Source organism: Cucurbita pepo, chromosome 17, assembly GCF_057944985.1.
Source record: "Cucurbita pepo subsp. pepo isolate OVF chromosome 17, ASM5794498v1, whole genome shotgun sequence".
Lineage (NCBI taxonomy): Eukaryota > Viridiplantae > Streptophyta > Magnoliopsida > Cucurbitales > Cucurbitaceae > Cucurbita > Cucurbita pepo.
This window is the reverse complement of record NC_141814.1, coordinates 11,672,198-11,901,843: the sequence shown is the minus strand read 5'-3', so window position 1 is coordinate 11,901,843 and position 229,646 is coordinate 11,672,198. Positions and strand designations below refer to the sequence as shown.

At 36.3% G+C, this 229,646-nt stretch overlaps 39 protein-coding genes, 14 non-coding genes and 2 pseudogenes across 86 annotated transcripts; 22 read left to right on the top strand and 33 right to left on the bottom strand.

Annotated features, from left to right (window-relative positions):
* Positions 1–1,400: 1,400 nt before the first annotated feature.
* Positions 1,401–5,773, top strand: LOC111778546 (protein TRANSPORT INHIBITOR RESPONSE 1). Of its 3 annotated transcripts, none has more exons than XR_002812566.2 (4): positions 1,401–2,147; positions 3,146–3,638; positions 3,753–4,625; positions 5,367–5,773. XR_002812566.2 is itself a non-coding variant. In XM_023658441.2 (3 exons), exons 1-3 carry the CDS (start codon positions 1,684–1,686, stop codon positions 4,548–4,550), a joined length of 1,755 nt encoding a protein of 584 aa, XP_023514209.2. In that variant the 5' UTR covers positions 1,402–1,683; the 3' UTR covers positions 4,551–5,773. The 3 variants fall into 3 exon arrangements, 1 of the variants encoding a protein (XP_023514209.2); XR_002812565.2 differs by having other exon boundaries at positions 4,731–5,773; XM_023658441.2 differs by having other exon boundaries at positions 1,402–2,147; positions 3,753–5,773.
* A 654-nt stretch (positions 5,774–6,427) lies between these two features.
* Positions 6,428–10,253, bottom strand: LOC111778133 (uncharacterized). Of its 2 annotated transcripts, XR_002812496.2 has the most exons (5): positions 9,993–10,253; positions 9,571–9,686; positions 7,637–7,962; positions 7,481–7,546; positions 6,428–6,896 (listed from the first exon to the last, which is right to left on the bottom strand). XR_002812496.2 is itself a non-coding variant. In XM_023657798.2 (4 exons), the coding sequence occupies exons 1-3, from the start codon at positions 10,156–10,158 to the stop codon at positions 7,669–7,671; spliced, it is 576 nt and encodes a 191-aa protein (XP_023513566.2). In that variant the 5' UTR covers positions 10,159–10,253; the 3' UTR covers positions 7,439–7,546; positions 7,637–7,668. The 2 variants fall into 2 exon arrangements, 1 of the variants encoding a protein (XP_023513566.2); XM_023657798.2 differs by lacking the exon at positions 6,428–6,896 and having other exon boundaries at positions 7,439–7,546.
* Positions 10,254–10,575: 322 nt separating this feature from the next.
* Positions 10,576–10,659, bottom strand: TRNAL-CAA (transfer RNA leucine (anticodon CAA)). The gene has a single exon. It is a non-coding gene; the product is annotated as a tRNA-Leu (tRNA).
* A 172-nt stretch (positions 10,660–10,831) lies between these two features.
* Positions 10,832–12,332, top strand: LOC111778962 (CASP-like protein 1E1). Its single transcript, XM_023658977.2, has 2 exons — positions 10,832–11,486; positions 11,895–12,332. Exons 1-2 carry the CDS (start codon positions 11,251–11,253, stop codon positions 12,232–12,234), a joined length of 576 nt encoding a protein of 191 aa, XP_023514745.1. The 5' UTR covers positions 10,832–11,250; the 3' UTR covers positions 12,235–12,332.
* A 546-nt stretch (positions 12,333–12,878) lies between these two features.
* Positions 12,879–16,837, bottom strand: LOC111778149 (E3 ubiquitin-protein ligase MIEL1). Its single transcript, XM_023657817.2, has 12 exons — positions 16,701–16,837; positions 16,518–16,605; positions 16,341–16,397; positions 16,190–16,222; positions 16,014–16,091; positions 15,851–15,894; positions 15,718–15,758; positions 14,650–14,732; positions 14,476–14,567; positions 14,205–14,274; positions 13,443–13,481; positions 12,879–13,362 (listed from the first exon to the last, which is right to left on the bottom strand). The coding sequence occupies exons 1-12, from the start codon at positions 16,766–16,768 to the stop codon at positions 13,240–13,242; spliced, it is 816 nt and encodes a 271-aa protein (XP_023513585.1). The 5' UTR covers positions 16,769–16,837; the 3' UTR covers positions 12,879–13,239.
* A 3,950-nt stretch (positions 16,838–20,787) lies between these two features.
* LOC111778947 (monothiol glutaredoxin-S11) lies at positions 20,788–25,686 on the bottom strand. The gene is made up of 2 exons (XM_023658959.2): positions 25,547–25,686; positions 20,788–22,059 (listed from the first exon to the last, which is right to left on the bottom strand). Exon 2 carries the CDS (start codon positions 21,281–21,283, stop codon positions 20,969–20,971), a length of 315 nt encoding a protein of 104 aa, XP_023514727.1. The 5' UTR covers positions 21,284–22,059; positions 25,547–25,686; the 3' UTR covers positions 20,788–20,968.
* Positions 24,026–25,547, bottom strand: LOC111778948 (Thioredoxin superfamily protein). Its single transcript, XM_023658962.2, has one exon. It carries the CDS (start codon positions 24,511–24,513, stop codon positions 24,205–24,207), a length of 309 nt encoding a protein of 102 aa, XP_023514730.1. The 5' UTR covers positions 24,514–25,547; the 3' UTR covers positions 24,026–24,204.
* A 1,831-nt stretch (positions 25,687–27,517) lies between the features above and the next one.
* Positions 27,518–30,879, top strand: LOC111779089 (Cysteine proteinases superfamily protein). 4 transcript variants are annotated; one of them, XM_023659150.2, is made up of 3 exons: positions 27,518–27,731; positions 29,086–29,175; positions 29,682–30,879. In XM_023659150.2, exons 2-3 carry the CDS (start codon positions 29,090–29,092, stop codon positions 30,640–30,642), a joined length of 1,047 nt encoding a protein of 348 aa, XP_023514918.2. In that variant the 5' UTR covers positions 27,518–27,731; positions 29,086–29,089; the 3' UTR covers positions 30,643–30,879. The 4 variants fall into 4 exon arrangements, with proteins under 4 accessions (XP_023514918.2, XP_023514920.1, XP_023514917.2 ...); XM_023659152.2 differs by having other exon boundaries at positions 27,520–27,731; positions 29,784–30,879; XM_023659149.2 differs by lacking the exon at positions 27,518–27,731 and adding an exon at positions 27,752–27,957.
* A 1,299-nt stretch (positions 30,880–32,178) lies between these two features.
* Positions 32,179–33,619, top strand: LOC111778269 (monothiol glutaredoxin-S1 pseudogene; annotated as a pseudogene).
* A 1,479-nt stretch (positions 33,620–35,098) lies between these two features.
* Positions 35,099–36,212, bottom strand: LOC111778268 (uncharacterized). Its single transcript, XM_023657986.2, has 2 exons — positions 36,053–36,212; positions 35,099–35,374 (listed from the first exon to the last, which is right to left on the bottom strand). Exons 1-2 carry the CDS (start codon positions 36,106–36,108, stop codon positions 35,188–35,190), a joined length of 243 nt encoding a protein of 80 aa, XP_023513754.1. The 5' UTR covers positions 36,109–36,212; the 3' UTR covers positions 35,099–35,187.
* Positions 36,213–36,217: 5 nt separating this feature from the next.
* TRNAR-ACG (transfer RNA arginine (anticodon ACG)) lies at positions 36,218–36,290 on the bottom strand. The gene has a single exon. It is a non-coding gene; the product is annotated as a tRNA-Arg (tRNA).
* Positions 36,291–36,358: 68 nt separating this feature from the next.
* On the bottom strand, positions 36,359–36,431 carry TRNAR-ACG (transfer RNA arginine (anticodon ACG)). The gene has a single exon. It is a non-coding gene; the product is annotated as a tRNA-Arg (tRNA).
* Positions 36,432–37,092: 661 nt separating this feature from the next.
* TRNAR-UCG (transfer RNA arginine (anticodon UCG)) lies at positions 37,093–37,165 on the bottom strand. The gene has a single exon. It is a non-coding gene; the product is annotated as a tRNA-Arg (tRNA).
* A 75-nt stretch (positions 37,166–37,240) lies between these two features.
* TRNAR-UCG (transfer RNA arginine (anticodon UCG)) lies at positions 37,241–37,313 on the bottom strand. The gene has a single exon. It is a non-coding gene; the product is annotated as a tRNA-Arg (tRNA).
* A 75-nt stretch (positions 37,314–37,388) lies between these two features.
* TRNAR-ACG (transfer RNA arginine (anticodon ACG)) lies at positions 37,389–37,461 on the bottom strand. The gene has a single exon. It is a non-coding gene; the product is annotated as a tRNA-Arg (tRNA).
* A 69-nt stretch (positions 37,462–37,530) lies between these two features.
* TRNAR-ACG (transfer RNA arginine (anticodon ACG)) lies at positions 37,531–37,603 on the bottom strand. Its single transcript has one exon. It is a non-coding gene; the product is annotated as a tRNA-Arg (tRNA).
* Positions 37,604–37,824: 221 nt separating this feature from the next.
* TRNAR-ACG (transfer RNA arginine (anticodon ACG)) lies at positions 37,825–37,897 on the bottom strand. The gene has a single exon. It is a non-coding gene; the product is annotated as a tRNA-Arg (tRNA).
* Positions 37,898–38,930: 1,033 nt separating this feature from the next.
* Positions 38,931–43,572, bottom strand: LOC111779262 (BTB/POZ domain-containing protein At1g03010). Of its 2 annotated transcripts, none has more exons than XM_023659378.2 (4): positions 43,117–43,572; positions 41,047–41,113; positions 39,666–40,865; positions 38,931–39,570 (listed from the first exon to the last, which is right to left on the bottom strand). In XM_023659378.2, exons 1-4 carry the CDS (start codon positions 43,206–43,208, stop codon positions 39,028–39,030), a joined length of 1,902 nt encoding a protein of 633 aa, XP_023515146.2. In that variant the 5' UTR covers positions 43,209–43,572; the 3' UTR covers positions 38,931–39,027. The 2 variants fall into 2 exon arrangements, with proteins under 2 accessions (XP_023515146.2, XP_023515147.2); XM_023659379.2 differs by lacking the exon at positions 43,117–43,572 and adding an exon at positions 41,199–42,724.
* Positions 43,573–49,421: 5,849 nt separating this feature from the next.
* On the top strand, positions 49,422–56,737 carry APG3 (Peptide chain release factor 1). Its single transcript, XM_023658293.2, has 15 exons — positions 49,422–49,632; positions 49,857–49,913; positions 50,806–50,886; positions 51,033–51,090; positions 51,186–51,289; positions 51,798–51,849; positions 52,047–52,096; positions 52,467–52,532; positions 52,618–52,782; positions 53,348–53,420; positions 53,531–53,663; positions 54,362–54,419; positions 55,299–55,346; positions 56,189–56,272; positions 56,357–56,737. Exons 1-15 carry the CDS (start codon positions 49,483–49,485, stop codon positions 56,426–56,428), a joined length of 1,251 nt encoding a protein of 416 aa, XP_023514061.1. The 5' UTR covers positions 49,422–49,482; the 3' UTR covers positions 56,429–56,737.
* Positions 56,738–58,545: 1,808 nt separating this feature from the next.
* LOC111778456 (catalytics) lies at positions 58,546–64,028 on the top strand. The gene is made up of 15 exons (XM_023658292.2): positions 58,546–58,940; positions 59,481–59,553; positions 59,639–59,660; positions 59,756–59,834; positions 59,982–60,014; positions 60,292–60,440; positions 60,656–60,812; positions 60,929–61,169; positions 61,437–61,678; positions 61,865–62,128; positions 62,234–62,344; positions 62,829–63,053; positions 63,143–63,346; positions 63,445–63,621; positions 63,694–64,028. Exons 1-15 carry the CDS (start codon positions 58,569–58,571, stop codon positions 63,886–63,888), a joined length of 2,544 nt encoding a protein of 847 aa, XP_023514060.2. The 5' UTR covers positions 58,546–58,568; the 3' UTR covers positions 63,889–64,028.
* Positions 62,570–62,662, top strand: LOC111779429 (U6atac minor spliceosomal RNA). The gene has a single exon (XR_002812695.2). It is a non-coding gene; the product is annotated as a U6atac minor spliceosomal RNA (small nuclear RNA).
* A 1,371-nt stretch (positions 64,029–65,399) lies between the features above and the next one.
* PEX6 (peroxin 6) lies at positions 65,400–73,023 on the top strand. Its single transcript, XM_023659228.2, has 16 exons — positions 65,400–65,850; positions 66,184–66,813; positions 66,904–67,147; positions 67,383–67,524; positions 68,131–68,314; positions 68,489–68,671; positions 69,553–69,834; positions 70,052–70,123; positions 70,345–70,431; positions 70,517–70,639; positions 70,763–70,873; positions 70,962–71,000; positions 71,105–71,226; positions 71,297–71,441; positions 71,698–71,775; positions 72,698–73,023. Exons 1-16 carry the CDS (start codon positions 65,569–65,571, stop codon positions 72,785–72,787), a joined length of 2,814 nt encoding a protein of 937 aa, XP_023514996.2. The 5' UTR covers positions 65,400–65,568; the 3' UTR covers positions 72,788–73,023.
* Positions 73,024–76,142: 3,119 nt separating this feature from the next.
* Positions 76,143–86,169, top strand: LOC111778057 (cysteine-tryptophan domain-containing zinc finger protein 3). Of its 3 annotated transcripts, XM_023657679.2 has the most exons (15): positions 76,143–76,586; positions 76,680–76,821; positions 77,255–77,327; positions 77,431–77,558; positions 77,635–78,036; positions 78,150–79,453; positions 79,544–79,977; positions 80,070–81,865; positions 81,940–82,085; positions 82,640–82,800; positions 83,037–83,194; positions 83,403–83,992; positions 84,077–84,221; positions 84,307–84,449; positions 85,938–86,169. In XM_023657679.2, exons 2-12 carry the CDS (start codon positions 76,723–76,725, stop codon positions 83,598–83,600), a joined length of 4,899 nt encoding a protein of 1,632 aa, XP_023513447.2. In that variant the 5' UTR covers positions 76,143–76,586; positions 76,680–76,722; the 3' UTR covers positions 83,601–83,992; positions 84,077–84,221; positions 84,307–84,449; positions 85,938–86,169. The 3 variants fall into 3 exon arrangements, with proteins under 3 accessions (XP_023513447.2, XP_086975048.1, XP_086975049.1); XM_087118922.1 differs by lacking the exon at positions 76,143–76,586 and having other exon boundaries at positions 76,593–76,821; XM_087118923.1 differs by lacking the exons at positions 76,143–76,586; positions 76,680–76,821; positions 77,255–77,327; positions 77,431–77,558 and having other exon boundaries at positions 77,896–78,036; positions 78,120–79,453.
* A 656-nt stretch (positions 86,170–86,825) lies between these two features.
* LOC111778849 (homeobox protein LUMINIDEPENDENS) lies at positions 86,826–96,379 on the top strand. Its single transcript, XM_087119106.1, has 13 exons — positions 86,826–87,146; positions 88,100–88,127; positions 88,218–88,348; positions 88,728–89,176; positions 89,300–89,393; positions 90,002–90,095; positions 90,543–90,672; positions 90,761–90,812; positions 90,896–90,936; positions 91,048–91,136; positions 92,095–92,517; positions 93,540–94,066; positions 94,464–96,379. Exons 1-13 carry the CDS (start codon positions 86,973–86,975, stop codon positions 95,334–95,336), a joined length of 3,105 nt encoding a protein of 1,034 aa, XP_086975232.1. The 5' UTR covers positions 86,826–86,972; the 3' UTR covers positions 95,337–96,379.
* Positions 96,380–97,818: 1,439 nt separating this feature from the next.
* Positions 97,819–97,896, bottom strand: LOC111779427 (small nucleolar RNA Z155). The gene has a single exon (XR_002812693.2). It is a non-coding gene; the product is annotated as a small nucleolar RNA Z155 (small nucleolar RNA).
* Positions 97,897–97,945: 49 nt separating this feature from the next.
* LOC111779424 (small nucleolar RNA R41) lies at positions 97,946–98,039 on the bottom strand. The gene has a single exon (XR_002812691.2). It is a non-coding gene; the product is annotated as a small nucleolar RNA R41 (small nucleolar RNA).
* Positions 98,040–98,654: 615 nt separating this feature from the next.
* Positions 98,655–103,456, bottom strand: LOC111779143 (potassium transporter 5-like). The gene is made up of 8 exons (XM_023659218.2): positions 103,265–103,456; positions 102,565–102,790; positions 102,174–102,422; positions 101,430–101,480; positions 100,479–100,739; positions 100,162–100,329; positions 99,834–100,088; positions 98,655–99,765 (listed from the first exon to the last, which is right to left on the bottom strand). Exons 1-8 carry the CDS (start codon positions 103,421–103,423, stop codon positions 98,882–98,884), a joined length of 2,253 nt encoding a protein of 750 aa, XP_023514986.2. The 5' UTR covers positions 103,424–103,456; the 3' UTR covers positions 98,655–98,881.
* Positions 103,457–106,534: 3,078 nt separating this feature from the next.
* Positions 106,535–110,648, bottom strand: WEE1 (WEE1-like kinase). Its single transcript, XM_023658956.2, has 10 exons — positions 110,321–110,648; positions 109,757–109,817; positions 109,559–109,625; positions 108,966–109,229; positions 108,786–108,853; positions 108,559–108,668; positions 108,435–108,475; positions 108,177–108,325; positions 107,551–107,898; positions 106,535–106,824 (listed from the first exon to the last, which is right to left on the bottom strand). The coding sequence occupies exons 1-10, from the start codon at positions 110,584–110,586 to the stop codon at positions 106,729–106,731; spliced, it is 1,470 nt and encodes a 489-aa protein (XP_023514724.2). The 5' UTR covers positions 110,587–110,648; the 3' UTR covers positions 106,535–106,728.
* Positions 110,649–111,823: 1,175 nt separating this feature from the next.
* On the top strand, positions 111,824–114,459 carry LOC111779229 (autophagy-related protein 18a). The gene is made up of 4 exons (XM_023659332.2): positions 111,824–112,720; positions 112,903–113,104; positions 113,645–113,771; positions 114,122–114,459. Exons 1-4 carry the CDS (start codon positions 111,899–111,901, stop codon positions 114,210–114,212), a joined length of 1,242 nt encoding a protein of 413 aa, XP_023515100.2. The 5' UTR covers positions 111,824–111,898; the 3' UTR covers positions 114,213–114,459.
* A 3,106-nt stretch (positions 114,460–117,565) lies between these two features.
* LOC111779332 (glutathione S-transferase PARB) lies at positions 117,566–119,494 on the top strand. Its single transcript, XM_023659470.2, has 3 exons — positions 117,566–117,947; positions 118,033–118,081; positions 118,585–119,494. The coding sequence occupies exons 1-3, from the start codon at positions 117,798–117,800 to the stop codon at positions 119,031–119,033; spliced, it is 648 nt and encodes a 215-aa protein (XP_023515238.2). The 5' UTR covers positions 117,566–117,797; the 3' UTR covers positions 119,034–119,494.
* A 253-nt stretch (positions 119,495–119,747) lies between these two features.
* On the bottom strand, positions 119,748–120,855 carry LOC111779333 (glutathione S-transferase PARB-like). Its single transcript, XM_023659471.2, has 3 exons — positions 120,486–120,855; positions 120,360–120,408; positions 119,748–120,277 (listed from the first exon to the last, which is right to left on the bottom strand). The coding sequence occupies exons 1-3, from the start codon at positions 120,636–120,638 to the stop codon at positions 119,835–119,837; spliced, it is 645 nt and encodes a 214-aa protein (XP_023515239.2). The 5' UTR covers positions 120,639–120,855; the 3' UTR covers positions 119,748–119,834.
* A 917-nt stretch (positions 120,856–121,772) lies between these two features.
* Positions 121,773–121,843, bottom strand: TRNAG-CCC (transfer RNA glycine (anticodon CCC)). The gene has a single exon. It is a non-coding gene; the product is annotated as a tRNA-Gly (tRNA).
* A 3,660-nt stretch (positions 121,844–125,503) lies between these two features.
* On the top strand, positions 125,504–126,853 carry LOC111779330 (ferritin-like catalase Nec2). Its single transcript, XM_023659469.2, has 3 exons — positions 125,504–125,790; positions 125,873–126,104; positions 126,353–126,853. The coding sequence occupies exons 1-3, from the start codon at positions 125,519–125,521 to the stop codon at positions 126,734–126,736; spliced, it is 888 nt and encodes a 295-aa protein (XP_023515237.2). The 5' UTR covers positions 125,504–125,518; the 3' UTR covers positions 126,737–126,853.
* Positions 126,854–127,572: 719 nt separating this feature from the next.
* LOC111779139 (heat shock factor-binding protein) lies at positions 127,573–131,218 on the bottom strand. Its single transcript, XM_023659215.2, has 5 exons — positions 131,074–131,218; positions 128,656–128,709; positions 128,431–128,454; positions 128,321–128,363; positions 127,573–127,889 (listed from the first exon to the last, which is right to left on the bottom strand). Exons 1-5 carry the CDS (start codon positions 131,074–131,076, stop codon positions 127,750–127,752), a joined length of 264 nt encoding a protein of 87 aa, XP_023514983.1. The 5' UTR covers positions 131,077–131,218; the 3' UTR covers positions 127,573–127,749.
* A 561-nt stretch (positions 131,219–131,779) lies between these two features.
* Positions 131,780–135,064, bottom strand: LOC111779140 (dol-P-Man:Man(5)GlcNAc(2)-PP-Dol alpha-1,3-mannosyltransferase-like). 11 transcript variants are annotated; one of them, XR_015413190.1, is made up of 6 exons: positions 134,824–135,064; positions 133,192–133,254; positions 132,985–133,063; positions 132,819–132,894; positions 132,196–132,294; positions 131,780–132,087 (listed from the first exon to the last, which is right to left on the bottom strand). XR_015413190.1 is itself a non-coding variant. In XM_087118919.1 (6 exons), exons 1-6 carry the CDS (start codon positions 133,627–133,629, stop codon positions 132,054–132,056), a joined length of 408 nt encoding a protein of 135 aa, XP_086975045.1. In that variant the 5' UTR covers positions 133,630–134,817; the 3' UTR covers positions 131,780–132,053. The 11 variants fall into 11 exon arrangements, 4 of the variants coding, with proteins under 4 accessions (XP_086975045.1, XP_086975047.1, XP_086975044.1 ...); XR_015413187.1 differs by lacking the exons at positions 132,819–132,894; positions 134,824–135,064 and adding exons at positions 132,762–132,818; positions 133,554–134,817 and having other exon boundaries at positions 132,196–132,605; XM_087118919.1 differs by lacking the exons at positions 132,819–132,894; positions 134,824–135,064 and adding exons at positions 132,762–132,818; positions 133,554–134,817.
* Positions 135,065–137,253: 2,189 nt separating this feature from the next.
* LOC111778446 (uncharacterized) lies at positions 137,254–149,717 on the top strand. The gene is made up of 27 exons (XM_023658282.2): positions 137,254–137,593; positions 137,738–137,966; positions 138,084–138,220; positions 142,770–142,886; positions 142,998–143,141; positions 143,238–143,911; positions 144,174–144,295; positions 144,387–144,478; positions 144,741–144,978; positions 145,088–145,157; positions 145,427–145,575; positions 145,686–145,759; positions 145,837–146,010; positions 146,110–146,181; positions 146,311–146,412; positions 146,496–146,585; positions 146,773–146,848; positions 146,950–147,046; positions 147,139–147,208; positions 147,317–147,496; positions 147,678–147,800; positions 147,875–147,958; positions 148,055–148,239; positions 148,323–148,461; positions 148,550–148,609; positions 148,980–149,084; positions 149,323–149,717. Exons 1-27 carry the CDS (start codon positions 137,495–137,497, stop codon positions 149,434–149,436), a joined length of 3,816 nt encoding a protein of 1,271 aa, XP_023514050.2. The 5' UTR covers positions 137,254–137,494; the 3' UTR covers positions 149,437–149,717.
* Positions 149,718–150,822: 1,105 nt separating this feature from the next.
* On the top strand, positions 150,823–154,659 carry TPK1 (thiamine pyrophosphokinase1). Of its 2 annotated transcripts, none has more exons than XM_023659498.2 (6): positions 150,823–151,189; positions 151,291–151,387; positions 152,201–152,273; positions 152,546–152,647; positions 152,789–153,038; positions 154,250–154,659. In XM_023659498.2, the coding sequence occupies exons 1-6, from the start codon at positions 151,048–151,050 to the stop codon at positions 154,423–154,425; spliced, it is 840 nt and encodes a 279-aa protein (XP_023515266.2). In that variant the 5' UTR covers positions 150,823–151,047; the 3' UTR covers positions 154,426–154,659. The 2 variants fall into 2 exon arrangements, with proteins under 2 accessions (XP_023515266.2, XP_023515267.2); XM_023659499.2 differs by having other exon boundaries at positions 151,011–151,189; positions 151,286–151,387.
* A 571-nt stretch (positions 154,660–155,230) lies between these two features.
* LOC111779022 (uncharacterized protein OsI_027940) lies at positions 155,231–157,481 on the bottom strand. The gene is made up of 6 exons (XM_023659051.2): positions 157,321–157,481; positions 156,300–156,486; positions 156,032–156,185; positions 155,880–155,929; positions 155,715–155,802; positions 155,231–155,528 (listed from the first exon to the last, which is right to left on the bottom strand). Exons 1-6 carry the CDS (start codon positions 157,323–157,325, stop codon positions 155,401–155,403), a joined length of 612 nt encoding a protein of 203 aa, XP_023514819.2. The 5' UTR covers positions 157,326–157,481; the 3' UTR covers positions 155,231–155,400.
* A 193-nt stretch (positions 157,482–157,674) lies between these two features.
* Positions 157,675–159,213, top strand: LOC111779023 (nucleolar protein 16). Its single transcript, XM_023659053.2, has 3 exons — positions 157,675–158,097; positions 158,617–158,738; positions 158,811–159,213. Exons 1-3 carry the CDS (start codon positions 157,755–157,757, stop codon positions 158,922–158,924), a joined length of 579 nt encoding a protein of 192 aa, XP_023514821.2. The 5' UTR covers positions 157,675–157,754; the 3' UTR covers positions 158,925–159,213.
* Positions 159,214–159,728: 515 nt separating this feature from the next.
* Positions 159,729–163,102, bottom strand: LOC111779293 (putative E3 ubiquitin-protein ligase BAH1-like 1). Its single transcript, XM_087119020.1, has 7 exons — positions 162,951–163,102; positions 162,458–162,699; positions 162,020–162,264; positions 161,575–161,829; positions 161,246–161,383; positions 160,535–160,593; positions 159,729–159,972 (listed from the first exon to the last, which is right to left on the bottom strand). The coding sequence occupies exons 2-7, from the start codon at positions 162,645–162,647 to the stop codon at positions 159,867–159,869; spliced, it is 993 nt and encodes a 330-aa protein (XP_086975146.1). The 5' UTR covers positions 162,648–162,699; positions 162,951–163,102; the 3' UTR covers positions 159,729–159,866.
* A 3,465-nt stretch (positions 163,103–166,567) lies between these two features.
* LOC111778143 (Adenine nucleotide alpha hydrolases-like superfamily protein) lies at positions 166,568–168,599 on the top strand. Its single transcript, XM_023657810.2, has 4 exons — positions 166,568–166,807; positions 166,913–167,007; positions 167,946–168,067; positions 168,353–168,599. Exons 1-4 carry the CDS (start codon positions 166,624–166,626, stop codon positions 168,438–168,440), a joined length of 489 nt encoding a protein of 162 aa, XP_023513578.1. The 5' UTR covers positions 166,568–166,623; the 3' UTR covers positions 168,441–168,599.
* A 989-nt stretch (positions 168,600–169,588) lies between these two features.
* Positions 169,589–172,937, top strand: LOC111778443 (APO protein 3, mitochondrial-like). The gene is made up of 4 exons (XM_023658272.2): positions 169,589–169,768; positions 170,521–170,889; positions 171,211–171,635; positions 172,462–172,937. Exons 2-4 carry the CDS (start codon positions 170,549–170,551, stop codon positions 172,869–172,871), a joined length of 1,176 nt encoding a protein of 391 aa, XP_023514040.2. The 5' UTR covers positions 169,589–169,768; positions 170,521–170,548; the 3' UTR covers positions 172,872–172,937.
* A 214-nt stretch (positions 172,938–173,151) lies between these two features.
* LOC111778444 (serine/arginine-rich splicing factor SR30) lies at positions 173,152–177,185 on the bottom strand. Of its 8 annotated transcripts, none has more exons than XM_023658274.2 (14): positions 177,028–177,185; positions 176,748–176,840; positions 176,282–176,347; positions 176,121–176,195; positions 175,904–176,012; positions 175,773–175,819; positions 175,623–175,680; positions 175,488–175,537; positions 175,287–175,343; positions 175,024–175,199; positions 174,844–174,948; positions 173,554–173,587; positions 173,337–173,431; positions 173,152–173,178 (listed from the first exon to the last, which is right to left on the bottom strand). In XM_023658274.2, the coding sequence occupies exons 2-14, from the start codon at positions 176,832–176,834 to the stop codon at positions 173,175–173,177; spliced, it is 963 nt and encodes a 320-aa protein (XP_023514042.2). In that variant the 5' UTR covers positions 176,835–176,840; positions 177,028–177,185; the 3' UTR covers positions 173,152–173,174. The 8 variants fall into 8 exon arrangements, 5 of the variants coding, with proteins under 5 accessions (XP_023514042.2, XP_023514041.2, XP_023514043.2 ...); XM_023658273.2 differs by having other exon boundaries at positions 173,325–173,431; positions 177,028–177,184; XM_023658275.2 differs by having other exon boundaries at positions 173,325–173,431; positions 174,844–174,945; positions 177,028–177,184.
* Positions 177,186–178,453: 1,268 nt separating this feature from the next.
* LOC111778968 (Plant invertase/pectin methylesterase inhibitor superfamily protein) lies at positions 178,454–179,285 on the top strand. The gene has a single exon (XM_023658983.2). The coding sequence runs from the start codon at positions 178,549–178,551 to the stop codon at positions 179,140–179,142; it is 594 nt and encodes a 197-aa protein (XP_023514751.1). The 5' UTR covers positions 178,454–178,548; the 3' UTR covers positions 179,143–179,285.
* A 1,767-nt stretch (positions 179,286–181,052) lies between these two features.
* On the bottom strand, positions 181,053–181,249 carry LOC111779418 (U2 spliceosomal RNA). Its single transcript, XR_002812687.1, has one exon. It is a non-coding gene; the product is annotated as a U2 spliceosomal RNA (small nuclear RNA).
* An 883-nt stretch (positions 181,250–182,132) lies between these two features.
* On the bottom strand, positions 182,133–185,281 carry ATOEP16-4 (Mitochondrial import inner membrane translocase subunit Tim17/Tim22/Tim23 family protein). 3 transcript variants are annotated; one of them, XM_023657979.2, is made up of 7 exons: positions 185,156–185,281; positions 185,012–185,063; positions 184,900–184,931; positions 184,767–184,800; positions 184,582–184,649; positions 183,026–183,181; positions 182,133–182,448 (listed from the first exon to the last, which is right to left on the bottom strand). In XM_023657979.2, exons 1-6 carry the CDS (start codon positions 185,225–185,227, stop codon positions 183,047–183,049), a joined length of 393 nt encoding a protein of 130 aa, XP_023513747.1. In that variant the 5' UTR covers positions 185,228–185,281; the 3' UTR covers positions 182,133–182,448; positions 183,026–183,046. The 3 variants fall into 3 exon arrangements, with proteins under 3 accessions (XP_023513747.1, XP_023513746.1, XP_086975097.1); XM_023657978.2 differs by having other exon boundaries at positions 182,133–182,414; XM_087118971.1 differs by lacking the exons at positions 182,133–182,448; positions 183,026–183,181 and adding an exon at positions 183,190–184,276.
* Positions 185,282–185,868: 587 nt separating this feature from the next.
* On the top strand, positions 185,869–187,090 carry LOC111778498 (large ribosomal subunit protein eL22z-like). Its single transcript, XM_023658371.2, has 2 exons — positions 185,869–186,186; positions 186,761–187,090. Exons 1-2 carry the CDS (start codon positions 185,951–185,953, stop codon positions 186,903–186,905), a joined length of 381 nt encoding a protein of 126 aa, XP_023514139.1. The 5' UTR covers positions 185,869–185,950; the 3' UTR covers positions 186,906–187,090.
* Positions 187,091–187,865: 775 nt separating this feature from the next.
* PHR2 (photolyase/blue-light receptor 2) lies at positions 187,866–192,111 on the bottom strand. Its single transcript, XM_023658369.2, has 4 exons — positions 191,012–192,111; positions 189,394–189,623; positions 189,198–189,269; positions 187,866–188,277 (listed from the first exon to the last, which is right to left on the bottom strand). Exons 1-4 carry the CDS (start codon positions 191,981–191,983, stop codon positions 188,196–188,198), a joined length of 1,356 nt encoding a protein of 451 aa, XP_023514137.1. The 5' UTR covers positions 191,984–192,111; the 3' UTR covers positions 187,866–188,195.
* A 1,319-nt stretch (positions 192,112–193,430) lies between these two features.
* On the bottom strand, positions 193,431–199,300 carry LOC111778659 (U3 ribonucleoprotein (Utp) family protein). Its single transcript, XM_023658610.2, has 12 exons — positions 199,125–199,300; positions 198,441–198,763; positions 197,827–197,989; positions 196,790–197,265; positions 195,955–196,176; positions 195,463–195,798; positions 195,033–195,383; positions 194,834–194,914; positions 194,653–194,733; positions 194,182–194,562; positions 193,943–194,074; positions 193,431–193,855 (listed from the first exon to the last, which is right to left on the bottom strand). Exons 2-12 carry the CDS (start codon positions 198,759–198,761, stop codon positions 193,694–193,696), a joined length of 2,706 nt encoding a protein of 901 aa, XP_023514378.1. The 5' UTR covers positions 198,762–198,763; positions 199,125–199,300; the 3' UTR covers positions 193,431–193,693.
* An 876-nt stretch (positions 199,301–200,176) lies between these two features.
* Positions 200,177–200,248, top strand: TRNAK-UUU (transfer RNA lysine (anticodon UUU)). The gene has a single exon. It is a non-coding gene; the product is annotated as a tRNA-Lys (tRNA).
* Positions 200,249–202,426: 2,178 nt separating this feature from the next.
* LOC111778172 (poly [ADP-ribose] polymerase 2-like) lies at positions 202,427–211,847 on the bottom strand. 4 transcript variants are annotated; one of them, XM_087118970.1, is made up of 21 exons: positions 211,683–211,847; positions 211,289–211,580; positions 210,796–210,917; positions 210,589–210,670; positions 209,187–209,422; positions 208,209–208,335; positions 207,949–208,004; positions 206,914–206,987; positions 206,715–206,761; positions 206,582–206,631; positions 206,340–206,402; positions 205,752–205,832; positions 205,506–205,616; positions 205,333–205,408; positions 205,068–205,210; positions 204,385–204,458; positions 203,969–204,074; positions 203,737–203,881; positions 203,599–203,660; positions 202,807–202,886; positions 202,427–202,519 (listed from the first exon to the last, which is right to left on the bottom strand). In XM_087118970.1, the coding sequence occupies exons 1-18, from the start codon at positions 211,764–211,766 to the stop codon at positions 203,789–203,791; spliced, it is 1,917 nt and encodes a 638-aa protein (XP_086975096.1). In that variant the 5' UTR covers positions 211,767–211,847; the 3' UTR covers positions 202,427–202,519; positions 202,807–202,886; positions 203,599–203,660; positions 203,737–203,788. The 4 variants fall into 4 exon arrangements, with proteins under 4 accessions (XP_086975096.1, XP_086975095.1, XP_086975094.1 ...); XM_087118969.1 differs by having other exon boundaries at positions 203,599–203,651; XM_087118968.1 differs by lacking the exon at positions 202,807–202,886.
* A 6,515-nt stretch (positions 211,848–218,362) lies between these two features.
* On the top strand, positions 218,363–219,271 carry LOC111778086 (indole-3-acetic acid-induced protein ARG2). Its single transcript, XM_023657731.2, has 2 exons — positions 218,363–218,633; positions 218,723–219,271. Exons 1-2 carry the CDS (start codon positions 218,560–218,562, stop codon positions 218,958–218,960), a joined length of 312 nt encoding a protein of 103 aa, XP_023513499.1. The 5' UTR covers positions 218,363–218,559; the 3' UTR covers positions 218,961–219,271.
* A 2,695-nt stretch (positions 219,272–221,966) lies between these two features.
* Positions 221,967–222,759, bottom strand: LOC111778935 (uncharacterized protein At5g01610-like). Its single transcript, XM_023658948.2, has one exon. The coding sequence runs from the start codon at positions 222,618–222,620 to the stop codon at positions 222,156–222,158; it is 465 nt and encodes a 154-aa protein (XP_023514716.1). The 5' UTR covers positions 222,621–222,759; the 3' UTR covers positions 221,967–222,155.
* Positions 222,760–224,072: 1,313 nt separating this feature from the next.
* Positions 224,073–225,014, bottom strand: LOC111778814 (uncharacterized). The gene has a single exon (XM_023658789.2). It carries the CDS (start codon positions 224,856–224,858, stop codon positions 224,262–224,264), a length of 597 nt encoding a protein of 198 aa, XP_023514557.2. The 5' UTR covers positions 224,859–225,014; the 3' UTR covers positions 224,073–224,261.
* Positions 225,015–226,462: 1,448 nt separating this feature from the next.
* On the bottom strand, positions 226,463–229,378 carry LOC111778930 (exocyst complex component SEC15B pseudogene; annotated as a pseudogene). The gene is made up of 2 exons (XR_015413235.1): positions 226,821–229,378; positions 226,463–226,696 (listed from the first exon to the last, which is right to left on the bottom strand). The product of XR_015413235.1 is annotated as an exocyst complex component SEC15B pseudogene (transcript).
* Positions 229,379–229,646: the final 268 nt, after the last annotated feature.

Below are 229,646 nucleotides of genomic sequence, written 5' to 3'. Positions count from 1 at the left end.
ATCCCTCGCCTGCTCGTTGCAGTAACTATGGGCGATCTTTTTTTCGCTTTATTATCTGTTAACTGTGAAAGAGAAAAAGAAAAAGAAAAAGAAAAGTAAATTTAAACCCCAAAAAAATATATATTTAATTTTATTTTGTCCATTTGTAGGCCTCGAAATCTACGAAATTACCATTATGTCCGTACTACGCGGGAAAAGAGGGTAAGTGAAAGGGGGCTTTGATTGAGATGTAACGAGTGGGCTTTTTCGTAATTAAATTAAAATCAATTCTCATGAATTATATGATAATTTGGATATTTTATTTTATTTTATTTTATTTTTAATTTGGGGTAAGAGATGACAAAATTATATAGATAGGTGGCTATTTGGGTCCCAATTTGCATTTTTTTAATTATTCAAAATTAATTTAATATTTAATTCTACATTTTTAAATAAATTTTTATACAAAAAAAAAAAAAAGAAAATACAAAAATGAGTTTTTTAAAATTGTATATAACTTTTAATTTTCAAAATTAGACATAATTTTTTAATTTTGAAAATCGTGATACCATAATAAAAGAGATATGTGAATAGCATATAAATAAGAGTAATTTTGAGAATAAAATAATTAAAAAATATTAAAAAAATTAAAAGTTACTGGTCATGTGTATTTTTATCTTCGAGTTAAATAAATTTTACTTGGGTAATTTTATTTTGGGTGAGGTTAATTTATTTAATAATAGGTAAAAAGTTTTATAAAATTATGGATTCAATTATTATTATCTCCTAAAAAAACCAATTATTATTATTATTTTTAGATATAAATATTTATTGAAGTGATGATCAATGAAACGAAACAGTCAATTGGCACATGATTGGACGGTCCTGATGTCATCATACCAGAGTTCACATAAGATCATCCCAATTAATTAATTATTAATTATCCCTAAAAAATATTATGGTAAAATAGAAGGTAGCCATTTGTTTTATTAATTTCATAAATATTTAAAATTATTAGATTATTGGGGGGTAAAAAGGGTAGAAAAGTAAAATTGTTGCCCGGTTATCGTGTGTGGAGCCCACATCTCTCAGATCCAGCCGTGCAATCGGAATCATTAGATTCCTTCCCCCCGCACACTCGACTCCTCCTTTTGGTACGTCAACGTAACACTTTATCAAAACCCATTCTTCTCCCCATCTCCCGATATATCTTCAATATATCGTATCGTTAAATTATCGTATTTTTCTGCAGCCACTCTTTTTCCGCCATAGGATAAGATTTCTGATTGATCTGACGGTTCTATTCTTCTCTTTAACACGTGGCTCTCTGTTGTTCGTCGATGAATATCTCTCCTCCTGCCCTTCTGTACTGCCCGCCACTATTTAACTGTGGTTAAACTCTTTACCTCACTAGTCCACCATTAATTTAAACCCCATGAATTTAAAAGAAAAAGAAAAGGGAAAAAAAAAAGAAAAAAAGGGAAAGACCTTATCCTCTCTCTCTCTCTCTCTCTCTCTCTGATTCTCTTTGAAGGTCCGTCAATGGCGTCTCAGATCTAAGGAACTCTGTTTTGTTGTTATATTGTTGTTGCGAATCTGTGGAGAGTTGTGAGGAGCTTTGAGCTGGTTTAAAGAGCTGCGACATTCTTCTTGGTGAGGAAGGGGAGGAGAAATTAGGGCTAATTTTTTTGTTGTGTTTTTGAGATGCTGAGAATGGCGAGTACGTTTCAGGAGGATGTGTTGGAGCATGTGTTTTCGTTTATACAGTGTCATAAGGATAGGAACTCGATCTCGATGGTGTGTAAGTCGTGGTATGAGATTGAGAGGTGGTGTAGGAAGAGGATTTTTGTTGGGAACTGTTATGCGGTGAGTCCTCAGATTGTAATCAGGAGGTTTCCGGAGGTGAGATCTGTGGAGTTGAAGGGGAAGCCGCACTTCGCGGATTTTAGTTTGGTGCCTGATGGTTGGGGTGGGTATGTTCATCCTTGGATCGTGGCTATGGCTTCTGCGTATCCTTTGCTGGAGGAGATCAAGTTGAAGCGAATGGTGGTAACGGATGAGAGCTTGGAGCTCATTTCCAAGTCTTTTAAGAATTTTAAGGTTCTTGTGTTGATGACTTGTGAAGGGTTCAGTACTGATGGGCTTGCGGCCATTGCTGCCAATTGCAGGTTTGTGGCTCTTTGGTTCTCTTGTTTTTGGCTTCCGTTGTGAGGGCTTTGCGAGTGTGGGAAATGGGGAAACAAGGTTAGAGTGAACATTGTGAATGAGAGAGTGTAACACGTCTTGTGACAGTTTAATCTTTTGTTCTTTTTCTTGGTTTGCTCTTGTTGGATTCTCTTTTCTTTTGTACAGAATTTCATATCTTGTGGAATGTTATTTTGGGTGGGATGAGCAAGCACCATTGAGCTATGGCTGAGCTCAAAGTTAGCTCACTGGGAACTTTCGAGGTCTTCTATTCGCAGTAGGCTTCAAATGTCTTTTATGAGTAGATTTAGCCATTTGTTCTTCTTGTTCTTTCCATTTTTTGGGGGACTGGCGTGGGGTTCGGAGGGATGTTGTGGAGGATAAGCTGTTACTTTCTTTCGGATATGGGATCCATCAGTCTGGTTCGCTTGCTGTCTTTTCTTACCGAACCATAACCCTGTTTTGCTTGGGTACACAGTGATTGTTGAGGATATTAGTCTGATCTAGTTTGTCTCGAGCTTCCTTGAACTTAAATTCTGCTTTGAACTTGAGTTTTGTTTTCTCTTTCTTTAAGATCTAAGGTTAATAAAAAGAATTTCTAGCTGGTGTCTTTGTGCCAAGTGTTCAATTTGGCTGCATTGTCTCGTTTTTTTCTTTGACTTGTGAATCTTCCAGCTTAAATTTATTGATTTCGAAGATCAGTATCTCATTTATCATTGTGGCTTACAAGTTGGTTGTTGGGTTGGGGACTACTATTTGTCAAGTGAATGATTTTGATAGTGCACAAGGCGACATGGTTTTCTTTTCCTGTTAAGCTTATGGGAATTGAGTGGTGGGTGACACATAGGTTAAGGGTTTTTATTTTTTCTATGGTCTCCTTATCATTGAAGGCGTGGGTTTTTCTTGTGCGTTAGTGTGTTTTCTTTCAGCTTTTGAAGTCTTTATTCCTTGTATTTATACGGATGGTTGTTGGCTGATCCAGGAATTTGAAAGTGTTGGACTTACGAGAGAGTGATGTGGAAGATCTGAGTGGACATTGGCTCAGCCATTTTCCTGATAAATATACGTCACTTGTATCCCTCAATATTGCCTGTTTGGTGTCTGAGGTGAGTATTTCTGCATTGGAGCGTCTCGTGGATAGGTGTCCAAACTTACGGACACTGTGGCTCAATCGTCCTGTTCCCCTTGATAGGCATCCCAACCTACTTCGTCGCGCACCACAGCTAGTTGAGTTTGGTGCTGGATGCTACACAGCGGACTTGAGATCTGATGTTTTTTCGAACTTAACAACAGCATTCACAAGCTGCACAGAATTGAAAAGTTTATCCGGATTTTGGGATGTGGTTCCTGCATACCTTCCTTCCGTTTATCCCACTTGCTCTAGGCTAACATCCTTGAACTTGAGCTATGCAACAATTCAAAGTGACGATCTTACCAAGCTTATCAGTCAATGCCATAATTTGCAGAAGCTTTGGGTATTTCCTTATCCTTTTTTTCTCCTTCTAATAGTGCATTTCCCTTCAACATAGTGCTATGTTTAGCTTCAATCTTTGTAAATGGTCTTAGTTCAAGATGCACTGTAACTGCAGGTGCTGGATTACATTGAAGATTCTGGCCTTGAAGCCCTTGCAGATACTTGCAAGGAGCTTCGAGAATTAAGAGTGTTTCCATCTGAACCATATGGTCCAGAACCAAATGTGTCCTTGACAGAACAGGGTCTTGTCTCTGTTTCTGAAGGTTGCCCAAAGCTCCAATCCGTTCTGTACTTCTGTCGTCAAATGACAAATGCTGCCTTAGTGACCATTGCCAGAAATCGACCAAACATGACACGATTTCGTCTCTGTATTATGGAGCCACGAACTCCTGATTACCTCACAAATCAGCCGCTTGACGTGGGCTTTGGTGCCATTGTTGAGCATTGCAAGGATCTCCAACGTTTTTCCCTCTCTGGCCTTCTTACAGATAGATGCTTTGAGTACATTGGGAATTATGGCAAGAAGCTAGAGATGCTATCTGTGGCATTTGCTGGAGATACTGATTTAGCACTTCATCATGTGTTGTCCGGATGTGATAGTCTTCGCAAGCTGGAGATTAGGGACTGTCCTTTCGGTGACAAAGCTCTTTTGGCGAATGCTGCAAAGCTCGAGACAATGCGATCCCTTTGGATGTCTTCTTGCTTGGTGAGTTTTGGAGCATGCAAATTGTTAGCTCAGAAGTTTCCCAAACTTAATGTCGAAGTTATAGACGAGAGGGGTCCCCCAAATATAAGGCCCGAAAGTTGTCCCGTGGAAAAACTTTATATATACCGGAGTGTTGCTGGGTGTCGCTTAGACATGCCCGGTTTCGTGTGGACAATGGATGGAGATGCTTCTCCAAGGCTTACTTGATGCAACAACTGTCAACAACCCAGTGTCAAAGCCTAGCAAGTGAAGCTCACATAATGGGAATGGAGATGGTAGTAGGTACATGACCTTTATATGCTCTATTCAGTACACTCCTAATGTAGTTCTCTGTGTCAATAACATAACTTGCAGCTCTAATTTAAATGGAGCGAGGTACACTTACAGAGGCAGAGGAACTCCATTGCCATTCATTTTATACTTTACCTGAGCTGTGGGGGGATGGATAGACAGACAAGCATTAAGTGATCAATAAAGATATCAAAGTTTCTTCAAAACTTCATTGTACTGTACCCGAATTCGCAGTCACCACGCATACTATGGGCAGAATCTTTTGCTTGTATGTTCATTAGACATTCATTTCAGATTTCAACTGAACTTAGTTCTTGTCCTAAATCCATTCTGGTTTCTCAATGCCTTGCTCGTTCACTATTCTGTCGACGAATGTGATACCGACTAATCCATTGATGCATCGTCCTCCGCAATCTGCTGTTAACATTAGATTACATGGAAACATAGTCTTAGAGAAACTTGAAACTCAGACTGACCCACTTGAGAATTTCAGTAAACGAGCTGATTTGTGTAGAACAGAACTGTTTTGTGTTGAGAATTAAGGATCTGTTTCAAAAGTATGAGAGGAAGAAGCAAGAGAATAGTTGGTAAGTGTAGTAGTGGGAGAGAGAAAGAAGGCTTTATCGAGTGTGGAGCCAGGCAGTAGAGAGATTGGAAGCTTTTTTTATTGTTTTCCCTGTTGGGTACTTTGTTTATTATTCTTGTTGATTGATGGGTTTCTATACTTAGCAGGGCAGAAGAAGGAAGAACACCTGAGGAGATGACCAAAAACAAAAACAAACAGAGTACTTAAAGCCTGCAACTCCATGTTTAAGTGCTTTTATTAATTGGTCTGATGAGAGCCTGCCAGAGCAGAAGAAGAGAGAGAAAAAGAGAAAGAGGAGAGAGAGAGAGAGAGAGAGGAATTGGTGTGAGTTGCTGCAGAGTGAAAGTAACTCAACAGAGACAGAGCACAGATCAGAGAAGAGCAGATCAGAGCAGATTTATGCAATGTGATGAAGAAGAAAAAGAAAAAAGGAATAGGAAAAAGGAAAAAGCAGGTCAAAGAGACGAATCTGTTTCTGTGAAAAAGTGGGTTTGTGGTTTGTCAATTTGCAGACAGATTTATTGGTTGATGATATGCCCCACACGTTGCCCTTCTTCTTCTTCTTCATTCTCCATTTTTTTTCCTTTTTCTTTTTTACTTCTTCATATATTTATATATATATATATATATTCCTCTCTAAAATGATTATATTAGTGTTATTTAAAATGTGTTTTTAATATTATTATAGCTTTTACGCTCTCGACTTTGTTTTATTTTGATCTGTACATTTGAAATTTCTATCTCGGATTGTTTATTTTTATTTTAAATTTTGTTTGTACTTTTTAAATCTCTCTTTAAATTCTCGTGCTTCTAAAGTAAGGTTATTTTGATCGATTTATTATTTGTTATTTTTCTCGTGAACTTATTATCAAACACTTTACTTATTAAAATTTTGAAATATAGCCATAAGTTTGTGTTAAAAATATCTATTGTGTATAAATTTGTGAGCGAAAAAGTACCGAAAATGAACTTGAAAATACTTAGACTATAATGTGTAAAATTAATAAATATTATTGAGAGAACCAAACAATAATTTCTCATGAAATACTAAAAAAAAACCAAATGATGGTTTAGAGGTTAAAATTATTAGAAAATATAAGATACGAAACTTCAATGATTCTTTTTCAGGTAAACTTTTGAATATTTTCATGTAAAATTAACCCGACTTCTACGCTATTAAATGTAACACGAATTGGGGTACCGACGAAAAAAATGTGACATTTTTACATTTTTGTCCTTCACTAATCTGAACAAACAAAAAACGACCCAACGGCCGCATTAAGTACAGGGAGAAGAACCAAAGAGCTTTATAAAGACTTTAACACAAAGACTTGACTTGAGACACTTTATATTGACCAGAGGAAAGGGTTCAAGAGGCTCAATTTTGAGGCTTTTATTTGGGAAGGAAACTGGTTTTTTTGCTCTGTAAATCTGATGGGGAAGCATTGTTGCTCAACTGGTGATGCCGATGGATTGAATCTTATGGGACTTCTGCTGGCTATTGTTATAGCTCTCACCCTCATGGTCATCTGCCAGCCTCAACCACGCCGAGCTTATGTACTGTGTCGTTGGCCTTGAGATTCGACTCCGATCGAATCGTCCCAAAGCTTCCAAGTTCGATTCTTGTACGGTATAAATCTTTGTTTGTAGATTCACCTTGAGAATCATCTTTAATACTGTAATTGTAATAGGTTGGATAATCTTAAGAGGATGAACTGTTTCGTTTAGAATTTTACCCATTCCTTCTCGAATAAAACCATCTTGTGATGCTGAATTGAATTCTGTGGATATTATAATGTTGGCTAGTCAATGCGATGCTGAATTTTTTCATCCCAAACATGCCATTCCAATTCTATTGGAACTTGCTCGTGATTGGTGCATCTCGAACATTCGAACAATTTGTGTTTGTGTGTATGTAGATCTATCTATGCATGATAAAGGGAGTCGATGAGATGCTGAGTTTTTTCATCCCAAACATGTCATTCCAATTCTATTGGAACTTGCTCGTGATTGGTGCATCTCAAACATTCGAACAATTTGTGTTTGTGTGTATGTAGATCTATCTATGCATGATAAAGGGAGTACTTGGTAATCAAAGTAAACCATGTCCTGTCCTATGAAACTTAGATTCTTGGTTACGAGATTGTTAAAGAATCTAACGGATAGTATTGAATGTCACCTAACTAGTTCAGATATTCGTCGAGTTTCAACACCTAACTTTAGATAAACTAAGCATAATTCAATTAGTTAAGACATATACCTTATATGAAGGGATCAAAGTTTGAGTCTCCCCTCTCTTACACGTGATGAACGCCATAAAAAACACCTACAAATCGACGGTGTATCATTTCCATGAATCCTTAGAATTTGATTATAAAATGAAGCAAACTAGAAGGTACAAGGGAAATATACATACTAAAGCGAACAAAATTTTGTTTCACAAAGTCCTCAGTGGTTCATTGAGGCGCCAATGGTCTCCAAAAGATGCTCAATTCGGTACTTCATAACTGGCTGCCCTTTTTGTGTCCTTTTGAACATTTTCTCCCTCGTGGAGTTTCTTCTAGCTTTAGCTCTTTCTCGTTCTTCCTTTTTTGCAGCAATAATGGCTTCTTTCTCCTTTCTTGCTTTCTCTTTCTCTTGATGCTTTCTCTCATACAGTCCCTGGAGACTAGGTACGCCTTTATTCCTTTCGTTCCCACGTCTTCCATTCGTCTGATTCTCGAATTTCATTTCATTTTCACCCTTTAAGAACCAGGAAGAACAGTAGTTTGAGCAAGCACGTGATGTGCTATATACAGCAGATTCTTTTCATAACAAGAATGGAATGAAAACAGATGCTCGTTGGGTTCAATGATCAACAAATAGTGATGGATGGAGGAGTTTATAAGTTGGGTTGGACTGAATTGAGATACCTTGAATATCCAATTTAATTGCTCTCATAGTAAATCCTTTCAACAAAACAATCATAACTATGGAATATTCAGGTGGGTTTAGGTTATCTAGGTTCCTTGTTCAAAACTCTCTTCAATTAAGCTCCTTCTTTTATTTCATCATACTTCACCCTCTCTCGCCCACCCATGAATTAGCTAGTAATTGGTCTTTCACAACGAGATCTACCTATACAGTAACGGTATTTAATTATGAAGATTAGTTGGGCAGCTAACCCCCTTAATCCATTCTTGGAAGAATAAGGTCATAATCCTTCTGTTAAATAGAATTTCCTCTACTTAATGGATAAACATTTGTTACCGATGGGGAATTCTTTCTCATCTAAAATTAAAAATTGAGATGATTGGATTTGCACCAATAGAAACTATAAATTTAATACACAATAAAAGGATACGACAAACTTTGAATTACTCGACTCTTAATCGCCTCAAGGCAAGAGGCAACAAAAAGGCATGACCTGAACGAGGCGTGACACCAGTTTTTCTCAATAACAAGAACAGATGCTCATCAGGTTCAATGTCTATCGGAATCACAATCAACAAATAGTGACAGAGGCACCAGAAATAACTTCAACAAACAAAAAGAAACAAAGCCTCTCTCTCTCGATAACAAGAATGGAACGGCAAAACAAGTAGTGACCTGAAATAACTTCCATAACCAAAAAGAAACAAAACTCCCATATTTCTCTATAGGACAAATTGAAACAATATGTGAGATCCACATCGGTTAGAGAAGAAAACGAAATATTCTCTATAAGGGTGTGAAAACTTTGAGGGGAAGCCCGAAAGGGAAAGCCCAAAGAAGACAATATCTGCTAACAATGGGCTTGGGCCGTTACAAATGGCATCAGAACCAGACACCAGACGGTGTGCCAACGAGGATGCTGGGTCCCAAAGAGGGTGGATTGTGAGATCTCACGTTGGTTGGAAAGGGGAATGAAACATTCTTAGACACCGGGCGGTGTGCCAGTGAGGATGCTGTGTCCCAAAGGAGGGTGGATTGTGAGATCCCACATTAGTTGGAAAGGGGAACGAAACATTCTTGCGGTGTGTCAGCAAGGATGTTGTGTCCCAGAGGAGGGTGGATTGTGAGATCCCACATTAGTTGGAAAGGGGAACGAAACATTCTTGCGGTGTGTCAGCAAGGATGTTGTGTCCCAGAGGAGGGTGGATTGTGAGATCCCACATTAGTTGGAAAGGGGAATGAAACATTCTTTATAAGGGTGTGGAAACCTCTCTCTTAAGGAGGATAATATATCTGCCAGTGGTGAGAGAGATCTTTTGAAACAGTTTTTCATTCGGATAAAAAAAAAAAAAAAAGTATCTCAAGAACACAAGACTTACCAATCAATGAAGGTTAACGAACATAATTGAAATCTTAGGATAATAGATAACAACATACCTCGACAAGTCCAAGAGTTGAGCTAGATGGCCTCTCATTCTGATTATTCTGATGCTTTACCAACTTCTTATACTTGTTGACATGTTTAGCATTCTTATAGAACTCTCTTTGCTTTTCTGAACAAAAGATACACAAACAAATACCATCAAAATTCATAACCTATTCTATCACCAAAAGAAATTCACATAGCTTCAATCTGAAATATCCAATTCCCTAAACCATGCCATTAAACACGATATTGCATTGTATTCCCCCAATTTTTGAACTCCATACAAATATTAGATTTACAACAAAACTCCAACCCCATAACAAGTAAACAAAAACTCAAAACCTAGATTTAACAGAATGATCAACGAGTGACAGTGAAAAACATTAAAAAGCCATTAAGACAGAAAGAAGTAAAAATTTTAGAAGAATCATACTTATCAAAGCTGGATTATAGTAATCAGTAGTTGATTTCGCATTCGCAAACGCCTGGGGCGAAGGGCCCTTCCCTCCCGATCGTTTCATGTTTTTGTGTTTATTAGCCTTCATGAACTTCGATTTCGAGCGAGTCTGTTCTTCGTCTTTTCCAGCACGGTTCTTCATCGTTGGAAAGAAAATTTTGCAGAGAGATTGATTGAAACTGAAAACAATTAGGGCAAAAACACAGAGAAGGAAGAGGAAACAGATGCCAAGAGACAGAGAAGGTACGGGAGATTCCCTGTGGTCAATAGTCAACTAAGTTTTCTTGAATATCCAATAACAACGCGACACGTTTCAGTTTAGTATTATTTTTAAATTGGAAAAAAAACTTATCAGAAGTGGGATTTGAACCCACGCCCTCTCTCGAACACCAGAACTTAACACGTTTCAGTTTATTATTATTTTTAAAAATGGAAAAAAATGGAAAAAAAAACTTGTCAGAAGTGGGATTTGAACCCACGCCCTCTCTCGAACACCAGAACCTAACACGTTTCAGTTTATTATTATTTTTAAAAATGAAAAAAAATGGAAAAAAAAACTTGTCAGAAGTGGGATTTGAACCCACGCCCTCTCTCGAAGACCAGAACTTGAGTCTGGCGCCTTAGACCACTCGGCCATCCTGACATTTTTGTTTGTACGCTTTTAAAATAAATAAATATAAAATATATATTAAGTCCCAAAATTCAAAACTAAATAAATATACGTTTATTGAGCTATAGGGCAAAGCTTTTAATAAATTAGACGTGCCATATCACCATCAACCCGGTACAAGGAAGTTGATCGGTGGGATCTCTTAATGGGTTGTACCACCGACCAACCTTGAGAAGGGTTTGAGTGTGAGAATGTTTGTCGGGACTCGAAAGATGGTGAAGCCAGATGGCAACGTGGACGGTCCACTGAACCTTATCATTTAGAGGAAGGAGAATTCGTAACAAGATCTACGTAAGTGAACCTGCGGAAGGATTATCGTTAGATGTCTAAACATCAAATGACCCGTGAACAAGTTTACAAACTTTTTGTGTCGGGGTGGATCGTGCCCCCTTTAATGTGTCGGAAAACTTGTAGGCTGCCCACTGCTTGGCATTTATTTCTGTCTGAGGCATTAAATGCGAGTAAATATTTTCCCCAACTTTCTGCTTTGAATTCCTGCTTTTTTTGTTCACTCCAAATGCTCCCTTCTCTGGTTGAGAAGCTCGTGCTTCTTCTTGCTGAAAGATGCAGCAGATGAATGGCGTGGGAAGCAATATTAAAGCTTTGGAGAGTGGAAGAAGGAGACTGAGATGGCCGTTTGATGCGGTTCTGAGATTTTTGGGTCTGGTTTTCACTTTGGTTGCTGCTGTTGTTGTTGGCGCTGATAATGAGTCGAAGATTATCTCTGTTACGCTTATCAAAAGCTTGCCTCCTATCCATTTTTATGCTTCTGCTAAGTGGCAATACTTGTCTGCTTTTAAGTGAGCTTTCATTTCTCTCTGTCTGTTTATGATATCTCTGGCTTTTGGAGGTGCCTTCATGGTGTTTGATAAAATGCCTGAATGAAAGTTTTCGCTATAATTCAATTGTTCTTGATCATTTTGTTTCATGGATACACTCAACAAATGCCTGAGTTCTTTTGTTATTACGTGGGTAGAAGATTTGAAGGTTCGACCTCTTGATCGAGAGCATATGTTGTATGTTTTATGTTTTTGTCGACTTATTATGATTATAGTTTAGCCTCGTAGACTTTCTATTTGGTTAAAACCCGCTGTGAGCCTTCATCATCTCCTTTTATGTGTTATTCAACCTCATTTACGTTCCAAAACTGTTTTCTCTTTGCTTTTCGATTGTTTTATGGTCACGTTTCATAATTTTCTTTCGCATAGGTACTTTGTGGTGTCGAATTGTATAGCATGTGCGTATGCAGCTGTGTCGTTGGTGTACTCGGTGGCGACCAAAGGTTACAAAGACAATCCAATGAAATGGATGTTGCTCATGACCTTTGACCTGATCATGGTAGGGCTATTGTTCTCTGCCGATGGTGCTGCTGCAGCCATTGGAGTCATCGGTCGAGCTGGGAACTCACATATGCAATGGATAAAAGTCTGTGGTTTCTTTGAAGGGTACTGTCACCACTTCACAGCTGCACTTGTTATCTCCATTGCTGGTTCTGTCATGTTTCTTTGTTTGGTTGTGCTTTCTGCTTTGAATCTTTACAAGAAATGAAATTAGGAGATTGACTATGGGCTCGTTTTTGGTGGGTTTGACTGGGTTCGTTTCAACCTAGAGTGAAATTATAAACATACCTAACATTTCTATGTTCATCGTCCGGTTGGTCTGTACTTAGCTTTCTAAACTTTTAATTTTATGTTCCTAACTCAAACACAGCACTAAGAATGTTATGCACATTCCAACAAGTTTTGTTTCAATTCTCCATTCGAACCTACTCGTGTAAATTTGTCATGTATCGAAAGTTTATTTACTTGTGAGAATATAGAATCGGGTGAAGAACACCCGTTACAAGCTAACATTCAAGAGGGCAGGCAACTCTCCCCTTCTGTAGTTACCGAACGAAAATGATATCAAACTTACCTTGTTCACGTACCCCTCATATACTAGGCACAAATGCATAACGAATCATTTAATATCAAAGTAAAACATGTATTGGTTGGTAGAGTTTAATATTGATTGCAAGACACAACCAAGGATCAGCCCAATGGTCAAGAAGAGCAATGGGAATAACAAAAGGTTCAGAGGGAACGAGTTCTTCAATCCATGGTGGCCACACTTACCTAAGATTTAATATCCTACGAGTTTACTCAGCATCCGAACGAACTATCAGTAGAGTTAAAAGCACTTTACCATCCATCTCCTTAACTATATGTTGAGATTTATGTTAAATTCACATCTGCGTAATGTATCTAATATGATGTGTATATTTTTTTGCAAGATAAATACTAAATGATACAATGAAAAGAATCTGAGATTCTTCCTATAGAAGATCCAACTATTTAACTTTATGTTGCACTATTAGACTTTCCACATGTCTGATTAAGGGTATAAACCAATCATAGCCGGCCTCTGAACAAAACAGGTTGCCTTCCTAAATGGATCAAATGACTCGAACAATCGAACTTCTAAATGGATCAAATGACTCGAACAATCGAACTTTGAACAGAACCTAATGGTTAAATCAAGAGAGCCCCCATTTTTCTTGCTTACCTTTAGTTTTCATTGACCTTCTACAGTAGAAATCCTCCTAGTATTGAATGAATTGCACTGACTGCACTTGTGTCCCAAAATGTGAAAACGAACATTGCTCGTATGGCTACAGTCGTTGCAGAGAATCGATACCTGTTTAACCCGGTAGTTGATTAAGTTAGACGATTTCTGAAATGCAGTGTGGTAACGTAAACAAGCAGATAAGCAACTACCTCATGGCTGTATTCCTCAGGCATCGGTGTGCAGTCAATCTAGAAAAAGATAGAATAGAATTTAAAATTTAAGATAATATGGAATGCCAAAGGTCTACAGTACAGTAAACACATTTAAGAAACCAAAGAAACTTCGGAATATCAACACTGAAATATGACAGAAGAAACATGTCTTTACAAATATAAAGAACCACCACTCGGTGACCCGAAAAGTTTAGTATTCAACAGGATCGATTTTACCATAAATATCAACTGGGTAACGGGTAATGGGCAAATGGAAAAGGACAAAATTTAAAGTCGTAAACAGAGCAAGTCAAACCGAAACAGAAAGTATTAAGCTCTCATGGACTGCTTCTTTCATCTTGCCTCTCAATCCCTCTCTCGCAATTCAACTGAAATGCATAACTAAAACCTTGAATCTACACTCATTTTCTTTCTAACAGACAATCACTCCAGTCAGATTTCTATTAAGATAATAAGTCTGCAACCACCAACTTTCTAACGAACAGACCAATACATGTAATCATACATCACGACAAAAAGAAAAAAAATGAAAAAAATCAGTCAGAAGGTTGAAGAGTGGGGGTACAATGTACAATGATAAGATACAGATTCTAATCTCTAAGGTTGCTAAAATTTATGTGAAGCCACCGGTTCTATCGTGTTCACTAACTGGGGAAACCTCTCTAAGAATTAAAACGACAGTTCTCTAATTTCCTTCTACATTTCATTTTTATCATGACTGAACTAAGTGTTACACACCTCCATTTTCAGCAATGCCCAGCTTGCAGACATGTCCATAACTGTCTTGGAGCAGATAGGACAACGGTATCTGAGAGGCAAATATTACTACATTAGAATAAGAGAACTGGAAATCTCAATGTAATTCAAAACAGGAAGCTTAGAACCTGTTTGGTTTGAGAATAAAGACAATGGATATAATAGAAAATAGAGTTGTATTTTGTATTTGCAAAGTTTTTAGAAATATTTTAGTATATTCAGAAACTGGATGTTGAGTTGAGAATTCAAGTACTGATTCTGTGATTCCATCTCTCTGAAGCACTCCAAATGTATTGTGTGACCACAAGGCATAACAGTTGTGTCTTTAATTGAGTCAAAAAGAAACTGCAAGCATCAATAAAGTTGTTAGAAGAGAACAGTTAAGATTGTACCTTCCTGGGAAAATACGCAATCTAAAAGCACAAACCTCATAACAGATGGGACAAAAACTTTTCATAGAGTTCTCAACACACATGTGGTTATCGCGCAGCGGGGTGGAATAGCAAGATCCTGTACTTATAACAAAATGTTAATCTCCCTATCGACCCACCTCACAAACACAAAAATAGAACAAATTATTCAATGAGGCCACCTCTTAATAACTGTAAGATGTAGATCCAAAAATAAGTTATTGGATACAAAAATGAAATACTATTATAATCTCTCTCTCGCACGTCTTTGTTCAAGCCAAAACCTTTGCAACTCCTTCACTCAAATGCTCAAATCAGATCTTGTGGCGCCGAACAAGGAGGAAGCAGCAGAAGAAGAAGAAATGGGGCAAGGGTAAGCAAAAGGAGAAGGTGAACAACATGGTTTCATTTGATAATGGAACTTATGACTAGCTTCTTTTTGAAGTTACCAAGTACAAGCTAGTTCAATCCTTTCTGATTGGTTGAGGATCAATGGCTTGCTTGCATGAGGTTCTATCAGAATGATCTCAGCTCATGTCAGTCAACAGATCTACACCAGAGCAACCGACACCTATAGCTAACTCATTTCACCTGTGCCCTAAAGGAGATAGATGTGTAGTTGTCTTTCCAATTTGCAATTCCAAAACTTGTTCAGTGGTGAGGTTAGCTTTTAGTTTGTTATAATGGTTGGATGAGCTCTAAATGTGTTATTAAATAGTCTTAAAAAAAATTCCCTCTCACACATCCAAAAGGGCTAACTGTCCACGACTAGTAAATATTATCCTTTTTGGACTTTCCTTTCCGGGCTTTCTTTCAAGGTTTTAAAATGTGTCTGTTAGGGAGAGGTTTCCATCCCCTCCAACCGATGTGGGATCTCACACAAACTTATCGGTTGCATTGTGAAAGGTCTCATCAAATAACTTCTCCAAAAACAAAGGGACAAAAAGACCTTAAGAGGCAGTGAATTAGTTGCACTAACCCTGAAGGTATCATAAGCAAATAACTTATAGTAATTGCTTGTAGTAAAAGAAGTTACAACACAAGACAAAGTTATAACGAATCATCAAGAGAGTTGAATAACATACCACACTTTTCACAGTGAAAGAAATTTTCACGACCACCAACTCTGAAAATCATATTACAAAGAATACTTATTTAGAAACTTAACACAGAAAGCTGAGTTTACATTAGAATTAGAACCGGAAAATGCACCCTTACCTACAGATACCACAAGCATCACAATGAAACTGCTTCTTCTTGGTCTACATACACAACAGAAACTATTAGCATCTAGGATAAACAGATAATTCAGTTCCACACTTCAAAATTCAAAATCAGTTCCTATTATAAAGGGAAATGGATTGATGGAAACTTTTCCTACATCATCATCGTAGAATTTGCAGATGTCGCAAAAGTATTCTCCCATATTAACATTACAGTTTCGACAAACCCTGACGGCCTAAAATGCACCAAATTCAAACGTTTAATACATAAACAAGAACATATAAACACAAAGAATGAAATTATCCAAAAAGAAAAGGAAAGAAACCCCCAAACCTCTTGCTCTGTGTTGCAAATCAAGCAAACCACCTAAAGCATCAAATCCAACAAAATCAATCAAATCATATTATGACGTCCTTTACACGATGTGTTACAATCAACAAGTTAACCGAAAAAAAAAAATCAATAGAACAGCGTACAAACAGACTTGTCTAACGTCCTGTCGAACAAGTTCGTGGCGGTCCTTCGGATTGCTCAGCGAGCTCTAAAACCAATGAAAATTTCATAAATTCAGCTGAAAGCTCCAGTTCAACAACATATACACAATTCCTTATTACACGCCTCTCTCACACGCACACACAACGCAGAAAGGAGAGAGAAATACCATGGCCTCGTTGTGGCAATGACGACAGGTAAAGATTCCGTCGCAGCACGGGGCTCGGATTCTGCATCGTCTTCTATAATGCTCGCATCTAATTCAAATCGAAAAGAAGTTACTGATGACGAAAACGAAGATGCACAAGAAGAAGAAGGCCAAGGCCGCCTCATGAAGGAAAGAAATTGGTACCCGTGCTGCAATTTCCCGAAATCTTCTCTCCCGGCAGATTGGGGCACAGGGCAGTCGTCTTGTTCCATTGGAGACCGACCCTGTTCGTTCTCTCTGGTTTGGTTCGAGAATAGTTACAGAGCTTGAAATTGTTTTATTAAGGAATTTTCCCTTCTTATTTTATTTTATAATCTCATGGAAGTAAATAAAATATTATTTTATGGAAAATAACATTAACCTCGTAGGTTAAATAGATATGTCGAAGTGCTTACCGAAGTTTTTTGTTGGACTCGACAAGCGCACGAGAACCTACCGAGAACCCGAAATCTCTTATTCATGTAAGTGATACGAAATAAGATATTTTAATCATGCTACACAGACTTCATAGTTGATGATAAAATTGTCCCGTAAATATTTAAATTTGAATTTAATTAATAAACAATTAAATAAAATTTATAATTTAAATTAATTGACCTCACAAAACACGATACAAAATCCTAAATCCATACCAATAAGTAGAACAATCGAACTATACAATGACACAACATAAACATCATCCTAAACGATGACGTTTAGCTCCGATTCGCCGTTGATGGGCTTGGAGCTTCAGCTCTCGCTACAGATAATCGAGACCATCGTGATATGATCTTTCGTTCGAAAAGGTATCGACCATTGATTTTATCAACTTGATGATGATGATCTACCGTCTGAAGAATATTCCGACCAAGAAGAATAGAGACGTCAAGAAAAGAACAAAAACTATGGTGGAAGTCATTTAGCTCGAGTTTGGGAAGAATTAGGTGCATGTGCGCGTGCACGTTAAATCGATGTGTCGGTTTTTTCCATGCGACTCTCTCGAACGGAGAGGAATTTTTATTTTTTTTTATTAAAATGTGTTTAGAATTGATATTATCAATCACTTTAAATATAAAGTAACAAATAATCTCGAGGCTTAATTACACCGAAAGTCATTGTGAACAAGAGAATAAACAAATTTAAAATAAAATAATAATTATAAAAAATAAAAAATAAAAAATAAAAACTGAATTTTTTTATCGTATAAATATAAATAAAATGAAATGAAAAAAATGAATCCAAGTTTTACAGAAACGGATGATTTACAAGAACAATCCCCAAAGAACGAAGATACACAGCATAGATCCAACGCCACAGAACGCTTCTCGGCTCCGATTCGCCGCCGATGTCTTAGGGCGGCCAATTAGCACAGGTCGCATCCGCATCCTCATCCTCCTTTTGATATGAACGTTGAACTTCTTCTCTGCAACTTGACGATGATCCGCCGTCGTCTGTACGATGTTCCGGCGAAGCATTCCGGCAAGAGAAATGGAAGCCCCGCGGTGAACGGCGGCGGAGATTGGAAGAGATTCGAAGAACAAGAGAAGAGCGATAAGAGCTATGGAAAGTAGGGCTTTAATCGCTGCCATTAATTTTCTTTGAGTATTGTTTGAGAGAGGGAAGAGAATCGAAGAAACGAGTAATTGTATGCATTTATATAGAAATGCTTGGGAAGATCAAAGACGAGTATCGAATTTCCGCCGGAATTGACCATGGATCCCGGTGGCTATAGCAGGTTTTTGAATTCTTTGTTTATTGCTTTATTTCTTTCCCTTCTAAGAAGTTTCTATATAAATGAATCGATACATCTTGCCAAATTCTCAACTTCCTGGTTAAAGGCAAGAGCCTGGTTATGTAGTGGAGGCCTAGAAACGAACGAATTAGAGTCTCAGGGCGGGACCGGGATTCGGGCGGGGACCGTGACTATAATCTTGTCCCGGGCCCCATCTATCTCACGGGTAAAAAAAATGTTCTTCACTTCTCCTTTTTCTGTCTAAATGGGAAAAACTCCTGCCAGAAAAGTGCGTTCACAATAATAAACTCAAAGGAATTGATGGGCCCGCACGAGGTGTAGAGCATGTGGATTAATTCCATGCAAAGGGAAGAACTTTATCCGGGCTTGACATGCCGCGAATCCTCTTGAAAGAGAGGAGTGCCTTCGATAACGCAGGCACAGGTGGTGCAGAGAGGAATGCCTTCAAGAACGCGAACACAGATGGTGCAGAGAGGAGTGCCTTCAAGAACGCGGATACAGGTGGTGCATGATTGTCACAAGCCCGTGCCGTAAGGTTTTGGGTTAAGTCCCGCAACGAACGCAACCCTCGTGTTTAATTGCCAACCATTGAGGTTGGAACCTTGAGTAGACTGCCGGTATCTTTACTAGTACATACCTTTTATATATTTATATATATATATATATATATATATTTATTTATTAGCATAGGTATGCATTAATATGTTTTAATTGTTCATAAAATTTGATTATGAACTTAATTATTCTGTAAGCATTTTTTTTTTTTTTTTTTGGACAAGTGGAATTTGGAGTGGCTGACAGGTTAATATTTAAGGTTCTTATGCCCATTCAAAATTCTATTTATCATGTGACTTTGAAAAAAAAGATGACTTTATATGTTGAAAGAAACTAGCCATTCATCATAGCATATTACAAAGAGTGGCTCAATTTCCCAATTATAAAAAACAACAAATAATATTAATATTATTAATAAATTACTAATTTACTCCCCTACTTTTTATTTCAATCATGAACTTTACATTAAAAAAAATAAAAATAAAAAATCGTTTCGTTTTTGGGCTATATATTGAATTTAATCAGCTAAACTCATTCCTTGTTCTATGTTGTTGATGCTTTGGTTACCATCAAGTGCTTCTAGAAGTGGCTCTCTCAAGTTCGGCCGCTTCTGTTATTAAAGTAGTCTTTCATCTATCGACTTGATATAGATAATAACTCATCCAAATACAATACTCTACATTACCTATTTGCACAAATTGCTTTGACCATCCTACAAAAGTTTATGCAAAATAGCTACGAGCTTTTCAACAACCTTTCTTCTATCGATCCGCATAGACAGTAAATAGTAAAAAGAACATGACTAAACCAGATCGTCAAGGTCACTAAACTCACATTTTACTACTAAAAAACTGGTAAAAAACTGATATGAACAATATTCTTTATAATTGAGAAAGAGAAGTACCTGTGTAAAGGCTGTGTGTCGTGGAGATGCTCACCTGATCATCACGAACTATATATGGCATTTGCATCAAAGGTTAAGCCTGCACAAAATCTATGGTAATGATACCGACTGCTGAAGGGAGGAGTATCACAGACATAAGAAGAAGGCACAAATCAAAAGAGAATAAACATTATAACGAATGGAATGTGATGCCTATAATATGAAAAAAGTTGAAGAATCCCAGCCCCACATGCCGGAAAAGTTTAGAATTTCTTCCTTCAACTTTTGCATTAACATGGGGAGGATCATTATGAAGAATTATCTGAGAACAACATTTGTTTTTTAATGTAAAAGTTGGTTTTACCGATCATTATATTTCACATTATTTTGTTCCTAAACAATATATTCTTAATAAAATACCAAGACCCAACAAGTAGTCGAACTGGTTCTTTGACTAGAATATTGTATCTGATTAATGGAGCATCCTAATTTAACGATAGCGATCAATGCTAGTAGAGCTTACAGACACTTGAATACTCGGACCGAGTCAAAATCTCTAAAGCATTGAAGGTAGTCACAAGTAGTCATACCTGGGGTCGATGCTAGTAGAGCTTATAGGCACTTGAATACTTGGACTGAGTCAAAATCTCTAAAGCATTGAAGGTATAGTCACAAGTAGTCATAATTAGGGTCAATACTAGTAGAGCTTACAGACACTTGAATACTCGGACCGAGTCAAAATCTCAAAAGCATTGAAGGTATAGTCACAAGTAGTCATACCTGGGGTCGATGCTAGTAGAGCTTATAGGCACTTGAATACTAAGATCGAGTCAAAATCTCTAAAGCATTGAAGGTATAGTCACAAGTAATCGTACCTGGGGTTGACTATGCTTTGATACTTGCAGGCAGATTTTCCAGCTACTTTAGTTCTCAGAGAGTCTGATGAGGGAAGGATTAGTCGCAAAAAGTTAGTAATATGATAAAACAAATTAGGAAAGAAGAATTCAGCTGAGTTTTGGATGCATATTAAAGAAAGCGTTCAGAGCCCAACTGGGAAAATATGAACACAAGAAAATAGGAGGCAGCTTCATTAACAATAACAAACGTATTACATACTACATCGCTAAACAATTGCTACATAATTCATGACGCATAGCATCACATAAACTATTCACTAATAGACTTGTGCCAACTTATTATCGTTTTCCTTCTCCAACAGAATAGTGAATAATTTGGTTAGATTTAGTATTTGTTGTTCAAAGCACGGCTTTGCACCAGCATTTTGGTCAGATCACCGCTAAGGTGGAGCGACATGATTTCATTCGTGGATCCGATAAGCTTTCCACCGATGAACACAGCTGGTACTGGTGCACTGCAGCCAAGCCTCATGAGAGCTTTCTCTATTTCCCTGCAATCAGGGTCTTGATCAATCTCATACACGAAAGGATTGAATCCAAGTTCCCCCAATAGAATTTTAACTGCATAGGATAGGCAGCATGAGCTCTTGCTGAATATGACCACACTCCTCTCTGCAACCAACCTCTTAACCTTATCCATGGCTTCTTAGTACGATAGAGTTTTCCTAGCAAATGAAATGAAGCCAAGAAACAAACGTACACTTGATATATCTAAGGTTTCTTTCAAGTTCGTTTAAAACCTTATAACCTTTTTGGACCAAATTTATACAAATTTGGTCTAAATATGGTTATACAGGCTTTAAATATTAAGAAGGGAAATTGTGCAAGAGGAAACTAATATCGAAGCTTCTTGTTATATGAGTTTGAGCTCTCATGCAAGACTATTTATAGGGACAACATAAGGAATGCTGCCTTTTTCTAAAAAGGAACGTTCACTTTACTTAGATGCTCAAACTAATAAAAGAAACTTTAAAAATTACCGTTTCCAACAGGCTGGACAAGTTGAAAGGTCTTTTAATTCAGTGGGCATGACTATTTTATTATGCTGAAATACGAATAATTAACCATTTGATATGTAAGATCATAATTTAATCGCACTTTATTAGTAACATAACCAAAATGTGATATTAATCCTATCAATCATTGTCTGACGTGTAAAAACAATAACCGTGTCTTCTACTTTGCAGAGTTTGTGGAAATGAGAATATAGATATCAAGAAACAATGAAAACAAAGTAACAAGTTCTGTAATGTCAGTCAATAAATACCAGATTCTTCCAATCACCTTCTTTGAATCCTTGAGCAGAAAGACTTCAATGGTTGTAGTTCTTCGTATTCTGTCCACCAACTTGTATGATTCCTTCTTGCATATAAGCTTGCCAAGCTTCATTAATCTAACAGGGCTGTGCTCCAAAGCCTGGTGAGCACACAGATATATAAATTGAAAGTTCAACTTTCCCCCTATATTCAATCGACAGAGTTCTTTGAAAAATTATAGCTTCATGAAGCCTTTGCCAATGTAATTTCTAGTATATAACTAAGCACATGACTATCAACAGAGTATATCCTGTTCTTGGGAGCGAATACTGACACCCTCTATTGATACTTTAGATAAACCTCACATGCTTGCCATTTTATGACATTGAACAATAAAGCATAACTATTTTTTTTTTTGAGTTGGACAACAAGGGTGGGGAGTTAAATCTCAACCAAAAGCCTTTTTAACTTTTTGGTCGATGATGTATGTTTTTAACCAGTTGAACGATGCTCACGTTGGCTGAACAATAAAGCATAATTCTCTACAGTAACTGAATTTGCATCTCCTGAGTTGGTTTGGGCTCAAAATGTATAAAAAGTTCATGGCAGGCATAAAGGTTACAGAATCACTAGGTTTTCCCTGCTGTAAAGAATCTAACTAGCTAAATCCAAAATGTTATGCAGTGATTGATAAAATTAACCCAACCATAGTTTATCCAACAAAAGTAATGCTCTGAGACTCAATTTGTAAAGCCAAAAATGATTTGGGTATGTATTTCATATACAATATCTGATTTTCACCTGGCAATTACATGCACGTCTTTATCAACATGCCTTCCTCATAATTAAGTAACATGATGTGTACAAGCAGCTTATCAGTCTGGCAGCAGTATGAAGATATAATGAAAAGAACAACAGTCGACAAGTTTTATATATATATATAGAAAATAACCAACTTTCATTCAGAAAAAAATGAAAGAATTCAAGGGCATAGAAAAAAATAAGTCCACAAAAGAAAATCCCATTAAAGTACGAGACTCCAATCCAGTAAAACAAGATATGAAGAGTAATTAAAAAAAATACGCGTTACTGACGCTCAAAGAGAAATATAGAACCTCAATAGGGGACAACATCTCAAAGAGTCCCTCTAAACTCCTCTAAAGGTTATACATTCCTTTCACCTCAAAGACCCCACACCAAGGCACACAGCAGCTTGACACAAAAACCTCCCCTTCTCTCGAAAAGGAAGGAGGAGGAACTGCTCGATTATCTCTCTACAACATCTCTGACACACTGAAAACCAAACACCTGAAAGAAAAAAATCATAGACAAACAATGCAAAATCACAACTCCACAAGATATGATCCAAGTATCCCTCCACCTTCGACAAAGAATGTAACAAAATGAACCAACCAATGAAAGAAACTTCCTCACAAGTCTATCAAGGGTGTTCACCTTTTCATGGATAATCTACCAAATGAAGAACTTAATTTTCTTTGGAACTTTCACTTTCGATAAAGGAGAAAATATCGCTCACTAGGAGGAGAGGAATCCAACAACCAATGGAAGAATGAACTACAAGAATAGCCCTCAGATGGACTAAGACTCCAGCAATGAAAATCCCTCTTCCCTGACTTGAACTCAAAATCTTAGGAGAGTCCGAACTTCTACCGTCTCCCTATTGGGCAACTCATGATTGAAACCGAACGAAAAAGAAAGAGAGCACCTGGACAAAGGTGGAACATCAGCCACACATGACAACTAATGATAATTCCAAACAGAAGAAAATTCAATTTGCAAGGGGAGATTTCCTTCGCAAGTACATAATTCCTCAGTGGTGCATCTTCCGACTTTTTTATCAATGGTAGACTTGAAAATAAACAAGTACCAGCTTTACACACAAAAATGTCTCATGCTGCTGTCCTAGCTTATTATTCACTTTTCAGAACAAAATCGGTCCATGTTTTTTTCTACTTCAGTCGATAAAGGCTAATCCTACATAGACAGTGTAGCGGACACACTGGAGCCAACATTTAATGTCTACTTGGTATTTGTTATTTTCTTTGTAATGCATGAAGATGAAAGAAGAATTGAATTCTAGGAAAATTTATCCACGCATTTAGATGTTGCACGGTGATTATGGCTTCATTTTATAAAGTTATCCTGGCATTCGGTAAGCAAACTGAATATCTATCAGAGCCTTCTTACAACAGTTTGTACGAGCCCTTTCACCAAAATAAAGGTAGGGAGGAAAAACTACAAAAGGAAACAAAGACAGAGCCATCAGATTTTGCTTTTTGTAGCATTACAACCAGATGGCCTTCGCATCTATCAGCATTTGTTTCAGATCCCCATTAACATGGAGAGAAATAACATCTTTTGCTGAGCCTATAAACTTTCCTCCTATGAACACAGCTGGAACAGAGGGGTTGCACCCTAGACTTTTAAGAGCCCGATCAACTTCTCGCCCATTTGCTTCATGATCAAGCTCGTGAACTGCAGGGCTCGCACCAAGCTCATAAAAAAGTGTCTGAATGCTATGGCATATGTAGCATGATCTCTTGGAAAAAATCACTACTGCTTTCTGTGATGCCAAATTTCTCAATCTATCCATTAATATTCAATCGCTCTTCTTCCTTCCAAAGACTTTTATGCCAAATATTCAAAGATAAGTAAAATGGCAGCAGTTATACTCACAAAAGGAGGAAAAGAGAAAAGCCAAAGGCTTGTAGAAGAGCAAGGAACAAGAAGCTGCGGAAGTAAGGTTGTATGTTTGCTTAGGCTTTGATATGGTGACTTTGCATAAACGAATGTATTTATAAAGGCTGGTGAACGGGTGGTGGATTTAATTATTTAATCAAAACAAATTGGAAGACACAAGTAAATGGATAGAAAAGGCAAGTTCCTTCAGATAGTTGTTTGGATAAGGAAAATGGGCCTTATCGATGATTTGCATGTGGCATCACTTAATGTGTAATGATAAATCTAAAGACGTGTCCTTCAATCTATGTAAAACCATTTTGCAGTTAGAATCAATAAGATACACCACACACAAAACATTACCAGAAAGCATTTTATTTAGCCAACTGGGGTGATAGGATCAGCCGTCAAGAATATCAAAGATTTCATAACTAGAAGTAGAGAAATCTTGAGCACAAGATATGGAAATAGAATTCCATTTATTATAAGCCAAAAAAATCCATAGAAACTTATACAGTCATCATTGATGGGAAAGTCTCAGCCCTTTAAAAGAAGGATTAGACTTTGGTCTATTAATTTCAGAACAATGACGACCCTGATTCAAATTCATACTTGAAACTAGTAGGAAAGGAACAAATCTAAGAGGAAGTAGCATAAATTCATATTGGAGAAGGCTGCAACTTGAACAATACAGTGAATTCTACATCTCAGCTGATGTGGAGATTAATAAGATTTAGCCAGTTCATTTCCATCACTGTATTTGTTTGTCCACATAAACATATGGATCAGAACACCGTAGGACACGAAAATATATAACTGAAATGAAGAAACTAGGACAGATTCTTTCATATCTCCATCAAACTAACTTTAAAGGCATCAAGATGTTTATTTCCGGTAAGATATGAAGAAACTTTCACTGGTATATTAAAAGCAAGGGTCACCATTACCATTGATTCTCCCTCATTAAGATTCTGCTGCAACTTTTTTCTTGTCATGAGTTGAGGATAAGGCCAGCATTTCAATTAACCACCACACCCACTTTTCATACCCTCTAGATTTCAACTATAGAATCTTAGCTATCAATGCATCTTCATCTTTGTTCTATATGATCTGAAAGGCATGAAAAATTCCAAGATGAGAATATTCTATTTGTTTGCTGCTATCATTTAAGATAGGGAATTCTTAAATGTCACTGTGGTCAAAGCAACCATTGGTTAAGTAAAAAACAACATGATCTCCAAATCTCTCTCTTAGAGAACTCAACTTTTACCAAAGCATCGCCACATCTAAAGCTTAAAAATTAAGCTAGGGCAAATTTAATCATCTCTCTCTCTCTCTCTCTCTCTCTCTCTCTATATATATATATATATTGTCAAACAATTCCGAGGCATATTTTATTATTCACTGCACTTTCAGCATTGCACCACTCATCAAATACGAAGCTGATATTAGATCGATTCAAGAGACTGCCAATTCAGGAGTAAATAACATCCCAGAAATTTGAGCTAAAGCTCCAAAATCTGAGTTTACATTCTATCGAAAACTTCATGATTTAATATATTCTCAACAATAGTCTTCTAAGTCAACATACATTGCTTGCAGTTCGTTGAGTTGAATCCATTCATGAAATGAAAAAGCCCCCAAACAACCTATCTCACACAATTATCTGGATGCGTCACGCATAGGATGTGCATATCCTCATCCTGATACAACGAATAACGTAAAGCTAGATAAGTCAGCTTCCAACAGTTATATATATACATGTTCGGGGAACGCGAATCTCAATCTTAAAGAACAGTGCCTAAGAAGTCGCCTTCAAAATCAACAAATTCAATAAATCACTCTCCTAATCGTTAAGTTTCTGAAATCCGTCAAAAAAACGAAGAAAATTCATCCATACAGAGCAGATGTAAGGGAAATTGCTTATTTACTCACGGATTAATATGACGCGAATCTTCTTCGCGTTGAGAGATTCCATTTAAATTATGCAGACATATAACTGAGAGATCAAAACTCGAGAGAGCTAATGAAATGAACAATCCATTAACAAAGATGCGGCGTTGTCTTGTCATGCTCCAAAAACTTCGATCTCTTTCACCGCCTTGTTCTATGTTCAAGAGAATTTGCATCTAACGATCAAAAGACGGAAGAAACTTCAGCGATTTATCCAATTATGATGCAAACCGAAAGAAAAAGAACTCCTGAAATTGATTCGATCGATCAGAAATATGTCAAATTATGATCGAAGATGCAAGCCGAAAGAAACAAAAAGTTGAGGAACTGTTGGAATTGATTTGATCGGTATGAAATATATTTGTCGATTCCGTTTCAGTTATTTGCTCTAGAACAAAGCATTATATAAATAAATCCTTTTAGAATATTGCATTAAAATTACTATAAAAGGTCAAGATTGTCAATTATTAATAAATTTTACAATTATTATAAAAATTAAAAATATTTAATATTCAAAGTTTTACTCATAAATATTTAATATTTGAATTTTATGAAAAATTAATTATTAATATATTGTAGATAAATAAAATATTTTTTAAAAAATTATCTCGGTAGTGAATTATATTATATTCGTGACTATTGGATTTATTAAAATATTTTATATTTTTAATAAACATTATTTGAAAAACGAAAATTGTTGAGTAAAAAGAATATTTTAAAAAATATATATATATAAAAAAAAATGAAAAAACTCGGTTAAACCGTAGAAAGTCATTAATTGACCCGACCCAAACCGAACCCAGAATTTTCGGGTTCCTTTCATAAAGACGGTCGGTTCCACCGAACCGATGAAATGCGGCAGGTCGGTTCCACCAAACCGAGCCTTCAATTACCAGTGGCATTTTCGTATTATTCTCGAACTCTAAGGCGAATGTTTAACAATTGTGCTCAGTCTCACTTCAAGGTGAAGAGACATTTGTCTTGGTTCGTCTCGTCCCCAATGCCCTAGGTATCTCAGTTCCGTTTCTTCTTCCTTTGTTCTTCTGTTCGGGCTTGCCCTAGCTGTTGATGCACTGCGCTTCGTATTCGATTTTGACGGGAATTTTTTGATAGCCGAAGAAGGAAGCTTCGTGTGGGTCGTTAATTCAGTTAATCTTGGAGGAGAAGATAGTTGTCGAGGTAAAGTTTGGCTTCTGAATCCATTATGTGATTTGTTTCTAATTACAGTCTCCCAATCCCTGGCGTCTCTGTCTCAAAACAGAGGGAAATTTGAATTTTTATTTTCATGTTTTGGTATTTTGGTTGGCTGTTGGCAATGTTAGTGGAAATTGACGAAATGAGTTTTGCCTCTAATATTTGGAGTCGGTTTTTGATCGTGGTTGTAGTTTTACGGCATGTTAGAAAGGTATGATGAGACATTCTTTAGATCATGATGCCGCTGGTTTGAGAAATTGATTGGTTGTTGTTTTATTTCATTAGATTGTTCATTGAAGGACATATTGTACTGTTCTTAAGCATCTGACCGACTAACTTGCCCCTATCTCGACAATCTCAAAACAACCAACTCCACTCCATTTGGTGTCAAGATCAAGAAACTCGTGGGATTTTAGCTTAATCCCATTCTCCTGAAGTCTTTTTACCTGTACTTAGATTTCATAAATCCTTATTGAAAGTCTAAAGACGTTGACGTTGGAATCCATGAATCTTTGTTCCTAGTGTCTCGTTATCTTCTGGTTCCAGAACATTTTCTTGGCTTCAATTATATTTGTTCGTATGGAAGTAATTTAAGGCTTTGCTGAAGATTTTCGCTCAAAATAATATGGGAAGGGGCGAGTGAGAGTGGTTCTTCATTTTGTGAAGTGGGTGTGAGTTTCTAGAATGTGTGAGGGGAGGGGATTTGAGATTGGCAATTAAAGTCAGCCCTTAAAGGATGTGGCTCTCATGGTGTATCGTCTTATTATTGTATTTCTGAAGAATATAACGTTTCGGTAAAATCATGTCTACGTTAGATAGACATAAAATGCCTCAAACTATACTAGAGAGAGTTGTGACTAGTTATCAATTCTTCTTACCTGGAGTTATATGCTATCTAAACCGTTGTGTAACCTATAACAGCTTCTGTAGCCTACACCTGTAGGAACTAGGGAATGGTTGTAACTTCAGCGCACGATAATTTCAATTTTAAACAGTTTCTAATTGGTACTTCTCCAATTTGCTTCGTGAGCAATGTTGAGGGAAATATTCATAACATCAAATGAGCGGTTCATCAATTGTTAATTCTTAATCGGCCCTGCTTCCCACAAGTTTTTAGTTCTTAATTACATTACGAAAAAAATCCATCAACAATTTCCCCCCATACAAGGCATCAATTTCCACATTTATGAGTACTAATAACATTAAATTCATGCTGATAAATTGTGAGGAGAATTCACTTGTTGAAGTAATATTTTTTAGACTAATCAGCTCTTTAACTACAGAAGTTGAATTGAAGCTTTTGATGAGTTACGTATTCTGTTTCTGGCTTTTATATCAGGAATATGGAGGACGCATCATCTGAAACTATCACAGATAAAGTATCTCAAGAGAATCATGAAACTCGTGATGAAATGCTTTCTAGGCACAGGTAAATAGAAATTTGACTCTTGGCTTCTTTTCTATCATTTTTTTTCCTCAGTTTCGAGTATAGCCTGTTGTTTCAATGTTTGCTGCCACTGGTGTTTAATGTAATCGAATTAGAAAAATATGTATATTTTTGTTTGTTTTCACCCCACAAAGAGTTGGTTACTTGATATATAGATTCAGCTTGATTTTCATGAAGTTTTAAAATGTTCATTAGAACTTTAAGATATTAGTTATCTAGGGGGGCAATGTATTAAAAACATTTCAAGATCCGGTTCCTCAACTTGATTCTTGTAATCTTACAAATACTAGATTTTTGTGCTCTTTAAGTCTATCAGGAGCGACAGACTCAAACCATTTCAACTTTAGATTCTTAAAATATGCATATTTTTCCATGTTCAATCACCTCCGAACGAAAGCTTTTAGTATAATCCATATAATTACTACAATATGAGCGTGTGTACTTACTGATGCCTTTGGTACAATTGGTGGTATTATTTACTTTTGCAGTTTACCACCGCGACTTCAATCGAATGGGGAGGGTATCATTAACGTTTTGTGTCTGTATTGCTTGTTGAATTTTTATTTTTCAATAACTGTATCTGCATGCAGGAAAGAGATATCACAGTTGCAGAATAAAGAAATGGAACTTAAAAAGGCTGCGGCTAGAGGTAGCAAAGCTGAACAAAAATTGAAGAAAAAACAGGTGGAGGAAGAGATATCTCAACTTTCTGCGAAGCTAAAAAAGAAACATAATGAAGAACTTGCGTTCTTAGGCTATAGTAGCAGTAATGGAAATGAACGAAGCAATCTCGACAACCTAGTGAAGGCCGTGGCTGGCGTATCGATGACAGCTCAATCCGACCATTCAAAGCCAAGCAAAAGCACAAAACGGAGGGAGAAGAGGGCTCAACAAGAAGCAGCAAGAGATAGAAGAATTGAAGAGGAGCAGAGTAACATTGTGAGTGATAGAATGATCGAGAATGAACAATTGGAAAAGAAGCTTGGACCTCTTGGTTTGACTGTTAATGAAATCAAGCCAGATGGGCATTGCCTCTACAGAGCAGTCGAAAACCAGATGGACTTCCTATCAGGAGGTTCATCTCCATACAATTACCAAGAACTTCGTCAAATGGTAGCGGCTTACATGAGAGACCATTCAACCGATTACATGCCATTTTTCCTCTCGGAAAACGTCGTCGAAGGTAATTCAAACGAATCGCTGTCCGAAAGGTTTGAAAATTACTGCAAGGAAGTTGAATCCACAGCGGCATGGGGAGGGCAGCTGGAACTTGGTGCTTTAACCCATTGCCTTAAAAAACATATCATGATATTTTCAGGATCCTTCCCTGATGTGGAAATGGGAAAGGAGTACAAATCAGACGGCGTACTAAACTCGAGTATTAGGCTGTCATACCATAAGCATGCCTTTGGACTTGGGGAGCACTACAATTCTGTGGTTCCTGTGTGACCAATGGGGCATATCATGTCGCTCATGAAGGGCCACTTTGGCATTTATTCTGCAATATCATTTGAGCCTCGAGTCTACACCTAAAGGACAAGAGGTCTGGCTAAAAATGTTCTTTTTGTTTCCTTCCATAGATATTTAGCGTTCCTCACATTTCTTCAATTAGCTGAAGCAAGTTATTTTAGTTACAACTATTCCATGTGCTATTTTGTTGTTTTCTATTGGGCCACTTTTCTCTTATTGTATGCTCTATGATATGGTATGTTTTAGCTTGTTACGTATCGTTGTCAGTTTCACGATTTTAAAACGCGTCTATTAGGGAGAAGTTTCCACACCCTTATAAGGAATGTAGGAATGTTTCGTTCCTCTCTCCAACTAATGTAGGATCTAACACTCTCCTTGATATAAAATTTTCTTATCGTTAAGTTAGGTTCATGTTAACTTACATACCTACATTGTATTAGGCTAGTTTGTAATCAAATAAATTATTGTTTCAATATCAATGTTTTTTCAATCAGATCTTGAAATGTTTATTTATGATCTACCCTCGAATTGTTTGATTTTGTAGGTGAAGATATCTAAAGTATCAGTAAAAGCACTCTTGAAGAACATTTGCTATCTTTTAATTTTAGTGCTCAAATGTTTTGAAACGAATCGATAGATTTGCAAATATGAAAGATGTGAAACAATGGAATCTCTTAATCATTCATATTATAGGTTATTGATGTTGATACTGTTGTTCATAAAAAAGCTAAAGAAAACATATCTTATCTCAAGACTTGAGGGCAAGAATATAATATAAGTTACAAATGTTCACATCAAAGTAGAGTAGCACTTGGCCAGTAGAGAGAGGCTAACCCTCGTCAAAGAAGATTCCATACCTTAATTGGAAATTTTTGTTATTCCTAATCTCATTATTATTGTTCTTTCATCATTTTTTGCTCATAGATTTGCAGACTATTTTCATTTGGCCTTTCAATGGAACAAGAGGCAATTTAAGGGCAACTAATGTCCCCTCACCTAAATATTATTTGGTAACCCCTCCCTTGCTGAGTGTTTGTTTCAATTTAAAGTCAACTAGTACACCGAGCATGATCGTCAGAACGGTAAGGTTAGAACATATTTGGGTCCCTATAAAGTAACTATTTAGTTCTTTTGTACGTATAATATAGTTCTTGTACTTCCAAATTTGTAACAAGTAAAAAAACCTATCGAAATGAAGCATCAATTTTTACTATATAATGATTTCGCCATTATGAACATATCTAATCTCAACTCAATTTATCAATCAACATAAATAAGAAATCTCATCAAATGTGAACTAAACTTTTAATATAAAGGCTAAGTTGTTATTTGCTAAAGTTTATGGACTAAATTTTTACACATTTGAAAATCCGCGCGCATTTATCTGCTTGGGAATATAATTCGAAGCACTTACAGGTAATGCAAGCAAGAAGAAGATCATTTGGTGGGACCTTTAACATGTCAACTCCTTCATGTATGACTGCTAGGATGATCTTCTTGCAGATACTGGAAGAATAACTTCATCATAGCATCTTTATTATCCGAGCACTGGCATTCCTTAGCCTTTCCCTGAATTATTTTGCTTAGAAATGGCTGCCAAATCTTGCTCAGGAAAAAAGGAAAATCAATAAGTTTTTAAAAATTGGATAAGCCTCAAGCTTTTATCTCCGGCCAAGCAAATGCTCCTAAAAGGGTTAGTCCAAGCCAAGTTCAGTACTACGAAAATGACAAGGATATGGAGAGAGAAACAGAATAGAAGTGTGAGACCACACTGATTGGAGAGAGGAATGAGTGTCAGCGAGGACGCTGGGCCCCGAAGGGGGTGGATTGTGAGATCCCACATCGGTTGGAGAGGAGAATGAAACATTCTTTACAAGGGTGTGGAAACCTCTCCCTAGTATACACGTTTTAAAAACTTCGAAGGGAAACCCGAAAGAGAAAGTCCAAAGAGGACAATATCTGATAGCAGTAGGTTTAGGTTTTGGTTGTGGTTCGAATAGTATGAAATGTGAACAATAAATGCCTAAGACTTGACACATGGTAAATTCCAATAATCTGAATGGCCAAAAGCAGAAGAAATGTCTCCATAATTTCACCAATCTCTCGTACATTCTTTCAGAATGATACCTTTAACTTTGTTTTGTGCATTAACTGTCTACATTTTCCATGAGACTGTACCTTGTCAATATCAAATATCACACAGCTTCCTGAAACTAATATTCCTTTCTGCTGTTAATCAATCTCAAAATCAAAAGGAAAACCAGGCAAAGATTCTGATATTCCAACTTGCAGAAAAATGAACAGAGAATCCCATGATATAAAATCCCACATCAGTATAAATAGACCAAAATGGAAGCGTTAAACTCATTAACAGAAGAAAAACAAAAACTTCCATCATAACAGAAAGACTTACATTTCCAAGAGCCATGGATATAAATGCAGTGAATGGGTTGGTAGCTGAGAAACCAGTAGTGATCTTCAGCAGGAGCCAATGCTCAATGAGCTATACAGTAAAGTCACTTATATCAAGCTATGGGGCAAATCCTACTGTGTATGAGCTTGACGAGATACCCAATGGGCAGCAGATTGAGGCACTGCTGGTTCAACTAGGATGCCAGCCATGTGTGCCTGCTGTGTTCATTGGGCAGAAGTTAATTGGTGGTGCCAAAGAGCTCATGAGCCTGCAGGTCAGGAATGAGCTTATGCCATTGCTCATAAGTGCCAGAGCTATATGGCTCTGAATCAAGAGCCGCAATTTCAACACAACTTTTGAGAAACTTGATGATAATACATGTCTTCTTCTACTACTTTTTCTTTTTCGTTTTTGGTCGGTTCGTTTTGGGATTCTCGACTCTATTTTGACTTTCAAAGTTAAGAACCGCAGCACTTTTTGCCCTCTTGTTCTTCATGTAACACATACGGATTGTTACAATATATATGTACATTTAAGAGCTTATTAGTCGTTTGTCCAATTGAATTCTCTCATATTTGGCCTCACAATAACACATGGTATCAAAGCCATTAGATCTTTCCTAGAACAATTAGGGCTTTGTGAGTCCTAAGATTTGTGAACCCTTAGAGTTTGAGGTTCGGAACGCATTGGAGGGTTTGATCATGTCAGGATATGGGGATCTAGAACCAAGTTATTTCCATATCCGTGTGAAGAGACTCTACAAGTTTGTTCCCTGGATAGTCTGTAATAAGCTCTAAAAGTTGATTCTAGCCATTGGCCTTGTATCCTTCAAGCAGCATACTATAACTCTTTCTACTATTGTTATCCAACAAGCTTCAGCTAACTCCTCTTGTCCAAGGTAAGACATCTAAATTCTTCAATGAAATTATTACCTCAAGGTGCGGTCATGAGGTTCTTAAATTTTTCGCTCGACCACTCAAAGGGAACAGACTGAATACAGAACGAAAAAGAGTATGATTTTCCAACTTCAGTAAGAAATTTTCTTCTTACACTAAAAGCACTACCAAATGCTAACGACAATGTTTTTCTTTCAATCACTCAAGATTACTTTGGATAACACCAATCTCCATTGGCAGACTAAAGGGTAGTATTTTCAGTAGTATTTTCATAAGAAGAAGGAGAGAAAAGAAAAGCGAAAGATGAAAGAAAGCAATGGATGAACACTTGGGAGAAAGAAAGTAGATACCGAATAATGTTCTTCATGTGCTAGCCCAATGTCCAATATAGAATTCTGATATAGTTAGAGAAGTGAATTTGATAATTGTATTGAATTTACAAAGAATAACTCCATGCATTCAAGAGGTCTGGTGCTCTCCAAAATGAAGACCGAAGTTCCTAGTTCTTACCTACTAAATGACTAATTACTTCCCTCCCTTGCATCGTTCTCTACTGACTCTCCTCCCCCATGTGTCCTTTTCTCTAGTCACTACAATCTATTACTAGACCAACTGTAGCTGCTACCTTGTAACAACCCAATGCCACCGCTAGCAAATAATGTCCTCTCGGACTTCCCCTCAAAGTTTTAAAACGCGTCTACTAGGGAGAGGTTTCCACACCCTTATAAGGGATGCTTCGTTCCCCTCTCCAACCAATGTGGGATCTTACAATCCACCCCCTTTGAGGACCCAACGTCCTCGCTGGCACACCGTTTGGTGCCTGACTCTAATACCATTTGTAATGGCCCAAGTCCACCGCTAGCAGATATTGTCCTCTTTGGGCTTTCCCTTCGGGGCTTCCCCTCAAGGTTTTAAAATGCGTCTACTAGGGAGAGGTTTCCACACCCTTTAAGGAATGTTTCGTTTCTCTCTCCAACCAATGTGGGATCTCACATACCTACTCCATTCCCGCCTTGTTTGGAAGACCCACACAAGTTTTTTCAAGTGAAAGTAAAATGCTCTGTAGGCTTACTATTTTTATCAATATCATACTTTTGAGTTCAATTTTTATTTCAAGTTTAGTAAATGTCACTATTTAATCTAATTTTTATTCAGAAACTCATAAAGCAATTACACAACATGTCATTCAAAATCTCTATGGAAACAGTATAATTCCTAAATACGATTACTTGACATACTACTTTGTTTTTCAATACTTGTATTCCTTCGCCAGTTATTTACTGCTTCGCGAACAGTGGCTTGTGCCCGGCGAATCTCCTCAGCAGAAAACTTGTGTTCAATAATCCCCAAAGGTCCAGGCTGCAAAACCCTTATGACAGTTTCCATCTCTTGCTCCAGTTGCCTATACGGGGAAAGAAAAACATTAAGAGTTGTTAGAAAAACAACTTTATGCTTCTGTTTTTTAAAACTGCGATTAGAAATAATTAGGTGGGCTTTAAAGTTAAGGTTATTGTGCACTTTTCTTCATATAAGAGTTAAAGCTGATCTAAACTTAAAATCAATATTCACAAGTATGCAAGAATTTTAGTTCACAGAAATAGACCATCCACAAAAACATCAAAGAGAATTAACTTGAAAAAAGTAGCTAACCAGACCTCGTTCAATACAAATTTTGTTCCACTAACCAAAACCTGTTTGTACAGAACACTTCTATTGCCCCTTACCATCAGATTTTGCATTAAAAATCACATTAATTCAGCATAAGCATAGTACCAACGATTTTTCGATTTAGAAATTAGCATCTCTCAAGCAAAAGAAATAACAGAGCCACCAAAATCAAATTTACAAAGACATGCACATAAAGTTGATGATAAAACTGCGATTCCGGCACTCGGCATGACATCAAATTACAAATTAACAAGAATTTGACCGACGCGATTGTATTACTAAGCAAACCAAATCATCAGTAACATTATTCATTGGAATAAACATTTCTTGGTCCAAAAGTTATAGATTACAGAAAGTTTTCAACAAACAACGCTGGTAAGAGAATCTCTAGAAACAAGTTTTGAGGAATTACCTGAAAAGGCCGGAGAAGGGGATGGAATTTCCCAGTCGAGAAAATAGAACTGGCATGTCTGAAATTTTAGTAATGTGACTAAGACGGAGAAATTTATAGCATGGAGAACGGCGTCGTTTGCTTCCCCCATTTTCAAAGAAAATTAAGCTGATAAAAAAATGAAAACGACTCCACTGGGGATCGAACCCAGAATCTCTGGTTTCGTAGACCAGCGCCTTATCCATTGGGCAATGGAGTCGTACAACAGTAATGCTTGGGCGGCAGTTTAGTGACTTTAGTTCCAAAATGAAAATTATTTGATAAAGTCGACTCCACTGGGGATCGAACCCAGAATCTCTGGTTTCGTAGACCAGCGCCTTATCCATTGGGCCATGGAGTCATACGACGGTGAGCCTCTCAGCCGGCAAATATAGTTTATTTCATTCAACCCAGAATTTCTGGTTCCGTAGATCAGCGCCTTATCTTTAGGCCATGGACCCTTATGACCGTGCGGAGTATTTATAGCATCGAGAACGACGGTCGTTTGCTTGCTTCCCCCCATTTTTAAACTGATTCCACTAGGGATTGAACCCACAATCTCTGGTTCTGCCTTGGCCGGCGCATTGACAGAATCTTTCGCGATGAGAACGACGTCCGCTAGTTTCCCCCCATTTTAAAGGAAAAATACCTGATTGAAAATGGGGATCGAACCAAGAATCTCGTGTTCTCTTTTGACCGGCGCATTGACAGAATCTTCACTGATGAGAACGACGTCGTTTCTTTCCTCCTTTTTCAAAAGAGGAATTATTTAAACGAGACCACTCCACTGAGGATCGAACCCAGAATCTCTGGTTTTGTAGACCAAGGCCGATAAGGCCATGGAGTCGTACGACCGTAAGGCTTATGCGGCCCATTCAATTCCTTTGTCCACTTTAAAAACTAAAATTTTAAAATTTATTGATATCCATTGGGCCATGGAGTTGTACCGACTGTAGGGCTTGGGCAGCTTGTCAATTTCTTATCCATTTTTCAACATGAAAATTAATTGATATTAATAAGGACGACTCCACTGTGGATCGAACCCAGAATCTCTGGTTTCGAAGACCAGCGCCTTATCCATTGGGCCATGGAGTCGTACCAGCCCTTGGGCAGCTGGTCCAATTGCTTTATCCATTTTTCAACATGAAAATTAATTGATATTAATAAGGACGACTCCACTGGGGATCGAACCCAGAGTCTCTGGTTTCGAAGACCAGCGCCTTATCCATTGGGCCATGGAGTCGTACCAACCGTAGGGCTTGGGCAGCTGGTCCAATTCCTTTATCCATTTTTCAACATGAAAATTAATTGATACGGACGACTCCACTGGGGATCGAACCCAGAATCTCTGGTTTCGTAGACCAGCGCCTTATCCATTGGGCCATGGAGTCGTACAATAGTAAATGCTTGGGCGGCAGTTTACTCACTTTGGTTCCAAAATGAAAATTATTTGATAAAGTCGACTCCACTGGGGATCGAACCCTGAATCTCTGGTTTCGTAGACCAGTGCCTTATCCATTGGGCCATGGAGTCATACAATCGGAAGGCTTGGGCGGCCGGTTCAATCCCTTTGTCCAATTTCAAAAGGAAAACAAGACAAAAACGACTCCACTAGGATCGAACCCAGAATCTCTGGTTTCATAGACCAGAGCGCCTTATCTATTATTGGGCCATGGATTCGTACCGACCGTAGGGATTGGGCAGCTTGTTCAATTCCTTATTCATTTTTCAACATGAAAATTAATTGATAAGGACGACTCCACTGGGGATCGAACCCAGAATCTCTGGTTTCGTAGACCAGCGTCTTATCCATTGGGCCATGGAGTCGTACGACCAGAAGGCTTGGGCGGCCGGTTCAATTCCTTTGTCCAGTTTCAAAAGGAAAACAAGACAAAAATGACTCCACTGGGGATTGAACTCAAAATCTCTATCTCTGGTTCTGTAGACTAGCACCTTATCCATTGGGCCATGGAGTCATAGGACCTTTAAGCTTAGGCGGCCGGCCCAATTCCTTTGTCTTTCAAAAGTAAAAGAAGACAAGAAAACGATTCCACTAGGCTTTTAGGCTTAATGAAAGCACTGGGGATCGAATCCAGAATCTCTAGTTTCGTAGACCAGTGCCTTATCCATTGGGCCATGGAGTCATACATGTATCTAATTCACAGAATTTAATTCACTTTGATAATCGGTTTATTTTCTTTTTAAAAATTATGCGTTTTTATATATTTTTTTTAAACATGAAAAAAAAAATTGAATATAATTCACCATAGCTAAATTCGTATAACAAAACGAAATTTTATAAAATGGTTTGCCAATATTCTCATTTTCAAAACCATAAAAGAAAAGAAATATATTTTTTAGTTAAAAAAAAAAAAAAAAAAAAAAAAAAAAAAAAAAAAAAAAAAAAAAAAAAAAGTAAGAATAAGCAATATGAGGAACATATATTCAAGCACAATCACTTTCAAATTCAAATGAAACACAACCATCACATGGGTTGTCAAATGTTTTGTAACTTTTGTCCTATAGAACAATTCGATTTCATCATGTTACGTTACAAGATCAATATCAGTATCACTACCATGTTATAATTATTAAAAATCACTGTTGCAAGATACATACGATCCCATTTGATCAGTACTTTGTGTTTGGTTATTTACAAATCATATCGTTATTTTGGTGTATGTATGTTGAAACGATATTCGTGTCAGAATTGTAGAGTCTAATCATAAAAAAACGTCCAATATAAGCTTAGCTCAAAGCTTGAATAGGAGCTCGAAACCGTGACACATTCAGACTTTACCTACAGAACACAAGCTTAGAATGTCTGCATTTGAGAATGAACAAAGCAACAGCCAGAATCAACACTCAATAGCTATCAACCTCATATTAGACAATATCACATTTAAGTTTACACTATACACTCTCACTTAACTCATCCAAATACAATAGATTCAGAGTCACGAAACCGAATGTCGCCTTCGTTTTTGAAACGGGAACCGGTTTTCGGAACTGTTCTTCGTCCCTATAGGTTTGATGCTGTTTAGCCTGAAAAGAACATTGAGTTTACTTAACTTCTTGGTGAATGATTTGAATAGTTTGTTTGCAGGATGCGACTTTACAAGCTCCTGCTTCATGGAAACATGATCCTTTTCCAAGTCTGTAAGCCTCATTCTCATTCGAGCGACTTCGAGTTTCAGCTCACGGTTCTCTCTTCGAACCGATGCGTAATTGTCCCGTGGAGAGATGGCTCCACTTCCTGCACCGCTGCTCGATCGTAGAGGAAATTGGCTACCATTCGTCGAACCGAAAAACAGCTGATTGTGGTTGCCATTCATTGCATTCCTTAACCTGATTTGCTCAAAATATAGCACTTGCACTGCCATCTGCACTGGTAGCCTTTCATTTTGTGCAGCATGGCTACATGCTTCTTGAGATAGCTTCTGACAGTCGATGGTTTTGCAAAGGCGGTAACGTTCCGAGTCTTTAATGTTCGGATGAACCTGTGAAGGACGATAAGATCGGGTTTGAAGATTAATTATGCTGTCACATTGCAAAAAGTTCTGCCACAGAAGAGATAAGTGAGAGAGATGCTTACTTTGAGAAAGATATCTACAGCTCGGTACAAGCCATCGCTTACGGCCCGAGCATGATCGGGAAGTAGTTCTGCTAACGCTATGAACTTCGAAGGCATCAAATTTGAGTCGAGTGCAACTTCCGCTAAATAATTATCCAATAGCTTAGAAACCTTGAGAATTGCACTTTGTTTAGGTGAACCAGGACTATCGAAATCACACATCATTTCGCTTTCATCTCTCAAGTGACTATCTTCGTCGTCGTCTTCCTCGTCCAAGTTCAAAAAGATGGAGAAGATCCTCACTACTGATTCCGAATCATACATAGTGCTATGGTTGATCCCATGAGTGATTGAAGGAACTAAAACGTCCTCGAGAATAGCTTGGTCCAATTGCAAGCCCATCCGTCTCTCCAAGTCCGATCTACAAGAAGTCGAAGCCGAAGCAGTAATGGCTGTTTTTAACAAACTTGAAAGAAATGCCATTGGAACTGGGCTCTTTCGGGACTGTGTCGGTAACAAGCTCACAATTGTCTCAACGATCACCCTCTGCTTCCTTTGCAATTCCAAATCTAAGGAACTTCCCTTCACTAAATGATGGTCTCTAACAACAAGGCCTTGAAGGGAATTATGAGCATAGTTTATCAAAATCTTGCTGATCATATCCTGTTTTAAACCCTTCGACTTCACGGCCGATAGAACCCTTTGGAAGAAGTCGAGATTCAGCACAGTTAGTGACTTCCCCCACCAATCCGATGGCGTTTCTGGCTCGATGTTATGAACAGCTTTGGACGGATAGTTATGATCTAACTTTAGTAGGCCAGAAGTCAGCTGCTCTTTGCATGCATTGCTAGCAATCGCATGAATGAGTCTGCTTACCAGATTGATCTCTTCTGAAAAAGGTAATAAACTTTCGCACCGGTGAAGAACCGATATCGAGTTCGATATATTTGGAAATACCATATCCTTTAGGTACGATTCAGTTCGGGTTTCCAAGTTTCTGTCTGCAAACTCTTCGGTCATCTCCAAGTAATGAGAAGCGCAACGCAGCATAGCAACATTTGATAATGTAATCTCAACATTAATACCATAACAGAACTTTGCAGTTAGCTCGAACGCCTCGGGTCCACCAGGAATAGTAGAGAGGTTAATCCGGGACGTTTTCGAATCTTTTGCTTCCAACAATAATTTTCGTATTTTTCCGCTACGAGAAACTAAAGGAAACTGCAAAGTATTGGCAATTGTAAGAGTGGATCTTGAAGGAAACTACTACAATATTGTTTTGGTTCTTAAAATCTCTCTTATCTAAGCAACAAACCAGGACCAGAAGCATGATCACTAAAGCTTGATGAAAATTAACAACAAAGTTCATATTTGTAAAGATTTTTAAACCGAATTCCCATACCTTGTGAAGCGCGAAGCTCGAGCCGCCTACTTCTATGGCGAGATCACTGGAGACATCAGAAATTGGCCTGTGATTTGAAAGATTAAAACGAAAACGAAACGATAAGGATAACAAGAAGACTCATCCAAATGAATAAGAAAAAATGAACATACATGCTTGTTAATTGTTAGTACTGGCAGGGTCCTTCCAAGATTATCATCAGCCAAAAAGAAAATAAAAAGAAAACTTTCCTTTTGCATGAATGAAATGACAAGGTTTTATCTGCACCTCAAAATTATGGACAAGAACACTATACTCGACACTATCAAACAAGAAGAGTGGCCCATTCTGAGCATGATGGATCTATTATTAAGAAACAAAGGAGGCTGATTGTAGCAGTCCAAGCCTACCGCTAGCAGATATTGTCCTTTTTCGGCTTTCCTTTGAAGTTTTTAAAATGCGTCTGATCGGGAGAGGTTTCCACACCCTTGTAAAGAATGTTTCGTTCTCCTCTCCAACCGATGTGGGATCTGACCCTGATACACACTAAAAAGTTAAAATCTCAAAAAGGTAGAAGGAACAGTTCAGTCCAACTTCATTAGCAGAACACATGAACAGTATCCATATGGTTGGAGATAACCATTGGCAGTAGGCTCCTTATAGTTTATGATCTCGGGTTTCCCGTTTACCCACAACGGAAGAGCCGCCCCCACCAGGTAGGCAGCCACGGGTCATAACGCACTCTTCGCACAACAAATCTACTTTGAAGTTGACTGATTCGCTCGGCCGGGGCTATGTTGTTCCTCGATCCAAGAAACTATCAATGCAAAGCATCTTATAGAATATAAAGCCATAAAATATGCATCCTCTGTCTACTGTTGTACAATTTGTCTGTCCTTACAAGAGAAACAAGAGATAGCAAAGCTAGAAAATAATTGATTAGAAAAGAACTGAATTGCAGTTCAGCAAATTGATAATAAAGCAGCAAATAAAGACAGCAATCAGCCCCAATCCTCGTGAACTTGTCCCCTGGTCTCAAAATGTTCAAGGTCAACCTCAAAGGTGCGTTATGTTCTTTTCAAACATAACTTGTTTTCTTCCACAATTTTGAAGCTCTATGAACCAGAGCTTAGCTTGATGAAAAATTGCAGTCCGGAGGGAATGAGACGTCTTACATCATCCCAAAAAATCATGATCTCCTGAGCTTCCTATCAACGTTTTTAAAACGCGTCTGTTAGAAAGAAGTTTCCACACCCTTATAAAGAATGTTTCGTTCTCCTCCCCAACCGATGTGGGATCTCACAATCCCCCTCCCTTCGGGGCCAGCGTCCACTCGTTCCCTTCTCTAATCGATGTGGGACCCACCAATCCACCCCCTACGGAGCCCAACATCCTTGTTGGCGTACCGCCTCATGTCCATTGCCTCCTCGTTGACACATTGCTTGGAGTCCGGCTCCGATATCATTTGTAACTGCCCAAACCCACCTCTAGCAAATATTGTCCTCTTTGAGTTTTCCCTTTCCAACTTCCCCTCAAAGTTTTTAAAACACCTCAACTGGAGAGAGGTTTCCACACCCTTATAGAGAACGCTTCGTTCTCCTCCCCAACCAATTTGGGATCTCACATAACTCAACAATTTTGAGCATAACTTCCAATTTTCATCAAGTTGGATCTAAACTCGAATAGAAGAACTAATACTTTGTTCAACACTACATTTGAAAAAAAAAAATCCCATGAACCATCCAATTCCAACAGCAAAAACACCAAAGCCTAGCCACAAATTCAAATAGATGTGTATGCTCAACTCGGTATCAAATGCTTCAGGAAACATATAACACAACAAACTAATACTTGAAATTAGCACAATAAGTCATAAATCTTCAACATGCCACACATATGAAGACAAGTAAGAGCTAATAATACTCAATGCTCCTAAAAGTCACCAGAATTTCAATTCCACAACAGAACACTCATGATCCAGGATCTCCAAACAGCCAAACAGTCTCTATGGCATTTTATCAAACACATACCAGACAACACACAAACCCATCATCAGAAAACTGGTAATCAAGAGTTAGAACAAGAGATTACCACTCAGTCGCATGCCTTATGCTCGAACTAGGACGAAACGATCTCTTCCCGGAAATACTCGGCTTCAACTCCGCAACAGTGACGACCCCCATTATCAGATATATATATATATATATATATATATATATATATATATATTCACCACTCCACAAAATCCAAGCGACAAACCCGTCTCAGAAATCGAAACCCATTTCAAAATACACGAAGAAAATCACAATTCAAGGCATTTTGTGAGAAGAAAGAGGGATGGAGTGAATGGAAAGCCACATGAACTCATGCAAGATTGAAAGAGGGATGTAATGGCTTTGGAACGCGTTAGCTTAATGAGTAATTATAATGAACATAATCGTAAAGTCAAGAAAGTGGAAAAGAAAAGGCAGAAACAGAGGAGTGATCGTAGAATTGAACTTTTCGGTGAATGGAAAGATGAAGAAATGAAATAACCATTGAACTTTCAATTTTTCATTTGTTTAAATGTCGGAGAAATTTCATAAATTGAAATGGGTTGCATTGCAGTGCTTTTGGGAGTGGTAATCATGGTGTTTGAAAGCCTCCTCACCTACTCAGACAATGGGATGGAATGATATTGTGCACCTTGAGTATAACAAAAAGTCTCATATCGACGTGGGCTGAGTTCTATTGGCACGATTGAGTTCATAGCTCTGATACCAGATGAACACGACTCTCCACAATGGTATGATATGGCTCTGATACTTGATGAACACGACTTTCCAGAATGATATAATATTGTCCACTTTGAGTATAAGTTCCTTGATTATAAACTCATGATCATTCACTAAATTAGCGGAAGTAGACTTTCATTGATTATAAACTCATGATCATTCACTAAATTAGCGGAAGTAGACTTTCATCGTCCAACACCACCCAGGTGAAAAAGTTATTTTTCCTAATTTTATTTTATTACTCTAAAATTTAAATTTTTTTCAATTTTTACTTTTCAGATTTACCCCGTCATTTTTTAAAGTTAATTATTTTTTAAATCTTTTCAAAAAGGCACCTTTTATATATATTTTTAATATTTAGAACTTTACCTAAAATACTTTTGATTTAACTAGAGTGGTCCCATCTTTGATTAAAAAAAATTAAACCAATAAAAAACTTAATTAAAATTACTTTTTTTTTTTACTGTAGAGTTAAAATTATAATAAATATTTTAACTACTGAGATTAAAATATTAGATGACGGTATGGTATCTATGTGGTTGAAAAGGACAATTTATTTATATTAAAAAATATTTATAAAAAAATAATAAAAATGATAAAAGTTAGGTTAGTTTAAGTGCAAATTATGTGTAAAGCTTAATTAAAGTAGGGGGAAAATTAAAATTTTATAAAAATGTTATAATGAGATGGGTGGTGGTGTGGGGGCAAACCCATATTATAATAATATTATTATTATTCTTTTAGGCTAAAAAGCCTAAAACTCGCCCTTTTAATTGATGTTTAATTAATCATAATTACTTATTTTTTATTTTTTAACTTTTTTTCTAAAGTTGGTCTTTTTTTTTTATGCCTAATTATATATATATATAGAGAGAGAGAGATAAAGGAAAAGCTTTGGTTTGGATATCATCATAATACGAAATTTTTATGTCTTTTTTTTTTCTTTTATTCTTTCTATTTCCTATTTTCAAATAAAACCTAAATATATTTTCTTGAATTAATTATTAATCGGTGGGGGGAATTTGTGAAAAATAATTGGTTGTTTAATTTATTTATTTATTTTTGGCAATAAATTTGGCTATCTAACTTTGTATTTAATATATTTTTAATTAATTTAATACTTTCTTAAATTTACGAATTTATGGGACAAAAATAATATATATATATATATATTGATTTTTAAATTATGAAGGGAGCATTTGATAAGCGAAGATTTTGTGTAATGTCCCACTCTTGGTTAGGGAGGAGAACAAACCACCATTTATAAGGGTGTGGAAACCTTCCCCTAGCAGACGCGTTTTAAAACCTTGAGGGAAAGCCCGAAAGGGAAAGTCCAAAGAGGACAATATCTGCTAGCGGTGGATCTGGGTCGGGTCGTTACAAAATGGTATCAGAGCCAGACATCGGACGATGTGTCAGCCTTCTCGCTGTTCGTCGAAGAGGGGTAGACACGAGGCGGTGTGCCAGTAAGGACGCTAGGCCCCAAAAGGAGGTGGATTTGGGGGCGGTCCCATATCGATTGGAGGAAGGAAAGAGTGCCGGTGAGGACGCTGGGCCCCGAAGGGGGGTGAATTGTGATGTCCTACATTGGTTGGGGAGGAGAACAAACCGTGTGGAAACCTTTCCCTAGCAGACGCATTTTAAAGCTTTGAGAGGAAGCCCAAAGAAAACAATATCTACTAGCGGTGGATCTAGGTCGTTACATTTTGTGTAATGCATATTAATTGGATAAGTTGTATGATTCTTATTATTTTGCTTGATAATACAGATTAAATAAATATAAAATGGTATAAATAATCGAATAATAAAAGCTATAAAATAATGCTATGTCGTCATAAAGTATGTCAAGTTAGATTTCCTCTAGTGTGATCCAATAAAACATTAATTCGAATGTTAATTTGAAATTAAATTATTTCCTTAACCTAAAGTTTTAAAATGTCCCTTTTTAAGTATTTTTGTTTTTCTAAAGAATATTTAAAGCGGTTCGAATCCAATGATTTTGTTTATAAGTTTATAACGATGAATAAAAGGTGAATTTATGAGGAAAGAGAAAAAAAATAATAATAATTACTATTTTTTTTTTCAAATTATGCATATACAACGATTGTTTTAAGAAAAAAGCTATTATCTTGTTATCGGGAATAGAAAGTAGTGGAAGCACAACCGAGTCGAAAGTTTGACTATTCCCTTGCCTAAAGGCAAGCATGCCCTAAAGTAAGGAAAGAGCTTCACCTGACTCGTTTTTCAGTCTCACTAGCAATATCAGAGCCAGTTGCGGACGTTGGGCCCTCAAGGGGGTGGATGGTGAAGCATTCCTTATAAGGGTGTGGAAACTTCTCCCTAGTAGAATACGTTTTAAAACCTTGAAGAAAAACTCGGAAGAAAAAGCTCAAAGACGACAATATGTACTACTTGTGAACTTGGACTGTTACATGTACCAATATCAATATCCATAAATACAAATATATACCCATATTTTTTTTTTTTTATAAATTATTTAGATTAGTCATAATGGCTTGTTTTTTCCTTTCCGTTCTATCGAGCTAGGCTCTCGCATGTTTAGGATTCGACTAGATCAACCAGCAACCGGTTTACCGAACAACGAGGTAAGCAAACTAAAATTAATATATAAAAAAAAAAATTATATTAGGGAATAAAATGAGATTAAAAAAATAGATAAATAGAAAAAAAAAAAAAAAAAAAGTATAAGTTAGAGTAAAATAATTTGAAGGAAAATAAAATATGAATTAGAGTTGGGAGTGACAACTGTCGGGCAATAATGACCTAAGATCGGGAAGATCAGGTGACAATGATGAAATTATTTTGAGGTTTGATCATTGCTGGCTTAAGGCTTACCCTCAACTGCATACGATCATTTCTTTCTCTTTCCTTTTTATTTATTTATTATTTTTTTACTATTAGACTCATTTAACGGTGGTCGGTGAACCAGTTTATAATATTTAATAGTCGTTCTTTAAGATAATTTGACATAATAAACCAAAAACATGAGAGTCTATGTTCAAAGTGGACAATATCACACCATTGTAGAGATCCGTGATTCCTAACAACTACTGCTAGACTTTAGTCGGTAGAAGCCGTTTATAATATTTAATAGTTGTTCTCTAGAATAATTTGACATAGTAGACCAAAGACATGAGAGCCTATGCTCAAAGCGGACAATATCACTCACACTATTATAGAGATTTGTAATTCCTAACAACCACGGCTAGACTCTAGTTGGTAGAAGCAGTTTATACTATTTAATAGTCGTTCTCTACGATAATTTGACATAGTAAATCAAAAACACGAGAGTCTATGCTCAAAGTGGAGAATATCATATCATTATGGAGATCTGTGATTCCTAACAACCACGGTTAGATTCTAGTCGGTAGAAGCAGTTTATAATATTTAATAGTCGTTCTCTACGATAATTTGACATAGTAAATAAAAAACATGAGAGTCTATGTTCAAAATGGACAATATCAGACCATTATGGAGATCTGTGATTCCTAACAACCACGGCTAGATTCTAGTCGGTAGAAGCAGTTTATAATATTTAATAGTCGTTCTCTACGATCATTTGACATAGTAAACCAAAGACATGAGAGCTTATGCTCAAAGTGGACAATATCACACCATTGTAGAGATCTGTGATTCCTAATCACTGCTAGTGGGTAGAAGCAGTTTATAATATTTAATAATAATTAATAATAATTTTTTATTATAAAACATTATTTTATAAAATAATTTTTAAAAGGAAAAGAGAAGGGGTTAGGCAGTGTTGCTGCTGGCATGTTTTGATGCAATTCTGCCACTAAAATGAGAGGATCCCAAAGCCTACTAATCACTCTATTATGTTCCTCACTAATCATTAAATATTATTCTCCAAACCCTAACTCTACTTTTTCTTTAAATATTTATTTATTTTTAATGTTTTTCATAATTTTTGAAAAATTTAAAATTATGATTGGTTTTTCCAGGCTGCGAGGGACGTTTGTGAGCATAAGATCGAGAGAGCTCTGATACGATAAGTGAATAAGGTCCAAAGCTCGATATTTTACAAATATATCCGCTAACTCCCATTCAGGTATTTCTCAAAAGATTCTTCTGGCTCGAACTGCATTGGGTAGACCCACCATAATACTTTCCAGTTTGGAGGAATTTATTCGGCTGACTTAGGTTAAGACATTTATAGACTAAGGTTGCATGGAACCGTCTTTTGACCCTTCGGTTTATGATCGACCAAAATTTTCACGTTCCAACGAACCTATTTTAAATTTAATTAATCTAAACTGTTTAACATATGTCAAGTGTAATTCAGTTAGTTAGTTGTCCACAGAAACCCAATTATTAACGTTTTAAAATTAACAAATTAATTAACTTAGTCGGGTTTTGTTTTATAAATAATTATTAAAGTCTAAATCAAAATATGTTTTTTTAATTGATTTAAAATAATATTTTCTTGATTTATTATCGGTTTGTAAATATATATTTTTTTAAATCACATCCAATTTCTAAAAAAAAAAATAATAATTTCTTTTAAAAATTTAGTATCAAAATTAAATATGTTTTTATTCAACGTGAAAAAAAACTTATTAAAAAATTCAAAGAAACAAATTTTGAAAAACATAAAACAAAATATTTATTATCACAATTTTTTATTTATTATTATCATTATTTTTTATTTTGGAGTTGGACATTGGAATTATGAAAGTAGAAGAGCCAAAGTTGGCAGGCAAAATAATAGTCTAGAAAAAAAAAATTATATTATTTTTCTTATTTTATAATTTATAATAAATAAATAAAAACATAGGAGCCCACTTTTTTATGCACACTTTCCATCATGCCCTATTTTTTTTTTTTTTTTTAATAATAATTTTTCTCTCTATTACAATTTTTTTTTTCAAATTCGGGTGGAAAACGACAAGAAAGGCGAGAAAAGGCTACACTCTCGAGTGATGCTTGCCACACCAATTCCGATGCTAAAAGAAAGAAACGTGGTAACAAACTCGAGTCTAGAGGATGAAATTTGAGTCGAACCCATTATCAACTCGGGTCTCTCGTACTCGATTTAAAGACGAGGTTTCAAAATTTAATAGTATATCGGGAAAACCAAACATTCAAATCCAGTGTGTAATCTCGATGTAGCGAAAAATAACAATCTTGAAGTTGAGAAGTGAGTTAATCGAGAATTTATTTTTAATTTCATAAAATTAAAAAAACTAAATAATATATAAAACATAATTAAAATAGAAAAACAATGTTATTGGTAATGATATTAAAATTAAGGGTTCTTAACACGTTTTAATATCGTAAAATATTTAGTTATTAATTTAAATATTCTTTACCTAATACTCGAACAAATTTTTTCTTTTTACTCTAATATAGTTTAAATTTTACATTTTTTAAAAATAAAATTGAATATTAAAAAATTATAATAAATTTATAATTTTTTAAATTATAAATTTATTATAATTTATATTAAAAATTATGATGGAAGTATTTGGAATTTAACAAATTGCTTGATAGTTTGGATACAAAAGACTCTTATCCGGACGTGGGATACGGTATCCAATGTACCAAACAGTGCTTCTAGTTCACCCTGCCAAACACCACACAACCACTTCACCACTTTATCTTTATCTTCTCGCTTCCGTTTCTGTTGAGAATCTCAGTAGCAGCGATGAATTTTTTCTCTCCGACCACCGCAACTCGGACGATTCCGGGATGTTTTCTTTTTCCGCCACGATATGGTGACTTCTCGAGAAGATGTTCCCTGGATCTTAAACGTTCTGCACCTCCGTTTAGAGCTTCAACTCTCGTTTGCATGGCGGTTCGTACATTTCCGACCGATAAATGTAGATAGATTTCCGGACGTTTTGTCTTCGAGAAGGAACATGTCGTCTTATTGTTTGGATTGGTTTTAATTGAATTTCAGTTTCTTTATGTTTCGAGTTCACTATGTTTTCTTTCGCTGAAGTTATTGGAGATGAATTCGTGGTAAAACTGGTCTGGCTGAGGTTTATGGCAAGTGATGTTTGTATTTTATTATTTCAGGAACCTTATTTGATCACGAAGCTGGAATCAGCCGAGAATACGTGGAAAGAGTTATCGGTACTCACTGATTTATGGTTCAATAGCATTTTAATTTGTTTTGTGGAGGTGCTTGTATCCATCAATTTTTTAGCGTGGTTATAATTGGAACAAAAATTTGGCATGCTTTTTAGCTTAGAAATTTATAGTTTAAAATGCCAATAAGTCTTAACTTCTGGTTCAATGTTGTTATAGTTTGACTACAACGATAATTGAACTTAGTTTTCTTCCGAGTGAAAATCCAGGGAAGGGGAAATTAGCTAAGATATGTCTTGGAAAAGTTCAGAGCTCTTAGAATTATCATGCTCCATTATATTATGAATTTTCGTTTCATGAAGATATCAGGAAACGTAATTTGCAGTTAAAATGAAACCGTGGCTACAGTGAACTCTGTATATTGTTTCTGCATGACTTTAATTCTGCTGCGAACCTTTAAATTTTAAAATAAGTACATTAAGTGCCCAACGATTCCACTTAGTTACTTACTTTTAGAGTACTAACAACAAAAGAAGAGGCGGAAGAACGTCCTCACTAGAGACCTTGTCTATGCGCCTGGTATTGTGATACTCATAAGGCAAAAAATGAAGAAATGTATTTTGGATTTGACTATAGCCTATAATGAAAAACTAATAATTCCTTGCTTTCCCACTACACTTGGGATTTGAATTGAAATTTTTTAGCTATCACAAGTATTTTTTTTAACCACCGCTTTTCTCCTGAAAAATTTGTAAAACTAGTGAAATGTTTATGAATAAAATCTAGGTGTGTTAACTGCAATCAAGTTTCTTCCCCTCATTCTGTAGTCCACGTTTGGAATTTGCATTTACATTCTGAGTGCTACAATTATGCTTTACATTTGGTTATAGTTTTATTATTATTCCCCACCAGAATCTTAGTTGGTATATTTATTTAGGTCAAGCTGGCTGATCCAGATATTGTCTCGAACCCCACAGAGTATCAAAAACTTGCCCAATCAATGTCAGAGCTCGACGAGGTATAGCACAACCATTTGCCTCTGATATTGTGATTTATAGGAACAGTTAGAAGAACCTTCCCCTTTTTTTCCCTTCAGATTGTTTCTTTTCAAAACTGACATTACACTATTCCTATTGGTTGGTTGGTGTGGGATGGCTGGGACAGGTGGTATCAACTTTCAGAAGATTCAAGGAATGTGAGAAGCAGTTGCAGGAGGCAAAAGGTTGACTGATAAGTACTTCAAAAAAAATTATGACTTAATTTTTTTTTTTTTGAATTTGTCTTATTTTCTTCTTCTTTGTCATGATTATCTGTCAGCTTTAGCAAAAGAAAGTGGGAATGACGAGGATATGGCAGAGATGATTGCTTTAGAAATCAGTTCTTTATCCAGTCAACTCAAAGACATTGAGGAGAAGCTTAAGGTGCTTTTGATTCATAAACTTGATCATTACATGTGTGTATATTTTGGATAGGAGTCAAACTTTTATTAATGTTAATGTGTGTATAAATCTCTTTATCGATGTCATTTTGTTTCCCTGTTTGGAGTGGGGTGGAGGTCCTTGATTTTCAATCCTTCACAGTTTGTGGTTCAGAATTTTCATATTCTGCTTTTTAATGAGCATCCGTTCAGACAGATGTCTAAACGCACTCTATTTTGTTTCTTTAGCAATTTTCATCAGTTTTTGTTATTTTCTCTTCTTTTGTAAGTTGGTAGAATTATTTAATTTCTGAAACAAATAGGTAGTGGCATTGTAGCTTGGTTCTTTACTAATTGTCAGATTTTTACAAGCAAATACTGTGCTTTCTTATCATTTGTGTGGTTTGATTGTTTTCTTTTTTTGGGGACTTTAGTTATTTCCTGGTATTCTACAAGTTGCATCTTATGTTTCTCTGAATCTGAAGACATTATGTCACAATTTTCTTTATCAGGTGATGTTGCTTCCATCTGATCCTCTTGATGCAAGAAATATTATGCTTGAAGGTCAGCTTCCTCAGTTTCCAATTTTATGCCATCTGAATATGACAAATTTTAAAGTCCATTTTCCGGTGGTTGCATAGATTCATTGTGCAAAAATGATGTACTTATTGGACAATTAGAATTCTGTAAAAGTAAACTGCTTACACTTGTGCGTTTTGTTTATTCTGATTAAAAATTGTAATGTTCTTCTTGCCATGCAGTCCGAGCAGGCACGGGTGGTGATGAAGCTGGAATCTGGGCTGGTGATCTTGTAGGTACATGCTTCTTTTATCCTTCAAGTACTACGGAAAATTGAGCACATATTCTTTTTTTGGTTGCCCTTACAATAGCCGAACATGAGAAATATTGGTTATAATAGAAAATCGCTTGATATCTTTGTAAGAAATGCTATGTCAAATAAACATATTATTTGAAGTGATCTATGCTTTAATATTCCCCTTTCTAACCTTTTAGGTCTTTTAAGTGTATTGAAAAAGTATAGATAGGCTTAGTGAACTTCCATGTTCTGAAGTTTCTTTCATATACATTCTTTCATTGCTTTGATTTTAGACCTCCTTTATCCTTTGTATAGATCTGTGTTACCATTTCTTCTCCTCTCATCTTTTCCATTTTTGTAACAGGTCCGTATGTATCAGAAATACAGTGAGCGGAATTCTTGGAAATTTTCCCCTATTTCAAGTTCTGAGGTATGTGTTTCTAAACCTCCCAGAAGAAGTAAACATTCTAGTGCTTTCTGTATGTCTAAAAGAACTTATACTGTTCACCTTTCAGGCTGAAAAAGGTGGATTCAAAACTTATGTGTTGGAAATCAAAGGAAATCGTGTCTACAGTAAATTAAAATATGAGTCTGGTGTTCACCGGGTTCAACGTGTTCCTCAAACAGAAACACAGGGCCGTGTGCATACTTCCACTGCTACAGTAGCCATCATGCCAGAGGTAAACAATTTCCTGAATTTTCTGTTGAATGTTGATTAATTTTGTCTGATTCTTGTAAAAAAAGTATTGCATGCCCCAATCAGACTAATGTCAAGAATAACATTACGTGAGTTTGTTAATTTCCTCTTTGACAGTTGACTGATGTTAATTCGTGTAGTTTCTTTCTTGTTCCCCTTCCCTTAATAGGTTCCTGATCTATTTCTTGTACTCCGTTATTATCTGGATAGTCTTTCAATACTTTTAGCTCTTGACAATTATAACGTGGAAAAGTTGTACCACTGCTTTAAAATCCCTAGACGGTGAATTAATGTGGGATCACTAATCATGGTTTTCTGTCATATCTCACCAGTGCCTTAACATGAAGACCTGAGCAGATAACTGTAGATTTATCCTTCATATTTATTTAGTTGATGTTGATAGTGTCCATTCTGTTTCTTTGTAGGAGTAGTTATGATTTAGATATGATAACTTCTCTAGACTTGACTATCTTGTCCTCTGCATTCACATCTTGATCAGCTATATACTTTCTCTTGATTGGTTGAGCTTGTTTCATTCTTGCAACTAGGCAGATGAAGTTGAGGTAGTGATTGATCCAAAAGACATTGAACTAACAACTACAAGATCTGGGGGTGCAGGAGGTATAAATCTACTTTATTGATTCAAATATTACTTTGGCAAGCTCTCTGTATCTGTTCTCATAAACCAAGAAATGGTGGAATAACCTTTTTTTTTTCCAATGATTATGCAGGGCAGAATGTGAACAAGGTGGAGACAGCAATTGATCTTTTTCACAAGCCAACAGGAATTCGCATTTTTTGCACTGAAGAAAGGACTCAACTTCAGAACAAGCATCGAGCTTTTCAATTGCTGCGAGCCAAACTGTGAGCATCCATTACACCATAAACGTTTGCCATTTTATCATATACTTTATGTGCACTTCATGACCATTTCTAGGTTTTTCTCAAATAATTGAAGAATCTTTATTGTCATTGCTATATTCCGAAGGAATTTGGCTGGTCATTGGTATGGGGCAATAAAAATAAAATAAAATAAAATAAAATAACCGAGATTGAACAGTTGGGAGTTTGGTTCTGCACAACCCTTATGATCAACCGAGGCATCAAAGAAATTTTAATTTTCTTTTTCTTTCTCTCACGCACAGCCTCCACCACCCATTGTTCACACCCAACCCCGGCCAGCCCCTTCCCCAACCTTTGTCCACGCTTGCCCTTGTATGTTCTGGCTTAGCCTCTCGCTTCCTATTTGCCATCCCCCTCCAATCCAATCTGGTCGTTGGTCAGTTCTTTCGTCCAAAGAAAGCAAAAAAGTTAGTTTCTTATTCCCTGCCCCAACTGACAATCAGCTCAAGGGTACCTCTACCCTGATCTACACTGACTTTGGTTTCTTAACCCTCCTATTCAATCTCTCGGCATTAATTTTTCAAAAAGAAAATGATGTTTTTCTAATATATATTGACTTGCCTTTCATAGTGGACAGGGTGATAATTTTGCTGGTTTCAACATCGTGTAAATTCATGAATTTAATACCCCTTCCCCTTCCCCCTTCTTTTCCTTTTCAGTTATGAGATCAAAGTGAGGGAACAGCAGGAGAGGATCAGGAATCAACGAAAATTACAGGTAAATATTAGTTTTCTCCTTCTTTCTATTCTCGTTATCATTTATCCATGTTTAGCAAAGAACACCTTTTTGTGCATTTGGTTTTTTGGGTGTCCATGTACTTTTTCATTTTCTCTTAATGAAGGTTTGATTCTTTATTAGAAAAAATCAGACAATAGTTTCTGAAGTTATTCCAGTCAGTTTTTCACTATATTTTATAAACTTGCCTAGGAAACGAAGAGCTGTTACCTTCCGTTTTTTTCAAGCACTTCCTAGTCTAGAGTAATTTCTAAGTGAGCATACAATTTCATTGGCTACATTATTGCAAAAGGAAATGTCCAATATGCAATAAAATTTCAATGGAATATCAAAAACTAAAAATCTTTTGGACTCCACAAACCCATACCCAGAGGTCTTAGGTGCACAAATACGACTGTTTTAGAGCACAATAATTATATTTTAGGAATCTTTTATCAATCTTTTTCTTCTTTCTGCTGTGATAAGAAACTACTTCATAATGTTGCTAAATCATTATTTTACAATATTCTACGTGTGTAAGTCTAAATCTGAAAGCAAGTAGTTGTCACATTAATGCAAGGCAATTGTACAAGCAGACGCCAGCCGAATATTCTCATAAAAGCAATCGAGTATAAGCTGTTCTTCAATTTCAGTGTTCTTATTTTCTTGTTGTCCTCTTTTCTGTCTCCTCACAGACATTTTCAAAATTGGTTGTCAATTTTTTAATGATGAAACTTCATGCAAATCACTGCTAGGGGTTGTTGCGACTTGAATTTGTTAAACAAAATTGAATACCTGATTATAACTTCTCAATGTAATTTTATTAGGCAATCAAATTGTTTTCATTGGTGTATTCCCTCGTTCTAAAAGGTTCTGTTGCAGGTTGGTACAGGTGCCCGTGCTGAGAAAATACGGACTTACAATTACAAGGTATGATATTAGTTAAATTTCTGGCTTGAAACTGATGAAAAAAGAAATACAGCTACTGTCATAAAGCAAGCTATCCATATGGTACCACAAGGTGTTGAAGACCAAGAAATGGTTCAAAAAGATAAATTAGTGCATGTAGACACAGAGAAATGACCTTGAATACCAATTTCACACTAGAACTGTAAAAAAAAAACAGTTACTTGATTACAAGTAGATTGTATTTAGAGTTCTTTATAAGTATTTTCCAGTAATTAAAATCTGGAAGCACTTTCGATCTTAGTAATTTTTCTATTCTAAAAATATTTCTTTCAAGGAAATGTAATCATTCAAAAAAAGAAAGAACACAAACAATGAAGGATTAACTTGTTATGAACATTTATAACATTTTATAAAAGGAACTATCATAAGTTGGCCTTGTGGACAAGAGAATAATGAAGGATTTATAGGGAACAAGTCCATTCCATTGTGGTTACCTAGACTTAATATCCTATATAAGTATCTTGAGAGCCAAATGTAGTAGGGTCAGATAGTTGTTCCATGAGATTAGTCAAGTAGTCGAGGTGCTAGCAAGCATGCTTGGATCATCATTGATATAATAAAGAACAATAAAATAAAATAAAAACGAAAAAAGGACCAAACCAAAGGGGTTTGAAAAACTGATCATGTCACAAACTCACAAATTGACACGATAACCATGTATACTCCCTCAGTAATGAAACTATCATTTCCAGTGTGTAGTTCAAGGTGGAAATGAAGCAACTTAGCATAATTCATAGAAATTGATCCTAATAGACTGATTTTTTCCATAGAATTCACTAACTTTTGGATTTTCCTCATATTAGGATAACAGGGTGACTGACCACAGGTTGAAAATGAACTTCGAGCTCACATCCTTTATTGATGGTGATATAGAGAACGCAGTTCAGGTAATATTCTCGCTCATCTTTTTACCTTCTGAACTCTCATTGAAAGCAAAAAATTCATATCCTCCATTTTCTTTTTCAATCAAGGCATGCGTTTCCATGGAACAAAAAGAACTCATGGAAGAATTGGTTCAATCTACCGGGGCTCCAACCACTTGAATTTCCATCATTTCCTGCCAATAGTTTGGGCCCTCATAACACGTATTTCTTTGAGAACCGTATGAACTGCTATGAGGTTAGGTAAAAATCATTCACCATTATTCATAATTTTTCTGCACTTGGGCCTGCTATATGTATGATTGATATACACATACTGAGATTATACCATTTAGAGTTGGGTTTTTGGCGTCAGTAGTCTGAAAATAGAGGGAGAAAAAGAAGAAATTAACCCATCCCATCCCCGCTTGAACTAGATTGTGATGTTGATGCGACTTTACGAAATTAATTACATATTTTTCCTTTATTGTATGGTTTACGAACTATTATTTCGATGAATTTTCCATTGTCTTGGTTGGTTTGGGGATTCTTGTAGTCTGACATGCAGTTTTGTTGATCTTTGACTGACTTGGTCCAGTTGGGTTGATCATGTTATGAAAATGGTGAAAGTTGCTTGTTGAAGTTAGAGGTGTTAGACGAACACGACTCTCTCCACAATGGTATGATATTGTCCATTTTGAGCATAAGCTCTCATGGCTTTGCTTTGAGCTTCCCCAAAAGGTCTCATGTCAATGAAGAGAGTATTTTTTATTATAAACCTATGATCATTCTCTAAATTAGCCGATGTGAGATTTTCATTATCAACGAGAAGTCAGACATGCCCTTACCACATTTGATAGCATCTTCACCACATTTGATAGCATCTTCAGATGTGGGCAATGCATCTTCAATTGTTTTATCAAAGTGGGGTTCAAATGAAATATTGGATTGGAAATTAAGATAAATTACAAATTTAGTTCTCAACATGGTGTCTTATTGGGTCTAAAAGGTCTATAAATTTGATTACCATCGTTCCCAATTGAAGCTTGAAAGATCGATTTCCCGTGTTGCTTATTTATTCGACTATGATTTAATTAGCACATTAAAATATTATTTCATTGGCTTTGCCTTGGTCGATAAATAATTTGGAGGGGTATAGTCAAAAGTATTATAATTATTACTAATATTTTGAAATTGTTCAATGTCAATTTTGATACTAAAGAAACGTGCCTGTGAACGCTATACTCGGGTAGTTTTTTTTTTCTAGAATATTACACAACAAGCACAAGTGTGAAAGAACTTATTGTTACTACGACAATGAGTCAAAGGGTAAAATATCATTTTTGTATTATTCTATTGTTACTACGACAATGAGTCAAAGGGTAAAATATCATTTTTGTATTATTCTATTTTAATCCAATCTTTTTAACTATCCAAAATTTACTGCATGTCTTTTTCATAAATTTAAAATTAACTATTAACTATATGGTTAGTTTGATGCTAAATTTATCAAATTTGATAAAATAATAATAATAATTTCAATTAAAAAAAACACTGCATATAAAAAAAAAATAATAATGGTAAAAATTAGGACGTACATAATAGTCCGATAATGGTAAGAATTAGGGGTGTACATGGTCTAGGTTGGGTAAGTTGGGAGTCCGATAATGGTAAGAATTAGGAGTGTACATGGTCTGGGTTGGGTAAGTTGGGAGTCCGATAATGGTAAGAATTAGGGGTGTACATGGTCCGGGTTGGGTAAGTTGGGGATTTTTTTTGACCCAACCCAAAAGTTGTTCGTTGGATTGGTAATCCAACCCGAACTTTTCACAACCCAACCCAACCCTCTATTTTCGGGTTGGGAATAGATAATAGTATTAATAAAAAAATAATAAAAATGAAACATGTATTTGCCTGGCATCAAACTCGGAGGTCAAACTAGTACTATCCTAGCAAACCCATTAATAAGAAAAAATTCTTAATATATTTTAGATATTTTTATTTGGCTCGAGTCAACCAGAAGGTTTTGCCCATGAACTCGAAACCGAACCAATTTAGTTTGGGTTCAGAAAAATAAACCCAACCCAACCCTTATAGTTCAGGTTGGATTGGTCCGGGTTGTGGTCGGGTTGAATGTACACCCCTAGTCAAAATTAAGAAATTAAAATAATCTTTTAATTAAAAATGATCTAATAATAATAATAATAATAATAATAAAAGGGTAGAATATATATTCTATTATTTATAAAAATTTATCTTAACGTAAAATTGGATGGAATTGAACACCCACTTCCATCTCTCAAAAACAGAATCCAACCAGCTCATGGCTTCTTTGCCTCGTCATGGCCTTCACTTCCACACACATGGCGCCCTCTCTTTAACCCACCCCTCTCCTTCCTTTCCATTTCCTCCTCCTCCTCAATTCCATTCCTCTATGCTCAGAAAACTTCCCCTCCGCCGCTTCCTCCGCCGCCGCTATCCCTCTGAATTCTCTCCAAATTCAACCCCAATTCCGTTCCCGCGCTTTCCCTTTCTTCTTTCCCATTCTCCATTCCGTTTCCGTGCACCCTTTCACGCCTGCAAGGTCCTCGCCATGGCTGCACAGTCCTCCGATGGCGGTTCTCACTCTCACAAGTACACCAATCTCCTTGCTGTTGAACACAGTCCTTATCTCTTGCAGCACGCCCATAACCCGGTAATTCCGCTTCTATGATCTCCGGTAACCCTTATTTTTACTTGTTTATGTACTCGGTGGCCTGAATTGATGATTGGTTGTGTCTTTACCGTCACGAGTACGATGGGAACGATTTGAACCTACCGCCCTTTAGGAGAGATGATGTAATAAACACTCAGCGGTGGATTTGAATGTTTGTTGCTCCCGATAATCATTCATTTTTTAAATTTAAGCTTATGAACACCTCTAGGTTTGTTATTACTGATTTCCCATGTTTTTGGAAATTTCTTAAGTGTGAAAATTCCTATGTATTTGAGTTTTATTTATATATCTTGTTTAGAATTAGATTGGAATTTTAATTTTTTTTCTTCACTTTTTGCGTTTTTACTAGCAAGATGAAACTATGGTAAAGAAACAATGAGAAAACATGGCTAATTTTCAAAATGAGTATCATACTGGGACTTGAAGTGTTGTAAACGGATGGATTGGTTTGAATTTTTGGGGGGAATTCGACGTTGGATTTGGTTAATTCGAATGACGGGTTTTGTCTTTGTTTTTCAGGTGAATTGGTATCCGTGGGGAGACGAAGCATTTGAGGAAGCCCGGAAGAGAAACGTGCCCATCTTCTTATCTAGTAAATATCAATCTCGCTTACAGATCAAAGTTGTTTTAGTTGATCCATGATGAGATTGATTCATTGTTCTTTTTTTCGTTTGAAGTTGGATACAGCACCTGCCATTGGTGAGGTCTTTTATTGATTTTGCAAGTGTTTGTATATGGTTTCTTCTACATGGTTCAACGTGTGAGTTACCGAGACTCGTGACTTATTCGATTAGGTGCCATGTCATGGAAGTTGAATCTTTTGAGAATGAAGAGGTAGCCAAACTGTTAAATGATTGGTTTATCAGTATCAAGGTCAGTTCAAATTAGTACCAGTTGGATGCTTCTTTCATAGTTTGAGTATCTGAAAAATGGGCTAATTACCTGTTTGCAAAATAGATTCAATCTTTAAAATCCCTCTCTGGTTCTGTTTTCTTATATATTGATATGTCGGTGGAGCAGGTTGATCGTGAGGAGCGGCCAGATGTTGATAAGGTATAAAGTGAGGATAAATTTAAAATGTATAGTGCAGAAGATGTATGTGCTATCTTAGAGGGTAGTTCTGTATCTCTTTGTTGGACTGTGAATGATGCTGCACTACTGAAACTTATTTTATCACTTTGTACAGCACGGCTCGGGAAAATTTACTTTTACCGGATGCATAGATCTTGTAGTTATGAACTTTATATCACGATATAATATATATTAACTTACTTTAAAGAAAATAATAGTTTTTCGATATGCTAAACTAAATAGATCTGTCCCATCTCAGGTGTATATGACATATGTTCAGGCTCTTTACAGTGGTGGGGGTTGGCCGCTCAGTGTCTTCCTTTCTCCTGATTTGAAACCTTTGATGGGTGGGACTTACTTTCCTCCCGATGATAAATACGGAAGACCTGGATTTAAGACTGTGCTTAGGTAAAGATGTCGTTAGACATGCTAAGCTCCTCTCTCCCCCCACAAACCTCCCTTCTCTCCCTGTTATGGTCTCTGGTTTCTTGATCATATTAGCTCAGAAATGTTTGGATTCTACTAAAAGGTCTGCTAGTCAGTTGCATTATAGTTTTGTATGTAAAACCTTTCGATTTTCAATTTTTTCCCCGAAGAGACCGTAGTATATTTTATGTTTTCAGGAAAGTGAAGGATGCATGGGATAATAAAAGGGATGTTCTTGTCAAGAGTGGAACTTATGCTATTGAGCAGCTTTCTGAGGCCTTGTCTGCGTCTGCAAGTTCGAATAAATTGCCAGAGGAACTTCCACAAAAGGCTCTACGATTGTGTGCCGAGCAAGTAAAGCTCTTATTGCCTTGAAATTTGGTCTTTGTTCAATTATGTCTATGAGCATTAATTTGAATATATATATATATATATATTTCGTTTCTGAACTTATTTGATGTTTATTTTAGCTTTCTCAAAGCTACGATCCAAATTTCGGTGGATTTGGTTCAGCTCCTAAATTTCCGAGACCAGTCGAGGTTCAACTTATGCTTTACTATACCAAAAAATTGGAAGAATCTGGGAAGTCGGTTGAAGCAGAAGAAAGCTTGAATATGGTCATTTTTGGTCTGCAATGTATGTCAAGAGGTGGTATTCATGACCATGTTGGAGGTGGATTTCACAGATATAGTGTCGATGAGCGCTGGCATGGTCAGTATCTGGTTCATGTGTTAATTAGCACTATGTCTTAACTTCATCATATAGGAAAATCTTGCATGTTTGTTGATTACTATACGCGAAATTTCATTTTAAATTGTTACAAAGACGGTTTTTATCATCAGAACATGAAGTGTGATTAAAGCATGCAAGGCAAATGTCGTTGCATTGTGTGGGGAAGAGGCGTAAATAAAGTTCTAATCGATCTCTATTTGTCCTACTTTGTAATGGTAAATGATAAATTCTATTTTCTCGGAACAGTTCCGCACTTTGAGAAGATGCTTTACGATCAAGGACAGATTGCAAATGTTTATCTAGATGCTTTTTCCATAACCAAGGATGTCTCTTATTCATGTGTATCTCGGGATGTTCTTGATTATCTGAGGAGAGACATGATTGGACCCGAAGGCGAAATATATTCTGCGGAGGATGCTGATAGTACTGAATCCGAAGGAGCTACAAGAAAAAAAGAAGGGGCCTTCTACGTGTGGACAAGTAAAAAGGTTTGCATCATCCTTTTTTGGGCTTTACTACACCTCATTATATTTTGTATGTTAATTGTTCGTGAAGTGGAGAACGATACCTTTCATTCAGTGTTTTATAAGGATACCGTTTTATTGTACTTTTCAATTCCCATAGGACCCGTACCACCATTATGAACCCGCTTTCTTCTAAAATTGTTCTTTTAGGTCGATGACACACTCGGTGAGCATGCCGATTTCTTCAAGGAGCACTACTACATAAAGCCTTCAGGAAATTGTGATCTTTCCAGATTGAGTGATCCTCATGGTGAGTTTAAAGGAAAGAATGTTCTTATTGAGATGAAAAGTGTATCTGAGATTGCATCAAAACATGGGCTGCCTGTTCAAAAATATCTTGAGATTTTGGGGGAATGTAGGCAAAAGCTTTTTAGAGTAAGAGAGCATCGACCAAAGCCACATCTTGATGATAAGGTATACATTAACTCGATCAACTCGATCGTAACTGCTGAACCTCTATGCGTTCTCGTATGTTGTCCTTGTCATACAAAAAAATTCTAATGCATTGGTGTTTCTTAGGTAATTGTTTCATGGAATGGGCTTACAATCTCATCATTTGCAAGAGCCTCTAAAATTCTGAGGAACGAAAAGAACAGCACAAGATTCTACTTCCCAGTTGTTGGCTCCGATGTAAGATCGCTTTTATCTTCTTGTATAACTCCTTGTGAAGTGCAAGTAACTTCTCTAGGTAATACAGTTTCTAAGATCTATTTTAACAATGGTCGAGAAATTTGTGGGTTTCTGACATCGACAAATGTATTAGCAGCGTTTTATTTATTCATTTTTCCTAAAAATGTTTAGATTGAATCATTGTTTGTATTCTATAAGTGATGATGCATATTGTGCTTTGATGGTGTGTTCGATTAAAGGAGAGATGTTGGCATTTCCCTCGACAGGACCGGGAACGGCCTTCGTGCTTGCCTATTAACACATATGTCTAATTTTTGTGTTCATGAAACTCCTTGGAGTGTCAAGGATTGGCATAGTCTTGCATTTTGGAATTTATGCCTTAAACTTTTCATTAAATCAATAAAGCCAACCCGAAAAAGAGAGACAAAAGAAAGAGTGATTGATTCATTGGAGCTCATTTATTGGTTCCTCTCATTTTCTGCAGGCCAAAGAGTACTTCAAAGTTGCAGAAAAAGCTGCTCTTTTCATCAGGACAAAGCTTTACGATGAACAAACACGTCGGTTACAGCATAGTTTCAGGAACGGGCCATCCAAAGCACCTGGATTTCTTGACGACTACGCGTTTCTAATTGGAGGCTTGCTCGATCTCTATGAATATGGCGGTGGACTGAATTGGTTAATTTGGGCAATAGAACTTCAAGCCACCCAGGCAAGAAGCACTGCGCTTATTGCTTTGCTAAGTTAATTAGCTTTAGAGTTCTAGTATTATGTTAGAATCAATTTTGGATCTTTTTGTAGGATGAGCTGTTTCTTGATAGAGAGGGGGGAGGGTATTATAACACTGCCGGCGAAGACCCATCTATTCTCCTACGGGTGAAGGAAGATCACGACGGGGCTGAGCCATCTGGGAACTCGGTTTCGGCTATCAATCTTGTCAGGTTATCCTCACTGGTTTCTGGAAGTAAGTCCGATTATTACAGACAGAACGCCGAGCATCTTCTGGTCAGTCGACTGTTTCCTACGAATATTCCTCCTATTCAACCAACCCGGTGTCTGAGGTTTTGGATACTAATTAGCCGCTTTTTTCTTCGCAAATGCAGGCTGTTTTTGAGAAGCGATTAAAGGATACAGCAGTGGCTGTACCATTGATGTGTTGTGCAGCTGACATGTTTTCAGTTCCATCCAGAAAACACGTCGTCTTGGTCGGGCATAAAAACTCAGAGCAGTTCGAAACCATGGTTGCTGCAGCCCATGCCTCGTACGATCCCAATAGAACTGTGAGTACAGAATCTGCAATCGCCTCCTAGTTTCTATCCTGTCAACAGTTTGTAATCTAGTTTTAATGGCAGGTTATTCACATCGATACGACGGACGAGATGGAAATGCAATTTTGGGAAGAGAACAACAGGAATGTTGCTGCCATGGCGACGAACAACTTCGCTGCAGATAAGGTAGTGGGTTTGGTGTGCCAAAACTTTACATGTAAGGCCCCTGTAAGTGACCCTGAATCTCTGGAAGCCATGCTTGCACAGAAGCCTTCTTGATCATGTTCCTTTATGGGAAGCTAATGAATGAATATGTTTGTAATGTATAATTAGGTTGGAGGAAATCACCATGGTGGGTTCCAAAGTTTAAATGTTGAATATTTTTTCGGAAGACTATTATTCTCGTTCTTTGTTTTGCATCGAATTAAACCAAACCATATGCTTTACTGCTTGTGTGGGCCTCTGTCAATTCCTTTGAGTTTCATTCTTGCGAACGTACTCCCTATGTGGGATACTTGACGCGTTAGCTACAGCATTGCATGGGTCGATACGTACAGTGCCTAGTAACCATCGTTTATGGCTAGGACTACTGGGGTATCTAATCTCATTCGCTCCCTTAGCTTTTGTCTCAGTGTCAGTGTTGGCCTAGCAGAGTGCTTTCGTCGTTGGTGTTCTTTCCGATCTCTACGCATTTCACCGCTTTACCGAAAATTTCCTCTCTCCCTCCCGTACTCTAACTTGGTAGTTTCTACCGCCTGTCCAGGGTTGAGCCTTGGGATTTGACCGCGGACTTAAAAAGCCACCTACTGATGCTTTACGTCCAATCATTTCGGATAACGCTTGCATTCTGTGTATTACCGCTTTTGAAAACACTAATAATATTAATAATGTGTTTAAACTTTGAAAAGCTCTCCTAAATATGTTTCATTATAATGAGTATGAATTTATTAATTTATTATTTTTAGTATGAATTTATATGAATTTTGAGTATAAGTTTCATAATTAATATGAATTTCGAGTATAAGTTTCATTAACATGAATTCCGAGTATAGAATTGGTGTATACAAAATCAATATAGAATCAAATGATCATAATAATAATAATAAAATTTTAAAAAAATTGTTTAAATTGTGTTACTTCCCTTCATGTTACGTCGGGTGTCACAATCGCGTTTAACCGGGACGATTGTAAGCGCTCTCACCATAGAGTGAGTCAGCAACTAGAATCGTAGAGCTTTCGATCATTCACCATAGAGTGAGTCAGCAACTTGAAGTCGTATAGCCTTCGATCTAATGTCGTATACTCAAGTCTTTGGCCCTGCTTTAAAAAGAAGGTTTTAGAAAACGAGATCTGTTTTCTTCCTCATTTTATTCCACAGAGAAGCGAGAATTCAAAATTCTCTCCAAAAAGTCTTGTTTGTGGCCTTCTTTCTCTTCTGGGTAATCCTGAGAGTCAGGGGTCTTTTCTTATTTGGGCAATCACAGACAATTTGAGGTCCTCCTAATGAGTCGTGGATGTAACTGTTATTTGATTCCGACGGCCAAAGATATTCTCGCCTCCCCTGTTCGGGCTGGAGTTCTGTCGCAGAAAAAGATTCTATAAAGAGAGTTTGAAAGCAAGATTGAGAGAACGGAAGAGAGCAATTTTATAGGGCTATAAACGAAAAAGGCATCACACGACTTGACGATTAGTTGCATCGGTTCCGGTACCATTTTGAAGCATTTCAGTGTTTGGAATATGCTTACGTTAGCAAATAGGTAATCCTCAAAATAAACATAAATTTGCAGTGAATTTCACGGTTGATTCCACTTTCACATTGAATTTCGCGCTCTACCTGATAGAGTTCTCGCCCACTCTGTTTCCCGCATTTCGCAGCGAAGGATAACGACTCTGCCCATCCACCGCTGAATTTGAAGCTGAGTTCGAGTTGTTGGGTGGTTTTCTTGATTACGGGAATCAATGGTGGAGAGGAGGAGACCTCTGGTTCTGAATTCAACGAAGGCCCTCGTCAGCTCCGTGCTTAACTCCTCGCTGCTCGCTGAAAAACCCCCAGTCGCCGGAAAAGACAAGCTCTCCCTCGATTCTGAGTTCCCCGAGTTACAGTTGCAAACCGGAATTCTCCGATTCGATGAGCGTGGAGATGAAAATTCAGCTCGGAAGTCTTTTTCCTTCGACGACTCTACCGTGGTTGGGGTCTCCATGTCCGTTCTGAAAAGGCTGTACATAACTTCGGGCTCTTTGGTACGTCAACTGACTTAGCTCGTAAATTGAAGTATGTTTCGATTGTTTGTGGGACTGTGTTATGGGGTTTAATCAAATGAGCATATTCTACTTTTGATGTTCATTCATTCATGGATTTCCGTTGTCTTCTGGCTAGTTATGGACTCGTGTATTGAAATTGTACTTGTTTAGACTTTCATTTATTTGCAAACTTCTGCCATCATTTTGCTGTCTCTAGGCATAAAGATTTTCAAAGGAAATTCTCTTTTGTAGATGGTGGATTTTTTGTTTTGTTTTTGTTTTTGTTTAATACTTCGGAATCCAGCAGCGTTAACTTATTTTGTTGGTTTCAAGGTTCTTGTGAAGAATCTGGACTCTAATGCGCAGAGAGTTGCTCAGGCAATTGTTCTAGATCCCCCCAGCACCAGAGAATGCGCTTCAGACGTCAAACAATGTTCTCCTCGTCATGCTATGCTTGTTTTTCCTTCTTTTAGTTTCCCTCAAAAGGATCAACAACCTGTGGATTCTGGCACTGCCTATCTATCTCCCCTTCTGGCGTTCAATCTTGACTTCCATTTATCATGCTTAGGAAGCCTAGTGAACAAAGGACAAGAAACTTTAGCATCATATCTTCAAGCTAAAGTGGACGATTCGACACCCAGAGAAGGCATTGTTGGTTCTATTATAAAAGTAGGATTGAAACCTCTGGTTAAGTTGCCTAGATATGCCTCGCACTTGAGGGTTTCTTTTGTGAAAGTGCCAACATGTGGTATCCTTGAATCTCTAAATGGGAGATCATCGGTTGAAGCTGAAATTCGTCAGGAAGTAATCGATTCTGCGCTACAAAAATACTTTGAAGTAGAAAGGTATCTAACTAGAGGTGATATTTTCAGTGTTCAAGTAAATCAAAACTGCAAATCCACATTTTGCATTTCATGCAACAAAAGCACGGGGGATAGAAGTGACATTATCATCTATTTTAAGGTGGACATCTTTATATCATCTACAAGGCTTTGATATTCAAGGAATGTTATCATATGCAACCTTCTTACCACGTGGAAGTCGTATTTTCAGGTTGTGGCAATGGAGCCATCAGAAGAACCAGTTCTTCGTATAAGTCGCACTCAAACTGCTCTTGTGCTCGGAGGCAGTGTTTGTTCTGCCCTCCCTCCTGATCTATTGGTTGGTTTACCAAGAAGGCTTGCACCTGTACAGACAAACACAGTGAAGCTTTTGGCATCCATACTTACACCACCTCTTTGTCCATCGCCTCTTTCATCAAGATACAGAATTAGTGTTCTATTAAACGGCATGGCAGGTCTATTATCGATTATTAGAATGCTCAAACCTTTCTATCACCTTTTTTTTTTTTTTTTTTTTTTTTTTTTTTTTTGTTCTTTTCAAGGGTCAAGTAAATTTAAGCACTAGTGACTTACGTGTTATGACAAATCATAATTGAGCAGATTGAACTAAATATGAAGTATAAACCTTTGGTTATTTGATTTGATGTATTTCATGTCTGCTGCTTGACTCATCTTTTTTCACTGTTTCAGGGTGTGGAAAGAGGACTGTGATTAGGTATATTGCTCAAAGATTGGGTCTTCATGTAGTAGAGTTCAGCTGCCATGATTTCATGGCTTCGAGTGAAAAAAGAGCATCTGCTGCTTTAGCCCAAGCTTTTAAGATGGCTCAAAGGTGAAGCACTGAATATGTTACTGCACTTGCATATTGAAAATTACTAGTTTAGAAGTATAATCTTAAATGTGGTGTAACGGATTGACAATCTAAGTCAGGTGATGGATATGAATATGATTTAGTTGTTGCTGTTTAATGGTTCTTTAGACAGTGTCGTAATATATTGTATTACGTTTTTTTTTTCAGTGTACAAACAATTCATTTATTTAGTATTTAGCATTTTAGATTATAATACACAACCACTCACTAATTTTTTTTTTTGAAGAAAAACAGATTTATTATTGTTATTATTATTATTTTGAATAAGAAACAATAGTTATTGGTGAGATAAAATTATGAGGGGAAATGTCCTGCAAAACCAAGGAGTCAAAAGACTTTCCAATCATAGAATTAAGGTAGAATTAGATTAGGTGATCCTAAGAGGAAGCTGCAAATCAACAATTTTCTGGTGATCTTCCCGAGCCATTTCTTCTCCTTGGAAGAATCTATGATATTCCATATTGCCAAGCTCAGTTTGCCAGCGTAGTGATTATCTGTATTTTGTACAGTTACATTCTATAAAATACCCTGCATCTTCTTATTTCTCATGTGATTATATTTTATCAGATACTCACCAACAATACTTCTTCTCCGCCACTTTGACGTTTTTCGGAATTTGGGTTCTAATGAAGGTTCACCCAATGAGCAGCTAGGCATCCCCACTGAAGTTGCTTCAGTCATTAAGGAATTCACTGAGCCAGTTTCTGACGAGGAAGATGCTCGTAATCAAGGAGAACGAAACAATGATTTTGTAAGCAACTCTTCATTTGTACTATTGTTTCAAGATCTTGTTTTAGAAACATGCCGAATTCAAAGAACTGTCTCTTTTTCATCGACATTTTAATTTGCAGAACTACATTTTTAATTTCAATTTCCCTTTCCTTTCATGGAAGCTCACTATGATGCTTAAACGATACAATTTCAGGAGAAAAGTAAGGCATTCAGGCATCCAGTACTTTTAGTTGCTGCTGCCGAGAGTTGTGAAGGCTTACCAACTCCTATTAGGCGTTGCTTCAGTCATGAATTAAAAATGGGTCCTTTGACTGAAGAGCAGAGGATTGAAATTCTATCCCAGTGCCTGCAAGGCGCTCCCGAGCTTCTTCCTAGTGTATGAAAATAACCTTTTTCCATTATTATATTAATATTTCTCGAATTAATTGTGTATTAGTGTAGAAAAATGATCAGTTTCTGCCTTCATACTTTTACAAATTGGGAAGCATTAATGTGAAGTAATTTTCGTTGTATTGGCTATCCAACTAAGAATACAGTGAAATATGTTCTCGCATAGCAAAACCTGTTAGGGGTAGAGGGTTAAAAATGAGTGTGAAATTACATGCACAAAAATCATGCAAGATTTATGGTCCTCATGGCTAGTTCTACTTGATTTTCATCCTTTCAATTAGTTTGTTTAATAGACATTATAGCAAGTACTACTGTATTAGAACATGAGACTATTATCATTGACATGGCGATTGTTTCAACTTTTACAAACCTAACTAATTATTGAGTCCTTGTCCATTAAATATTGTATAATCTTCCAATAATTACTGAACTTAGTTAATAAGATATTGAAGCTTAAATGAAATATGATACCAATTTTCTTATTTCATTAATGAAATTTGCAAATTACTTGTTGAATAAATACTTTTACATCCAGTAGTACATATATATTTAAATTCAAGCAATGTGTTGGTAACTTGGCATGGCCTGTTGTTGTTTGACATGAATGGTTGATAATGTGTTTCAATGATTACTGAACCCCATTCATTAATTAGTGAAAATACTTCATTAACTCGTTAATTTTAGAAAACAATTATCTGATATTTGATATTTTGGTAAACTATGAAATTGACTGATTCTTATAAAACCCTCTATCTTCCATTATTTTTAATCCATTTTTCAAAATTTCCCTTTCCTAACATTATATTTGATTCATGATCCTTTCATATCGACCACTTATTTTAATTTGCCAGGTAATGGTTCTTGCAGACTAACGTGGAGGATTTCATAAAGGATGTTGCTGCACAGACAGCTGGCTTTATGCCGAGGGATCTTCATGCTTTGATAGCTGATGCTGGTGCAAACTTGTTAACCAAGGTCAAATCTCAGACTAATAAAGTTGAGGACGAGACATTAGAGAGTCGACTTCAATCACAAGTATTTACTGATAAATCCGGTGAAGAAAAGCCTCTTATAATGGACAAAGAAGATTTCATTTCCTCATTGGATCGGTCAAAAAAAAGAAATGCATCAGCATTGGGTGCTCCAAAGGTAAACTAATGGAGTTTGTTGCATCACACATTGGAGTACGGCTCGTTTCCCTGCCATTGGTTCCTGAACTAATATACGACTTGTTTGCCATTGGTTCCTGAATTAATAATCAATGTTCATGCCTTTTTCCTTCTCTTACGTAATTTATCACTGAGTGCAAAAAAAAAAAAAAAAAAAAAAAAAAAAAAAAAGTTATTGAGACATCATTATTCTACAGGTTCCAAATGTGAAATGGGAAGATGTTGGGGGACTTGAAGACGTGAAGAAATCAATTATGGACACAGTTCAGGTGGGACATTTGGTTTACAACTAATGCACCCTGCTATAATATGCATGTATATAGTATGTGGAACTTACTTCAGGCCAGGATAATTAAGCGGCTGAGAACTAATAACAGGATAATAATTGTGAATGATCACATGTGGCTATTGTACTGTGGATAATCAAACTATGCAGCGTGTCACCTCTGTCGTTTACTTGTTCTGATTTTTAATGATTGTATTCCCACAGTTACCTCTGTTGCACAAGGATTTATTCTCATCAGGTTTGCGAAAACGCTCTGGTGTCCTCTTGTATGGTCCTCCTGGGACTGGAAAGGTATGCGACGGTCTGTCAGTTGTAATAGTGATTTCATTGTTTTCCTTTTATTCCTGTTAAGATAACAAGTTACATGTTTCTTTAGACTCTTTTGGCCAAAGCTGTTGCTACTGAGTGTTCGTTAAACTTTCTGAGTGTCAAAGGACCTGAACTAATCAACATGTATATTGGAGAGTCAGAAAAAAACGTTAGAGACATTTTCCAGAAGGTTAGCTATTTTTCATATTTTTAAATATTTGGGGAGAAACTGAACTCTTTTCTGTTATATTGCTATTTAACTTCAGAGCATAATATCTCACTCAATTTTGTAATTTGGGCATATACCTTGCAGGCTAGGTCTGCACGTCCGTGTGTTATCTTTTTCGATGAACTTGATTCTCTTGCTCCTGCTCGAGGGGTATCTGGAGATTCTGGGGGTGTTATGGACAGAGTAGTTTCTCAGGTGATAAACTGATTATGTATTTGGAAGACAAACCTGCCTTTGATAGTTGAGGGTCTTTTAACATGGTACCATCTTTTGTAAATTGTAGATGCTTGCAGAAATCGATGGCCTTAACGATTCTAGCCAGGTACCTTATTCTAATTGATTTGTATTTCCATAATTTTGTTCTGTTTCAGTTCTCTTAATGAAAATTGTATATGAAAAGAATCTTTACTCGGATTTGTATCGTAGGACCTCTTTATCATTGGAGCAAGTAATAGGCCAGATCTGATTGACGCTGCACTTCTGCGTCCTGGTCGATTTGATAAGTTGCTATATGTTGGAGTGAACTCCGAAGCGTCTTACAGGGAACGGTTAGTTTGCATTCATGCATACAAGTAAACCCGGTCGACGTTCAATATTTAATTTGGTTACTTTTTCCAGAGTTCTTAAAGCACTCACTCGGAAATTTAAATTGCACGAGAACATATCTCTTCTGTCTGTTGCCAAAAAATGCCCTCCAAACTTCACCGGTGCGGATATGTATGCCTTATGTGCAGATGCTTGGTTCCATGCTGCAAAGCGCAAGGTCAGTCTTGTCAGTCGTGTGCTTTGTGCACACATCTTGCTTCGTACTCGATTTTAGATTACTTTTTAAATGGGGTCATTGTAGAAAAACACAGTTATTTTTGTCTATATAGAATAAGTCTGTGGTGCTTAGAGACTTAAATTGTTGAGGCTGTAAGTTGAGAAAATAAGACTCTTTATACTTCACGCCTGGTTCGTCATTGATTTATCTTTTGGAAGTTATGCTTATTATTATACTTTTTGTTGCTTCCTTCAAGGTTATAAGTTCAGATTCAAGTTCTTCTCTGGATGACCAAGACGATGCTGTTGTAGTTGAATATGATGATTTTGTGGAGGTACTTCCTTATGTTTCTTCACTTATCTGTAGACTACTTTTGTTCATCTGATCTGCAGAAAAGAAAAAGAATTGCATAAGATCGTCCCAATGAGTTTTTATTGGGAATGGGGAAGAAAGTTAAAGACACTTTTATGCACTTGAATTCTGTTAAAAGAATAGGTTACTGAAACCCAAGTTTGGATAATCAGCATATGGTTTATAGGTTCGTGATTCGTAGGAGTTAGTCTCGATATAAAAGATAGTTCTTAATGTAATTTTGATTTTGATGGCCTAGAGGACTAACAAATTCATAACATAGATTAAGTAAATGTGAGATCCCACATCAGTTGGAGAGGGAAACGAAGCATTCTTTATAAGAGCGTGGAAACCTCTCCCTAGGAGACACGTTTTAAAGTCCTTGAGGGAAGCCCGAAAGAGAAATCTAAAGAGAACAATATCTGCTAGCGATTAGCTTAGGCTGTTACAAATGGTCTTAGAGTCAGACACCGGGCGATGTGCCCAGTATGACGCTGGGCCTAGAAGGGGGGTGGACATTGGGTGTTGTGCCAGGAAGGATGTGGGGTCTTGAAGGGAAGTGGATTGTGAGATCCCACATCGATTAGAGAAGAACAAGTGCCTGCGATGACGTTGGGCCCTGAACTAAGTATTCTGGTGGGAAATATTTCCCTAGTAGACACGTTTTAAAAACTCTGAGAGGAAGTCCAAAAAGGACTATATCTACTAGCGGTAGACTTAAGCTGTTATAGTAAAAAACCTACCTATCGAACATGTTTAACTTTCTAATCAACCAAACATCTATCTTTTTTTAATTAGTCTTCTCTGTTCGAAAGAGATTATATGATCATCAAGTACCATTTGGGTTTGTATAAAAAATTTGTATGGCTCAAAATTTGATCTTAATGCCCTTTATATACTCACAGGTCTTGAAAGAACTCTCTCCCTCACTGTCAATGGCTGAGCTCAAAAAATACGAGCAGCTGCGAGATCAATTTGAAGGAGCTTCAAAATAAGGTATGAATTTAGTTATTGCTTCAAAATAAATTCTTATCCAATCATTGAAAATGAATCTGTTTCTTGTTCGTTCAATCTCCTTTGATTGGCCAATGATGAGTTGGATTCTTGCTGTGATAGGAGTGTTGGTGGGTTTTTTTTTTTTTTTTTTTTCATAAATATTAATATTATAATTTGTAATAATTAGTTGGAAAATAAGATTATTTAAAATCATATTTAAATTTTATTATAAAGATATACATGAATTGAAATACATATAATAAATCAATTAATATAAAGTTAAGATAAATTTGGAGTATTGAAATAACTTTAATGGTGATATACATAAAATCATATCTATATGTATTATTTGCTTTTAATTGCTTATCCATACGAAATTTGACTTCTACCAACAACTTTTATAAAAAATAAAAATTAAAAATAAAAAAAAAAAAGTAAAATTCTTAAATATCAAATCAAAAGGTTTCAATATTTATCCCAATATTTAAATAATAAAATTATCGTAAAAATAACTATAATACAAATTTTATTTATATATATATATATATATATATATAAATAATATATCCTTTTATCTGTATTTGTCACATGTTAAAAAAATGTCCTCATCCACGGAATATGCTGCTGGAAAGTTCCTGGTTAGACTGACACCTGTCGTTTAGCTCTAATTTTCCAGAAAATAACAATTTTGCCATTCAATTTTTTTTTTCTCACAAAAATTTAAAATTAATTAATTTTTCAGTTTCTAAATTTTTGTCAAACTTACCAACTGTAGTCTTCAACTTGTTTTTTTTTTCACAATTTCAAATTTCCAATCAAATTATTGTCTTATTAAATAAAATATATATTTGCAAATTTCATCAATATTAGTCAATTTATTGTTTAATTAAAAGCTTTATGTTAGTATTTTTTTTTTTATTTACTTAAAAGAAATTAAGGATCTTTATTAAATTTGATTTTTTTAAAAAATATATTTAATTTCGTTGGTGTTAGAACTCGTGTTGTATTAGTTGGTGTTAGAATTGAGTTGTGTTCGTGTTGAACAATTTGTTTATTTTATGACTAAAAATATAAATATTTATACATTTGTGAACAAAACTAAAAAAACTAAAAAATAAAAAAATTGTACTCTTACATTTCTTAAAAACTCGAAACATAGAAAAATATAAATATTAAAAAGGCATCTCGAGTGGAAATGTATACACTCTTTTCGGTGACTCGATTATAAGAACTTCAAAGTTAACTATTTTTAGCTCGGACTTATGAGTTTTCATTCTTATAAATAGTTTTTGAATTTTTTGTGAACATGATTTTTACGAAAGGGCAAAATTGGAATAAAATGTTTGTGGTTTTTATATGGACACTATAGATTTATGGTTAGTTTTTATTTTATTTTTTGGGTTAACACACGTGGAAGTCGTTTGAGAACGGAAATAGTTGAAAAACAAATAGCAAAAAATAGCTTCATATGGTCGGGGGTATTTCTGACTTTTCCTAAGTCAAATATTACCAATTTTTCAGATATAAATAATTATTATCGTCCAATTGGCATGTTTGATATTTATTATTAACCATTGTAAGATCAATTAAATGTCTTGAAATTTTAATTAACGCGACTTTTATAGTCACATTTGGTTTTATTGGAAGGTATGGTTTGTTAACGGATTAAAGATAGTCATCCCCTAAAAAGTTATTTGTCGTGAGTAAAACTAGCAGAAGAGTTTGGAAAAAATAATCGGAACTTTTGAAAAAATGTACCGCTGAAGGGTATCTGAGATTGAGCAAAACGGAACTATAAGTCATTCCACCTTCGGGTATACTACTGACATGTACGTGACTATTGAGAATTCACTTAATTACCACGTGGTCGTGACAATATATGATCGTGGGTTTCTTTAATATGGTTTGTTCGACTAACAAAGTAAATGACGTGCACATAAACTAATCGAGACAATATCTGAATGAGAGTGGTTTTAAAGATACGATAACTAAGAAATACTTAAAATAATTGAAAGCCACTACCTGTACTAATAAAGTGTACCTTCATTTTCGGTAACCTAATCGTATAAACTTCTTTATTAAGTATGCTTTACTTACAACAATTCTATATTGAGCGTTTTTTCTTTTCTTTTACATGGTTTCATTCCGCCATTTTAAGGATTCAATCTATACATTTTAATAGTGTGATTTTGTGTATTTTTTTATTTATTATAAATTAATTTAAGAGTATTTTTAAATTTTATTTTAACCGAACATTAATTAATTGTTGTGAATAAAATTAAAATTTAAGGTTAAAATAATCATTATGGGTCAACCCATGGCATTAGGGCATGTGAACAAAATGTAAAGAAACTAACAAAGCAGTCAACATGGCACGACATGTTTCTTTTTATATTTACAATTTAAAATTTAGAATATTTATTATGTTATATAAAACTTTTGAATTTGTAATAAATTGGTCTATTAAATTTAAAATTTACTTTAATATTTCTAAATTAAAAAAAAAAATACCCTTTATCGTTAATTTTAGATAGAAACCATTAATTAAAAAAAATAAAATAATATATATATATATATGTATATATATATATTTATTTATATATATATTGAACTGTTAATATTACGTCTCTCAAAGTTGTTTTTAGTTTAAAATAATTTTTAAGCAAAGTATTAACCTCTCCGGTAAAATTAACAGTTTTTTTTTTAATTTAAAAAATTTAAAAATATTTTTATTATTTTATTATTTTATTATATATATATATAATACTTTTCGAATTTCATTGATAATTTAGATTCAAGCCTAAAATTTCGTATAATAAATTTAACAAATAAAATAATAGGTGCGTGAACTTTTAAACTTTATCAGGTAATTTTTGAGAAAATTTACAAATTTAGAAGGATTAAATTTGTATTTAAAACAAAAATTAATTTACTTCAAGGTTTGAATTTGAATCAACCTAAAGGATAAAAGGTGGATAATTCTATAAAACCACTCATCCTTTTAACAACTATATGGATAAAAGCATAAAAAAAAATTAAAATCAAAAGAGGAAAAAAAAAAAAAAAAACAGGTGTAGATCAAAGGATGTTCATGATTCAAACATTTAATTCCAAATGAACTCAGATGATCCATAACAAAGAAAAGAAAAATCCAACAAAAATGGTTGCTTTCTTCCTCAGATACGAGTTTAATAAAAAAAATTTACATTTTTTTTTTGACAGAGCGAGAGAAAAAAAAAATTAAAATAATAAAAAAAAGAAGAAATTTATACAAAACGCGGCTGCTGTTCACACCAAAAAACCGGGGGGGAGAGAGAGAGAGAGAGAGAGAGAGAGAGAGAGAGAGAGAGAGAGAGAGAGAGAGAGAGAGAGAGAGAGAGAGAGAGAGAGAGAGAGAGAGAGAGGGAGGGAGGGTGAGGGAGTTGTTTTTTTTGCTTGGCAATTCCAGCTATAGAATCGTAATTTACAATTTATGAATTTTGAGTTAACACAACAGAGATCGAACCCTGCTTCTGCAGGAGATCGGTGATTTTGATTTGTTTCTAAGAACAGCAGTTCCTTTTTTGTTCGTTGTTTCCTTCTATTTCTCCAGAATTTCGAGTGGGTTTCCTTCTAAATTTCGATTTGGGTGTGGGTTTTGATTCTAATCCCTTGATCGGGTGGGATTGCAAGTGTTTTAGGGAAAACCCGTTATTGGGTTTTTGTGGGTTTTTGGTTTTATGAGATGGGTTGGGTGAAGATTTGGGTTTGGATGTTGGTGAGGGCAACGGCGGCTTGGTTTTGAGGTAGCTGCGCAAGGTTGGACTTATTCTGTTCTTCGTGTTCTTCGTGTTCTTCGTGTTCTTGTTCTTGTTCTTCGAATGGGTACTCAACGATTTCTGTGGGGGGCAGGGATGCGAGGAAGGGAATAGCGGTAGGCGGTGCCAGGAGAGACATGGAAGATACTGAGCTTGAAGAGGGAGAAGCTTGTTCATATCAGAACAATGAAGATTTTGATTCAAATATGGACCCTGATGTTGCTCTCTCCTACATAGTAAGCCTTTTGTTCATCATTTTTTTCTATTATTGCAAGTTCTAGATTCTCGATTTGACCTTGTTTGCTCATTTAGATCCAGATTTTGGTGTTTTTGAATTCTTGGTTTTGTTATTGGCTCTTGTATCAGCTCTTTAAGTTCCATTTCTTTTACTTCCTTTTCAATGCTTCTGGAGTCAATGTGTTTCAGCTCATAGTTGTGTTTAAGTATGGTTTTCCTGGCTTGTTCATAGTGGTAGCTAATGATTCCATGAGTTTTCGATCTCTTGCTCGAAGTGGCCGTTAAGCGTAATAGACGAATCGAGCATGGCTAGACTATAACATTTTGTGATGTTTAACTCATCTGCTGAATGGAGTATCTGTTCATTGACTGCGACACTTCGAACCGAGGTTCTGTTATATGTGTTTGAGAGCCTTTTGACTTGTTGAACAGGATGCAAAACTTCAACATGTTTTGGGACACTTTCAGAAAGATTTTGAAGGTGGAGTCTCTGCTGAAAATTTGGGTAAGTCGAAACACGGAAGAGATGTGTTTTTTTGTTCCCGTGGTATGCTAGCTTTAGTTGTGTTCTTTGAAGTAATAATTTGACGCCGGTATGCTTACCATAGGAGCGAAATTTGGTGGATATGGTTCGTTTTTACCTTCTTATCAACGGTCTCCGGTTGTTCCTCTTTCAAGGACTCCGCCGAAAGGTCATAATTGCAGTACATCCAGATCTCCCAATAATTTTCAGGAGGTAAATTTGTTTTCTTTCTTTCGATTTTGTGATTGATGGGTGCGTTATTGAGCATCAAAGACGTGTTCCTATTCAGGTTGGCCATAATAACTCTGTGGTTTCCTCAACTACACCTCAGTCGATAAGACCTGGTCCTCCTTCTACTAGTTCTACGTCACTACCCATAATCGAAGCACCAAATCTGAATGAATCATCCAGACAAGAAGCATGCACGTCTTTCCCGTATGTTGAAGAACGTGGTTCTGGATATGGATGTGTGAACAATAAGTCCACTACTTCTTCGGATCAAAAATCACTGAAGGTGCGAATTAAAATGGGTTCTGATAACCTGTCGACAAGAAAAAACGATGCGATCTATAGTGGTCTTGGCCTAGATGTTTCACCATCTTCGTCGTTAGACGACAGCCCCTCAGAAAGTGAAGGGATCTCTCGTGAGCTTCAAGATGGCCCGTTTGAATCTCCAACGAGCATTCTTCAGGTATATCTGTGTAAAAACATGCTCGTAGTTTCTCCACCTCATTTTCCTGTATTTCTTTTCTTTACTGCTATAATGTGCCTCAGTGATCAAAATGCAATTAATTCGTGGAGCAGATGATGACATCGTTTCCAGTTCAGGGAGGTCTCTTGCTATCACCTCTTCCCGATGATCTTATTCACCTGACTCGAACGGGGAAGCCTGGAAGAGATAAAAAAACTACTCGTGTCCAACAGTACAATCAAGACCCTCCCTTAGCAGGGTTGGCTTCGTTGAAAGGTGGTCAAATGATAGTTGAGAAGAAAATGTCGAAAGATATAAATGACTTCGTGTCCGAATCAAAGAACACAAATAGGAGGGATTTTCTGAATGGCTCAATTATGTCAAAAAAGACGTCAGAAATCGATACAGTAGCTTGTGACGAGCTTGTTTCTAATGCGTTAAAGCTTCCGCTTCTAGCAAATTCATATGCCATATCAGTTGATACTACGAAAAGTACGAACAGGGCATCTGAAACGTTAATGGAGGCAGATAAAGTTGTGGCAAGGGACAGACATCTTTGTGATCAACTGGAAGAGGGTCCAGCAGTAGAGCCTCCGTTTACTACGGAGGATGAGAAGCAAACGAATGGTTCATCCGGAAAGGTTAGGGAGCCAAAAAAATCCAATAAGTTTGACGATATTTCGGTTTCTGCAAAAAAATCTGGAGAAAGCAAGAGGGAGAAAACAATTGACTCGATCGAGGCTGCCTCAAAAGGAAAGAATGCTTCGAATGGTGATCAAATTGATCCTCTCAAGCAGAATTCGAATCATAAAACTACTCCTCATGCACATAGCAACGCGAAGCATGTTTCGGGAAAGGATAATTTAATCCCCGAGGGCAAAAAGAAGTCAAAGTTTAGTCAAACGGATTGTATCCCCAATGGAGAGGTATCAAAACGTAGTGCGAAGTCTGGCTCTTCAGGTTCGAAAACAAAGAGTAATAGTAAAGATGACAACGTTTCAACCAGACTGGAAGTTGAAGATCCTAAGCTGCAAAGCTCTAGAAAAACGAAAGATAGATACCGAGATTTCTTTGGGGAACTGGAAGAAGACGATAATCTATTAGATTCATCAGAGATTCCTTTTGAGGATCAACTAAATCACTCTGATGAAAAGCCAACACATAATATTCCTGCATCGAAGGAGCGATTATTTGTTGAGAAAATTGGCAAGCCTTTGGTATCAAAAGCGTTTCCGGAAGTAGTCATGAATCATTCCAGTGGGACGATAAAGGATGCGGCTCCTGCTGCAGTGGACAATGTAGCTCCACAAGACAACTGGGTTTGTTGCGACCGGTGTCAAAAATGGCGGCTTCTTCCATTAGGTACAAATCCTTTCAGCCTACCCGAGAAGTGGATCTGCAGCATGCTCGATTGGCTGTAAGTTCGATTCTACTGCAATTTTTGTCTATCACATAGAATCTTCAAAGAATATTACTGAATGTTTTTTTTTTCTTTATGAATCTGTAGTCCTGGAATGAACCAATGTATGTTTAGTGAGGAGGAAACGACGAAAGCCCTAATAGCCAAGTTTCAAGCACCGGCTGCTCCTGAGGGTAATATTTACAGTAATCTTAGTGGCGTTATGCCGGGAGGGGTTAACGCTCGACCATCTGGGCAAAATCACCGTCATTATGATTTTAATGCTCCGACTGGCGGTGGAAAAAAGAAACACGGATCAAAAGAAAGACCATGTATAACACTTAAAGGGGATGCACCTCAGCTATCAAACTCAAAGAAGCATGAAGGAGCAATGAAAAGCAAAAGTTTAGATGATGTGAACCAGTTGCCTTTCGGAGATGAAGCTAATTTTCGTTTAAACAAGTCGGGTGATGTTCCTGTTGAGAAGCACAAGCATAAGTATAAAGAGAAGCAGGAATCTGTCGATATCTTATCCGATGAAGGCACGGTTTTCTATTTTTTAGCGCCGACTTCGTTTACTTGCTCTACTTACTTGACCTTAGGAATCTTACTTTTTGGATAATCATTTGCACAGGTGCTACCAAGATTTTAAAGACTAAAAACAGAAAAGAGAAAGAACCGGATTGTCCTAGACCTTCAAAGAAAGTTAGAACCGATGGCTTGGAACTGACCGACGAAGAACAGATATCGGGGCACAGTGGGCCTATTGTGAAAGCTGGTCCAAGCTTGAGCATTGACTTTCCTTCTGCATCAGGTGGAACTAATAAGTCTAAAAATACGGACCATTCGTCTAAGGACTGGAAATATAACACAAATGTTATCCAACGAGTACCGAACGATAAAAGAGAAAACAAACTGCTGGGAGTCGTGGATGATGATTCCCTGGGAGGAGGAAATGGAAGTACCAAAAGCAATTCAAAGAAGAGAAAAGTGAAAGCGTCCCCGGATATTCAAACTAAGACTGGGTCACTCAATGGTTCTGGCCATCTCCTGCAGAATAGAGGTCCTGTTACCGAGCTCAGTGATAACGACCGTAGGAAGGAGAAAAAAGCAAAGCTATCGAAGCCTCCAGGTAAAGAATCCAGTGGTAGAAAAGAGAAAAAAGGTTATTCTAAGAATTGGCCTCATGGACAAGATGTAGGGAGCACTCTTTCTCATCGAAGTCTGGATGGCACCGATTCTTTGAAAAGGGATTTAGGACCGATACAACCTTCTCTAGTAGCCACTTCAAGTTCTTCTAAGATATCGGGCTCACATAAAACGAAATCCAGTTTTCAGGATATCAAAGGATCGCCAGTAGAATCTGTTTCGTCATCACCTATGAGAATACCTAACCGAGATAAAATTGCACTGCCGTCAAGGGAAAGTAAGGATTTTCTGGATGGTGGTCATATGAGGTGCTCCGATGGGGAAGAAGAGGACGGTGGTAGTGATCGCTCTGGGGCTGGTAGCAAGAAAAAGTCTGTTATGGCTCATCGTAGGCCTTTAAAGTCCCCCTTGATCGATACCGTAAACAAAGATGTTAGTAATATTTCAGGGAAAAAAGCTAAAGCAAAAGGGAAGTCTTCCTCTGATGTCCCTGGCAATTCAGGAATTGATCCCCAGCATCCTTGTAAACCATGGACCGAACAAGTTCAGAATGAAGATAGACCAAATGAAACGCGATATAGGGGCAGCGAGTCATATCCAGACAAAAGCGGAAAGGATTTATCTTCACAGTTGAAGGACAAAAGTCGGAGCTATGGTTTGGACGTTGGCGTGGATAAGGACAGGGTTCCTTATTCCCATGATGATTTGAAGGTTAAGAATGGTAAGCACAAGTTACAGGACAACTCTAGGATAAAATCTGGAGATGCTAGGAAGGACGGTTCGGGTAAACTGTCTGTTGAGTTCGGTAAAAGAGAGAGTGAATTAAATTTTGTCAAGCATGAAGGTCCAGATTCTACAGTGGATAGCAATTCCAGGAAGAATCAGCAGTATGATTGCAACGGTACCGCCTCGAAGAGGTCCCTTTTTCAGAAAAACGTTCAACTTGAAAAAGTCTCCGGAAAAAGTACACCGGCACCATTACCAAACTCGGGAGAGCTTCGAAATCAGACGCTGCATTGCCCCCCTTCAGCAGGGAGTGGAAAAGGAAATGTGACCGATATTTTGCGAGTAGATGCTTCCGAAAGCAATGCTGTGTCAAACGGGAAAAAGCATGTTAAGAATCGTCAAAAGGAAGCTCAGACCAATGGTTCAAGGCATTCCACTCCCGACGAGCGGGCACCCATCGATGCACCAAGTCCAGCCAGAAGGGACTCCAACCAGGCTGCTACCAAAGCTATGAAAGAAGCTAAAGATTTAAAACATCTTGCTGATCGTTTTAAGGTCTTTAAATGCGCACATTCTCGATTTGCTCTTTCTGATCTTCATATTCTAATTCATTTGTATTTTCTCCTCAGAATTCTGGGTCCCATCTCGAATCTATCGGGCTTTATTTCCAAGCATCCCTTAAGTTTCTTTATGGAGCCTCCTTGCTCGAGTCGTCCAACAATGAGACTGCCAAACAGTCGATGCAAATATACAGTAGCACTGCAAAACTATGCGAGTAAGTCAAAATAATATCTTCTGGATTTCGTGTTGTTACTTTTAGCTTCTCTTTTGGACTTATTTACTCTTCATAAAAAATTTCGTTCGGTTTGACTTTGAATCATTAATTTCCTTGATAACACGCAACACCCGACCCGAATAAAGGACCCAATTACTACCATTGGATTGGGTTGGCTAACATTTCTTTTTATAAGACCCCCGTACTTTTGTTCGGTTTTCTTCAAAGAGCTTGCTTTTCTTGGTTGTATCGCCAAACCCGTTTAGCCAGACGAGCTTTTTTTGTCCATCAATGAGTAAAGGCCAAGGCCTCTTTGGTCTATGAGGTAGAGGATGTTACCCCATCTAACAAGATGTTTGCTGCTCGGGCTAGCCCCCGTTTGCAGCCATATTTTCTATATGATTGGAACAACGTTAAGTGGAAGCCCCAGATAAGTATTAGGCCATGAACCCACTTCAAATTTTTGTTGAAAATACAGTAGGTTTGTCGACGATGCGTTTAGTTTCGTTTGAATTTTGATGCCATTCAAAGCGTAAACTTTTCAATGACTGCAGGTTTTGTGCTCATGAATATGAGAAAATGAAGGACATGGCTGCAGCTACTTTGGCATACAAATGCGTGGAAGTCGCTTACATGAGGGTGATTTATTCTTCGCATAACAGTGCAATCCGAGACCAGCACGACTTGCAGCGAGCTCTGCAAACGGGTCCCTCTGGTAATAAGGATGCATTGAAAATGTAGATAAACTCGTCTCTTTTGTCCGAGAGTACCCTTCATTTCTTTATATACTCGCTAAAAGTATGTCGATTTGATGTTTTTCTAAGGTTCGGAACCGAAAATATACTCTAGGAGATAGTTAGTTGCACGATGTTTCCGAATTCAGACTAATGCATAGGGAGGTGCTGAAGGCTCTAATAACACTCTTGTTGCTTTGTGATGCATTGTTATCAGGGGAATCTCCATCATCTGCCTCTGATGTTGATAACTTAAATAACCCTGCTGGAGTTGACAAAGCCACTCTTTCTAAGGGCGTCAGCTCGAGCCGAGCTACTGGATCCCATGTCATTCCTGCTAAAAGCCGTCCCAATTTTGTACGGTTGCTTAATTATGTACGTATTTTCTAGACTTCATACTTGATATTTTGATTATATTAGCGAGTAATATTTTGTTCAATAAGCTGCATCGCACCCGATATACATTGTCGATATTTTGAAGGATGGTTGGTATTTAAAGTTTTCCCGTTCGGTCACCGAAAAGGAATTTCATTTCTTCAGTGAAAATATTACCTTTAAGATTTCAACAATGGCAATTTCACAGGCACAGGATGTAAATTTTGCCATGGAAGCATCAAGGAAATCACGAATTGCTTTCGCAGCTGCAAATGCGAGCTCGGGAGGGACAACAACCAATAAGGAGGGTATCTCTTGCATCAAAATGGCCCTCGATTTTAACTTTCAAGATGTCGAAAGCCTGCTGACTCTAGTACGGGTTGCGATGGAGGCAATTAACCGTTGAAAAAACCGAGTGATTATAGAAATGAATTTCGACTTCGGGACTTGTCTGGTCGGTATGTTGCTTTGAGAAGCGTTGATGAGGAAAGGAGAAGAGACCACCCTCATTACACGAAAACCCCGTCGATAGCCTTACAGCTTTTAGTCGATCTCTCTGTACATTGTCCTGGTGCTAGGTGAATATAACATTGTTGGCAGGCTAAGGTTGCTTCACCATTCATATGCTCGAGCTCGTAGGGGCTTCAATTTGTCTGCCCCATCGGTGACACCTTACCGTCGCACGTCGTTCTCGAACTTGGGTGGTGCTAATCCAAAGGACGAGACATGTAAAATTTGACGATCGTCGTAAACCTTCTACAATTTGTGTTAGAACGCCACCGAAGGGGGTGACGAAAGGTGATGTCTTTCATAATATAACACAATCTTATTTAATTTTCTCTTCACATTCAAATGCTGATTCTGCTTTCTCCTTTACTGCAGGTTTTGTTCATATTTTTTTATTTTTTTTCCTGTTATATTATGGGACGGAATAAATAAACAAATAATACGACAAATTGTAATAATAACATTCAAGTACATGCACGTAGCTCCCGGCACCGAGGTCGTTCGAGTTAATTTACTCCAGGTTTGTCGTCGAGCTGTGGACATTCTAAGTTCTTTCTTTTATGTTGGCTGCATAACTATATATCTTCCTTTTCATTTATTGGCAGTTTCTGTATATATCCTTGCACAAGTCATTGAACTCGGTGTGTATAGATTAAAGAAGGCTCGACGTTCTTAACGAACAAAACGACGGGGAAGAAGGGAGCTTATCGTCGTCCTACACGATCAGCTGGAACGTGCAATAATCATGGTAATTTCTTTCTTTCTTGTCAATTATGACGCTTCTTGCTTTATCCACACAATAGATGGTGTAACTTGTTCATACTTTTCTTGGTTTGTTGATCCATTATTTTGGCTGGAAGGCTTGTAGTTTGGTTCTGTAATAGGCTGTGTTTTGCTTGAGTTTTTGCCCAAACTTGTTCCACCTCTAGTAGAAGGGATCTCGTGGAGTCTCAGCGTCTACTAGCAGATATTGTTAGTAGATATTGTTCTCTTTGGACTTTCTCTTTCGGACTTCCCCTCAAGGTTTTTAAAACGCGTCTACTAGGGGGAGATTTCCACACCTTTATAAAGAATGCTTTGTTCTCCTCCCTAACCGATGTGGGATTTCACAATCTACTCTTTTTGGGGTCCAGGGTCCTCGCTGGCACTCGTTCCTCTTTCCATTTGATATGGGATCTCACAATCCACCCACCTTTGGACTCTAGCGTCCTCGTTGGCACTCGTTCCTCTCTCCAATCGTTATGGGATCTCACAATTCACCCATCTTCAGGGCTCAGTATCCTTGCTGGTACACTGCTCGGTGTCTGGCTTTGATATGATTCGTAACAGCCTAACCCCACCGCTAGCAGGTATTGTCCTCTTTGGACTTTCCCTTTTGGGTTTTCTCTCAAGGTTTTTGAAATACATCTGCTAGGGAGAGGTTTCCACACCCTTATAAAGAATGCTTTGTTCTCCTCCCTAACCGATGTGGGATCTCACAATCCACCCACCTTCGGAGTCTAGTGTCTCGCTGGCACTCGTTCCTCTCTTCAATTGTCGTGGGAGATCACAATTTACCCATCTTCGAAGCTCAGTATCCTTGTTGGTACACTGCCCGGTGTCTGGCTTTGATATGATTTGTAACAGTCTAACCCCACCGCTAGCAGGTATTGTCCTCTTTGGACTTTTCTTTTTGGGTTTTCTCTCAAGGTTTTTAAAATACATTTGTTAGAGAGAGGTTTCCACACCCTTATAAAGAATGCTTTGTTTCCGTAACCGATGTGATCTCACAATCCACCCTCTTTAGGTCCAGCGTCCTCATTGACATTCGTTCCCCTCTCTAATTGATATGTGATATCACAATCCACCCACCTTTGGACCCTAGCGTCTTTGTTGGCACTCGTTCCTCTCCTCAATCGTTATGAGATCTCACAATTCACCCATCTTTAGGGCTCAGTATTCTTGTTGCTACATTGCCCGGTGTCTAGCTCTGATACGATTTGTAACAGCCTAACCTCACCGTTAGTAGATATTGTCCTCTTTGTTCTTTCCCTTTCGGGCTTCTCAAGGTTTTTAAAATACATCGACTAGTGAAAGGTTTTCACACCCTTATAAAGAATACTTCGTTCTTCTCTCCAACCAATCTCACAACCCACCACCACTCATGTCTTCATGTCTACTTTGAGCACAAGCTCTTTTATTGAAGGATTTGTAAAGTGGTAATGCTATGATTAATCTCCGACACTGTGGGTTGCAGGTTGTGTGTTGGAGGAGATGAGATGGGTGTACGTACAGAGCAGCACAGAGGCTTTCACTGCCCTTTCTCTCTGATTGTGTGTGTACTTAGTTGCTCTAATGAAGACATGAGCTAAGTAAGCCATTGAGGGTTAAATGTAACACTCCCAGCCCCCCCAAGGGATTAAAAAAAATAACCCAATTTTGTTTATGTTAATTATGATCATGGTAAATAAAATTTTTATGTTTATTAATTACGTTTTTTTTTTTAATTTGGAGACTTAAAATTAAACTTGTAATTTAATTAATTCGTTTGGTAAAATTTAGAAGAATTAAATTAAATTAAATTAAATATTCTATAATATAATTTTTAAAATTAAATTTACTGTCTTTATGAAATTTTAAAAATTTAATATTGAAAGTTTAAGAATTTGTTTAGTAATTTTTTTTAATTTTTTAATTTTTTAGTTTAGAGATTTAAAATTAAATTTGTAATTTAAATAATTGGATGAGTGAAATTTTAAAAAATTTAATTAAAATTTACGTTTTATGAAATTGTAAAAATTTAATTTTATATAGTAAATTTAGGAATAATTTTGTAATATTGAAAGTTTATAAATAAATTAATAAAGATTTCATCGTTTAAAACTAAATTTATAATTTAAAAAAATGAAATTAAAAGTTTTGTAATTTTAGAAGTTAAAATTAAAGCTAAATTTTTGTTTTTATAATTTAATAAAACCTTATAAATGCGAGGTTTTTAAATTTATAATTTTAAAAAATAAATATGAAGACAAAAACGCGCGAAAATATTTACAACACGTGGGATATGTTCCCACGTGTGGGGTTTTGGGCTGTAATTTGGTGCTCCGTTTGTATCGTAATTATATAGCAATCCTCTTCCTCTCTCAGTCGTTTATTACGAACTGCTCCTTTTCACCTCGTTGTTTCAGGCCCTAATTTATTCCCTCAACTGCTTGTTTATCCTTCGCTTTGAGGTTTTAATGCTTATTTTTGTTTCTATTTCGATTCAGAAATTCGAGATTTCTGGTCGGCAATGGAGGTTGTGAAGGATGATTTCTCCAATTTGGAGATTGGGACTTCGGTCGAGTCATTTCAGAAGTTTTTGGACTCCCAAAATGATCTATTTCGCTCCCAGGTCGATCAACTCCAGAGAGTTGTTGTTACGCAGTGCAAACTCACAGGCGCCAACCCGCTCTCTCAAGAGATGGTACGTTTTTATGTATATTCAAATTTAGCTTTGAAATTGGTCACGCACTATTGTACTGTTCTATTTGTATACTAGGTGGTGGCGGGAAGAGTTTAGATTTCAAGTTCAGGTTTTGTTGATCCATTTGTTTATATTATCATTGTTCTCTTTCTTTCTGGGTTGCCTGTAATGGCGTTTATGTCTATATTTTGTATGTTATTAGCTTCTAAACTTGCTGTTATCAGATGAGGGCTCCCTTCACCACTGGCCTCTAGGTTGTTCTCTTTTATTGATTTTCTGAACATATTGAATGCACCTATGACCTACTTGGTTAAGATTACTTGAATGCACCTATGACCTATTACATAAAGTTGAATTAAAACGTGAATTTTAATTTTTGTGAAATCATGACATCCGTTACTATTTACTCTGTAATTGTAAAAACTTCAGTATTCTACTTTGTTGTTCTGTTTGCTCAACTATGTGATTAGTTTATTGCGTTCAATTTCCTATAGTTTTGAATATTAGAATCTCTCCTCATATTTTGTTGAATGATGTTCTTTTTTCAACGGGGACACATAATCTATGATACAGAGCTTTTAATTTGCACTGCCGTGTTCTTGTTGTGGCTTCCTGGTTTCGTTAATTTCCTACTTTTTTAGTTTAGGATGACATTATGAGTTTACGTACTTTTATTGGCTAATTATAATTATATTGAGGTCATTCATTGGTGCTGATGTGAGTAAGGATTCCTTTCCCCTTAGATGTTTGTCATTTATTAGCTCAAGCTATACCTTGGTCCTTGGCTAGGCTTTTCAATCTTTTAGTTTTCTGACAGTGCATTTTAACATGGTTTCGATTCTTTAGAACCTATAAGTTAGGTTTCATGGTCATTTTTAGGCGCATGATAATTATATTTGATAAATAACTGACATTCATGCTTTATTTATTATTACTTTTTTGTTGAAGCACAGGCTGCTGGTGCTTTGTCAATTACGATTGGTAACTCCTGGCTCTTTATAATTGTTCACTTTCCGAAGATTTTATCTTTATATTGTTATCATATTTAGTCTGCCCTGTTTCCAATTTCAGGAAAAAGACCCCGAGACCTTCTCAACCCCAAGGCTGTAAAGTATATGCAAACTGTTTTTTCTATTAAAGATGCACTTAGTAAGAAAGAATCACGAGAAATCAGTGCCTTATTTGGTGTCAAAGTTGCACAGGTTTGATATGCATCTTGTTTTGATTGTTCATATTTTCTTTAATCCCATCTTTTTATCAAGTTTTGACAATAAATAGCCAATACTAAAATCCCATAGTTTTGTTTTGATTGGTTTTATATGGTTTCTTTTTCAACTTTCATTAAGAAGGGGAGAGAATTATAGCTGGTGATAAGAAATCAACTCAAATGAGCCATGGAAATCCAGAAGTTCCTTCTATTGGCATTGATAAGAAAAAGCTATAGTGACAAAAATATAAGAAATTTGTGAGAGCTCCAATGGGAGACTTAAAAATGAACTACAACCATCCTTCTTTATTATATCTAAAGGTGTTTATAGAATTCTTTGTGGTTGTTTATAATCTGTGTTTTCTTGTTGTTAGGTCCGTGATTTTTTTAATAGTCAACGTTCAAGGGTGAGGAAACTAGTCCGTTTGTCACGGGAACGATCCATCCAATCTAATCCTTGCAAACAACTTGAAGTTGGAGGGATTGCAACGAACAACGATCCCAGTATGCCAATTGATGCAGTTCCTTTGAACTCTGATGCATTGGTTCCCTTGAACTCTGATGCACCAATTCCATTGAACTCTGAAGCTCCGGTTCCTTTAAATTTTGCTACACCAGTTCCCTTAAACACTATTGAACCCAGTAATGTCGATAATGGACCATCGTGTTCAACACAGGATAGTAAACTATCTGACATAGATGGTATTGATAAGCATTTTGTTCAAACTATATTCAGTATGATGCAGAAGGAAGAAACGTTTTCTGGTCAGGTGAAATTGATGGAATGGATCTTGCAGATACAAAATTCTTCAGTGCTATGTTGGTATTGTTCAAATTATTCATTTGTTTTGGGAGTCTGTTTTTTGCTTGTTTAAATTCTTTGTTTTTTTTTTTTTGGGTATCCATTTTCTTTTCTTTATCCTGCTATCCTTTTGCACCGTGTTAGGTTCTTGACTAAAGATGGTGCAATTATTTTAGCAACTTGGTTAAGCCAAGCTGCTGCTGAAGAACAAACAAGTCTCCTTCATGTAATCCTTGAGGTATATTGAACTCATCTTTAGGTCTTCTATTTCTAAGGAATTTGTCTAACATGCAGCAGCATTCTAGCCCTTTGATGCACACATGACAGTTTTTGGCACTTGTGTTGGTCATCATCATTTAACTTATTTATTATTCGTTTGTTGCATGGTGTTTGTAGAAATGACTTTGGGATTGGACATGATCTTAACATTGTACGTGTATTTCTAAGTAATCTCATTGTCCAACTCTTCAACATTTTTTATTTTCCCATTTCAAGAATTATTACTTGTAAATACTTTTGGGCGGCTCTTGATTCCCGGTGCCTCCATTTAAATTTTTGCACAACCTTTTCGTATTATATTCTTTTTGATGAATGAGGTTCTTTTAGAACCCCCTCCCCCCAACCAAACCAAAGAAAAGGTCCATGAAGTCCATATTTCTATGTTTTGATTCATTGTGGTTGGTTAATAGGTTTTCCTTCGATCATTATTTTTTATGAAGTACTAGAATTCTTAGGATTGGTAGTAGTAAGGCTTCCACCCGGTGACCATGGAGATGTTAGAGAATTTTGTATTTAAATAAAGAAACCCTGCATTGCAAAGAATTTATTTATATTATTATTTTGCAGGTTTTTTGTCATTTGCCTTTACATAAGGCTCTTCCTATGCATATTTCAGCGATACTCCAAAGTGTTAATAACTTGCGATTTTACAGAACTTCAGGTATGATTTTGTTGTGTGGTGTTCATTTGTGCTATCACCTCTTCTCTTTGTTGGGCGGTATCATTTGGTGAACTACAATTAGATACTCTTTCTGTTCCTGTTCCTATTTGGTTGAATTTGAATCCTCACCCAAATTACATGAGACACCTTTATGAAGAAGAGGAACAAATTTCATTAAAAAGAAAATGGAAGAATACGATAGGAGGATGAGTCATCCTCTTAAGAGACCAAGGATCTTATACATTAAACGCTCCAATTGGCACCTTCATGGGCCTGTCTTTGTTTTTTTTTATCATAGGAGATGGTGGAATTCCTTTAGAAATATATGGAGATTTTCGAACACCCATGAGCTTTATAATTTCTATATTTACCCCATTGAAAATCTGTTTGTATAATTCAATTCTTCACCTGTAAAATTTTAGTCGCATTTTCTGACTTGAAGATCAGATATATCAAACAGGGCAAGGTTCTTAATATCAAGATGGAGCAAATTGTTGATAAGATCTCAAGCATTAAAAAAGCCCAATGGCATGAAACTTCTGACCAATTCACAAACTGATATGATTCTGAAACAGAGGCAAGTGTTTATCTTTAACTTATCTATGTGTTCGTGGAAATCAGTAAAATTTTTCTCACTATGTAGTGTTTAATCATGGTCTTTGCAGTATTGGAGGCATTACGAGTGATGAGTCATGGAAGTCAAATATTGACATACCTGTAAGTTATTTGTGCTGTCTAGATTTAATTTGAAATGAACTTTATCATGCTTTGGAGTTTCAACTACATCTTCTGCTGTACAGGAAAATTTCGGTAATCCTAGTGTAAATGTAGATAACATGAGGTAAGAATTGATAAAACTGCCTTTATGTTTTTCAAAAGTTGTTTTTTTTCTGCTGGTTACCGATAATTTTTTTTTTTTTTTTTTTTTTTTTTTTTTTTTTTGTTCTTTTAGGAAATCGGAAAATCATCAAGCATTGAAACTTCTGCCAGCCTCTTCGGACGATTCGAATCGAAAGAATGTCCTAGGTTTATCTTCATCCAGTATCCTTGGTACAGGCAGTGGGATTTTTTTAATCTTAGTGCCTCTTTAATGATTTAAGTTGGCCAATCTGAGTATGGTTTAAGTGCAATTTTCCTTGCTAATGATCGAACCTTCGCATTAAGATTGATAACAAGTTCAAAGATTGGAGGAAAATGACACTGGGATTTGATAACATAACCCTTACACGACTGAAACTCACCAAAAAGCTCTCCCATTAGATTTGATAATAAAGGAGTATAATTAGAGGAACATTTAGAAAGAGAATAGAATGAATATTTAGCCAACTTGGAAGTCTTTTTCCCATCCCAACTCTCCAAGCACCGGGATGCGTAGTGTTGACCCACAAAATCTCTGTCTTTCCCAGAACCCTTGACCATACAATAGCTGTTAAATATTGCGTTTTAGACTCTTCATCGAGGACTAAGGATACTTGGAGTTGTAATCATAACTGAAGCCAAAAAGTTCCTCTGAAAGAACAACAGAATTAAAAGGATTGTTTGGATGCATTTTTTATAACCATTTTGTGGACTAATCTTTTAAATTATTTAATGTTGTTTTTCATTTCATTTCTTATCGTTCCCCATTAAAAAAAATTCCAATTCGAAGGCTACCTTTTCCCAATGGTAAGGATACCACTCCCCATCTCCGTAGGCTGTTATGGAAGCTCTTTTGAAGGGAATTTTTGAATGTTTGTCCTAAAAACGAAAAGAAAGATACCGCTTTATGGGTTTTATTCATTGTACTTCATTAATTCAAGAAAAAACCATGTGACCCTCATTTTATCATGTTACTTGTGCTTGAATTTTCAAGTTTATGCTGTTGCTGCTTTGATTGTTCCAAAGTAAACCTGGACATAAGGAAAGAGAAGATTTTCTTTCTTGCACTATGGACGTTGCATTGATCTGTCCATGTTAGTAAATGGAGTGTTCAAAGATAATTTCCTTAGCTGGTTAATAGGATTCAGAGAACGCAGGAAAGTTCAGATGGTAGAACAGCCGGAACAGAAAGTTGCTGGCAGAAACTTGCAGGCTCCAAGAACTCCTGCAAGTCAAGGTCGGCCGATGTCTACTGATGATATTCAGAAAGCAAAAATGCGGGCACAATTTATGCAGAGCAAGTATGGGAAGACTGGTTTATCTAATGGACGTACGCATACGAAGTCTGAGAATGTAAACAAACCATTACATTCCAGTGCATCATCTCCAGCATCCAAAATCTCCCTTCGTCCCAAATTTGAGGACCAGAAAAAAGCCGTGGTGCTGCTTCCAAAAAACAGTTATAAGGTTGAAACGCCGCTTCATTCAAAGATTGAAGTGGAGTTCAAGGATTCACTCGGGGAGAAATGCAAGAGGGTCCAGATCCAATGGCGGATGCCTCCAGGTTCATTTTCTTCAACACTCTTTGCTTCCTTTAATAGTATACATTTAATTTTAGAACGGTAGAACAGACATGGAGCATGATTGTATTGTATGGGTTAAAATACTTTAAAATGCCACTTATTTAGAAGTAATTATGTCGATCAGTATATAAACACATCATAAAACATTGTAGCGCACTGTTCTCTAGAAAACTAGACACAATACGGATGAGTTGGATCAAAAAGAAGTAAAGATCATAAAACATTTGAATTTTGTAAGATCGAAAAGACCAATGTTGACACCGTGATCTTCCTATAGATGCACAAAGTTCCTACACCAACTAATTTGTTATTATTTGTTCGTTGGTTTGCTTGTTATTAGATTTGTTTTATTTTTAATAAAATAGAAGTGAGCATAATGATCGAAAATATAAATTCCATATAGAAGTGTTGTGTAGAATGTTAAATTTTAAGTTCTATGGTAAATGGAGTATCATTGTTTCATTGAATGGGATTTTACCGAACCATAGCATGTGCTGCTGTCATTTTTGTGCCCGTTTATCGCAATATGATATCGAACATGATGACGTACCACTTTTAGATAAGGATATGGTTGGAAGAATATCATTCGATAAGTATATCCAAATAATTTTCTAGAAAATATTTATATTTGATCTTACTTGAAGAGAATAGATCTCCCCCAACACCATTTGTTTATACTACTCATACCTTCATAAAAAGGAAATAGAACCTGTATCATGTCTCGCTAGCAAGAAAGAAAACTGTACTTTTTATTTGAAGTTTTAGACCTATGTATATGTACAATGAAATGAAATGAACCACTTCTTTAAGCCGATTCATCTGTTATTCAAAGAGAGATTGCGATACACCAATTCTTTTGAGAACGCTATCAATGGTTCAATTCACCATAACGCTCATGATGGTGGTTAAAATTTTTAAGATCGTAGTTCTGTTGACAGAAGATATTCAAGTCAAGTCTCTGAATTTACTTTGGATTTGTTTTTTTGTTTTTGTCTACATGTAGAAATGAAATTCAATGATCTCTGGAGGGTAGGTGGTGGCGACAATAGTAAAGAGGCTGGATTCCAAAAAAATAGGAACTCTAGAGAGAAGGAGACTTTCTACAAGACCATCCTTGAGATACCACCAAATCCCAAGGAACCATGGGACCTCGAAATGGACTATGACGACTCCTTGACTCCTGAAATTCTGACCGAGCAATTGCCTGATAATGAAAGTTCAGAACCCGAGATTCAAAATTGTGTGGTGGATGGTGCTGTTCCATCAGTGGTGATCTCATCTCAGGATCTCAAGCCAAATGCAGCTGCTGATGAACCAGATCTTGAGTTGCTTGCTGTACTTCTGAAAAATCCAGAATTAGTTTATGCCCTCACTTCTAGCCAAGCAGGCAATTTGCCTGCCCAGGAAACTGTAAAACTGTTGGATATGATTAAAGCAGGTGTGGCTAATGGCGTAAACGGGATGGAAAAGACACTGGAGAAAGTTGAAGTCTCTCTTCCATCTCCTACTCCTTCGAGCGATGCTGGAACGGTGCGTAACTTAGTTTCTTTTTGCTTCTCTTGCGAAAGTTCATGCAAAAATGTTGCTTATATTTTGTGCTTAACCAGATTATTCTCTGTTTCGGTTGTGAGAGTCGTAATGAGGATTGTGGGTCTTCCTTCACCTCTTATCTTCATGATAAATTGGGCATCACAAGATCAAACTTATTAGAAACTTATCTCTGAGTTCCCCATTCCATAGCATCACAGCTCTTGACATGAATTCTGGTTGTTGATGAGCTCTCTCCCTCCCTCCCTACCTTCATGAACATTAGTGCAAGTATTTGGAATGAATGTTACTCAAATAAACATTGAGAATGCAAATTTACTAGAAGTTCTTTGAAATTTCTGTATTTGCTGATGATGGTTTTTTCCCTTTACAATTACAGAGTGGATGGAAGCCCGCAGTCTTCAAGAATCCTTTTTCACAGCGAGATTCCATTGCAGAAAGCAGAGTAGCACTCCCTTCCCCACCAGTTGATACTTCAAGCATTGCAGTGTCACGTATGCCACCAGTGTCCCAGCAGCTACCTGCATCAGTTTCTCAGTTTTCACTCGGGCTCCAACCGAATCACGTAGTTGACTCTCACCAACACCAACACCAACACCAACACCAACAGGGCGTTTTAAATCCGAATGTTCGGTTACCGAACTCAGAAAAAGCCTTAGCATTGAGGAGTTTTCCTATCGCCAAACTACCCGTTGTTAATCTATCAACAGCAGCTGCCTCTTCAGTGAGGATTGAAGGTGGAAATGTTGCAAAACCTGTTTCATTTGCATCAAGTACACTAGAAAGAGTACCAATCTCATTCCAATCACCACCTTCCCCAACCCCAACACGAATGCCACCAATACAGCAGCAACGACAGCAGCCACAGCTACAACCATATCGGTCAGAGCATCCGCATCAAACTCGTGTAAATATCTCATCATCATCTGCTGAGAAATCAGCCCCTGGTTTAGGTTCATGGAGACCAAGGCTGCAAGACATTGGTTCCCACTATAACAGTGGAGGTAACCAAAATAACGAAAGTAAATATGTTAGAGGTCCCATGGCGGGAAGAGGAGGGCCTTCATGGGGGAGAAATGAATTTGAATCATGGAGTCCAGAGAACAGTCCGGTAAGAACTCAAGAGTACAGCAGGGCAGACAGAAGCTATGGGGCTGCTGAGCAGCAGAGACAAAGCAGCAGTCCTTATGGATATGGAGAGCAAAACAGACATGGAAACAACAGCAGAAGGTGGCATGATCGGCAATATTGAAGCTCTCTGAATTGTTGTTTCCTCCTGAAAGAGGGAGAGGGTGGAAAATTTGGCTGCTGCTCACAAATGCTTGGTTTTGGCTGTTAAAAGGGATTGAAAAGAATTAGAGAATGAGGCTCCCTCTTAAGAGAATGGGTTGAGATTGGCGTTCCATATTTGCAAGTTGTATACTATATCTATTTAAGGGGGAAGGCCCCCATGAATGAAAATAACGCAAATTCACCACGGCTGACCTATCTTTCTGGGGGAGTTTGGCTTCTGACTGTAAATTTATAGTTTAACAACAGCTTGGGGTTTGTAGGGTTGAAGATTTCAATTTCTCTCATGTCAATCAATCATTATTAGTGTTCATCATCTTCTCACTTCAAAAATCCAACTTTATTAGACGATTTTACATTAATTGGGCCTCTTCTGAGCTATCACCTAATTCTCAGATCTTTGAATTATGAATGTAAAGTAAAAACGTAATTCTACCATGTTGAAGTTATACTTAGTTTTATTTAATTTCGTATTGAGTAGGTAATCAAGTAATCACCTAACGCAACACAACACACAGAATTAAGAACTAAAAAGTAAGCCTGCTACAAAATTTGAATCTTTAAAAGTAGTAAATAAGCACAAATTTATACCTTACGCCTTGAGGAAAGGTGTCTAAATTAATAATTAAGGGTTTAAAGAATGCATATAAAGGAGAAAAAGAAAAAGGAAAACTGCATGGTCAGGGCAGAGATGAAAAAGTAAGCAGAGGCAGAAAAAAAAATGTACAGATGGGTGCTTCCGCTCCGTTCCGCAGTCTTTGTTTTCGTTTCTTCTACTTCCACTCTCTAGATTGTGACATTCGACACCAAATATGATAATCCCAAAACTTCTGATCATCAAAATCCACCGCTTCCCCATCAAAATTCCATCAAAATTCCATGCGGATTCCACCGTTTCAGTCCCATAATCCAATCCTTCTTCACCAGGCTTTCGTCTTCGACTCTCGAAGAATTTCGTACAATTCCCTCAACCCAATCAATCTTCATCCCCCCCCCCCCCCCCCCCCCCCAAAGCAAATTCTTGGGAATCTATGATGATTCTGCAGAAGGTGGCATTACAGCCATTCACACCGCTACAACGACCATATTGATCAGGAATGGATGGAGAGAATAGATCCCACTTGGAAACTCGGCCCTGACTTTGGCTTCGCTGCTGCGAAAAGTCTGCGACGAGTCATTTATCAGGAAGCACAGTTATAAACGTTGAACCAGCTGACTCGGTTCCAAAGCGGTAATTTAGCTACTGTTCTTGGCTTTCTTGGATTGTCTTCTTGGAAGTCAAAAGTAATATACATGCTTTCTGAATCTTCAGAACCTAGCATGGTAACTTGATGATGAAATTTAGATAACATTGTAGCATTGGGATTCTAATTTCTTGGCTTCCTTAGAAACACCCATTATTTTTCCGACTTAAAAGGTGTCATCGGATCGTTTAGTGTTAGAAACTGCTGAATTGTACAAACCCGACTTAAAAGGTGTCATCGGATCACTTCGTGTTCATCATTAGCTCATTGGTCACCCAATCGTTCCATATATGTCCAACATTTTGTAGGACATAGAAAACTAGTAAAACTAAAGTGCAGACAATTCTTACTGCTCATTATATCAATCATTAACTCATCATCATCATTGTTCGTAATGATCATTGCACGTGTAAACCCAGAAATGCAAGGAAGGCAGCCAAAGAAGCAGAAATGGAGATCTTGAAGACAGCTCACGTTAGCATTCAATGTTGGATATAAAATTCCACAACCCAGCCATAGATTGACACAAGGGAAAAACAAAAGTCTTAGAGATACCTTGTTTGATAGCAAAAATCTTCATAACCAAATATTTTTTGGGTGTCATTGGCTCACCATTGGTTAAATTCAGAAAATGAATATTTTGTAAGCACATAACTAGTTGTGGCCATTATTTGGTTGAAATGAATCCTTTTGACTATGATTATATTAAAGTTCTAGTTAACTACAATAATAAATGAGAATTATGCAAACCAAAACAAAACAAAAATAAATATCATAAAATAAAAATACACAAACATTAACCATGTTTAAAATTAGTTAATACATACATGGCTAATATAAATTTCATATAACTAGTACACAAGTGCCAATAATGGAAACACATATAACTTGAATAGTTAAATAATTCAAGTTTCTAAAAAACAGATATATTATAAGATACAATTTAGATTGCAAACAATTTGTTTAATCTAAATTATTTGACAAGAATATACAAGTATACAATTGAAAATCTAGAAATTTAGTTAAGAAAAATACAAAAATATTTACAGAACTAAAAAAGTGATTAGATTCACCAGACAAACTAAAGAGTAAAATGCAGTTTGAGAAAAACGCAAAAACAAACTTGAAAAACGCAGATAGGAAGAGATCTTGAGAAGGACAAGGAAGAAAGAATTTAATAGCAATGAGGATTCATGGAGCCATTGATCAGATAATTGTAGTCTGAATTTAGAAGTCTACAAGCATAGATTCAGAAAAAATAAGATCATCACCTCAATAACTCCTTTCGAAAACCGATCGAAGAAAATGTACAATCAGAGACGAGAGTTTAGGGCTCAGAAGGATCAATTGGTGATTTTCATAATCACGCGAAGATGAACTTCCTTCATAAAATAGGTAGTTTCAAACATCATCGCCTCATAAAACTCAAAACCCTAACACCAAAAACACGTTGCAATCCAAAATTGAAAAGGAAAACAGAAGAGGAGGGAAATTCGGAGATGATGATCCAATGCCGGGGTTTAAGGTCTATATATAGTAAAGCTCTAGGGTTAGGGTTTTCGAGTATGATTCAAAACGGTGCGCTTTGGATGTTTGGGCCTGGACCTAATTTTTATCTGGGCCCAAATCCAGCTAAGATTCTTTTAATAATTTTCTTTTTTAATTTTCTTTAATTTTATCGAATATTTAAATTTTAAAAATATATATCTAGCAGATTTTTCCAACATTATAATAGGTATAAATTAATAATTTCTTTAATATATATATATATACTTAAATAAATACAATAAATAAATAAATAACATTAATCTATTTAATATTTTTTAAAATATTGGCATCGCCAACGAACAAAACATATTTAAAACAAAGAGATGAAAGTGAGGGCATAGAAAGTCAATGAAAAAAACACCCAAAATATCGTCGTTGTATTAAATTCCTCTCGAGACGTATTTGAATGCACATACAATGACAACGTTCTGATATCGCTGGACGCAACTACAAACCAAAGACTCGCTGGAATATCACATCCCACCTCGGCTCCTAGTGGCCATGGCCGCTAACACCGACGTTGGGGAGGACGGGAGACTCGAAAGGCTTAAACTGGTCTTGTCGGAGAACTCTTGGAGCTCGAACAGCTCGAAAAGCCATTTGTTTATTGCACGTGAAGATAGTTAACATGAGATAATATAAATCTCAACACACAACCCTACAATACCCTATTGTAATAAGTGAACAACATGTTTTTATCTCGTAAAGAAAAACCCTAAAGCTCGTAAGTCATTCCCACTTTGAGCATACGTTTACGAGGGATGTCAAACACCTCTTCACTTTGTCTCAAATTTCTTCTCAATGTGTTATAAGCATAATCGATCAAAACCCTTTTTGCAAACCCCGACCCTTTGCTTGCCACAACCTCGTTTTGTCCAATCAAGTGAACAATCCCGTCTCTCCAAGCTTTATCCACCACCTCTATCTCCTCTTCAACTTTCCTCCTCTTCTCCTCGACTCTACCGTCGTCATCGTTTTCCAACGTCCACAACTCCTCTTCGATAAACCCTTTCAATCTCTCCACCAGTACTCGCTCGAACGACTCTTGTTCGTGGATGATATCTCTATATCCATATCGAACCACACAACGAAACACATTGATGTCACGAGGCTCAACTCGTCGGAATAGAAATCGCTCTTCCATCGGGACTTTGCTAATTGGGAGGGACTTGAAGGACACAAAAATAAGGACCCTTTGGAGAGTCGGGATGTTGACGAGATAATGATTGAAGATCGGGGGAATGCCTTGGACGAGCTCGGAGTAGAACAGGGCGAGACCAGGGACACGATTGATGGTTGTGAGAGATGCAATGTCCTTGAGCTTTTGAGCGGAAATCTTGTGTTCGAGTTCGTAGTAGTATTTTCTTCTATGAACATCGTGCCAAATGTACATTATTGTCATCAAAACCCCAGCAAAAGCTAAAGGAAGATAGCCCCCTTGATCGAACTTGTAAAGAACTGAACTTAGGTAGAGAAATTCCAATAAGCCAATCGTTAGAACATAGGAGATTATAATAAGTACGTGCGATTTCCATATCATGATCATGATGAGCACGAGAAAACTTGAAGTGAGTGCCATCACGAACACCACAGCTATGCCTGTGTGGAAACAAAAACAATGTAAGATTCATTACGAGAACGAACCAAAAGGGTCGATGAAATATTACCATAGGCATTCCCGATTCTCGTCGTATCTTTAAACCCTAAAGTGACTCCAAGACAAGCAAACATGAGAAGATAGTTAACTTCCGGGATGTAAACTTGACCCTCGTACTTGGAAGAAGTATGAACAACTTTAACTCTAGGGAAGCAGCCATAGGAGAGTGACTGTTGGATAATGGAGAAAGTGCCCGAGATCATAGCTTGACTCGCAACGATAGAGGCAAGCACAGCCACCACGAACGTAGGCCAATAGAGAGGACCTACGACAACAAAACTACGAGTTAAATCGAGAAGAGACGGAAAGGATACATAGCATACTGTAACCTATCATACCAGGAATAGATTCGAAAAAGGTATCCGAGACAAGATCAGCATGCTTGCGGAGAAACGAGGCTTGACCAACGTAGGCAGAGACAAGAGCCGGGTAGGTCACACAACACATGCTTAGTCTTATGGACATCACTGTGAAGTGCCCCACGTCGGCAAATAGAGCTTCAGTTCCTGTATCAATTTAGCTCGTTACATATCGTCTTCAGTCTCACGGTTTTAAAACGTGTCTGTTAGGGAGAGGTTTTCACACCCTTATGAGGAATGTTTCGTTCTCCTCCCCAACCGACGTGGGATCTCACGTAGTTTACTAAAAATTGAACCTGTAATAGCAAGAACGACGCCGCCGAGAGAGATCCAAGCATCCATTTTGTTTCTTTTGAAGTAATGAAAGATGTATTTAGGGTTGACAGCTTTGATGACAGAAGGGTCAAATTTAATGAAGTTGTAGAAGCCAATGCCACCAATGAGTATAAACCAAATGCAAATAATGGGAGCAAAGGAGTATCCAACTTTATGGGTACCAAATCTTTGCACCATGAACAGCCAAACCAAGATTGCTGCTGATATCCACACTATTTTCTCTGTTAAATCAAAAAAATCAAACAAAACGAGTAAATATGTAACGGTCCCAGATCGACCGCTAGCAAATATTGTCCTTTTTGAGCTTTCCCTTTCGGGCTTCCCCTCAACGCTTTAAAACGCGTTTACTACGTAAAGGTTTTCACACCCTTATAAACAGTGGTTTGTTCTCCTCTCCACCAATGTGGTACATCACAAAATATTTATAAAAAATTTCTAATTTTTTCAATTTTTGAGTCATTTTTTACCGGAAACGAGTAAATATGTAACGGTCCCAGATCCACCGCTAGCAAATATTGTCCTTTTTGAGCTTTTCCTTTCGGGCTTCCCCTCAAGGCTTTAAAACGCGTCTACTACGGAAAGGTTTTCGCACCCTTATAAACAAACAGTGGTTTGTTCTCCTCCCGAAGAACGTGGGACATCACAAAATATTTATAAAAAATTTCTAATTTTTTCAATTTTTGAGCCATTTTTTACCGGAAAAAACATGTTTTTTTTTATAAAAAATATACTGTTTTTGTTCGCGAGGATTCAAAATGTACCAGTTTAATCCATGAGTTTCGAGAAATAGATACGAAAAATCATTCATGCTATTTTTTAAAAATTAAATTTTTTATTTTATAATTAGATTAGAAATAACGTGAATGACCCGATTCAAGTATCAAAAAAATATTTTTAAGAACCGAACATACCTTGTGTCATAGTCGAGGTAGCATTCTTGATTCCTCCGACCGCGGACAAAACTGTCATAAAAATTGGATTTTTAGTACATTTTTCTTACTTACACGTTTTCGTCCTATGAATTTTTAGGTCAAAAGTACCAAATAATAAAGTTTAAAAAAATGGGTTAGTCAACGAGCAAAAAGGAGTTTTAAAAGCTTATCTCGACTTATTGTTCGGGTTAATAACATAGTCACCAGCTATTTCCGGACACAAAATCTTAACTATTATTCTACTCTGTATCTCTAATGATTTAAAAGTTAATTAATCCTACATGATCATCGTTTAAAACTACTTGACTCGATAGATGGAGGGAGGGTCCCTAACTCAAGCATGAAATCCATGTTGAGTACATAATCATCAAGAAGGGCACCACCAAGCGAGATCGAGACAAGCCCCTTTCCCTTGGATAGGGTTTCAAACCTGCCTGCACCTTTTCAAATATCCAAAAAAGTCGGACTAACAAGAGAGAAACAGGCGACTCTTTGTATCTCAATTTTCTTTGGGTCGATAAACATGTTCTTAGCAAAAAAAAAAAAAAAAAAAAACATTATTTTCCGCTAACACGAATATAACTCAATTGACACGAGAAAGTCAAACATTCTAAACTATATATATATATATATATATGATTAAAGTGTGGGCATAACAAGGGGAACATTTGCAAATAAAGAAAGATAGGGAAGTTGATTGCAAATAGGGTAAAGTATAGGGACCTGAGATGGAAGGAGTGAGAACGCCGTCGCCGATAACCATGGAAGTGCCAAGCATGGTGGCGAAGAGCAAGAAAATCTTGGCGGCGCGGCTGTTTTCCAGCTTGGATTTGAGGCAAGACGCCATTTTCTGGCGGTTGGTCGGCGGCGCCACCTGAAAATTCGACACCTCTTGATCTTCCACTTGCTGGCTCGGTATCAGCCCGATTTTGGCGTATCGGCAGAGGAGGGAGTATAAAGCAAATGTGCCACCTTCATACAAAATAAATAATTCAAATAAAATAAAACAAAATATTTTTAAGTTTTTGTTTTAATAAATCACTTTAAAATATTGGTAATAATTAAAATTAATTTTTAAGTTTTTGTTTTAATAAATCATTTAAATTATTGGTACCTTCGCCGTTGTCGTTGGCTTGCAAGACGAAGAAGACGTACTTGAGCAACGGGATGAATGTGAGGGTGTAGAGAATCAACGACAGCACGCCCAAAACGTCGTCGTTATGCTTGATTCCCTCCGTGAACGTACTCGCATACACGTACAACGGCGACGTTCCGATATCGCCGTATACTACTCCGATGCTCTGGAACGCTAATTGCAATATCACCACCCAGCTCGCCACCTGTCCAGATGCCCGAACACAACACAAACCCTAAATCTTTAACTAAATAATAATAATAATAATAAATAAATAAATATATATATTAGGGATGACAGTTTTCTATACGATATTGTTCACTTTGAGCATAAACTAATATATATATTATTTTTATTAAAAAAAAATTGGAAAGGAGTTCAGCCTCAATTAAGAGAATGTTGTTCGAATGCTCCATAGACCTCAAGAGAGGCTTCAAGGTTGAGAGCTTACGGTTAATTAGAGACTCCTCCCCCAACAATCCTCTAACAAAGTACATCATAGAGCTTTCTCTTAGACCTGTAGAGCCATATGTATATATATATATACTTTTATATATATATATGTATATATATGTATATGTGTATGTGTATGTATATGTATATGTGTATGTGTATGTATATGTATATATATATACATATACATATATATAATATGATCGTCTAGGGAAGCGAAATGAACCTTGTGGCCATGGCTGCCGGCGCCGGCGCCGGGGATGGTGCGGGATTCGACGTCCAACGAATCATTTCGTCGGAGCTTTCTTTCGGCGAGATTAGGGGTGGAGTCGTCGGAGCTGTCTTGGAGATCGGGATAGTTATCGGCCGTCCGATCAACTTCCATCGTTTTATCGCAGACGAGGGAGAAATGGAGATTTTCGGGTTGACCCGATAAAATTTGGGGGTTGGAATTCAGTATTTATAAGAAATTATGGAGGGAGAGGGGGAAGATATTTTGGAGGAGTGGGCCCCACTCTCTACACTTTTTTCTTTTTTTCTTTCATTTTTTTAAATTATTAAATAAATTGATTTTTTTTTTTAATTTTGTCTTTTGTGGATAAGATATTTTTTTAAAAATTTATTTTAACGTTTGAATTGAATATATAATAATATGAATTTTTCCACTAATTCACTAATTTTAATAAAATCAAATTTGGCACAAAATTAACTTTAATTCGTTACCTAAATTAACTATTAAATAATATTAACAAAAATTTTAAAAAATAAAATAAAAATTAATTTTAAAATATGATTTTGTTGAAATTAAAAACTTTTGACTTTAAAATGTAAATAGCGTGTTTAGATTTCTAAATTGAACCTAAACTAGTCGGGTTGAGTACGGGTTCAAAATACAAATAATCGGGTCAACCCTACCAAATTCAATAACTTAAAAAAAAAACAGACTCAAACCCAACTCCCTTCGTCATATGCATCTGGCGACTGCAGCTGTATTGTACGTGCATTATGTCTTAATCACCGTCAGCGTTAGTGTCTCCAAACCTTGTGTCTCTCTCTCCGATCTGGAATCGTGAATCCGTGACTTTTGTCTCTCAACCTCTATTTCTCAATAAATATTTGAATAAGTTAATAATAATAATAATATTATTATTATTATTAATTAATTATGGTAGCATACTAAAAAAAACATTTTTGGTAATTATATAAGTAAACATCAATAAAAATTTGATATAATTAGAAAATAATAATTTTATTTTCATTATAATTAATAATTGAAACTCATTTTAATTACAAAAAAAGTAAAGTAATTTAAGCTACTTTTCTCATAATTTTTTAAGAAATTATTATATATTATTATTATTATTTTCTGAAAAAAAAAAAAGAAAGAATTTTATTTATTGCACGTGAGAAGAAGCCTCTATCCTTGACTCTTCCCTTGACAACGACTATAGTAGTTGAAAAGTCAAAGATCAATATCCAATGATATGCTGCCACGTCACCCTCTGAATCTAGTATTGGAGATTCCCCTCCAATAATGTTGCAAGTGGTGGAGCTACTTTCCCACCATGAATAAGATATTTTTGTTTATGATTATTTTCAAAAATTTAATTTTCTAAATATATATTAAAATTAATTTCATTTAGGAATAAATAAATATATGCTAATACATATTAAAATTATATTTTTATTAAAATAAAATTTTGAATAAATCACTCGAACAACATTCGTACTAACTCATGGTTGAGTTAGATTAGGTTCGTAACATCTCTACCTAGTCCTACTTCTAACAATTATCGGGCTCTATTTAAATTGTAATCAATGTCTGACTACAATTTTTTTTTGCTAGACTCTAGACGTGAAAGATGGTCAGACTCAATCATAACAATTTTATGTTGGGTGATCTTATAAGTGGTTTTCTAAGAAACACCGTGATAGGAACAAAACATGTTAGAAGAGTCTGTATTGGTTTGTAAAAATAATAGTCTTCACTCTTAGAAACACTCAAAACCACTAAAACAGATATTTTAAATATAAAACAAAAAAAATTATGAAAAAGAATACTAAATTTTGTAAGGGAAGTGGGTTGGTGGGTTGGTGTGTTGGCTTCAAAATTCAACTCTTCCATTTTTTTTTTATATTAAAATTTAAATGTAGCATGAGTAGTAATAAAAATATCTTATTTTTTATTTTTATTTTTTATTTTTTATTTTATAAATTAGTGTGAATGCTTTTTTAATTTGGTCTATTTTTGCAAACAAGTCCATGTTTTGATTTAAGCGCTTCCATCGTTTTCTTTAATTTGAATTTGTATAATTTCAATATGATCCAACCCCTATGTATTTTAAGATTGCATTATCATCCCTATTCCTTTTATAGATTACAAAACATCCCTACTATGGGGACTAGGTTGCAACTAGTTTTATCGTCATTTATATAAAATGTATAAGCATTTATCGGTTGCTAACTCGTACATAGCTGATTTGTGATGTCCCACGTTGGTTGGGGAGGAGAATAAACCACTATTTATTTATAAGAGTGTGGAAACCTTCCCCTAGTAGACACGTTTTAAAACCTTGAGGGGAAGCCTGGAAGGGAAAGCCCAAAGAGGATAAGGGGAAGCCTGGAAGGGAAAGCCCAAAGAGGATAATATCTGCTAGCGGTGGATCTGGGCCGTTACATATGGTATCAGAGCCAAACACCAGACGATGTGCCAACCTTCTTGCTGTTCCCCGAAGGGGGGTAGATACGAGGCGGTGTGCCAGTAAGGACACTGGCCCCAAAGGGGTGGTGGATTTGGGGGCGGTTCCACATCAATTGGAGGAAAGAAAGAGTGCCAGCGAGGACGCTGGGCCCCCGAAGGGGGGTGGATTGTGATGTCCCACATTGGTTGGGGAGTAGAACAAACCACCATTTATAAGGGTGTGGAAGCCTTCCCCTAGTAGACGCATCTTAAAGCCTTGAGAGGAAGCCTGAAAGGAAAACCCCAAAGAGAACAAGAGGTCGGAATTAGTAGCTCATATCATTTGCTTTGCCCTCTGCTCTTAAATACAAATTATACTTATTCAAGTACTCTGTATTCAAGCCTAAGGCGATAATGTCATTCTCATTTGACTTTGGATTTTGATTTTGAAAATAGTCATTTTAATTTTTTTTTTCCTCACATTTGAAAGTTATACGTCTATCTTTAGTAGACTAAAACCCTAAACCCTAAACCCTAAAATAGTGATAGATATCTAATATTGATAAAAGTCTATAAGTAAGACACAAACAAACATGTAAAAGTCTCAATAAGAGAATGATATTTATGGGTGAATATTTGGAAATATTCTAACCGTATACTCTCGACTTTCATAGCTTTCCTAGATCATTCAATAAACTTCTTGATCATCATAAAGTTCAACTTGTTGTGATCCTAATTTATAAAGGTTCATTTTGATTACACAAATGAATACGAATGGACGTTTCGTGACGTGACCTAGAGTGGAATCAGAATAAGTGTTGTATATTTGGAAATGAAAGAGCTTAACTTGCATTTACGAGTTTATGATACAATATTATCATAGGGAATTTACAAAATTTGCACCATGCTAGAGACAAAATTTGGTGCATGAACTTGGGAAAGTGGTGATTGAAATCTTACAAAAATAGCTGGCTAATGCAAGTGATTAAACACACTAATCCACAGTTGACCTATGATTTTGGATGATTTCTGACCTTATCAAATATGGGATTCTGAAGAATTTCCCTAGCTGAAGGCCGTCGTGCTGGGTCGGGATCCACCATCGCCTGTTAGAGTTGTCAATCAATCAGAAAAATTAGCTATCATATCTCTAATGAACTTCCAAGATAATGATGTAATCAGTGAACATTTACTCGTGGTCACACAAAGTCGATACGAAATCCATGTTTGTACCAAGGCTAGTTTTGACTCACTTTTTTACATTTTTTTTATGGAAAGTAAAATTTGTAGGAAAAAAATGCAAAAATAGGTAAGAATCAAATGCCCCAAAAATCTAAGAGTTCCTCCACCAGGTTTGTCCATATAGGTGAGTCAAAGACTAAGATCAAGTATAATAGCTCAAGCCCACTGCTAATAGATATTATCCTTTTTGAGCTTTCCCTCACGGTTTTAAAACACGTCTGTCAGGGAGAGGTTTCAACACCCTAATAAAGAATACTTCGTTCCCCTCTCCAATTAATGTGGGATCTCACAATCCACTCCCTTGAGGGTCAAGCGTCCCTACTGGAACACCACTTGCTCGATAATCGGCTTTAATACCATTTTTAACAGTACAAGTCCACCGCTAATAGATATTATCCTATTTGGGCTTCCCCTTCTGGGCTTCCCCTTAAGGTTTTAAAACGCGCATGTCAGGGAGAGGTTTCCACACCCTTATAAATCCTTATAAAGAATGCTTAGTTTCCCTCTCCAACCGGTGGGATCTCAGGTCAGGCCAAAAAGAATAGTTGATGAAAATGAAATGAAAAGAAAACACAATACGTATTCAGTACCTTGATTAAGTTTTGAAATTGCAATGAATGACAAGGAAAGAGTGGCAATTTTCCCTCCTTTAGATTCATGAAATGTGTTTCTGGAAATGTCGAACCTCTCACAACCTCATAAATAGCAGCTCCCAAAGAGAATATATCAACCTTGTCAAGATAATCGTATCTCTCATTCAGAATCTCTTGAGGCATATAGCGTGCATCGCCCTCCTCAATTGGTAGGCTTTTATCAAGAAGAGTAGCGCACCCAAAGTCACCAAGTTTATAAACACCATCTTTGACATAAATATTGTCAGGTTTCACGTCTAAATGAGCTACTCCTTTCTCGTGCATAAACAGCAATGCTTTTGCAATCTGTTTGTAGTTCATTGTCAGCATAGAAACCATGAAATTTAAAAAGCTCCCAGTTCTAGGACTTGAAAATTGGAATGAATAAAGCATATACTAAATATATTAAAGCTACAAGAGAATTGGAATGGATAAAGTTGAAATAACACAAAATTCTGAGATAATTATTTTTCAGAAGTGGCATTTCCTATTAAAAGCTACGTGTTGAATGAAGGGCAGAACTAACTAACTAACTCTTGAATACAACAAATCAGGGAGATGAGCGAAGCAACTCGAAATCTCACCTGATGCAAGGCTTTCAGTGCATCAGCCTCAGAGAACGGGTGAGAATACCTGCCAGTGGATAAACTACAATCACAGAGTTCCATTTGAATGTAGAGTTGCTCATTTTCAAACCACGAAGAGTAGTATCCAACGATGTTTTCATGAGATCCTACACGTTAAATAGGAAAAGAAACAAGTTGCTCAAGAGAAAAATAATAACTACAATAGAAATAGAAATATAATAAAACAGAAAATCATATCTAAATATATTTACTAACCTAAAGCTGCCAAAGCTTGAACTTCCATCAAAGCTCTCCTCCTGCAAATGGAAGGAAAAACTTCAAATACACATTTGCTAGTGTTTAGAGGTTAAACATATACGGACACACCAAAAGAAGTAACCTTTCTATGTCTTGATGCAATGGTCTTGTGCTTTGTTTAACAGCATATAAGCAACCATCAATTCTCTTCAATACCTTGAAAACACGGCTAAAATTTCCAGTTCCTATTTGCTGGAGACAGACTGAGGTTAATATAAAACTTGACAATAGTCTGAATTGAAATATGAATAAAAGAAAAAACCAATCTATTTGCAGAAGCTTGCAAACAAAGCAGATGTTTCTAGATACCTTTATCTCATGAAAATCGGTGTGATATCTTGAAAGACCATCTCCACTAAACAGTGCAGGAAAAAAATCTACACAAAATTAAAACCAAGAAACTAATTCATTAAACATAAAGTCGTCCTCATTAAAAAAGACGACTTCAAAAAATGTTTTATTAGTCTTTAAGAATTAATTGGACTGTACCTGCACATTTTGTTCGTTGATTACCAAATGGGTCTACACCTATGTCTGAAGCATCATTCACGTATGGATTCTTCATGCAAGGAGGAGGCATAACTCGACAGCGTAAAGCAACAGCAGATTGAGAAACATAATTTTGTTTCTTTGGCATTGCCATTGTCTCTTTCTCCATATCTTCATCATCTGTTCCAAAAGTGTCATTTCCTAGCTCCACAACTTGTTCACGGCCAGACAAACTTGGACTCAGAGGATGTACTAAAACACCATCTGTGACAAATGAATATTCAATGAAGAAAATGAATTATATTATATCAATCAACAATTAATGTAACTAATATTGAAAACGAACATGATGTTGTCAGATTTTGACGCCCCAAAATAATTTCAGATCCATGTCTTAAATTCCACATTGATAAATGATTCAGATACTGGTCATAGTTTCTTGCAAGCAACTAACCATACATATTATTGATTAGGAAAGTAGAGTTTCGACATGATCATAATTGAGCGTATGCCACTGAACTAATGCATGTGACTTTCTGTTCTCTTTTAACACTCCTAGATAAAAGTTCAAGATCACCACTATATAAACTTACCACGTATTTTTCTCTTAGTTTTAACAGTATTAATCTTCTCTGGAGATTTGGGGCAAGGAGTGCTTTCCTGCCAAGACAAGGACACCCAGAAAATTAGAGAATTCACATTATTTTCTTCTTCTTCTTTTTTTTTTTTTTTTTTCCCTTCTGAAAAACCCTTATTTTCGACAGGGCTATCTTTATCCATTAACTGCTCACCTTGTAGCAATCCACGCCATTCAGCAGATTTTGGTTGTCCGGAGTGATATAGTCAGGGGTGCTGCAACATACAAACAAAATCCCACGTTAAACGCCAAAAATGATCTGGCCAGTTACAATGCAGCCTTCAATCCTACTCTTTGGTATCCTTGTATACCAGTATCAATAGTAACAAGCAAAGTAATTTCTAAAAACATTCAATAATTAGTAAATCATACTCCATTTTTCTGACTATTTAAGTTACTTTCACAGGAAATGACCTCCATTTCATAACTGATAAGCAACTTAAACCATGGGATATAACAACGAATAATCAACTCCCATCAATAGACGTTCACATTACCTAACTAACTCACAATGGAAACTAGTAGAAAACTCCAAAACTCGAAGTAACTCCTAAAGAGTATTCAGTGATTCGTCAATCACTTACTACACTATCCCGTCAATCGAACTACTTCGAACAGAAAACTAATTTCCAGAACCTCGAGAAAGATAACAATCAACATCAACAGCAGCTGAAACCAACTCACAAATGAAAAACAAAAAGAACGACATAAATCTCACCAGAAGAAATCCTGGCTAAGAATGAAATCTCTGTCCTCAAAGTTAGTAGACGAGGAAGGGAGAGCGCCAGAATCGTTAACCGTCGCCATTGCTTCAGATTCAGGCAAGTCTTGGAAGCAAGCGGCGGTGGAAGAGGAAAGTTGGTGGTGGAGAGGGGCGAGAGAAACCTGCCCTAACTGGACCTGCAAGTGCCTCGTCAATGTCCCTTTCATCTTCTTCCTCGTTCTCGTCATCGTCGCTCTTAGGGTTTTGGATTTTCTCCTCATCGGAATCTGCAACGAAGCTCTCGTCAATCCCCTCTTAACACGCTCTGCTCTTCCACTCAAACTGTACTGAATATATATATATATATATATTTATTTATTTATTTATATTTATTTCAGATCAGAAAATAAAAAAATTCAATTTTGGAGGGTTTTTTTTTTTCCTGGGTAATATTTTTTGGCGTCGTTTGAGCCTCCAATTCAAATTACGCGGGGAGGGTTGTGATTGTGTGTTGCCGAGACCAGAGTGAGCTCCTTGAGTAATGCTGACGATTTTAAGATCAACGGTTTGGATTGCTTGATGATGGATGATTTTGATTTGCGTGCCTGGTAAGCTTGTGCCTTTTTCTGGCTGGTGGGCCGTAAAGTCATCTAATTTCTTTTTAGAAAAATAAATAAATAAATAAATAAATAATATATTTTATATTTTATAAATTTTTAGCCAGATTTCATTTAATATATAGATTTGTTTCTGAAAAAAATGTTCTTTAATTTTATAATCTAAAGTTATAGAATTCCCAAAATGTCATTATTTATATTGAAAATCCAATTCTTGAATTAACAATTAAAATAAATAAATAAAATTTGTAACATTAAACATAATGTCTGTGTACGAGTAAAAATCTTTGCACTAACTCGAAATTTTAGGTCAATTGGGTTAGTGACTCGAACTATCCGAATAGAGTTTACAACTCAACTCTCATGCCAGTTAGATTGAGTGGCTGAGTTATTTTTGTATTATTATTTTAAAAATTATATTTATTCTCAGTAAAATTCAAATATTCAATATTTATCCTAATGTAAAAATTAAATATTTGTAATATTTTAACTAACAGGGTTGTAATATTTTATCGGTTATATCATATATTATATTTTAAATTTTATTTATATTTTTTGAATTTTTTTTAAATTTAGGAATATTATTAAAAAAAATAATAAAAAAACGATTTCTTGAAACCACTTCTTTGAGTTGTCATACTTAAAAATGAATTTTTTATTATTGTTTTGTAAAATTACAGTTTTATTGTTGGTCCATATACCAAGCCGACAGGTCGACTTTCTAATTCCCTTCGCTTGCGCACAAAGCTAATTACGTCATTTACAGCGACATGTCGTTCGCCCGCAAAATAATGGCAGAATCATCAGACAATAGAAAATGACGAAATTACCCCCAAACACCGTCACAACCCTCCAGTCAAATCCGTAACTTCACTCAAACCCGAATCTCCCGGGGTTGGAAATTGTTCTGTTCTTTCTTATAAATCATCGCCATTATCTTCGTTTTCATCTGAATCTCAAGTTCCTCTGATTCTCCATGGAGACTCTCTCCGCCCTCCCTTCCTCTTCATGGCCGGACTCCAACTCCAATCCCAACACTCCGCCTGCTGTTGCCGACTCCGAACGTTTCGATTCCGATTCCGTTTCATCGTTGCCGCCTCAATCGCCGCAGACAGTGGAGACGGCTGGTTTGTCCACGGCGGGGGTTGATTCGCTCGCTTTGCAGCCTTCTCTTCTTCATCTCTCCTTCAATCAAGACCATGGCTGCTTTGCTGCGGGCAGTGATCGAGGGTTTCGGATCTACAATTGCGATCCGTTCCGTGAGATTTTCAGAAGAGATTTTGAGCGTGGGGGTGGTATTGGCGTTGTGGAGATGCTTTTTCGGTGTAATATTTTGGCTCTTGTTGGTGGTGGACCTGAACCTCAGTACCCGCCTAATAAGGTCATGCTTTGGGATGATCATCAGAGCCGGTGTATTGGGGAGCTGTCGTTTCGGTCTGCTGTTCGGGGGGTTCGGCTACAGAGAGACCGAATTATTGTTATTTTGGAGCAGAAGGTTTTTGTGTACAATTTTGCGGACTTGAAGCTGCTGCATCAGATCGAAACTATTGCGAATCCTAAAGGGCTTTGTGCTGTTTCTCAGCTGAGTTCTTCGCTTGTGCTTGTCTGCCCTGGATTGATTAAGGGGCAGGTTAGGGTTGAGCATTATGCCTCTCGACGGACAAAGTTTATCATGGCTCACGACTCGAGGGTTGCTTGCTTTGCGCTTACGACCAACGGGCAGTTGCTTGCTACAGCGAGCTCCAAGGGAACTTTGGTTCGGATATTCAATACAATTGATGGAAATTTGCTCCAAGAGGTGTGTTCATCTGGGTTTGTTCTGTGTTGTCGGAATCTCAGTGTAGTGTTGTTTTTCTGAACTAAGCTGCGATCTAATTCTCCCCCATTTAGTTTTGAGTTTGTAGGAATTTACATGACTTCTTTATGAAGTATCGAATTTGGCAGTGAATTTACTTTGTATTATCTTGATATGATGTATAGGTACGGAGAGGCGCAGATAGGGCGGAGATATACAGTTTGGCCTTCTCATCGACTGCTCAATGGCTGGCAGTCTCCAGTGACAAGGGGACCGTCCATGTATTCAGTCTTAAATTCAATTCTGGGTCTCTTCAGAATGATATGTATCAGAATGATTCTTCTCTTTCCGTCTCACCATCTGGCTCCTCATTTTCGTTCATCAAAGGTAATGGAACCATTTGTGTCTAACCACGGATTTCCACTGTATTTGGATATTACTATTTCATAAATTCTTTGAATTGCTTTGAAATCACTTAGTATAACAGCCAAGGAGTCCTTTGAAAATTTACTGGCATACTCCTGAAAAGAACACTTAGACTAGAATAAAAAACAAAATCTGGTGTTGGGGAGCCACTGTCTCGTTATTTTATGTGTATATTCCATTTTTCTTTCCATCTAAGAAGTTCGAATACTTTAGTTTGGCTAGCGTGTTCATCATGTTGAACACTTGGACACCTTGACACTTGTAGGACATGTATCGAACACTCTTAGCATAGCAGATTTGTTAGACACTAGTTGTACAAAGTTAATTTCGGCCCACATGTATTGAACACTTGTTAAATATTATAAACTTTGATAGAGAAACCTGCTTCTTAGCTATTATGAACAATACTACACGAAAGGAAAGAGATGGGATATTCTCATTATTTTGCAGCCGGATATCCCTTTTTGCCTTTGGATCTAATGAACAATCTTGCACCTGCAGGTGTGCTGCCAAAGTATTTCAAGTCAGAGTGGTCTGTTGCTCAGTTTCGATTGCATGAAGGGTCTCGGTATGTTGTTGCGTTTGGTCACCAGAAGAATACAGTGGTGATCCTTGGAATGGATGGAAGGTAAATAGTCTTCGTCGTTCTTCTCTTACTATTGGGATTTTTTCATTTCTCTTTCAATTAATTATAATTCTGCAGAATAAACAATTAAGATGAGGGTTGTTGGGTATCCCAACTACGATTTCGATGATATTAGATAAATATTTTTAATGTGAATGCTTTATTTTCATAGACTGAAAATAGACAATATTTTATTTCTACTTTAACTTGAACCATTTGTTATTTGCTTCATTATCTTTTCTTTAGCATTGCCTAAGTTGTGTTAGCTTCCATTAGATCTGGTATTCTGTTTGGTCGTTTAACCGCTGCGATGGAAGTTTTAGAATCTTGATGTGCCATTTTAATTATTGCAGCTTCTACCGATGCCAATTTGATGCGGTGAATGGCGGAGAGATGACACAGCTTGAATATCACAACTTTCTAATGCCAGAGGAAGCCTTCTAGCCCACTGTACTCTTTATTTCAGTTCTGTTGTATGCATATTCTCTTCCTAGATCCTCTATTGCTTGTAAATAGATCTATGCATGTACAGATTGGCCTATGTTCGTCTCAGGGGGGAAAAAAGAAAAAATGGAAGAATTCTATTATTGCCACCCATGCTCATATTTAATTTTTCTTAACTTTTTGGCCTTATGAACAATTGTATACTCCTAAAATTATTGCGAATGCAATAGACTTTGATTGACTGTAATGCTAGCCTTCTGGATTTACCTGATGAAATTGAGACCTAAAATGAAGAGCTTACCATTAATGTATACATTCTTCTAAGAAAAGCCTGCAGGTAGAAAAGTTGAACTAAATGATGGAGGACTTGTTTATAGCGGAAGTTCAAGAAGTATACATATGAAGGTAACGGTATTTCGAACTGTAGCCTGCATTCTTTAGTGTATTTGAGGTATTAAAAGTATGTCATACTACTGGTGGAGTGTTTAGAGATATGATCAGGCTTATTTAAAACGAACAGAAGGTAGTCAGTCAATCGTGTTGTATATGTTCTTATCATAGTTTTTTTTTTTTTTTTTTTGGTACAAAATATGGTGTCTTAATCATTCTACAAAGATTTTATGGTGGATGACAAGATCCATATAAGTTGTTTAGATTTAAGGAGGTTTTATTGTATTTTTTAAGTTTTAGATAATTGTCTTTAAAAGTTACAATTAGTTAGTTGTCGTCATGGAATTAATGATCATGAAAGTTACAACCATGATTAATTGAAAGGTTTGTTTTTCAAGCCTATAAATAGGCATTCATGTTATTGAGTATATGAAGATTTTGGATATCATAACGAAAGTTGCATATTATGCTCTTAAGTTGTGAGCTTGTTCAGTTGCATTTCTTGGGTTTAGATTTGCATGGAAGAGTCATTCAAGTAATCTTGATCAAACTATTTTGTGGACTAATTTGAATTTTAGAAACAGGTTCTTTTTACTTTTGATCTTGATCATCGAGGTAATTCGTTTCAAACTTTCCCTTGGATTGATTCTTATTGATTTTGGAATTCTTAGATTTAAAGGTCTTGTTTTTCAACATGATTCTTAGAATTGATCTAAGAGTTCCGTAACTTTTTTTTTTTTTTATTGCTTGAATTATCCGTTGGTTCGGTTATACTATGCTTTTAGAGATGATTAGGGACACCTAGGGTTGAGAATAAGGATAAAAGTAGATGATCTGATTACTGGACTGTAAGTTTTAGCAAAAGTTAAGTTTCCAAGTATGTTGTAGAGTGGTTTTGCCATTGTTTGCTTCTGTTCTGGAATTTTAAGAAAATGATTTTGTTGGTGTGAAGAGCATTGATCTCAGCTTCCATGTTAGAATATGGGGAGCTTTTACTGATTAAGAGGGAAAGATTATGAACTTTTGATAGTGGCATAGGCCAAAAGCTCTCAAATAAAACCTTGTTTTGATAGTGTATAGGCCAGAAGCTCTCGTCAGAGACAAGACTGGTCAAAACTTGGCTCATTGATTGTATTTGTATGGTTGGATGTTGTGGAGTAAAAACATTCTACATTTACTCATTATAAAAACTTCCCCTACCTGAATTTGAATTTTTAGAGCTCAACTCACATGTCCACCGGCCTATTTCTAAGCGATCATAAGTTTTTCACGAGACTGTTCTAAGTTGAATGTTCTTGCGATCATTAGCTCTAAGTTGAATGTTCTTGACAGGTTCATATATTTTCAATTTTGTGTCTAGTATAATCAAACTAGTGACATATTAGATCCTCTTATTAGATCTCAAAGTTCTAAAAATTTAGTGTTTCGAGGTGGATATATTAGATCCTCTCGTTAGATCTCAAGATTCTAGAAATTTAGTGGTTCGAGGGAGATATGGAATCTTGAAACTTGTGCTGTTTGAAGTTATGGCTTCTCTCTCTACTGCTTAGCATTACAACAAGGGTGTAAAGTCCAACTCTTAACCTTTGTTACTAATGTCTTGTAAACAATACTCCTTTGAACTTCGTACAAGTTTCAAAATTATGATTAAAATATAAAATATGTTTAAGAATGTTTGATGGAAATTTGAGACGGTAGAATATCATTTCTTTAGATAAAAAAACATCTTAGCACCAACCTGTCGTTTTAGGTCTTTGTCATGCCGAATTTTGTCACAATCGCACCTTTGATGACAGCGGACTTGCAATTGTGCGGCACTCACTCTCCAACGACAAGTGAGCTAAGTCAATTTGTTCTTGTATCGCCTAGCGACGTATGTTCGAGTCTCTGGCCTCGGTTTTAAGGAAAGGTTTTAGAAAGCGAGGGCAGAGAAATTTTTGAAAGAGACGTTATATAAGCAAGCAAGAGAGAAATAACAACAGGCGACGTATGTTCGAGCCTCTGGCCTCGGTTTTAAGGAAAGGTTTTAGAAAGCAAGGGCAGAGAAATTTTTGAAAGAAGCAAGCAAGAGAGAAATAACAACGGCTTACAATATATAACCTTGGGTAGGGGCCTCGGTTTTAAGGAAAGGTTTTAGAAAGCAAGGGCAGAGAAATTTTTGAAAGAAGCAAGCAAGAGAGAAATATCAACGGCTTACAATATATAACCTTGGGTAGGGAGAAGTTGATATATATATATATATATATATATATATATTTTTTTTTTTTTTTTTTTAATTTTCAAACAAATTAGTCATCTTATTTTTGGTAGGAAACAGAGGATAGTTAATCTAATTATTTATTGAAAAACTAAGCTATAAATCTTAAAATTAGTCATTTGAATTTATTCCCAATAAGACTTATTTAAATAAAAAGTCATAATATTTCCAAAATTAATGAAACTAAATATTTTTGAAATAAAAGTTTTAAGATTTATTGAAAGTGTAAAGATTAAAATTAAATATATAAAAATACAGACATTAAAATAAAATGAAATTAAAAAATATATTTAATAAAATTACATTTTAAACCAAAATTGTAAGATTCCATTTTAGATTTGACTTTGACTCCATGACGTCAGCGCATATGCAATAATTCTTCTCAACTTTATTATATAACAATTATTTAATTTAATTTTCATCGTAATAAAATATTAATAAATTTCATTGGATATTAATTTATTCCAGACTAAATATGAGAAGTTTTCATTGGATATTAATAAATTTCACTGTTGCGGTTCGACGATATAAAGAATAATTAAAATAATTAAATAATAAATTTTAAGGTATTAATGAAAATTTCAAAATATTTGGAAAATTAAGTTATTAATAATTTTTATAGACCATAAATATATTTTTGAATTTTTAAAAAAATTAATAAAATTTATAGAAAATTTAGAAATAGGAATGTGGACCATAATTTATGGGCGGGGAAAAAATCTGGAAGACCATTTCAGACATGAATGTTGCAGCTACCTCAATTATGGATCCGCATTCTGTGATTCCGTTCATTTCCCACTTCAAATCACCGAGCTTCAATCACGTTACGATTGAATCCTTTCCTTTTCTTTTCCAATTCTCTATAAGAACCTTCAACAATTCCTGTTTCCCGACACACCCATCTCAATTTCTTTGTTCCCAAATCGATTTTCTTTGAAATGGCGAGCATCAAAGTCCATGGAAGCCCCATTTCCACCGCCACAGCCAGAGTTCTCGCTTGTCTTTACGAGAAAGATCTTGAATACCAGTTTGTTCTTCTGGACATGAAGAATAATGAGCACAAGAAAGAGCCCTTCCTCTCCATCAATGTGAGTGTTCTGTAATTGTTTGTGACTCCGATTTTTATGGTGTTTGTCGATTGTTTCTTAGTGGGGTTTCGTTGAATTTCTGCAGCCGTTTGGTCAAGTTCCTGGGTTTCAAGATGGAGATCTCACGATCTTCGGTAATTACTACGTTTTCTCTTGCACTCTATCTGTTTGATGAAATGTTCACTATGAAAATGTTGTTTGCGCTCAAGGTGTTTGATGAAATGCTCCTACTCTGTTTTCATTATTTTTAAAGTCATCTTTGGTTGATTCTGGTTTTTATACTTCTCTTACATCCATTTTAGTCAATTTCTTCTGAAAAGTTGTTACTCTGTTCTCTGATTGCAAAGTTTTTGTATATGATCATGTGCTCTGTTGCAGTCTATCTGTTTGATGAAATGTTCAGTATGAAAATGTTGTTTGCGCTCAAGGTGTTTGGTGAAATGCTCCTACTCTGTTTTCATTTTTTTAAAGTAATCTTTGGTTGATTCTAGTTTATCTACTTCTCTTACATCCATTTTAGTCAATTTCTTCCGAAAAGATACTTTGATCTCTTTTTGCAAAATTTTTGCATATGTTCTTCATATCAAAAACCTTTTGTGATGAAATTGTGATTGAAAGTTGAATTTGTTAATTCAAGAATCAAGGGCCATTACCCAGTACCTGGCCTCCGCCTACGCCAGCAAGGGAAACCAATTGCTGTCCGACGACCCGAAGAAAGCAGCGATCATATCAACATGGATTGAAGTGGAAGGCCACCACTACGACCCACCGGGGGTAGCGCTGTCGTACGAGTATCTTGTCAAGCCACTATTCGGTCTGGGCGAGACAGATCCCGCCGCCGTGGCCGAGAACGAAGCTAAGTTGGGGAAAGTTCTTGACATCTACGAGAATCAGCTTAGCAAAAACAAGTTTTTGGCTGGCAGTGAGTTCAGTTTGGCAGATCTGCACCACATCCCCAATGTGCACTACTTGTTGGCGACGCCATCGAAGAAGCTGTTCGAGTCACGGCCGCGCGTTAATGCTTGGGTTGCTGAGATCACTGCAAGGCCTTCGTGGGGCAAGGTCCTTGCCTTGCGCCAATTGTAACCATCCTGAAAAATTGTAACTATATTTATATTTATGTCTTGTCTTGTTTTCATACTTTGTATCATGGTTAGGCTTGTCCAAGGCATATTGTCTATGGTCTCATATGCCTATGGTCTCATGTTGGATGCTTTGGTCATGCTTGTCCGTATGGTTGCATGTTCGTTCTAGACTCACATGCTTTCATCTTAGATATGTGTTTACTAATTCATGTTGTGTAATTCCGGAGCATATCGTTCACCAAAATAAAAAATCATGTCTACACCCGTCGGAACTAAAATTCTCTAAACACAAAATGTATTATAGCCTAAGTTGTACCCTTGTATCCTATTTAAGCTATAGGTGAGATATGATTGATTATTCCTACCTAGAGTCACATGTTATAAGCTAGGGTGTTCTTTTATTTGCTTATTATGGTTGTAAAACGTTGCTTTCTTCATTAATTTCAAATGTTTTCCAATGTACTTCCTCGCTCACGTTTTTGAAAACATTTCTTGCAAACGTGACTCAAAGCCCGAACATGTGCCGACGTTGCCTGTGATGTCCAAATTTCTCATGCCTAACTTGTTTACTGGGTTAGAACAAGTGTTGTACAATCGTTATCCCACTACCACAAAAGTACAATTGTGACACCTTGTACGTTGTGTCAAAAAGTTCATAACCATTGATACTAATATATATACGACAACAAAGCAAGTGATACAGAGAGCTCCCATGTAAAAAGGCAACCACACCATCTTTATTCAAGTTTTCAAGTCCCATCACACATCAAGTAAAGGATAGATAAGTGAAATCAACGTTTTATTAGCGCAAAGCAAGCACCTTAGCCCAAGCAGGCCTGCCCATGATATCAGCTGCCCATGCATTGACATGGGGCCGAGATTCAAACAGTTTCTTCATCTGTGTCCCAAATAAGTAGTCTATGGTTGGGAGATGGTGCAAATCAGCTAAAGTGAAGGACTCACCTCCCAAGTATTTGGACTGAGCCAGCCTATCCTCATAGATATCAAGAACTTTAGCTAGCTCAGCTTCACTTTGCTCAACTACTGCAGCATCTGTCTCACCCCACCCAAGCAAAGGCTTCAAGCAGAGCTCGAGGACCAGCTTCGAGGCTGGTGGATCATAATGGTGGCTCTCCACTTCAATCCATGTCAATACGATCGCCGCTTTCTTGGGGTCTTGGAAAATCAATTGGGTTCCATTATCAGCATAATTCCCTACGATATACTGCGTGATTGCCCTGGATTCTACACAGAGACAATTTATCAAACACCTTGTGTGCATAAAGCTATCAACCACGAATTGCTCTGTTTTCTAAATAAATTTTACCAAAAAGCGTCAAATCTCCATCTTGGAACCCAGGAACTTGACCAAACGGCTGAAATCAAATCAACCAAGCAGAATCCAATGAAAACCCCACGAAAATTAAAGCAATGGCAATAGTAGGAAACTTACATTGATGGAGAGAAATGGCTGTTTCTTGTGTTCCCCTTCGTGCATCTTGAGTTTGACGAACTCGTATTCAAGTTCTTTCTCGTAGAGACAAGCTAGAACTCTGCATGTGGGTCCGGAAAAGGGGACTCCATGGACTTTAATGGAGGTAGCCATTGATTCTTCGGCAGGGATTGAAAATGGAGGTGGGTTTGTGAAGGGAAGTACAGAATTATATAGAAAAAAAGAGATGGGAGACAATAATCGAGCAGAGACGAAGAAATCAAGGTGGAATTTGTCATGAAATTGTTTAATGGAAGCATGATTTGGTGGCGGAGCGGCATCTGTTGGGAAGAAAGCTGATGCAAATTGTCAACTACAAGCTGAGAACTGATTCTTTTCCCTAAATCTTTATGAATTCCGTTTCTATTTTATTATTTTAAATTATTCTCTGAAAATATTTAATAATCGAACCATATTTAAAAATATTTAATAAGTGGTCCCACTGCTAAGTAAAAAAAAAATGCAAACACATACAACATGTCTTTCATATTTAACCAGACATAAAACCATGTTTATAGCCTTAAGTTCAAAATTCATTCAGGGGTGGGTTTAGATATATATTATTAGACACACGTCCATCCACATGCATGTAAACCCACTAGGCGAGTATCTGTAAACCTTAAGTCTACATGTAGGCTTGCACTTATATAGCTGAGTCATAGTAAGCAATACGTCCCGAAACCATTCTTATAAAGATACTTATGTTCCAACGTTATAGGAGAAGTAATCCATGTTCAATATACATAACAAGTACGAGGTCCCATATTAATATAATGGTTTCGTACGATGATACTTACAATACTTTAATTATATCATGACATACATTATTTTCGAAGCTAGTATGTATTATCGTATCATTTTCTCATACTTATAACACATTTATAATAAACATTCACAAAGTGCTTGTTCGTAACTCACCCTAGCTCATCATTCCTAAGTTTATGGAACTACTAGAGCCGTGGGAGAGTGGCGAGCTGGGGCTAGGAACTTAGCTGTGGCTGGGAGAGTCGCGATTGACGAAGCTGCGTGCACACGCCGAGTCGAGGATGGCTTGGACCAGCGCTTGTGAGTTGGATAGCGTACATGGTGGTTGTTGTTGGAGTGCGTGTCTGAGGCTGTGTTGCGCGCTCGTGGGTGAGCCTGGTTAGCTAGAAAAACGCTTCAGCACTGGGCCACGCTTGTTGCTGAGCTCGGCTGCGCCAACGTTGGGCTAGAAATTAAAAAAAAAAAAAAAAATTAATAAAGAACTGCGCATCCGGGGAATCGAACCCCGGTCAGTACCGTGGGAGGGTACTATGATACCACTACACTAGATGCGCTGATTGATACTGTTTTTTAATTATTATTAATTTCTTTTATATTTGTTCGCAACATACCGTTAAGATGCCTTAATATTTCGTGATAAACCTTTGATTTCGAGTTCATAATATTTATTGTAAAATTATCAAAATAACTTTCTAATTTATCTAAAATAAATTCGAGTTTCGTCGATTCGACTTCAAATGTAACGGGTACCTCAACACAAATTCTAATAAAAATTATGAATTAATCTCGAGGCTCGAATCAAACCAAGGATCAGAAAACGTTTCGAACTCTTTAACCCAAAACTGACTAAATGCATTTAAACTCGAGCTTTATCGACTAATTATTTAATACATATAATTTAATGAGATTTTATAATATAATTTCTCGAGATTAATTGACATGTATCAATTTTTTCGAGGTCGAAAATTCAAATACTTATGTTAAAAAAAATTTAAAAATAATAATAAAATTTAAACTATGATTAGTTGCAAAATTAATTACCCAATTAATGTAATTAAATTATAACTATCTTATTTTAACAATTTTTTTATTTCGTACCTAATTAGTTTGGCGTGAGAGTGGTCAGAGTCTTTTTATTCAAATAATTTAAATAATTATAAGCTTTTATTGATTTAAATATTATTTTTAGAGAATGAAATTTGAGTTAGTTTTTGTAATCTATTTATATAAGAGTTACCTCGAGCCGATATGGAGAAAGTCGAGCTTCTTTAAGAATTTATTGGGTTGCAAGCGTGCAAGGTGCACGTAGGCTCGTCCAGGGCCGAAGTGGGCTTTCGAGTCTTTCGATTCAATAGCCACTTTAATGAGACCCAATTTTGTCTTAGGTTCTGAACGTTTAAAAATATTCATACAACAAACAAAAAATTTGTTTCGAGTTTGATCCGTAAGTCAAGGTCTGTCCAAGATCATCAAGCATGCAAGTTCGAACATTATACAGCATAAACAAAATGTAGCTATCGTTGGCTAACCGAGTCAGAAATGACGATCGAGTAGCACCCAAAGTGGGTACCTATCTCGAGACAAAACAATATGAATATGGGGTCGAATTCTTGTTTGCAAGTCCCTTCGCTCGACTCGTATAGACCAAGCTTGCAATATACGAGCAAAAAAACCTATAATTAATAACATGCTCTCGATTTAATACCTAATCAATTCCACTTAATGATTGTCCTTCCATTCATTTTTCATTTTATAACCTAACTAATTTGTCTTGAGAGGTTAAATCTTTCCTAAGTAAAAAAATAAATGTAATTTTTTTCTAGTTCAAACACAAGAGTGGCCATTTAATTATTAATGGGTCGATTGGTACGGGTCTTGCCACGTGAAATTGGGTGGACCCAGACCAACCCAGGTGCATAAGTATTTGCAGAATCATCCCCGAGAAAATATTGTGTTACCAGTGGACGATGACACTGGAAACCATGTAGATTTAAGAACAAGATATGTTTCGAATGTCGATATATATATGTATGACGTGTGTATATATATACAGACTAATAATTGTATCAATTTAAACTTTAACCTGTCCTAAATTAATTATTTATAAATATTTATATTTTATTTAATATTATGTTCGTTGTTTGCATTTAAATAAGTTTTGACTACAAATTGATTTTTTTTTCTAATATTTAATACTATTTAATATTATTTAATACATAGTTATAATTAGAAATAACTATTTAAACTAGATTAAAAAAATAATAAAAAGTTTATTTTTTTCAACCGTCTAATTAATATAGACCTAATATATTCGTAATACACCATATTTTCTCTTAAAAAAATATTGTCAAAATAATCATATTTATTATGATTTTTTGGAATTTTGCAATAAATTAATTAATATCAGTGTAATTTATAGGAAGCAGCATTTTATTTTTAATTTTCGAAAATAAAAAACTAAAAATAAATGGTTATAGAAAACACGGAACCTCTCTTTTAACCCTCGAAAGAGCGACGGTCAGAAATAGTTTGACAAAGAGAAACCAGCTAGAAATCAAAATAGAATTTCATAAATGAACGGTCGAGATCAATTTCGAAGTTCTTTTGCTTTGACGTCTGGCCTCTTCGATTAGAAGGTTTACTAAAGGCGAAGAGTAAGGTGTCTATGTCAGTACCCCATTCTGGGTATCTCATACTGATTGGGTTAATGAGTCAAGTTTTCGAGAATCTTTCTAGACAGATAGGACGACCCCTGTTTGTTTTTGTTGCTCGGTGTCACAATCGCACTTTTAATGGCAGCGAATTTGCGATTGTGCGGCACTCACTTTCCAACGACATGTGAGCTAAGCCAATTCGTTCTTGCGTCGCCTACGGCCAAGCGACGTATGCTCGAGCCTCTGGCCTTGTTTTTAAGAGAATTTTAGAAAGCGATGGCAGAGAGAGATTTTTGAAAGAGACGTTATATAAGCAAGCAAGAGAGAAATAACAACGGCTTACAGTATATAACCTTGGGTTGGGAGAAGTTGACAACTAGTTGTATCTCCCTATAGTACATTATGAGGCATTTCATATCTGATAGGCCTAGACATGATATTTCTGAAACGTTATACTTCCTATAAATACAAAAGTAAAACACTAGAATATGAAAAGACATAAAGGGTTGGGCTTATCATGGGCATGCGGCCATGGGCAACACGCCTTGGACGAGCATGACCGTGACACTCGGCGGCCGACGTCTAGAATTTCTCAATCTCGTCTCTTATCCAAACTGGGAACTAGTTTCCACGATCCATCTATTTTGCGATTCATTTCGTCATTTTTGGATCGACTTATCATAGACGATAAGGGATCCAATTGGGCACGAAAAACGAGAATCTAGAACAATTGAATTACGATTATTGTGACGATTAAACGACAACCTTTTTGTAGCGTAACCTAAATTCGAGGATAACGGATTTTATTGAGTATAGGTGTTGGTTTGCGTTTTACTTTAATAATTTTTGTAACCATATGCGTTTAATTTGTCCTTTTAATTATTATACAATCACATGAATATAGCCTTTTTAATAAATTTTAAAAAAAATAAAAATATCCCCTAAAATAAAGTTTAAAGTATTTATAATTATATATATATATATATATATATATATATATATATATATATATATATATATATATATAATTAAGGATAAATGGTAAATTTGGTCGAGAAGTTTAGAATTTAGTCCATATAATTTTTACGAGTAACAATTTCATTCTTATAATTCGATAAAATCTCATAAATAGTTCATATGTCATACGGTTTAATCAAACCCGAGTCTCAATAGTAGAAACTATTTAGGGGGTTTTATCAACTTATAGGCTATAGGAATTAATTCCGTCATTTAAAACGATACGGATTAAATTTGTAGTTTAATCTGTCTTTTAGAATCCAACAACCGATGTTAAGGTGAAAAAATTATTCGACGAGGTTCAACTCGTCCATAATATTACCGCCCCAGTCATTGATTCTCGGTTCTTTGGAACCAAAGGTTATTTGAACTCGGCTTGATACAAACTTTATCTTTGATTTGAAATTCTCGAGGCCTGCATATCCAACCGACCCTTTTTTTCATTTGTTTGGATGTTTTTTTTTTCTTCTGAATATGCACAGATATTCGTCGCAATGTAACTGCCTCTTAATCACAGTGGACGTGTAGATTTAAAAATCTTCACGTTCTTTAACAATTATGAGCTCGAGCCGAGTCGTAGTATGTCAAATTTTGGGTCAGTGCCGCTCGGGCTCAGCGCTCGACAGCCAAGTCGTTGTGTTCGCTACGAATTTCGAGTACCTCGAAGGTGAGATGTTCTTGTGGGGTGCCCTTGGGAGAGGGATGGACTCCATTGATCCAACTTTAGCACGTGGAGGGCCACCCCCTATTGGTGCTCAAAGGGCCAACTTAGACCCTATAGTTCGTAATATCATTGAGGAATTTGGATATGAAGAAATTGGACAATTAAAGTTGAGTTATTTTATTTTATTTTTTTTTAATATTTTTTTATCAACTTTGTTCTTATTGTTCTTCATTTTTGGATGATTTCAGAACTCTTATTCAGGTATCTGGTGGATTAGGTATTCAAAGGCCATTGTTGAATCTAAGCAAAGATGTATTTTCGGATCTATTTGACAAAGCTGCTGGTCGTCGACTCAGCCCTCCATTCGATCCTTATGTCGATACCATCCATTTTCTTCTCGCCGTTAACCTTTTCCCGTATCTCGGATACACTGGCCTTGTTGAAGCAGCCCCATTGCTCCTCTTTCTCGAATCTCGTAAGGTAGTATTTGAAAAAGTACTGTTAGTTTTAGATAGAAACCGTTAAAATTTTGTTTAAAAAATACCCTTGAATTTATAAAATTCATTTGAACTTTTTTAAAAAGTTAAAAAATTCTCTTGTTGTTAGTATATGAACGAAACCGTTAGTACTATGTTTCGAAAATAATATTAGAACTTTTAGAAAAAAGTTTAAAAGGATTTTATGGTATTATTAAAAAAATTTAAAGTTTATGAGTAATTTTGATGCAGCTAGCAGCTAAGCTGTTGAGTGCAGAATCAGGACAGAGTGCTGTTATGCGAACGCTGCTGTACGAGAGGGCAAACGAGACTGTGGAGCCATATAATATGACAGTGGCTGAATTCACCAACCTGACCTCGACGCTGGCGAACCAGCTTGGTAAATGTGGGCTCAAAGACGAAGGGGTGGTGGTGCCTCGATCGCTCGGGGCAGAGAATCGAACGGAGACCAACGTCCTCGCCACCGACGCTAAATCACTTTCGTATAACCGCACAATACAAGAGATCTTGCGGATACTATATGGAACTGGTAGCGAACGATTGCCAGGTGCTTTCTTTCCCAATGGTGCTAATGGGTCGATTGCAAGACGCTTCCTCCGTGGAGGCATCATATAAGAGTTCGTAATAGTGACGACCGAATCAATAAATCCCAACGAATAGTGGGTTTGTCTCGAATAATTATTATGTGTAATAAATTAAGTCTAAGTTTCAGATCTCTCGTAATGTATCGTTGAAGGCTTAATAATATATCATCGAGCTCTCTCAAACTCATAAACCTCCTCCTCCCCCTTTTGCCGTAATGAAAATTTAAGATGCATGCACATGTTTAAGCGTTTAAAATTTTACGCATTTTTAATTATTTTCAACGGTTCGTGGCTCAAGTCCCTCAAAAAATGGGTCGCTACAAATGGGTATCAAAGTCAGATATCGAGCAGTGTGTCAACGAGGACACTGGCCCCTAAGGGGTGGATTGTGAGATCACATTCCTAGGGTGTGGAAACCTCTCCCTAGCATACACATTTTAAAACCATGAGACTGACATTGCTACGTAATGGATCAAAGCAGACAATACCTACTAGCCGAAAAATTCCATCACCTCTACACCAGGCACCATTCTGCTTAATTGCTACAATCCTGAATGTCTTGTCCACCGCAGTACGAGCATTGAGAGCCTGAGCTGGGTCCCGGATGGAGCTCAAACTCGCTGTCGTGAAGGCTCCATGGCAAACTGCATGATGTACGACATTGAGTTCGAGATGAACTCCGAACTCAATGGACACATATTGGCAGATTTAAACTACATAACCTATGATGCACTCAAGGCCAACAAGGTGCCATGCTCGCGCCAGACGCAGGGGCAAACCCGTACGACCATGGCTGCAATGCCATCACTCGTTGCCGAAGCTAACGACCCGTGTTTACTTTAGCCAGAGATGAGCAGTAGTATGAAATAATCATAGAGTATAATCATCACTATATTGCCAATAAGAAATTATGCTGAAATAGCAGGTCCATGTCTAGAACATATTGTATTTTTCTGTCTCATCCTAAGCATTGACTTCAGTTTCACAAAGGCAATAGCGAAAAGACAACAAACTCATAAATAAAACATACACTCTCAACTATGTCTACGCAGAACCTTCGTCTTTCTTCGATTCATCGGCATTCGTCTTGGACGGAGGCAACGGCGAACCCTCCACGCCCATCTCAGCTTTTAGGTCGTTGATGCTCTGCTCCAATTCATTTATGCGGCTTCCCATCTCATCAAGTATTTTCAAGTTAAGGAAAGCATATATACTATCAATTAGAAGGAATTAAGGTTCATACAGATTCAAACAAATTCTAACCTACAATCAAGGTGGCTAATCACTTATATAAAGGTTCTTAGATTGTACTGGACTCGAACGTCTCATTAGAAGGAATTAAGGTTCATACGAACTCAATCCAGTTCGAAATCATTACCATTATCTTCCTATTAGAATGCTTTAACTATATGTAACTTTTACAAGATCATTGTTAGCTAGAATGGAAAACGTAATACTTGGGAAATTGCACCGTTTGAACTGTATGGCCTCTTTTACCAGATAAATAACTATAGAATTTATTTTGCGAAACTCGAATTGTATTCGAGCCTATCAGAAACAATTACTCGTTATAATTATAACTTAAGAAACTTCTAGCAGCATTTCAAAAGGATATTCTTTGTGATAATGGAGTCAGACATGGTTTGGAACCTTGATTGCTGCATAAATAAGATTATGTTAGATATGAATTTCTCTGCTGGAAATTTTACACGAACTGAAACTCACCATCTGTTGAAGAAGATTTTGCACCTGGAAAGAAGAAGAAGAGTTAATACCAATTTAACTATGAACTACCAAGAAACAATCAAGAGTGGCTTAGGGATTGAATGTTAAACAGAAGGAGAGTACTGATGATAAACTTTATAAAACCATTCTTACAAAAAAAGTTGGATTAGACTATGAAATGTGAAAAACACAGAGAATAAACTGAAAGAAAAGAAATGAACTCACAAAAACAGTCATATCAGCTGTGCTTTGTTTTGCATCTTCAGAGTCGTGTCCATCCTACAAGATAAAAAGAGTAAAATGTGCATTTCACACTGTCACGCAATGGTACAAACAACAACAAACCAGTCAAATAATATGAACAATATGATAGGAATACCATTAGGAATGGTAGTTAGATATTGATAATTGATTAGAGAAGTAATTGCGGTGATTTTTTAAATATTTGTGAGTTTTGGACCAACTTGTGCGCACCTTAACTAATCTCACAATCTCACAAGACTAGAGTCTTATTACATTTGATTGTCGAGGAACTCGTAGAATATTAAATCTCAAGTAGGTGACTACCATCATTTGAATCCATTTCTTCTAAACCTTTTAACATTCCATGGCCCTTACTGACCACTAGGTGCTACGAGGTTAACATTAAGGCATGTTGGGTAATTCACTAGAGAAGATGTTATAGAGAAAAAGTGCTCTAATCCCCACATTTAGGTTTCAACACATTCTTTTCACACTTAGGCATATAGCACATCATTGGTAATGAGTTCGACTACAGTATCACAAATTTGCAAACTAATCCTAAGCGGCTTGTCATAGGTTAGACGTTATTCCATCTCTCCTATGCCTCCATTGGTTTCCTTGAAGTTGCTTGGGAACAGAGAGCGTGAGAACATACAAGACTGAAATCAATTTTAAAAAAATTTCGATATAGCTCTGCTCCAAAGATGGATGCAAGGAAAATGGATAGCGATCAATGGATACAAAGGGGAAGGTAGGGTAAAGAATGAAACTAGATGGTTGCTCGCGAGAGATTCTTTTTCGTTTTATGGTATGTAGCTCCGTGAGCTAGGAGTGTTAGAAATCACAACTCTCCACAATGGTATGATATTGTCTACTTTGAGCATAAGCTCTCATGGCTTTGCTTTGGGCTTCCCAAAAGGCCTCATACCAATGGAGATAGTATTCCTCACTTATAAACCCATGATCTTCCACTAAATTAACCAATGTGGGACTCACACCCAATAATCCTCAACAAGGAGCGCATCATCGTGGCTTAGATCTGAGTGGTATCTCAAGAAAGGGGAGGTTCCAAGCACCTCAATAATTGGAGAGTTATTATGTAGTTTTGTTATCTTCCATATTTCGATATATTTAGGTTCTATCCCAATAATAACTAGAGGGTGACAATCTTGAAAATGAATTAAGATAAAGCATTCAAACATCTTCAGTTGTGACAACTATAATCAACTACAATAAGATTCGACTATCATAATATGGGAACAGAAGTCATTCGCACTCCTGAGATAACAACGAATAAACTAACTGTGAGCCAGCGTCTTAGCCACTAGAAAAAGAAGGGATTGAACTTAGCCAGGGCCCAAACTTCCTCAGAAGTGCTATTCACATCTCCAAGTGCACCTTCCATAAGATTGCAATGAAAGCAACATTCCAAAGTGCCATCTCTCTATGTTGTAAGGAAGGGTTGTATAAGACCTCCATCATAGTCATATGCGAGCTGTTGCAAAACATTAGCAAAAGACTCTTCCCTCTCGTAGTAGGAAAAGATGGTATCGTCTACGGACTAAAAGTGTATGAGCAGAACTTTATTCATTCTCACATGGAAATCTTCAACAAAGTCCCTGTCCACCCCTCTAAACACTAACTAACTAAGAAACCTCCACAAGGAAAAGGAACGATGACATTGAAACCCCTAGTGGCAAATGTTTTACTCGTTGCCTTCCCATTAAGTGCATCAACAAGAGAGAATTGACCACATCCAACATTTCAATTTAAACCCAAAAACCTCCTTTCCACAAAACTTTCCCAAAAAATATCCAATCAGCATGATCCTAAGAGTTTGCAAAACCAATCTTAAAGATAATCCCTTCCTTCATACGAAGCCGAATAATGTTCAGTCTCCTCATAAACAATATGAGCTTCATTCCAGCCCCTCAGCGAAAAAAAAAACTACACCATATCCCATGGTATCCAGAATCAACCAAATCAGCAAGCGTAGCTTTACAAAAATCCAAGAAAGATTGAATCTTCACACATTATCTCGTGACGAAGCCTTCAGTCATCGATTAAAACGATGAATCCTAGCAGAAACACGAAATCCACAAGAAATTCATCCGTAACCCAACCCCAAATCAACGTTCAATATCAACAACCTAAGGTGATCTAAATCGGCATTGTTCAAAAGTGATTAAAAAGTGAGCAAGACGATTGCGGAACTAAAGCTGAACAGAATCATTCGATTTAGAACAGATTACAAACAGAAACAAGGAAATCCTTAGAGATTTCGAATTCCTTCCAGAATTTCACATCTAACAGGGTGAAATGGATACACAACAGCAATGACATTCAACGGGGAAGAACAGTGACTGAACGGAATGAGATTTAAAAAGAAGAGAAACCAACCATTTCCGCAAGAGTGGATCTTCAAGAGACAATCGGGAGATGCTGAAACTCGCGGTGCCCAATCGTCCAGTTCGCGGGGGAAGAACGCGGGACGTAGAATATAGCGAATGGCTCCCTTTTTTTGCTCAGGTGATACCCACTTCTCCCCCCCATTTTGTACAAAATTACCATTTTGCCATTTACATTTTTTATAAAAATATATTTATTATTTTAAATTTTGTAATTTTACTCTTACCGTTAGTGGTCGAACAACGTTCTCTAGCTTAAATATAATTTTTGTAATTTCATATATTTATTTAATTAATTTATTGTCAAAAGTTCATAACTTAAATATAAATATTTTTTATTTAATTAAAAAAAATATGATCTAAATAGTAGAAATTTATAAAAAGTTTTCGAAATATTTTGATTTAAAATTTGAAGTCTAAAAATGTATAATTGTACACAATTTATAAAAGAATATATATTTTTATTAATTGATTAAATATATGAAAGTCAATTTAAGTATAACTTAAAACATCCGCTATGTTTCTTATTTTTAAATATAACTCATTAAGTAATTATTTATTAATTTTGTTATTTTTTTAATCATTATTAAAACAAAAAAAAAAAACAATAATTTTTCTTTTTTTGTGGTAAAATACTTTATTATTTGTATTTGATCGGTAAAAAATGTAACCAAGAAACTAGCTTTGTGACCGGGTAATACATCGAAGGAACTAAATTTATAATTTAACTTTATTTTTACGAAAAAAAACATAAATAATGAATATGAAAGGGGCATTTTAGACATTAAAAGATTATCCAAAGTTTTGGAGGTATGGCATTCAAAACTTAGAAACTCTTCTCGGGTTTGCTATAAAAAATCTGTCGAAGTTTGAAAATCTTCTCGAGCAATACCGTGTGGAGGTAGAAGGCTTACGGGTCGTGAACTCGCTTCTCTTCTCTTCTCTTTTGTCTTGACAATCTAAATCGTTCTTTCATTTCAACACTAGAATTGATAATTGAATGAATCTACAAAATACGAGTAAACATAGCAGTTTTCAAAGGTGAGTTTCAAGATGACAATAACAGAGGAGAACGACTCGAAATAAACGAGCCTCAAATTCGATGCTCGACAACCTGAAGTTGACCCGATCACGTTTCGATACAATACTATCTGAAACCCCTCCGTCCGCTCGAGGAAGACGGAAAAAATGAAACGTATTACAAGAAAGCCAGCTGAAAATCAAACATGGAGAATACAAACTCTATGCAATTAGATTCAAACTAATGATAGTGAGACAGACTAAGAGTTGGTGTTTTTCAGTTTTGTTTTATATCAGATACTTCACTTGAACATAAGGATACTCTGCTGCTCCAGACCACAAACCCCAAAGCAAAATTAGGTGAAGACTTAGAAAGCAACATGGAGGAGTACATATTAGAAGGATATACATTCCAACAAAACCGGATCCCCCCAAACAGATGAGATCCCACGTCGGTTGGGGAGGAGAACGAAGTATTCTTTATAAGAGTGTGGAAACCTCTCCCTAACAAACACGTTTTAAAAACCTTGAGAGGAAGCTCGAAAGGGAAAACCCAAAAGATGACAATATCTGCTAGCAGTAGGCTTAAACATCCATATCTATATATTGAATGTACACAAAATAATCCAGACAAGAAGGCGAAGATTTTCAGCGAGGTACCGTAATAAAGTAGGAAACGACGTTCTCCACAACAGATATGGAATAGAAAAGAAATACCTGCAGCGTAACGAAATACGACATTTAGAGCCCATACTTCATTGCTTTCGGATCGAATGAGTTATATGACCAGATTCTATATAAACCAAATTTCAGACACTGTTGCTTGAGGATTGAATGGTGTGTGTGTTCATAAAAATATGAAACTTGAGATAATTGAGCTTACCATGAGTAGAACTGATAATGCAATGATCGAGCACACATAACGCCGATGAAATTCCCAACGAACATTGTTGTTACAACATCTGAGCCGATGAAATAGTCGGAGAACGATCAACCAGAAAAACGAGAGAGGGGGTTAGATGACGAAGAAAATATTAAACAGATCATCATATTACAAGTTAGATCGAATGTACTTTTAGTACCGACTTACGTTCGCCCTCGAGTAACTTGACCAATGGCTTGTTATTGTTAGATATCCCATTGGGAAAGTTGCCTGCAATAATGGAAGCTTATTGAACAACATTGCCTGAATCCAAATAGCTCAAGTGTAGATACAAGAGCAAAGTGAAGCACCTAAAAATTTTATCAGATAATGTAGTTCCCCCACCCCTCAATCTCACCAGCAAAGGAAATGTGTAACAACTTGTTTAAGAAAACAACTTCAAACAGTTTTCTAATAGTTTTAGAGCTCAATGCGTGTAGAGGTGGGAACTTCTAACATTTTGATCGAAGATATATGCTTCAACGAGTTAAACTATGGTTAGGTTGGCTTAAAATATGATGAAATATTACCTGCGCTCGATAGACCTCTTCTCCAGTGAGGAATTGTATGGCAAAATAAATGTACAAAAACTGTGAGATCCCACATCAGTTCGAGGAGAAAGAAGTATTGCTTATAAAGGTGTGGAAACCTCTCCTGACCAGACACATTTTAAAAACCTTGAGGGAAAACTCAAAAGGAAAACACAAAGAGGACAATATCAGTTGGAGAGGAGAAAGAAGCATTGCTTATAAGGGTGTGGAAACCTCTCCCTACCAAACGCGTTTTAAAAACTTTGAGGGAAAACTTGAAAGGGAGAGCCCAAAGAGAACAATATTTGTTATTGGTGGGTTTGGGCCATTGTAAATGGTATCAGAGCCAGACACCGGACGGTGTGCCAGCGAGGACGTTGAGCCCCCAAGGGGTGGATTGTGAGATTCCACATTGGTTGGAGAGGAGAAAGAAGCATTGCTTATAAAGGCGTGGAAACCTCTCCCTACCAAATGCATTTTAAAAACCTTGAGAGAAAGTTCAAAAGGAAAAGCACAAAGCGGACAATATCTACTAGCAGTGGGCTTGGCAAAGAGGACAATATCGGCTAGCAATGGGCTTGTGCTATTACAAAAACCGAGCAGGATAAACTAGAGGTCCAGTGTCTCCTTGCAATTTGCTGTAATCCCTCTCCCCTCCCAAAAAATAAAACCAATAAGTAGAACCAATTAAACCCTCCTATAGAGAGAAAGAGGTATTTAATGTTATAATTCTTGAACATTGAAACCAACAGTACGAGATGAATCAAACAGCCATTGAAACCAATAGTAGAAGATCAAACAAACAACCATAGTCCAGAAAAATGCTTTACTCAAAGATCTAATTTCTAAGCAACTTATTGTTATGATTCTTGGACACTCTAGTCTTAATCGTTAATTTTATCAATTTTTTTCCAGTTTAATGTTGTAGTTCGTAGAGAGCCAAGGCCAATTTGAAACCAAGGACAAAATCAAACAAATGACCATGAGTCTCCAAAGAAATGCTTTACTTGAGATCAAAATGCTAAGCAAGTTCATGTTATAATTCGTTTAAACTCTAGTCTTAATCAGTAATTCTATCATTTTTGCATCTGAGGATTAGAGTCACGGCGGATGTATTTAGCAGCCAAAATCAAAATATCTACTACTAATGATACTTACATGTAAGCGTCCCAATCAATTTTAGTATCTGGAGGCAAACAAGCAATGGCGCCAAAAGGACATATCGATGATTCATTTTAAAGAAAAGAGACGAATAAGAATTCGATCTTACAGGGTACATATGCGATGATATTGGCGACGAGGATGCCATCAGCCAAGACCAAAAAGAAAGCAAATGCGAGTATTGGATTTCCACCATACTTGTGTCGGAAACAGCTGATCTTCTCGGAGGTTTCGCCGACTTTCCCGGCGAGCTCACCTCAGTCACCTGCGATCCCGCGATCCCGCGATCCGTTGACGTACACGGCCCTAATTCGAGAACCAGACGGCATTGGCTTTTTATCCATTATATAAAGATGATGTTTTTGTTTAATATATAAGTTTTAAAAATATATATTTAATTATATAAATTTTATAATATAGTTTTATTCCGTAGGAGATATTTGTAACCCTAATTAATAATAAAAAGATAGAGAAAGTGTCCCGATTATTTTTACATAGGTTCTTTGTTGTTGTGTAATATATTAATGAAATTTAGTTGAAATGATAGACTAGTAATAGTATTAATAAAATAAAAATATATAGTTCAAATTTGATAAAATATATATTATGAGTTCCTGGTTAGATAATACATCTAAAGACTCACAGCTCCCTCTACCGTCTCGGCCACTGACGTGTCAAAGTGGCTTGTATGGTTGAAAGCAGATTCCATGTTAGATCCTATGTTTGTGACCTAGGTTGTACTCGGTGTTGTCTGTGACCTAGGTTGTACTTGTTGTTTTGCGTGGCATTGTGTATGCTAGATGGCTTGGGCCTGGTGAAGATGGTCGTGTTGGTCAGATGTAACGAGAGTAAATCCGACAGCACCATACTTGATTAAGGAGAGTTTGGTTATGTTTTTCTCGCCTAATAATTTTTATTTGATCTCGTAAAAATAAGAGATATTGATATTTGGTTTTTTTTATTATTATTTATATTTATTATATATTTTTATTTAAATTTGTCATAAAATAATTTAGTTATTAAAATAAGGAGTGATTTGTTATCCTCCTCAACTAATGTGAGACATCACAATCCACCCCCTTTGGGGCCCAACGTCCTTCCTCCAGTCGATGTGAGACCGCCCCTACCTAAATCCACTCCCCTAGGCCTAGCGTCCTTACTGGCCCACTCCCATTTGGGGCCCAGCGTCCTTACTAGCACACCGCCTCGTGTCTACCCCCCTTCGGAGAACAGTGAGAAGGCTGACACATCGTCCGGTGTCTGGCTCTGATACCATTTGTAACGACCCAGATCCACTGCTAGCATATATTGTCCTCTTTGGGCTTTCCCTTTCGGGCTTTCCCTCAAGGTTTAAAAACGCGTCTGATAAGCGAAGGTTTCCACACCCTTATAAAATAGTGATTTGTTATCCTCCTCAACCAACGTGGACATCACAACACATTTGTAAACAAATAAAATAATAAATGACATTGTAATTGATAACTAATTTAAAAAGGAAAATTCGACAAAAATTAAGGTCGTATTATTTATAAATTCAAATTTTTTTTTAAGATTAAAAATTAAATATTTATTAAATGGACATCGACACTTGTTTTGTATCCTCAATCATCCGAACTCAAATTATACAAGATATGTAAAAAAATGCATGTTTTGAGGAACATGATTCATACGTTATTTTGACTTCGAAAAATTAGCGGAAAAAAAAGGCAATTCGTTTCGATATTAATTGGTATAAAATTAATATCGAACTCCTCTAACCAATTCTTTTAATGCACGAGCCAAATGTAAGAAGGAAGTTTATATTTATTTAATATAAAATAAAATAAACAAAATTATACTTATTTAAAAATTATAAATTAGTCACATAACTTTTTATTTATTTCCACTATAATATTAAATATTAAAAAATAAAAGATAAAAAATTAACAAGTGGATTACATGAAGAGCAATGTTATAAACTTAAAAAAAAAAAAAAAAAAAAAAAATTATTTGTATTATTATTTATTCATCTTAAACGAATACTCCAAAATATTACTTATTTTTTTCTTGAAAAAAAATTAGATATTAAAATTTGAATGTTGATTTCTTTCCGTATTATTTATCTCAATTATCTGATTTATTAATTTATTTTTTGATATCAAACTAATATGATAAGAAACTTCAACTTAAATTCAATCGACGATTATTTATTTTTTAGAGGTAAAAAAGACGTTTGTAAAATAATTAAAATAAATATTTATGTTGACTAAAATTTATAACTATTGCTTATTTGGTACGAGCGTATAAATTTAATATTTATAATTTGAACCTTACTAATTAAGACTTAATTATTTAACTAAAAACAATAAATAAAAATAAATAAAAATGATTTTATGGTAATCTTTTTCTCAATTTAAATTATATAGACCAACTAATTTGAGCCACCATTATAATTTAATTTGGAAGACAACCAAGCGATCCTCTCCACATACATTCATCCTTCCAATTCTTTGTTTAATAAATTAGAAGATAGAATTAAAAAAATTTGTAAAAATCGAGACGCTTACTTAACTGATCTCTTCGCATCAATTTCTCTTCCTCTTCCCCTCTGCCCGGTCCTCTCTATTTGGTCTTCGGGCGCCTTTTCTCTTGCAATTTTCCCTTTTTTTCCTTCTTTTCATCCATACCCAGAACTTGATTTTTCAATCCAAGAGGAAGAAAAAGGAAGGAAAGGAAGAGGGATCAATTTATAGACCCATTTAATTGTTCGTGTCTGCTCTGTGGTGTTGCGTTTTGTTACCATGGTTGAAACCAGGCGTAGTTCTTTCTCCAAACGCTCTCTTTCTTCATCTCATGGCTCGCCTCCTCCTTCCGGCGCCCCCAATTCCAAAAGATCTAAGGTACTTTCGTCTGATTTCTCGCGGTTTTTGGGTTTTGCATGTCAGTGATTCGTGGTTCTTTCTCGATTGATGGGTTTTTGGGTGGGATTTAGGTGTGGGGTTTGGTTTTTGTGGGTTTTTGATCTTTGGTTGAATTAATGATAGGTTATTGAGGCATCGTCGTCTACGGAGGACGTTCAGAGCGCGCCGCCTGTCGAGCCGTTGATCCCAGTTGGGGAATCTGGGGTTGAATCGGTTGACCCAGTTATACAACCAGCTGATCCATTCGATACTGATTCTTTGAAGGTCAACAACGCAGGCGATGAGGCTGTTCCCGAGAATTCCCATGACCTTCAGGCAGAAGGCGAGGCTATTATTGCGCCGCAACCTTTAGGTAAACCTTCGCAATTGGTGTTATATGCATGCAGTTTGATTGCTTGGACCTTGGGATTGTTGGGTTTGAATTGGGTTTTGATTAGATTCTTCGATTCGTGTGTCGTGTGGGATGTAGGTGATGTTGCAGCCGATGCGGAGAAATCGAAGGTGGTTGTGGCTACCATGCTCAATCGCTCGAAGAAGCGAACGATGAGGTTGGCGAAGTCGAATTCGAAGCCTGCGTGGGGAAAACTTCTTTCGCAGTGCTCACAGGTACAATCCTACTCAAGAATTGTTTGTTCTTAATTTATTGTCCTTTATTTTTTTGGTTTGTCGAGGTTGATCGAGATTTTCATATGAACTATTAGTTTTGGTTTGTTTAAAAGAACAGAGCAGGGATGAATTTGATTACCCATGTGATAAGAATGTGTAATACTTGTATGGAACGGAGGGCTGAATGCTCGGTCGGTATCATGTTTTTATATGCAATCGTTCTTATCTAGCATGATTTTTCATCTCTCCATAAAGCTCTAAAATCGACTTTTGTTGGAGAAAGAACAAAGGGAGATGAATTTCAGATACTCTTCTTCCGGCCGCTAAAGGAGTTGATGAAAGTTATCTTGAAAATGGGCATCGAGAAAGCCTATGAAAACATTGGTCGGGCTAATCTAGATGTGATCTTGAACTTAAAGGCTGTCGAACGATGTGGATAAAGTGGGGTTTCAAATGCCCGTCTACTTCTAATTTCTTTTGATTACTAGGAACCTCACCGTATTTTGGCTCATGAGGACTAAGGCAAGAGGCAACTAGCCGAAAAAGAATCATGTTTTCCTCACTACATTGAGTTGGTGGTTCACTTAGGAGGAAAAGGACGCTCGATACCCTCGATAGGATCGTAATTAAAAATTGAGAAGCACAAAATGCCCCATCAACATTGATTTCTTAAGTCCAACCTTTCAAAGGACACTTCAATTCATGGAAAGAAATTATGAAGACGGGAATTGAACATCTTTGTTCAATATGGGAAACTCGTTTTTGAACATATTTGTCCGTCTTTTCCACGTTACAAAGATCTTTCACCTTACACTGAGTTTACACTGAAGCAAAGTGTTATTGGAGTTAAAGGGATTGACCAAGCATAGAGTCCTCATATACTTGCTTCAAAAAAATTTTGTTAAAAGGATTTTGAACAAGCTCTACTCGAGTTTGTTTTAACTGTTACTACTGGTCTTGTTGCATTCCCGTGTAAAAAGATGAGAAGTTTCTCTTCCCTCCTACTTGAATTCTCTTTCCCTCTCTTATAGAGGTTTAGTCATCAAACGTTAATTGGAAAAAAGGCCTTTGATAAAGTCGATTGGACTTCCCTAGAAAACGTTCTTGTAGCAAAAGGCTTTGGCTCAAAATGGTGGGGTGGGTAAAATTCTGAATACCGAGAGGAAAGATTTATGCCACATGGGATCTTTGACAAGGGGATCCACTATCCCTTTTTTTCATAATGGTAAGGGATTGCCTCGGTTTCCTACTCACAAAGGCCGATTACGAAGGAAAGATAAAGGGCTTTTAGGTTGGTAAAATGGTAATGAATCAACCACCTTCAGTTTGCAGATGACATGATCCGCTTGTCTAATTTGCTAGTTGTATCTTTCATAAAAATCAGATCGAGATAGTAAAATTCTTCGAAAGATTCTCTGGACAAAATGTCAATCTCTAAACGACAGAGATTATTGGCATCAATTAGCAAAAGGATGATCGAAGACTTTGTCTATAGATACAGTTGTAAAAAGGGTGAATGGACAAATATGTACCTAGGATAACCCTTATAGGGTAACCATGAATCATTTTTCTTTTGGAAGACTATTATTGAAAAAATAGGAAGAAGGTTGTCAATATGGTCATATGTTATACTTCCAAAGGCAGAAGGCTCGCCCTAATACAATCCACATTGTTCAACCTCTCCACTTGCTACATGTTTCTATTGAAAATACCACAAAAAGTGGCTCTAGATATAGAAAAATTATTAAGAAACTATTTGTAGAAAAATGACCCACGCCTTGTTCGATGGAATGTCTTAAACCTCCCAACAGACAAGGGAGGGCTTGGCCTATTTTCGATAAACGAGAAACAAGGGAAGGCTTGGCCTATTTTCGATAAACGAGAAACAAAACTCTCCTCGCAAAATGGATATGGAGATATCATTACAAAGAAAACACCTTGTGGAGAAAACTTGTAAAGGCTAAATATACTTCTACGTCATGTACAAACCGACCCCCTCCGTCTTCTGTAAAGGTGCCATGGAAGTACATAAAAGAATTCCAAAACCTCATCACCAACCAAATTTGCCATAGGGTGGGTGATTGAGGAATCACATCATTCTGGACTGCCCCTTGGATTGGGAACACCACGCTAGCTTGTGATATCCACTTTTGTACACTCTCGTAATAAAAGAGTCGCAATCAAAGAAACATGAAATAATGTCAACAATTTCTTGGACCTGAAGCTTGTGGTAGGAACCTAAAGGATAATAAAAGCTACATAATGGGCTGAATTAAGCCTCAATCTTGCCCCAATTGTATTGTCGGTTAGCTTGCTCATTAACATGGCTTCCCAGCGTTGATGGGGCCTTCTCTACGAAGTTTTTGACGATGGACATAGGGAAAAAAGTAGAAGCAATAATCTCATGCTAGCAAAGACAATATGGAGAGGAAATCACCCTAAAGAGGTGAAGTTTTTCTTTTGGGAAATAGCGCATAAAGCTATTAGCACAAGTGAAAGTCTTCAAAGAGAATGCCTTGTGTCACGGTCTTGCTTTTTTGACCGCGTGGTGTCGATCTTGACACGCTCATGACCAACCTTAAGGGGAATTTAGCCCCATATATATTTTTTGCCTCGGCTTTGTGGCTTTGTTGGACCTTAGGCGAGGTTTGTTCTCGCCACTCGAACATCGCTTGTGTGGAATCCAAGCTTGTCCGACCACACATGCCGCCTGCGCGTACATGTTCAATCGTCTACGACACAACCAACTTGCCTCTACCCTAGGCCAAGTCATTCGACTCGACCTTGCCTCTGCTCGAGGTCAAGGTCTCTCAATGCACCATGGTGTCTCATCTTGTCATCTCGATCTCCAATGACATGCCCCATATGTCTTGACGCCATCCCGAGTCTCAGGGTGTCATCGACCATCACAACTCGCTCGGTCATGCCATCAAGAATGGGCCTGCGTGTCGCTCATCTCATCGGGACTTCCCCAACATCCATCCATCTGGGTTCTATCAAGGCATTGGCCTTCCCATGCCCGTGTCATGTCATTTATGGATGCCGGATAGCGGGTGTATGCAGCAATCTCAAACACGCGGGCTGGGGTGCAATACCGGCACACGCGTGCTGCCCGGTACTGTCCTTGAAAAAACCCATTTCAAAGGAAGTCGCCCGAGACATTCGTCTCGGCACGCTCGCTCACACTATGACACATGTATATGCCACAGGGTAGCTCGCTTAGGCCACAGGGCCCAAGGGTAGTGGAGAGCTGATACCATGGTATCCCCTATAGTACATTTTGAGCCATTTTCAATCTTTTAGGCATAGACATGATTTTTGACGAACGGTCATATGGTGTTGTATAGCGTCCGTCCGGTGTCTGATTGACTCCAAACTTGGCGAGCATTCATATTTCATATGGACGGACTTAACTCCAGAACCGCATGCTCGAATTCCTTCTGAAACCTCGACTTTTGAGGTTAAGGCTCGGGACCCTACCCGACGACCCTTCAACAAGCCTATCTTTGCCCCTCTTGTCTATTCGATGTCTCTATCTTGCTTATGTCTCAACTTGTCTTCAATGCCCACTCTGTGTGGTGTGTTAGATGATGCACCGTCCTCCTCAATCACATCATGACACTCATCTAGGCCCTCGTGTGACCGGATGGGCACCACTTGAGGGTCGCCGCTACGTGAGGGTCACAACCTACTATCTTCATAGTTAGGTTGTGACACCCTGCATGGCTCTATTTCCAAATTGGTGCCCGTTATGCAAGAAAGAGAACAAATCACAAAACCACTTATTTATGCATTGCACATACGCACAGAATTTCTAGACAAAGATTCTCAATATCTTCCGTTGGCATCTCACTTTTCCTAGGGAGAGAGGTAAAGGATTTATTGGACATGACCTTAATGTACCCACCTACAAAAACCCTACTATGGAAAAACTTCGTCGTGGCTTTCTTTTGAAATCTGTCTAATGTCTTTTCTTCCTAGAGTCATGCCCCCTCTTCGTAAATTGGGAAGGTCATCGGTGAACATCATGGATAATCCATCCCTTATTTAAAAGATTTTTTCTTTTTTAAAAAATATAACAACTCATTCCTAATGAAACGTACAATCTGAAAAACTTATTTTCAACACCTTCCACGCCAAAACTCGAACTAGTTCCTTTTTCACTAGCTTTATGGAGCTATATGACTAGCACGCCCTTGGATGGGTACGAAAGAGCTTAGACCCCTCTTGTGAATGCTTTTTTTACTAACAGAAATGGTGAGGTTTTAGATTGGTAATGATTGTACAGAGGGAGCTGATTGATGAATGAAGAATTTGTAATTTTGACCTTTTTTTTTTTTTGGTGAGGATGGTCACTAATGTAAATTATCATTTTGCTCTCAAGTCTAACCATAAAGTTGAGGCTTCTGGTTTTTAGCTTCTTTTGGCTTAGCTCTCCATCATAACCTGCATCTCCGGTCTAGTTACGTTGCGTTTTTCTGTTTAGTAACTTCAAACGTTGATATTAATTACTGTCACCTGACTTTCTGGATTTATTATGCTTCTGCAGAATCCACACTTGGTTATTTGTGGTACTCTGTTCACTGTCGGTCAAAGTCGTCAGTGTAATTTATGGCTTAAAGATCCATCTGTCAGTACAACATTGTGTAAGCTGAGGCACATCAAGGTTAGTAATTAGTTCTTTTTCCCTGGAGATATTGCTACTCAAAATCGGAGTTTATGCTTTCATTGTACGTTTTTTTTAATACTTCTCTTTCTGTCACTTGTATTATGACAGCGTGGGAACTCTTCTGCTTTGCTGGAAATCACGGGAGGCAAAGGCGCTGTCATTGTTAATGGCAAGATTTTTCAAAAAAACTCGAGTGTAATATTAAATGGAGGCGATGAGGTTGTCTTCACTTCCTCTGGAAAACACGCTTACGTATCCTTTCGGAATGTTGCAATTTAACATTGGTTTACCTTTCTTGCATGCAACAATGTGTATCTATGATGATTTACTTAATTTGTTAACCATCAGATATATCAGCAGCTCACTAGTGATGATTTTACTGTTTCTGGTCTGCCTTCTGTAAACATTTTAGAAGCTCATAGTGCTCCTGTTAAGGGGATTCATTTTGAAGGAAGGTCTGGGGACGCCTCGGCTGTAACTGGGGCATCCATATTAGCATCGTTTTCGAATATTCAGAAAGATTTGTCTCTGCTTTCCCCACCTGCTAAATCCAATGAAGATGTGGAGTTACCCACTGGTTGTGGAGTGTCAGATGATCAGAATCCAGACATTAATATGAAAGATGTCAGTACTAATAATAGTGATCTAAATGGCGATGCATCTATGGACAAAAATATCGACCCAACTCCTAATTCTGCAGCTGAAAGCCCCAGTATTGATAGGCTTGGACTCGATGCTTGTATCGATGCAGAAATGGGGGAGGTCCCTGGAGCAACTCATGAATTACGGCCACTTTTACAAATTTTAGCTAGTTCGGCATCTCCCGACTTCAATTTAAGTGGCAGCATTTCAAAGATCCTTGATGAACAAAGGGATATAGGGAGTCTTTTTAAGGATTTTAACCCCCCTCCTGCTATGCCGACGTCAACTCGACGTCAAGCATTCAAAGAAAGATTACAACAAGGCATTCTTAAACCTGACAATATTCATGTTTCTTTTGAGAATTTCCCATATTATTTAAGGTATGATTCTCATATTGTCTATGTTTATTTTGTCCATTATGCACCTAGCAATTGTTCGTGGTATATGTTGATCGTAGTTTGCTTCTCGCTATTAACATTTTGGAGTCTCTTGTAACTATTGTGATTTATGGAAATGCTTTTGAGTAAGTACATGTAGCGTATTAAAAAATTAAACGATCCAGAACTCTATTAAATTTCGTGTTGATGTATCGACTAACTGGGATGTGTTTTAAATCTTTTTTGACTCTGCCTCCTTTTTCAGTGATACTACAAAAAATGTTCTGATCGCGTCCATGTTCATTCACATGAAGTGTAATAAATTTGTGAAGCATGCGTCGGACCTTCCTATTCTGAGCCCACGTATACTGTTGTCTGGACCTGCAGGTTGGCACTGACCCCTTTTCTCCCGTTAACTACGGTTATATTTTCTTTACATCTGATTTGTTCACTTGACATGGATTGTTTATTACTACAGGTTCGGAAATATACCAGGAAACTTTGACGAAGGCACTTGCACGGCATTTCGGAGCTAGATTACTAATTGTGGATTCTCTTCTTTTGCCTGGAGTATGACGCTTTACCTTTACTATTAACTTTCTTGAAAGTTCATTCATCTGTTCTTTTATGAATTTGGTCAACTCGTAAAGTCTCTTCCGGTGTGAAAGAGGCGGGATTAAATTTTGTGTAATCTTGTGAATTAGGGAAATAATATTTTTGATTCTCAAGCTTTAAATACTTCGACATGCAAATCCCAGGCTTGCCGTTTGTTTTTGACCCTTGCGAACGTGCCTCCATAAGATCAAGTCAATAAAGGTTGTTATGTATACAGGGACAAACATCCAAGGATGCTGATATTGTAAAAGATAGCTTGAGGCCTGAAAGGGCATCTGTTTTTGCAAAAAGAGCTGTGCAGGCAGCGGCTGCCGCAGCTGCTGCTGCTTCGCAGAACAAGAAACCAACTTCCAGTGTCGAGGCTGATATTGCAGGTGGATCTACCTTAAGCTCGCAGGCTTTGCCAAAACAGGAAGCATCCACGGCTTCATCGAAGACCACCGCTTTTAAGACAGGTATCTGATTTTTAGACACTATTGAGAGTCGTGGTTGGTGTGGCAACTGGTCCATCCCCAGTCTCCCACCTGTCGTGCATAATCTTATTAACCTCTTATGAATTTGTAGGCGACAAAGTTAAATTTGTGGGTACGTTATCTTCTGCGCTTTCACCTCCTCTTCAAAGTTGTCCTCTCAGGTAATATTCCTCCGCCCGCTGGCACTGTATTTGGTGTCTGATGATCTGAAACTTCTGGATAATTGTTTTGTTGTAGCTTCGGTTTTCGGGTTCATTTTCTTGTCCACCATTATTTGTTCATACGTAGAAAATGTGCGATAAAAATCGTCTGCTCTTTGTCCATCAGTTATGCTGTTTCTTCTTATCTCTTACATGTATAATGTTTTACGTAAAGACTTTTTGCCGTTCAAAATCTATTTGTAACTATTTCTCATTTCCCTTTCGAGCAGGGGTCCGTCTTATGGTTGTCGGGGGAAAGTTGTCCTTGCTTTTGAAGAGAATGGATCCTCAAAAATAGGGGTGAGATTTGACAAATCGATTCCAGATGGTAACGATCTCGGTGGCCTTTGTGAAGAAGATCATGGCTTCTTTTGTTCTGGTTATTCTTCTCTACTTGTTTTTCCCGTTTTGGGTTCCGTTTCTAATATTTTATTTTTATTTTTCCTAGAACTCTGCTCGTGTTATAATTGTTCTAAATTGACATTACAGCTAATCATCTACTTCGCTTGGATGGTCCTGGAGGCGACGATACCGATAAGCTTGCTATTGATGAAGTTTTTGAGGTACTTCCTACCCTAAACTGCGCCATGTATCTATGTTTCCTTTTCTATTGGTACTCACTACGGTATTCGACATGCAGGTTGTCTCAAACGAGAGTAAAAACAGCCCGCTAATATTGTTCGTCAAAGACATAGAAAAGGCAATGGTGGGACACTCGGATGCTTACTCTATTCTTAAGGGCAGGCTTGAAAATTTGCTAGGAAATGTTGTTGTCATTGGCTCCCACACCCATATGGATAGTCGAAAAGAAAAGGTGAGCAGAGCCGTTTTCCTGCCCCCTCCCCCCTTTATTCTTTTAAGAGTATGTTTGGGACGTTCTAATTCCATTTTCGACTCGTCCGTACATTTTCAGTCCCATCCTGGTGGTCTGCTATTTACCAAGTTCGGAAGCAACCAAACAGCTTTGCTCGATCTTGCGTTCCCGGTATGCTAAGTCTTCTCTTCTATATGTTTGTTTAGTATTAACTTGACCGTCCTTTTTTTCGTTGAACGTCCTGTGGTATTTCTTTTCCTCCTACGAATTCAATAGTATATATCACGTTTCTGTATTCAGGATAATTTTGGCAGATTGCACGATAGGAACAAAGAAACTCCAAAAGCGACAAAGCAACTTAGTCGACTCTTCCCTAACAAAGTGACCGTATTACTTCCTCAGGTATCGAGATCTTATAGCTGATTCTGTTGTCTCACTGCTTCTGTCTATCAAACTCAGCACGACTTTTTCTTGAATGTTGTTAGGATGAGGCCTTACTTTCGGAGTGGAAGAAACAATTGGAACGTGATACCGAAACTCTGAAAACACAGGCAAATATAGTCAGCATCCGCTTGGTGAGTGCTTTTAACGTATTGTATCGCCCTTGTTTTATTATTATTATTTAAATATTCAACGAGAAACCGTGAACATTGCAAGTTAACAAATCGACATCTTAACCATGGGGACTCGAATCCGAAAGAATTAACCCAAGCGAGTAATTACAAAAATAACGTTTTCCTTTTCATTATACTGTTGTTTCAGGTTCTCAGTCGAATTGGTTTGGATTGCCCGAACCTTGACACTCTCTGCATTAAAGATCAAGCACTAACACTCGAAAGTTCGTATTCTTCGAAAATTTTTGTAATGTTTTTTTTAATGGTTACTGGGTTCTACTTAAAAGTTAAAAACTGATCTTGAATCTTGTATTTCTCTTACTAGCCGTTGAGAAAGTTGTCGGCTGGGCTTTGAGTCATCATTTCATGCATTGTTCTGAAGTGTTGGTTAAGGATGCTAGACTCATCATTTCTACAGAAAGGTTGTCTACTTTTTTCTTGGCCTCACCTACAGTAAGGAAGCTATACATCGTTTTATCGTGTTCATAGTGGTTTCGTGTGTTTAATACTGCAGCATCGAGTACGGATTGAACATTTTACATGGTCTTCAAAGTGAGAACAAGAGCTTGAAGAAATCGCTCAAGGTAATCTCGTAGAACGATGGGTCTTCTGACGAACAATAAATATCGCTTTCCTTGTCCTTCGGGTACGAGTTCTTAAATCTAAATTGGAGTGTGGTTCGACAATTTTAGGATGTGGTTACGGAGAACGAATTTGAAAAGAAACTTCTCGCGGATGTTATTCCACCTGGTGACATTGGTGTTACGTTCGAAGACATTGGTGCTTTAGAAAACGTGAAGGACACGTTGAAGGAATTGGTGATGCTCCCGCTACAGAGGCCGGAGTTGTTTTGCAAAGGGCAGTTAACGAAGGTGCACGTTTTTTCCAACCATCGAGCCAATTTATCAGTAAATCAGGGTTTATTACTAACTAGTTAGCATAGCATAGTAGTTTTGATCATCGAAGACGTTGCTCGGAATCCAGTTGAAAGATATCTTTGTTTCTTTGCTTCATTGTACTACTTGTTTACGAGCGGTTTTTACTCTTCGACAGCCGTGCAAGGGAATTTTACTTTTTGGTCCACCTGGTACTGGAAAAACAATGCTTGCTAAAGCTGTTGCAACTGAGGCTGGTGCAAACTTTATCAACATTTCCATGTCAAGCATTACTTCTAAGGTAAAAATTTGGCTTTTTTTAAAGGTAAAAGGAATAATCTCTAATATTGTGTACTATCTTTGTGTTTTTTACAGTGGTTTGGTGAGGGTGAAAAATACGTTAAGGCGGTGTTTTCTCTAGCAAGTAAAATCGCTCCGAGCGTTGTGTTTGTTGACGAGGTTGGTTACTTCATAGGAGTTTCCTTATCGCTATCGTTGTTAACATTCGGTTATAGTTACAATTCTCCTAGAACACGAATATTGCTGCTACTGCAGGTTGATAGCATGTTAGGACGACGCGAAAATCCAGGCGAACATGAGGCTATGCGCAAAATGAAAAATGAATTTATGGTTAATTGGGATGGGTTGCGAACAAAGGATAAAGAACGTGTACTCGTTCTTGCTGCAACCAATAGGCCGTTTGATCTCGATGAGGCTGTGATTAGGAGGCTTCCTCGGAGGTGGTATCGCATTTGTGTAATGCTACCTGCTATACTCGTGTCGTCGATCTTTCTGATCTTGAATATGTGATTGTTCTGTGTAGATTGATGGTTAACTTGCCGGTTGCCTCGAATAGAGAAAAGATTTTGCGAGTCATACTCGCCAAGGAAGAGTTGGCTGCTGATGTCGATTTAGAGGCCATTGCTAATATGACTGATGGATATTCTGGAAGCGATTTGAAGGTTTTCTTTTGTGTTTTATGTTTTTTTCGAGTTTCCACCGCCTCGTCGATCCTACCGTGTTTATATTTCTCTCATTATTTGGTTGCAGAATCTTTGTGTAACAGCGGCTCACTGTCCCATTAGAGAAATTTTGGACAAGGAAAAGAAGGTTAGCGATTACTCCGTTTTCCTAAAACGTGTATCTCGGTACTTTTCGCAATTGTTTCGTCGTTAACAGTTGCGTTCGAGCATCTTCTTTTAGTTTCGAGTATTTTCGTTCTAGTTTAAGAAAACCGTGTATCGCCAGTGAAGCAGGAATTTCGTAGGGTAACGACTTTGTAATGGCTCCTTATCATAGAGGGAAAAAGGGTCATTTGAAGAAGTAAATATGGAGTCGGCACCTCGTTTAAGAAACCGTGTGTTGCCTCAAATTGCTGTAGGATCTTGAGTTTTTACCGTTTTCGATGGGTTAGGCCGCTGAAACCGTAGGACATATGCTATGTTTGAGGATATTAATGGGTTGTCTTCATAAATTACAGGAGAGAATCACTGCTTTGACCGAGGACAAACCCGTACCGGCGCTATATAGCAGTACCGACGTTCGCCCTTTAAAAATGGAGGACTTCAGATTTGCACATGAGCAGGTTGGTTTGCTTTCTCCCATTATTACTGGGTGTGGTAGGCTCGCTTCAACGCCTCGTGGGTTCGAGCCGAGCCGAGCCCACCTTACATGTTTCTTATGAGGTTAGGTTAGGTTAGGTTAGGTTAGATTTGGTCCATCATCATCTAGTTAAGGTTCAACAGTTGAGACACAAGGGGGTCTTTAATGAAATATTGTAGTCTTCTTCGATGCATGACCGTAGTGACCGTGTTTATTCCCAGGTGTGTGCGAGCGTGTCGTCGGAGTCTACAAACATGAACGAGCTCCTCCAATGGAACGACCTGTATGGAGAAGGCGGGTCGAGGAAGAAGACGTCTTTGAGTTACTTCATGTAGAGGTGAGGTGAGGTGATTGTATCTTTGTTGTATAGAGTTTCCATTTCATTTCATTGATTTCCGAGTTTGTCTCCGTCTCCGTCTCCGTCTCCGTCTCCGCCCCTCGAAAAGAGTGCAAGATCGGGGATCGATCAGGCATGGAAATCCATCGCCCCCACCCTCCATTCCCCTATTGTATCATATATAGTTCTTTTTCTTACCCTTCATTTATTTATTTCTCTATGCTTTTGTAGGAATTTTACAATTTTCTTTAGCTAATTTGACCAAAAAAGCCTTTCTCCCTTTCTGCCTCAATCTTTTTCTTTGAATTATAAACCCAATTATTGGTATTTGGTATCATAATATTCTTTGTAGCGATCCAAGTTCACCGCTAGCATATATTATTTTCTCTGGGTTTTTCCTTGCGGGCTTTCTTTCAAGGCTTTAACATACGTCTGCTAGGAAAAGTTAAGTTTTCTGTATCCTTATAAAGGTGTTTCGTGCTTCTCTCCAACTAATGTGGGATATCACAATCCATCCCTTAGGGCTCAGCGTCCTCGTTGTCTCTCCAATTAACACCCCTTAGGGCCCAGCGTCCTCGTTGGCTCTCCAATTGACATGCGGCCCCTACCAAATCCACCCCCTTCGAGTAATAGCCTCATGTTGGCACATCGATCGGTGTCGGGTATAATTTAATTGTTTTTTTTTTTTTTGTAAAAAAAATATTATGAATGAGAATTAATTCCAAACTAAGAATAATTTGACCTTATTAATTTTTTTATTGCAAAAATTATGAGCCACTTTCAGATAAGAAAATTGATTAGATTAATAAATGGGAATATAAAGAATTTTAAAAGGGCATTTATTCTTATAATAAATAATGGATTACTTTATATTCTAGACAATTTTAATTCTAAACTTCCTTTTAAAAATCCACTTTTATATATATATATATATATATAATTTTGTTCGGGTTGGGGTTAAATTGACCAAAAATATTTTTAACTCTCGAGCAAAAGGAGGATTCTGTCCAAGGAGGGGCCCACGATTGATTAGGTAGTTTATGGAGACAATAGTTTATCATTGCGATGGTCAGTAGATGGTCCGAGAGGGTGATCAATTGTACTAGGATTGAGACACGACCCAGACTCCTATGAGAAGCAGTAACGAAAAATCTTTTGTAATGGGCGAAAGCTGACGGAGCAATGTCACATGGAGGAAGAAGACCTATGGGTTATCGAGCCATTTACGATTTTCCAATTGTCGGTGTTATCCAATCATTTGAATATCCTTCTCATTCATTATTAGTGGATTATTTTAGTGAATTAAATTAATAATAAATAAAGATGAGAGACAATTGGCTCATTATATGACGCATTTAGTAGTATTGACAATAGGAGGGGTATTTCCGGTAATTAGCTATGAAGTCGCACGTGCGAATTGCACGAAGCGGGAAAGAGAAAAACTGTTATATAAACCCCAGCCGTGTTTCATCGAAGCGCGATTTGCTTTGAATATTCACTCCGTTTCTGGAAATTTTTCTGCTTTGACCAACGAAATTGATTACAGTCGATTTCTCCAATTGAATCAAATCTTCGTTCGGAGAGCCTTTCAATCGCGCTCATTTTCGCCATGGGCGTCTTCTTCCACTCCTCAGATTTTCTCCTCCCTTCTTCTACTTCTTCTCCGGCCGACCACCCACCTTCTTCGACCTACGCCCTTGTTCTGCTCAACCAAAGCCTCCCCAAATTTACTCCTTTGCTCTGGAAGCACGGTTACTCTTCAAATCCCTTTTGGCTTCGTCTTTTGGTTCTAGGTTTTGATGATTTTTGCGTTTCGTGTTGATGCGTTCTTATGTGGGTTGTTGTAGAGCAGCAAAACTTCGTCTCTGTGCCGATGGAGGCGCCAATCGCGTATTTGATGAATTGCCTCTGCTGCTTCCTCATCAAGACGCTACGGATATTCGAAATAGGTTCGTTTCGTTATCATTTTCTTATTTTTCTTCTCGTTTTTAGTGTGCATTTATGCCATTATCAGTGTTTTTTTTTCTTTTCTTGTTGTGATTTAGCTTCTCTATTTAGTAATGGAGTTTCGTGCATAGGGGTTTTGTTGTTTTCTGGAAATTTAGATGGTTAATGCGTGAAAACATAAATCTTCTCCTTGGATGTTTCTTCACAGTTTTATTTACCATCGACTGTTATGACAAACTCTTAGGGTTTATTATGGCCTCTTTCGTTACCGGATTTGAATTATGTTGTATATTTTTTTGAAAACTGTTTTGGGATTCTTTGATTCAAATTGTGAATATTCTACAAACTTTTTAATGTTTTCATTGTAGAATTTGAAATCTTAAAATGAAGAATTATATATTATTTGAAAGTCGTTTTTCTTATTTCGGTTAGTGTTTTCTTTACTATTTTGGAAAATTTTCTTTCTTTAATTATCATGGACTTGTGGTTAGTGATCTTATGTGCTAAGTAATCTTAATTTTTACAAATCACTCGACAATTCTGAAGAATAATCTTCTTTTCACAAAAAAAGAAAAAGAAACTCTGACCCCAAGTTTCAAGATGTGATTGATACTAACAAAACAAATACTAGTGGCTAGCTAAAGAAGAAAATTTTGTTGCCATTGATGTCTTCATAATCATTTTCGAGCATTTATTGATAGTTTATACTATTGTTGCACAATGAATAAACTGTTATAGAATTATATATCTTATGTTTTGGTGATCTGGACTGTTCATTCATTCCTATCTATTGATTTTTTTTTTCCTATTGCCAGCTATAAGCCAGATGTTATTAGAGGAGATATGGATTCAATTCGGACAGAAGTACTAGATTTTTACGCTAAGCAAGTACGTTACTAAGCCACCCCCTCCCTTTGAAGAATGTGGGGCTTTTTTAAATGATTTTTCAAGTGTTTGATACCATGGATGGTTCCATCTTGTGCATTTGATACCATGGATGGTTCCATCTTGTGCATTTGAGACCATGGATGGTTCCATCTTGTGCGTAATTTTTCCATTCTATGTTTTGATAAAGTTCACTTGCATTACATGTTGTATTTTACTATGCTGTTATCATGTATGGATTGCGGGCTCAAGATATCCATATTCACATGGTGCAGGGAACCAAGATATTTGATGAATCTGAAGATCAGGATACCACAGACCTACATAAATGTGTTGCATATATTCTTCAATCTATGCCAAATCAGGAGGAATCTAATGTAGGTTGGATCATGATGTAAATCTTAAGTGGCTTGTTTATTAAACTAGAAGTTTTGGATGTTCACATTCAACTACTGCGTTTTGTTTTGTGCGCTGACTTTTCAGATTGGGATTATAATGTTTGAGTTGTTGATTTTCAGCTGTGCATACTTGTTGCTGGAGCTCTAGGTGGACGGTTTGATCATGAGATGGGAAACGTCAATGTTCTATGCCGTTTCTCTAGCACGCGCATAATCCTTCTGTCTGATGATTGTCTTATTCATCTTCTGCCAAGGACTCATCACCATGAAATCCATGTTCACTCATCTGTTGAGGGCCCTCATTGTGGTCTCATTCCAATTGGGATGCCCTCTGGACGCACTACGACCACTGGTCTCCAATGGGATTTGAGTAAGTACTGTCCTCATTCCTCTTTCTCGATCCAATGCTCTGTTGATTTTCAAAGAATGAACGACTGCGTTGTGTTATATGTTCTTATGTGCATCCTATCCTGTTTATACTTGGTTTTAAGCAATTTTGAGGTGCAAAATGAGCTGACAATGTGATCCATCAGTTTTATTCCTCTTGCTAACTTCATGTTTCAAAAAAAACTTCGCAAGGAATTGGTCAATGCCAGCAGCTTTATGCTCAATTTCTTAAGCTTTTTTAGGAATTCCAAAACAAACAACTTTCTATAAGGATCCAAGCCCACCACTAGCAGATATTGTCTTCTTTGGGATTTCTTTTTCGGGCTTTCCCTAAGATTTTTAAAATGACTCCGTTAGGGAGTGGTTTCCACACCTTATAAAGAATGCTTTGTTCTCCTCCCGAACCGATATGGGGTCTCACAATCCACCCTCTTTCGAGGCGCAACGTCCTCACTGACAATCGTTCCCTTCTCCAATCAATGTGAGACCCCAATCCCCACCCCCTTTGGGACCTAGCATCCTTACTGGCACACCGCCTCGTATCTACCCCTTTCGGGCTCAGCCTCTTCGCTGGCACATCGCCCGTTGTCTGGCTCTGATACCATTTGTAACGGCCTAAGTCCACCACTTCCCTTAAGGTTTTTAAAACGCATCTAGTAGGGAGAAGTCTCCAACTCTTGTAAAGAATGCTTTATTCTCCTTCCCAACCGACGTGGGATCTCACACCTTCAAACTCTTTATCTTGTGATATTTTGAGAAGGTACCGTGGAAATAATTCATGTCTAACCTCATGAAGATTTCTTTCCAGATAGTCCTTCGTTACTTCATTCTCTCCCTATGTGATTGTACTTTGGCATGATATTCCTTCAAGTTGTATGCTTACAATATTAGGGAATGTTTGGATCTAATTTTACAAAGCTCTTAAATCTGCCCCAACTAACGATCTGGCATCCTATTTTCTTTTTCGATTCATACTCTGCTCTTCGAGCTCCTATTTGCTCTTTCTCGACTGTTTTAGGGAAGTTTTTTTTTAATATACTTCGGGCACGTTTGGGAATGATATTGAAACCGCGACAAATCACTTCTGTCGTGTCTTTTTAGTTATTTTGGGCTGTCTTAAAATCACTCCGAACATATCTTTATGGAATTCTAACGGTGTGCTGTTAACCATTTTGGTATGAATGTGTATTCCAGCTGATACAGAGATGAAGTTTGGGGGTCTAGTTAGCACTTCAAATATAGTGAAAGGAGAGAAAGTAACAGTGCAATCTGACTCCGATCTTCTCTGGACTATCTCGTTAAAAGGCAAACAAGGCATTCTAGCACGTAGTGCCAAATTTAGCAATGCTTCCTTGCATTCTCAGCGTTAGGTAATGAAATCTTCTTTCTCCACCTAAAATAAGACCAACTTTGAAGATCTACCCCTTGATCTTTTGTGCTTTTCTAGAATTTGATTTTCAAGAAATTCATTTTTCATGTAATTTCATTTTTATGTTGATTAGGAAGTTGTATTTGCAATGCATAAAACAGATCAGTTCCATTATTTGTATGTTATTTGTTTTCGGTAACATTCTATACTCTAATAAATTTAGAGTTAAAACACAGCTACTCACTTTGTTGAGCGTTTAGGTATATATATTCCTTATTATGAGGTCAAAGTTTCGAATCTTTTCACGAAACCTTATTTTACAAGTAATATTTTGATTACTATGTTCTTTTTAGAAGTAAAACATTATACTTCATCTTCATCAGTCATTTATTTGGATAACTAGAGGTTTTCAAGGAGTTGAGTTGGCATATAGTAAAAATTAATTACATAGTTACGATGTTTATTGTTAAAAGTAAAAGTTATTGAGAAGAATCTTTTATTCTAATTTTAACTTCAACAATATTGCACATCTATTACCTGTGGTTAACAGAAAGCTGTCATTTTATGGTTAAACTTAATACTATACTATATACTCAATACCCATACCACATTAAAAAACAACGAGCAATTTGTTAAAAGTTGAAATAAAGAAGTTTGATTCATAAAAATCTTGGATCTATTTCCCAGCTAATTTAAACAGCCAACCCAACCATGGATTGATCTCTCCATATTACCAGATATCATAAACTGAGAGAAACAAGTCCACACATAACTCAGTTCCAACTCATCTGAATGCATCTATGAAGTAGTGAAATAATACTTTTCCTGGATTGCAAAGATTTAAGCAGTTGAAAAATAGCAGTTCCAGAGAAATACATACTGAAATTAGCCAACATCATCATAAAGCTCAAAAATTCAAGCCACAACCATGAAAACATCATCAAATGCTTCTTGGTTATTTTTGAACCCTGCAAAATCATGTGCTAGCTGCTGCTGCAGATTCCTTTTTCCCTTCTGAGGACCCAACTCCACCTTCTTTGACGACTTCTGCCTCGGGCTTGGCAGATTCACTTTTCGCTGGATTCGACACCTCCTGTTCTAGTTCTACATATATAGCAAGCAAGTCATATGGTCAATGTTGGAAGAGCGAAAATGTCGTCCCAAAACTGGACGAGAATTCATTTGCCTGTATGACCATTTCTTAACTTTACTATTAACTACTTAAGATACAATCGTCAATGACTTTACTCACAGTAAACAATTCATTGCTAAAGAAAAATGGGAGCTTACCATCATCATCACTATCGTCGGAGTCATTATCGTCGCCCATGTCACCCATGTCGCCCATACCATCCATGCCGCCCATGCCACCAAATTTCTGCAAGATAAAATAGGATTAGAACAAGATAATAGAGATACAGATCATCGAAATCACTCCAAATAGCACATCCTTACCGAAAAGTCCATGCCTCCCAAATCCAAGTCACCTAGACCAGCAGCTGTTCCTGAACAACCAAAGAGATAATCAACACATATTAGCTTCACAGACAGGATGAGAAGTTTAATACATAGTGATAACCCAAAAACATAGCACACGACTAGACTACCATCGTCTTCATCCTCATCCACCCATTTGTCCCAATCTACTTTGACATAATGGGGTGGCTTTCCATCTCCTCGCAATAGCCTTTTCCACCATCCCTTCTCTGCCTTTTCTAGGATACAGAATATGCTCCGAACCCCAATGTTAACTTTACTTTCCTGTTACAAGGAGAAACTAGTAAATAAACTACAAGGTCGGTTTATCATATGATAGCAAGCTCTAAATCGAAAAGCCATGACAGGAATCTAGCAAGAGGTAATATGTCTACGTACCTCAACATTAACTTTATCAAAAAGCTCCAACTTCAGTTCGTAATGGTGATTCTCTGAACCGGCGCTACCAGAGAAAGTGAAGACTCCATCTGGCTCAAGATTAACCTTAGAATCCTTCGAGTCTGAGAGTTGCACAGTGATAAAGACCTTGTCCAATCTCTGGGCCCATTTCACCTCAGGATGACGACTACATTGTATTAAGCAAATGTTAACAGTAACCAAAGATGTATTAAAAATATTGCATCGGTCTCCAAAGGCATATCCATAAAAGAAATCAACAAAAGAGAGAATTCAACTAAGTCAAGTTACTAAATCCATACATCATGCAATAGAACAACATTCAAAAAGTAAAGCCCCCCAAACTCAAAAAACTGAACCACCAGCCAAGTCGTTGGTTTCGAACTAAATTCAGCTGCAAAGGCAACAAGATACTGCAAGAATTTACTAAAATGACTTATTCCATACCACAACCTTAACAACAAGCCTAATTAAACCTATAAATTAAAAACAAATGTGCATCCCCACCAATTGTATAGTATATGCTAGCAATAAATAACTTGTTTTGCAACCCAAATACATGCGATTAGACAGATAATCCTAGGATCCATGGAGAAATGGCCGAACGCGAGAAGAAATAGCAAAAGCAACATAGTTAACACAAGAATCAAAACTCGCAGGAGCACTATTTAGAACCCTAATTAAACCTCCGCAATATTCCAGCCCAAAACCATCCAAGCCCGACAAGCACATCAATAACATAACAGGAACAAAAAAAAAATCACAAGATTATCATCATATCGCAAGTCATTTCAACACAACAACTTACAAGATGACTCCGATTCCCCATGACCAAAGTACAACAGATAAACTCAACAACGAAGCTAAAATGATCTCATACATTTCGAGCGATCCAGTACAGTTCGAGAAGTAAAAATGACACAAACGAAGATCACAGATAAAAAATGACATAGAACAGAGTGCAATCTAGCTTGACAGAGTGTAAAAGAGAGCAGTAATTTACCTCATTGCTTGAGATTACACGAAGATACTGAAAAAGTGAAAAACCCTAGAGAAAAATCAGGAAGAAAAGGAAGATGAAACAGAAACCCTAACTCAGAGGATAAGCCAAATGGGCGCTGTGAGTAGCCGAAATAAAAGAGAGGAACGACGCTTCTATAACTTTCTAGCTACAACCTCCCTCTCCTTCTGACGGAAAATTTTCAGTCCAATTCGGCTCCCGTTCCTCTCGTTATGGGCCGATTTTCTTATTGGGCTTTCAGCAGGCCCAAGCCCAACAAACTATCCTTAAAATTATAATTTTAAATATTTTTTATTTAAGAAATATAAAATATATAAATAAGAAAAAACAATTTATTTAAGTTAAACCCTACGAAATCCCCAATCATCTTCTACATCTAAACCCTAGCCACCGGCTTCACCGAGCAGCAGAGGGAGATGGGGAGGTCTCGAAGGAAGTACAAGAGATCTCGGCCAAAGGTCCAGGTCGGCCTGCCGAAAAGGCACCCTAGTGTTTTCAAGCCGTCGTTCTGCATGCCGCCGAAGCTCCGCTCCTTGCTCGGCGAACAATTTGAAGAAGATCCGGCATGGGATGAGAAAGCCAGTGTTATTAATAACTATAAGTCGTTTGGTGTTCTTTCTAACCCTAATTTGCTCAGCGTTCGTTCTCGAACTGATCACATTGTTGAGAGCGACTCCCTCCAGGTTCCTCCGTCTCAGTTGCCTTCCGATGATCTTGATTCTGTGCTTGATTCATCCGGTAGCGATGTGGAAGAGGACGGTGAGTTTTGAGCTTTTTGTTTTTTTTTTTTTTTTTTTCCTCTTTCGCTGTTGTTTTAAATTTCTGTTGGTGTGAGTGGATGATTCTCAGGTCAATACTGTGATATTTCCAAATTTGAAAAATATTTGTTTACATGAAATTAGTTGATTTTATGAAATATGATACCTTCCGCTCCAGGTTTAGTAAACTATCACTTGCAATAGTTTCTGCAACTTTGATAGTTTTTTGGTGTTCATGACCTGGAAATTTCGGAATAAGTAGCAGCTCTTCATTGAACCAAATTAGCCGTCCAAATTGATTGGATTTATTTGGCCATATATCATGTTTATGCATTGTTCTGCTGAATAGTTATTTATGAAATGATTAGAGAGGAACTGAAATGGAACGAAGATTGATTTTGATTGTAAAGTCTTATTATAATAAAGGATTAAAGAGGATGCCAAAACAAAATTTTGAGTTGCGTTTCTGAATCTAGTTGAGCTTGTGCTGATATTGTGATCTTTCCTTTGCGTTCTTTAGATTTGAAAACAGCACTAGGAAAGAAGCGCAGAGATGGGAAATCAGGACCTCTAAAGCCTTTGACCACAATTCAGCGTGTTCATGTCGGTAGGCTAATCGAGAAATACGGAGATGATTATGAGGTAAGCTTCAGTTTTACTTTCTCTTAAAAACTGCTTAATTTGCCTTTTGTCTCATTGAAAATTCTCATGCAGAGGATGTTCATGGATACAAAGCTGAACTCAATGCAGCACTCAGTTGGCACTCTGGAGAAACTATGCAAACGATATCACTGTTCGGGTAAGAATCCATTGATTTTGACTCGTTAAAGATATTATTGCCCATGTCTTTCAAATTGTTTTGTTACAATAGATGAATCAGATATGGTATTATGATCATGAAATCTAATTGAGCAACATTGTTCGAACACAAGTATATGAGGCTTGAAAAGATGGCTCATTCATTCTCTTGCTTGCAGCAGTTTTCTTCCTTTCTAGGAAATGCTCATAAGGACTCATGTTTAGTTTAGAGCATTTTGATTTTGGGGAAACTGACTGTTTTGCAAGAATTTTAGGTTGTATGTAATATCTTATAAAATTCCCAAATGCATTTTTGATATGTTTGAATCCATGAAATTGAAATCATAATCTATTTACACAATCGAATGACCACTTCTTAAGAATCGTGTTAGTCTTCATTTGTTTCGTTTTGAAATTTGGAATGTGATCTTATTACGCATGACTTCGACTTCAAATTTTTGGTCCGTAACAATTTAGTTCAAGAACATCGAATTGACTTCCATTGAGATTCATTGGATTCTTAGGCATACAAGGAATCGGTCTAACATCTTTTCAATTGAAATTCCAATCAAAAACTAGTTCTATCAAGGTCGGGACCTAAAGAGAAGATACTCTCTTTCGTCACTTGACCTCTTTTTGATCTCTTTTAAATGATCTAATTTTCGTCGTATGATGCCTAATTTGAAATTTTCTATCAAAATTAAGTAGCAATTTTTATTATGTAACACCTTCGCTTATAAACACATTTGCATTTGAATCGATTTACTGATTTACATGTGAGAAATTTAGTGTTTTAGTCATTAATGGTTTGTTTTTTTTTTTAAATAAAAAAAGTACTTGAAGCAAAATACATTTTTGAAGAACGGTCGATTCAAAGTACCCTTAATATCCACAAAAGGGGTCAACTTCCAGGAACCTTTTCAAGTGGCTTAAACTACTGTGAAATTCTATAAAAAGTAAAAGGGGCACTAACTAGACTCCCATGAATGCTCGAGACATGGATTCCCAATGCTCCTTTGCTTGCTGAACTCTCTCTGCTCTTTCTGTACGGAGACGTTTCCCCCAGTACTCAGGGCAGCTGTTCAATCATATAAACAATCCCAAGTTTAAAAGTTGGGATCTAACTAATCACTTTTAAAAGTAAAAGTTGGAATCTAATAATCACTTTTAAAAGTTTAGAAATTTAGAGTTCTTAAAATATAGAAGTCTTAGTTCAATCAATAACTCGATCTTCAGATTTAGTTGAACTCAAACTCGTACAGCATAGAGGAAACCTTTCGAAGAGCATATCTCTCTCGATTTTGGTTTGGAAAACCTTTCGAAGAGCACATCTCTCTCGATTCTGATTTGTTTCAGCATATCTCTCCCGATTCTGGTTTGTTTTAAACAAATAACCATTTTTTTCATACGTTTTCATGATCTATAAAACTATGGTTATAAATACTAAACTTGTAATTTAACATAAAAGTGGCACTTTACCTTTACCCGTCTCAATAAAATAATAAAAAACATTTTAAACCAAAAAAAAAAAAAAAAAAAACTCATATTTTTTAAAAGTTAGTTTCAAGCTACCTGTACTTTCCTAAACAGTTTTTACATGTATTTTACCAGGAAGCCCGAGAAACAAGATATCTACTGACCTTCGTCTTAATAGAATACTGAGCTCTTCCAAATGAACAGCACCTTCGTAAACTTTTGCCTGTGTATCAATAGAAAGAATTAGATCAGACGTCGGGTCGTTCAACAGACCGTTCATGGGTTTATTTCGAGGTTCATGGCTTAAATCATGGGAACAAAATTAGCCCTACGTATGGTAGGGCAGCGGTTGGTATTGAACTACAACAACTAAGCCCACCGCTAGTAGATATTATCTTCTTTTGGGCTTTTCTCCCGTTTTTAAAACGCGTCTGCTAGGGAGAGGTTTCCACGACCCAAGTCCACCGCTAGCAGATATTATCCTCTAAATCATGGGAACAAAATCAGCCATACGTATGGTAGGGCAGCTGTTGGTACTGAATTGCAACAACCAAGTCCACCGCTAGCAAATATTATCTTCTTTTGGGTTTTTCTCCCGTTTTTTAAACGCGTCTGCTAGGGAGAGGTTTTCACGACTCAAGTCCACCGCTAGCAGATATTGTCCTCTATGAGTTTTTCTTCCCTCATGGTTTTTAAAACACGTCTGCTGAGAAGAGAAGAGGTTTCCACACCCTTATAAAGAATGCTTCGTTTTCCTCCCCAACTAACGTGGGATCTCACAAATACCATCTTGTTTCTGTGTGTTTTTTTCCTTTTCGAGCCAAATGATAGCTGAATGAAGCTCACTGAATAATCATAGAGGCAACCTAACTAACCTGACGGCAGAGTGGGCACTTTGCTCTTGGATTTGCAGACTTTAGTCCATCAACTATGGTTACTGAAGCTGCCGAGCAAGCACACATGTAGCAAAATATATGGCCGCAAGTGAGAGAAACAGGATCAAATACTATGTCCTGCATATATAAAGAGTGAAGAACTCCGATGAGTATCCATTCAAACTACTCAAAAACTTGAGTTCATCCCTCACCAAATCCAAAATAAACTAATGATATCATAACAGTGATTCAATTTACATATATTTGTCTGCAGGAGTAGATGGGACATTTTCATAACAATGTAAAAAGTTGAAGACCTGAAAGCTTACCAAACATATGGAACACTCCAAGTCGATGTCGAGTTTGATTGAATCGAAGAGCTCACAAGTAAGTGATGGCTTTCCATCAGTAATTGCAAGGGAACATTCCTCGAATACAGAAGAAATCCTCTTAGATCTGTGTGGTGTCTCCTTCAGGTTAATGTGGAATGCTATAAGCTCTGATAGCCATGGAGATTGCAGGATCTCAATGTGCTTACTGTGAGCTTGTGACTTGAAAGTTTGCCCTTGTTTGGAGTAATGAATCTGTACTCAGCAACCCAAACAAGAACTAAGCACAAGAAAGGAAGCTAAATTACAAATTTAGTATGTAAACTTTCGTGGTTTACAAATTTGGACAAGAATTGATTCATTTGATATAGAGAAATGAAGAATTAGCTGGACAAAACATTGAAGTGAATCAAACAAGAAATGGTAAAGCATATTGGGCAAATACCTTATCGTATTTCTTCAAGATCTTCCTAACTGCAATGGCGTTCATCAATGCATAATTAACCAATTCCTTCCCTTCTTGAACTAAGAAAGTATGGTCACTGTCCCGTTTGCCTTTGAACCATAAAAGACGCTTTCTAAAGCCAGAAGCGAGGTGCAGCTGAAGCAATTTCTGTGCTCGCTGATTAAAGCAGCCAACTATTGCAGACATTTCCTTGAGAAGGAAGGGGAAGAAAGTACCGTCGCACACTACGCCCGCACAAATCGTCAAACAAAACAACGAACTAAAATCAAAATGCAATGTACAAACAATAAAGAGTTTGCCTCAACCAAGCAAAAGATCAAACGGCTAGGACTGTAACAGAAAGATCCCCAAAATTCACGAAATCCTTAAATAGGAAGAAGAAACGACAAAAATTAGCAGATAATCGAGTTTCCATACCTGAACAGTGATCTGGACACCTCTGAACGGCGATGGCGGAGCAAACGTCATCGCCATGGCGATGTCGAGACTGAAAATCTCTGCTACAATTCTTCAGAATCTTCTTGAGCCGCTTGAACTGAAATCCAGGTAGTTTCAGTTTCTTCTCCTGACCTCGCAAATACTCCTCATACTTTTTGCAGAACTTCATCTTCTTCCTCGAGAATCCACACGCGTCGTTCTAATTTCCCTCAACAAATCCACTAAAATCACCGAGAAGATAAAAAAAACAGTTAATCCTCTGATTCTATCCGAAATGGATGCAAATCGATCGGAATCCAATACACAGAAAGAACGAATCAGACACTTTCACAAGAAGGAAGTGAAAAAAAAAATATCTCAAACCGTCTGAGAGAGACGGTAACCAAACTGAAAAGGAATTTCTCCGCCGAATGAACACTGGATAACAAAATGGAAAAGGTGTTTGGAAGCTGAGAAAATTCAGATTTCTTACATGAAATAAATTTTCTCAGCAATATCTTTTTCGTTTCTGAACATCATCATTGATAAAGATTCCGTTTGTTTTCTTGAGGGTATATGAACATTGAAGGCTATTACTTTATAGTACAACATAATATGAAATTAAAATATATTTTAGAAAAAGAAAAAAAAAATCTTTTTTTATGAGATATTTTAAATTTTTTTTTGGTAATAAATTTATTGACAAATAAAAAAATCATACAAAAGGGTTTTGGAAGTATCAACTTTTTAGAATTTCGGGTTATATATATTTTTTTTTATTTTTTATTTTTTGATATAAAGCAATAATATTTATTACTATTAAAATTTTATTAGAACTTTATCAAAATAATTAGGATAACTTTTAAAATATTTTTAATAAGTTAATTAATAAAAAAATAAAAATTAGTTCAAAACATCTCTAAAAATTAATATTTTTTTAAAGAACCATCCTACAATTTGATTTTAGTAAATAAGTTTATTACTTTGTATATTCTATCTAATTATTAAAATAAATTTTATAAAATAAAAAATTGAAATAATGGAAATTAAATTCAATGATAGATTAAGAACACTTATTCGGACGTTAATATTTTAATTAAGATACTAATTAGTAAGTTACTTAATTTATTTAGATACCAAAAATATAAATTAAACATTTTATTTAGAAAAAAATTATTAATATTTTAATTGTTGAATTAAATTATTAATATTTTATTTTTATAGGTTAAATAATGTTAGAATTAGTCTCGAATTTTATATATTTAATAAAATCTTATAAATAATTTTATAAAATCTTGGAGGAATTTATTAAATTATATATGGAATTATATTATTAAATTCTGCTTCTTTTTTTATTATTATTATACTATAATAAATTTATTATTTAACTTTTATTTTTGGCAACTCTGGAGTCATGTATATATATATATACAATGGGCGCGCGCACACAGATTATATATATTATTATTTTCATTTTATTTATTTATTTATTTTCAAAAAAATATTCGTTTCCGTTTAACACGAAAAAGCATGTCTGGAAACTTCTGTAACTGGCATGAGACTTCCGTATAAGACAAGCAATACCGCCGACAAAGCGATAAACTATGGAAATTTACAAAAAAAAAAAAATAATAATAATTAATTAATTAAATTAAATTAAATTAAATTAAAAAAAATAACAAATAAATATTTTACAACATAATAGAATAATAAAAAGGGTGGTAAAAAAGTAATTTTTTTTTTTTTGTTTTTATAATTTGAGCTAATTATTCAAAATAATATTTAAATAGAATGGTCATTGGGAAGGATAAAACATTGAAATTCTAATAAAATTGTTCTTCTTATTTGCTTGTATGGAATCTTTTAATTCGTATAATTATTTAAAGTTATGAAGCTCAAATTTCTATATAATATATCATTTATTTATTGTTTATGATCACAAATTCAGCTCAATATATTTATTTTTAAAAAATATATTAATATTACTTTTAAAATTTATTGTTATTTTTGAAATATATTAATAATACTTAATTTAAAAAAATAATAAATAATTTTTTTAATACAAAGTATAAGGATAATTAAAAGTATTACATTTTTAATTTAAGATAGTAATTATTTTCATTAATTTTTGTATTTTTTTAAGTTTAATAGTATTATTTAAATTTTTGAAATTTTATGGATATTTATGATAGGGAGTAATTTTATTAACTGCTAATATCTAAACATAATTTATATAACTGAAATCCATTAATTTTATTTTATTATTGTTTATTTGTTTATTATTATTATTTTGACAATATAAAAAGAGAGTATAAATGCTATTAGTTTTTTATTAGGATCATATTTATCAAAGTGGGCCATAAGAATTTGACTATCAATTTAATCATTAAATTTATTATATCCCTTAAGATATTATAGAATTAATAAACTATAGTTATATTTAAATATGTGAAGGCTAACCTATGATTCTTGCAATAGAGATGTGACCTATGTTTGGTGTTTAATTTATCGTCCGATAAATACTTAGTCTATTCATCGTCATGTCTAACCCATTATTAAATTATTTTTATCCTATTTTTAAAAAGTCATTAATAGAGATGTGATCATGTATATAATTTTTTCAATAGTTTCACATTTTTTATTGGGTTTCGAGTTTCAAAATTGATTTTTATACCTTTAAAAAACGTTCATAAATTTTCAAAAGTATGTTTAAAAAATTTAGGAATAATCTCTGAGTTACTGGTAGACAGTTTTGATCGTATATTAGTAGTAAAATTGTAAATAGTGAGTATTTTTAAGTTTAAATGTATTTTTTTTAGATAAAATACAAAATTTAGAAATTTAGAAATATTTTTATTAAATTAACGATAGAGGAACGTACGAATAGAAAGTCTTTTAAATGCATTGTTACTCCTATCAAATATGAACCAAACTGTCTCACGTAAACTAAAGCCTGCTACGCCCAACTATTGTAGCAGGGGAAGGTCTATGCATCACCAGTTGTACCTATTTTTTCTGCCACGCAATATCTGGATTATACAATTTCTCATTAATTTGCTAAATAGATTTTATAAAAAAAAAATATAGAAAATAATACAAATAATGTAAACGACAGCAAACACAACTCGTGTTTTACACGTACGTCTATAGATGTGTATACCGTCAATCACTCGAGAATGGACCAGCGAGTGCCGCACGGATGACACGTCATTTGGATTATAATTTTTTTCACGCACTGCCCGATACTTCTACACTTTTCTAGTACGCAGTCTAACACAAGTGTTTGCTTGTCACGCTCGCTATAGTTTTCAACTAAAAATAATAATAATAATAAGAAAAAAGACCTAGCATTTCTTACGAGCTATTATATATATATATATATATATATATATATATTTATTTATATAAAACTTTTGCTATTTTTTATTAGGAATATTTTTTGAACGGAATAGTAAGAGTAAAATTACTTTTAAATACTAATCCAATTTTACTGCGAGTAAATACTGTTCACTTTAGTCGATTATATATCGCTTTCAGTTCCACGAATTTAAAACGTGAAACAATTCTAGCTCTCTAATCGATATAGAATCTCATAGTCCACCTCTTGAGGGCCAGCATTCTCGCTGGCATATCGTCCTGGCTCTGATACTATTTGTAATAGCCAAAGTCCATTGCTATAAGATATTGTTTGATTTGACATGTTACATATCGTCATCGATCTCACGAATTTAAAATGTGTATGCTAAGTTGAGGTTTCCAATTTCGTTATACTCTCCGACTAATTAATGTCCAAAATTAATGTTAATGAAACCTTTTAAAGTTAAAAGTATTTTTAAAACAAAATTCTAATAATTAATGTACAAAATTAACGGTAAAATATTTTTTAAAAGTTTAAAAGTTGTATTAAAATTTGGAAAAAAAAATTAAAAGGGTATCCTATAATAATTAGATGAAATAGTTAAAATTAGTGAATCCACGTGTCACTCTTTCTCCGACTAAATTAGCAACGTGTGGCAATCATTCCCCACTGGCAGCTTAGCTGGCAATATTTCTTGCCACGTGACGTTAAATAGTCCGGCTATAAATACGTGCCGTCCTTTACTCTTCTTTTTCATTAAAATCATCCGTCTCTAACGCGAAGTGGTGATTGCCGAAGCTTTATTCCAATGGCGACTGAAGGGATGGAAGTCATGGTGGTCGGAATCGACGACAGTGCGCACAGCCTTTACGCTCTGGAGTGGACCTTAGATCATATCATCGTTCCATTCACTAAAGCTAACTCTCCGTTCAAGCTCTTTGTTGTTCATGCCAAACCTTCCCCTGCCTCCGCCGTCAGTCTCGCCGGACCTGGTAACTGATTCACTTCTTTTCTTGCTTTCTTGTTGATGGATGATTAATCCGTTGAGGATCCGTAAATAAATAGGAGGTTTAACTTTAATCGACTGTTGATTGAAGGAGCGGCTGAGATTTTCCCTCGTGTGGATTCGGATTTGAAGAGGATTGCTTCTCGAGTTATCGAAAAGGCGAAGGAGGTTTGCGTCGCCAGATCGGTAATCCTCTTGATTCTTTCTAACTATAACCTGAATTACTTGTGGAGGATTTTCCTTAAGCGAAATGATTTAGGATCTGTTTCTTTTTCAGAAAGAAAGTGAGTAGACTGAAATGAAAATCGTTCGAAAAGAAAATTTGTGCACTGACAATAAACCTCAAAAACTTTTGTTTAAGAGAAGTGTTTTTGAATTGAAATAGGAAAGGAAGTAGCAAGATTGTCATCATATTGATTATTCATCCTGTTATTGCAGGACTACAGGAAAATGGTAGAGAGAAAAGGAACTAATAAAATAGAAGTAAAAAGTAGTAATACCTACTAAAATTGATTAAGAATGAGATTCGTTATCCATGATTAAACATGTCTTGCTCTAGAAACATCCAGGACAACTATACAACTATAATTAGTATTTCACTGTTTATATGATTCAAAAATGAGATTCGTTATCCATGATTAAACATGTCTTGCTCTAGAAACATCCAGGACAACTATCCAACTATAATTAGTATTTCATTGTTTATATGATTCAAGAATGAGATTCTTTATCCATGATTAAACATGTCTTGCTCTAGAAACATCCAGGACAACTATACAACTGTACTTAGTATTTCATTGACTATATGATTCATTTATTTTATTTCTAAGGCCCATTGTTTGTAGCTAGTTTCGCTTTTTAATTTACGTGTCCCTAGCTGACTTCCAGTTTCCAGACCTCCATGGTTTGATGGTACAGAAGAACTGAACCACACTTCTGTAGGAATACCTTTAACTAGGAAGTGGAAAATCTTTTCCATAGAATTTTGGTGTTCGATACAAAATGTTGAAGATGGATTGGATGTTTTTTCGTGTCTAAAGCAGCTTTGGTGGGAAGCATCCTTTTGAGAACTTTATGCGTTCTATTATTGATGATTATTGTTCATGTGTGATAATGATATTCAGGTGCATGATGCTGTGCTGGAGGTGATAGAAGGAGATGCCAGGAATGTTCTTTGTGAGGCTGTAGAAAGGCATCGTGCTAGCATGGTGGTCGTTGGAAGCCGTGGCTATGGAGCTATAAAGAGGTACTTCTCTTATTACCGCCAAATTTCCATCTGTTGGATCAAAAATGTGAATATAATTATCTAAGAGCTAGGAAAAGCATGGCAGAACTCGATTGATTGATGATCTAATCAAGATATTAGAAACTGGGAAGAATTCAGGTCTTCTTTGTTTTTTTTTCAAAAATTGACATAGGATTAAGAAACATTCTTACAAGGGAGTTTCCATTGATATGATCAAATGCTTGGTTGTTGTTGAGTTGAGAGCAATGAAGCCCTTTATTAAACTGGATCTGATTGCGATGGCAGGGCTTTTTTAGGCAGCGTTAGTGATTACTGTGCTCACCATGCTCACTGCACCGTGATGATTGTAAAGATGCCTAAAACCAAGCACTAAATCTCATGGCCTTTTAGTTCTTTCCCCGAGTGGTAGTGTGGAGATCCCAGATGGTGTTAGTTTGAATTCATATCATCATCGTCGAGTAAATGGTCTTGTACTGATACGAACTGTGATATTTGAAGCTCTGTAATAATAAAAGCTTCCTTATTGGTATAATTCGACTCTGTTTACACGTGTCATTACAGCTTTAAGGTGTCATCTGTTGTGTGATCAATTTCCACGTGTACTGAATTCTCTTTGTTTCTTTTTTTATTTTTGGTAGCAGAAAATATAGGGGAAAAAAAAGATTATTAGGGTTTTAATTGATAAAATGTTTAGATTATAATTTGATATTTGTTTTTATATGATTTAATTCTCAATCATTGATGAAGTGTCGTTTTAGTGTGTTTATTTTGTAGTAGTTATTATGATGATGAGATCAAAGTTTTTTAATACGTTACGTTTCAATATTATTGAAGGCAATAGTATGTAGTAACCTTTTATCAAAGGTGAAGGTTTCGATTCTATTTGCAACGTATTATAATAAATAAAATAAAAATAAAATAGGTAATTTTTTTTTCTCGACCCCAATAAATTTTATATTAAACATGCATGCAAATAATATCTTGCGTAATATTATTTATCATTTTGTACATTTACTCGGTAAATAATATATATATAATTCATATTCTTGTGTAATTTTTTTTTATTATGAAAAACTACATATTACACCATCAAAAGCCAAAATAAAATGGCAAGAAAAATGGTACGAATTTATAAAAAAGATCGAGGAAAAAAGGGAAATATTAACCGGTAGTGTTGGATGATGAAAGTCTCGTGGATATTATCATACTATTGTGGAGAGTCGTGTTCATCTAACATGGTATCAGAGTCATGTCCTAAACTAACTAACATGGTATCAGAGTCATGTCCTAAACTTAGTTGTGTCAATGGATTGGTAAATCTTCAAAATATCTAACAAATGTCTCCAAAAGAAAAGGAGTCAGAAAATATCATACCATTGTGAAAAATATATATTTAATAGTTGGAATATAGATATGTAATTAATTATTTGGTATACATTATGGATATATGGAAAATATCGTCTACAATAACATAATAAATATGCAGAAAAAAAAAAATACTTATTTATCATATTAGGCATTTCTTCCGAACCCTAAATTAAGAGAGGTAGTCCTTATTTCAGGAGCACGACCACGACCGAATTATCCAGACGACCTCCGATGAAAGCCGCCCCTCAGCCGTCTGCCGTCCTCCGCTTCCTCTCTTCGCCGTCAGATATCGGCTTCAGTTACCTCCATCTGAAGGTTTCGATCGTCGCAGGAGTAAGGCCTCTCTCTCTCTCTCTCTCTCTCTCTCTCTCTCTCTCTCTTTCTCTCTCTCTCTGCTTTCATCTTTGGTTACTGTCAAATTTACTCAACCGGATCAATGTTCTGAACAATTACTAATTTGCTATGTTTCATGCTTTATGGACAAATCAAATGCTAATTGTAATCTTGTAGTACAAACAGTAGCTGAGAACAATGCTAATTCTAATTCGCCTCGCTTTTTCCTGCTTTGGTTGGGACTAATGCTATATCACAGTTAGAAATTACAGAACATTAGCTGCGTCGTGTTAGCGTTTTTCAGTTGTTTTGAAACCTTGGAAGCTAGTTTTGAATTGTTCACACTCAGCGGTGTACACTGTTGGATGAACAAAGTCCCACATCGGCTAATTTAGAGAATGATCATAGGTTTATAATCAAAGAATACTCTCTCCATTGGTGTGAGGCCTTTTGGGGAAGCCTAAAGCAAAGCCATGAGAGCTTATGCTCAAAGTGGACAATATCATACCATTGTGGAGAGTCGTGTTGATCTAACATACACATGGTTTTGTACTTCTGTATTTGAAGAACTAGGATTTTCTTTTTATTCCTATAATCTGGTTAGATACCTCTAATGTCTTGACTTGAGTGCATTTTCTTTTCTCAACTTATGTAATTAGCACTTGTCTGAATTGTACTAGCCTGCAAGATTGATGAGCATGAAAACTTCTCTGTTTTAAATGTTTTTAATTGATCTTTGTTGGTTTGTGTAGTTCATGTAGTTCAATACGTACACTTCCAATGTTTCGTAGAAGAATACAGAAATTTGCTGCAAACTTGACGAATTCAAGCAAGCATCCATTTCTATGGTATTCAACAAGGTCTAGTTCTGCAGTGTTATTTCAGAAGCTAAAGAAGTCAGAGAGGAAGCCACTGGTAACGAGTATAAACGAGCTGAAGCGTGCAGCAAGATTGAGATTGAAAGCGAAGCAGAATGTAGAGGAAAACTCTTTGCAGCCCCCGGCCAATGGCTTGCTGGAAAAGGGCTTGGTTCCAATTGCTCATGAAGTTTATGCTGCAAGATCTGAACTATTTTCATGCATTTCCACGGTGATTAAGAGAAGCATTGTGCATTCTTGTAGGTAAGATATAAATGGTGAGATTCAGCAAACATTATAAGGGTGTAAACCTCTCCTTAGTAGACACATTTTAAAAATCTGACCTAAAGGGAAAGCCCAAGAGGACAATATCTGCTAACAGTGGGCTTGGACCATTACAAATGGTATCAGAGCCAGACATCGGGCGATGTGCCAGCGAGGAGGTTGAGCCCCGTAAGGGGTGGACACGAGGGCGTGTTCACATAAGAGTCATAAATTGATTGTTATTTATCCCCTAAAAACTATATTTCAGCTGCACGACAAGGATCTTAATTTCTTATTGATCTTGTTTTCTCATTTGTGCAGAGTCTGTGGAGAGGTTCATATTGGTGATCCGCCACATAAGATTAGAACATGTAATGTTGCTGGGAGCGCACCAAACAAAGAGCACACTTGGGAAATTGGAGGCATTCAGCATGTCTTTCCTACTGTGGAATCTTTCCATTTATATGACCGTATTGGCAGAGCTGTTTCACATAATGAGCAGCTCCAGGTGGATCGAATTCCAGCAGTAGTAGAATTGTGCATTCAAGCTGGTGTTGATATCCCCGAGTACCCTACAAGGCGAAGGACGTTTCCGATTTACAATGTTGCTGGAAGGACTGTCGACTTTGAGAAGAGGTTTCCCAAGAAATTCACCCTTGAAAAAGGCATTAATTCGTATGGATTTTGGAATGACAAGAAAAGAGTGTGTGCGGACACGTTATCGATAAATTCCGATGATTTAAAAGGTCAGTATTGTTTGCACTTCTAGTTTCCACTATTCTCTATTGAATTTTACCTGTCCATATTAACCTGTCCACCTATATGATATTATTACCTGTCCACTATTAAAAAAAAAAATTGGGATTTCATTTTGATAGGAATGCGATTAGGATAGAAGTAGGGTATTAAGTGGATATTAGTAATAAGATAGGAAAGTTGTTCAGAGGTCGAGAATTGCTTAGGAGCTTTAAGCTCGAGTGAACATACTCAAGAAGGGGAGGTTCGAATATGTAATAGCTCAAGCCCATTGCAAGCATATATTATCTTCTTTGGGCTTTCCCTCTTAGGATTCCCCTCAAGGGTTTCAAAACGTGTCTGCTAGGGATAGGTTTCCACACCCTTAAAAAGAATGTTTTGTTTCCCTCTCCAACTGATGTGACATCTCATAATCCACCTCCCTTCGGAGCCAAGCGTCCTCGTTGGCACACCGCCCAGTGTCACCCCCCTTAGGAGCTCAGCGTTCTCGTTGGCACATCACCCAGTGTCCACCTTTTGGAGCTCTGCATCCTTGTTGGCACACTATCCGATGTCCGGCTTTGATACCATTTGTATCAGCCCAAGCTCACTGCTAGCAGATATTGTCGTCTTAGGGCTTTCCCTTCAAGGTTTTTAAAACATGTTGGCTAGTGAGAGGTTACCACACTGTTTCGTTCAATTCTCCAGCCGATTTAGCATCTCACACAATATCAAACTTGTATATTTCAAAAGTCCTACTAGTTCTATTGAAGTTCTACACATCGCTGATTTTTTTCCTTTGCACTGAACTTTAATTTGGTATCCATGTCATTTCAGAGACGGCCATCAAAGGCATGGAATTATGGGATAAAATGATATCAGGAACAGAAAAGCTCATGAAAACGTATGGTGTACAAACATGCGGCTATTGTTCAGAGGTGCAAGTTGGACCCAAAGGCCACCGGGTTAGGAACTGTCAAGCTTACAAGCACCAGATGAGGGACGGGCAACATGCGTGGCAGGAAGCAACAGTAGATGATTTGATGCCTCCGGTGTACGTGTGGCATGTTCAAGATGTGCATAGCAATGAGCCTCTATTGAATAACCTGAAGAGGTACTATGGCGTGTTGCCTGCAGTGGTGGAGTTATTTGCTCAAGCCGGAGCTAATGTGGGCGAGAGATACACAAGCTTCATGAAGAAAGATGTAGTAGTGCCCGAGTTGGATGAAATCAATTTGGTTGTTTAAAGGTATTTTAACAATTTTTTTGTCAACACCGAAATTCAATTTCAATTTAAAAAGTTACCCCAATAATATCTCGACAACCAAAATACAATCCAAATAGTAACAAATTTTTAGATACTATCCTGAAACTAAGAATATAAATTTTGGGAACATTTTAATCACCAAACAAAACATAGTTACTACTACCATAAAGTCTATTCTGATAGGTTCACCGACTAATACTCGGATACGAACTCCCTCCAGCCTATCACATGAGAGTCCAAACAAGACATGGTTTCTATCACATACTGGATTTCAGCTCCATCTTCATCTGTTTCAAACAGTCAGAACAAGGATTTGAATCACAAAATGTTTCAAGGACATACAGTTATACAATATGTGTGCACAATCCATGGCGTTCGGAGTGTCACAGTAAAAGTTGTTGTTCTTGACTGCAGAAATTGAAAATAAAATTACCAAAAGCTCTACCGGGACGGGCTCTTGCTCTTGCTCTTGCTCCTGCTTCTGCTAGGGCTTTTGCTAGCATCACGCCGGTTGGGACTTTTACTAGTACGTTTCTCACGCTGCCATATAAGCCATGATCATATGCGGACACAAGTTTACCATAAACTTGTGTATGGCCAGAGCAAAAATACACAATATATAACACAATATAAAACAATAGATTGTAACAGGTATCACTTACATTGGGCAATGGAGATCTGGATCTTGATCGGGATCTGCAAAATGTCCAGAAATAACTAAAATTTAAAATCCACGCCTCGTTTACCAAATGTGATCCAAGAGCCTGACGCCTCATCCACATTATATACGTGAGATAGAAAAATAGTATTTTAGCAGTTCAACTATGAAGATTATACGCCAATTCAAAATCTTTAGACTCCAAAGTGAAGACCTAATATTAGAAAACTTTAATCTATAGGAACCTATATATTATAGACATCAGTGGACGGGAGAGGAGCATTCTTCCCTACTGTGCCACAAAAAGTCCACAATGAATCCAGATAGTGCGTCCTAGAGCTTTGCAAATCTTGCAGCAGAAAATGTAAATGAAAGTGATGATGAGTTCCAAGTCCAAATAGCACTTAGTCCAAGATATCCAGCTCTATTATTGCAATCCATGATCTCCTTTGATCCAAATCTAGCACCCATGGACATTGCATTGCTAAAAGCATTAGAACAGGGGGTACCAGATGGTTTTCAAAGCTGCCCATCTAAAAAACAGCATACCTTCTCAACCAAAAGCATTGAAGGCAAATGAATCAAATCCCATCAGGATACTAATATCCAATCCCCAGTATGCCGCATATTTCCATATCTAAAAAAACAAACAAGTAATTTTCACACACAAAAAAGGACAATGAATGAAAGAAATCTATTCATTTCTTGGCTACCCCAGTTGTTGAACAAAATAATTCCAAGTAATTAAAATGAACGCAAAATCTGATGTAAAATAGTAATAACTAAATTGAGTCAATAAGGAAAGGTTTACCCAACATTCCAATTGAGGGGGTCCCACACATTGCCCAGACTAATTTGAAGTCTGTTAAGTATTCATCTCCACCATTCTCAGAATGATCCAAGACTATGGAAGAAAGGGGTGGTTTTCTCATCCAAGCGAATTGTACAAACCACAATACCACATGCAAACACATAGCATCCGGTAAGGTAATTTCAAATCCGTTGCTAAATATTCAACCACTTGCTGACCCGTTCTTGAGCAATACAAAAGAATTAGTTCACTTCCAATACTTTTACGTTGTTTATTTCACCCAGTCTAACATTCTGCCTGAGGAAAGACAGGTGCAACAAACAGACCCCGCCCGTGTGACAACTCAAATCATATAAATATAGACAAACAATGAACAGACTGCAGTTAGATCTTATTTAAAAAGAAAATGAAATAGAATCGAATAAAATAAAATTAAGAATGACAATAATGAAAGCTAGTAGTTTACAAAATGAGAATACATACCCAGAAAGAGATGGTGACTTTGACCGAGAGCGAGCAGGGGAAACAGACCTTGATCGAGATTTAACAGGTGACCGCTGGGAAGATTTAGCTTTTGGGGACTTGCTGCTAAAAAGTTAATAAAACATTAAATAGAAGGCAGCAATGAGCTAAAACTAATTTACTGATAACAAACCAACCAACCTCCTACTGCGGCTCTTGCTCCTACTACGGCTCTTGCTCCTACTGTGGCTCTTGCTCCTACTTCGGCCTCTACTGCGACTGCGACTGCGACTGCGACTACAAGTCCTCTCTCTAGAATATGACCGCCCACGACTAGGACTCCTGGAGCGATCCTTCTTTGAATCATATTCTCTCACCTTCCAAAAAAAAAAAAATGAAAACAGGTAAGAAAGAATATGACAAATCATGAAAAATTAATTAATAGGAGAGGGTATAATTCATACACGAACATATGCCCGAGAAAATGCATTGCGAAACTCAGAGTCATCAAGTTTTTTAATCTGCAGTGACAAGGAAACAGATATTATAGCACATAACCAAACCAAAGATTGGGCCTTAAAGTCATTAGAAGCAATCCAAGATGGCAAATGAACATTAAGGTTCAATATTTCAAACATATTAGTACAAAGATAAAAACTACTTACTGCATACTTCATGTCATCAAGGTTGGTGTAATCCACAATCCCTGTGGTTCCTGCAACACATTGAAAGAAATAGTTATTTGGTTCTCAAAAACACATTATAGTGAGTTTGAAGCAACTTCATCCGAGGTATCTTACCACTACCATCACGGAACACTTGGGAGAAACAAACATCCCCAGCTCGCCGCATGTGATCCTTCAACATTAAATAATATGATATTCAGTGTCAATCAGAAAAAATAGAACGCCTAGGCAGATACACTTCATGTCAAATAGAATGATGCTTACCTTTAAGTCTTGCCATGAAGCAGAAGAGGGTAATCCTGTGACTAATACTGCATAAACAAAATATATATATTACAAGATCCAATGTTTACAATGTCAAAATATTGTATGGTGCCTAAGAAATGAGTATATACCACGATAATCAGAGCGCCGAGATACTCCACGGCCACCTCGGCTGCCTCCATAACTACTATGACGATCACTGGAAGATGAATGACCACGACCACCATGAGCAAGCTCCACCTAGAAACAGAAAGAAAGAAACAACGCATAAATTACAACTGTAAAGCAATAAAGTACAAAAATGACCAATTCTCATAACAATTGAAATAGACTTGGTTAGTGACTCACACGCAACCTATGACCATCAAAATCATAGCCATCACGACCACGAATGGCATCTTGAGCATCTTCCGCATCTTCAAACTACAACCATTAAATCCATATTGAGAACACAAGTATCAAGTATTTCATAGGAAGAGAAAATATCATATCATATGCAATAATCTCACCTCAACAAATGCATAACCTGGAGGCCTTGGTGGAACCTTGAGATCAATGTGAGCTATGCGACCATACTACCATAAAAATGTCGAATGAGAACAGATTTAGATTAAATATTTTCAACAAATAAAACTCAACGCTTTTATAACGTTCTCCCAGATCATCTTGAACCTTTCAAAAAAGAAAAGCCACAGAACATGCGTCGATAGTTCAAAAACGGGACTTTCATCTACATTTGCAAGATCCTCATACTCCTCTCCTTCTGATTATCGAAAGCAAAAGGTTTAACATTCTACGCTCGCACTCCTTGTGACTAAAGCTTTATAATATCCAGTCCATTGAAGGAAGAGAATCCAACAAACATACCATGCAGCACCAACGTGACAGATTCGTGCACGAAAAAACTGTTGGTCCCCTAAGAAACTCAACGTAGGTGCCAAATCATCATGCACATACAAAATTACGAAGAATTACCTTATAAAATAAATCTTCCACTTCCTTTTCACGAATATCACCCGGGAGATTGCCGACATACACTGTTCTGCTGGCACGGCCACTCATTTTTCCCTAAAAAGAAGAAACGATTAACCTTAACGATTATACTTCACAAAAAACGAAGAAAAATAAATCAGAAACTAAAAAGTCTAAGCCTCGAATAAGATTAAACTTGCCTTAACAAACAAATAAGATCAAATTCGAAGAGCACTCTGTATTGAAATTAAAAACGAAGATTCAGCGTTTGATTGAAGGTTACCTCGAATTCGATCTGTGGACGACGAAGCGCAGGGTCGAGAGCACTGTAAAATGTTAGGGTTTTGAAATCAAAAGATGGAGCCACGAGTAAATATATGGTACGGTTATAATAATCTGTATCGCGTTGCACAGTAATGTCCTGGATATGTTAACTACCAGCTACATAATGCGTAGCAATATTTAATTTAAAATTCATTTCCCCCCTTGAATTTTGTAATTAATTCAATTTTACACCTCTAAATTTTTTATTATTACATTTTAGTCCTTATAACTCATAAATATTATACTTTGGTCCCTTCTTAAAGAAATATTACACAATGAGACTCTTAATTTTATAATTTAACCAATTATCTCGTATTTTCATAAGTTTTGCGGTTATGCCCTTGAAATTTTAATTTAATCGATTGGTTCACATTTTTATTTAATAAATTAGTCTCGTGTTCTATATTTATCCATCGGTCTAAGTTAAAATTCAATAATATAATTGTGACACTTAACAAATTTAAAAAGCTTGATTTAATCAAATTAAAAAAAAATTTTAAGGTTGTGATTATAATAACAATTCAAGTCCATCGCTAGCAGATATGGTTTACTTTTGCCCGTTATGTATCACCGTTAACCTCACGATTTTAAAACGCATCTACTAGTGAGCGGTTTCCACACCCTTACAAGAAATGTCATATTCCCCTCTCCAACCAACGTAGAATCTCACAATCTACTCCCTTGGAGGACCATCGTTTTCGCTGACACACCGCTTGATAACCTGCCACTAATACCATTTATAAGAGCTCAAACCCACCGCTATATTGTCCATTTTAGCCCGTTACGTGTCACCGTCAACCTCACGGTTTTAAAACACGTCTTTTAAGGAGAGGTTTCCACACTAGTACAAAAAACGTTTCGTTCCCCTCTCCAACTAACATGGGACCTCACATTGGAGAGCTAGAACCAAATGTATTCCATGGTTAAGCTCTAGAGTTTCCATCAATGAGACATGTTATACTGCTACCACCTCCCTATAGCTAATGAAGGTAAGAAACATACATAATATGATGGGGATTTTTTTCTTCCATAGCCAAGTAGAAATCAATACTACTGTGTTACAGAGATCTCATGATGAACAAGTCAAAGATGGATTGTAAATTATGGCAAAAGAGATACCAAATTTTCCTAGATTTCCTTTGTTCATAAGTTCACGAGAACTCAACTACCATTCACATGTTTTTCACCTTCCTAACTTATTTCAGCTCACCACAACCTCTTCAATGCATTCACCATCCCCACGCCTAATGCATAGCAAACACCCACAAAAAGCTGTTTCAAATGAACTTTCCAAGCCACCCTCAATACCCTTTTTCTCACTATATAAACTCATTAATCTCCACATTAACTTCAATCAAATTCACAAATCAAATTCACAAATCAAAACAGTATTCTGAGTTCATATGAATTAAATCTGCCATTTCCACGTACCTTTTTTGCTCTTTCCAGCCCTCCACTTCTCTCAGACATTTCGTCGAACATGTTGCGTGCACCCACTTCAAGAACCTCAATCGTCACCCTTTTAGCCTTCATTTCAATTCTTCCATGGCTGACACACTCAGCCCAAACGAGCTACGTCCAAGAAGCGTGCAGCGTAACACTACACCCAGATCTCTGCATCCGTTCGCTGTCGCCATTTTCAAGCACCGCCAAGCGAAGCCCTACAAAGTGGGCAAGGGCGAGCGTGTCGGTGACGATAACTGAGGCCAAAGCCGTGGCGAGATTCTTGGTGAGGCTGAAGAACAACAGACGTATGAAGGGAAGAAACAGGGCTGCAGTTTCGGACTGTGTGGAGGTCTTTGAAGACGCCATTGATGAGCTTCACAGGTCACTTGGGGTTCTTAGAAGACTGAGTAGGAGCAAGTTCGACGCACAAATGGGGGATCTGACGACGTGGGTTAGCGCTGCTCTGACAGATGAAGACACTTGCGTGGATGGATTCGAAGGGGAAAGGGGAAGATTAGTGAATTTGATACGGAATCGTGTGGTGAAGGCTACTTATATTACCAGTAATGCGCTCGCTTTGGTTAACAAATTGGCTGCCTCAGGTTTTGAAACTGCCCCCAATCTATGAACAACGCCATGGAAATGGAGATCATATATAGTATATATATCTTTTGCCACTTCAGAATTTGGTATTTTTCAACTTTTAAATTGTATTCCACTTTGTGTTTTTATTTTTTAATTTTAAGCTCAAATTATAAATTTTGTCTCTAATTTTATTTGATTTACTCGATGAACTTAGATTAATAAACTTAGATTAGTGAGCTTAGATGAGTGAGCGATTAATTAATTCATACATATCTTCTATATTATATAGTAAAATTTTAATATTTTTCAATGTATTTTCTATAATTATGATACAATAGTTTTTTTAACATAAAAGAGTTAAAAATTTCAAAAATAAAATATTAAATAAACTTTTATAGTGGGAAAATGAAAAGTCAACCAATTTTTTAAGAAAATAGTTAAAATATATTTATAAAAAATTACCAAATTAATATTGAGCTGATCCAATAAGTTGCACTCCTTTTAACAATAGAATGGTTTGAGAAATTTGGTCAAATATCAATAAAAAAAAAAATTTAGTTACTCATAAATAGAAATAGCATATGAGATCTTACCACGGAAGAGGGAAATATATCATATAAAGTTTTGATTGTAGGCCGACCAGGTTTAACCTTTTCGACGTTGTTCTTTCAGGTAGGTTAAGACCTCTTCTCTTAGTATGAGATGCTGTCATGTGAAAAGTATGATTCCGCTAGAGGAAAGAGCAATTCTTTGAATACCTAGTAGTTTTTATATTCTTGTATGAATACTCTAAATTAGGCGATTAAGGTTAAAGCACATGCTTAAAGAGGGGAGCAAAAAGACGGATGTACCGAAAGAGGGGAACAAAAGACAAATGTACCAGTTAGATTTTGAACAAAAGACAAATGTACCAGTTAGTTAGATTTTGATTGATCTGGTGCAAACCTCTACTTGCTGTGCTTTAAAATTTGAGAAAATGAGAAAAAGGTCAAGAGAAGAAAGCTTGAAAAGGAAAACTAAGAGGATGAAAAAACCGGGGAACAAAAAGTCCGAAGAACCCGAAAAGGGAATTAAAATCTTGTTGAATAGCTCAAGGAGGGTGAAAAAACGAGCACGACTCTCCCCAATGATACGATATTTGTCTACTTTAAGCATAAGCTCGACTTTGCTTTAGCCTTCTAAAAAGGCCTAGGCTAACAAATGACTTTGCTTTAGACTTCCTAAAAAGGCTATCCTAAAAAGGCCTAGCCTAACAAAACCTCGGTGGAGGGTATTTCTTGATTATATCAGATGAGGGTATTACAAAACCTCGGTGGAGGGATGAGGGTATTACAAAACCTCGGTGGAGGGATGAGGGTATTACAAAATCTCGGTGGAGGGCGTATTTCTTGATTATATCAGATGAGGGTATTTCTTGATAAACTCATGATAAACCCATCTAAAACTCATGGGACGAGGGTATTTCTAGCTAATCAAACTCATGATAAACCCATCTAAAACCCATCGGATGAGGGTATTTCTAGCTATTCTAGCTCTAGCTATTCTAGCTCATGATGGTATTTCTAGCTAATCAAACTCATGATAAACCCATCTAAAACCCATCGGATGAGGGTATTTCTAGCTAATCAAACTCATGATAAACCCATAATCAAACTCATGATAAACCCATCAGATGAGGGTATTTCTAAGGGTATTTCTAGCTAATGAGGCTAATTTCTAGCTAATGAGGGTATTTTCTTGATAAACTCATGATAAACCCATCTAAAGTGGGACTTTCATCCACTTTCATCATCCAACCAGGTTTCCTGCACTCGACTTCTTCGTTAGAAAGGATACTCGGTATTTTAAATGTACTAAATAAGTGCATATAATATAAACATATTAATGAAACTCACAAAATGCAAATTAAAAGAATTAAAAATTCACAAGTGCTGAAATTTTTGACTCATAATGGAGGGTTGTGCCAGGCCCAAGCAGTAGTGCAACGCATGGGCGACACTCGAGAGCCCCAGTAGCAAGCTACTGATAATGGACCCTCACCCTAGAAAAATTAATTTAATATCATGTGGGCCGATGGCCCACGTATCAGATATTAAACTGATAAGAACAGATACTACACTTGATCTTAGCCAAAAGGCCGAGAAAGGTATGCTTAGAAACGAATTCCACCGGCCCTTTTATAGCCACCGCGTCCTTCCATATTCTGGAACTTACCGATGTGGGACAAACATAAAACCCCCTCAAACCACTGCTTTTCTTTTTTCTCCTTTCCCTCGCCAAGTATCGAACCCCTGCATTCTTCTTTTTTCTGCAGTTGATTTAAAGTAATTAATGTATATTTATATAATAATTTAAAACATATATTTTCAAATTTATTTTGTGTTTTCTAAGCCATTTGATAGTCCAAATCTTAAAAAAAAAAAAAAAGTCAGATGTTTGAATCTCTCACCTCACCGACTATTAAACTATAAAAAGAAAATAATTGAAGTGGACAAATTGGAAACATAACTATTATTTAAAAATTAAAAAAGTTGGTTAAAATAAAAAATTTAATACTCGAAATTAACTAATTTATTAAAAATAAAATTTGAACTTTGTATTTAAAAGAATACTTTAAAAGTTCTATTATATATAAGATTGAAAATTCGAAGCCTTAATGAATTCAAAATTGAAAATTTTAATAACCTATTATTGAATAATTTTTATTTAACAAAAAAAAAAAAAAAAAAAAAAAACAATTCAAATTCTTGATGCTCCAGGTAACTTTTCACGGAACCAATGAAAACTCGATCACAATCCAGAGTTAAAACTCAAAGCTTCTTGAAATTTCTAGAACTCGGACCAAACTTGTAACTTAACAAAAAAAAAAAAAAAAAAAAAAAACCATTCAGATTCTTGATGCTCCTGGTAACTTTTCACGAAATCAATAAAAACTCGATCGTAATCCAGAGCTAAAACTCAAAGCTTCTTGAAATGTCTAGAACCGATTCCCATAAATTTAAGATCCAAAGACGCGTTTCAGTAGCAACAAACTAAACAAAGAAAGCGACTATCAGCTACTTTTTATATATAATGTTCATCTTCTGATATAGTTGTCACTAAAAATGCAGGCCACGTGAAGGCTGAAACGTTTATTGTATGTATATTATACATCAGGATTTCAGGATTTCAGGAATTCAGGAACTAATATTTCATCATTTCTGGCTTATCTTACCGGAAGTTAGCCGCAATTGTCAAGATTGAATCAACATAATGAGGTTGATGTTCCTCCTCCTTCAGCAGATCAATATTTGTGGACACAGCAAACGACTTTGGCTGAAATAACGAAAGAACAGTTGCTGAATTCATCCTGGACATGGAAGATATGTACTTTTAAAAAATTTCATCATCTTTGGATGAAACGAATATTATGAGATACTGCATCGGTTGGGGAGGAGAACGAAACATTCTTTATAGGGTTGTGGAAACCTCTCCCTAGTAGACGCGTTTTAAAAACCTTGAGGGGAAGCCCGATAGGGAAAGCCCAAAGGGGACAATATCTACTAGCGGCGGCCTTGGGTTGTTACAAATGGTATCAGAGCCAGACACCGGGCGATGTGCTAGCAAGGAGGCTGAGCCCCGAAGGAGGGTGGACATGAGGCGGTGTGCCAGTAAGGACGCTGGCCCCCAAGGAAGGTGGATATTGTCCCACATTGATGAGAGAAGGGAACAAGTGTCAGTAAGGATGCTGGGCCCTGAAGGGGGTGGATTATGAGATCCCACATAGAACGAAACATTCTTTATAAGGGTGTGGAAACCTCTCCCCAGCAGACGCTTTTAAAAACCTTAAGAGGAAGCTCGAAAGGGAAAGCCCGAGCTTGGACCATTACAAATATTATATAATGCAGCACATCAGTTGTAGTGAAAATGGATTGAATGCTACATACCTCACGCCAACAAGAGGTATACTAAAGTGATCTTGAATATTCAGCTGCAGCACTGAAGGCAGAAACAAGGGCAGCCATCCCACCAACCTGTGACCAACTTCTAGTCCTTGTAGCAATTGCTGCTCCTGCAACGGCGCCCGCAATTAAACCGTTCAACTGTCACACGAAAAAAAGAGAGGTAAAGATTATTTCCTAAAGTTGCTGTAAACATAGTCCATGAATAGTTGGTATTTCTGGCTTCATGATCATTCAAGCAGAGACTACGAGGAAATATGAATGAATTCAAGATAAAAGTAAGAATTCAATACATTTCCGAGAACCATTGCATATCCCAATGGTTGTAAGCTAAGCAAGAGGCCTAGGTTATTAGATATGCAACAGCTAAGAACCATTTCCATTTTTTATCAAGAAACCAAGCTTTTGTTGAGAGGAAATGAAATATATAAGAGGGCCAAACAAAAACATCGACCAATAAAAGACGGGCCTACACGAAGGTCGACCGACCAGAAACTAACCTACGACAAAGAATTCAATCCAAAAGATTATGGCCCAACAAATAATTTCATGTCTATAGACACAAATATCCACAACAAGACATAAAATTTGGCAAGAGACAAACCCTCCCGATAGCTAAAGATATGGGAAACCTTCCAGTATGATATGGCGAGTCTCAATATATAAAGCAGCAGTTCATTCTCAAGCAACTACAAGTCTACACGTGTAACGGCCCAAGCCCACTACTAGCAAATATTGTCATATTTGAGTATTTCTTTTTGGGCTTCCCCTCAAGGCTTTTAAAACGTGTCTGCTAGGGAGAGGTTTCCACACCCTTATAAAGAATGTTTCGTTCTCCTCCCCAACCGATGTGGGATCTCATAACACAAATGGTTGTCAAACTCCAGATACAATTATGAGGTTTCATATACCAATCGATAACACTAACAATCCCAAGTAAGAAGCTCAGTTCTTTCTCCTGCCAACACTTGCAACAGAATTCTATGAACGCAGATCACACACGATTGCGGGATTTTTGCATCAACTTTCTATCCAACACGATTGTTCCTCTATGGTTCAAAAGAGTTAGTTTATATAGTTAAAAACATTTTTCAAAATGAGACCATCCATCCAAACCCTTGAAAGAATAAGTGTCATGAACACTTCTGAATGCCTTTATAATTCCACTCACCTTTTTGCCCCAACAAAAGTTCTTGAACTATCCCTGCTCAAGCCAGACAATCTCCATTCAACAATCTAGTTTAAATTGAAGGGAATATTTCAAAAGTAATTAGAAAAATGAGGCTCATACCTTAGAATATATATTAATTGGTAACATGTAAGTCCTATCCTAAGATACACGACACATACACCAGAAATCACGTATTTTCTCGAGGTAGTATTCGCTCAAAAAGAGCGGTCGGTTACTGAATTACTCATCCAATGCACAGTGAATAAAGGGAGGTCAACATGCTAGGGATTCAACTAAGCAACCTCTATAACGGATCATATTCAAACAAAGGAGAAGGGTGAAATTGAATCATTTCATGAATTTGACTAACCCAATCATTCTTCCTTCTATATCTTTGGATCCCACAGTGAGTCAGAGTAAAAACTCCAGCAACAAGTCCTAAAACCCAGAATCTTTAGCTACATTTCAGCTCAGAACAAAACTAAACAAAAAAATCAGCCACAAACACAGCTCAACAATCTATAGATGCCAGAAGGTTCAAAAATTAACCATTACCACATTGAAATCCGTATTTTCCAACAGACTTTGCCTGCAAAATAGAAAATAAACACACGATTCAGATCGGAAAAACGCCTCAATCAAAAAGAAAGAAATCAAAGCAAAATAGTAAGTATTATTCGATAGATACCACGAAAGCAGCATGGTCGACGCCACTCAGGCCTGTACGAAACGCAACGCGAATTAAACATTAAAAGAATCAAAGATAGGATAAGTTTTACGAAATTTGAGCTTAAGATTACCATTTTTACGAGAATTGTACGGTCCCATACACAAACCCCACAAAGCGCCGGCCTGAAGGATGAACAGCGAACAGGGATTCAGAATTTCAGAGGAGAAAGAATAGAAAACGAATCGTAGTTTGAGAAGTTGTTTGTAGAGTTTACCGTTCCGACGCGAATGGTGGATTCGACGGCGAGGGATGAACATGGAACGACGCCGTTCAGTTCGTCTTCCATCTTTCATTTCTCAATTTCCTTCGCGAGTTGTATGTGGAGTTTAGGTTTTTTATTTTTATTTTTTTTAATCAATTTTTTAATAATATTTTATTATTGAAACTAAAATTTAAAAATGTTATTTTTATATTTTTATTTCATAGATTATAAAAATTGATACGATATTTGTTCCGTACTATCACGTTGTTGAAGTATAGTATTAGGGCTCTGTAAAAGAGTTTTTGCAAGAACAGATAAACCCGATAAACCCTGTGGCCTATAATTCAGATACTTGTTTCATTAGCTCAGTCAACTCTGATGGAGTTATTCGATATTCATTTTTCACGAGGGGTACGACTACCGGAAGAAGCTCAATTTCATGATCGATCCTGCAAGAACGTCTTTAAGCGTGTGAATTCAATTTCTTTCATTTCTTTTTCCCACTAAATAAATTTACCACGAGATTTTTTTAAAAATAATTTTGATATTAACATATTTAAATTTATGATTATACAAAATTCATTAAATATAGGGGTAAAAATCATTAAATAAAAGAGGTTATTTTTACAATTCATAATTAATTAGGCTATTTTTGTAAATTTTGAATTAAAAGAGGTTATTTTTGTCTAAAAAAGACCTTACTCGTCCGAGCCTTAAAACAGCAACTCAAAACCCTAAAATCAGCGCCGATTGTTGTGTAACATTTTACAGGAAATTTGGGCAGCGAGTTGCAGAGAAGGAGCAGAAATGAGCCGTGGAGCAGCAGCATCCGGTGGCCCCAAGGGCAAGAAGAAGGGCTCGACCTTTGTCATCGACTGTGCGAAGCCAGTTGAGGACAAGATCATGGACATCGCCTCCTTGGAGAAGTTTCTTCTCGAGAGGATCAAGGTTGGTGGCAAAGCTGGGGCATTTGGTGACTCGGTTACCGTCACTCGCGACAAGAACAAGATCACCGTTAACTCCGATAGCAACTTCTCCAAGAGGTATTCAATGTTTTGTAGTTATTTATCATAGTTCGTTCTGGATTTGGTTCTGGATTTGTGATAATGAACACGGTTCTGGATGAGTCATGTTTATGTATTTGTCCGTTTGTTCGGGAGTAAGCGTTGCATTTATCTGCTCGCCGCCGCGGTATTACTAGGAATGGATGCGATGTGCGAGTTAATCTCTGTTTTCTGTGATATTTTGTGTTCTTGTTGCCTATTTTATTGGATTGTGGAGTTGATGAGCAATAGTGGAGTTTAGAGTGCATTTTGATTTCTAGGCCAGTTCTTAAATCTGCAGGCTTTAGGTGTAGTTCTTCCGAGTTGTTGGATGGATTAACACCAGGTCTTTTCGTTGGAATACAGCTCTAAATCTCTGATCTAGTGCCAGAAGGGGGACTCATTAAAGAGATGCTACTTCAAATATCCGTTCTCCTTTTTATGGATAACTTACTTAGAATGTACTATATATATAATCCATTATTTGCAATATGATTGTTTTTGTTGGAAACTACAAACTAGACCTTTAAACTCCCAATAAACTTTGCTAATTGTTCTCTCTTTTGAATCCCAGGTATCTTAAATACTTGACTAAGAAGTATTTGAAGAAACACAATGTTAGAGATTGGCTTCGGGTTATCGCTTCAAACAAGGACTGCAACGTCTATGAATTAAGATACTTCAACACTGCTGAGAATGAGGGCGAGGAAGAGGATTGAGGTTCAAGGCATATATTTTGGAAGCATCGTTTGTAGTAGTAGGAATTAAGCTTGTTGAAATTATATTTCCATACCTTGTCTTGAAGCTTTCCATATAGAGATCAGCAAGGATTCTTTTTAGTCATGAGATTATGCAACTCTTGTTTACTACTGCTGAAGTTTTATCTATAAATTTTGTTCACGAAGCTCACCCCCCTTATTTTGGTTGGTTGTTTTGATCATACTTAGTTTTGGGTCCAAAGGAACAATGTCTAACTTTTAACATGAGGTGTGAGTGGAAGCTAACAGGGTTTTTCGTTCGCCAAATAAGTAAATTTAGTGTGTAATTAGAGATGTCTATGGGGTTGGGTGTTCTTTATCTCCTCTCTTTTCATTTAATGGCTTTTTGAAGTATTTCATTTATTTGTGTCTGTAGCTCAGTGGATAAAGATGGGGCGCTTTTGTATGTTGGTAGCTCATGGGATGCATTTGTATGTTGGTGCATCTCCTGACCCTGACCGTTGGTGCCTGTAGCTTAGTGGATAGAGCATCTGTTTCTAAGCTCAACCCCTACCTGCACCTATGGACAGTGCCTGTGCCTTATATGTTGGTGCATCACTCTATGTAGAGCATAAGTACCCTTACCTAGCGTTTATGAACAGTAATGCTCGTGAAACGGGTACCTCAAGCACCCCTCACTTGAGACGACATTCTGACCTTCAGCACCCCTCATCCTTGGATCTATGGCCTTTATGGTTATGGGAGAAACATGACTAGAAGAAAACCGTCTTAGTCTAGGCCTTCGCTAATATAAGCCTAGAATTGTAATGTAACCTTCAAGTAAATATAAGATTACAAATCTCCACTAAGCATAGAATTTTCACATCTGTTCAGCTTTATTCCCATTCCCACTTGGTCAACATATCCATGGTGTAAATAAATTGAAATGAACACATCTCCCAACCACAGAAAGTCAATAAGTTGAATCCCACAACAGAAGTCAATCTACATTTTCATACCAAGTAACAGGCAGAACTGAAATTATGTTCATGAACAGAAAACAAAGTAGCAGGAAAATGAAGACCTCTTTTGCTCTTTCTTTTTTTCACTCTTTGAGGTAGGGGGCAAAATTTAAGACATTCCTTTTATTGGTAGAGCTAGGCGAGGTCTACTCAGCCAGACGAGATGAGATGAGGGTCGAGGTAGACGTGTAGTCGGTACCAAAAACAACGTTTACAAAGGCAACATAGGGTAGTTCAAACGATCACTAAATGACTGCAACATGAGGATATGCCTGCTTTTCGACTCTCCCTAAGCAAGGGCGCCCGTGCAAGCGGTGGCTGGAGATGGGTTGGGTTGTTTCTTTGTTGAGTTGTATTTTTTGGTAATGAATCTGCAATAGAACAAGAACTGAATGCATAAATATAATGTTCTAAAAATTAAGGATGCTTTTAGACTTTACCTATAAATAACCTACGGTGATTACTTAGTTCAGTATTATAACTGACCAGTTTTAAAATCCATGCTTTCCGTACAGAACTGTACAAAGATCAGAAAGCGACTTTAGTTAGGGTGTGAGATCCCACGTCGGTTAGGGAGGAGAACGAAACATTCTTTATAAAGGTGTGGAAACATCTCCCTAGTACACACGTTTTAAAAACCTCAAGAGGAAGTCTGAAAGGGAAAGTCCAAGAAAAACAATATCTGTTAGCGGTGGGCTTGGATGGTTATAAATGATATATTAGAGCCAGACATCGGTCGATGTGCCAGTGAGGAGGCTGAGCTCTGAAGGAGGGTGGACAAGAGGCGGTGTGCCAACAAAGACGATGGCACTGAAGAGGGTGGATTGCGAGATCCCACATCGGTTGGGAAGAAGAACAAAACAGTCTTTATAAGGGTGTGGAAACATCTCCTTAGCAGACGCATTTTACAAACATTGAAGGGAAGCACGAAAAGGAAAACCCAAAAAAGACAATATCTACTAGCGGTAGACTTGAGCTGTTACATAGTTTCCTAATTGAAACTAAGAAAACTGATAGAACGGACTAAATCGAGTCAATTCGATCGGTTTAAACTATCCTTATCAGTTGGTTTGATTTTCTTAACCATAGAAATTGTAAAGATGGTTAGTCAGTTCGATTTGGTCGGGTTTTTTCTGGTCCGTCTTTAAAAAAGCTGATTTTGACATGGATAGTTTTTCTTAAACCGACCCGAACTCTCACTTAGACTCCTAACTCGAGTTGAGAAAACAATTTCCAGTGAGTATCAGAACAAAAGGCAGAGCAAAATGAGATACATAGATCTTGGCATTACCTGAAGAAGTCCCTCCATAATAACTCAAACATCAGCCAGTTTGTTCCAGTGCCATTGCCACCATCATGCTTCCTGTTACCAGAAAAGGTTCCACACATAAGAAAATTATCTCAGTGATTAATGTTTGTTTTTGAGAACTACTTTGATTTAGCAATGTTGCCACAAAACGATGAAGGCGGTGGACGTTCATATGCACCTGGAAACGGTTTTGTTAAGTTCATCAAACACCGATCGAGGTGAAATGCAACCCATGGTTAGCCACGGAGAAATTTTGTTTGAAAAGGTAGCACCATATATGCTATTCTGAGCACCGTTGTTCGTCGCTTTCGGTGGTTGAGCTCGACATTCAGCTGCGTATTTTTGAAGCCTATGAAGCGCTTCGGTCTCCCCTCCCACTTGAGAAGTATTGGGAGCTAGCCATCCTTCCTATATGATGAAGTTAACAATGTTGATACATTTCAAGAAAAGTAGAGAATATATGAAGAGATATGTGAAGAGTGAAATGTCTAAGAGCAAGGTCTGTTGTCATCAAATGATTGATTCTCAATCATGAACTCATAATCAAGCAAATCAAGCAAAGATGTAACGATACAAACCCAGCACTAACAAATATTGTCCTCTTTAGGCTTTCCCTCAAGGTTTTTAAAACGCATACTGCTAGGGAGAGGTTTTTCTCCTCCCCAACCGATGTGAGATCTCACAATCCACCTCCTTTCGGGCCCAGTGTCCTCGTTAGCACTCATTCCCTTCTCCAATCAATGTGGGACGCCCCAATCCACCCCCTTCAGAGCCTAGCGTCCTTGTTGGCACACCGCCCCATGTCCACCTCCTTCGAGGCTTAGCCTCCTCACTGGCACATCGTCCAGTGTCTAGCTCTAATACCATTTGTAACCACCCAAGCCCACCGCTAGCAAATATTGTCCTTTTTGTGCTTTCCCTTTCGGACTTCCCCTCAAGGTTTTTAAAACGCATCTGTTAGGGAGAGGGTTTTCACGTCCTTACAAAGAATGCTTCGTTCTCCTCCCCAACCGATGTGGGATCTCACAATCCACCCCTTTCGGGCCCAGTGTCCTCGCTGGCACTCATTCCCTTCTCCAATCAATGTGGGACGCCCAATCCACCCCCTTCAGAACCCAGCGTCCTTGTTGGCACACCGCCTCATGTCCACCTCCTTCGAGGCTCAGCCTCCTCACTGGCACATTGTCCAGTGTTTAGCTCTAATACCATTTGTAACAGCCCAAGCTCACCACTAGCAAATATTGTCCTCTTTGGGCTTTCCTTTCGGGCTTCCCCTCAAAGTTTTTAAAAAGCGTCTACTAGGGAGAGGAGTTTCCAAACCCTTATAAAGAATGCTTCATTCTCTCCCCAACCGACGTGGGATCTCACAAAAGACGATGCTAAACTTCTAGAAATCAGTTCAACTCATGAAAACTTAAATGGTTTCAAGAACAACAATCTAGAACATGAATTTGCAGCACGAAAAACCCAAACAATCATAGTCCAAATCAACAAAGGGCATGCCAAAACCATTAGATTTTCAAGAGAGCTCAACTAGCAGATTTCAACTTAATCTTGCGCACATACTATCATTGTTAGTCCTCTTTGCTACTACGATAACAACAGAATGAGTATCAACGTTATATCCAAGAACTAATAGAAAGCTTAAACCATTTTATTGAAATCAACATCTCCTGCCAGTAACATGATAGCCCAATTGAACACAACAGCAGAACAACAGCAGAACAACGCTCCAATTCAGTCAAAGAAGCAAAAACAAAACGAAATTCAAGTAGAAATGAAGGATAAGAACAAACCTTAGACATAGCCACAGGTTGGTTGAGACCCAATTCAGACAAAGAAGGGATATCCCCAGGCTCTACATCACCACGAGAAGGCAAACCCTTCATCTTATCCAAAGCTTCAATCGTCTTCCTCACACTCAGCCCTTGAACTCTCTCTCTAAACGCCCCATGGCTCGACGGCATATCTTCCATTTTGAACGGCAAATCATCGATATGATACAAAGTGCTTCCCCAAAAGTACTTAACCTCAACATTCTCTTCCTTCATCGCACTCTCAATCCGCTCCTCAGTCTCCATTTCATCGTGAGAAACCTCGTAATGAGCATAAATTCCATCAGCACCAATTTCCTTAGCCAATTCAGCAAGAACAGTTTCAGGTTTTCCAATTCGAACAACGAGATTAGAACCCCTAGCTTGGAGATTCTTCCGCAAATCCGAGACGGATTCAATCACAAATGTGGCTCGGTACGGTCCAGTTTTATCGAATCCAGACGAAGACTTACCGTAATCTCTCGGATCGAAACAGTAAACAGGCAAAACGGAGATGGAATCATTATTAGCTGAATTTAGGCATTCATTATCGTGAATCCGTAGATCGTTACGGAACCAAACGATGGTAGCTCGACGCATCCCGGCGCCATTGGAGGGTTCTGAAGGACGGCGGGGGCCTAAAGAGAGAGGGATTTGAAGAGGGTTAGCAGAAACGGTGGATTTGAGGGAAATTTTAGGGGGACAGAGCGAAGAACAGGAAATGGGTAAGTGAGAAAGAGAAGCAGCTTGAGTGGGGACATTATCCTTGTTTGGCTGCCGAGAAAACAAACCAGAAAATCTGGGTTGGACAAGAAAATTTGAGGGAATGACGGTTGAGAGAGATAAAGTGAGAGAAGCGACGGCGAACGGCGGCGAGTGAACTGGAACGGGCGGAGACTGGTCCTCCGATGAGATGGGTTCAGAATTTTCGAGGATTTGGGAGTTGGGATCCATGATTGAAGCTTCAAAGATGGGGAAGAAGATAAGATTTTGAGGCGCTCTCAACAAATTTGCGCCGCGGGCTGCGTATGAGAGGATTTGGGGGGGTGGGTTGGTGGAGTCAGTGAGGATTAGAGAGCGGAAAAGTGCACATATTTTTATTTTTTTATTTTATTATCTAAATATTTGGTCTAAACTGTACGGCGGCGCCTACCGTTGGTGAAGATTGGCTGTCGCATCAATATTTAGACTATAATTTTTTATTTTTTTATAGTTTTTTTAGAATTTTAGATTATAATTTTCTTTTTGTTGTTTTTTTTATTTATTATTTATAAATTTGGGTCAATTTTCTTTTTGTATAATAGAAACAAAATTAGAGTATTTAATGATGTATTTAGTTTCGATATCTAATTTTATTTTTAAGAAACATAATATTTGGAGGCTTAAATGAATTATTATATAAAATGGACTAAAAAAATATTTAAATATCAATTAAGGTGAAATTTAGCATTATATCTAATATATTTTTAAATATGCAATTTTAAAATCTTGAATTTTTTTAATTAGTAATTAGGTCAAATTGTAATTTTACGTTTAATAAACCTTTCATTTAACATTAATAAAATGTTAAAATGTCAAAATCACGTAGTCATCGTATACAAATTTAATCATTTAAAATTCATATAGAAACAAAATTCAATATTAGGTTGAAAATTTAAATTTAATAATTTATTAAATAGAAAATTAAATGCAAATTTATTTATATCTCAAGTAAGTTTCCTACCATTTATACCCATTTATAACTCATTCTTACTCCTGTTAATAGAGATAGTATTCTTTGTTCTTAAATCTATGGTCATTTCTTAAATTAGCTGATGTGGGACTTTCATCATCCAACACCCCCGAACAAAGTACGCCTCCCCTTAATCGAGGCTAGACTGCTTTGGAGTCTTAGTCATTTTTTACTGCGCTCGAGGAGGCTCGACTCCTTTTCTTTTGAAGTCATTTGTTCCACATTTGAGGATTTACCAATCTATTGGCACGACTAAGTTTAGAGCATGACTCTGATACCATGTTAGACAAACACGACTCTCCACAATGGTATGATATTGTCCACTTTGACATTCAGAGCACTGGGCAGAAATCACATTGCATTAGTAATTTATGCCAGTTTAATGCTTAAGATAGGTACTTCAAAGTAAGCATAACTTAACATACATTGACATGTACTTTCAACCAAAAGTTTACTCGAAGGGTCCGTTTATGATGACTTTTCAAGTGCTAAAAAACCTATTCTAAAGGTCCCTATTAAGCACCGGAAAAAGGCCATTCCAAAAAGGCTCGAGTTCGATACGAAATTATAACATCAATCTCATCTCATCCAATACCCCTCCTATTTCAACATTACTAGCAATCTTTTATTCCATCTCCCAACATAACTTTTTTATTTCATATCAACAAATAATTTTCAATCTACGTTTCATATCAAAAAAGAAGATAATAATTATACAGAGCATGATTGTATTGAACAAAAAATCATACAAATAGAACATTAAATAAAAGCCTAACTATTATCAGATTGCCTCGTTTCAAAATTTATCAAAACCTTTTACAAACTAGATCTTCTTACCTTTGCCTGCAGCGAGCCTCGCCATAAGGAAAGCCATGAATGCTCTCTAAAAACCATGGCTGTCCTTCAAGGTGTAGTAGACATCAACTGTGATATTAGGCCCCAGCTTTCATCTTTTTGACTGATTTTCCGTTGTTGGTTTTACTTTTTTTTCTCTTTTGTTTCTGTCCACTCTGTTTGTGCTCCTCGACTTTTCGTTGCGTATCAACTTCCTTAAACTCGATCGGTTTTATAATGACTCCAGACTTCTTCACAACCTGTGTAAAGGAATGTCAAGGAGGAGCTCTTAATAGGAATATAAAGAAGGGTCTATCTGTAATTTTAATGCAAAATGAGTTGCTGACCTCGGGACGATTAAGAGCTCCAATTGTAGATGTCGGGTTGAAGTCGGGGCCGATAGGCATACGGATGCTCTGCTCAAATACCTCCTTCGCCGTATAAGGAAAAGGCAGTGTCTTTGTATAGAGTTTCTCAGCCTGTCAAATTGAAATGGCAAAAAGAATGATGCACAAGAACAGACAATATCAAAAGGTTCATGGGAAGTAAAGCTAGTAGAAATTATTACAAATGCGGAGCCACTGACCTTTTTATCCAATTTCTCAGAGATGATAACATGTTTGAGATTCGCATCCTTCCTGTTCTTGAGAATTTCCTGCCTCTTCTTGTTTGCACGGTCATGTTCTTCCAGCATCCAAGAAGGTAAGCCTTTTTTCTTCTGGACATTAGTCCATTGGCCCCATCCAGGTAGTAGAACAGGCTTTTCAGGTTCAGGATTTTCTTCATTAAGAATTTCCTCTTTTTGCCTCTCAAATTCTTCCTCTACGTTGTCTCCAGCAAAAGCTTGGTGAATCAACTCTGCTTGAGATGGAAGTTCATAAGCCTCATTATTAGCCGAGGACAAAACCCCTTCAACCATGAGCTCGTGGTCCGAGTCGCTTTGATCATCCACATCTTGCACGGTCTCCTGTACCAGATCAAGGAGTAACATAATGGCATCAATAAACAAAAAAACAATCATAACACCACCAAAATTGATAGATGAAAACGGTCATACCTTTGGAACTTGACCTTGTAAAGCTGGTTTAGATGCAGTGGCGGTGGATGTAGAATCCACTTTTTTTTCAAGATTTTTTGCCTGCATATATAGAACACATACTAGTTTTATAAACATTTTGCTCAAAAGAAAATGTTTCTACAAAGAGGAGATGATTAAACAAAAGAACAAAACATTCAACCTTTTTCCATGTGTCTGATGCAAAAATGGCAACTTCATACGTTGTCTTTGGACCCGGATCTCTAACAGTTTCATCAAAGCTCTGGGCAAGAAGATAGAGGGAAAAGAACGCTAATTCAGCAATAAGAAGAATTTAAATTCACCAGAGACAGACTAAAGAATTTAGAGAAACACTAAAGAATTTAGAGAAACATTCATACTTTAAAAACTGAACTATGATGCCTTTTCGAGTCTGCGCCGAGAATATCAGAACCAATATTTTCATCAACAATTAAACTGGTATTTTTATCATCCCCAGCATCCTCCACGCCTTCTCGAGTCTCAGTGTCATCTTCATCGTCTGTATCACCATAATATTCTGGCTTTGTCTTCTTCCTTGGTTCTGGAGCAGATTTTTTCATTCCACCAAAGGTTCTTCTACCACTAGTAGTTTCTGTCTTTATATTCTCCGTCTCAGAATTATTAAGCTGCTTTGAGAGCGATTCGAACTCCTGGATGGCAAGCTTTGCCTCTTCAGCAGCTGCCTCTTCCCTTTTCTTCATCCCCCGTACCTACGAGAACAAGGCAGGTCAGGAAACAGCCAAAATGTTTTACATACACAACACCACAGACTATAACGAGCATTTATACCATGAAAGGCAAAGCAAGCAATCCTGAGTTGGGAGCTTCATCCCCATCTTCTAATGCTTTTAAAGTCTTGTCTTTTGCTCTCTCCAGCAATTTTGATGCCTTGCTGTGGTTATTATCCTCGGTTTGATCATCTGAGTATTCTTCATCACTACTTTCATCACTGCTACTACCACTGCTACTATCTTTCAATGTGTTCATTTTACGAGTCAAAGTAGCATGCTGGTGGAGTTGCTCAGCTATTGCCGCTCGTGTACCTTCATCTTGAGCATCCAAACCACGACTTAAAATGCGCTTTGCCCACTGTGAGCTATTTTTATGCTTCAAAGTCATGCGCTCCTGCATGGAAACAGAGATTGAAAAGATTGAAGCTTTGGCAGATATTACTAAGGAGAGAGTTGGGGATAGAAAGATCATCATGAGGAACATAATAAAATCTCTACCCAGTTGAGATATCTATCACAAATTATAAAAAATAACTGTACAAATAATTACCTCTGCCCGTTTAAACTCTTGCTTCATCGCTAATTCTTTAGCAGCATCAGGGTCCATTTCAATATGGGCAGACGCCCCTTTCACTCTATCCTTCTTCAACAGGCGATGGTAAGTTTTCGATTTAATTTTTTTAATGTGTTTTGCTTTCGTCTCGTGACGAAAAAGAAGGCTGCGCATTTTAGCAATACGATTCTGACGATCCTTCTCATCCTCAAACGATACCTGCCAAAAATTTAACAAGAAACTATCAACAGTCAACCTAAACATGACAAGATGACCCATCCAATATTCAAAAACAATTGTGAGACTTAAATCCAAACAGGCCCACCTCATGGCAATACACAAATTTTAAGCCTCGACACTTGAGACATACAGACTCGGAAAATTAGATTAAAATCAGTACGTAATTTGTAAGTTTACTATAGGTTCAATATAAACCATGTGAAAACTATTTTAGAAGACAGAAAATATTCGTGGATGAGTATACCATAGACTATTTAGAATCTACAATCCAAAAGCATATCAATCATGCCAGTTGTACCATCAAGTTTAATGCAAAGCCCAGCCTCCATAAGGAACATACATGATTAGATCTATGGAATCTCATCTGCATTTTATCCAACACTGAGTTCAATTGACACAAGAATGGCAGGATTTTACTACCATTAAGGTTTATTAATTAACAAAATAATAAAATAAATTAAAGACAGCAAAGATCTCCAACACAATAAGGAACAGACATTTACGGAATATGAATATGAGGAACAACTAGTAAGGAACTAAACACTAGCAATACGCGGCTAACCGCTTGAGCAAGCACAATGGGTCCAAATACCTTGTTTAATTCAAGAAGCTTAGAACCATCTTTTCTGTGAGCTTCCATGATCTGCCCATCATGGACAAGTGAAGCAATTTTCTTCTCGATTTCAGTTCTAGGTTCAAATTCAGAAGCTATTGCTCCTACAGTAGAATACCCTAAATCTACTTCTTCACCTAAGTACAAGGTAGGAGCTTCCCGATTCTTCTTGACTATAGGCTCCCACTTACTGACTTCTTTCTTCGACTGTTCATAAGCCACTTTCCTCTCCACTCTTTGCAGATCGGCTTTAGGAAGTGGAGCTTGAAGTGCCATCGATTTTTTCTCTGTTTGATGTGTTCTCTTTTTAAGCATGCTATAGCCAGGTTTTCCTTGAAGAGGATCAAGGAGGTCTTCAATGCTAATGCGTCCATTACCATCCAAAACATCACGACTGGGATTATATTCTGACTCTTGATATGCCTCAGATATAACAACATTATTCTTCTTCTTTCCTGAAGATAAATCATCAACAAGTCAAATTAAGATGGGAAATTCAAACGATCCATAGAATCTTTTTTCTGCACTAGACCAAACATTTTAAGCTACTAAGTCAAAAAAATAAATAAAGATATTAAAACAGACATCTGCCTCATGCAGGAAACTTATTAATTTCTACAAAGAAGATTAAACATTTAAATTTTTAATTTTTAACTAAGGAGGAAATGAAGAAATAGAATATTTAAAATCTCTGATTATGATATCAAATAATATAACCACTAAAACAAAAAAACTTGAACTATTAGGTTAAGATAACAAAGATAAAGCTTTTAGGGATATAATACGGAGAAACAACTTTAAGTTAACTTGAAATGGCAGGGGCAAAATAAACATAGAGGAAGAGTAACAATCACAAAACTACCCTAGAGGATCAATCTCTAATAATGAGGTGTTGGGATATAGACAGATTAAGGATGATATGGTTCCGAAGTTTAAATCCCAGAGCAAACCTGCATACTCTTTCATTTTTTTTATTCAAATTGCATACATAATCCTGCATGATATAACAACATTACCTTCAAATGCTTCACGAGGCATTCCCGTAATACTTTGTAACATCCTAGCATGACTACCATCATCATCATTTTTAGGATCGGCATCATCTGAATCTTCAATCAAGTTTCTTTTACCATCCCTTTCATCAATGTTCTCTTCGTCATCGGAGAATACATCCTCATCCTATAATAAGACAAAGCATCAAGAACCAAACCAACCATGGGACACAAAATGCATGTAATGGATTCACCCACCAAAGACTGAATAGTGGAATTTGTGGCATTCAAAATTGACCCCTAGATACAATATTGAGCCACTGTTTATGGAGTGGTCCATTCATTCTAACTTACCGAGACGAAACATTCTTTCAAGATACAGATTTCTAATCTGAGAAAAGGCTCAAAGATGTAATTTTGTTAACTTCATTTTACTATACTAATCTTTTACATGTTTCTACATCTAAATTCCTCGGCATCGTTTTGATCCTTACAGTTACAGAATAAATTCTCAACTTCAGGGCAAAGAGAAAATCAAATAACATTCATTAATTCAACGTGTAACGTGAACCAAATTTCAAAGAAACGTAACAAAAGTTAAAAAAGAATAAACAGTCAACCAAAATAATGACTCTTACCTTAAAATCATCGGGCAGCTTGTAATCATAGTTATCAACTGTATCGTAACGACGGTTCTTCCTGGACTCCTCCTCAGGAACAGCCTCTTCATACTCATAAACATCCCCGGCAAAAGTATCTCCCTCATCAAAATCACTAACCTCATTATCATCGCCCTTCATTTGATTGACTTCTCTCTGCAATGAGGGTGCCAATCGAGGACCTCCTCTGTTATGTCTCCTCTTATCACTGCCCTTGTTCTTCTTCTGAAATACTGAGTCTTTTCTATTGTTGCTCCTCTTCCCCTTCTCTTGCATTTTCTTCTGCCTCACTTCCCCCATCACTGCACGAACAGAATTGAAAATTCAACTCAAGAAGTCAGAAGATGCTAAAAAAATTCACGTAAAGTGGCGCTTTGGAAGATTTGGGAGAATAGAAAAAGGAAATCTCTCCAGAGATTAAATAGATATACAGACGATATAAGCCTCAATTGACAGACATATGCCAGAAACAAAAGGCAGACGGTAGCACAAAACAATTCGAAAAGTCCCAATTCGCCGGAGGGATGTTATATATTTTTCTCGGTTGCCATTCTGCTATTGTTATCAAAATAAATAAACATTCCTCCATTCTCCCATTAGACAAGTCCTGATTTGAGTTTTTGCAAGTTATAAGAAACACAAAGATGGGGAATCGGAGAATACCGTGACAACAAGAGAGTAGAAAATCAGAGAAGCCGCTAAAGGAAGACTGCAATGGCAAGACAGAAGAACACGGCGGCGGTAGCACTGAACCAGAGAGAGGCGGCAGCGACACTGAGCGGCTGAAAGGAAGGAGGAGCCGGCGTGAAGAATAAGAAGGTATAGCCCGAAAGAGTGAAGAAGATGGAAAAGGGTTTAGGGTTTTTTTTTTTTTTTTTTTTTAATTTAAAAAATAAATAATATGTTTTAATTTAATTACCTTTAAATTTTAATTTACACTAAAATTAAATATTAAATTTCAGGATGTATCTATTCTTTACTTTTCATAACACAAATAATTTAAATAAATACTTTATTTTGATTGTAAATATTTTATGAATACTTCATTTTAATTGAATATCTTATTAAAAAAAATGGTCTAAATAAATAATTTTTAAACATCAAATTATTCATACAAATAAATTTTGATTTTATTATTGTATAAACAAATAGAGCAGAAATCCAGATCAAGTTGGGTTCAAATACTGAAATATTTATTAATGTTACTAAAATTAAAATTGTTCAAAATTTTATATCTTTACTTCAACTCAAAATATGAAACCACCCTTGATTCGAAATGAGTCCTTTAAAATAAAATTTTGACATCTTTAACGTTGTGTTCGTGGTGTAAAGTCAACGATGACTAAACAAATAAAATATTTATCCATCTTTTTTTTTTTTTGTAAAAGATTTATTCTCCGTATATGTTAAATCAAAAATATATTAAAGGTTAAAAAATAAAAATAATAACTTTATTATTGTCTCATTTCATTTTTAGAAAGTTTTTTTTATTTATTGGATAAATGAATTATTTGATATATTAAATATAAAATTGAATTTTATGTTTTATAGAGTGATATGAGTTCCAATTTTTATTGTACATTAATTTTTAAAAAATGTTTAATAGGTTAAACAAATCGTCTTCATTATTTTAAAATGTGTTATAATAATAACGAAAAAAAAAACAACGTGAAAATTATAAATAAATAAAATTGTGTAAATATGCACATCAACAAGCCGTCTTAGCTCAGTGGTAGAGCGCGTGGCTTTTAACCACGTGGTCGTGGGTTCGATCCCCACAGACGGCGTTCATAAAATTTTCTCTTTTTCCTTTTGGTTTTAAATCATTGTTTTTCTTATTATTAATTTTTTTCTTTAATTAAATTATTATTCAAACTTATGAAAGTAAAAAATATATATGTTCTCGTATTGGCATTACCCGTCATAAAAGATTAAACTATCAATCTTTAGAGTGGTAATTGAGCATATTCAAATCGACATGTAAAAAGAATCAACTACTAGAGAGAGAAAACGAGCTGAATATTGAGAGACAAATAATATGAAACATTATTATTATATCTAATAATTTACAAGTCATCTTTTTTGGTATTTAATTAAACTTAAACCCAAAATTAAAGAACTATTTTATTTTAGATTTTAATATGAGATAAGAATTTTGAAAGAAAATATAGAAAAAAAAAGGCTATGTGTGAAAGTAATGTTTATAAATTTAAAATTTTAAAAAACATAGTAATTATCAAACCGAGCATTAAATTACCTGAATGCGACAGTATAAAACCTTTCAAACAATGAACGGTTCGAGCGCGTAATAAGAAGAAGAAAAAAAGGGTGAGGAGACCATGTTGGAGAAGGGGAGCGCGTGCAAACAGTTTAGAAATGAAACAACTTGCACGTGCCCTGCTTCTCCAACGAGAACTTCCTCACCCACCATTAAACCTCGAAATCTCACCCACCATTAAACCTCGAAATCGTGTTCTCTCATCTTTCTCAAAAGGTGAAACATGGAAGATCAAGAAGAAGAAGAAATGGGTATTTATAACAACTTGAGAGAGAGAAAGAAAGGGAGAAAAAAGTGAGAAGAAAAGCAAAATATTTGGGTTTAGGGTTTATGCCATACCCTCATTCATTATGGTGTAGTGTTTGTTTGTAATGCAAGAAATTTTAAATGACACAAAACAAGCCTCTTCTTCCCTTCATAAATACTTCACCAACCCAATTTCTCCCTGTACGCACATTTTATGACGTAAAATCTCCGTAGAAATATATCATTATCAAAATAAACAATTTCAAAAGAACAATGCAAAGAGTCGAACTTCTAAACCTTCTAAAGTTCAAGAAAATACATAATATTTTACCAGTTAAACTACGTTCATAGTGACTAATTTTTCTTTTCGAATTCAACAAAAAAAAAAATAGAACTAAATAAAATAAATTCATGTTAGCTAATACGAGTATGCGATTTGAAAATGAATATGTATCAGACCTGGTTGGAATAAATAAATGGCAAACTTTGGATCCATCTCTGAATCAGCAATAGCTCACATGTCAGAGTCCCCACAACCTGTTTTTCATTTTCTCTCTCTCTAACCATGAAAATTCAAAATTAGATCAGAAAAAAAAAAAGTTGGAGAGAGGATTTGAATTGAAGAATGAGAATAATAATAATAATAATGTTGAGGAGATGAGAGATTGCGTGTTTGGTTCCATGGCTTTTGAGTATGGAGGAAGTTTTATCAATTATTATTATTACTATAGCCAGATAGCCACTTGTATCTTTTTCTCTTCTCAAATGGAACATAACTCGGTAAATAAAAATTAATCTCTACACCTTTTAAATTTTCATTATTGTCTTACTAAATGGATCTTTACCATATAACGACCGAATTTCATAAGAGGACATTTCATTACGATAAAACATGAAAAACAGGCAAGTCAAACAACTTAAAAAAAAAAACAAAACTTTAGACTAAATTCAAAACATTAAAAACTAGAAAGAAACTCATTTTAGAATATAGTACCTAGAATTAATCGAATCTTGCAATTTTTTCTTCTGTAGTACCTCGACATGACATGAGTATTAAAAGAGTTCAAGAATCAATTTTCTTTTTATAAGAGAAATAATTTATTTTGGCTTTTTGTTAGGTGGGTCTTGAAAGATTGAAATATCTCCCTTTAAGCCGTGCATACGGCTTTTTACACAACTCTATATATCAATAAGGTCAAGTATAGAATTCTATTTACTTTAAATTGAGTATCTGTTTCTTCCCTTTTCTGCTATATTTTACATATCTATTAACATTAGTGAAGCAAGATTTCAATAGGCTTAAATCAAACTAAAGGAGTAAATCAATTGGACATGTTGATGAAGGGAATTTTATTTTATTTTATTTTATTTTTTTGGTAGTGGCGAATGAGGAAGGAAGAACAGCAACAGAACAAAAAAGTAGGGGGGAAAATGGTGTACCTGTTGGGTTTGAAATCTTGGTCTCTGCAATTGATTTTGGAAGCTGACTGTAGAGATTATAGAATCTTTTTCCTCGATCTCTCCAACACCATCACTGCAACAAAAATGGGGTTAACTTGTTGCCCATTCACACATCATTTCTTTCACTGCTTTTTCGTTTGAACATGGAAAATGTAACTCAAGCAATGATGTTTTTGGCTAAATTATTATTATTTAAAAAAAAAAAAAAAAACACTTAAGATTTTTCGTCATTTCAAAACAACCGTTAGTGTAAAAAACCTTTAGAATTGAATTAACCTATGCCTAAGATTCGAATCAAGATTTGGAATTCAAATTCAACCCCTAATGGCCCAACATTCTCCTACAACATGGTTATGTTACCTGTAATAGACCAACACAAGTCATTTCAGCATGTTTTGTTCTTACTCACATGCATCTGAAGAAAATTCCTAAGAGGTCACCTAACATGAAATTGCTCAAAATAAAACACGTTTAACCATAGAGTTCTTATAATTGAGACATAAAAAAGAAAACTGCACTTTATTGGTATAAGTAGTAACTTTCACCTATAAACCTTTTTTAGACATTCTATTCACAAGATCACTCTCATTCAGATGTGATCTCAATTCATTCATATATCTCTCATTTCTTGAGTGTCACAAGAATATCGAACAAAATCAATAGTTAGACATGTCAACTTTTCGTTTAACATTCTAACAATTTTTCTTCTCGTATTTAGATAATTTTTTTAGTTTATTTAGCAATCAAGTGTAATAATTATCCTCAAATAAATAGTTTTTATAAAAGTATATAAATTTTTAATTATAAATAATTAATATAATAATCAAATTGAAAATTTAATTGTGCATATCATATTTCAAAAATAAAATATAACAGTATGATTATATTAATGAATGAGTAATTAGTTATAATCATTGAAAGTCAACTTTTTTTTATATTTTTTTTACCGAAGTTTAATTGAATTAAGATAAAATAAGTAATTCTTTTCTTTAATAAAATTTTATTTGTAAAAATGAATTAAATATATATTTGAATAAATTATTATTGATTTAACCTAATCAAATGATTAATTATATTATTCTTGGTAAACCAAGATCAATGAATGAATTAAGTATATTCAAAAGAAAATTACAAATAAAATGACATACACACCTGAACATTGCTTCTTTCTTTCGCTCTCTTTTTTTCTCCTAACATTTTGCTATCTGCAATAACTTTTTTTAAATATATATAATGAGGTAATAAACAGAATGATTCTTCCCCATATCACCATAAGATAGTAACACTGACCTAAGGGTGAGGCACTTGCAGATGGAAAAGGGCAATGCTTGTGCTGTGCCCTTCAACGTTTAAAATGGAAACTCACTTGAATAACATAGCGCATCCTAATTTGATCCACATTATACACTATATACTCATTATACAATAAGGAACCCTGAGAGGAGAATCAGAAACGATTTTTCAGACCAAAATTTTGGTGCAAAACATGGCAAACTTATCTTTAGATTAACGAAAACTGTACCTTACGACGTTGATTCTGTTTTGGTTTTCCCAAAGGGACGATGACGCCATCATCGAGTGTCAAAGATTCGGAGAGGTTTGGTTCTGTTTGTCCCACTCCTTTTGTGCTGCAATATCAGGCATTAAGTTTTGATTTGCTATGTTTAGATTAAGTAATAATGACCATGAGTTTAGTTTCTCTAAGACCTCGGTAATAACAGGTCACAAAGAGTCAAGCAAATACATGAAACTTTTATATGAGAAAATTTAAAATATATGAGCCGTGTTTACTTTTTCTAGGAGGTCGGTTTAAGGGGACGATCGTGAATAATTTTCACGAGAAGTGATTTTCATAATAGTATCATGACCTGATGATATGAAAAGCAATCTGTTATCTTATGCCATGGTCAATAAGCTTGAAAAGACAAGGGAACAAACCTCAGCTTCCCCTCGGGCAACTTGTCAGCATCGTAGTTTGCTTCAAGAAGTTCGACCATGTCACCGAGCGCAACCTAGAGGTTTCACAGCTAAATAATTTTATTACATTCAATCATAACAGTGGAAGGCTAGTGTAATCTTCACAGCAAGGATGAATGATAAATAAAATTAACACCACAACTAAACATGGGGCAGGTATAATTAGTCGTACTCAAATCAAATTTCCAAAGCCAACATTTCAAGTGGCACATGAGCTGAGCCACTTTGGAGCTGTTACCAATTTCCAAATAGCCATAAAATGAAAATATGATATCCAAAAGCCAGGAGCTGATATAGATTATTCGTACAATGCACGAACTCGACCTTCCATATTTTTCATGTATACCATATAATGTAAACGCACTAAAAGGCAAATTTGGTGAAGGAGTTTTCAGTGAGTAAATGGAAGGGACAGTTGAGAATTTGTCCCGGGAAACTCGAAGGTGTTTAGGGCAGCGGCTACTTTTCAAGTATATTATTATTAGCTGCAGTTCAATAAGGAATATAGAGAAAGTTAAGGAAGAAGTATTCTTAAGTTACTACACCATCCCACAATATTTAGTGACCTCATCCAAATTCACTCCCAGAAAATTTTAAAAATAAAAAATAAAAATTGCAGCCTTCATTGTAAGGTGAAGAACTACCTCACACAAAAGAAGAACACCAGTTGAGGCGACATTAGATGCATAACAATAGTTTGCACTTTTTGAAAACATATCAGCAAAGTAGACCCCCTTTCCAAACATATAACCTGTTACAGGTGCTTCAGGTGGAGCTATGCGTAGACCTGACAAGTTATGCAATTTTCATTGGGCATACCGTAGTTAGACTGAGCAACCACAAATCAAAGTTAAGTAATCGCATAAGATCATGCGAGGAAAAGTGAAACTAAAAAAAAAAAATGATGACCTTGGGAGAGAATGCCAGTCCAATTTGTAAGCCGAGAACCATGCCACAAGAGCTTCCTGTTCTTTGTGTTAGAAAACTATTCACAGTGTAAAAGAGAGTAATTAATAAATAGGATTAAGTCTTTAACAAATACAAGAAAGTAAATGATGATGCCACAGGTAAACGCCAAGCACCTTTTCGAAACGCTCATTTTCTCCCTTTCTTGATACCCTAAATATTTGAACAATATCAACTGTATAATTTGAATGTGTTTTCGCATGTGTATTCAGTGCATACTTTGAGACCTGAAACAAAACAAAGGAAACACAAAAACCAAAGGCTTGTTATTTCTGACCAGCGCAAGTAGAGATGAACTCAAGAGGAATGCTATTAATCCATCCAAAGAAGATAAAACTAGCAAATTGAAATACAATCATTACCATAGAGAATTCCTCGGAATCAACTTCAACTGGTGCAAGTTCACAATGAAGGCGTTGGTAATGAGAATACAAGGGGTCTTCCTGTAATAATGACGGAATCAGACCAGTAATACAGCCTAGCAATAGAATCAGCTGGCTAGCATTCCACAAATCCTAGATCTAGAGTATATCGTACGATGTTATAATTCACTGAAAACAGTATAGTCAGGACGTACATCAAATGCAGGAAGTTAGCAATTTCAAGAGGTCAAGAATACTAAATTTATAAGTTTATTTTCAAAAGAAACAAAAATTTATTAGATAAGAATATGCATCATGGAAATAGTATCATAAAAGATTTAGAATGTAAGAATTATAAACATATATAAATTCTATAATTTCAGCTAAGAAAGGCGCTTGGACATGGTAATCCTTGTAGTTCAGTTCACTTGCATACTGACTAAGGCAGTAGGAAAGGAATCGGCATATGCTTCGTTCTTAAGACAGTGACCAGAAAATTCACAAAAGTTTTAACATGCACTGCTATGTCAAAAAAAAAAAAAAAAAAAAAAAAAAAAAAAAAAAAAAACAAGTACCCAACACTAATACCTGCATACTATTAACTTCCTCCAACAATTTTGTGGCTAGCTCAATTTCACCCAACGCCTCCACCTTCAAGTCAATAAATAACAAAATCATATAGCAGCCAAATATTTAAAGGTTTCTTTCAATATAGTTTTTCATTTCCCTATTTAGTTCATATTGGGAAAATCTACATAGTGGAAAGCTTGGAGAGCTTAGAGTAACGAGTAACGATAGGTACTTCAATGGTAAAGGGAAGACAACCTTACCATTTCCAACTTGCTTTTCAATTTTTGAGGGGTGTCAATTACAAATGCTCCTGCCATCATAAATTTCGTAGTGGTTTAGTTGTTAGTTTAGATTAAGGCAATACGCAATGGTGAGAGGGAGGGGAGGACTCACGCATCTTCTTAAATCCGAAGTCATGTGGTATTACAGTGTAAAATTCCCTGCAGAAAAAAAATTGCAACACTTTTGAATGCAGAAGTCAAAACTGAATACGAAAAATCAGGGTATAGAATTAGAAGAATTATTGTACTCCTTGAGATTTCGAGAAAGTGAACATGGGCAGATGAGAAAACGTGCATCAGGTCAAACTTACCCACTTAGTTGCTCAAGTAGCCTCTTGTTTGACAGACCAATCACATCAGCAATCCTTTTCAAAACCTCATAACCCTAAATAAATAGAGACAGCATTATAAATTTAAAAACTAAAGTTCGTCTCTCTGAATAAATAAAATAAATAAAAAAGAAAAGACAGGTGACCAGTGCAGGTAAAATTGAAGGAAAACACATGATAGAAGACTTAACTAAGTTATTGAGGAAGTCAAAGACAACCATATGTGCTTTGACTTCAGAACATCTTGTTATGCCACCAAAAGTATAATCAGGAATTTGAAAACTAATGAACAGAAAACGCTATTCCACTCCTAAACCAAGAATCCATGATAAGGACGAGAAACTAAGAATCCGGCATGTAATCTCACAAAGTACTTTAATGACAAATATTTCTCGAAATTTGAAGCATCTTCCTACGTTCTAAGTGCAAGAAAGCCAATTTCTTTAAAGACCCACATAAGTGCCAGCACCTATTCAATCACATTCACGTTTTATAATTTTCATTAGACAACATTAACAGCATGATCTTGAAAGACATCTTTGTCAGATTATACCAAACACACTAGAGATATGGTGAAATTCCGATTAGTTCCATGATAATCAATCTATCAAATATAGCGATGCAACTTTGTTATAAAAATTACAAAAAAAATTTATAAAAAAAAAAAAAACAACAACAACAACAACAAGCATGCATTGTTCTAATGGATAGCTTAGAATGTTTATAAAAGAGATTCCCATCACAAAATATTACACGTGGCAATTGTATCTTAACTTTGTCCAAGAACTTAGAATGTCAACAGTTTCTTAAGCTTGTCATAATAAGTGGAAGCAAGTATTTCTTAACGTTGAAGTTGTGAGCGCATTAATATTGGTAACTTAGTACGAACAAGTCATTCATTTTGAAGCAGACTTCCAATTCCAAATGACAATACAGAAAAGTATAACATATCCGATAAACTCAAGAACCCTGTTGAAACATAAGCAAATAAGAAATTTCAACAGATCAAGTACTTGCCTTTAAAATTGTAGATTTACTCAGCTTTCCAAGTGGCAACTTTTCAGCATTGTACCCTAGGATCATTAAAACACAAGTTCCATTTAGAAATTTGAAAAGATCTCTCTTTAGGCAGTTCTACACATTAATTCATTATAAAAAATAAAAATAAAAAGAACTCTAAAATGGATGACTTAATAAAGCATAATCTTCTTCATATCTAATATAAATCTGGTACCTAGGAGGAAAAAATTTGGAAGTGTATAAAAAGGTCAACTGACCTATTTCCATCATTTGTTGCTTCATCATACTAATGTTGCAAATGAGAGAGATAAACTTTGCAATGCGTGGCTCAAGTTGTGTTTCGCGAGGTTGAATCTCTGAAGTAGATCCACATTTCTCATTGACCTGAAGTCAACAATGGAACCAGAAGAAGCACAATATTAACTTCATTTTCATTTTGGGTACAAAGGTCACTTTTTCCTATAGAAATTAACCTTAGTGGGATGTGCAATTCTCATCTCAACGTGAACAAGATGAGACAATGACAATTTTTTCTACATTTCAATTTGTGGGACAATGATGGGTTACATCAACCCTTCTCCAGTTTTCTGAAGTACAACAGATAATAATTACTATTGCATCTCTACTCAAATATCTTAATCTCTATACCAATGAATTCTGTTATTTTTTCTATATAAGTTAACAAAAAGTTGATTAATTATTTTAGACCAAAGGTTCTACGTCTTATCATTTAAGAAAATTCCTCATGGAGAATCTTTTCACAGCAAGGAATCCCCAGTCGTAGAGAATTTTAGAAGAATGGAGAACCATTGTCTCCAGCTCCTATTCTCACTCTATTTAGTTGGTACTTCCCACTTTAGCGAGAGCAGAAAGGTCTAAATGAAGAGAGTGCAAGGAAAGCAGTGTTCTTATTTATAAAGCAAGGTCATTGCCAGCGCAGGGACCCTAATTGGAAGCAAGATATAATGGCTCCATTTAATGATTAGACCCAAAGTTTTATTTTACAAGACATCCGTGAAAGAATTGAAGATGCATTTTTTACTGAAACAAGATTTTCTTTAACAATCTTTTATTCATGCATTTTAATTCCAATGTTCCTACTACATACTTGGCAAGATAGCTTCACTCCTAATGTGCTGAGTAAAGGAAGTCAATACCAAATTAAAGTACATGAACCTTGAGATTCTCAACCTTCATAAATAAAATGAAAAACATTTGGAATTGTGACCACTTACTGATAATTCTTTTTCATTTTCGCTGTAGTCCATCTCCAGCCAGGTATAACTCTTTGGGTGACAAATAAAATCTTTTCTGTCAGACCAATTATTCTTGGTTTTAGCAAAGAATTTTTGTTCAAATTCCAGTATTGCACTTTCTTGTGATGTGTAAGGACCTTGTATATTGAGTTGTCCCTTCACACCTACTCTTCCCCACCTGGTGTAAAACATGTAAGTACCGCCACCATCAGATTCTGCAAACGATGAAAGTTCCAGCACTTAATGTATCATATACAAATAGATGAAATTCCAAGACGAAAGAAAGAAAACCTTCATTGAAACTGTCATATCTTATTCAACTATAAAATCTAAAGTTCTATAATCTTTAAGAGTTGAGCTTAAAGCCTTATCTATTTTCCCTTTGGGAAAACAATGCAAGCTACAGTCTCTGTATTGGAAATTTTTTTAAAAAAAAATCTACACCAAAGCAGTAAAACTCTCCTGTGTGATCAGATGCAGGAATTTTGTTCGAACAACTCATCTACTCATAGCCCTAAATCATATCCTTTTTCTAGAAGAGAAATGAGCTCGTATTTGTGGAATGGTAAGCTGAAATAAACCAGAGAATAACATATTTTTTCATAACAAGATCCTAAAAAGCAAGGAAAGAGACACCAACAAGTCACAAGCTGAGATAACACAATTATTTACTATAAGATTAAGAAAAGAAATATAGAGTATCAAAATCTTTATACATCCAAATATTTAAAAAGTGCAGTTTAATATTTTTTTTAAATCATGTATCATACTATCATCTTAAAACAAATGATTATAAGGAAGATCCGAAACCTACTATAAGCTTCAAGAAAGGTTCCATGTTAACCTTCAATTCCCACATCCTCATCTCCTATTTTCCACAACTTACCATTGTTTTTTATGATCATATTTCAATTGAGAACTCTTATAATAATTAGCAGTTGTTCATCCACGTGGCCCAGCATTACAAATTTTAATTCTCAAATATTCTTGCTCAACCCAGGTCAAAAATATTGGGAGATTTTTGGTGTCTGATGAACCCAAACAGAACCAAAATGATATTTCAATATAAAAGGAAACAACTACAATATAAACCAAGTAATTCAAGGTACTTGAACTCTCCCTCTCTTGATTGCACTCAAGTCTAAGCTAACTAAATGAATGCCTACCCTCCTCCTTTCCTCCCCATTTCAGTTATAACAATTCACTATAACAACTTCCCTAACTAAAAACTAATATGCCCTCAGTACTCTAATAACATTCCTAATTCTATCCTAATAGCATTCCTATCAAAGACATCCCTCAGACTTCAAACACACCACATTTACTGTTAAATCAAAATTGACCCAAGTAAACTATGTTCATAGAAACGATAAAAGTTTACCAAGTGCTTGAATCACATAAAACTTGTTATTGTTGTTTCCAACGTTAGTCTGATTCAACATGGCATCGTAGATTTCATCACCCTGCAAATCAATGGTTGCCGTTCATGCTTAGAAGACAAAACAACATGTCAAAAGTTATGATTTGCATTCCGACATCAACTTTCCAGTTAGTCGGAGATATGTATTTTAAAACTATTGGGACTTACCACTTGTAAAACATGATACTGCGTCTTGATTTCATCTGGAAGCCACTGATCCAGCACCGCTGAACCCTTTTTGGTAGCTGTAACAATCTTTTCCTTGGTGCCAACATTTCCATCCTTGTTTGCTGTGAACAAAGCACGAAAAATAAATTCCCCTAATTGAATGATATAGACTGGTAATGACCGCTGTTTCTAAAATATTGTTGTATTGTGAACATTTTCCTTTTACCAACATCAAAACTCTATGTTCGACACTCCTGATACATTAAGACTCCGACTCATAATTTACAATTTCTATGTTTTGATGATTGAAATCTGTAGGTTAACTTACTAAATTAGCTTCTAACCACAGGTTTCGCAGCATTTGCTTCTAACGGAACTACATGCTTCGGTTCGCTAACTAATCTAAACACGCCAATACACAAGTAACTAGGAAACAAACGCAATTGATTTTTCTCAATATAAATCACTTCAACCAAAATAAAATTCGATATACCGTCATTTTCATCTACCGCTTCATCCTCTTTTTCCTTCTCACATTCTTCACAAAGCCTCTTCAGCAACTCCTTCTTTGAACCAGTGGAAGAAATTCCACGACGAACCGCTTCTTCTCGCAGTTGCTGTACATTCATTTCCCGTAACTTCTCAACATCACTGATTAAGTCACTTCCATTCGAATCTTCCGAGTGCCTCCCCCTTCTCTTCCTACCAACAGCAGCAGCAGCAGCAGCATCTTTATCTATCAACGAATTTTCCTCTTCACGAATGGCAGATTCCAGGCGACGAACCTTAATAACCAAAAACAAACACGAACATTACAGTCATCGGAAGCTGAAGAAGAATACGATTCAAAAAAAAAAAAAAAAAAACAAATGATTCGGATTGAAAACCAGAGCCGGCTTAGTTCCAGAGGTATCGAGTCCACGTTGAGCAAGTTGAGTTCGGAGTTCATCCACTTTAAGCCTGTTCGCCATTTTCGCTGGGACGAGCTCCGACACTCCCCTTGCAGTAACATTTACATAAAATTCATGGACACCGAGGGAAAAGCGCTTTCGCTTTGTCTTCAAATGAGAAATATAGCACTCAGACTGTAGCGAAAAGACAATTTTGCCCTAGCCTTCTTCAGCTTCCAATTTACAGTCAAATTAAGCTTATATAATAGTAAGCCTTCGATCGACTATCAACTTTATAATTTATATATCCACGTATGGAGGGATAAACACGACTCTCTACAATGGTATGCTATTGTCTACTTTGAGTGTAAGCTTTTATGGCTTTGCTTTAGACTTTCCAAAAGGTCTCATTTCAATCGAGATAGTATTCTTCACTTATAAACTCATAATCTTTCACTAAATTAACCAATGTGTGACTCACTCTCAATAATCCTCAACACATAGACCCGCTCTAAATTAGTGAAGAATTCTAATTTAAACGATGAATGAGAAACGATCGAGAAAGTGTTGAGAGATTTTTCTCCATTACCTGAACCTCCGTCCCCGACTACGTCGAATCCCTCTTCCGTCTCACTCACTTTTTATGCATAAATATACATGGAGAGAGAGAGTTTTGAGAGGGTTATTTCACTAATTTTAAGAATGGAGGCTATTTTTCCATAACCTATGAGGAGTTATTGGTGGGAAATTTAAAATGTACAGGTCAGATTAAAAATAATTTTTATTAAAATATTGTTTTCAAAAGTGGTAAAATAAAATGTAATAATAAAAGCCTCTATACTTATATTCGGAATAATAATACTTTTAATCAAAATTGTTTATTTTAAAATGTACACAAATACATTTAAAAATAAATAAAGCGAATATTTGGCATTTTTTGTCAAGCAAATAGTCGGGCGGGTCAACATTTCGAAATGGGCCTGTTTGCGGGTCAGACGAATTCTTGGCCCAATATAATAATTTGGATTGCAATTTCAAAAATAGAGAAATTGTAAATTTTCGTAAATATCATTTATTATAACTTACTTTTCAAATATATTTTGGTTTATGAATTTTTTTTAATCTTTTATTGTTCTTCCTAAAATTTCACAATATTAATTAATTAATTATTTATTTATTTATACCTCGAGTATCGATTTCCACATCTATAAAAAACTATAGCAACAATTTGTACTAGTTGAGTTTGTTCATGTCTGAAAAAAAAAAATTACTGATATTTTAACTAATTGAATTGGGTTCGTGTTAACCACACAAATTTCACTAACATAAACTTAATCTGACTCGGTGAGATCAAACATCAAATGTTTGAATATTCACTCCTTACATATTGTTGGACTTAAAGAATAAAGAATATAAATTTTAATCAATATCTTTTAACTTCTTTTTGACAAAAAAAAAAAAAAAATAATAATAATAAAATAAAATAAAAATTAAATTAAATTGAGAAATATTAGGGATAAATATGAACCATTTATTTTTATCGTCCTTAATTTAATTTAATAATTTAATACCTTAGCTTTTAAAAATATATTTCAATTTTTCTTAAATAATTTCTAAATTTTTTTGTTTGAAAATTATATATATATAAACCATTTTTTTTTTCCATAAATTAAATAGTTTATTTATTTATTTTAATTTAAACCAAATTTATTTCCATAGAATCCCCAATATGCTACTTTTATTTCTTCACGTGATCCCTGAAAGATCCATTCTCCATTGAAATTACCATTATCTCCTTTACATAGTGTTGTTAGTTAAAAGGAGATAAGAAGTAAATTAAAAATTTTAAAATATCTAATTAGTCCTTAACTTTAAAGATATTTTTAAATTATGAATTTTACGTCTAAAAATTTCAAAAAAATAATTAATTTATTACACATAAAACATATATTTTAATGACATTATAGCGTATATATATATATATATATATATATATATATATATATATATATAATTAATTAATTAATTAATGGAAGTCAACTTGTTATAAAGTCAAAACGTACAATTATTCATAAGGAGATGTATGATGACGTGGACATGACATTTAATAGATATTTCCTCTTTTCCAACTCCCACTTTCTTCCTCTCTCCCATGTTAATGATATGTAATTTATATATTAAATAAGGGCAAATTTGTAATTATCCATTTATGCGGATATTTTATCAATATTTTTTTATTTTTTGCAATAAAATAAAAACCTCAATTCTATAAACAAAATTATTTTTTTAAAAAATTACATTAAATAATTTATTTTGAAATTCTAAAAATTATATACAAATATTACTAGATTTGATAATGATAACTACGTTAATTTTTTTACTGATTCGATTTCATATGATAACGAGCAAAAAAAAAAAAAATTAAAATTTATTAAAAATTACTCAAAATCTTACCCACAATTAGATTAAACTATAAATTTAATATAAATTTCTTTTTTTTTATTGTTGTCATAATTATATTTAATATTAGATGTTATTATGTCATTAATATTTTAAATAATATTCGTAGTTTTGAATTATTTTATAAAAAAAATAACGATGTTATTATAAATTTAAAAATAAATGACAGGTATTTTTGTATCATTATACCTAAAATTTATATTATCTATCAAAATATGTGGGTGAAAATTGTTCTCTCTCCTTTATAAACTAATTATAAAATTCTCCACCACGAATTCTAGTGGCGACACCTTTGCTTGCCCATGAATTAGCATGCCTAATTTTTTGTGACGTAATTATTTTTATATTTATTTAAATTTAAATCATTTATTTTCATCTCCAAATCTTAAATATTTTGGAAAACTAAATACACGGTTTGACGGTGGTAGTACCAAATACATACTCAAACAAACTGACCCGAGCAATAACTCAATTGACATGTGATATCCAAGTAAGTGAGAGGTACATGAATAAACCGAGACTACATTCGAATAAGAGCGATCTGAGAATAGGACGATTAAAAAATACTTTAAAAATTTGACAGTTACTGTCTATACCAATAAAGTACACATTTGGATAAGCTAGGAACTCTTTGGATAAGCATAATTTTTATAAGATGCATATGAATAGAGACAAAACATGTTGGAAGGACTAGGGTTAGTCAGTGTAATTAGTTTTCCCTGTTGCAAATAATGTAGGAAAATACTAGGGCCATAAGGTGTCAAATCCGTTGTTACAGAACATATCTAAACAAATATCCATCCCTACTATAAAATCGACATACGACATCATGTGTCAAATTTTTATCAAAAAGTTAGTACGAATGAGAATTATTTAAGCCTTTATTTATTAAAAAAAAAAAATAATAATAAAATAAAAGCGTCATTTTCAAAAAAGAGTCACATTTGGCTTATGATATACGGAGTCACTTTTGTGATATATATGGATTTTCGTTGTCCTAACGGCCACATATTTATTTACATTTTTTTTTGAAGGGATAAGGTTTGGACTTTGATTAAAAAAATAAATAAGCTATATACCGCTAGGTGCCATACTAATTTATTTAATTTTTTAGGTCAACTTTTTAATTTCCTATAATTTTAATAACACTTCTCTATTTTTAAAATTAATGTAATTATTAAATTATGACAGTTGAAATTAAATATGATTGAATTTGTCCCTTGCTTTACTTTTGGGGAAGAAATAATTAATAAATAAATAAATAATAATAATAAAAGAAGCAAAAGTGATGATTAACATGCAAATAATCAGTAAATTAAACCCAATTTAGAAGGTTAATTACGGTTTTGAAAAGTCAAAACTTATTTGAATAATAATAATAATAATAGAGCCAATTGTTTTATTGTTTTTTTTTTCTAATATAAAATTAATTTAGTTAATTTTTTTTAAATTTTATTGATCTATTTAATATTTTTTTAGTTTATTTTTCTTATTAAAAATATATGTTTATAAAAAATTATTGTTATATTATTGAAAAATACATAAAAAAAATAAGAAATAATTTAGACTCTATTTGTTATGAATATAAATGATAAGCCATATTCCCTATAAAAAAATTCTACCTACAAAATATTTTTACATTGGAATAAAAAATAATAATTTTTAATTGCGAAGGAATCTAAAATGTTAAAGAAAATGTCAGATTCTTAGCCACAAAAGCATCGACAATTCCATTTTAAAATAATTTAAATAAAATGTCAGAGAAAAATAAAAAATAAAAATAAAGAAAAGAAAAAGAAACGGCGTTGAAAGAACGCCGCATCTTTGTTTGGTTTGAAACGGAGGCTCTGCTGTCCGGTTTCCGCGGCTTTATTATTATTATTTTATTTTAAAATAAAATTCCCAAATTGGCCTTTGGAAACCACCCCTGGACCGATTTCCCAAGGGTCATTTCCTTAATTTCCTTAAAATATAAATATTTTTAAATAATTGACGATTTTCAATATATATATATATATATATATATATATATATATATATATATATATATATAATAAAAATAGATTTTCTTTTTTTTTTTTTTTTTTGCTTTCTGCCTTTTTTTCGCTACCTCTAAATAAAATAGCATTTAAAATTTTGTTATTATATTACTCTATTTATTTTTATAAATTAATTAGTTATTTAAATATTTTTTAAACAAATGCTTTTACAAAAATGACATTAGAAGGAAAAGTAAATGTTTGTAATGATTTCAATAATTAAAATGTGCTAATAAAAAATGTAAGTGGAGACAAATAATAATAATTGGCCATCTTTATCCGATATTTTTAAATATTTGTATTTCTAAATAATTGAATAATTCATATATTTTTTTTTATAGAAATAGGTATTGATTTTTCGTGTGTGATTATGACTTTATATGCAACTTGGTAGACGTTTTTTCAATTATGTGTAATTTGACTTGAAAATAATAGTTCATTAATGTCGCGCAAATTTTCTAGCTTAAATCACATCACATTAAATTTCAATATCATTTATTAAAAGTAATTTCAAAAATAAAAATTAAATCTAAATTTAATATGACTTGCCAATATTAGTTTTTTTTTTTTTAACGGAAATATATACTAATTTGTTTTAATTAAATATGTTAAAGAAGGGTTTAAAATAAAAAGAAAATAATTGCGTAATTTTAAAAATAAAATATATGATTTGGACTTTTGAATGAAATAAGGAACATAAAAATTAAAAAATTCTAAAATAAAATAAAATAAAATAAAATTTAAAAAGGTGCAATGAACCTAAACCAGCAAAATGGGCTGTGCTGAACGGGCTGAGCAATTCTCGCCTCCCACCTCTCAAAATCTTTTTAAATTTTTTATTTTAATACAGTAAATTAATAAAATTATTTTTAATTTTTTTTTCAATAATATCTTTAAATTTTTAAACTTTTAATAGTGATTTAAATATATATTTAAATTTTAAAAAGTTTCACGTAATTATATTTATTATTAATATTATACTTTTAAAAAATCTTACATTAAATATATTGACGTTACCTAGATAAGGTACAGACGTTTTAAACGTTGTTTATATTAGAGACAAATAAGGAAAACTAATATACATGTGAAACATGTTTCTATCATATTTTCATTTTGGTTCCAATAGTTTCCGACCTTGTATTTAAGTATTTATAATTTTGTTTATATAATTTTTAAAATATTAAATCAGTCAGAATCTCAAGTTATTTCTATTAACACATAATTGAATTTATGACGTGTCTTTCTATTTATATGGAAAAAAACAATAAAAACATAAATAAATTTTCCAAGCCGATCAGTTTATAGATAATTGAACTATGGAAACAAAAAAATGGAATACTGTCGTATAGTTTTGTATCGGCTAAGTTCACAAGTTGGAGATTAGCAGACTCAAACCGCTGACATCCACCACAAGGTAAACCACCGTCTCTCAAGTTCCCGACTCATTCTACCATTGAGGCAAATGATGGACAATAACTTCATCATGTCGTACTATATAAAGAGCAATTACTCTCAAAATCTCAAAAGAGCAATTACTCTCAAAATCTCAAAAGGTACTGAGTTGAAATCTCATTCTAACTATGGATTTTTGCAGTCTGGCGGAATACAGCTATACGAGAACCCAAAACAGAGACCTTTCCCCCTTTTTTTGCCTATCTCTTCGATCTTAAGAATGCTAGTTTTAAAAAGGAGTGATTGTTCTTCTCCGACCCTTACTGTCCAACGACGGCTAATGAATTCCTTGGTTTGTGACCCCGGGACATCAAAGCCTCCCTGGGGCTATCTCCGCCAATTTGAGCCTAATTTGGACGTTAAAACATATATGAACAACTAAAATATTCGAATTTTTTTTTACTATTTGTTTACCTAAAAAAATAATAAAATAAAAATGACCTAATTTCTTTTAGGAAAGAAATTGATCACATAGGTTCGAATCCCGGTCGAGTCAAAAGAATAAAAAATAAATTGACCATAGTTGACCAAGCTGGCATCTCAATGGAACCTTTGTTTCTTTCACAAACAAAGAAGGTTCGCAGAAACCAAAACCCCAACCCAACTGCCGCATCTCGTACCTCCACGTGTACGGGTGTGATTAACCGCGCTTCCCGCCTACTTTGACGAGTTCCATTTCTAACCCTAACAAATTACCTCTATATAAACCCCTCACTGCCCCATCTTCCTTCATCACCTCCATTTTCGAAAGAAAAGAAAACTGCTTCATACACATAGAAAAAGCTCGATCCGGTCCTCTAAGAGATTTCTCCTCGTTGCTGTGGAAGATTTTCTCGAGAAACAATCTTGTTCCGACGAAAATCTTTCCCCACAAGCAGCAGCGTGTTCCGAGATCGATTGTTTGCTTTTTATATTCGTTTCCAATGGCTCGCTCTTTCTCCAACGTTAAGGTCCTCTCCGCTCTTGTTTCTGATGGCTTCTCTTCCGCTCTCAGCCGGTATTTCCTGTTTTTCTTGGATCTGTCTCGATTGTAGTGTTATTTTCTTTTTTGTCGATGTTTATTTTGGTTGTTGTTTGTTTGTTTAGGCGTGGTTATGCGGCGGCTTCGCAAGGAGTTGCGTCGAGTGCGGTTAAAGGAGGAAGTGTTTCTGTGGCGAGGAGTGGTAATATGTTGAAGAAATCGGGAGAGGAGAAGGTTGTTGGATCGTCTGAGAAGGTTGCTTGGGTGCCGGATCCTGCCACTGGCTATTACCGACCGGAGAATCGCGGCGATGAGATCGATGTTGCCGAACTTCGATCAATTCTTCTTAAGAACAAGAACTGAAAGGATTTTCCCGAAATGAATTGAAAAAAAATGAATAACAATAAGAAACCTTAAAGATGATCGGATTCTATTCATCGTAAAGAGACCTTCCGGCTTCGGATCGAAATTGAAAGAGGATTGGATCGGGCATGAGCGTTGAATTTGTGAAGCAGTTTGGGGATCGGATAACACACTATCGCTTCCGTTTAGACGTTAAGTTTTTCTCTACCACAACTTTTCTATTGCACTCTGTTTTTAGAATTTGAATGTTTCGTTTCCTGTGTACGGTTACGCTAAAATACTCAATGAATGAATTCTTGAATTAGACATAATTTGTGTAGCCTTTGGCTTCTGTTCTTCGTTCTTCAAATTCCTTTTCCCTTTTCCTTTTCAATTTGTTGATTACAGAACTAAATTCACGCGGAACCTCTTGAATTTCTTTTCTAGAAAAGTAGAAGCTTGCCTTCTGGTGAAAGAACAGAGTCAGTAAAGCCTGATTTGGAACGATGTTTATGATTTCATTCCTTATGAGATGACGCTTCTGCTTTCAACTGTTCATTGCTTACAACACGATTGGATGTATGAATTCAATTTTCCTTTTCTTTATGATGTGCGTATGATAATTATGATTCATAGACTGTTCTTTTACTCATTACATAAATTAAAATTTTTATTGTAAAAAGTACTCTCCCTTTTGCCCCCACCTTATGAGGTATAACTTAATGGTGTGTATACTCCTATTAAATACTACACCTTTAAGAATACCCAATAAGTCTAAACTCACCAAACACATGTATACCTACTCCTTAACCTTCTTACTCCGAGGGTTTTCGTAGTTCCAGCGGAGATAAGACCCTCCTTTACGATTAGGCACCCTCCGTTTTAATTTTTAGGTAAAAGTACCATTTTCCCCCTAAAAATATTGGACGACTGCGATTGTTAGACCTTTCAAAGTATCCTTACACGGAATAAATTTCAAAATTAAAGTGAAAAAATGGTACTTTTAATTTGTTATTGGAAGGTTCATGTGATTAAATTAATTTAGTCATTAATGTTTAGTTAAATCTCTACCGAAATGGGTGTTTTTCTATTTTAAAAAAAGCTACCAAAATGTATCCATCTTTATCTTCTGATTCAAATAAAAAAAAAAAAAAAAAAAAACAAAAAAATTGCTATAAAAAGTCTGCCATCAAAAGTAAATTCTACCTCTCAAATTATTAATATTGTTTTTTTAATTCAACAAAAAGAAAAAAAAAATCACTAACTTCGAACCAAAATGGACATGAATATATATGGAAGAGATGAAATTTGAGTAAAAAATAAATGAAATAAAATATATGGCGTAGAAAATTAATAGAGACAAATTTAATTTGTGTGAGATACTTTTAAGTTCTTGATGGTTTGGAAAAAAAATTGAATTTAAATTTTTAAGTGTTTAGAATCGTTACAAGTTTTAATATTTCAAATGATGAGGACTAATTTTTTTTTTTTTAAATTTTAATTTGTGTTATTTCCATGATGTCCTTCGCTATCGTTGTGGGCCACACGACAACGTTAACCACAATCACGTGGCAAAATCACAATGGGCAACATTCCATGAACTTAGTTCTCCTTCACGACAACCACACGGTGAGAGGATATTAAAGGGTGGGGTCTTGTTTCTAAGTTGGTATCTTCATTTTTCATTTCATAATATCCAACTTCATAATTGAAAAAAAATAATAATAATTAAAATAATTGAGCGAAAAAACTAAGATTCCACGAAAGGTAGAGATTCAAATTTCATTCATTTACGGCTGAGAATAAATGAAATAATATATGAACGACATTCCTACCTATAAAGACATTATCGATACATTTTACTAGCCAACTATTATTCTATCTATTTCATATATCATTCACATAAATTCCCAATATATTTCAATAAATTTCTAAGACCCAAATTAAATTTTAATTCCATCAATGACATTTAATTTATTTTTATTTTAAATTCTTAGAAATTAATTTCAATGTCAAACCTTCTATTTCTTTCTTATAAGAATCCTAAATTTTAATAAATAAAGGAAAAAAAATGTCATAATTTAAAATTAAAACTAACAACATAAACAATACCCTATCAATATTTAATATATTAGCAAAAATGAATACATTAATTTTGAATAAACATGTACATCACTTCCAACCATCTTCGTGTCTCTTCCCACTACTCTCACCCAATCAGTACCGAATATGCATATTGTTAATGCATCGCTCATTATAATTTTTGAGATAGTGATAGTGATGAGTGTATCATTCAACGAAACATACTCGATTTGACAACAAAAAAATCACTTAATATATTAATATATCAATATATTAAGTTGAGAATAACATAAGCATGAGTATACAATCTCCTAAATGGTATTTATTGTACTAAGAAAAAAGTTAAAAAAAAAAAAAAAACAAAAAAAAACCCTTAGATGGAGGCTATAAAGTCAAGTTTGAAATAGTAAAAAGTTTGTTTCATAATTACCTTAAAAAAAGTAGGATTGATAATGTTTGTTTTGTTATTTACTAAATTATACTATTTAGTTCTTAAATAATAATAATAATAAAAAACATTTTGTAATATTATTTTTTTACTTTCTAATTTACTCTAAAAAAAACATTAAGGAATCCAAGTGAAATTTGAAAACTATTGCGTAATTCTTTTAGGGAAAAAAACTAAAATATTTGTATTAAGATAAAATTTGAAAGCTAAAACAATAATTAAATATATAAAAAAAGATTATTATTATTATCATTATTATTTATTAAAAGCTGCACCCCATGAACAAAGAAAGCATCATAAGCTCAATGATCTAATTTCTACCATCAATCAATTTTTTTTTGATTATGTACTCAAATTCAGACTCGAGTGAGTTGGTGATGAATACCATTTAAGGGTTTTGGATTATATTTTTATTTATTAAAATTAAAATCTCGACACGATCGGATCGAGAAAGTGAAAGAAAAAAAAAAAATTACGAGGCTCTAGGACAAAAAGGATCGGAAGAAACATTAGAAATCCTACTCAATTCCAGCAGCGAATCAAACATTCACAACATAATTATGCATTTATCTTATTAACTTACCCCCCATTTCCACCAAAAAATTTCCCATCAATTTAAACCCCCAACCAATATAAAATCAAGAGATTCCTACCTGAGATTCGAACCCAACCCAACCATTTCCAGTTCAAGCTGGTGAAACAAGAGATTTGGTTTTAATTTTCCCCCCTTTTCCATTCTTGCAATCGGCTCCACACCCACCCGGCGGCAGGCACTCGGAGAAATTATCCACTGGAAACGACGCCGTGGCCACCCCCACCGAGAACAGCAGATCGTCGCCGTTTCTCACCACCTCCACAATGTTGACCCAGAAGAACATGAATTTCACAGTCACCCCTTTCAGATCCGTTAGCCTATTCTTTGAGATCTGCCCACTAATGGTGGCTTTGTATCTCAATTCATATGGATCTTCCGGCGAGAATTGGCAAGCTTCATTCAAATAAGCCTCCAATTTTCCGGTGGTTCGATCAAGACTACAACCCACAACACCTTCTGGGAGGAGGCCTATTGGGAAGTTGAATTCCCGGAGAATGTCGTACACCGACGGTGCTTCGCCGTTGTTGGTGGCAGGCGATGCAGCGGCGGTCGACATGGAGATGTGGAAGAATGTGGGCAAGGGAGGCTGAGGCTAATGCTAATGCTGTGGCAATGAGACCATTGAGGGGGGAAAAATAGTTGTTTCTTTTCCTTGGTTGTTCTAAAAATAGGATCTCCCATCTCTCCACCTTTCTCGCTGAGAAAATTTTCATCCCACCATTTTCCTGGAAAATTGATGTGGAAATGCTATGGCTGACTGGGAAGATTCTAAATTTAAGAGAACAGAAATAGGTTTACGAGAACTATGGACACATGTTAATCAAACACGTGCAACTCATAGAATGGTCATTTTCCAAGAGCAGATCATACAAACATTGAATTCCAATATTCCCCCAAGTTTCCGTTCGATGCACTTTCCAAGACACTCAAATCAAGCGATCTTGCAAAAAGAATTTGGTAGTGCAAACAAACAGTGGCTGAAGATTGAACTCCAACATGAGCTTCTCTTCTTGATGATATCTATGATTAAAAACGAAGAGTAGACTCTGATGTACAGAGATCCTATTAGGAATCACGGCTCTCCAGAATGGTATGATATTATCCACTTTGAGCATAAGCTCCCATGATTTTGCTTTTGGTTTTAACAAAAGGCATGTACCAATGAAGATATATTCTTACTTATAAATCCATGACTATTCCCTAAATTAGTCCCTCCCATCAATCCTGAACAGATACTACACTACAGGCTGATATGGTGGTCTAAGAATTTTACATCACCTAACAAGATCCCAAGAATCAGCCCCCAAGGGGTAGGGGTGGTGGGTCTCTAACAAGATCCCAAGAATCAACCTCCAATTGCTTGTTCAAATCGAAACCCCTGATGTCTCCACAATCTGGGTTGGGAGTGGGGTCAGACTTTCTTTCTAAAAAAGATAGGATCCCAAAAAGTATGTTTTCACTCTGGGAGTTCCAGATTATGTGAAAAAGGAACAAAGAACAATGGTCTAAAAGAGCCTGAAATGAACAATCCAGATGGATAAGAATTGATTCTAGAACTGTACCTACTCCCATTATGGTGGCAGTACTAAACAGTTCAAAGGCAGACTATGACCAACAACAAGGCATATTTTTCAAGATCTGGTAACTAGCTAACAGACAGGAAGCGAATGCCAATGGAAAAACAAAAGGAATATGATCTAACTGACTCATAACCGACTAATTGAACAATAGGCTTCAGTGAGAAAATGAAACCTGAGGGAGAGGCTGCCAATGAAAAAAAGGCGGAATATCATCTGATTGACGAACTGAAAAGTAGGCAGAGTAAGAAAAAGAAGCCAGTAAACCGAAGCCGACTGATGAAGATAAGAATCTAGGGTTTCAGACAAACTGATTATGCGATTGATGCCATAGATGATTAAAAATGTGGAACCATTAAACCTAATAGATTGAATTGTTCAAATCATAAATAAGCAATCGAATGCATCAAGAGAATCAGAGACAGGCAGCAGATCACAATGGCAGAATAATACAATTCTATTTTCCACCGAAGAGACGATTATTTCAACAAAAGTAGAACAGAACAATAGATAGAGCTAATCTCGATCACCTAAACTGCACTTAAATCTAAGTTCAAAGCAACAAAACATCGTCAAAACAAAACACTCCATAAATTATTAAACACATATATTACCAAATTTCAAGAAGCCGAAACCAAGCTCCCAACCTTGTCGCAGTCAAATCCACATCCACACTGCGGCGATTCATAGAAACTATTAATCGGAAAATTAGCAGAGGCAACTCCGATGGAGAATCGAAGTTCATCACTATCGCTAACGACTTCAACGATGTTGAACCAAATCAACAAGATCTTAACACTAACACCTTTCAAATTTTTGATTACGCCTTGAGAAATCACGCCCTTGACGGTAGGTTTGTACTCCAATTCGTAGGAATCGATCCAGAATCTGCACTTCCGATTCAAAAAGAGGCTGAACTCTCCGGTGGCTTTGTTGAACTCGTAGCCAGTAACACCGACGGGAAGAATGCCGACAGGGAAGCCGTACTGCTGGAGAATATCGTAGGCGGAGAGAGATTTTTGAGCACAGGCGAGAGGGATCGACGACAATGAGATGAAAGCAAGGAGAAGAAAAGGAACCAAAAGCTTAGAGAAACTCATATTTATAGATTTCGTTCTTCTGCTTCTTCTAAGGTTCTGTTTTGATTTTGGGTTGAAAATGAAGCTGCCAGATCTTAATAATACCTTTGCTAATGGGAATTTATTTAATTTATTCATTTATTTTTTGTTTTCTTAAAACACCAATAAAACTGAGATATAAGGGAGTCACGTGTTCCACGTGCTACATTTGACATTTTTATTGTTTACTTATATTATTCTTTTTTAAAATTAGTGAAACTATGAATTAAAAATTTGAGATCATGTTGTCTAAAAATAATCCTTCCAGATCTTACCTTTTAAATTTAATTTTTAAAATTATTTTGAGTTTATATCTATTTTGTCTTTAAAAAAAAAAAAATTAATAATAAGACTTTAAACTTTTAATCCGTATTTTAAAAGTATCTAATAAATTTTTAAACTTTCAATTTTTAGTTAATAACCTACCCAACATACCCAAATAATAATAAAAAAAAAAAAAAAAAAAAAATATATATATATATATATATATATAAATCTAGAATTGATTGCTGAAATTTGCAAATTTACAAATATATATATATATATATATACCTACAATAAATAAATAAATAAATAAATAAATAAATAAATAAATAAATAAATATATGTATGTATATATATATATATATATATATATATATATATATGTATTATTCAATTTTAGCCAAGGGAACAAAACTTAATAAACCCAAAGCATATTTTTTTTTGGAACCTTAAAACATCAAATACTTATGAGTGTATTTTTTTTTTCAAATCTTATAGATCAAAAGTGTATTTATGATCTTATAATACAAAAAAGTCATAACGTTACTATCCAAAAATACGACATGTAGAATGAGAAGACATTAAAAAAGAAGTGAGACTATGAAGTTTTTGATATTATGTCTAATAAATCATTGTCGTGATATTTAGGGGAAAGACTTAAAATTGCCTTAAATTAGGCTACCATATAATCTTAAAATAATACAACCACCCTGCAATGTAGATATTCAGAACTTTTTAAACAGGCAAAGTTTTTATTTTATGTTGTAGCCTTTTATGTTTGGATTCAAACGGAGGATTGTTAGGAGAGGAGTCACACGTTGACTAATTAAGAGTTTGATCATAGGTTTATAAGCAAGGAATAAACGTCCATTAGTTGAGGTCTTTTAAAGAAACCAAAAGCAAAACCACGAAAGATTATGGACGATATCATATAATTGTGGAAAGTCGTGATTTCTTAAGAGCAATACTCTTAATTTAGTCCTGTCAATAGAATTCCCAAATGTTGAACAAAGAAGTTGTAAGACTCGAAGGTGTAGACAAAAGTGACTTAAGTGTCGAATAAATGGTATATTATGTTCGAGGGCTCCAGAGAAGGAGTCGAGCCTCGATTAAGAGGAGGTTGTTTGAGAGCTCTATAGGCCTGAGGGGAGGCTCTATGGTATTCTTTGTTCGAGGAAAGGATTGTTGAGGATTGTTAGGAGAGAAGTTTATGCTTAAGGTGGACAATATCATACTATTGTGGAAAGTCGTGATTCCTAACAAAAATATCTCTAACTCCTTATCGATTCAACAACAAATCACAGAGATTTATGAACAAAGCTGATAAAACTTTGAAGCAGGCACCATCACACTTAAAACCGTTAATAAATACCCTCATAAACTACCCTATCTATCCCGCATGAATGGTCATTTAAACAGACATATCAACGTGAAAACAGTAAGAACAAACAATAAAATGGAAGATTATCATTAAAGAATGACAACACTGAAGGCAAATTACCAGTTGTAAAGGGTATTCACAGTGACCTCAATTCATGATTTTGAGAGGGAAGAGCATGTAAACCTTTTATGTGCAGGAGTAGTAATCCACAAAGCTCGGACTTGGCTCAGTTCTCACCACCAGCACCACCATACTTCCAAGACCAGATCTCCATGGATGCTTTCTGCTGACACTTTCCAAAGATAAATCAAGTATGAAACCACTACATAATCGTGATGATATACAAAAATGCAATCTCTAATCAAACAGAAGAACAACAATTTGGAGACTGAAAGGAAATAAAGTTAGGAATGAACCAATAAGAGATGAAACGCTAATCTCTACTAGCTCGCATCCCTGAGTCTTTTTATCAAGGTATCCAACGACTTCTTTTTCGGATTCTGCTTCATATTTCGACTTCCAAAGGTTCCGAATAAACGATCCGAAGAATCTTTTAGCTTCTCGGATATTGTGACGACTTTCTTGTAGTCTAGACTGTTGTAACTTCTCTCTCGAATCACTGGATTCAGGAAATTCTCTGGATGGCTGCTCAAAAGCAAGTTAATCATTTGTCTTGCTTCAGAAAGAGCTGGCTTTAACTGATTTAGATCCTCCTCCGCAAACATAGAAGCTTGATTATCGACGAAAGCTTCCAATAATTTAATATCGACGTCGAACCCCATTACAGCATTAAGATTAAACCTCTTTACCGAATCGGCTTGTAAAGCTCCAACGATCATCACCGATATGTGAGAAAGAACATCTTGTAATACTCTTTGAAGGACTTGAACAGGCAATATCTGTTGAGCTGTGGAAACCAGAGTTTCTAAATAAAAAATAACCTCATTTACATATTCGTTACCATTTTGTAGAGGTTCATCAGGTACCCAGTTAACATTCTCAATCAACAACATGAAACTATCAACCTTTCCTTTAAGCAACCCCGAAAGCGTCTCTTCCGCTGCCTCACGGGCTTTGATCAGTGGAAAGCGTCGCCTACCCCTCTCAGCCATTCTCAATGGAATGCCAGAAAGCTGAGCAGCGTGACGAAAAAAGAAATCGCAGGCTCGCTCGAAGACAGCCATATTTGCAGCCATTTGCATGGCTTGAGGAACTCCATGGACAGAAGAACTTATGAGCTTCAACAAGGCTCCATCCAGGACTTCACTTAATAGCCTATCCAAATACTTCTTAACTACATCGTAGAAATCTAGCTGCCCACCATATGACATAAAACTCACAGCATCCTCAATGAAAGACCTCACAATTCGACAGCAATCAGGCACTGTGGTGGAAAATGGTGCAATGTAGGGAAATGCAGGTACAATATCTGAATCTTGTAGCTGAAAAGATAGAACGTTCATGGAATATTCATACTCTTTCTTCATCAACATTTGTTCAAATTTGTCAGCGGACAATGCCTCAGTAATCTGTTTACGGCAATCTGATATCAATAGTTCATGATACTTATCCCGGTGCTTGCTCAAAACATCTAACAAGGGTTCAACTGGATACCAATATCTACGCAAAGTTACTCCTAGCAAGCTCACATAATCCTTGATTAACAAAAGATGATTTGCAGTTTGCATTCTAGAAAACTGATCTTCAAGAACAGAACACATTTTACTCATAGCAGTTTCCCATAGATTCTCAACCTCCATTTTCGATATCAGACCACCACTAGTTCTAAAAATCCTATCCTCCACAATGAAAAATCCAGCAATTTGAGCGAAAAACGTTTGATGCGATTCAAGGAAAGGAGTCATTGATGATACCTGAAAGTCGGATGTTAATTGAAGCTTCCGATTCTCGAAGTAATACTGTTTGAATCGATCTTCGAGTCCTAAAGTCTGGTGTATGTGATAGGCTCTATACAACGGAGTCAAATCAAACCCTAGATGTCCACCTCCGCCGTTGGAGTACAAATCCTTCGCATCATCCCCAACTGTACCAAGGCCGTCTTCATCCTCTTCCTCCAAAACGTACACACAATCTCTTAAGCTAAGTCGACTCTGTTCCTCCGCTTGGCGCTGCTTGATTCGCAGATCTTCTTCACGTTGGCGAGCTGACGACGCTTGACTGATTGCTAACTGTCCCAAAGTCCGACTGACGGCTCGAATCTCTACCAGCCAATCCCCAAACTCCTTGCTCACTTTCCTCTCTATATACGAACGAATTTCAGGAATATACTTCTCCAGCATCCTCTTCAGCGTTGACGATGGCGTTTTGTCCAAAAACTCGTTCTCAATCGAGTCCAAGCACTTCAAAGCCATATAGAAATTACCGTCCTCCAAGTGTTTGTTCGCTCTCGTACAAAGTTCTATGGTATGAACACAGGCGCGGACCGAGTCGAGCGCGAGATTGAGGTTCCGCGAAACCGTCCGCGCTTCAACGAAGGCATCTAAAGAAGAAAGCAGGGGAAGACCGACAGATTGAAGCTTAGAGTTGGATTCAGAGAGAGCAGATTTAAGAGAATCGACATCAGATAGAAGGGATCGGAGGTCGTCAACAGCAAGGATGAAATCCTGGTAATGAGCCTTGCAGACCTCTTCGATCTCCGATTCCTTGGACTTGGAGAAGGCGCGTAGGTGATGAAGCAGAGTTTCCGGCTTCCCGGAGACAAAAACCTTCCGTACAAACGGGACTAGATCCTCGCCGTTGCAGATCGCGGAGGAAAGAAGAAGCTGGTCGAGTTTATCGGCGGAGTCACCGGAATCAGCGGCAGACGGCGCCACCTTTCGGCGGTATTTGGAGGAGCTCATAGTGGGAAGGATCCCGGCGAGAGGGCGGCGGTTATGGGCGTTGTGAACGGAGGGAATTTCGGGGGTGGATTTGGTTATTCATTAGAAAATGAAAGGAAAATGGGGGAGTCGAAAGGCAATATATTTTATTGACGAAAATGACACTGCCCATGAATGCTGATCTGGCTTTGACGGATTGAAAATTTGGGGATTGACGAAGGGTATTTTGGAGATTCTGGACACTCATGTTGACCGGAGGAGGAAGAGGCGACGGGAATTTTGACGCGGGTAATTCGGCGGCGGCGGTACCGGATCGCGTCTTGAGAGTATAATTTACTGACAGTAAGAGCTCCCGGTAAGGGTAAAGATGGGTAAATATATATATATATTATAGACTAAACC

Coding starts and splice junctions, on each gene's coding strand:
- LOC111778546 (XM_023658441.2), top strand. CDS start 1,684: ATGCTGAGAATGGCGAGTACGTTTCAGGAGGATGTGTTGGAGCATGTG. Junction 2,148..3,145: donor GCCATTGCTGCCAATTGCAG/GTTTGTGGCTCT, acceptor TGGCTGATCCAG/GAATTTGAAAGTGTTGGACT. Junction 3,639..3,752: donor ATAATTTGCAGAAGCTTTGG/GTATTTCCTTAT, acceptor CTGTAACTGCAG/GTGCTGGATTACATTGAAGA.
- LOC111778133 (XM_023657798.2), bottom strand. CDS start 10,158: ATGAAGAACCGTGCTGGAAAAGACGAAGAACAGACTCGCTCGAAATCG. Junction 9,687..9,992: donor CTATAATCCAGCTTTGATAA/GTATGATTCTTC, acceptor TCTTTTGTTCAG/AAAAGCAAAGAGAGTTCTAT. Junction 7,963..9,570: donor CAACTCTTGGACTTGTCGAG/GTATGTTGTTAT, acceptor TGGTTCTTAAAG/GGTGAAAATGAAATGAAATT.
- LOC111778962 (XM_023658977.2), top strand. CDS start 11,251: ATGCAGCAGATGAATGGCGTGGGAAGCAATATTAAAGCTTTGGAGAGT. Junction 11,487..11,894: donor CAATACTTGTCTGCTTTTAA/GTGAGCTTTCAT, acceptor TCTTTCGCATAG/GTACTTTGTGGTGTCGAATT.
- LOC111778149 (XM_023657817.2), bottom strand. CDS start 16,768: ATGGAACAAGACGACTGCCCTGTGCCCCAATCTGCCGGGAGAGAAGAT. Junction 15,759..15,850: donor GATGCTTGTGGTATCTGTAG/GTAAGGGTGCAT, acceptor TATGATTTTCAG/AGTTGGTGGTCGTGAAAATT. Junction 14,568..14,649: donor TTTGTCCCATCTGTTATGAG/GTTTGTGCTTTT, acceptor TGATGCTTGCAG/TTTCTTTTTGACTCAATTAA.
- LOC111778947 (XM_023658959.2), bottom strand. CDS start 21,283: ATGGATAAGGTTAAGAGGTTGGTTGCAGAGAGGAGTGTGGTCATATTC.
- LOC111778948 (XM_023658962.2), bottom strand. CDS start 24,513: ATGGATAGATTGAGAAATTTGGCATCACAGAAAGCAGTAGTGATTTTT.
- LOC111779089 (XM_023659149.2), top strand. Junction 29,176..29,681: donor GAAATGCTTTCTAGGCACAG/GTAAATAGAAAT, acceptor TTACTTTTGCAG/TTTACCACCGCGACTTCAAT.
- LOC111778268 (XM_023657986.2), bottom strand. CDS start 36,108: ATGCCAGTTCTATTTTCTCGACTGGGAAATTCCATCCCCTTCTCCGGC. Junction 35,375..36,052: donor CCCTTCTCCGGCCTTTTCAG/GTAATTCCTCAA, acceptor TTCCCCGTATAG/GCAACTGGAGCAAGAGATGG.
- LOC111779262 (XM_023659378.2), bottom strand. CDS start 43,208: ATGGGGGTCGTCACTGTTGCGGAGTTGAAGCCGAGTATTTCCGGGAAG. Junction 41,114..43,116: donor ATAAGGCATGCGACTGAGTG/GTAATCTCTTGT, acceptor TTCAAATCACAG/GCCAATTTCTGATGTCTCCA. Junction 39,571..39,665: donor CTGTAGATATCTTTCTCAAA/GTAAGCATCTCT, acceptor CGTCCTTCACAG/GTTCATCCGAACATTAAAGA.
- APG3 (XM_023658293.2), top strand. CDS start 49,483: ATGAATTTTTTCTCTCCGACCACCGCAACTCGGACGATTCCGGGATGT. Junction 52,783..53,347: donor CAGTAGCCATCATGCCAGAG/GTAAACAATTTC, acceptor TCTTGCAACTAG/GCAGATGAAGTTGAGGTAGT. Junction 54,420..55,298: donor GGAATCAACGAAAATTACAG/GTAAATATTAGT, acceptor GTTCTGTTGCAG/GTTGGTACAGGTGCCCGTGC.
- LOC111778456 (XM_023658292.2), top strand. CDS start 58,569: ATGGCTTCTTTGCCTCGTCATGGCCTTCACTTCCACACACATGGCGCC. Junction 59,661..59,755: donor GGATACAGCACCTGCCATTG/GTGAGGTCTTTT, acceptor TTATTCGATTAG/GTGCCATGTCATGGAAGTTG. Junction 61,170..61,436: donor TGTCGATGAGCGCTGGCATG/GTCAGTATCTGG, acceptor TTCTCGGAACAG/TTCCGCACTTTGAGAAGATG.
- PEX6 (XM_023659228.2), top strand. CDS start 65,569: ATGGTGGAGAGGAGGAGACCTCTGGTTCTGAATTCAACGAAGGCCCTC. Junction 70,124..70,344: donor CAATTATGGACACAGTTCAG/GTGGGACATTTG, acceptor GTATTCCCACAG/TTACCTCTGTTGCACAAGGA. Junction 70,432..70,516: donor GTCCTCCTGGGACTGGAAAG/GTATGCGACGGT, acceptor ATGTTTCTTTAG/ACTCTTTTGGCCAAAGCTGT.
- LOC111778057 (XM_023657679.2), top strand. CDS start 76,723: ATGGAAGATACTGAGCTTGAAGAGGGAGAAGCTTGTTCATATCAGAAC. Junction 82,801..83,036: donor TCTGCAAACGGGTCCCTCTG/GTAATAAGGATG, acceptor CATTGTTATCAG/GGGAATCTCCATCATCTGCC. Junction 83,195..83,402: donor TTGTACGGTTGCTTAATTAT/GTACGTATTTTC, acceptor GCAATTTCACAG/GCACAGGATGTAAATTTTGC.
- LOC111778849 (XM_087119106.1), top strand. CDS start 86,973: ATGGAGGTTGTGAAGGATGATTTCTCCAATTTGGAGATTGGGACTTCG. Junction 87,147..88,099: donor ACCCGCTCTCTCAAGAGATG/GTACGTTTTTAT, acceptor GTTGAAGCACAG/GCTGCTGGTGCTTTGTCAAT. Junction 94,067..94,463: donor CTTCGAGCGATGCTGGAACG/GTGCGTAACTTA, acceptor TTACAATTACAG/AGTGGATGGAAGCCCGCAGT.
- LOC111779143 (XM_023659218.2), bottom strand. CDS start 103,423: ATGGAAGTTGATCGGACGGCCGATAACTATCCCGATCTCCAAGACAGC. Junction 102,791..103,264: donor CCGGCAGCCATGGCCACAAG/GTTCATTTCGCT, acceptor GCATCTGGACAG/GTGGCGAGCTGGGTGGTGAT. Junction 100,740..101,429: donor TACCTCGACTATGACACAAG/GTATGTTCGGTT, acceptor TTGATTTAACAG/AGAAAATAGTGTGGATATCA.
- WEE1 (XM_023658956.2), bottom strand. CDS start 110,586: ATGAGGAGAAAATCCAAAACCCTAAGAGCGACGATGACGAGAACGAGG. Junction 109,626..109,756: donor ATGGCGTGGATTGCTACAAG/GTGAGCAGTTAA, acceptor TTGTCTTGGCAG/GAAAGCACTCCTTGCCCCAA. Junction 108,854..108,965: donor TCAACGAACAAAATGTGCAG/GTACAGTCCAAT, acceptor AATTTTGTGTAG/ATTTTTTTCCTGCACTGTTT.
- LOC111779229 (XM_023659332.2), top strand. CDS start 111,899: ATGGAGACTCTCTCCGCCCTCCCTTCCTCTTCATGGCCGGACTCCAAC. Junction 113,105..113,644: donor CTCATTTTCGTTCATCAAAG/GTAATGGAACCA, acceptor TTGCACCTGCAG/GTGTGCTGCCAAAGTATTTC. Junction 113,772..114,121: donor ATCCTTGGAATGGATGGAAG/GTAAATAGTCTT, acceptor TAATTATTGCAG/CTTCTACCGATGCCAATTTG.
- LOC111779332 (XM_023659470.2), top strand. CDS start 117,798: ATGGCGAGCATCAAAGTCCATGGAAGCCCCATTTCCACCGCCACAGCC. Junction 117,948..118,032: donor AGCCCTTCCTCTCCATCAAT/GTGAGTGTTCTG, acceptor GAATTTCTGCAG/CCGTTTGGTCAAGTTCCTGG. Junction 118,082..118,584: donor TGGAGATCTCACGATCTTCG/GTAATTACTACG, acceptor TGTTAATTCAAG/AATCAAGGGCCATTACCCAG.
- LOC111779333 (XM_023659471.2), bottom strand. CDS start 120,638: ATGGCTACCTCCATTAAAGTCCATGGAGTCCCCTTTTCCGGACCCACA. Junction 120,409..120,485: donor AGCCATTTCTCTCCATCAAT/GTAAGTTTCCTA, acceptor ATTTGATTTCAG/CCGTTTGGTCAAGTTCCTGG. Junction 120,278..120,359: donor TGGAGATTTGACGCTTTTTG/GTAAAATTTATT, acceptor GTCTCTGTGTAG/AATCCAGGGCAATCACGCAG.
- LOC111779330 (XM_023659469.2), top strand. CDS start 125,519: ATGAGCTCGAGCCGAGTCGTAGTATGTCAAATTTTGGGTCAGTGCCGC. Junction 125,791..125,872: donor GAAGAAATTGGACAATTAAA/GTTGAGTTATTT, acceptor GGATGATTTCAG/AACTCTTATTCAGGTATCTG. Junction 126,105..126,352: donor TCTTTCTCGAATCTCGTAAG/GTAGTATTTGAA, acceptor ATTTTGATGCAG/CTAGCAGCTAAGCTGTTGAG.
- LOC111779139 (XM_023659215.2), bottom strand. Junction 128,455..128,655: donor CAGCTGATATGACTGTTTTT/GTGAGTTCATTT, acceptor TCTTCTTTCCAG/GTGCAAAATCTTCTTCAACA. Junction 128,364..128,430: donor AAAATCTTCTTCAACAGATG/GTGAGTTTCAGT, acceptor TTATTTATGCAG/CAATCAAGGTTCCAAACCAT.
- LOC111779140 (XM_087118918.1), bottom strand. CDS start 133,629: ATGTGGGATCTCACAGTTTTTGTACATTTATTTTGCCATACAATTCCT. Junction 133,255..133,553: donor AAGAGGTCTATCGAGCGCAG/GTAATATTTCAT, acceptor CCATTATTGCAG/GCAACTTTCCCAATGGGATA. Junction 132,295..132,761: donor TCGTTTCCTACTTTATTACG/GTACCTCGCTGA, acceptor TTTGATTTTCAG/CTGGCTTTCTTGTAATACGT.
- LOC111778446 (XM_023658282.2), top strand. CDS start 137,495: ATGGTTGAAACCAGGCGTAGTTCTTTCTCCAAACGCTCTCTTTCTTCA. Junction 146,413..146,495: donor TGACCGTATTACTTCCTCAG/GTATCGAGATCT, acceptor GAATGTTGTTAG/GATGAGGCCTTACTTTCGGA. Junction 146,586..146,772: donor ATATAGTCAGCATCCGCTTG/GTGAGTGCTTTT, acceptor CTGTTGTTTCAG/GTTCTCAGTCGAATTGGTTT.
- TPK1 (XM_023659498.2), top strand. CDS start 151,048: ATGGGCGTCTTCTTCCACTCCTCAGATTTTCTCCTCCCTTCTTCTACT. Junction 152,648..152,788: donor CAAATCAGGAGGAATCTAAT/GTAGGTTGGATC, acceptor GTTGATTTTCAG/CTGTGCATACTTGTTGCTGG. Junction 153,039..154,249: donor TGGTCTCCAATGGGATTTGA/GTAAGTACTGTC, acceptor TGTGTATTCCAG/CTGATACAGAGATGAAGTTT.
- LOC111779022 (XM_023659051.2), bottom strand. Junction 156,186..156,299: donor TTGATAAAGTTAATGTTGAG/GTACGTAGACAT, acceptor TCCTTGTAACAG/GAAAGTAAAGTTAACATTGG. Junction 155,529..155,714: donor CGACGATAGTGATGATGATG/GTAAGCTCCCAT, acceptor CTATATATGTAG/AACTAGAACAGGAGGTGTCG.
- LOC111779023 (XM_023659053.2), top strand. CDS start 157,755: ATGGGGAGGTCTCGAAGGAAGTACAAGAGATCTCGGCCAAAGGTCCAG. Junction 158,098..158,616: donor TAGCGATGTGGAAGAGGACG/GTGAGTTTTGAG, acceptor TGCGTTCTTTAG/ATTTGAAAACAGCACTAGGA. Junction 158,739..158,810: donor AATACGGAGATGATTATGAG/GTAAGCTTCAGT, acceptor ATTCTCATGCAG/AGGATGTTCATGGATACAAA.
- LOC111779293 (XM_087119020.1), bottom strand. CDS start 162,647: ATGAAGTTCTGCAAAAAGTATGAGGAGTATTTGCGAGGTCAGGAGAAG. Junction 161,384..161,574: donor TGGAGTGTTCCATATGTTTG/GTAAGCTTTCAG, acceptor TTATATATGCAG/GACATAGTATTTGATCCTGT. Junction 160,594..161,245: donor AGTGCCCACTCTGCCGTCAG/GTTAGTTAGGTT, acceptor ATTGATACACAG/GCAAAAGTTTACGAAGGTGC.
- LOC111778143 (XM_023657810.2), top strand. CDS start 166,624: ATGGCGACTGAAGGGATGGAAGTCATGGTGGTCGGAATCGACGACAGT. Junction 167,008..167,945: donor AGGTTTGCGTCGCCAGATCG/GTAATCCTCTTG, acceptor AATGATATTCAG/GTGCATGATGCTGTGCTGGA. Junction 168,068..168,352: donor GGCTATGGAGCTATAAAGAG/GTACTTCTCTTA, acceptor TTGCGATGGCAG/GGCTTTTTTAGGCAGCGTTA.
- LOC111778443 (XM_023658272.2), top strand. CDS start 170,549: ATGTTTCGTAGAAGAATACAGAAATTTGCTGCAAACTTGACGAATTCA. Junction 170,890..171,210: donor AGCATTGTGCATTCTTGTAG/GTAAGATATAAA, acceptor TCATTTGTGCAG/AGTCTGTGGAGAGGTTCATA. Junction 171,636..172,461: donor AAATTCCGATGATTTAAAAG/GTCAGTATTGTT, acceptor ATGTCATTTCAG/AGACGGCCATCAAAGGCATG.
- LOC111778444 (XM_023658274.2), bottom strand. CDS start 176,834: ATGAGTGGCCGTGCCAGCAGAACAGTGTATGTCGGCAATCTCCCGGGT. Junction 175,681..175,772: donor CTTCATGGCAAGACTTAAAG/GTAAGCATCATT, acceptor TTAATGTTGAAG/GATCACATGCGGCGAGCTGG. Junction 175,200..175,286: donor TTTCTCGGGCATATGTTCGT/GTATGAATTATA, acceptor TTTTTTTGGAAG/GTGAGAGAATATGATTCAAA.
- LOC111778968 (XM_023658983.2), top strand. CDS start 178,549: ATGTTGCGTGCACCCACTTCAAGAACCTCAATCGTCACCCTTTTAGCC.
- ATOEP16-4 (XM_023657979.2), bottom strand. CDS start 185,227: ATGGAAGACGAACTGAACGGCGTCGTTCCATGTTCATCCCTCGCCGTC. Junction 185,064..185,155: donor CCACCATTCGCGTCGGAACG/GTAAACTCTACA, acceptor TTCATCCTTCAG/GCCGGCGCTTTGTGGGGTTT. Junction 184,650..184,766: donor AAAATACGGATTTCAATGTG/GTAATGGTTAAT, acceptor TCTGGGTTTTAG/GACTTGTTGCTGGAGTTTTT.
- LOC111778498 (XM_023658371.2), top strand. CDS start 185,951: ATGAGCCGTGGAGCAGCAGCATCCGGTGGCCCCAAGGGCAAGAAGAAG. Junction 186,187..186,760: donor GATAGCAACTTCTCCAAGAG/GTATTCAATGTT, acceptor TTTGAATCCCAG/GTATCTTAAATACTTGACTA.
- PHR2 (XM_023658369.2), bottom strand. CDS start 191,983: ATGGATCCCAACTCCCAAATCCTCGAAAATTCTGAACCCATCTCATCG. Junction 189,624..191,011: donor AACCTGTGGCTATGTCTAAG/GTTTGTTCTTAT, acceptor TTCATCATATAG/GAAGGATGGCTAGCTCCCAA. Junction 188,278..189,197: donor TTATGGAGGGACTTCTTCAG/GTAATGCCAAGA, acceptor GTTCTATTGCAG/ATTCATTACCAAAAAATACA.
- LOC111778659 (XM_023658610.2), bottom strand. CDS start 198,761: ATGGGGGAAGTGAGGCAGAAGAAAATGCAAGAGAAGGGGAAGAGGAGC. Junction 196,177..196,789: donor AGCTTCTTGAATTAAACAAG/GTATTTGGACCC, acceptor AATTTTTGGCAG/GTATCGTTTGAGGATGAGAA. Junction 193,856..193,942: donor GAGCTCTTAATCGTCCCGAG/GTCAGCAACTCA, acceptor TCCTTTACACAG/GTTGTGAAGAAGTCTGGAGT.
- LOC111778172 (XM_087118970.1), bottom strand. CDS start 211,766: ATGGCGAACAGGCTTAAAGTGGATGAACTCCGAACTCAACTTGCTCAA. Junction 210,918..211,288: donor AGCGGTAGATGAAAATGACG/GTATATCGAATT, acceptor CTTTGTTCACAG/CAAACAAGGATGGAAATGTT. Junction 204,459..205,067: donor GTGTTCTTCTTTTGTGTGAG/GTAGTTCTTCAC, acceptor TGAAACCTCTAG/GTTGCGCTCGGTGACATGGT.
- LOC111778086 (XM_023657731.2), top strand. CDS start 218,560: ATGGCTCGCTCTTTCTCCAACGTTAAGGTCCTCTCCGCTCTTGTTTCT. Junction 218,634..218,722: donor TTCTCTTCCGCTCTCAGCCG/GTATTTCCTGTT, acceptor TTGTTTGTTTAG/GCGTGGTTATGCGGCGGCTT.
- LOC111778935 (XM_023658948.2), bottom strand. CDS start 222,620: ATGTCGACCGCCGCTGCATCGCCTGCCACCAACAACGGCGAAGCACCG.
- LOC111778814 (XM_023658789.2), bottom strand. CDS start 224,858: ATGAATAAATTAAATAAATTCCCATTAGCAAAGGTATTATTAAGATCT.